Source organism: Simochromis diagramma, unplaced genomic scaffold (assembly GCF_900408965.1).
Source record: "Simochromis diagramma unplaced genomic scaffold, fSimDia1.1 OVJJ01000293.1, whole genome shotgun sequence".
Taxonomy (NCBI): Eukaryota; Metazoa; Chordata; class Actinopteri; order Cichliformes; family Cichlidae; genus Simochromis; species Simochromis diagramma.
This window is the reverse complement of record NW_024386801.1, coordinates 5,049,095-5,337,452: the sequence shown is the minus strand read 5'-3', so window position 1 is coordinate 5,337,452 and position 288,358 is coordinate 5,049,095. Positions and strand designations below refer to the sequence as shown.

At 38.9% G+C, this 288,358-nt stretch overlaps 1 protein-coding gene and 2 long non-coding RNA genes across 6 annotated transcripts; 1 reads left to right on the top strand and 2 right to left on the bottom strand.

Annotated features, from left to right (window-relative positions):
* Window positions 1–65,580: 65,580 nt before the first annotated feature.
* On the bottom strand, window positions 65,581–218,549 carry LOC120729579 (leucine-rich repeat-containing protein 4C-like). Of its 4 annotated transcripts, XM_040025290.1 has the most exons (4): window positions 117,578–124,001; window positions 116,666–116,743; window positions 82,516–82,588; window positions 65,581–71,758 (listed from the first exon to the last, which is right to left on the bottom strand). In XM_040025290.1, exon 4 carries the CDS (start codon window positions 71,705–71,707, stop codon window positions 69,764–69,766), a length of 1,944 nt encoding a protein of 647 aa, XP_039881224.1. In that variant the 5' UTR covers window positions 71,708–71,758; window positions 82,516–82,588; window positions 116,666–116,743; window positions 117,578–124,001; the 3' UTR covers window positions 65,581–69,763. The 4 variants fall into 4 exon arrangements, with proteins under 4 accessions (XP_039881224.1, XP_039881225.1, XP_039881222.1 ...); XM_040025291.1 differs by lacking the exons at window positions 116,666–116,743; window positions 117,578–124,001 and adding an exon at window positions 216,802–218,549; XM_040025288.1 differs by having other exon boundaries at window positions 116,666–124,001.
* On the top strand, window positions 117,591–139,863 carry LOC120729580. Its single transcript, XR_005694955.1, has 3 exons — window positions 117,591–117,688; window positions 138,262–138,339; window positions 139,563–139,863. It is a non-coding gene; the product is annotated as an uncharacterized LOC120729580 (long non-coding RNA).
* Window positions 218,550–221,480: 2,931 nt separating the features above from the next.
* On the bottom strand, window positions 221,481–236,014 carry LOC120729578. Its single transcript, XR_005694954.1, has 4 exons — window positions 236,004–236,014; window positions 228,680–228,684; window positions 227,195–227,202; window positions 221,481–221,750 (listed from the first exon to the last, which is right to left on the bottom strand). It is a non-coding gene; the product is annotated as an uncharacterized LOC120729578 (long non-coding RNA).
* Between the last annotated feature and the right edge of the window lie 52,344 nt (window positions 236,015–288,358).

Below are 288,358 nucleotides of genomic sequence, written 5' to 3'. Positions count from 1 at the left end.
ATAAAGCAGGCACTCTCTCAAGCAGGTACTGTATTTCATTACCATTCCATTGGGCTAATCATTATGCCCTCGGGAATGATTTTCCCATGTTTACCCAAACAGTGCAAAACAATACTGATGGATACTGTGATAAAGAGGGTCAGAAATTGGTGAGATTATAGGGGGAATTTGATTGTGTCATTTATTTCTCTTGCTGTGAGTAATTCTTCAATCATGCATTTCAAAGTCCTTTTTAAACACAACGTATCAAATTTCTTGATACACCTCTGAATCCACCAGACAGATTTCCATTTAAAGTGGTCCCCCTCTGAGTATTTTGCTAAACTGAGTGTACTAAATAAAATTATTATTATTACCGGATGGACAGCTTCCAATGACCACCTTCCAGTGGATTTTGCAGTGTTTTCAGCCATGTGACATATGTGCGAAAGATCCATTTCACAGTTGCTTTTGCAAGAATAAGAAACTTTTATCTGTAGATTATAAGTTTAGATCAGACTTTTTTTTTTTAAATTCTTGCAAAACAGCTTTTTTTTTGCTCCACTTGCCTTTATTGTCCAAATTAACAATAATGTATCTATATAATGATTTTATAACAAGCAGTCTGCTGTGAAAATGAGCACAGACCAAGCTCCAAACACAGACAGTAAGGTAAGTAAGATTACATTCATCTTAGTTTGACTGAGCTGAGTATAGGAGGAATTATTGCTAATTAAGAACACCTGAAACTAAAAGGAAAATCCATTCAGAAACTCTCTGTGCCTCATTATGATAAAACTGTAAGCGCGGATATTGATGCACTTTGTGAAACATTAGAATACTTCTGTGGTTACAAACCCAAGATTCACAGTTTTGCTTGGTAATGTATGACTGAGCTCTTATGAAGCATCATTATTACCAATCAAGCATAATTACTGAAATATGTTCAGAGTACTGTTCTGTGTACCTTTGTCATCATTTCACATTCACTGAACTGGCCACATTATGCTTCACTGTAACTTTGTTAAGCCATTATGTCAGTACTACAGATGTTACATACTTATATATTCTATGTGATGTACTCCGCAGGTCCAAACAGCTGCTTTATGGTTTCACTAACAACAGATCAAAGGACAAATATAGGATGATAAACATGTAAGGATTCATCGCCCACCTCTGATGAACTGTATGCGCCGATAAATACATACTTGTCCAGCTGTAAATAACGTCAGCTGTGGCACAACTTAGAGAATAGTTCATCTGTGAATGAATCAATATACAAGTATAAAGAGGTTGATACCTAATGTACATTTGTTTCACTGCCATTAAAAGTACACTAAATGGATAAAAAATTTCTACAATTCTGCTGCCGTGGGTTCAATAAGTAACTGCTTAGTGTTGACATACATGTTGACAATATGAGCATAAGCAAACAATTTGTTATAAATGTATTACGGTGTAAAGTAACCAGGCTCATAAGTTATGGAGGATGACAGACAGATCTGGTTTAAAGTGCAGGCCCCCTGATTAGGAAACTGTTCCAATTAGTAAAGACTTTGTGAACTTCATTTAGCTAATACTGTCATTAACAGTGCGTGGGTGATTGACTGGCACCCCTATTTACAAACCTTTGCTCTTATTGCAATTAGACTTGTGATTCTTACCACACATGTAAATTTTGTCTGCATGCATTCATGTATTTTTTCTAATGATGCCATTATTTGTTTACAATTGATTGCCATCTTTCTGTGTGCTCATATGCAATGGTAGCCCTTTACACTGAGCTAATATGAGAAGAGGTGGTTTCTTCCATGATGAACTGCTTTAAAACTGATCCCATTATTCCCAGGCCTGTGCCTGGCAGCGGCTGTAAAAGACATAAAGTCTTGGTGCTTAATCCTGTTAGTGCTGCAAACCTGACACTGCTTATTGGCTCTGTGGTAGTGTGTGAACATTCAGGACCTAACAGTTTGCCCTCTAAATATACTGTACAGAATTAAATTATTACAGTTAGACTTTGCTGCCTTTGCACTGATGTGGACTCTTTTCTGTAAAAGAAAAAAATAGTTTGCTAAATATATACATATTTCAACTGAGACAACTTTTTTTTTTTCTAATTTTGGTCATCTACAATACCACAATGCATTTTAAATGACACAACTCTGATTCAGTTGAAGAGCACCCTTTCAGCTTTGCTTTACTGGGTTGAGCAAAAATATTGCATAAAAATGTGAGGAACTAAAGCAACCCCTTCATGACAGGGGGTCAAAAGTAATTGGACAAATTAAATAATACTTTGTCAAAAACCCTTTGCTGGCAGTGACAGCCTGAAGTCTTGAATTCATGGACATCACCAGATGCTGGGTTTCCTCCTTTGTAATGCTCTGCAAGCCCTTTACTGCAGCAGCTTTCAGTTGATGTTTGTTTGCAGGCCTTTCTATCCAAAGTTTAGTCTTCAACAAGTGACATGGATGCTTAGTTGGGTTAAGATCGGGTGACTGACTTGATCATTCAAGAATATTACACTCCTGGCTTGCTTTAGCTGTATGTTTTGGGTGATTGTCCATCTGTATTATGAAATGCTGCCCAATCAATTTAACTGCATTTAGCTGGATTTGAGCAGACAGTATGTCTGAATTCATTCGGCTGCTTCTGTCCTTTGTCACATCATCACATCATGCCAGTGGCACTAGTGTCTCAGTGCCACTGGCAGCCATGCACGCCCAAATCATGTCACATGTTAAAGAGCTGAAACTCCTAAACCCTTCATCCAATTTGAATGTGGATACCCTCAAATGAAAGCTGAGAGTCTACAGATTATGCCCGTGGCCATCATATAACTATATTTGGAACATGTAAACAGTTAAAAAATGAAAAAACTTGTGTTAGTGTCCAAACATAATATGGACCTAACTGTACATTTTTGAACTTGAACAATTATCACATCAATTTAAGAATGATTGTAGAATAACAAATTATAAATTATACATTTATATAATGAAGAATTTTTTTTATGTCATGATCACTGAGGAAGCAGTGAACATTTTAGCATCTATTTCAGTTCTCCTTGGTAGAGGACAGGTAATGATGACAAACGGAGTAAAGTTACTCTCTGCAGTTGAAGATGGATTGGCTTGTCAACCGGGGGATCAGAAGTAGGTATAGTTTGGCAGGTCTTTGTCAGGACTGGGATCAGGGGACCACGCCTAGAGGAGGGACACCAGTGGCTTAAAATGGTACCACAGTGGAAGCATGACTGTAATATTCACTGTGGCATAAAGACCACATGCTATGTCGGTTGAAATGGCAATTTATCAGTGTGCTAGCTTGAAAGACAAAGCACGAGTAGGTAAGCGCTCAAGGTCCTGTAAAGTCATATTATAATCTTACAGTATGCAACCAAACTTTTTTCATGTAACTGAATTAATTGAAATAAAGTCTGGAGAGACTTTGTTAGCGGGAACAAATAGATACTTGACAAAAAGTTTCAAAGCCACCCACGTCGGTGCAGAAAATCACAACATCTCACTTGAAAATAAGTGTCCTATTGCAGAGGATAATGGACCAATCTGCATGGTAATGGATATATTTGGAATGGTAAGTGAGGAGTTAGACAAAGCTGAAATGGGCTGTCATGGTTTGGTAATTGTGCTGGGGAAAGCACACAATTGCTTCTCATGGAAAGATGAATATAGCATTCAAGAACAGGGGTCTCTGAAAGACAAAAACACTTGCCTGAGAATATTGACTTCTGGATAAATTAAGTTTTTAGGTTTAGGCATTTTCACATCTAGTTAAATCTTGTTAAATGTTAATTTCTTTATATGTTTAAACAAAGTATTTAGATTTTCTCGAGACTTGTATTCTTCTGAATGTATTACTAAATTAGGAAATAGTATTTTGAACATATTATATTGATAATTTATATGTAATTTTTTTTATCTCTAATATATTGCTTTTCCATTAGTTGATGTGCAATTAATGAAAATGCGGGTAAAAGAAAGAATTATATTATATTATATTATATTATAAAGAATTATAAGAAATATATTTTTGTAGATTTTATCTGAAACAGAATACACATTTATTTAATTCAGATAAATATTGAAGTGATAATAGATAATAGTTAAAAAAGGAATTATTTGTGAGTATGCTAGTGTTTAAATTTACAGATGCAATTCCAACATTAGTTTTAGTTTAAGAATTCTTGACCTGTATCCATCAACGGCTTTTTGCCTAAAAATCTTAAAGCATAAAGTCACACCTGAGACAGCAGGATACATTTTTATTTTTTTAAATGATAATTTTAATGTTTGTTTTCATGTCCTTTTTAACTGAATGATCATGTTTTCTGAAAACTATAAAAGGCTTTAAATAAAGCATTAAATGATTCGCTTTCCTGTAAGATTTAATCAAACTAATGTAATGATGCATCCGTAAGTGCAGTTTTAGTTAGACTGGATGGTGATCCTGCTGAGTGACAACATACACGTCACAAACAATCTGAACCAAGCTGAGTTCAGTACTTCTTGGCTTGTTGATTTTTACATTTTTTTTTAACACAATGCAGTGATTACTAACACATTTGATGCAATTCATTTTCAATAAGCAAAACAAACACCTAGTGAGACATCATTAATTTAAAGCTTCATTGACAAATGCAATTTATTTTGCAATAACACACTGTAAACAAAAACACTTGAAATACTTAAATAATAAATAATCAATGTAAACTTATGTTTTTTTAAACAATCCTACTAACTCAAATAGCAATGCTCTCTTTTGTATACAGATATTATGACATTGATGAAATTTAGGGGGGCGGGATTAATGAAGATTTAAGGAATGATGAAATAGGCCAGTAGTGACATGGTAAGTGACATGAGCTAGTAAAAGAGAGGAGAAGTTAACCTTTGGCGATATGATCATGTAGAGAAATGGTTGCACTAGAAGCTTTTCCAGTGTGTCACAAAACAAATTGTGCCTTTGTCCATCTCCCAAATGAGAAACTAAAGCTGGATTGCAGAAATCAGTTATAAATGCACTTGTTAATATAATTCATATGATCTGATGCTGTGCTTGGCAACTAATCACACACTTAAGATGTTTGTATCGGTAGTCAAATACAGAGAGAGAGAGAGAGAGGCATCACACAACACAAATGCCAAGTTGGCGGTGGCACTTAATGATCACCTGGTAACAGAAATGAGGAGGCTTGTATCTAAGCATGTATCTAACACACAATCGTAATCATGCAGTATCAACAAAAGAGTATGACATCATCAAACTATTGGGCGATTATCTGCATGTGAGTCGATACATGGGCATAGCTCAGAAAAGCATTGGAAATAATAACAGAGGGCTAAATCATCAGCTACTGGTTGACAGAGCAGTACACCAGGACTCAAAGACATTACAGACCAACCTAAATACCACCTGCATTGTCTGGAGGAAAGCCTATGACTTGGTGCCATATCAGTGTCATACATGGACTAGAAGTACCCCAGTCTTGATGGGAAACACCGCCGAGGGTGGTCGAGAACTTCAGGGCTAAGGTTCTTTGGGACTTTAATTTCCAGACAGACAAGCAGCTGCTGCACAACCAACCAGACATAGTTGTGGTTGACAAGAAGCACAAGACCATATGTGATAAATATGGAAATCCCAGTGGATAGCAACATCACACAGAAGAAATATGAGAGAACAGAGAAGGAGCTGTAACAACAACTGGAACAGATGTGAAGCATTAGAAACTGTAACCCTGTCTGTCCAGAAGAATGCAGTTGCAGAATAATCTATTTGGCAGAGAAGATTTGGCAAGTGTTTCATGGGCCCAACCCACATACTCAAATCTGCTGCTCAACTCACAAATCAATATTCCTTAAAACTGTCACGTTTTAGTTAATGGACTCAGGCGCAGACCGGGAATCTTTGCAGAGTTAACAATCAGTTTATTCACACAACGACACCAGGTGATACTATTTACAACGTGCTGGAGGGAGGGGAGGGGGGTCCAGGGTTCCGGGGTTTGTGAGGGGAAAGACGGGAATCAGACGCACTCCAAAGGCTTTCTCTTCACTCCCCACAATGGGGACACACAAATCCACTCACTCGTCCACACGGAAACAGGCAGGCAGGGAAAGGTCCGGGGTAGATCTGCACACAGAGACTGGGGTTACAACGAACAGACGGAAACAACTTTACAGAGTTTAACTCACTAATGGTTGAGAGACTGACGCTGATAGCTCAACGATCCAGCGACGAGTGACATAGTGCTGCCGTCTTAAATCGGCCTTGCGATCATCCCGATAGGCAGCAGGTGCGTGGGCCAGGGGCGGGAGCCCATAATGAGCACCACCCCGGCAGGTGAGAGAGAGAGAGAGAGAGAGAGAGAACATGTTGCCTAATACAGGATCAGCTGGTGAGGCACAGGGACCATGACAGTACCCCCCCCTCAACGGGAGCCCCCCGGCGACCCACCAGGCTTACCCGGATGCAGACGATGGAACTCCCGCAGCATGCGCCTGTACAGGACGGCCGCCTGAGGGATCCAGGACCGTTCCTCCAAGCCGTAGCCCTCCCAATCCACCAGGTACTGGAAGCCACGCCCCCGGCGCCGAGAATCCATGATACGGGTGATAGAGTAGGCCGGCAGACCGTCCACGAGCCGGGGGGGAGGAGGGAGCCTGGAAGGCGGGCACAGAGGACTGGACTGGAGAGGTTTAATCTGAGACACATGGAAGACGTCGTGTATCTTCATGTTACGAGGTAGTTTGAGCCTTACAGACACAGGGTTAACCAAAGCAGAGATCTCGAACGGGCCGATAAAGGTGGGAGTGAGCTTCTTGGATTCCGCCCGGATGGGAACGAAGCATGTGAAAAGCCATACCTTTTGTCCAACAGCATAGGCGGGAGTGGAGGACCGACGGCGGTCAGCAATGCGTTTATTACGGTCCTTGGTGCGTAACAACGCAGCCCGGGTGGCCTTCCACACCCGACGACACCTACGCAGATGCGCCTGGACTGATGGTACAGAGTGTTCGCCTGCGATGGAGGGAAAAAGAGGTGGCTGGAATCCCAGAGTAGCTTCGAAAGGTGATCGGCCCATGGCGGAGGAGGTCATGCTGCTGTGGGCTTATTTGATCCAGGGCAGTTCCTCACTCCAGATGGCCTGGTTGGAAGAGGCGACCCAGCGCAGGGCCGCCTCCAACTCCTGGTTTGCCCGTTCAGACTGGCCATTGCTCTGCGGATGATATCCAGAGGACAGACTGACCTTAGATCCCATCGTGAGTATGACCGTATTACCTGCAGATGGTGGGAGGCCGGTCACAAAATCCAGAGAAACATGAGACCACGGTCTGGTGGGCATGGGTAAGGGATGAAGCGGACCCGAGGGTGGCTGGTTTGGGATCTTGCTTCGAGCGCAGACTGTACAAGCGGAGACGAATTCTCTGGCATCCCGGCTCAGAGTAGGCCACCAAAAGTAGCGCTGCAGGAAAGTAATGGTGCGGTGTATTCCTGGGTGACAGGAGAAACAGGCTGTGTGTGCCCACTGTAATACCTGAGACCTGACAGTTTGGGGAACGAACAGGCGCCCCGCAGGGCCCCCTCCTGGATCCGGTTCAGTTCTCTGAGCCTCGTGAATGGCCGACTCGATTTCCCAGGAGACGGCCCCCACCACACAGGTGGCCGGGAGGATGGGAGCCGGGCCCGCCGGGTCTTCCGAGGTGTAGAACTGTCGAGACAGGGCGTCTGGCTTGACGTTGCGAGATCCTGGCCTGTAAGTGATTGAAAAGTGGAATCGCGTAAAAAACAGAGCCCACCTTGCTTGTCTGGCGTTAAGCCTCTTTGCGGATTGCAGATATGCTAGATTCCTGTGGTCTGTCCAGACGATGAATGGTTGAGCAGTGCCCTCCAGCCAGTGCCTCCACTCCTCCAAGGCGAGCTTGATGGCAAGAAGTTCCCGATCACCGACGTCGTAGTTGCGTTCTGTGGGGATGAGACGACGGGAGAAAAAGGCATAAGGGTGAAGCTTACCATCCCTCTGTTGTGAGAGGACCGCTCCTACTCCTGTGTCGGATGCGTCCACCTCCACCACAAACTGCAGGGTCAGATCGGGCTGGACCAGAATGGGTGCTTAGGCGAATCGCTTTTTCAGCTCCAGGAAGGCTGATTGGGCAGCATCGTTCCACTGGAAAGGAACCTTGGGAGAGGTTAATTGTGTTAAAGGCAGGGCTACCTTGCTCTAGTCCCGGATGAGTCTCCTATAGAAGTTAGATGAAGTTAGCGAAGCCGAGGAACCGCTGCAGCTGCCGTCGGTTGGGGGGGTTCAGGCCAACCTATTACAGCTTTTACCTTAGCTGGGTCAGGGCGTAGGTCTCCCTGCTCGATGACGTAGCCTAAGAAGACAACTGTGGACATGTGAAAGTCACATGTTTCGCCTTTTACGAACAACCGATTCTCCAGCAGGCATTGCAGGACCTGTCTGACGTGGGTTTCATGCTCAGATAGAGATTTGGAGAAGATCAGGATGTCGTCGAGGTAGACGAAGACGAACCTGTTGATGAAATCCCTCAAAACATCATTGACGAGTGCTTGAAAAACTGCAGGAGCATTAGAGAGGCCGAACGGCATAACTAAGTATTCAAAGTGCCCAAGGTGAGTATTGAAAGCGGTCTTCCACTCATCGCCCTCACAGATGCGAACCAAGTGATATGGGTTCCTCAAGTCTAATTTGCTGAAAACGGTCGCCCCCTGGAGCAGCTCAAAAGCAGAGGTAAGAAGTGGGAGTGGATATTTGTTCTTGATGGTTATATTGTTTAATCCACGGTAGTCTATGCACGGGCAGAGAGACTGGTCTTTTTTCTCGACGAAGAAAAACCCTGCTGCTATGGGCGATGAGGACGCGTGGATTAAGCCAGCGGCAAGGGACGCAGGGATGTATGACTCCATAGCCTCCCGCTCCGGTAGAGAGATGCTGTAGAGACGGCTTGTAGGCAATGGCGCGCCAGGGAGCAGGTCGATAGCGCAATCGTAAGGTCGGTGCGGAGGCAACGACTGGGCCCGATCCTTGCGAAACACTTCGGCAAGATCATGGTAAACAGGGGGTACTCCGGACAAATCGGAGGGCGCGGTTGACTCGGCGGGGGAGGCCAGCGTGTGAGGCGGTGAGGCAGACTTAAGGCAGGTCATACGGCACTCCACCCCCACCCCGTAATGCATCCCTTAAGCCAATTAATGCTCGGGTTGTGTTGACGAAGCCAGGGGTGCCCGAGAACGAGCGGTGTCCGAGTGGCTTTGAACACAAAAAAACAAATTTCCTCGGAGTGGTTGCCAGACAGAGTAAGAATGACGGGCTCGGTGACGTGAGTAATGTCGGGTAGGCGCTGGCCGGATAAGGCAGTGACATGCAGAGTGTGGGGAAGAGGTTCCTGCTCTAGCTGAAGGCGGCAAGCTAACTCAGAGTCAATAAAATTCTGTTCCGCCCCTGAATCTATCAAAACAGAGAGAATGTGATATTTGGTGTTGACTGAGAGCTTGGCAGATAGCATTAACCGTGGAGGAGATTTGTCTTGGCTGAGACCGCCCACCAGCACTCCTACTGTCACTGGTGGGCGCGACCTTTTGCTCGAGATGGAAAGGAGGCAACCACATGTCCCTTGTGACCGCAATAGAGGCACTCACCGGCAGAGATGCGGCGCTGGCGTTCCGCGGCAGAGAGATGTGAGCCTCCTGTCTGCATGGGTTGCTCTCCTCCGTCTGCGCACTCTGCTTGCCAGGAAGAGCTGAGCTCCGAGGAGGAGCCAGCCCTCAACTGCCCCGCGGCCTCCTGGGAACTGTAGTGCCGGGGCAGACGACGAGCTTGCAGGCGGTCATCCACCTTAATGCATAATGCCATTAACTCGGTAAGAGAGTCAGGGAGATCTCGCATAATGAGTTCATCTTTCACCTCTTCACGAACATTGTTGAGCAGTGCACTCCTCAAGGCCTCCTGTCCCCAGCCTGTCTCTTCAGCCAAAATCCAAAAATCAATAGAATAGTCAGACATGCTCCGCTTACCTTGTTTGAAGTTCAGAAGTGCGGAAGCTTCAGCGCCAGAGCCCTTATTGAAAACAGTCTGGAATTTAGACAGAAAATCAGCATAGGCAATCCCGGGGTCCAAGCTAAGCACGACCTGAGCCCAATTTAAAGCCCGGTCCCGCAGCAATTGGACAAAAAAGGTTATTTTGGCCCCGTCGTTATTATGGAAGCACCGCTGCTCACGGAAAACAAGAGTACATTGAGCCAGAAAACCAGCGCACTTGTCCGACTCACCCGTAAACGGTTCCGGAGAGAGAACATGTTGCCTAATACAGGATCAGCTGGTGAGGCACAGGGACCATGACAAAAACAGGCTTTCTAGCGGTATAATGCAAGTAGAAGTAATCAACCAAGAAGTTATCAACCACACAAATTTCCTTATTTTTGTGCAAAGTGTATACTTTGTGCTAACTGTATTTAATTGTTTAGTATGAAACAATTTGGAGCTGGTAAGTCTCCAGAGAAGGACATAATTTGTCAAAGCCACACATAAGAGATGTCTTAAAACTGGTCTTTAGAAGAATATCAATCATGTTTGTACTAATCATTTTTTTCCTTATAAAAACAAACATCCTTTTAGGGCAGGGCATGGCTTACTCAACACTTGATAATCAGAATAATAAAAAAAAAAATAAATAAATAAGATAATCACAATAATAGCTGGCATGTCGACATAATTCCAGAGGTATTTTTAGCTAACACTTAGTTCCTTTGCCTGCAAAAATATAATGTTGTTTAATACATATAAATATAAAAGACAAAGCCAGTAATGAGCAATCAGTGCTATTTCACAATGCTGAAGGCTATGAGTCATATTAAATATTGTCATATCAACTGTTTTTTTTTTGTTTGTTTTTACTCATTTTTGACACTATTGTTCCCAGTATTCAGTGTCCTCTAAAACAGGGGGTAATGTTTTTAAGCTTTGCCAATTCTAAAAGACAAATAAGAAGTGCAAACAAACTGAGTGAAACAGCCACAGCTTACTGCTATTAAAGGTACATGTGCATGTTTGCTTCTGAAAGCTCCCAAAGCTTGCTGTGCTCATATCTGACGAGGCCTATCAGTGATACAAACAGCAGAGAGGACACACAAAACTGGTTAAAATGACCAAAGCTATTGCAACTTTTTGTAAAGTTAATGAGCTGAGTGATTAAATCACAAAGCATAAAAGGACATGCAGATTATTGGCAGCAAGATTTGCTCAGGTAGTTATGATGGATTTTAATTGTAGTTACCATTTTCTTACTCAGGTATTATGATGATATCAGAATTCTAGATCCATTGAGTTATAGTTTTCTTTAATCACAAATAATTCATTTTTCCTCACAATATACAGTAAAATATCACTTGTGCCAAAATATAACTTGTACATTTGGAACTATGTTGTAACTATCTTTACTATTTTCCACTAATAAAAAATGAAAAAAGAAATAAAATACAAAATAATTATAAAACAGTTTACAATAACAGAATACAAAATAAAAGAGGATAAAGCACAATGGTAACAAACAAGTATATGCCTTAAAAAGATGAAGAAGAGATGTTTCTTAGAGTGTCTAGAGACAAGGTTTTCTAGGATTTGTTTAGCTTTTGGCATGTGACATGCATACAAGGAAGGAGTTCAGTTCTTCTTTGTAGGTATTATTATTGATAAATATAATGATAAATTATACAGGGAGTGCAGAATTATTAGGCAAGTAGTATTTTTGAGGAATAATTTTATTATTGAACAACAACCATGTTCTCAATGAACACAAAAAACTCATTAATATCAAAGCTGAATGTTTTGGAAGTAGTTTTTAGTTTTAGCTATTTTAAGGGGATATCTGTGTGTGCAGGTGACTATTACTGTGCATAATTATTAGGCAACTTAACAAAAAACAAATATATACCCATTTCAATTATTTATTTTTACCAGTGAAACCAATATAACATCTCCACATTCACAAATATACATTTCTGACATTCAAAAACAAAACAAAAACAAATCAGCGACCAATATAGCCACCTTTCTTTGCAAGGACACTCAAAAGCCTGCCATCCATGGATTCTGTCAGTGTTTTGATCTGTTCACCATCAACATTGCGTGCAGCAGCAACCACAGCCTCCCAGACACTGTTCAGAGAGGTGTACTGTTTTCCATCCTTGTAAATCTCACATTTGATGATGGACCACAGGTTCTCAATGGGGTTAAGATCAGGTGAACAAGGAGGCCATGTCATTAGTTTTTCTTCTTTTATACCCTTTCTTGCCAGCCACGCTGTGGAGTACTTGGACGTGTGTGATGGAGCATTGTCCTGCATGAAAATCATGTTTTTCTTGAAGGATGCAGACTTCTTCCTGTACCACTGCTTGAAGAAGGTGTCTTCCAGAAACTGGCAGTAGGACTGGGAGTTGAGCTTGAAAAGGCCCCACAAGCTCATCTTTGATGATACCAGCCCAAACCAGTACTCCACCTCCACCTTGCTGGCGTCTGAGTCGGACTGGAGCTCTCTGCCCTTTACCAATCCAGCCACGGGCCCATCCATCTGGCCCATCAAGGCTCACTCTCATTTCATCAGTCCATAAACCCTTAGAAAAACCAGTCTTGAGATATTTCTTGGCCCAGTCTTGACGTTTCAGCTTGTGTGTCTTGTTCAGTGGTGGTCGTCTTTCAGCCTTTCTTACCTTGGCCATGTCTCTGAGTGTTGCACACCTTGTGCTTTTGGGCACTCCAGTGATGTTGCAGCTCTGAAATATGGCCAAACTGGTGGCAAGTGGCATCTTGGCAGCTGCACGCTTGACTTTTCTCAGTTCATGGGCAGTTATTTGGCGCCTTGGTTTTTCCACACGCTTCTTGCGACCCTGTTGACTATTTTGAATGAAACGCTTGATTGTTCGGTGATCACGCTTCAGAAGCTTTGCAATTTTGCGACTGCTGCATCCCTCTGCAAGATATCTCACTATTTTTGACTTTTCTGAGCCTGTCAAGTCCTTCTTTTGACCCATTTTGCCAAAGGAAAGGACGTTGCCTAATAATTATGCACACCTGATATAGGGTGTTGATGTCATTAGACCACACCCCTTCTCATTACAGAGATGCACATCACCTAATATGCTTAATTGGTAGTAGGCTTTCGAGCCTATACAGCTTGGAGTAAGACAACATGCATGAAGAGGATGATGTGGACAAAATACTCATTTGCCTAATGATTCTGCACTCCCTGTATATCCATGTAGAGGAGGTGGCTGATGTTTGCTCTACTCCATGTTTGCTATTCTTTTTAAGTTTTGTTACTGATCTGACTGAGGGTGTTTAGGCCAATACAGCACAGCAGTGGGGACAGGGCATCTCCTTGTAAATGCCACACTTGATGGTGACTAATACAATTGGCTTGAAGTTGGTCTCTAGTGTTGTTCGCCACGTCCCCATCGGATTCCTGATGAAAGCTCTTAGGGTCTTGGTGAACTTGTATACAAATGTGAGGCATTGAGTCACAGGCTTTCATGCAGTCAGTCCAGGCAATGCACAGGTTGATCAGTCTTATAGTCTTGAGTAACTGCCACAAGTCGCCGGTGTTTTGCCTTCTGCCAATTCCTTTCTGGCACATGCTCATCTAGTGAGTCATTTTCCTGTTCACTGCGATGCCTGACACGATTTTCCATGTTATTGGTCAGTACTTTTCAGATGTTTTATTAGACTGTACATGGTTAGAGCTGCTCTCCTCTGTCCATCATACCATAGTCACAATCTTCCTTGCTAAATCATTGATAAATCATTGGAGCTTGTTTAATTACAAATGCTAGTTGTGTTTCCACACAAAGCGCAGACTGTAACTGATTATAAAGCAATCAAAACAGAGTTAGTGGCAGCTTTCATTGCATGCTAGTTTATAATGTACAATGTTTACAATCTGCATTTGCAAACCACCAGAAATAAGCTCCGGGCTTCTTTAGCGTGACCATATTTTGATATTTTGAACAGGACACTTTGTCCCAGTCCTGAAGAACTTTAATAATACTGTTTGTTTAAAGAAAACTTTAATATATTTACATGATGTCTTCTCTGTGCGGTTAATGAATGGTGAAATAAAAAAAAATGTCACATAGGCTTTTAAAAGTCAACAAGTGAAAAAAAGAGGACAGTTGGTCACCCTAGCTTCTTAGCTTGCTTAGACAGACTGTAAAATGGAGACAGCTAGAGTGTCCTGTGAGTATAAAACAAGCGTACATTTCAGAAACAACAGGTAGTATCTTGTTCAATTATTCAACTTGTAAAATGAAAATTAAGCAGTCATGACAGATCCTGGAAACAGACCAAGTGAAAATTGTGACTTTTCACATAGTCCAAAATAAAATCAAAAAAAAAAAGAAAACATATGAAAGAAAGGTTGTGCATTTTTAAATGTGAAAAAAATGGCACTACACAAAGATAAACTTTTCAACACATAGATATTTACATTAAATTTCATTTTTAAAAAAATAAAGGCAGTATAAAAACAGCACTATTTGTGAAACAGATTCAAAGGCTGATTGCCCCGTTTTTCACCCATTGGGTAAGACGCTCCCTGTTCTGCTTCTGTTAAATTCTCAATCACACCTAGCTACCTATAAATATATGATGATGAGGTTTTAATTTAACAAAGTTACAAAATGTTACAAAATGGAAATTCGTGTATTAAATTTTACCACTGCAACGAACAAATTTCAAAAGGCACAGCGTTTACATTGAAGGCAAAAAGTCTCTATTTCTGGTTTGTTCAGTTTTCATTGTACACAATGAATAATGGAACAAGCTGATGCTTCAGTGAACTTCAGTGAGCAAAGTTTTCAGATTGTCTAGGCAGAGGTAACACAAGCAAAGACATTTTCTTCTTAAGTAGAAGTGTTGAAACTTGTTTTAGTATAAATTAGTAAAAGTGAAAAACTTAAGTGAAGAAGTACAGGCTCTGAAATATGCTCAAATTAAGAAGGTGAAAAGTAGCTCTTTGAGGACGTTTTTGCCAGCTATCGTTGAGCAACTCCAACTGAATCTTGTGCTATAATAAATTTACATTAGTAAATGGCAATACAAACTTTATTTCCATCTAATTTGTAATTGTAATTAATTTACTAAATTATGAATCAATTATGTAGAACATGAGCAGAGAAATAGGATTATTTTTTTTCTTTTAAAAAAAGCTTGATTTTCTGTTGCCAATATTGCAAAAGGTGACTTTGCTTCCACATCTAAACAGGAAAATGAGTACAATCAGTGGTTAAAGTGGTATTCAGCAGGTGGGGGAACCATGAAATGGGTTCTAGTGGCTTAGCCGCACAAAATTAGTTAAAATAATTTCAACTTTGATCAGCTGACCTTTTCTGCTCCTGCTCTGAGGTTTACTACTCTATGTGGATTCAACAAGATGTTTCATGAGTTGTCTTAGTGGATTTCCATCCTCTACATTGATGGTTTATATTGTTTTTATAGTAAATAGTAAAAAGTTGGTATCGAGGTGGAATTCAGCAAGTAAATCTGAACATCATCAGCTTAAAAAAATGTATCTCTGCTGTACTTAATGTAACCTAACTCTGACCATGAACACCATAGCTGCTGTGGACCAGTCCAACACACTGTTCTTTACTTTAAATCCATCACAGTTCAGCAAACTAGCCTGTTTATCATGTACTAATCTGCAGAGTATTTAAATTCAGTATACCTCAATTTTTTTGCAGTACATTTCACAATGTGGAAAACACACAACGTCACATTATATATAGATCCAATATCTGATTTAAAAAATACAGAAAAGGATTAGGGCCACTGGAAAAAAAAAGTGGGCACGTCTTTTTTTTTTTCTTCTTTTCCAGAATTCTGAGAAAAAAAAGTCTGAATTTAAAGAAAAAAAGTCAGAATTCTGATTAAAGTCAGACTTTTTTCTCAGTATTCTGGAAAAGAAGAAAAAAACAAGATGTGCCCACTTTTTTTTTCCAGTGGCCCTAATCCTTTTCTGAAAAAAAAAAAAAATAACGACTTACATGTAAACTTTAAATTTCCAGTCTATCAAATACCACTGAGCAATCCTTACCTTTATATATAACCGTTCTTCTCACTCTCCTGCCATGTCTTTAGTATATTTCTCTATCTCTAAGTGATGTTAGCTCTCATTCTTTCACCAGGGCATTTGTGTTTTTTGTTTTGTGGAAACTGTTCCTCAAGTCGTCTCCACTAGACGACTCCAAATGGATCTTGGAACTTCAAGTTGGCCAACCACACCCGCTTGCCCACTCTCCACCGAACACTCCCTGGATCGCCTTACTGACTAACCCCTCCTGGCTCCGGAAACCTTGTGGCAACATGAATTTCGGGTCCTGACATCCCGGAGTTATGATATCTTTTCTCTTCATGGGAAATACAGCAGCTGTACCATTAGCTACCAGATACACTGTGACTAACTGCACACAGACAGTTGGAGAATTTGCTGATATTTGTTGAGCTGAGCGAAACACTTCTACTTCTACTTCTACTAAACACTTCTTGTAAATGTTGAAGTATCATGACCACAACTTATGCACATCTGCACTCGAAATATCCTCCAAAGGGGCATTTCTCATCATTTAGCAATTTCAAATGAATTATTTTTTGCGCATGAACCTCTCTAGTAGTTATGTATAATAGAACTCTTATCTTTAACAAATGGGTACCTACTTTATGCAGTGGTGTTAGAGAAAGACAGACTGACACAAAATATGTAGATGTTACACTATTTGTAACTTTATAATAATTTATGACTATAACACAGTGCATAAATCATCTGCTTAAGTTCTAACATTTAAATCAGTAGGTTGGGTTTTGATTGAAGACAGTAAAGTATGCCAAAGCATAAAAAATGAGCTTAATTTTGTGCAGTGAACTATAGCCTTACTCCCACATCTTTCTCTGCAATTAAACAGGCTACTTAGTATATGAATCCCTCTCTTTCACTTAAGTGCTAATGGAGGAATGAGTAAATCAATAATGCAAGTATTTAAGATAATCCAATTCTAGGCACTATTTTGAGCCAGCATCTTCTGCTTTTCTTTGAGGCGGGGAAGCCTCAAAGAAAAGCAGGAAAGCAACAAAAGCCAATTGATATTTTTTCTGTAATACCATTTGCAGTCTTACTGAATGGAGTCCAGAGAAGCCAGAATTCTAAAAAGTGACTACAAGACGAGGACGTCAAACCTGTAAAATAAAGTGTTTAATTAATATGAAATAAACATGTTTCTTTTGTGCTTTTGTTTAGGTAAATGCAATCTTACATTCATCTACCTATAAGTTTTAATATTCTCTGGTATCAGAATGACAAAATTAATTAAAGATCTACATTCGGTTAGTAATATTAACAAAGTTAATGACTAGATTTCATCAGGACCATGATGTATCCATACTGACATACACACACCAGCTACCAATTAACAGCGAACTAACAAAGTGTTATCAAATATATAACTTATTTTTTTTAACTTATCTGCTTGTTTTAATTTTCCCAATACATAAACAGTATTGTACTGAGCATTGTGTTGTTGTTTTTAAGCAAATCCTTTCTTTATAATCATACTGCTAGACATGTGCTCTTAAATGCACGTCTTTCTCTGCATATTAGATTATTAGAGACAGGGCCTTCAGGTCAGTGTCTAATGTTGTCCAGTGCTTTCTAGGGGCTAGGGCATGTGAAACAAGGGAGACTATAAGAACAGAAACATGTCACGGTTTGCCGGGGCAAGCCGTGTGGAATATTTAGGACCAGGACGCGGCAGCTCTGGTGCAGGTGAGTATTTATTAACGAAGGGAAAAACAAACAACAAAGGCACCGGGCACATGAAACTGGAACCTAAACTGGGTAAAACTAACAAAACAAACCAGAAACGAAGATGCAGGGAGGTCCGGGGAAATACACATGGAGAGATGCAGGGAGACCGAGGGGAAACAACACAGACGAACCAGCAACGACTAATACAGAAGACAAGACTTAAAAACACTCAGAGAACACAGGGAGATCACACACAGGTGGGGGACACAGCTGGGAGTGATTAACGTGACGAGACTAGGGAGGCAAACTGAAAACACTCACATAAGACGCAGACCTTCAAAATAAAACAGGAAACGCATACACCCAATGACACAACGCAAAAACTTCACACAGACTGGGGAACACATAGGAACATGAAAACAAAACCCAGAATAATAATAACTACTAAAACATAAACACGGAGTCACAAACTCCGGATCATGACAAAACAACAGCAAATAAAAGAGAACACTACACCACTCTGTGGCATGTAGTTAAATTTGACTCTGAGCATTAGCTCTCCCTATTTTACATCCCCAAAAGAGTCATTCACGAGTGTAGGCTAAATTCATTTTCCCTCTATCGTTATAGAGGTGACCGATACAGAAAATAGCCTGTATGAATTTCTGGGTTTTTACATCTATATTGACAAATTCTCATTAATATTAGATATACTATTATCACTCATTTATTGCCATTTTGTTAGCAATAACACAAAGTGCTGTTACTAGTGGCTCAGTATTGTAGGTTGTTTACAGAGTTTTAGTTCTCCTGACATACTCAGGAGCTGTTGTACTTGCAACAGTGTCATACCTGATACCTCAATGCTGATACCTTAGCCCATAATATAGTCTGGCTGTTTCTTGTGACAGAGCATGTTTCCTGAGAACTGTGCATTCCATCCATCCATCCATCTTCATCCGCTTTATCCGAGGCCGGATCGCGGGGGCAGCAGCCTAAGCAAAGAGGCCCAGACCTCCCTCTCCCCAGCCACCTCCTCTAGCTTATCCGGGGGAACACCAAGGCGTTCCCAGGCCAGCCGAGAGATATAATCTCTCCAGCGTGTCCTGGGTCTGCCCCGGGGCCTCCTCCCGGTGGGACATGCCTGGAACACCTCACCCAGGAGGCGCCCAGGGGGCATCCTTGTCAGATGCCCGAACCACCTCAGCTGGCTCCTTTCGATGTGGAGCAGCAGCTGCTCTACTCTGAGCCCCTCCCGGATGGCCGAACTTCTCACCCTATCTCTAAGGGAGAGGCCAGCAACCCTTCGGAGGAAGCTCATTTCTGCCGCTTGTATCCGCGATCTCGTTCTTTCGGTCACTACCCACAGCTCGTGGCCATAGGTGAGGGTAGGGACGTAGATCGACCGGTAAATTGAGAGCTTAGCTTTTACACTCAGCTCCCTCTTCACCACGACGGAGCGGTGCAGCGTCTGCATTACTGCAGCTGCAGCCCCAATCCGTCTGTCGATCTCCGGCTCCCTTCTCCCATCACTCGCGAACAAGACCCCGAGATACTTGAACTCCTCCACTTGGGGCAGGAACTCATCCCTGACCCGGAGTGGGCACTCCACCCTTTTCCGGCTGAGAACCATGGCCTCAGATTTGGAGGTGCTGATCCTCATTCCCGCTGCTTCACACTCGGCTGCGAACCGTTCCAGTGCGAGCTGGAGGCCAGATTCTGAGGCCATCAAAGCGAAAGCCCTCTGCCACTTGGCTGCGCCTAGAAATCCTGTCCATAAAAATTATGAACAGAACCGGAGACAAAGGGCAGCCCTGGCGGAGCCCATCACCCACCGGGAACGAGTCCGACTTATTGCCGGCAATGGGAACCAAGCTCTTGCAATGGTTGTATAGGGATCGAATGGCCCGTAGCAATGGGCCAGACACCCCATACTCCCGCAATACCTCCCACAGGACACCCCGAGGGACATGGTCGAATGCCTTCTCCAAGTCCACAAAACACATGTAGACTGGTTGGGCAAACTCCCATGCACCCTCAAGTATCCTCGAGAGGATAAAGAGCTGGTCCAGTATTCCGCGACCAGGACCAGACTATCCTTTCCAACTGTGCATTCATGTTGTCCATTTCTTTTTATTTGAAAATTATGGTCATCTACATTATAACCATATATTGTTTGTACTATTCTCAGAGATTAGAATGTGGCATGTGCAATTGTATGTGAATACATGTATGTCCAATACAGTGATAGGTTCCATGATTTAGCAGTTGATCAAAGCTAATAAGTAGCTGATGTTCTTATTTTTTTCAGGCACAAAGCTGCAGGCCAAAATAGCCTGGAAGTGGCTGACAAGCAAGAAACACATAGACAGAGCAAGAGAAGCACTGCTTAGTTAGGTTAGCAAGATGGAGCTTGAAGAAAAAAAAATAATAAGATGGCGCCGGTGAGGTCGCTGCCGTCACGACTGCTTCGACCACCTTTTCTTTGTCTTTGTTTTTTAAGCTAGTTTTCAGCGTCTCTAAATCGGCAAAATCATCACCATTGGGTACATTGGGGTGGCTGTAGCTCAGGTGGCAGAGCAGGTCAGCCACTAATCAGAAGGTCGGTGGTTCGATCCCAGGCTGCCTCCTGGCTGCATGCCAAATATCCTTGGGCAAGATACTAACCCCATGTTTGCGTACTGGTGGTGGTCAGAGGGCCCGGTGGCACCAGTGTCCGGCAGCCTCGCCTCTGTCAGTGCGGCCCAGGGCAGCTGTGGCTACAATGTAGCTTGCCATCACCAGTGTGTGAATGTGTGTGTGAATGGGTGGATGACTGGATATGTAAAGCGCTTTGGGGTCCTTAGGGACTAGAAAAGCGCTATACAAATGCAGGCCATTTACCATTTACATTAGGTATGACAGTGACACTCTTGTTTCTATTGGTATACAATGTACTCACAATTCAAAGTTTTTAACTCCGGATCCGAGCTGGCCGAGTGAGATCTTGAGGGAGAACAAAGGGAAGCAGCGGCCTAGAGGGAAGCGAGCCGGCATCAGGAACAGGCTGAGAGCTCGTGCACACCGCACACCTCTGCCTAGCATCCTGCTCGCCAACGTCCAGTCACTGGAGAACAAGCTTGATGACCTCAGGGCCAGGATAAAGTTCCAGAGAGACATTCGGGACTGCAATCTCCTCTGCTTCACCGAGACATGGCTGAACCCAGCGGTGCCGGACCACGCCATCCAGCCGGCCGAGTTCTCCTCGGTTCACCGCATGGACAGGACACAGGACTCGGGGAAGTCAAGGGGAGGTGGCGTGTGTTTAATGGTGAACAACAATTGGTGCAACAGTGCGAACGTTGTTCCTCTCACACGCTCCTGCACACCAAATCTGGAACTACTGTCCATCATGTGTCATCCTTTTTATCTACCTCGAGAATTTACATCGGTCATTATAAGTGCCGTTTATATTCCACCAAAGCGGACACGTTCAACGCCTTATGCAAGCTGCATGAGGCACTCACACAGCACCAGACACAACACCGGGACGCTGCGCTTATTGTGACGGGGGACTTTAATAGTGCCAACCTCAAACGCGCAGCGCCGAACTTTTATCAACACATCACCTGCCCCACCAGAGGTGAAAGGACACTGGACCACTGCTACACTACGGTCAAGGACGGCTACAAGGCACAATCTCGCCCTCCGTTTGGCAAATCCGATCACGCCGCCATCTTCCTCATGCCAAAATACAAACAAAGGCTGAAACAGGAAGTTCCGGTTCAGAGGAAGGTCGCGCGCTGGACGGATCAATCGGTGGCCGCGTTACAGGATGCACTCGACGACGCAGACTGGGACATGTTCAGAAACAGCTCCGATGATGATGTCAACGTGTTTACGGAAGCGGTTGTGGGATTCATCGGGAAACTAGCGGATGATACCGTGGAGACAAAGACTATCACAACGTTTCCCAACCAGAAGCCGTGGGTGGATAAAACCATCCGCGACGCTCTGAGATCCCGCACCGCTGCCTACAACACGGGACTCACGACGGGGGACATGGACCCGTACAAAGCCGTGTTATATAACGTGCGGAAGGTGGTGAAAGAGGCGAAGCAGCGCTACGGGAGGAAACTAGAGTCACAACTCCAACAGAGTGACTCTAGGAGCCTGTGGCGGGGACTAAGGACAATAACGGATTATAAAGCACCAACAACCGGTATGACGAACGCGGCTGTGACTCTGGCAGACGAGCTGAACACTTTCTATGCTCACTTCGAGGCTGCAGCTAAGGACTCCAACGATGCTAGTGCTAGCGGCGCTAACGGCTGCAGAAAGGATCTTCCTTTGACGAGCACGTTTCCGGTGCTGGCAGTAAGATACTGCCAGCACCGGAAACGTGCTCGTCATCTCCGAGCATGAAGTAAGGAGAGCCTTCAAGAGTGAACACCAGGAAAGCAGCAGGACCAGACGGCATCCCAGGTCGTATCCTCAGAGACTGCGCATACCAGCTAGCTCCTGTGTTCACTGAGATATTCAACATCTCTTTATCTCAGTCGGTCATCCCCGCATGCTTTAAAGAGTCCATCATTGTTCCAAGAAACCCCACCCTGCTTCTCTCAATGACTATCGCCCTGTAGCCCTCACCTCAGTAGTGATGAAGTGCTTTGAATGCCTGGTCAGAGACTTCATCATTTCTTCACTACCAGACACACTGGACCCACTACAGTTCACTTACCGTCCAAATCGTTCCACAGACGATGCCATCTCCTCCACACATCACTTACTCGGACACTAGAAGGGGGAATTATGTTAAAATGCTCTTCATATTCTACAGCTCTGCATTTAATACCATAATTCCCTCCACACTCACCACCAAGCTGGAGCATCTGGGACTCAGCTCATCTATGTGTCAGTGGATCTCCAACTTCCTAACTGGCAGACCACAGGCAGTAAGGATGGGCGGACATATCTCAGCCTCCACCACTCTCAGCAGTGGAGCCCCACAGGGGTGTGTTCTGAGCCCCCTGCTGTACTCTCTGTACACATATGACTGTGTGGCCACTACCAGCTCCACCACCATCATCAAGTTTGCTGACGACACCGTCGTGGTGGGCCTGATCTCTGATAACAACGAGACGGCCTACCTGAAGGAGATTAGGAATCAGGAGAACTGGTGCCAGAGGAACAACCTCCTTCTAAACCTCAGTAAGACAAAGGAGCTGATAGTGGACTTCAGCACTAAGCAGGAGAGGAACTACCAGACCCCCGTCATCAACGAGTGCCCAGTGGAGAAAGTGGACAGCTTCAAATACCTCGGAGTTCACATCACGCAGGACCTGTCATGGTCCTGTCACATCAACACCGTGGTGAAAAAGGCCCGTCAGCGTCTCTACCACCTCAGACGCTTGAGAGACTTCCAACTGCCCTCCAAGGTGATCAGGAACTTTTACTCGTGCACCATAGAGAGCATCCTGATGGGAAACATCTTAACCTGGTTCGGGAACAGCACCATGCAGGACAGACGAGCTCTACAGAGGGTTGTGCGGTCAGCTGAGCGCACCATCCGCTCCGAGCTCCCTGACCTGCACTCAATCTACAGCAGGCGGTGCTGGACCAAGGCCAGGAAGATCCTGAAGGACCTCAGCCATCCCAACAACAGACTGTTCTCTCTGTTGAGGTCAGGAAAGCGATTCCGCTCCCTGAAGACCAACACAGAGAGGCTGAGGAGGAGCTTCTTCCCGCAGGCGATACGGTCTCTCAATCACACCACCACACAGTACTGACCCACACATATAGTTCTTACACACACACTGGACATTCTGGACATTGTTTTCACTTCATCACTTAATCACTTTAAGCATATTTGCACTGCACAAGACACTAAATAATGTGGATTGCACAACACTGGTCATTATATTCTTCATTTCCAGTTAATACTTGTACAGCTGCTGTTATTGTATATATATATTTATATTTCTCATACATTCTTATATAGTTCTATACTGTGTATTGTGTATTTTGTTGTACAGTTATTTTATTTTTCAACTTTAATTTATATATTTTATCTTATTCTTTCCCAGTTAAATTTACCCTTCATTCTAATTTGTGTTGTACAGTTATTTCCTTTTTAACTTTAATTTTTATATTTTATTTTATTCCTTCCTAGTTAAATTTACCCTTTTTAATTTTCATATTTATTTCCTATCTTATTCATAGCCTTTTCTTTTTTTCTTTAGGTCACGAGCAGTTGTCTAAGCATTTCACTGTATATCGTACTGTGTATGACTGTGTATGTGACAAATAAAATTTGAATTTGAATTTGAAAAAATATTGCAGGCAAACACTAAGTATCATTTGTCATCAAACTTGCTGATGAAGTTTACCTCCTGTAATAATGTTTTGTTTCCTCTTCCTGTACTCATAACTCTTTGAAGGAGCAGAAGGGTAGGTCAGTTTCATCCTCTGTTTCGCTTAGCCACAAAAAAAACCAGGGGGAAATTGCTTACTACCAGCATCTCGAACATCACCACACTGAGCACTGGAGCCCATCAGGGCTGTGTGCTCAGCCCACTGTCCACTTAACATTGGTAGATCCTCTTTGGAGGTTGTCAAGAGCACCAAATTCCTTGGCATTTACCTGGCAGAGAACGTCTCCTGGCCCCTCAACGCCAGCTCCTTAAACTAAGAAGGCCCAACAGCATCTCTACTTCCTGCGGAAGTTGAGAAAAGCCCATCTCCTACCACCCATTCTCACCACCTTTTACAGAAGGACTTCCTGAGCACACGCACTCCTTGCACACACTCTTCACCCTACTGCATTCTGGCAAGAGGTACCGGAGCATTTGGGCCCTCACTCCCAGACTGCAAAGCAGTTTCTTCCCCTGACACACAGACACATACCTTCATACATCAAGATACTTTTTGCACAATGCTCAGTCTTTTGTACAACCCACTGTCATTGTTGCACTTTTCTATTGCACTGTTGTGTCTTCACTGTCTTGCGTCTGTATCGTTCTGTTGTGTCTGGTGTTCTACTGTTTTTGTTTTGGGTTTTTTGCAATTTTTGCACACTTGCACTTTATGTACTCCTGTGTTGATTGTCTGTTATATGATATACGTAGGACCATGGTCTCGGAGGAACATTGTCTCGTTTCACTGTGTAGTGCGATGCAGGATCACACTTTACACAACTAAAGGAACTAAAGATAAGTCAGTCGAAATGAACAGTCAGGGATAATTAGATGATGTGATGCTTTTAATTTTTTTTTTAAATTTCCACCAAAGACCTACCTGTCTCTGCCAACATGGAGTTAACTGTGAGCTCCCTCCCCTAATATGTCCTTGGTTTCATTCATTTTTCATAAGACAAAATTGTAGAGACCAGGGTATTGCAACAATTAGTCAGCAAAATAGAGGTTCTTTCACCTCTTTTAAACTACTTTTACGACAGCTTCATTGTCAAGTGAATTTCATAGAGTTAAGTGACGAGGTATGGTCACAATATCAATGAAAAGTATATTTCAAAAAAATATAAGAGAACATTTGCATACTTGGATTTTAATATGTGAGTAATATAGTCAAGCCTTTTCTGAACATTCCACATTTGAGGTCTGGTTCTGTATAAAATTAGTGGCAATTTGTGAGGGTAAAAAATGCAGTGGGTTTCTTTTATGCAAGTGAAAGACAGACAGCGACGGAGAGAGAGAGAGAGAGAGAGAGCGAGAGAGATGTTTAAGGTCTTTGCAAAGCAGAAGCTGTCAACCAGGGATTAGCAGAATGAGCAGAAAAGCGACAATAGGCAGCAGCTTATATACTTTAGAAGACAGGATTTCAATTTTAATCCACTATAAATGAGGGGGGAAAAAAGCAAAGAATACAATTGCCACCAGTAGGCCTAAATATCCACACTCAGGAAGCTTATATTAAAAATGAAAAACATGTAAGGAACAATTGGGCGACAAATATAAGAAGTAGGAAACTCAAGAAAGTAAAAAAAAAGTCATTGTGATTATAGTAAAGAATGGAGTAATAGGGTGCATACCAGTTAGATCTGTTTTTATTTATTTTAGTAAAATAATTTTTCATTAAACATTGGCAGATAGAATGGGCAGCTAGATGAATACAGTCAGAAACATCATTCAAAAGTTGGAGTACTTGGAACTGGAATCCACAAGGTCTATAGCTATTTTACATAAACACATCCTCCATTTCATTTCCAAAATCAGAGGACACCTCTTTGTTTACCAGGAGCTTTTGTCAAAGGGTAATTTTATGTCACGGACCCGGTTCCAGGAACTCGGGGTCCGTGAGCAGTGTGGACTACTATTATTATTATTATTATTATTATGGTTGTTGTTTGAGGGTTGTGTCTTCTGCACTGCTGCTGTCCTGTGTTCCATGTTTGTGTACTGTCAGGTGTGTATGGGTGTGTGTGTGTGTGAGGGTGCGGTCGTGGCAGGCACTTTCAGGCCTGGTGGGTGGGGCCCTGCCAGCTGACCGGTCACACCCAGGAATCTCCACACACACCTGGCGCCGATCAAGCCTCGTCAGAGGAGCTTCAAAACAGTGTGGCTGAGAGCTCCTTGATGCTGGATTGTTGAGTGACTTCCTGTCAGTCTCAGTTTAATGTGCAAGGTTATTGCAAGTCTGCTGTTAGGTTTTGTACTCACGGCTGCCTTTTGTATTCGTGTTTCCCCAGGAGGAATTGTGGCGACCAGGAGGCAGCACACAGACAGTACACAGGGAACGGAGACAGAGCACGGGATAAGGCAGAAGACACGGAATGGGAGTCGGGATCTTCATCATCAAGTCCTGCATTTTGGGTCCTCATTCCTCTCATCCACGCAGACCGTGACATTTTATTATATTTTTAATCAAAAGTTTCTATTTACTTCATAGCTATGATTTCACAGAACAAAAGAAGATTCAAGATTTTGATCACCTTGTTTGTGAGGAAAATAATTTTAAATTTGATTCTGTATTCAACAGGGAGCCAATGAAGAGAAGCCAAAATGGGGAAAATATGCTCTGTCTTTCTAGTCGCTGTCAGTATACTCCCTGCAGCATTTTGAATCAACTGAAGGATTTTCACTGAGTTTTTAGGACAACCAGATAGATAATGAAGCATTACGATCATCCTGAAATGAATGTGTGAACAAACATTTTTGACATCCTTCTGAAACCTCTCCCCCCTCCATAGAGCCATCACCACCTTCAAACACTTCACCTACAACACCCCCCTCCTCACCCCACTCAAAAGAGGATTTCACACCACCTCCTCCCACCACAACTCTTCATATTCATGAAGAAGGTGTGAGGAAGCAGTTTAAGAGTCTGAATGCTCGGAAAGCTCCCGGCCCAGACGGTGTGTCTCCTGCCACCCTCAGACACTGTGCAAACGAGCTGGCCCCAGTGTTTTCTGGCATTTTCAACTCCTCACTGCAGGCATGTCATGTGCCTGCCTGCTTCAAGTCCTCTACCATAATCCCTGTCCCCAAGAAACCTAGGATCACTGGACTAAATGACTACAGACCCGTGGCTCTGACATCTGTGGTCATGAAGTCTTTTGAGCGCCTGGTTCTCTCCTATCTCACGGCCCCCCTCCTCACGGCCCCCCTCCTGGACCCCTTGCAGTTTGCATACAGAGCCAACAGGTCTGTAGACGACGCCATCAACATGGCCCTACACTTCATCCTGCAGCATCTGGACTCCCCAGGAACCTACGCCAGGATCCTGTTTGTGGACTTCAGCTCTGCCTTCAATACCATCCTTCCAGACCATCTCCGAGGCAAGCTTTCCCAGATGAATGTGCCTGATCCCATCTGCCGGTGGATCACTGACTTCCTGACGGACAGGAAACAGCATGTGAGGCTGGGAAAGAATGTCTCGGACTCCCGGACCATCAGCACCGACTCCCCTCAGGGCTGTGTTCTTTCTCCTCTGCTCTTCTCCCTGTACACCAACTGCTGCACCTCCACCCACCAGTCTGTCAAGCTAATCAAGTTTGCAGATGACACCACCGTTATTGGACTCATCTCGGACGGGGATGAGTCTGCCTACAGGAGGGAGGTTGAACGTCTGGTGTCCTGGTGCAGCCACAACAACCTGGTGCTGAATGCCCAGAAGACAGTGGAGATTATTGTGGACTTCAGGAAGCACACAGCTCCACTCCCCCCCATCATCCTGACTGACACCCCCATCACCTCTGTGGACTCATTCCGCTTCCTGGGTACCACCATCACCCAGGACCTGAAGTGGAAGCCCACCATCACCTCCGTCATTAAGAAAGCCCAGCAGAGGATGTACTTCCTGAGGCAGCTGAAGAGATTCAACCTGCCAACACGGACGATGATGCAATTCTACACTGCAATCATCGAGTCCATCCTCACCTCCTCCATCACCGTGTGGTACGCTGGAGCCACTAATCAGGGACAAACAGAGACTGCAGCGTGTTGTGCGCTCTGCTGAGAAGGTGATTGGCTGCAGACTCCCATCTCTGCAGGACCTGTACACCTCCAGGACACTGGGGCGTGCACTCTGATCACAGCTGACCCTTCACACCCTGGACACAGTCTGTTTGACCTGCTCCCCTCAGGCAGGAGGCTCCGGTCCATTCGCACCAGAACCTCTCGCCATAAGAACAGTTTCTTCCCCTCTGCTGTTGGACTCATGAACAATAACCGTATGACTGTTCCCACCACTAACACTATCTATCTACTTAGCACTTTTAATTCTTATTCTCATTTTTATTTTCATGTCTATTTAAGCTTAATTTATAACAGTATTTATAACAGTATGTTTGCACTGAAGCACCGCAGCAATTTCCTAATGTTGTAAACCCGCTCAACATTTGGCAATAAAACCCTTTCTGATTCTGATTCTGAAACAGGATGCTTGTAATTTTAAAAGTATTGTAGAAAACAGAACTGGATGAAAGCAGTCATAAATACGAGTTTAATACGCACACTGAAAGACATATCATGGTCAAAAACCATTCCAGAATTCATCACAGTGTTACTGGAGGCCAAAGTAATGTCATCGAGAGTAAGTATTTCGTTTGACGTAATGTTCTGTCACCCATTTTTTTTTTTTTAATGTAATTCTTTTGGTTTTAGGTTAGATTCTTAGTTCCTAGTACAGTAACCTCAGTTTTATCTGAATTTAGAAACTGAAAATTAGAGCTCTTTCAGGTCTCTATGTCTCTAAGAACTTTCTACAGTTTAACTAGTTGATGTACATCATCTGACTTGATGCATACATAAGGCTGGGTATCATCTGCATAGCAATGATATAGTACATCATATACTACTTTTAATAATACTGACTAAGAGGAGGATGTAATGTAAATAGCATTGGTCCTAGCACAGAACCCTCCAGAACTCTATAATTAATGTTAGCTGGGTCGACGAACCCAACAGTGACTTCTTATTAGTGTTGTCAGCGTTAATCTTGTTAAAATGACGTTGACGCCATAACTGCATGAAAGCGGTAAATCTCTGTTAGCGAGTTAGTGCGGATCGCCCGTGCATGGGGCTGGACGGCGCTAATGCGTTAACGAGCTAACGCATTGACGCCGTGCAGCCCCACGCGGTAGTGTTTTGGTTGTTGCCCATGTTAGAATCAGAATCTTTCACTGTAGGAGAATGCAGCATCAGCTTTAATACAGTATACTGTTGCATTTAAATCAGACATTAACTGCACTAAATAAATATGTATATTTTCTTGTTTTTAGTTGTTTAAGATCCGAGAGGAATTCAACATTATTTTCATTATTTTATTTACATTATTTTTTCCACCTACTTTTAAGTTGATTGATAGCACTGAAGTAAAAAACACAGCCTCACTTTGCTACTGCTTGTTTATAAAAAGTTCTTGCATTAACATAGAAACACCCAGCTTTCAACCAAAAATAAAAGTGTCAAATGACATGGGCTTACTGGTTTTCTCAGCAGAGGCAGCAGTATTAGGTTCCACGTGTGCCTCTCTACTTACTGCACTTTCTCCCTTCTTATTTATTTGCTTGAGGATTATGTAAAAATACTTGAATGCTTTTAGAGTCTTAGTGTGACAGCATCTGCTTTCAGGTGCATCAGTCCATATTCAGATTGAGTTTGATTTTTCAAAAGTAATTCTGTATTTATTAAGAACAGCGTATTTTTTAACAACATTTGTAACAACAACTGAAGTAATATATTTGAGCTTGTAATTTTGCGGATATTTATTGAAACATGTTTAAATCTAAACAGATATACATAATATAATGCTAAGACCGAGTTCATATAGTTCTGACAAGCTTAAAAGTACTTGGTATGGCCACCTGTATGCTGGCCTCTTAAGCAACACTGTAAAAAAAAAAAAATCCTAAAAAAACAGTAATATTCTGGCAGCTGGGGTGCCAAAATATTACCAGAAAATAACAGAAAATAACTTTCTCATAAAAATACGGTTATTTTCAGTAATGAAAATACAGTTTGTTGCCCTAATTTTACATGGGATTTTGCCTTTTTCAAGTGCTTTTAAACATTAAATTAGGAACATTTTAACGTGATTAAACAATGAAATTACCTATAAACAAGGTCAATGAATGCAGCAATATGAATAATAACACTTAAATCTACAGAAATATACAGTTAACAGTTGGTTTAAATAACAATAATGGATTGCATTTATATAGCGCTTTTCGAGACCCTCAAAGTGCTTTACAATTCCACTATTCATTCACTCTCACATTCACACACTGGTGGAGGCAAGCTACAGTTGTAGCCACAGCTGCCCTGGGGCAGACTGACAGAAGCAAGGCTGCCATATCGCATCATCGGCCCCTCTGGCCATCACCAGGAGGTGGTCGGTGAAGTGTCTTGCCCAAGGACACAACGACCGAGACTGTCCGGGGCTCGAACCGGCAACCTGATTACAAGGCGAACTGCCAACTCTTGAGCCACGATCGCCCTAAAGAACATTATTTGATGTAAAAAAAAAAGTTTATAAGACTCATTTTATATATTTTTCCATAGCATTACTTAAGAAGTCTACAGGAATAATTCTCAAGGCTTCTTGAAGGACATTAAAAAGCTCTTCTTTGAATGTCTACACCTTTTGATCTGCTCTGTGTATCTTTAAAAATGATTCCACACTGGTTCAGTAATGTGTTTCGGATAACTGTCATGATAAAAATTAAAACTGTTACCAATCAGACCCTTTATTGCATGCTGGATCAAACTCTGACGCTACATTTCTGCCTTCATATTTCCATCAGTTTTAACAAGATCTCCAGCACCACTGGCTAAAAAGTAGCCCCTTACCATGATAGAGCCTCCAACATGTTTTACAAACCTCCAACATGTAGACGCTCACTGTTGTGCCTTTTTCCTGACCACCTCTATCCTGACGGTGAACAAAAAAAAATCAATCAATCAAAAAATTTTCAATGCAGTTTTTGGGTAACTGGATATAACTTATCTCCTTTTTCTCCTACTTCACTTCTTTAAGAATGGCCTTTTGACACACTTCCACTGAGACCAAGTCTTTGGCATAGACTAGGTACTTCAGGGCCAGGTGAGTCTTTTAGGTCTTGTGTCAGGTCTTTGCTGGATTTTCTGCCCTCTTTAAAGACACAGCTTTCAGATACTGAAAGTTTAAATTATGTACAGATTCTTCTGATGTAGAAACATTTTTTCTTCTTTTGATATTTACTTTTCCAGTTTCATTATTTTTTTTAAATGACACACTGTGACAATTTGTCTTGCTAATAGCTCTTTAAGAATCACCTTGTTGTTGCAGAAATAACAACAGTGCTATTTATTCACACATTCAAACACATCCCGTACACAATTATCTACACCCTGTCTCCCTGATGTGCAATAGTACCGAGTGCAATATTCTCAATATAACAAAGTATTTTATTCTATTTTGTATAGTATGTTATTCTTTTTTATCTTATTCTACTCTATTGTTTGTTTGTTTGTTTTTTCAATTTTCACAGCTCTTGTACTTTCTGTCATGACCAAAATATTTCCCACAGACTAATAGAGGTTTATCTTATCTTATCTTATCTTTTTCCTGTCAAATTGTGTTATTTATTTTCTATTGATTTATGTTGGTTATTTGCTATATTATATTATAGTATGAAATGATGTGTGGCTCAACAGTTTTTCACTTTGCTGTATACAAAATATGTGCATCTTAGCATCCTGTTGATAGTTTCATTACTGTCATTATGTTCCAACATTTGTTGCAAAGCACACATTCCTCTCATGAAGCCCTTTAATCAGTCATTGACAGCTTAAGTACATTTGCTTTCTCAGCAAGCATACAGTATGTCGATATATTCCATTTTCTTTGGCTGGCATATAATTCAGCAGGACTCCTTGCTGATAACCTATGCTCTGAAGCGACAGCTGGTGGTCTTTTACAAAGACTCATGCTCCCTGTGGAATCTACAAAACAGAAACAAAAGCAACCTTGCCATTTCTCAAAATCTGTCCTCTTGAGAGAGTGAAAAGTATCTAGTTCTAAGTCTATTCAATTATCTCTCTTTTTCAAATATGTGCTTCTGCTTCACCATGAGTGTCAACCTGAAAAGAGTTGGCAACAAATGGGGGAGGAATTTTTCTCTTATTTTTATTGCCTAGATGAAAAACAAATACTAAGGTCATATTAGTGACACATATCAGTAAATTCATACAGAGGGGTGCCAATTAAAGGTTCATAATTATTAGGCTACTATTGCTTTGCAGTAATTGCAGTTATCTGTTTGCAAAGCATGTAATAGACACACTTGTCGACTGTGTCCATTTCTGTCTTTGTCTCTCCCAAACGTGAAATGGACACGCATTCAAAAGTTGCATTACTGCATGTGGAAATTGCATTACCAGCGAGGGGAGATAATATATTTAAAGCCTCAAAGTTGCGAGTGAGCAAATTATGTATTAAGTACATTCCAGGTTCCTTAATGATCAGAAATGATTAAGCAAGGCAACAAATATGCACATACATGTAAATATGTTAATAATATCTGTTTAAACACTTGTGGCTTGGACAAAAAAAAAAACCTCCCTCTGCTGTTACTGCAAATTCTGCATGCATGCACATTTCACATTTTGGAAAGGCAAAGTGTGAAATGGACATGGTGAACCAGCGGGAAGAAATAAATAAATCAAGTGGTTACCTACATGAACTGGGTACAAACCCTTTTCTCAGTTATGAGACAGTTTTGGAATCTGTAAGAAAAATTGTAATATCTTTATGTGAGTTAGTAACACTGTGATACTGAAGGACACAGAGTTAAGCCTTGAGAGCTAGATGTTGTCAGGATAATAGTGAGAAAAAAAAATCAAATAAATGCATGTAAATGAGAAACCTGCCAAAATATTTTTGTTAATTGTGAGAATTTATCATGTTGTCCCTGAGTGGTTCCTGTTGATCTCACATAAGCACTGTGCAGCAATCAACCACCCACTTGTGGTAGGCAGAGCTAAAAACAAACAAACCCTCCTCTGCACTGAAGTTGGCAAATGCATTGACTGTTATGGAGCAGGTAGACGATACAAAAGTAATTTGAAAACATGGATATCTATTGTTTTAAACATGTTTCAAAAGAAGAAGATTCTGTCAGAATGGCGGTGCACCTTTACCTATTTGTTAGCCAGAATCAGCTGACATGTGATTTTTTTTTCCCCCTTGGGAGAAACCAGAGCCCTCATGTGAAAGACACTGATAGTTAACAAAATGCACTGCAAAACACTTCAAATTGGTGTCAACACTTTCGACACGTACAAGCAGGCATAGCATAAAAAGAGAGAGAAAGAGGTGAGTTGAGCACTGCCCACAGCTTCTAAATATATTTTATCATGTCTATGTGTTTGAGGATATCTCTCAAATATGACAGGATGAGTTGGTCAGTCAACCAGTTAACAAACTGCTCTTGTTTACCAAGGCCAGAATCCTTTTGGGGTGTTTATTAGAGCAGACTCTGCAGGTCCGTGGTATTTCTCTTCTGCAGATACTGCTACCACCTCATTACATCCAGACTCCAGCCAGAGTGAAATTCCCCAGGGGAGCAAGGCACTGAAGCAGAGGCCAGACAAGCCCAAGATATTACTGGATGAATAAAGACCCTGTTGCACTGGGATCATCATGTAACAAGATGTTTTATGACCTTGTTTTAAAAAGATGAAATCACATTTGTGGCTCTTTCTTGCTCATTTTTTTTGTATTATCTGCTATCGCTTAGTACCACTCAGCAGTTTTATGTTTTGTAAGGCAAAAACAGCAACAGATGCAAACAAATGAGCATAATTTCATGCTGATCAAAACGCTTCAGCAGAACAATTATGTCTCTGTTTAGTCTTTTTGTACTTTTGTTTGTGTTGTCTCAAATTATAGTAAGGATTCCAGATATACACCATGAAAATGATAGATTATCTGAATGTTAATTCTTGGGAGTCCTCGATTTCTGTATCTATGCAGACCACAAGAGTACACTGTTATAAAGATCATTATTTCAGTGTATGTATTCTTTTCAACACTCTCCTGAACAGTACAAAAACAAGTTATAGTTAAGTGTGTCTTTTAGTGTGCAACTGCCTTCATTATTGCTTTCAATCCAAACAATCTCACTAAGCAGTCGCTTACATTAAAGACAAAGAATTTTGACCCCCCAAGTGGTTGTGTCCTATTTAAGAGACAACCTGACAGGGGATAATTGATGATGATTGCTATTTTTTCCCAGCAGGATAAAAAGAATGCAGTTACATCATCACAAGAGTTAAATAAGTAAGTAAACACACATTTTAAGTCAAATTCATCATAATTGTTTTTTTAAGCCTTTTGTGTCTAGTAATAGAAAGAAAGTTCAAATGACACATCGGTTTTCACCATAGATTTCTCGCTTCAACAGGCAATGGAAAAAATCTCACGCACCTAAAATCAAGGTCAAATAAGACCCCATGAAAAGTAGATGGTTGGTCATTCATAAAATGACTCATCACAGCTAAACATTAAAATGTGTTCATCTCGCCACAAAAGCTTTTGGCCAGGGTAGAAGGCCAGGGTAGAAGTCTTTACAAAAATCTACATGAAAGTTTAATGTTTGAAAAATCTGTATTAACAATAGGTGTAAAATAAACAGCCTTGACTTTGATAAAGTCTATCAATCTACTAGCAGAACATCTACAGCTTCTTTTTTATAACAAATTGCAACCAATTCAGTTTGATTTCCTCGAGATGTGAAAAGTGCCAAATCAAGATAGAGTTTAAGGGTGACTGATGCATCGCTCAAAAGCCAAGTGCAAGTAGAAACAACTGGCCACTAGAGCTAGACAAATGTGCCCCAAGGCTAACCTCAGGCTGGCTAGAAATGATCTAGTGAGGGGAGTCAGAGACCTAAATGTCACAGACAGTCATGGGTCAGCGGGGCTGTCACTGTGAGACACAAAGGAGTGGGCTCCTCGTCATCTGAGGACCTTCCCTAAGGTGTCACTCAGATGAGGAGGAGCATTCAGTTAGGGTCCTGTCACATACTACAGTACACTTAGCGCTACACATCCTGTATGATGACAGGGAACAAAGGGCGCAACAGGATGCAACATAATTTAGAATATCCATATTTGTCTTTCCATATTAATCACAAGTCGGCAGAATTGCCATCAAATTAAACATCATTACACAAGTCATTATGAACAATTCATTTCTGTTAATCACTATGGTATTAATAATTATCCCTGAGCAGATGAAAACTGACACACAAAGTAATCCAAAATCCATTTTAGGTTAGTAATTCATTTGAGCTGAAGGAAGCCAATTGTTTTCATGTGTCATTTGGGACACTCTTCAAAAAAGTGTCATGACTGCTCGAATCTACATTTGGTTATACGAGAAAGGTGAGCCTGAAGATGAAGCTGTTGATTGATTGATCTATTTACCACCCTTACTAATAGCACTAATTGATAGCAACATAAATAATTGAGCTTCCTCCAAACGGTGCCTGCAGAGGTAGAGATTGAGGCATCTCTGCTCATATTGCAGCCACAGTATCCCAGACTTTGTGGATGGATGAAAGTTTAAACATGAGATGATATATATGCTTTGCCTTTGATTTAACTGATAAGGAGTTATCTAGAAGAATTTACTAATGAGTTTTCCAATCAGAGTAATCTGCATCATTATTTGTTTTTTAATCTCTCTCTCTCTCTCTCTCTCTTTCTTTTTGCATCAAGCCAGATGCTTTGTGGGTCAGCAGTAGACAGCAGTGTCTTTTCCCTTTACTTAATTGTTGGAATAACAGGAAGCACCAGTTATTTATTTCTACTGTAATACTGCAGAAGAAGTTGCTGTGCTTTTTAGTCACTGACTGAAAGAGACAAAAGAAAAACTTTTGCAGCATTGTAATAAGATATAGCAATTAATCCCCAGAACCAAGCTCCCTGCAGAAAACTGATAGTTCATGGTGACCAGCCACGGTTATGCAGTTAATTGATTGAACATAAATTATGAGATGGGGAAATCCAAAAGAGAGGTTGTTGTGCTTTGTTTAATGAATCTAAAACATAATATCATAGGTGGTTCAACTATACTAATACTCACGCATTAGTAGTGCTTGGCATAAAGTGCTGATTGTAGCCAGTGGTAGATATTATCTATGACTGACAGGAGGTTTGGCAATATCTTCCTCTCTAATACCTCGTGCCCTGATGTACACATAATCATTTAAAACTCTAATTATAAATTAATTGATATTAACTGCTCAGATATGTTGTCTTCTTCTGTGTAGCTGTGTCTGTTTTGTTAACACAGAGTGTTGCTAATATCTCTTAATCCCTCAGACATAGTTCCCAACTGAGATTTCCCAGCCTGCTGTGACTACCTTATGTGCATTCAGTTGATTCCTATAGGTTTTCAATACAGTAAGAATATGAATTATTAAAACAGGATGTTATTAGTAAAAGGTCATTAAAATCACTCAATACAGTTCATTTGAGCTACTAAGAATCAACATTATTAAATAATTATTGTTTTTATATTTTATTTATATTTTTAAAAATGTTGTCAGGTGAGTTATAATAAAGCACCATGTACAGTACAATGGCCAATTAAGGTGTGATCATGTTAGGTCAATGATACTCCACAGCCATTTACAGCAATCTTTTCAAAGCCATTGAATCACAGAAAGACAAAAGATTAAGCCAGCAGAGTAAGAGTTGCAAAATATAAATAAATATATGATTAATATATAATTTTGTTTAAACACAAATTTAATTATTTCACTGTTTAATTAATTATTTCATGATTCCTGAGCTGCAGGAGCCAATAAATTATTAAATATACTTTAAATGAAAGAAATTGATATTTTAATTAACTAATGGTGGATTTAATTAATTAATTAATTAAATGTGTATTTAAGAAATTATATACTTTTTCCATCCATCCATTTCTTCCACTTATCCAGTTCAGGGTCGGCATGGCTGGAGCCTATCCCAGCAAGAGGAAGGCTATACTGTGGACAGGTCTCTGATCTGTTGCAGGGCTATACAGAGACAGAGAAAGATAAGCACTAACATTCACATCCACATGAACAGTCAGTTTAGAATCACAAAGTATTCTGACCCCATCCATATGGGAGAACTTTGGACTGTGGGAGAGACCGACAGAGAGAACAGTCTTCCAGATCCATTCAGGTTTTAGGACAGTACCCTAAACAGAGTTGCCCAGACCTCTCTTTCTTTATCCATCTTCTCTAATTTTCCTTGAAGGATACTGGATTACTGCATTATGTCCTGAGTTGGCTCCAGGGTTGGTGGGGGTAATTGTGGAGGCCTGGTATTCTCTACTGTCCACACCCTCCCTTCCCCTTCATAAAGGGATGAAACTGATGAGCTATAACATGAAGATATGAGAACGAAGTACAGATCACAACCAATGCAAAGTTTGATTTGAGAGTCTCGATGGTGAAGTATAGAGAAGGTCAGAAGGATATATGACAGGATGTCAGGAGAGGGACTGTAGTACTGTATGAGTGAGTGAGGAGCAGCGGAGAAGTATGTGAGGGCTGTGCTGAACATGGGGCTGCATTACATCCTGCAACACCTTGACCGCCCGGGAACTTATGCCAGGGTCCTGTTTGTGGACTTTAGTTCGGCTTTTAACACCATTGTGCCTGAACTTCTTTCCTCCAAACTCTCCCAGCTCAGCGTGTCACCAGCTACCTGTCAGTGGATCACCAGCTTCCTGACAGACAGAAAGCAACAAGTGAGGCTGGGGGAGATCACATCTGAAACCCGGTCCCTCAGTATTGGTGCCCCTCAAGGATGTGTCCTCTCACCACTACTGTTCTCCCTCTACACTAACGACTGCACCTCCAAGAACTCGGCTGTCAAACTCCTAAAGTTTGCAGATGACACCACTGTCATTGGCCTCATTCAAGATGGTGATGAGTCTGCATACCGGCAGGAAGTTGAGCGGCTGGTACTCTGGTGCAGTCAGCACAATCTGGAGCTGAACACTCTTAAGACTGTAGAGATGACAGTGGACTTCAGGAGACATCCCTCAACTCTGCTCCCCCTCACCATATCAGACAGCCCTGTGTCAACTGTGAAGACCTTCAAGTTCCTGGGTACAACCATCTCCCAGGACCTGAAGTGGGAGACCAACATCAACTCCATCCTCAAAAAGACCCAGCAGAGGATGTACTTCCTGAGGCAACTGGGGAAGTACAGTCTTCCACAGGAGCTGCTGATCCAGTTCTACACTGCGGTCATTGAGTCTGTCCTGTGCTCCTCCATCACAGTCTGGTATGGAGCAGCCACTAAACAGGACAGGAGCAGACTGCAGCGGACTGTAAGGGCAGCAGAAAGGATCATCAGCACCCCCCTGCCCTCTATCCAGGATCTGTACCTCCCAAGAACCAGGAAACGGGCAGGGAAAATCATCACAGACCCCTCACACCCTGGACACAGACTTTTTGATCTGCTGCCCTCTGGCAGACGGTACAGAAGCCTGCAGACCAGGACCACCCGACACAGGAACAGTTTCTTTCCCCTCGCCATCTCCCTTCTTAACAGTTGACCTGTCACACTGCTCCCACTGCCAGACTGCAGCTGCACCTTATGTACATTTTGTAGTATTCATTCCACCTCATTCATTTCTGTATTTTATGTATATAAGTTTAGATTCATTATTTATAGTTGGCTTACACAGCTTTGTGTATGTATGTGTAATGTGTATATATAGACACGTGTGTGTGTGATTTACATTGCTGTGCTTGAGAGCCACCATCTACCGGAACCAAATTCCCTGTATATGTCTGCACATATACTTGGCCAATAAACACAATTCTGATTCTGATTCTGATGTATGAGGACAGTGAGAGTCTTGGTGAGCTAAGTTTTAGAACAGATGAGGTCAGGTAGATGTGTAGTGGAACAAAAGAGCATTTATTTCCTATACAGCTCTCCTTACAACAATTAATTTGTCGAGCTTCTTCACAGCACAAAAATCCACACTCTAATGACAATTGGCAGCCTTAAATATGTTCAGCTGTCACATACTAAACCATTATTCCACTCTCAGGTAACTTCTTAAATCCCAGCCTTCCACCACAGTATACAATATATCAATAAGAATAAAGATTCACCACACTCTTTACCAATGGTCTCTCCCGGAACCTTTAAATGGTGTCTGGACCCCCAGGGAAACATTTGCCCAAACACCTTGAAGAGGACACACGCAAGAAAGGTGAGTAATCATTATCTTACAAACACTTATTTGCACCACTTTTATCCCTAGATTTCACACAAACATTTGCATTAGTTTTCCTTACTGGTAAACCTTAATCAAAATCTCAATCACCATTCTTTTCTTCTGACAGACAACCACCACATTCCTTGATGAGGAGCAGCTGTGCAGGATCTGAAATAAGGCTACCAACTGATTTTAAAATTCCCAATAAATAGTCAATTAATATTTAAACTTCTTGTGTACAAATCCATGCTTAAAGTGCAATGCTAAATAAAGTGCTTGATAAGGTGCTTTTAATAAAGTGAAAGGTGTGCTCTAAAGTGCTATACAGATAATATAATATAAATAAATGATTCACACATGGTCAAAAGCATACATATATTCATATATTTATATGTATAAATATATATTTACATTCAAAAATAAAGTGGATGAGCTGTGAAATCGATGTCCATCTCAAACCGCACTTATTCTAAAAAAACAAAAAATAATGACCCTAAAGTTGTGCTGCTGTTATTGAAATACTGTCCAGCTTTAAATAATCAAAACCTGGAGGAAGCTGGTCACATGTACAAGGCAATCGAGGCTGACCGGCTCACAGAGATGAAAATTACTGGATCAGAGTGATGACAGCAGAATTGAGTTCAACAACATGAGTTGCTGATGTTCTTAACTGATAAAAAGATTCCTATATTTTCAATACAGACACAGTTCAACAATTAGTGTTGAGCTGTTTCTCACGAGAGGTGGCTCCTGTAAAATCTGTAGCATAGATATGTTACTATTATGGATCTCGTCTATACAGAAAACTGACATAGGAGACCACTATTAAAGGCACATGTCCAAGGTTGGGCTCCAAGATGAGAGGTTGCAGCTGCGTCAGAACAAAATCAATGAACACTGTGGGAATAAATAGGCCAATCACTCAAATGGTCAGTGATATTGAGCGGGTGGAGACAGGCCACAGGCTTATAACAGTTAAGAGACACATGAAAGGGTGTCAATAATATGAAATAAGAGCCCATGCTTGCCACTGTATTATAGCAAGGAGTTCTTGTCATGATCCTGGGTCTTTTGACCCAGCGTTTTGAGTTTTAGTTTATGTTTAAGCCCGTCAGGTTTTCTAAGTTAATTTTTTATCATGCCTAGGTTGTTCTAGTTCTTATTAGTTCCCCCTTGTGTTTCCAACCCATGTTAAGTCTCCCCTGCTCTTCATGTGTTTCATGTCTGTCTTACGTTTTCAAGTTCAGGTTGTCAAGTCTGCGTCTTATGTTTCCTGTTTTATTTTGAAGAGGTCTGGTGTTCCTGTGTTCATCATGTTCAGTTTTACTCTTCCACTGTGACGTCGTTATGTTCATGTGTCAGCTGTTTCTCCATGTGTTCCCACTTCCCTCATTATCCTCCTGTGTCTATTTAGTCCGTGTGCTTTCAGTCATTCTTTGTCAGGTCGTCTGCTCATCCATGTCACAACTTCAGGTATCTATGTCAATTCACTATGTTTAAGGTTTTTTCATGTTTAGTTTTAGTTCACCCAGTTTAGGTTATTGTTTAGTTTCACCAATGCCCTTTTGTTTGTACCCTCTTTGCTAGCCTCAATAAACGGCTTGTTTTTTGTTAAATCCACGCCACGTTCAGTTTTTGGTCTGCGTTTGAGTCCTCTTTTGCAAACACATACAGTCTGCCCCAGCCAGACTGTGACAGTTCTGGGATGTATACGGTTTGCAACAGGGTAAATTAGATTACTTCTTTGGTTGGAACACCAGAAGAAATAGAAAGCAATCAGGAAACTTTTCTTTGTCAGTGTTTGATGTAATCTACACAATTTTGCTTACAGTTCAACAAAGGTATGATAGTGATGATAGAAGAGGATTTTTTTTTTTTAATCAGTCCTTCTATCCATTGTGTCTGTTTTCTAAAGTCCGATCCTATATTGTATAAAGAACCCTTTTGACACCTGCCATTCATTGACTAATAACAACAATGCTATGTATTTATGTATGTAGAACAAGTTTATTTTAGTATTGCGCCTTGGAATTCCACCTTGCCACTGTTGCCCTTATACTGTACTTTTTCAGAATTTTTTTTTTTTTTTACTGTATTCAATTATTTTTTTCTTAAAAATGTCATATTCTAATGTATCATCTCATATTCTTGTGTAAAAGAGGACCGCACTGAGTGGAGTTCTAATCAGAAAATGTTCTCATTTGTTTTCATGCTTACATTTCATTTTCAACTCAAATATTGTAATTTTAGCCTGTTTAGATCAGGAAAGTAGATGCTGCTTTAAGTGGCAACAAAGCAGAACAATTTCAGGAATTTGTGAGCAAAAGACTACATCTGCACCATCATCTAACACAGCAGGAATCCACTGATACTCTGTCTGTCGAGGACAGTATCTTCTGAAGTCTACATTTCTTGGTTGAATATGTCATAAGGCGCTGACAAGATCTGTCATATTTCAAAGACTCCTCCAAAATGCCGCTGAGAAATGCAGCCGTCTCTTGCTCGAATTTGGAGGACACACTTGGTTCACCCTTTTCAGCATTCAGTATCCCCTCTATTTTTATGGCTGAGTTCTGTCACAATCACTGTTTGGGAATAACAGTGATGAAGGATATGATATGAAGGATTTTTCTATTCTCATTATAATTAGCCAATAGTGAATCTAAAATATAAAATACATTAAATCAGGTTGAACTGACAATTAAATGGTAAATGGCCTGTATTTGTATAGCGCTTTACTTTGTCCCTAAGGACCCCAAAGCGCTTTACACTACATTCAGTCATCCACCCATTCACACACTGGTGATGGCAAGCTACATTGTAGCCACATCTGCCTGGGGCCACAGCTGCCCTGGGGCGCATTGACAGAGGCGAGGCTGCCGGACACTGGCGCCACCGGGCCCTCTGAGCACCACCAGTAGGCAACAGGTGAAGTGTTTTGCCCAAGGACACAATGACCGAGACTGGTGGAGCCGGGGCTCGAACCGGCAACCTTCCAATTACAAGACAAACTCCCAAATCTTGAGCCATGATCGCCCCCAATTAAGAATATACTGTCTGATATTCTTCATAATATGGACTTTTTTTTTTTTTTTTTTTTTTTTAATCATGTTGTTAATGAAAAACGTAAGCTGGACCATTTGTCTTTTTGGAGATTGTGCCTTTAAAATGAAACTCAACAAGTGGATGTTATCAACACAGGCATAAAGTGATTTTCGGCTCTTGTGGAAAAACAGGATTTTTTTTTTTTTGTTTGTTTTAATGTGACACATTCTGGATACATATGACTGTCAAAATCAAAAACTGCACATGCCTTACCAAAAGAGCACGAGAGCTGTTTTGGTAATTGGTGTGGATTTAACAACAACACATCTCATTGACTGATTTTTGAAATAAAGGCAAAAGCAAATTGAAAAACCATGTTTGTGAACATGGCAATCTGACTTCAGGTTCTTCACAGTAAGCAAATAGTTAACACAGTAAATTGTTTGCAAAATTACAAAAACTGTTGGTAGCCCATTCGTTGTTTTTGTTATTTGTGTTTGGTTGGTTTTGGGGTTTGTTTGTTGTTGTTTTTTCATTCAAAGACTTTAGAGTCCAGAATCTTTCTCAGGTAGCAACATGTCTCCAGCTGTACTTGTTTTGTTCCAAGTTGAAGAAGCTAAACCTCAATAATGATCTAAACTGCAGCTCCAGAAAGTAAGAAATAATGCCCAAGTTAGTGGAAGTGCTACAAAATATCAATAAATAAATCACCATCTGAATGGGATATTTTAATGGAACAGGACAGAGTGTAGCGACAGTACACTCATTCTCTCTGCCAACCAGCAATGTTAGTTTATTTACTATGAAATCACTTTCCAAAAAAAATAATCAGTTTTAAGTCCTAATAAACAAGCATTAATTGGAAATGCTCATCTTGTATTTATTATTTTTGTTGTAAGCAGGACTTGTTTTGCTTTTTTAATAATTTTTTTAATCTCAGCGTGATCTACATGCATTGGACATTCATTTTTTTGCTTGTTTTAAAAGAATTTAATTGGTTTATCCTTGACAGGAAGTCTAATTTATACTAAGCCACTTTTATTCACTGTAATGTACATTACAGCTCAGTAATGTAGTCAGCCATATTTGTTCCATATTAATGCCTCATTTATTTATTCAGATTGTATTCATTTGTTATTTTTTTTTACCAAAACAATACAAAAAATAAATAATCTGTCCTACTTGACTTAAATAACCAACAAAACAAGACATTCATTGCTTTACTAGCTCCTTTCAGCCAGCCACATTCCTCTCTACTTTGAGTAATAAGAGTTTGTAATAAGTGTGGAGGTAATTCACCAAAAAAAGGGCAACTGTGAGACAGGAAAAAACCTAGTGGCAAGCAGTAATTAAATTGCTCCTCAACCCCACATTACTGGTAGAAACGAGTGACATAAGAAAAGCAAAAGATGATGACAAATGATTAACAAACAGGCCCACTCACTTCAAACATGTCTGAGTATTCCCACCCCAGCCCCCCTCCCAATTCTTGGCATGAAGGATTTAAAACTCCCTCTAACAACCACACATCAAATTTCAACATATCAAAGCTTGACATTGTAGGAGGAAGCTCTTGATGACTTCATTCTTTTCTTATTTTGGCTGTACAACACATCACATGGAGACCGATAACAGACATATGCACACCGGCTGTAAATAAATGAATTTGGTCAAACATTTAATAATTACAGACTAGAAAAAGAATCAGCATGCAACAATATAAACATTAGAAACATGCCACAACTTCCACCAAAGTGAAGTCAGTGTTTCTCGATCTTTACCACTACTATTGTTCATAAACAGGAATTGCAATTAATGGAACTGCTGCCAAAACAGATCAATATCCACACAGCAATGGAGCTTGAACTAATTAGCACATGTTTTCCACTGAACAATTTTTCATTGCAACAAGCAGAATGGTCAATACATTTATACCCTGTACATATGGATGATTCTGGTGCTGTAAATTGATTAGCCATGAACTGTAAATATGAATCAGTTTATTTTAAATACTTAAATGCTGCAAACAGCAATTGGGTAGGGGATGCGGGGGAGTAAGAGGCAGTTAAACTGCGGGATAGCTTTTTCATATATCGAGATCTTCTGATATAATTATTTTATTAAATTTTTACATTCTATTGGTGATATAATGTGTTTGAAATAGCAGTGAGATGACTCAATAAGAACAACGTGAATAATCCTGAATATCAATGCTTTCTGTGGCGCTTAATTGGCATGGTGACTAGAGACATTGATTAAGCTTTAATAGCTAATGATTCTGTCAAGTACTTCACCAGTGACTGAACTAAGTTTGATTTATCAGAAGGTGAATCAGGAAAGGATGCCTAAAGGATTCCATAAAGGACTGTGTATATCTATGATGGATGCAATTGTGCTAAAGCAGTACAAAAAGGAACATGTAAAGTAGCTAGATTGTACCTGTTCAGATTATAGTGAAAAAATCTGTGGTCTAGCTGGAGTCTCCCATAACCTTCATGTATCCATTTGGGATCCACCTGTTTAGTCTGTAGTAGTGTGCGCTGCAGTCCGATAGAATCGGTGCTGGTGATATCTCACTCTGCTGTACGGCTAAACCTGCATTCAGGATATTGGCAGGATAATTAGTAGCAGTTAGCATGGGACATAGTGCTTTGAAGAAATTTGGGAAGCACCACACATGAGGCACTGGCCACACCTAGGGTCCTCTGAGATGGTTGCTAAGCAATAACAGAAGGTTAAATCCACTGCACTCACAAAGCATTTTGAATTAACAGCAAAGAAAGAAGAGCAGATCTTTACTCACTGGGTGCCTTCTCTATTGTGGAGCAATAAGAGCAAATGAATGGTATATCCTTTGTAATTAACATTTCTCTAACCTCATACCTAACAAAAATTATGACCATGTTTTAGCATATGTAGTGCAAATGCTCAAATCATAAGTGGATGTCAAATGGTATGTTTGTAATTATCACATACTTTGATATTATTTTGTACTCATATTTTTTTTTCCAAAAAGCAAATATGAATTAACCAAAATGAAGTAGTTAAGTGTCATGCAAACAGAATTTCACTGAAAAAGTACTGTAGTAATAAATGCAGTAACCAAATATGGAGGACAACTAGTGTAGCAGCCAGTCCAGACTTTGCTGCTGTACTTACAGTAAGCTGCATAGTAACCTTTGCATTGACTTAGTTAGCTCATTTGACATTGCAGGACAAATGCTGGAAACCACTTCTGTGGCACACACATTCTCCCTTCTTGTTTGATTTTACAACAAGCCTGACATCTGAAAAGACTTGTAGGTTATATTGATCAAACACTTCATACAACACTGGTTAAAACTTTTTGTGCTTTTATTTTCTCATAAAATAAAATATAGAAACATGTTGCTTGTGATAACCTTATTGAAACTTATTGTGATTTATTTTGCTTATCTTAGTCCTGAATTAAGATGAAAGTCATGGGTTGTTGTTATGGAAGAGCATCTCCTTTGCTGTTCTATACCACAAAGTCATATTTAATAAGAAACTTTAAAATTCCTAGTACCCTCTGACCAATTGACAGAGTGACTTTCTAGGTTGGCTTCTGATTTCTCTTTTGCTCCCTCTCTATTATTTATTCCCCAGTCAGCTCTTCCAGCTTACTTCTTCTCAGAAAGTTTGTTACAAGTTTTTTTTTTCCCTTCCCACTTCATCTCTCTTTCTACCATTTGCCTCCGCCAGTAATAATTCTTCCATACACAATTTTTAATGCATCTGGGAAAAGCGTGGTAAAATTTTAGAGATAATGGCTACTGGTGCTGGTGTAGTCAAACCCTGCATGCATAATCCCCCCAAAGGTGTGTTTACAAAATCCCTGCAAAATATTATACATGTTCAAGCCTGCCATTGCAGATTTTTTTTAATCATCCTGTAGTGGCACAACAAAAAAACAAAATCAACAAATCCTTAAAGAAATATGGAACACTGCAAAACTAAAACCAGTAACAGAATGTAACCAGGTTAGATTATATTACTGACATATTTAATTAGTGTTATTGAAGCACACAACGCCTTGTGTAAACAAAGACTGAACCATGATGGTGAGGTCTGAGATGTCAAGTGGTCACAACATTTCATGTTGTTTATGTTTCACAAATTCATTATGAGAAATATAAGAATATTTAGTCACATTCAATATGTCACTAAATATATTGAATATTCATACAGCTGAACAAACCTGCTGCTACACTAATACCTGTTTTGGGATGCATTTCTCAACCCAGAATCACTCACAGCCCAACTGTAGAGTAGCATGGCGACTTATTGTATTAGCAAAAAATCTTGTATGTATGTGTGAATTTATGATAGCGTAGTGGTCCGGTGGTTATCTCTGTTGCCTCACAGTATGAAGGTTCATGGTCAACCTTTGGGTTGGTTGAGACATTTATATGTTGAAGTTGGTCTAGTTTTCCTTTGCCCATTTGGGTTCTCTCTGGCTACTCTGGCTTCCTCCCCCAGTTTCAAGACACACTTGTTGAGTTAATTAGTGATTTTCAATTTGCGATAACTGTGAGTCTGGCAGCTAGGATAGGCTCTAGCCTCCTGGTGGATACACATACTACTTAGTCTGGTCTGAAACTAATCTTTGAGAAGTTTCCAAATAGGCGCTAGATTTTCTAAAGCCTGAAAACAGAGCCCAGTAAGGGCGGGCACAGGCTTACTTTGCCTGAAGTAGTACCCATACCCATAGTTTGTGAAAGATATTATTATTATCTTTGCACAAAGTCTGAGCATCATCATATACCACAATTTATATACTATAATACAATTTTCATACGTTAGTATAACTGAAATTCTGATATCCATCCATTGGACTGGATCGGATTGGATTGGATAAATGCCTTTATTTGTCGGTTGCAGTTGGCTGCAACTGAAATTACTGACCTTACCGACCATACATAAAATACACAAACATCACATTGGGGAGACAGGTCAGGCTAGATAGCAAAAAGGAAAAACAGTGAAATGTGTAACACAGAAGGGCAATCCAGGAGAAAAAAAGAAATTCTGCTCATACTGGTCCCCAAAAGGGAGTCAGTATAAGGAGAAAACAAAAACTCCATAGCACATAAAGAAAGGACGGATAAGCAACATCTGTGCACAGCTGCATCTGGGATGCTGCAATCTCGCGATCGCGCCTCTGGCACCACAAATGGTGGGAATAAATCCATGAGGTGATGAGCATTTACAAGACACACCTGGGAATAAAAGAAAGCTGAACTAAATCTGATAACAAGACATAGGAAGTATCTAAAAACAAAAAATACAGCACAAGGACAAATGACTAACAAAATAAAGCAAACAGAACTAAACAAGCCCATATGGAAAGGAAATAGTAAAAACTTATAAAAGACTTGCATAAGATGTGGCCTACTTCATATAGTGAATCATATAAGGCTTATATGACTTACTCATGAAAGTGGACACTTTCTCATTACTTTCATAAATTGTTTTAGTAAGTATCCAAAACATACAAGTTTCATTTATATAATTTTTCAAGGGATCGTATACAGTGGGGCAAAAAAGTATTTAGTCAGCCACCGATTGTGCAAGTTCCCCCACTTAAAATGATGACAGAGGTCAGTAATTTGCACCAGAGGTACACTTCAACTGCGAGAGACAGAATGTGAAAAAAAAATCCATGAATTCACATGGTAGGATTTGTAAAGAATTTATTCGTAAATCAGGGTGGAAAATAAGTATTTGGTCAATAACAAAAATACAACTTAATACTTTGTAACATAACCTTTGTTGGCAATAACAGAGGTCAAACGTTTACTATAGGTCTTTACCAGGTTTGCACACACAGTAGCTGGTATTTTGGCCCATTCCTCCATGCAGATCTTCTCGAGAGCAGTGATGTTTTGGGGCTGTCGCCGAGCAACACGGACTTTCAACTCCCGCCACAGATTTTCTATGGGGTTGAGGTCTGGAGACTGGCTAGGCCACTCCAGGACTTTCAAATGCTTCTTACGGAGCCACTCCTTTGTTGCCCGGGCGGTGTGTTTTGGATCATTGTCATGTTGGAAGACCCAGCCTCGTTTCATCTTCAAAGTTCTCACTGATGGAAGGAGGTTTTGGCTCAAAATCTCACGATACATGGCCCCATTCATTCTGTCCTTAACACGGATCAGTCGTCCTGTCCCCTTGGCAGAAAAAACAGCCCCATAGCATGATGTTTCCACCCCCATGCTTCACAGTAGGTATGGTGTTCTTGGGATGCAACTCAGTATTCTTCTTCCTCCAAACACGACGAGTTGAGTTTATACCAAAAAGTTCTACTTTGGTTTCATCTGACCACATGACATCCTCCCAATCCTCTGCTGTATCATCCATGTGCTCTCTGGCAAACTTCAGACGGGCCTGGACATGCACTGGCTTCAGCAGCGGAACACGTCTGGCACAGCGGGATTTGATTCCCTGCCGTTGTAGTGTGTTACTGATGGTGACCTTTGTTACTTTGGTCCCAGCTCTCTGCAGGTCATTCACCAGGTCCCCCCGTGTGGTTCTGGGATCTTTGCTCACTGTTCTCATGATCATTTTGACCCCACGGGATGAGATCTTGCGTGGAGCCCCAGATCGAGGGAGATTATCAGTGGTCTTGTATGTCTTCCATTTTCTGATGATTGCTCCCACAGTTGATTTTTTCACACCAAGCTGCTTGCCTATTGTAGATTCACTCTTCCCAGTCTGGTGCAGGTCTACAATACTTTTCCTGGTGTCCTTCGAAAGCTCTTTGGTCTTGGCCATGGCGGAGTTTGGAGTCTGACTGTTTGAGGCTGTGGACAGGTGTCTTTTATACAGATGATGAGTTCAAACAGGTGCCATTCATACAGGTAACGAGTGGGGGACAGAAAAGCTTCTTACAGAAGACGTTACAGGTCTGTGAGAGCCAGAGATTTTCCTTGTTTGAGGTGACCAAATACTTATTTTCCACCCTGATTTACGAATGAATTCTTTACAAATCCTACCATGTGGATTCATGGATTTTTTTTTCACATTCTGTCTCTCACAGTTGAAGTGTACCTCTGGTGCAAATTACTGACCTCTGTCATCATTTTAAGTGGGGGAACTTGCACAATCGGTGGCTGACTAAATACTTTTTTGCCCCACTGTATCTGTTTTCACTGTTGTATACTTTTCATACAAGTTTCACACAAGACAGATACAAACTTTATAAGATTTATATATATCTTTTCCATATGGGAGGAAGCATCACTCACTTAACAATACATGAGGAACACCAGGGAGATAGGGTTAACTGAAAAAAGGAACATGATAAACACAATAGTAACTGGTACAGAGAAAAAAAAAATACACAAAATAAACGCAAGACAATTAATGGTCGATAGAACTTAGGAGTCCAAAGAAAACACAAAATGCTGGGTCAAAAAACCCAGGACCAAACTTGGAAAAAACATGGGAAATAAAGGCCCCCATGTTCAAACCCAAATATTTTTCATTTTCAAATATGCTTCTATGATTGATCAATGTGAATATTTAAAACTAACATCACTTCTCAACCTAAACCAGAAGAGAGACAATAACTACATTTTGCAAGCTAGAGTTACTATGGATTTTTCTATGGCTGCATGGTACTGCGTATGATAAGACCTCTAGTTTGTTCCGCCAATCATCTGAAGTGTATTGCTGATTACTTTTACAATTTGGCAGAAACAGAGTGGAGGTAAAGCTTACCCTATCCATCTTATTACAAATCTATAGCTTTCAATATTAATAGGCTTAACTCAGTATAATCCAGATTTTTCATCTCTGCTTCCTTAAACGTGCAAATCCTGTTTTTGACTGAAGAAAATACCAGGGTGAAGTAAGGTTCTTGTGACACAAAGTAATGTTTTAATTTACATATAACATAAATTGACTGTTTGCTATTACTGTATACAGAGTAGACTTTTCTATACTGCTGTTCCAGTTGGAATCAACACACATCAAGTTAAGGTGTCCTAAAAGTTAGTGAACAGAAAATATTTTACATCTTCCAAGATTCAAGTAAGCTGCGTGTTCTTGATTTTTTTCAGTAACAGATGTTGTTTAAACATTTCCCCTTAAGCTCATTTTGTTCATTCCATTGGTTAATCAATAAGGAGTTGTGAAGAAATAAATTAATAACTGGATGAAAAGATTCTGATTCTGAGCCAGAGGTTTTCCAGGACTTTAATTTACATGAGTACTGTATTTTGTTTGTCCGTCCTAGGTTGATCGATGGTTCCCAAGCTCCTGATGAAATGGAATGCATCAGTTAATTGGTTTTACTTAGATAATACTATTGTAGTGTTACTTATAAGCACTGTATTTTTATCTGTTTTTGGTTTTTATCTTTAACATATAAGAAATAGAATGTTCTTCCCTTCAGTCAGTGCCTGATAGCTGTAAGGATTCCCTCTTTTCAACGTCAAACTAGACTCATTTTAGACGTTTTTATGCTGCTTCTATAGAATCAGTAGTCATATGTTTCCATAGGGTGGAAGACATGCTTTCTATAGAGTACCACTTAATCTTTCTGTAGCTTAGTTTACACCTTTGCATGCGTCTCCAGCTACAATCTGAGCTGAGGCAATCAAATGATGTTATTAGAAAATGATCTGGAACAGTATGCCACCTTCTGAAATGGGACTAAATCATAACAGTTATGTTTGAAGGAATGCAGAGTGATCAGTGAACATCTAAAGATGGAGCGGGCTCTTGATGCTAAAGCAAAAAGGAGCAGCTGCAGGGTGGATTTTGAGCAGAAATGTCCCGAGTCAGGGCTGGACTGGTAATCGGGAACACCTGATATTTTCCTGGTGGTCCGACGCACTTTTGAGCCAATGGACCACTAAACACTGGCTGTACAGGGACTAAAAGAAGCCTTTTTTTCATTACTGACACTGGTTCATGCAGATTGTAGAAAAAGTTTAGTGTGGAAGAAGTGGCAAAAAGGTGGAGCTAAAAGCTGAGATAAGATGATAAAAAGAAACTAAAAATAGATGCAGCAAAATGTGTCAAATTCACTGACATGTTAGCTATCAGGCTGCTGCACTGCGCACCCTGAACAGTAGTACCAGCAACAAATAGTAACAACTAGTGACCAGGCCTCACAGTTACAGGAGGTTGCTGTTGCTAGTGTGGAGAAGTGCGCAAGAGACGAAGAAGGTGAAATTAGCATGGTCACAGATTAGTGGAGGAACATGATTAGGAAGGGATTCAATGATTCAGATAAAATGAATGGCCACGTTGCTAACAGATACTGTGTAATTTTAAACTATTGTCATATGCTGAAATGCAACTGAGAACTAACCCAACAACGACTTTTGATTATAACTGATTAAAACCTGTTTCAATCAAACAAAATGAAATATATACATGTGTATCCATGAGAGAGAGAGAGAGAGGGAGAGAGAGAGAGCAAGAGTGATCATGGTGGGCCGCCTGGACCCGAAATGCCAGGGCTGAATTTTTGTCTCAGGACACTCACTCTTGTCTCCAGAGTCTCACAAGCAGTTTGCATAATGTGCATATCAACAAAGACTGTCGAGCAGATAGTCCAGGACACCCCAAGGGACACAATCAATGCCTTCTCCAAGTCCACAAAAAACATGTAGACTGACGGGCTAACTCTCATGCACCCTCAAGTGTCCTCAACAGGGTAAAGAGCTGGTCCAGCATTCTGCAGCCAAGATGAAAAGTGCATTGTTTCTCCTGTATCCTAGGTTCAACTAATAGACGGCTCTCTTTTCCAGCACCTTGGCATAGACTTTCCCCGTGAGGGTGAGAAGTGTTATTCCCTATAGTCCCCTCTGGTCTCCTTTTTTGAAGATGACCAACACCCCAGTCTGCCAATCCAGACCCCTAATCTCCAAATAACATTGTAGAGGCGTGTCAACCAAAACAGTCATATAATATCCAGAACCTTCAGGAACTCAAGGCCAACCTCATCCACTCCAGGAGCCCTGCCACCAATTAGTTGTTTAACTGCCTCAGGGAGCTCACCCCTGGTATAGACGAGTCATCCCCAGACTCTGCTTTCTCTATGGAAAGTCCTCAAAGTATTCCTTCCACTGCCTGACAATGCCCTCAGTCAAAGTAAACAACAGTGCTCCTCCGCTTTCCCTTCCTGGTTCGCCTGATGGTTTGCCAGAATCTCTTCGAGGCAGTCCAAAAGTCTTTTTGTATGGCCTCTCCGAACTCCCAAACCTGATCTTTTGCTTTAACCATTGCCCACAATGGTTTGTCCACTTGGCCTGTCGGTACTTATTGGCTGCCTCAGAAGTCCCACAGGCTAGCCAAGCCCTAGAGGACTCCTTCTCCATCATAATGATTTCCTTCACCTCTGGTGTCCACTATCTGGTTCAGGGCTTACCACCATGACAGGCACCAACCACCTTGTGGCCACAACTCAGTGCAGCAGCTTCAGCAATGGAGGTGCTGAACATGGTCCATTTGGACTTGATGTCCAGAGTCCAGAGAGTGGAATGCTGTTTCTCTTCACCCAAGTGTCCAGAAAGTATGGCCGTAGATCTGATCATACGATTACACAATCAAGCATGTCCCTTCTTCGGGCTGTGCCTAGCCGGGCCTGATGGATTAAGGCTCTCCACTAGATGCTCGCCGTTGGACACCCTCCCCAGGCTTGGATTCAGGGCAGGGAGAAAACACAACATATATATTATGACTGGTTGTTTGCTTCTGTGTATGTATGTGTTTTTTTGAGCCAGATGCACATCAAAACATTTCTCAAACAGTTTGCTGTTGCAAACATCATCATTTTAAGTTGCAAACATATAGTATTTTTTTAAGTCTAATGGTGCGGCTATTACTTTGTTTCATTTCATTTGCAAAATGTGTTGCAGTGGTTAGTGCTATTGCCTCAACAAGAAGGTCCTGAGTTCGACTCCACAATCTGGCTGGGCCCTTTCTGTCTCTTCGTGATAGCCCTGCATCTGACTGATGACTTATTTTGTCCTCTTACTCTGTGATAGCTGGGATAGGCTTCATTTCCTAATTAGTACTTTTTCCAAAATATAATTTTGAACTCAAACACACTTACAAATGATTTTGGATGGAAGTAGTCTATAAAACTCTAAAAAGAAAAGAAAATACCAGAGGAAGCTCAAAATGTCAGGGCAACTTGATTCAATACCTTGTTTTTTTTTACTTTTTTCAACTTAAATAAAATGTTAACGTTTAGACGTGTTCTATCAGCTTGCATTTTTGTTGTTGGGCAAGTTACTGAACCTTGAGCTACCTCCGTGTGAATGTGTCATGGTCCCCGTACCACGCCAGCTGACGTCAGTCAGACGCCTTGTTTTGTTTATTCTCCCTCTCTCGCCTCTGCTCTCTCTTTCTCTCTCGCTCTCTCCCGCTCTCTCTTTCTCCTGCTGGGGCGGAGCTCAGTGTGGGCTCCCGCCCCTGGCCCACGCACCTGGGGATGATCAACACACCTGCCGCTGATTATGAATTAAAGTGCTACTTAAGATGGCGGACCTGCTCAACTCGTTACTGGATCGTTGAGCCATCAGCGTCAGTCGTTCTGCAATCTGCAAAGTTTAAGTCGTGAGTATGCCTGAACCTGGAGACTAATGGTTTATCTGTATGTGTGTAGATTCCCCCATGGACCCGTTCCCTGTGCACTGTGACTGAATGTGAGCCAGAGTGGTGGTGGAGAGAAGAGGAGCTGTTGGTGTTTAAGAAAGCTGTGTGGAAATCTTCCCTTCCTGGACTCCTGCCCCTTTCACTCCCGGACCCTGGATCCCCGGCCCCTTTTCCCAAACACCTTTGTGTATATATTTCACTGGGGAGAGCACTGTAAATAAATTCACTTTTGTTTGAAGGAGTTTGTGGTCTGTGCCTGAGTCTGCTTCACTAGTCGTGACAGAATGTGTGCATGAGAATGTTAGGTAAAAAGCACTTACATTTCAAAAAATGAAATAAAAAAGATTGTGTGTGTGACTGGATGAATGAGGCTAGTAGCAGTAAGTGCTTTGAGTGCGCAATTAGTATAGAAAGCCACTATATAAGTACCAGCCCACATTCTTATAACTGGATTCAAGAAATGCTAAATAAAGAGGATCCAGTTAGCTAAAACCTTCTTTTGTATAGTGCAGGGGTTTCCACATTCACTTCAGCAGCAAATGGTATCAGATAGTAGACTTGTAGTCAAGACCGCCTAAACTGAGACCAAAACAAGACCAAGACCAGAGGGTATCGAGACCAAGACAAAAAAGTTATTAAATTGCATCCAGATGCTGCTTCGTTTACAGGTGTCAGGCATATTTATGTGGTTTTGCGATGCACTCGCACAGCCCTCCTCAACGCTGTCTACTGTCTCACTCACTTACTGAGAGGACAGACACACACTCCACTTGACTGTCGCGTCTCTCACCCTCTCTGTTTTTCACATAATGATATTATCCTATATCCTCGCATGTGATTGGCCACAATATGGGGGGATTGGAGCATAGCTGAGCCACTGTGTGAGAGCTGAGCAGCGAAAGGAAATTGAGGAGCCAACTCTCACTCAATGGGTGTCGACTCTTCTGATTCACTACAAAGCACTCTCTAAGCACGGCAGAAATTACTGAAAGATTTATTAGGCTGTGTTTTGAGTTTTGTTCAAAAAAGAATGACTTCATGTAGGAAAAAATATATATACCACATATGCAGGACACCTTAAAGTAGTTTTTTAATTAAGCAGCAAGGCAGAACAAAATCAGGGCTGTATCAAGACACAAGGACTAAACCCCAATTGAACCAGACCCAGAACTGATCCGGAATTAAAACAGGACTACAACAGTTCAAAATCAGTTCAAAACTTAACCAAGACAGAACCAGAATCAAAATTAGATGATAGTAGCACTAAAATTCATCATAGATCTGCACTACACTTATTTTTTAATTCTACCAAAGTACACTATTTAGATTCAGAAAAGTTTATATAATTATTTATCCTTGTTGCGCAAACAAGCCTGCAAAACTTAATAAATATAGAATTTGAAAAGTAACAAATGGTATCTAAAAAGATACACTAGGTACTAGATACATGTTCTGATGAGTTTTGGCAAACAACCGTTTGACTAACATGTGTGTCTCACCTGGCTCTTGTTCCATCTCTGTTCTGTCCTCATTCTCCTCTCCATCTCCCTCTCTGTTCCTCTCTCCCCCTCTTTGTGCTGACAAGCAAGCCAAACACCAACATCATCAAATATACAGTTGAAACCAGATATTTACATACTCTTCAGATAAAGACACAAACACTTTTTTAATAGTAACATCAAATCAGACTAAATGTTTATTTTTTTAGATTGATAAATAAAAAAAAAGACATATTTGTTAAATTTAAGAGTAAAGAGAGAAATTGTCTGTATTTCCTAATTGCAAATGGCACCCAAATTGTATTCAAAATTGAGCCACACTTATGGAGGTCCACAATTCTTTTCCTGGTGTTTTGGTTGATATCTCTTGATTTTCCAATGTCAAAGAAACAGACTCTGTGTTTTGGGGGTGCCTTATATGCATCCACAGGTGTGCCACCAGTTTACTCAAATTGACTCTACTAGTCTAACCTATCAGAAGCTTCTTAAGCTCAGAAGGGAATCGTCTGGAGTTTTCTTATTAATTAACAATAAACTTAGTGTATATGTACTCCTAAATTTGATGAAAGTGATAAAAAATAGACAGCACTCTCTCTCTTTATTCTGACATTTAACTAATTCAAAAGATATTTCAATATCTGTTTATATAAAACAAAAAAGTTTACTCTAAATTGATGTTTAACAGTAAAAAAAAATGTTTTTATGTTTTTTCCCTAAAGTGTATGTGTATGAGTTTTTTCTGTGAAAGAAGCCCCTTATGTCCATTGTTGTGTTCATCAGTACATAACTGAAACCGATTTAGAGTGCTTTGTTTAGCCGTGGAGGGTAACAACTGAAAATATGGAATAAACACATGTAAGCTAAGACTCTTTAAAAAAACAACATTGTTGTCCGGCTTTTCATTCCATTTGTTGTGATCAGTTTGATATCAATATTTTGTGATACACCGTCATATTTACATTATTTGTACAGTACGAAAGATTTGCTTTGGTACCTGGTCAAACTTAAGCCCTCCTCTGTCTGCCTGGCTGCGCTTCTCCTACAGCAAACTCGCAGGCGCTCACATGCGTATGTGTTGTGCTCAGTCGCCTAGTGCCTGAGCTCAGATTATACCAAAATTAGGGGGGATTTACGACTGTGCGCTATGTGCATCGAATATTGTGTGTAGTTTTTGTTTTATACAGTTGTCAGTCAGGCATCTAACTATGAAACAAATTACACTCCAGAAGTCCCCGGGCTTCTGATAAAATGACCCGAGCTTAAGCCCAGTAAACCCCCGCCGATGGTTGACTCCAAATCTCCCGAACACTATGTCAATCTGAGAAAGCAAGACCGAGGGATCCGAGACCAAGGCAAGACCAAGACCACGTAAATGTCTCGAGACATCCAACTCTATCAAATAGAAGGAAACACAAAGGATAGATAGATTGATGATATGTATGCTACTTGTCTTTCTTTGCTGGTATTATATATTTTAATCTGAATTTTATGAGATTAATTTGTGTCTTCTGTCAAAGTCTCAAAGAAAGATGAATTGGTATGTCTGGTTTAAAATGTTTTAAAGTGTCCCAGTTTGTAAGCATGGCACACTTTCTCCAACGTTCTTACTTCAGAGTCAGGGTCTTCTGACTCAACAAAATTGAAAAAGAAAAGTGTGAGATGGCACAAAGGTCTATTATATGTTAAAACACCACAACAATATTTCATTTAAAACTGACAATTAAGATCATACATAACCAGATTTCCACCATACACTCATTACATACTTGTTAGTTCCATGTCTGCTTCAGTGTAATTCTTCATATGCCATGTCTTACTACTTGGGCTGTTTCTGTTTGTTATTTTTTATAGTGCTTATTATTAATTAATTGCTGTCATGTGTTCTACCCATGCTTTTGGCTTCCTCAGAAAAATCTGTGTATCAAACATCGTTAAAACACTACAATATAAATCTGAAAAAAAAAAAATCACCTGTTCTAGTATCACGAATTAAATTCATAAAAAGAGCTAGAGCTTTACTTCTGTGTAATTTCATGCCTTTGGGGGAGCAAAAGCCTTTGATCTGGACATTCATCATCCAAATACATTTTGTTCCTGCATTGAGCTTTAGATTAATGAATTGGCACAGTTAGGAGGATTTTTCCCTCTTAAGACCTGACCTTCAAATATGTGCTTGCCAGTTGCAGCAAGCTCACTTTTATAAAACAGGAGTCTATAAAAGTAGGTTGTTTGTAATTTAGAGATGTAATTTATATGTACAAATTTGGAGCGTTTAGTGATAAACTGAACAATGCACAATGATAAGCACCCCTATTAGTCAACAAGCAGAACATTAGAAAATGCAGCAAAATTAAAAAAATATCAAATGGAGATTAATATGTGATTTGTTAGCTGTGGTGAGAATACAAGAATGGTAAGAGTAAAGGATCTTTAATGAGGAAAGATCATGTTTAAAGTGCAGGCCAGATGTTTTTCTCAGCAAAAGCAGAGATCAAAACTAAGGTAAAAGTATGATTTTCATAAGCCCTACCAAGTCAGGTAGCCAGGAGTGTTAAAGCAGTATTATGCAGTCACTCATATTAACTACTATTATATGGTAACTACCTGTTACTTTAATGCATTGCTTTACTTACCCAGCAAATAGTCTTGCAAGAGGAACATTCTGTCCCTGGCCAAAAATGATTGTGGTTTGACAAGCAAGGCAGCAATGTGTTTTCGAAGCAGATGGCCTACAGGGCTCCTTTCTCTATTAGTATGTTGGGTATGTTAGCTTAGTGGAATAAAATTAAATGGCTGACAGCACGAGGCTGTTTCATTACACCTCACTTTGAAAACTACTTTTCATTTTCTCTTTCCACATCCTTGAATTTATTTATTTTAACTACCAAGGCGCTGGAAAGATTTTTAGAGATGTTGGTCCATACTGTTGTGATTGCATCACACAGTTCCTGCAGATTTTATTTAAATGTCCTGTTCTGGGACATCCCAAAGCTGCTGCTCTATTGCAGCGGTCCCCAATCGAGTCATTTGGTACCAGGCCACGAGAGTTGACGCTCCAGTTTCCCTGGGTCTTTTCCCATGTTGTAGTTGTGTGTCTTATTTTGAAAGAAATGTTTACGCTCTACCATAGCGACCAGAGAGCAGAGAGGAGGATGTGACTCAATGTTGTTGGCGCATTTCAGGAGGACGCTGCTCATAAAGTTACACAATTACACAGTGAATTATTATTATATTTACAAAATACCACAGTTTTTGTCTTGGTTGTATCATTTATTTTGTTGTATTTATCCGCGACACCTGAAAGGCCGGTCCGTGAAAATATTGTCTGACATTAAACCGGTCCATGGCGCAAAAAAGGTTGGGGACCGATAATCTAAATGATTGAGATTTTTTGACTACGTAGGCCATTGTATTCAGTAAACTCATTGTGATGTTGAGGAAACCAATGATTTGAGCTTCATAACATTGTGTGTTATCCTGCTGGAAGAAGCCATCAGAATATGGGTGTGCTGTGGTCATAAAGAGGTTGACATGGTCAGCAACAATGTTGATGTTTACTGTGGTGTTTAAAGTTCTACTGAACCCAAAGTATGCCCAGAAAATATCCCACACAATTACTCTGCTGCACCCTTAACCATTCATAGGTGAGATTAAATCATGCGTTCATGCTGTTTTTGCCAAATTTTAACCCTACCATCTGAATGTTGCTGCAGACCAGCCAAGAATTTTCCTGTGTGAGCCTGTGCGAACTGTAGCATCAGTTTCCCCATTCCTAGCTGACAAGAGTGATAACTCTGCTACTGCTAGTGTTGCAGCTAATCTGCTTGATGGGTAGGTCATCTATGAATCGGAAGGTTGGCTGGCTGCTCCAGTCTGCATGCCAAAGTATCCTTGAGGAGGGTATTAAACCCCAAGCTGCATGAATGTTGGATAGAAAAGCAGTTAGGCATAGAAAAGTGCTTATGAGAATGGTTGATGAGGCATGTTGTATATAGTGCTTTGACTGCTCTGGTAGAGTAGAAAAGCGCTATATAAGAACTACTTGATTATTATTTGCCATCTGCTTCAGGTTTCATTTTGAAAGAAGCTCTTCTGCATACCTTGGCTGGTAATTATTTTAGGTTACTCCCTATTAGCTCAAAGCTGTCCTGGTCATTCTCCTCTGACCACTGACATTAGCAAGGTGTTTTTCACCTAGACAACTGACACTCATTGGATAGATCATCTTTTTCAGGACATTCTCTATAAAACCCTAGAAATGGTTGTGCACAAAAATCCCAGAAGATCTGTTAGCCCATCTGGCAACAAACACTATGCCACATTCTAAGTTACTTAAATGACTTTCTCCATTCTGATGTTTGAAGTGTAGCAGGTGGCGATAATGTTGTCATGTAAATATAGTTGCTGCCATGTGATTGTCTGATTAGGCATTTCCAATAACCAAGGTGTATGCATGTAACTAAAAGATGAAGGTATAGTATCATCAGTAAATGTGAAGAATAAAAGAAAAAGTTCAATTATTTTTCATAAAAGCTTGACTCTGGTGACAAACATCCCCAAAACAGATAGTTGCCCCTGAGGGCTGTAAGCAGACAAGTCAGTGAGTTGGTCAGTAATGCAAAACATAACCACTTGCTATAATACCATACAACCAATAGCAAATTGCTTCCCCCCCCAAAAAAAAAAAACTACAAAATTTATAACAGAAAAGCATGTTATTAATTATTTATTTAATTTTTATATTGTATGTAATGTATATGACAGAATAAAGGAGCTAGCTGCAAACTTTCAATCACATAATAATAATACAATTGATTTTAAGTGTGATATAGATGACCAACAACTTTTTAATTTTACTCCCTACATTTTAAAACACATTTCTGTAGCTTCTACGCCTTACATTTTGAGAACAGACTCATTACTTTAGGTTCATGTATCGTTTATAATCGAGGGTTAAATTAAGCTGAAGGAGTGCAGGTGTCCGCAAGTTGTAGTTGCAGTAATTCAGAATCTAGATAGCGTGACAGAAGAAGAGGAAGCATGAAGAGAGCAATGTTTTGTTTTGGGTTTTTCTGGTTATTTTAAGTGGCAGGTAATTTCAAATTCAATGTTTCTAGCAGCTCAACAAACATCAGCAAACACACAAACTGGTTGTGTGCAGTTTGTCACATAGTGTGTTGTTAGCTAAAGGTTCAGATGCTGTATTTCACAGGGAGAGAAAAGAGTGTGAGATAAATTCACTCAGTTAAAAATGTAAGAAAAGACAGGACATGTTGAGAAGAGAAGTTAGATTTAAAGGTAAGGATGCTCAGTGATGCCTGTTAAACTTTAAAAAATGTAAACCTTAAATGTGATGTGATGTCATAATTTTAATCATATATTAGATATTCCTGCAAAAACAAACTAAGGTATATTAACTTTGTGTTATTCAAATGTCACCAGAAGATACTTTGTAGTTTGTATGGGATGCAAAGGTTAGCTTGTCACACCTTTATACCAACTGTATACAGTCTAATATAAAGACAGTATACAGTATTGTGGCAGTGTAGAGGATGGTATCAGCCAAAAAAGATATGAAAAATCTGCCGACATCTTGAATTCATTTGTGCAAATCTACAAAGAGGAGCGGGTCAGCTGATCATATCATGTATACCAAGAAAACCTACTCATATAAAAATGATTGTGACTTGTGATTATTGTGCATAGCTATCTTTTGACATGCTAAAGAGGGTCAGTCATTCAGTGCATCCTACTATCACAGTTTCCACGGGAACACAGACGGAGAATACTGCATCAGGCAACACCACCTCCTGTGATCACCCACACAGAAAAAAGCTTTACCATTATTCCATCTGTGGTTAATGCATATATATGGTTTTAAGAGAAAAAAAGAGAGAAAGGCAGAGAGAATGAGTGTGGCTGGTCACATGGCAGGTCACCTGTGTTTGCTGTACTGTATATGCAACTGGGCAGTTGGTTTGCTGCATTGTTAGTTAGATGAAGCATAGTAAACCCACTGTTCTGAAATAATTTTGTCATAATGGCTGTCGGTTTGCTTTAGTTTCTCTCTTTCCTCCAAGTCAATTATCCTCCGTGCACTTTTCTCCCATTTGGGTGAAGCTTTGGATTTCACGTTCTTCAGCTGTGCACACCTAATTATCATCTTCTTCGTCAATGTCAGTAAAAGAAGACCAGCTGTGTCACGCAGGCTCCCCCAGATAACCTGGTAAACAGGCCAAACCTAGGGTGCATTCAAAAAAGTACCTCCTATCTCCTATTCCTGGCCTCATCGAGGTCAATGAAGAGTGGGTAGGAGTATTGCTAAGGACTTTAGAAGGACCATGCGCTCAGAATTGGAACAGCATTACATTTGTCTCTCCTTAACAATGTGACGCCAGCTGTCCACCCTGCTGAAACTACAGTCATTACATTACAATCAGCGACAGAAGATGGACTACAAAACGTGCATATTACTTTGCCACGATGTGTTCTAACCCCATTGTTTTACAGAGGACACATAAACGAGAAGAGTCTGTGAAAAATATTTCTTCATTACAAATGATGGAATTTGATAAAAAAGAAGGAACTTTTAGGGCCAGTTTTACTAATGTCAGCAGCCGAAAACCTTCTTTTGACATAAAAAAAAAAATTACTGGATTTATTAAAGAGGCTCAGTGTCAGTTTGTGACTGACAGTTGTGAACAGGAGTATTTTTACAGTTGGCCTTATGCTATATATATTTCAGAAGAACTTTCAGCAGAAGAATATTGAGATGAGTCACACAAATGTGAATTACAAAATCGGTGGAACACAATTTACTGCAAATTGCAAAAACTAATGTTGAAAAAAGCACAGATTATCCCTGCTGCGGTTGTGACAGTCGGTACAAGGAGAATTTATTTTCAGGAGAGAGATGTTGTCAGAACGTGTTTGTAATTGGCAAGTTATTTCAGTGCTAAAACTTTGGCTGTGTCATAAAACTCTTCATTTAGTCCTCATGCTGTGTGTTTAGAGACAAGCCTCAGCAACACTGTTTTCATGAAACAGAGCAGAAATGAACTGAAATGAGCTTCTTTTTCGCAGCAATTTGCACACTGCAAGCAACTTCTCTCTGTTGAATCTGTAACAAATAAAAGTTAGTGTGTTAGTTAATGCCTGAATATTCCAATGTTCTATTAACATTAAAAACTGATGCGCATATACATGCATGTGGTACAATAACATAATAACTGGGATGGCTTGTGACCTGAAAGTGAACAATGTTTTTTGTCCTTCTGCATATTCAGCTGTTCTATAGAGACTTCAGGTTTATATAGAGAACACCCCAACAACAAATATATGGACACTTTGTTACTGATTAGTAGTTCATCTTATAAAATGTATGTGCTACAGTCTAGAAAAGTCTGTAGCATAACATGTCTCACATATACAGACATTGTGACTAAAACACTAAAGCCACCAGTATGTCTCTCAGTTATCATGTAATGACTGTAATATTTAGTGAACAGAAATGTCCCATCTGGATAACATTTGTACGCAAACATAAAGGGAATGACTGGAGAAAATGCCAGTTTATTTGTCATGGCAATTTCCATACTGGCAAGAGGAGTTGGGTGGTGCTAAGCTTTGGGGGATCTTAAAGACACAGAAAATGAAGCAGCTTGTTTTGAATTGTGGAAACACCCAGGGACTGCATCAGGATCCAGAATAAAATATTGTCATTATTATTTTTTTTTTATGCTGTGAATCATGAACAACTACTTGTGTAGAGTCCAAGAATATAAATACTGAGCTGAAAATGAGCATAATAGGTCCTCTTTAAACATTTCTTGTAGTGACATATTTTTCTTCACAGTTTTATATGAATGCTGACATATTACATTATAAAAAAAACAAAACAAAAACAAAACAAACAAAAAAATGCCAGTAACATACCAAGCAATGCACTGTCAGAAAGCATCCATTAATTCATCTGAGCCTTAGGAACAGAATAAATAAGAAAAAGAGGAGTTTAATGGTGCATTAGTAAGGAGCCAGTGGAAAAGGCCCTGGGTTATGTTTTCAATAGGCAACCATTATGAAAACCAACTTATCACACACTTTCCAGAGAAGATCACTTGGCACTACAATTGTAATGGTTCCTCAAGAAGAAGACTTTGGGCTTTAGCTTGTTACTGATAAGAAAGTTCCACAGAAGTGGAAAGGTTGTATATTCAACCTTTAAAATAAATAAAAAGTATCCATCCATCCATCTTCATCCGGGGCCGGATCGTGGGGGCAGCAGCCTAAGCAGAGAAGCCCAGACCTCCCTCTCCCCAGCCACCTCCTCCAGCTTATCTGGGGGAACACCAAGGCGTTCCCAGGCCAGCCGAGAGATATAATCTCTCCAGCGTGTCCTGGGTCTGCCCCGGGGCCTCCTCCCGGTGGGACATGCCCGGAACACCAACCCCAGGGGGCATCCTTGTCAGATGCCCGAACCACCTCAGCTGGCTCCTTTCGATGTGGAGTAGCAGTGGCTCTACTCTGAGCCCCTCCAGGATGGCCGAACTTCTTACCCTATCTCTAAGGGAGAGGCCAGCCAGAAGCTCATTTCTGCTGCTTGTATCCGCGATCTCGTTCTTTCGGTCACTACCCACAGCTCGTGGCCATAGGTGAGGGTAGGGACGTAGATCAACCGGTAAATTGAGAGCTTCGCTTTTACACTCAGCTCCCTCTTCACCACGACAGACCGGTGCAGCGTCCGCATCACTGCAGCCGCCGCACCAATCCATCTGTCGATCTCCGGCTCCCTTCTCCCATCACTCGCGAACAAGACCCAGAGATACTTGAACTCCTCCACTTGGGGCAGGAACTCATCCCCGACCCGGAGTGTGCACTCCACCCTTTTCCGGCTGAGAACCATGGCCTCAGCTTTGGAGGTGCTGATCCTCATTCCCGCTGCTTCACACTCAGCTGCGAACCGTTCCAGTGCGAGCTGGAGGCCTTCACCCGATGAAGCCAACAGAACCACATCATCCGCGAAAAGCAGACTCATAAATAAAAAGTAAATAAATTGAAATATGTTATTTGTGAGAATAATGCAACAACCACATTTTCACTTTGGGGTAAAAACATGTTTTGGAACAATTCCATTTAGCAGTTTCCAATTATGATTACAGATTTATTTTAAAGGTTCAGATTGATAGTTTTCATGCAGTTTAGTTGCTTATTTCTCATATATTAATTTAAATAGATTTGGATTTCCACAGGACACAGATGTTTTCATTTTTCTATTAAGTTTGACTGACACTGCCAGCAAACTATATTTACACTTGAACGCTACATTAAATCAAAACTCCTGCTTCAGTTTGTTTTTCATGTGTGCCTCATACAATACATAAAAAACTGTTAGTGGGGCATTTGAATGTTATATGTCAACTATCTGTAAATTTTAGTAAAACATTATAGTTTCTCTAAATGTATTTAACACCCCCCTTCTGTTTCTATTGAGTGGCAGTTGGAAGTCTTGGGTGCAAGTAGCAAATATTTTTAATGACATTATGCCATTACTGCATTATGTAAATTCTTCAATTATTGTGAATCTTCCATTCATTTTTTTGTCTGCTTTTTTGACTGCCAATTTGTGGTTCCTTTACTCATACCTGGCTGGAATCTATTGTGCTATTTATATCTTAGAATCAAAAAACATTCCTCTAAGTTATTGTTTGTTTTTACGGCCACACATTTCAGTTGGGCCTGATCCTTACCATGGAAGTTTGGGGTTGAATCTAGCCCAGGTCCTTCACTGTAATCAATCAGCGGCATCTTCATCTATCCAAAAATAGCAAGCAAGAGTCTGATGCATTTATTTTTTTATTTTATTTTTTTATTTTTTTAAATAACATTGAATGTTCTTGTTCTCGGCAAAACTGCTCGAAAGCCCCAGCTTGATGTTGTAGCTATTTCATTTGTTAACAACTTATGACTATTAGTTTTCACTTCCTCATATGACTTTCCATCAGTCATATCAAGATTCAGAATCTGACTTTACTTGGCTGATTATCAACTGGAACAATGTCCCGTGGATGCAGATAATGGAGAATTTAATTAGAAAAATACAATCATCGTGTTTGCCTTGTGCTTTGCTTTAGATAAGATATTTTTTCACTAATATGGTTTTATTAGTTCTCCATTTGTTTAGTTTGTAATGTTAAGCTACTAAGTAATCCAGTGCCAAATAAATTATATAAATTTAATTATCAGTCCTGTTTATGTAGCATGCAAGCTAGTACCATGGCTGAGAACTAACTAGGACTAAAGAACACTGATATTTACCAAAAGTTTGTTTGCTTTGTCTTTGAAATTCCTTTTTTCCCTCAGAAATTACTGACAGGATGTGAGAAATTTTATATGTGATTTTGTAGATTTAGCCCTGTGAGTTTTTCCTGTACAACTATGTATGCATAATTTTTTTTTTCAGATGAAGAAAAAAGGTAAATATTCACATCAACTATGATATCTGTAATAAATACAGAGGTTGAAAACAAGGATCAGACAATACAGAAAAACAACAATAGTTTATTTGAACCATATTTTGTGTATGAACTACAAACTGGTCTCTATAATCGATCTCCGTATCTTTTAAAGGTCATGAAAGAATGCTTACATGAAAATCGATCTCTTATTCTTTTACAACATATTTATCTTTTTTTTTTTTTTCACTTTTCGAACAGGTTGTTGGCACATGTAAAATCAAAATTTAAAAATTTTTGTTTTTGTTATATTTTATTCTCAAAATGTATTTTATATAAATCTACCACTAGAACAGCATTCCTTCTCAGAAAAAGAAAAGGATGTGAAAAAAAGGAATATTGACAAAAATATTTTAGATATCTTACACACATGAGACAGCTTGACTAAAATGCAACAAAGTTACCATTGAAATTTTCAGACAGTTTACCTCCAACTAAAGGCAGAAGGGAAAGATGGTTACACTCTCAACATAAACTGAGGAGAATCGTGATCCCGTGCCTGCCAGTATGAACTGAAACAGAGAATGACACACACACACACACACACACACACGCACACACACACACACACACACACACACGCACGCACAATATGGTTTACAAATGTGCCAGTCTCCACATAAGGGCAATTATGGGGTGAATCCCGTCCAGTTGTTGAAAAAAAATTAAGGGGAATCATTCATTAAATCTGGACTAATATTACCCGGTGACCTCATTTTATTTAGGAATCTACAGTATTCCCCACGTCTGTGCTGTACACAGCACATCAGAACTTCTGATTTCAGAACGTCATTCAGAACGTCTTGGTTATCAAAACACCTTGAAACACTACATGCAATAAACACTTGCATCTCAAATGGTGCTCATCTTAAACCTCCATAATTCCTTATCTGGCAGAGAAAAAAAGCTGTGAAAATAAAATTACTTTAATAGAATTAATATTCTTAAATATACTCTGCATTATAGGGTGTGTGTGTGTGTTTGTGTGGAGTGCTGGAGTGTGTGTGTGTGTTTTTTTTTACACTACAGATTATGAATTAATTAAAATATATAATCTGTGCAACTGTAATACATATATCAGGTATCCCAGGTAATAAAAACTCGGTGTGAATCAAGCATAGATCATATTGTTCTGAGGCAAACTAACACTGTATCTCATTTAATCTCCATACTCTATGCATTAAGCTAAGGGGTGCAGCATTTTATTCTTTTTTTCAATTTAAGCTAAAATCTGTATTGGCTGTAAAAGGTTTGCACTTATGTCCGGTTAAAGCTGTTTTGTTAATTTGCCTTTATTCATAGTGACACATAACCACTTGAATGAGAGTGAATTCTTTTAAAACTTCTGTAAAAATTGGTTTATTTTGCTTGGCTTCGTGGAAGTTTTGAATGAGGCTTGTATAGTATACAAACTTGTATAGTAGACAGTGGGTTTTTTTTTTTTTGTTTGATTGTTACCTGTGGTAGCCCATGTGTTTGTGAAACAGGTGGTGTAACGTGCAGACCTATAGACATTGCTGCTTGTTATCTTGACAGGAAAACTGTGTTTTTTGCTATATTTTCTGTAAAATATGTAAATGATTTTGAAGAAAAGCCCACAGAAAATCTTTCACTTCTTAAATCATTATTCTGAATAGCTTTCAGAACTTAAAACATTCATCTAAAAGTGACCACAGCAGTGGACTGTTTTCATATATTTTTTTCCAGACATGTTTTGAACTAATAGAGGACAAATGTTTCAAATTCTCAGTGGAGTACCAGCTTTTACTTAAATGATATGCGTGGTGAATCCACAGAAAGCACATGACATCATCTTTAATAGAGGCATTCCTTTCTGGATTGCATTACTGCAAGTGTAAAAAACAACAAAAAAAAACCCAAACCGAATTAAGAATTTGAGTGGCCTAACTTTTTTTTTGCAAATTTTTCTGTTGAATAAAAACCACAGTCAACTTGCTAAAAATAAACCTGTGCCATCTCAAATGTCTGCATAACCACTGCATTTATGGTGCTTGGCACCATTCATTACATTTGGGACTTTGAAATGCTTTCCAGGGTATGGATGGCAGCAGAGCTGTGCCCATCCAAAGCCCACAGGCACATCAATTAAAATGTAAATTGTGTTGTCACTAACGATGGAGAGAGTCAGGTGCAACCCAAACATCTGGTTGATGCCCGATCCCACACATTCACCCCATAAGCCTCTTGCAGCTAAGCCTTGCCACTCAGGGACAAGTTCTGTGGTTGGCGGGAGCAGGGTGTGAATCTGGGACTGCCAGGCACTGCCCATGTGGAAATATGGCACAAAGATGACAGGCAATGTGCTCAGACAGCTGTATAAAGGGTTTAAGCTCTTTCTTCCGCTCATCAGTCTACTTCTGACAGCACTCCTGCAGTACTGCAGATGAGGTAAGGGGTCCCAGCATGAAAATGGGGCTTCAAAGCAATCATCTTCATATGCAACACTACACAGCACTGCAAGGTAAAGGTGAAGCCATGATACACTGGAAATATTCTGAGGCAGTGGGTGTTTGCCAGAATTTGAGGTCATGTACATCTGCACAGGCATTATTCCCATCCTCTCCAGTCATAATTATGTTCTTTCTAAAGTACATTTTAATGCTGCTTCTGTAGCATGACCTTCAGAATTTCAATGGTTCTTAATGCAATTTATTATATGCTTTCTATAATAATGAGATTTGTCAAGACAAATTTGAGATCAGGGATCATTTTAAATTTTACATATACAATAGAAACACAAAGACATATAGATCAACAGTATTTAATTTAACAAAACTGTCCTTCTAGCAGTGAGCTTCAACTTTTACAGTAGCAGAAATGGATGCATTTCCCTCTTTTCAGGTCCTCAGCCTATTGATGACAGCGCAGAGTGCCTAATGTATGTGACAGATAATTAAACGGTGAATAATGATCAGATTCCATCACTGACAGTTCTGTCACTCACTCCAAAATGATGAACAAGTGTTTAATTCATCTCAGTTAGAGACGGTCACAAAAGATTTCATCAATTAATCCACAGCTGAGAAAATCACTAATGTGCTCTAGGATTCTTTGATAAATGGGGAAAATGAGGTTACCGTGTCATCTGATCGAAAATCGGCAGCTATACCAAAAAAAGAACAATAAAGGAACAATACTTTGTTTCATGTTTTTTGACACATCTTTGAAAGAAGTTGAAAGTATATTAGTAAACCAATTTTGTGATATGCGAGGAAAAAAGAAGAAAAAAACCCACATGAATTAAGTGTTGAAAAAATAATTGCAGAATACAGTTTTCGTGATTTAACCACAACATTTTTTTCTTAAATAAATAACTTCTGCTTTGTAAAGACACTTTTTGAAACAGTAGACATACTCTAATTCCCAAAGTCACTGAATTAACATTGCTAGTCGCTGATTTGCCAAACACAAGTCTGTTATTCCGAGCGTCAGCCGCAGTCCTCGCAACCAAAGGTCAGTAATGTTCTGTCAATAATGCCTGTAAGTAATTTCATCAGTTTTAAAATGTCTCACAAAAGTATTAGATTTGGGTCTCTTGTACATTGTCTTTTGAGCTGGCCCGGATTAGCAAAGGTTCGTGCGCTGAGCTGTGTATAGAATTGATTGTGGAGGCATGGTTGTATGCAGTCTTATAGGTGTTATAGTGGTTGAGGTGCTCGTGCTCAAGAGGAGGCAGAGTAAGGTGGCCCTCCATGCCTGGGCCTCCTGTTACACAATCCTCGTCCACATTGATGATCTCAATAGTGCGTGTGGGTGCATGGTGATTCTGCTGGTGGTGTTGTTTGCGCATCTTATAGAAGATAATAAGCATGACAGCTGCCATGAGTGTGATTGCAACAAAGCAGCCAATGATGATCTTGGTTGTCTTCATTACCTCATCCAAGCCATTCTGCAATCCCTCACCACCCACCTCTGTGACGGGAATTGTATAAGTCTTCTCTGTGGCACGTGTGGAGAGTGCGGTTCGGACGGTGGTGGTTGTTGTAGAGGTTGGTGAGATAGACTCCCATGTACCAGCAGAGGGTGTGGGGCCAACCTTCTGTTGGACAGTAGTGGTGAAGCCTTCATTATGCGGGGTTTCTATTGTCTCCACTGTCACTGTAGTAAAGTAGCTGAAACTGCTTTCCGTAGAGGAAACATTGAGTGTGGCAGACGCTGTTGTGTTACCTGCAGAATTACTCACCATGCACGTATATGTACCTGTGTCCTGCATGGTAACATTGGTAAAGTTCAGTGTGCCATCATTCAGCACAGAGATTCTGACCTTGTATGCACCGTGTGTCATGATGGAACCATTGGGTGTAATCCAGCTCACTGAGGTTAAAGAGCTGGCTCTGCATTTCAACTCTGCAGCACTTCCCTCTGTTACATTTAGGTCTGTGGGAGGCTCCACAATAACAGGAGCATAACAGTGAAAATAATTCTGGTCCAGCTCACCAATGTAGCGTCCCTTATGGTGAGGAGGTGAACTGCAGCGGGCACAGCAGCTGGTGTTTGCAGGTACCATCTCCTTAAGCCACCAGCTTAGCCAGAGGATGTCACAGTTACAATTCCAAGGGTTGTGGTGTAAGTGCACTCTCTCCAGGTGATGTAGAGGAGTGAATAGATCATGGGGCAAGAGGGTAAGGTTATTGTGGGCCAGATTGAGTTCCACAAGTGATTGCAGGTCATCAAAAGCATTCCTTTCTATGGTCTGGATCTGGGCATGCATCATCCACAGCTTTTGTAAGTGTATAAGCCCTTTAAATGAACCAGGCCGGATGACAGATAGCTGATTTCCTGACATTTCCAGTTCATCCAGCTTCACTAGGGGAATAAGATTGGGAATTTCCTTCAGATTGCACATTCCCAGATTTAAGTAGCGCAGATTGCTCAGCCCTTCAAAGGCCCCATCAGATATGTAGTTGAGCCGTTTGAGCTCCCCAAGGTCCAGCCTTCGTAATGAGGGCACTCTGTTGAAAGCATAGGAGGTAATGCTCTCTATGGGGTTATTCCTTAGCCAAAGCTCTTTTAGTTTGGACAAGTACTCAAAAGCCCCGTTTGGGATGGTGGTGAGGCGGTTATCAAATAGCTCCAAGGTATTGAGGCTGGCCAGTCCATTGAAGGCCCCAAGCTCAATTTTGCGTATGTGGTTTTTGCTCAGCTGTAGAATCTCTAGATGTCTTAGGTGTTTGAAGCTGTCCACTTTTATGACTTGAATAAGATTTTCTTGCAGATTCAGGTAGCGTGTGTTGGTAGAGATGCCATCAGGAACATCCCGCAAGCCTCTGCGGGTGCAGATGACTTTGCTGAACTGGTTACTGCACGAACAGACAGAGGGACACGTCTGAGCGCGAACCAGTCCTGCGACCACCAGCAGCTGGAGGGCCAGGAGCAGAACAAACAAAGGGTCGGACAAGGCCCGGTTCCACCTAGGACCTCGCATCATCTGCTGCTGCTGAGAGGAGGTCATCTTGTTTAACATTCATAATTCATTGACTGGTCTTTCACTCTCTTAAAAGAGGATTTTGGCCCACTGGAATGAAATGAGAAAGAGAAAAGAGAAGACACCCATTAGGTAAGTGTGTGAACAAGTCTAATGCATGCTAAAGTTTATCCCATGCCATTTCAAATTATTAGCACAAGGATAGCCTTAAAAAAGGTATACTGTCTTGTAGCAACCATTAACCACATCCACACACAAACTAGGAACTTATATAGAAATGCGTTTTCAGGCACAATGTCCTTATATCTCAGTCACATAATCCAAATTCCTGAAAAAACAAATGATTTCTGTGCTGTTTGTTTGCAGAAGAAGGGAACGAGTGAAAAAAAAAATGAAAAAAGCAGCCATGACTGCTGCGTTGTGATTTATATTTCAGTGTGGAGGAGCATAAATAATAATAAGCTCAACACCCACTAGTCCTTCAATCGAGTCAAGATATCTAGAAACCTCTGATTACAACTCACAATTCAGCAAACAAAAGGCATGAAAGCAAGTGAAAATATATATCTATATATATCTATATATAGATATATATACACATATAATATGTGTGTGTATATCGATTTAGAGAACGTGCAATGAGTTCAACACTACAACAGTGGCCTCTCCATTTGGGTTTTTTTCTTTATTTTTTTTTTTATAAATCACAAATTAACAGCTCTGTTTACAACTTCCTTAAAAAGATTAAGGTTAAGATTTTCTCTTTTCATGTTAACTGGAAAAGCACTGTGAGTTAAGGCAGGAACATTAAGCAGCTGAAATGTAGACTAGCAGTGAGGTCAACACTACAACAGTGGCCTCTCTTTATTTGCTTTCTGCTGAATATACACTTTACTTTTTTTTTTCTTTTTTTTTAATAAACTTTACTCAAGGAACTTGCAGTAGGTTGACTAACCAGTGCCTTTTTTATATTCCCAGGGCCCAAGTTGGCTTTTAAAGTCTGAGACATTTTACCTTAAACCATTAGACCATTCAAAATATTTTTTCTTTTTTACTAAGCACTTCATACATTTTTTCTTACATGTTTTATACAATATGTGTATTCAGCTACTTAATAAGTGAAAGGTCAGTACAGTTAAATGCCATAAATGCCACTGATGCTCTGATGTCCTTCATTGTCAATTAATATCTCAGCCAAATGTGTCTGTCACACAAAGATAAAAAAAAAAAACGTTGGTTTTCTATAATCAATGTATGTGTGTGTTTTAGTGTTAAACATAATCATATCCATTCTGTGGAATAATAAACCCACTGAAAGACACATCGCTGACATATTGATTAATTTCATGTTCAGTATAACATCTCTGGACTTTACCGGCTTATTATTAATGACTACATTGCAACACCATTGTTCAAAAACGAATTCAAATACAATAATTACAACACTCTTATTATGTTGAGTCATACAACTTTCTCATTGCTTTGCTTATTATACAGTTCATTAGTATATGTTTTTTTTATTGTCATTTTTTCCTCACTACTATCTAAGTGAAAAACAGGGAACCACTCTGGGCAGGTCGGAAGTGAGTCACAGAGCTAGCACAGATAAAGGGAAACATTTATAGAGCCTCTAATCTACCTGACCTGAATGTTTTTGAATGTGGGAGGAAACTGGAGCATGTTCAGAAAATCAATGTGAACATGAAGAAAAAGATGTAAACTATACTGTTAGATTTTCAACCTCCAGTGAAATGTCAGTGATAAATACTGAACCACTGTGGAATATGTGTTGTTCGGCTATGAATAGCTCAGGAAATGTGAAACATTTTTGTAACAGAACACAATGTCTTTCACACAACAAGGTTTAATCTTTCAACAATAACAGAAAGAGCTCTCTGAGATAAGAGTTATCTTGAGATGTGTTATATATTAATTAAGTAAAATATCTTTTATATTTAAAGAAACTAATCACAAATGAACAGCTCTGTTAATTGTCACTGAGTCAACATCAAAATTTAGAAAGAATATTAACAAATTACAGTGTTCAAAAATGTTTTATTCAACACAATTTGTCTATTTAGAAGGAAAAGCACAATTTCCTTGTGAAAAAGACCAGAAGATTTTCTCTTGTTGTGTTAATTGGAAAAGCACTGCGAATGAAGACATGCAGTAACACTGCAGTGTTGTTGGGATGCAATATTCATAGTTTCTGTAGGCATACAGTGTATTCAACACACAGCCTAATCTCCAATAGAAAGCTCTTCACTTAAGAATGGGGAGGCTATTACTGTAACTACTGATTAATTGCTTGATTACTGACTCCATTAATTCTTCAATTGCAAAATTTAAATTCCAAGCAGCCAAAGCCTGGGGGTGGAAAAAGAATTTGTTTTCATACAGGGGGACTGAGCAAATGTGACAGAGATCACACACCAGGCTGAAAATCACATTCCACTGTTGCAGTTTTAATTTGTTCGAAATTAAAACCTTGCACAAAACAACAGGGTTTAGTGCAGCACATGGTTTAATACAAGATTTATGCTTGGATGTTCTATTGACACTGCAAGAAGAAAATATTAATATATGAAGCTGAATTTTTGTATACACATCTTTATTATACACATCTTTTTAGGTGAAAACAATGTCTTTTCAATGCCATGAATGAATATAATGACCTACTAAAAACATGCTTCAGTTAAGACTTCTGAAAACTTCCTCACTCCCTGTATCTCCACTATTTACTCATCCTCCTTTTCAACAGATCAAACCTTGATAAAAGATAAACAATGAATCAGCAGAACAGAATCCAAACTGTGGCAGTAGAAAAGATCAAGTTGATTTACAGAGCAAAACAATATATCTCCACACTGACAATGAAAGCAGCAAAATTGGATTTACATAGTGCTGTGATGGAATTAGATGAAAAGAGATAAGGAAAATAGGATTAAGAAAAGAAAGCATTTTCAACTTTTGTCCTAACAGATTATGAACTGCCAGCTGTCTCTTTGTCTTGCAGACATACTGAAGCGCGACCCTGCTTAACAGAAGTGGAGACAATTAAACAGCCAGACCTGCAATATTTGTGAATTCATTTCTTGCTTTTACAGAAACTGTTATGTGGAGTTGTGAATATTTTCTTTTGTGCCCCTGTTGTCCACACAGGCTCTTCTTAGGGCTGCTTCTGCAGTATTTGCTCCAAATTATTGCCTCATCAAGCAGCCAATAATGAAAGATGAAAAAGTTTTTGCAGCATCCACCTGTGGAGTGGTTACTAGACCGCTTATTTCCCACTGGACTTTCACCCCGAGTCTAATGCTTGCTTCCATGCTCTCAGACTGGCACTCCCTCTGCAGTCTACTTGCTCCATTCTAGTTCTGTGCTCGCTTGGAGGAACTGCATCATTGAGCAGAAACCTTTGTCTAAGGCAGACAGTGATGGTACCTCTGTTACAAGTAGTATAAGCAATCATGAGACCTGATTTGACAAATGATGCTTGCCATCCATACTCTGACAGTAAAGCGGTCCAGATGTCCAAATAATGTTTGTCTACCTGCCTGTGTGATTCAATTGCACAAAAGCCTACAGTGCAGGATCAACAGAGCCTTTGCAAGACCTCCATGCTAACTCCACAAGCACTTTAAATTCAGCCCTCATCAGAGGGATGGAGATACATCAGCCTCTTGGGCCTCTCCATGCCGCTTCATACATTTCTATTTGCGCATGTTTTGGAGTCCTCCCTGACTCAATCAGTTTTAAGTGTGCTAGACAGCCAATGACGTGTTGGGACTTTTATGCACATGCCAAGAGGTATTCCTCTAATCCCATCAAGGATTAGTGATCTGCATGGTGTGTAACATTACTAACATCCCACTCCTCTGCTGTAGAACTGTTTTTTTTTATCACAAGGCAAGAGATGTTAAATGACCAAAATACAGCTTTTCTCACAGCCTTATTGCACGTTCTATTCATGGGTCATAACCTGGTGTATGTTACCATACTGTCACAATAGGGCAATGGCCAATGTAAGCTGAGATACCATTAGTATATTTATAGTCGTCAAAATGATGGACACCACTGGAATAAAAAAAAAAGAAAAAAGAAGAAAAAAGCCTGCAAAAATCAGGTCAGTGTAATTAAATGATGCTGAGGTGGACTTAATGGGCGTGTTTGGAGCACAAGGGCATAAAGGAAAATCTTCAAGACTAGAACAACCAGTTCTTTACTGTATTGCTCACAGGCCCTGCCATCACTACATATACATGAACTGTAACAAATTTATTTAATACACAGATAATGAATGGAGTTATGTAACAAATTAACAAATAAAAATGCACAATGTCCTCAAAGTTCAGAGAAAAAAAATATATAAAAATGTCTAAATAAAAATAATTATGACAAGAGAAAAAGGGGTATAAAAATCAGGGTCAGTATTTTAGATTAACTGCCATCTGTAAAATGGCATATTTTGTTTATTTAAAAAACATGTCTCCAATAGATAGGATGGGACATTCGTAGTGGTAGTGGTAGTTTCCACATGGTCTTAAGTCTAGCCCTTCTTATGACTACTGTAATTCTGAAGTCTGTCATATTTTTACATTATAAATCGGGTAGAAAAGGCTGAATTATTTAGTTACACTGCAGGAAATTCAAGTGGGGCTAAAGCCCCCCAAAATAAGTCTGCGACTAGTTGGCACAAGCCACTGAGTTATTTTATTCTGATTTCTTATTATGGACAGCATGAACTTCCTGTATTCATTCCTTACAAATGCATTAATTCCTTTGAAAGGTGGGGAAAATAGAGTGGACTCCTCTGACGCTTTCTACACTCAGTTAATGCTCGAGTGCTTGCTGATTATGAACTTTTCTGTAAAGAGTGACTGACAGAAGCTTTAGCTTTCACATTGCATGGAAGAGAAAAGATGATGAAAGATTGCAGAGTGTGAGACATCTGTGACAGAGGAATGTTGGTATGTATGGTAGAGAAAGAGAGAAAGGAGAAAGTGCAAGAAAGAAAAAGAGAAGGAGGGATTAATGAGATATAAATCAAATCAGGCCACTTCTTGATAATGCCAGCAACAGCTCCAAATATAAATCAGAATCCTTTAAGGATTCCAGTGTGGGAGGGATACCCACCACATGCATCACAAGCCTTCTTTTTTCTTTCTCTCGAGCCAGCACAATAAACCGATTAGATGTCTTTATATTTTCATCATGTGATCATAGTTTTGATATAGAGTCACATTTTCCCTGTGGTCTTTCATCACATTTAATCACACACATTATATTAGAGCCTAATTGGGGTAAAGACAGGGCAGCTTTGTCCCTGATGCTGCCACTGAACTCCATAAGAATTGTTTTTGGTTTGATTCATTTTGTTTAATTACAAAAGGTTTCAATAGGTGTGTTTGTGTTTATGAAGGGATGCCAAATGCTATCATTTTTCTGTAAAGCAAATTTACATATGGATATAAATAACGTAACCTTAACCAAATTTAGATTTAATTTCAGTTAAATAACAGCAATATCTGGAATATTTAGAATTATTAGGGTGGCATAGGGGTGGCTAACACCATTGCCTGCCAACAGCAAGGTTTCTGGTTTGAATCTTAGCTGGGCATTTCTTTGCCAAGCTGGCATGTGCACCTTGTGCCTGCGCTGGTTTCTTCTGGGTACTCTGGTTTTCTCCCACAGTGAACATGTTAGGTTAACTGAAGATTACAAATTGGCCACAGAGATGTGAAACAGATAAAGTACTTGAAGTGCTGTATGAATGCTTTTTAACAATGTGACTTGTGGTCTAAAGTACTTTGTGTGTCAGTAAGGCAAGAAAAGGGCTTTTTAAATGCCAGTAGGTTACATGCATAATTATTTTATCCTACATTGTGCGAGCTGTTGGACTATAGAGTGTATAACAGGATGGATTATAATTTATAATACTGATATATGCTACATGTATATAGCGACATTTATGATTTGATATGCACTATTACTGTGCCTTGTATTTCTGCAGTTAAGGGCACATTAAGCCACTTTAAAATGTAATGTTGAGGGATGCTGGCTCCCCCCCCCAAAAAACAAAAACGAAACAAAAAACAAGAAAATGGTCACACTGCAGCTCTTTTTCAGTGTCTTTCTTTTAACCACTCAAGTGAAACAGACAAGCCAAATACTTTGAATTGGTGCTAACTAGCCAAGTGAGACAAACTGACAGCTGCTCCCATGCCCACAGCCTTACATTCTTTCACTCACAGCTTGTCTGTGTCATCTATAACAAGATGGTGAAATGAATCTGATGCATGTAACAAAAACTGAGTAACCCAGCATGCTCTTATAAATAAGCTTATCAAATGTGTTCAGTGACAAATAATGTTAATGTTAAAATGCTTAAAAATACTTAAAATACTTAAAAATGAGCACATACATATGGAAATGATCTAAGATATGCTAAAAAAGATAATTCCATCATACTAAGACTATTACTAAGACTAAGACTAATGCTTATGTATTGCAATTATAAAATTTTAACCTTAACCACGAGCAAACCTTTTTAAACACACTATGCATTTTGCAGTTCTTATCATAAAACCACATGTGCATTGAGAAAGACTTTAGAAATAGTTTGATATAACAAAGAATTTACATTAAAAATGTACATGTTTCCATGATTTTTTCTTTCTGACGACACCAAAACATGTTTAAATAGAAATGGAGAGGGCAAAGAGGTTGCTGCCAATCTGAGGAGAGCTGTATGTGTGATCATATGAATATTAACATTACCTTAACAGTATTTTGAGTGTCACAGACACACACACACACATATATAGAACAAGAGAGAAAGATGGAGAGTAAAGACCTCTCTTTTCCAAGATTTGACAGCAGAGAAAAAGAAGTGACATTTTGACATTTTAAGCATATAGGCAACTGGGGACCTCAGATGTTAATAAATGGGATCCCTTCCAGACATTTCTTAAGACATATAAGTTAACTTGTCAAAAACTTACTTCTTTCTTTACTAAAAAAAAATCCTGGGTCTATAAATATGTTAATATTGTTCATTTCCACAGTTTAACTACTAGGCAAAAGATGTCTTCTGTTGAAAAGACAATTGTACATGCACTGTTGGTTTCACATAATAGGCTGTCTCACGTTAGTTGCATACTTCAGCTTCAAATTTTCCACATTCTTTATGAGATTGTGCACAATGAAAATTGAACATCTGAGGGAACTAAAAAATTTTTTTTTTTTTTTGCGATTAAAGATGGATAATGTACCAGAGAGTTCAGACATTTTTCTGTCTGATTCTATCTAAAGTAACAGCTTATCTGTCAGTTTGTATCTTACAAAAACTATTAAAAAGGTCACAGAAGATCTTTTTTTTTTCTTTTCTAGACAATTTTGAATGTTGTGTCTGTCTAATGTTCAGACAAAGGTCTTTATCGCTGCATTGAAAAAGCCAACTGTAGAATTTGGTTCATCAGGTCTTGCAAAAATTGGTGCTGAAGAAACAGACGGTCGCCTCGCTTAAGTCAAAAATTGCAGCATTGCAATGATACAGCTCCCGCTGTGATTCTGGCTGTGGCCATGGCCGTGCTTTGGTTATTGGATTCTTGTTGTAACACATAAATATTGACTTCATGCGGTCGTGTGGGTGCAGTCATTGTTCTGCTGGCTCTGTATCAAAACACCAGTGGTGTGTTGGTAATATATAGCTGATAGATTCAGTCCAGGTTCAACTAGTAGGACACCTGGACATATTCATATTAAAATGGATTTAACCACAGACGCCGGTGAAGTCATAATAACAACAACTATATCCCGCCCCATCTTCACATGGATCAGTCAGGCAGAGTAGCTGCAGCTGTGTTCACAGCCAGGAGCTGTGGACTCTTGGAAATAAGCTTCACATCATGGAAAGCATTACATTTTCTCCCCTTTTATATTGTTAAAGGCAAAAGTTATTGTAAGGTAAACATTCCCCACTTGTGACTTTTTAGAGGTCAGGTACTTCTTAAAGTCCACTTAACACCAAAGCGTGGTGTGTGATGTGGCATTATTACATCATAGTTGGACATGCAGGTGTGGGTCAGCTTAACATAAATGCAGAGCAAATGCAAAGGCACCCGCATCCCTCTCTGTCAGAGGATGACCCTTGGACTGTTTCCTGATGAATGAAACACACTCATTTTCCAGCCTCATTGGCTACAAGTGCCAAGGGCCTCATTTAGGTCTGCTGGCATTGAAAACGCATACATACACAACTATTGCACTCACTCATAACTAATGCACACTCAAGTAAAGATGTGCACATTTTGACTCAAATTAAAACATATAAAAACCTCTGCATATTTTCACACACAAGCTGTGTATGTGTGCAACTGTGGGTCTCTAATGTGTGCTCTTAGCATTTTCAGATTTTCACAAACTGGGTGACAGCTTTCTTGTTTCACAGTAAGGGCTGTGTCGGCAGTAGGGGCTCACGGGTGACAAGAGATATTGATAAAATCATTTGTCACCCTGTGAACATTTCAGAGAGGCTGTGGGCAGAAAATAGCTGCTAACTAGTTTTCAAGGATGTCGAATGAAGGAGTCAGTCTGTATACTGCTGTCACTCTAGTGTCTGGTTGAGGTCAGGGTGAGCATGCATCACTTTGAGTCTGTCCGAGCTGTGGAGAGGTCGTACTGAGGCTGTGAACCTGGTGATGCAGGCAGTATGGTCTCCCTGTAATTGAGTTTGGGATGGAGAGAACATGAGAGATAAGCGGGAGCACACTGATGGTATCTAAAAACAGAAGACAGTGCTAGAAGCTGCAATGTCAGAAAATATATTCAAATAAGACCGGAATTTGAGAATTAATTTATTGAGCTTTCGGATTAATCGTTACACACTTATAATCCAGTTGGACTAAGATCATTATGTATGATTATCCACTGACAAAATAAAAAGTGTCGTAGGCAGTCTAAAATGCTTGAACACACACACACACACACTCCTGAACATGTGACTTACTTTAATATCATTTCAGTGTTAACATGTCCAAGGGCACAGTCTTGTAATGTCCCCTTGATTGATGTGTCACTACCTTTTTAACATCAGCTAGTCTGAAGGTCAGTTATGCAAAGAATCAGCTAAAAGAAGCTTAGCTAGAAGGTACAGATGTCAAATAAAGGCAATGTGGCACAGATTAAACTGTTTTTAGAATAGTTACACTGAGGAAGAACCTCTAATGGTTTGAAAGTAAATTCAAAAGAACAATTCATGATTTTTTTTTTTTTACTTTAAGTAGCTTTCAGCCTTTTCCTCACATGTGGTTTTGTAAATATTCACAAAGTGACAACATCCTCACTTTCTGGAGTAATATAAAAGCATGCACTTTTAAAATTAAGCTGCCTTTATCCTAATTTGTTGCGATCCATCGGGTTGTTTGCTAATTAAATGACACCAGAGACAGATTCTGAAAACACAGAGGGCTTCTTTGGAAAAGGCATATTGTACATTTGCACTTGTTCTGTAATAAGACTAATTACAATATTTTTCATTCAATAACACAAAACCACTTGTGACTGCACATGTTTGGGAACATGTATGTAACCCGCTGTTTTTCTGCTACTCGGCACCAAAGGCAAAGGGTGCATTTTAGAGGAAATAAAAACATGTCAATTGATTCCATTGCACAAATTCAATATCATTTCCATGAAGACTTTCAATCTCCTACCCCACTGGGATGGATATAAAGGGTGGATAAAATAAGAGAAAATAAGAGAAATACCACATGAAAAGAAGCTTTGAAGTAAGTGAATCACAAAAGCAACTATTCATGCGAGTCATATCAAATAACTTGAATGCCATGTAGCTTTTAAAAAGGTCTGACAGACAGCACTTTTATTAGTGAGCTTTTAAGACATCACTAGGGTTTCAAAGTTTCAAAGATGCCAAAGAGTCAGCACCTGGTTCATGGTTGCATTGGTCAAAAAAAAAAAAAACAACAACAACTCCAGGATGATTTATTGTGACAGGGATAATAGACGTATTAAATTATGACAACATATTGCCAATGCAGGGAAACAGTATCATCAGCCTAGAGGAATAGTGTTTGCCAGTAAAAGCTTTCTGACACTGCGACAGCAGTTCACACCAAATGTAGAACAGACATGTAGTAGAAGTTACATGCATGAGTTGAGCTGTTCACTCCAGAGGCATATATCTGTGTGCAGTCCAACAACGCTCTTAGATACGAAAAGAAAAAAGGAAAAAAAAAAAAACGCCTGACACAAAGGTAAAACGTCTAGTGAAAATAGACTTTTTGTGAACATAGGCACCAGCATAGAATAACTACTGAGAGTCATAAGCTTCTTTTTAGTTTTACACTTCAATAGTTCTAGCTCCTTTTTCAACTATATCCACAGCCTAACATCAAGTCATTTCTCATTTCACTGTGATGGGGTAAAGTCTACAGGAGTATCAAGTTTCTCTCTGTCCATCTCCATCAATGAGGTTATTAACTGACCAGTTTATTTGCCAATGTGTTAACTGGACTTAATTCCACACCTTTAGATGTGTTCTGATGCCAAACCTTGAAAAATATATCAAAAGTGTTCTTTGATTTAAAAAAAAAAAAACAGGCTTGTTTTGATCAAAAAGGTCAATTATCAGAATTTTGGGTTTAGACATAGGTGTGAAATGATACTTTATTTCATATCAATGAAATATGCATGATAAGCAAAACAAATATTTTTTTACACATTTCTATGTGTGCATCTTTTTCTCTGAAAGCATCAAACAAACCATGTATATCTTCGACCAGGAAAGAAAATCACCAAGGTTGAGCCAAGCTCTGCCTAAGTCTTACCTGCCAGCTCAGTCAAGATCCAAGGGGTTTTAATCATCCACATATTAGCTTTCAATCCACCAAAATGCTGGACCTGCAAATAAAAGAGGATAAATGTAAGCAAACTTTAAAATAGATTTGTAGCAATACAGTTTCTGTCCACTCCATTCCCCAGGGCTCCATGAAATAGAGTCCATGAATAATGCACATTTTTGGAAAGATCATGATGTATCTGCTCAGCTACCAAAAATGCAATTTTTTTAAACCCCCAGGATAGAGTACACCTAATTCAAAATTCTCTTTACTGTTTCTAAATAATCATTGAGTCATCTTGTTAGTTTTCCTTTCAACTACTTCCTCAGCACTCTCTGCTGATGCTGATATTTTAGTACCTCTGAGACCCTCCATCTAACAAGAGGGACTTTATAGTATGCTACTGTATGTCGGAAGAGCTCATTCCTCAGGGACGACGGGACAGTCAAAGCCATAAAACCTCACAAACACACTGCAAAACACATATACACACAGCACACACACAAACACTCAGAGCCTGAACACACAAACACGGACACACAGAGGACAGACCCTGTTGAATAAATTATGGGGGACAAAAGCAAATGGAGATAAAGCTCTCCATCCTGCATGGCATCCATTAGTATAGTGCAGGAACCCTGAATCTAAATAAGTGTATGTTTGATCAAGTGGGTTGTTACTACAGTAACAGGCAATCATAACAGCCATTCCTGATTAAAGATTTCTCATTTACACAAAATTGCCAGTAAGTATGGTCTCTGTATTACGGTTACATTGAATCCAAAGACATACCAGTTAATAGCCACAAAACACTGCAAACATAGAGATGTCTTTCTCATATTTAATGCAAAGTTAAACTGAAAAGACTAGAGCAGAATGGAATGGACATCAATGAGTTATATACAGTTTAATACAATTGAATACATTTAATAATTATAACAGCAATAATAATAATAATTTCCCCCACTAGCCCCAGAGCTTTTTGACAATTGGCAATTGGCACAGATTTGGTGATCTTTGGTGAGTAGGTCTATTTATAGCAGATGTAGTTGACTCAAAATAAACTCATCGAAAGGAGGGGAGAGGTGACTTTGCACAACAGTGTAGCTCACGGAAGAAAAAAGGAACCTGAATAGTTTAGCACTCATGAACATGTCATGAATCTTGATGATATGTAGGAATATAAATAGAATATCATTTATCATCATAATAAAAGTATACCTCAATCCAAGTCTATAGCTGTAAATAACACATACGTGTTTAAAATTGGTAAGCAATGACAAGATCCCTTACTGGAATAAGTAAGTTTATCAATAAATATTGTAACACAATTAGTTGAGGGAGAAGTATTCAGTGCTATCTGTCTTAAACTTTGCTAAAAATGACCAATTATGTCGACAAAGTAGATGATAGCGATGATGGATATGGACTATGTGCTATAATCATTATCACTGTTGTTATTATCAACAACATCAATATTGTAACCACCCTTCCACCCCCACCTTCTATCCTCCACAGAGAGCACAGAAAACGCCTTCTGACTTTCCTCTTCCTCTGACAAAGATCTACATTATTACATTTTTAAAAAGCATGTTTCGATCCTGTATTTTAAAAGACGTATGTGTTTTTTTCTAATTAAGAAAAAAGTCTGGTCTGTCAGAGACAGCTGCGACTTTGATGGTGTTTGGACATTTGTAGGATAAGAAAGTATGATGTGTTTCTTCAGTCAGTATACTATATTTTGTAATTTAACTACAAGGTAAGAAATAGCAACCCATGGATGATCTAGAATAATAGAATAAATGCCAAGCCTTGAAAATGTATCCCCAATGTCATCAAAATTATACATTGTTATTTTCTAAACATCGTTATGCAGTGTGTTATTTTAAAAAAAAATGGTCTAAACAGGTAAGGATAGTGAGAGTTTGCAAATAAAAAATAGCTAATAAGAAAAAAAACAAGATAAAAATGTAGTCTAATACAGACAAGCAGCACTAAGGTGTTGTAGTTAAATTAAAAGGAACAACACTTATTTGTACCAGATTAAATCCATACTCAGCCTTAAAAAAAAGAAAACAAGCCATGTAGCCTAACAAAGTCTTACTTCACTGTTTTCTGTCCAGGATCTCAGCATATTTTGACCAGCAGGTCACACTACATTACCCACTAGAAAAGACCAGAAAGGCATGTCAGGATGATTCAACTGACTACACATCCACTCGTTCAATTAAGGTCTTTGGTGGGGCTGGCCCGTGTGGTTTGCAGTGTGGTAAATGCATCTCCCAAAGGAGCAGTAAGTGCTGAAATCAGCTCAGCTGAGCCTTCCATTTGTCATTATCTAATGGTAAATCCATGTGTGTCTAGTAGAAGGCTCTCACCAACCAGTAAGTGACACTAAGAGAAAAAAAGGAAAAAAGAAAGAAACACATTGTATACACGATAAACACCTTTGTTAAAAATTAAATGTCTATAGACATGTTAGAGCAAATGTGTGCATACTGTTCCTCTTTTATATTGTATTTTACTACTAAAAGCGGTATGATTATATCAAGAGCTTTAAAAGATCCATGAAATCTCTCAACTTTGCTTTGATGTGTTGTACAAGCACACAAGGATTCCAAGCTATATTTTCTACTAAAAACAACAGAATGAGGAAGATAATGGTGACGAGATAAAACAAATTAACAGACTTAAAAGTAGGCATTTAGATAGAATACAATTATCTGGAACAAAGAAAGCCATTTCATAATTCTCTCAATTACATGATCTGGGACTTAATTAAATTAGAATGTGACCAAATCTATGTTATTAATTAATACATGCCTCAGCTATGTGCACAGTTTGTTGGTAGACAATATAAGGGCTTACAGGCTTTTTTGGAAAATTCAGATTTTTTTCTCCATGTGTGTGTGTGTCAGTGTGTGTGTGCGTGCCTGTGTATGTTTGCATGCCTGTATGTGCTAGTACAGTTGATCATCACTCCTACTGACAACCAGACTTGCTTGAAATATGGTGTCTGATGGTATGATGTCATACTGCCAGATCTTCTTATCTGCAATTCAGAAACCGGTGCAGGATGAGGTCTGTCTATTGTAACAGAATAGTTTCATCTGTAGTGTTTTATAGTGATGCAAAACATGGCTATTTTCAAGTCCAATAGAATTGGAAGCCCTGTAGGGCTGAAGGCTAAGAGAAAAATGGGATACATCACAGACTACAGCATGTAGCATTGTCCTCAACATATTATCCCTACAAAAGATTCACTGTAAAAGCATTATAATTTGCTGTTTAAAAGAAACACTTTTACAGACCTTGGTTAGCACAACAGTTTGAAATGCTGCTGAACCGAGGATGCCGCACAGGAACTCGTTGCAGAGTGGAATTAGTGCAATCAGGGGAGATATGGAATTAATATGTCTGATTAAGTGCCTGACTGAATTAGCATTTGGAGTCCAAAGAGATTTCAAACATGAGGGGAGGGATGAGATATGTTCTGAGAAGAAGAAAGGCTGACAGATTGCACTATAGAGGATAATAGAGTAGCTAAAACAACAAGACGGGGGGAAATGATAGAAGGAACAGTTACGACTCTTGGTTTTACTCAGACCAGTCGTTAAATAATTTTAACAAATAAAAAAACAACAACAGAATTTTGTTTTCTCCTGATCTGCTTGCGGAATGGATTCACACTCGCTGCCTTATCTTAGATTTTCACCAATACAGAAAGCAGCTGTCAGTTGTTCATGATGTGAGAGGTAATTGGTTTGGCCCCATCAAAAAAGTTAGCGCCTTCAAAGACACTATGATCTGTTTTCATGTAGACCCAGTAATTAGGAACCGAATGACTACATGGAGATTGTTATACTTAGAGAACAAAGACATTAAGAATTAAAAAATGTGACAAGTATTTAGAGACAGGCAAATAAGGACACAATACCAACACTTATGAAAAAAAAAAGGTGATGAAAAACAGAGGGAAAAAGCAGTACGAGGAGATGAATGGAAGATGAAAGAGGAAACATGACTCGCCCCTCGGAGAGAGAGAGAAATAAGTTATCAATATGGTGTTTCTTCCTTAAAATGTCTAACTTGAAATTCTGGTGAAAGCCGGAGAAAAAGGCATGAGAACAGATGACGTCTTGATTAACAGAGGAGGCACAGCACAGTAAGCAAAACAGCATATGCAATGCAAATCTATTTGATCTGACACTGAAATTGAATCTGTGCGCGGTCCCTCTTAATTAACAAAAAAAAGAGAGAGCAAAAGTGAAAGAGAATAAAAAGAGGACAAGATTACTCTTAAAAGAACAGAGTGAAGCGATCAAGGTAAAAGGCGCAGCCAAAGAATAAAATGCAAGGTAAGACAGAGAAATGAAAACCTTCGAGCAGGAGAAAAGGTGAATACAAATTAAGAAGAAAAGGCAAAGTGGTATGTGGATTACTTTGGGCAAATGAGTGATATATGAGCAAAGAGGGTGAGAGACACATGGGGAAAGAGAAGAGTGGAGAGCAGTAGAATTCTTATTATTTATGTCATTTTGTGGTGTGATGGCTATTGAGAGAAGTTTGCCTTCACGACTTTGCACCAGAAAGGCTTTCTAGAAGAAAGCTTTCAATTCTTTTATATTCCATTCAGTTTTCTCTTACAGTTTGAATAGGTTTAGTCAACAAAACTGGTTAGGTGTAGGGAAGAATAATATCCACCCATTGTCTTAAACTGCTTGTCCAGCTAAGGGTAAAGGTATGCTGGAGCCCGTCCCAGCTGTCATAGGAGGAAAGGCGGGGTGCACCAGTTTATTGCACATCTAACACATAGAGACAACCGTTCGTGCTCACATGAACACCTGGGCAATTTAGCATCACCAATCAGCCTAGCATGCATGTCTGTGGGAAGAAGCCAGAGTACCCAGAGAGAACATGCAAACTCCACACAAAAAGGCCCAAGCAGGTTAATGGACATGTTTGTTTCAGTATATTTCCAGTCAGTGGGTTTAAACCAGGAATTCTCTTGCTGTGACAGCGTAACCACTGCTCCTACAAGCATCGTGCCAGAAAAGAGTCAATGTTAAAATCCAAATTTTCAGCAACATAAATCACATCTTAGTGAGTCTACTTGGCAGAAAACCCTGAAAGCAAACTTTACTCGTGGCACATGTGATGGTAATTCACCGCATGTGAAATGTACACCGTACTTTTTGAGAACTAAACTTGAGCAGTTGTTGAAGTGAATAACATGCTCCGTGGCAAACTGACAAGTTGGAGTAATTTCCTCCATCTGTTCTTTTTCAGAAATTAAAAAGTGGACTTCAATTGGTGTCTCATTTGGTAGAAAAACAGACTTATCGGTACAGTCTAATTAAGCTATTTTATGATAGAATGATCCTGCTTGCTCTATCATTTTCGTTACACTGAAGATATGAAACTCTGAGTTTTAAATTTCCAAAGGCACTGACTTGTCTAATGTAATCTTGTTTATATGATCAAGGTCCCTAGAGTATGAGTTCTGTTCTTGGGTCTCTTTTATTGACTGATCTGACTATGATTGCACACATTGAAATTGTTTAGCTGGTGTTTTCTGCTGCGGTGAGACAACCATTTCTACCTCCACACAGGAAATATTAATTTCAAATAATCAGACTCCATCACCAATTAGTTAGCATATTTTTTACTGACCTTGTAGCTTTTTATGCATATTTCTCCTAACAAGAAACCATAATCTGTGACGCATATTGCACTGTATTTTGTTAAATATATTGTTGTTTCCAGGGAGACAAGTCCATTTAATTTAACCACCCCAATGATATTTTCTGTTATGTTACTCTCAAAACAACCTTTACATTAAGCTACTGTTTTCATCATCAAGTACTTTAAAGCTGCGTGGTGTTGTGGACTTCTCTAGAGAAATGTGAAGGCTTTGGTATGTGTCCATGTGCAGAATTTTGTATTTCCCTTGACTTTTCAGCCATGTAAGAAAGATCCCAGATTCCGGTCCACAGGTTAGTATAACAATCTGTAAATGCATGCATCTCTGTTTCCACATACTAAGACAATTTTTCACCCACCTGTCTGAAAATCCACTTGGACACATTTTCACACAAAAGACTTGATATTAGACTACAGCTATAACCCATGCAACAGAGTGAGGATGCAGAAGTGTAGCTACCCTTCCCTGGTGGGCTCAGCGCTAGGCATGCTAAGCGGATTTACAGTACAATATCTACACCAAGCAGAGCATTCATTACAGGTATCAAGAGTTGAAGTTGATAATACAGTTAAGAAAGGAAATGCTGACATAGTATCAAAGAAAGGATGTAATATGAGTGCCAGATTATGATGTTGAACATTTTCATTGTAGACGGAGGCGGTGAAAGAGGAATAAGAGAAGAAGTGAGGATCTATAGATTAGAATATGACTTAATTTGTGTCTTCCTGAAGCCAAGTAAAGTGAGTGCATGAATCACCAGAATATGGTATTATGTTGTAAATGTATGTATATGCAATATAAGTGTCCATACAATATGTAAATGAAATTTACCACAAAATATTATTTACAAAATCAGCATCATACTATGTAAGTAAATGGTAAAGAAAAGAAACGCCTGGAGAAAAATGTTATAACCAATTAGGTTATAATATATTACAGGTCAGTAACATAACGTAATATGAAAAGAATATCTTTAAAAAGCAGTTTTGCAGAAATATAGATGGGAAGAAGTTCAGCAGTCTGCAAAAAACAAAAACAAAATAAAAAAATCTGTGTGTCTATATTGTGGAACACTTCCAGAATAATGTTCGCTAACATTGTCAAGAGAGTCAGAGAATTTGGAGAAAATTCAAAAATTATGATCAAAGTGTAGGTTTAAGACACTTGCAAATCATTGCACATAGTGCCACAGCATTTTCAGAATTAGAGTTGCACCTTAACACAAGCCATGAAACTGGATTGTGGAGTTTTATTATGCATGTAATACTTGAGAGAGTGCTTAAGTGGCAAGAAATGAAGGCAAAAATTAAATGTGGTCACTTTGTTAGTAATACAAGTTACTTTTGGGTGATGAACAAACTTAGAAGTGAGATTATTTAACATCTGGTGCATTATTGCATTGATTTGTAATGGGGAACTGTTTCTGCCCACAAAGAATCGACATGGTTTGAACAGCATGTTAGGTCTCCAGAAGAGGTTTTCCAACACAGCTGGAGTGTGTTGTGATTCCTCCATCTTTTGGAAGTGCACAAAGCCAACACAAAAATCATTGTAGTTACTGTATTTGCATACACAACATACAACCATAATGTAACATAATTCCTAAACTAAGACTAAGACTAAAAAATAAAAATAACTATGGTTTCTTACTGTGTGTCCACAGATTGGGTGAATTGGTACATCATGCCATGTCCATGTGTGTGTTTTGATGTCTTATTGTAAATATTTTATCAAAGTTTTCCATACCTATGCTGTGGTCATGTAAAACTATGTTAGACTGAAATCACTGACATGCATGTCTGGTAGTGTGTGTGAAAAAAAAAAGACTGAATTAAAGAGGGGTGACAGGGCGATAACTGTATGGAAAGTGAACACAGTTCTTGGGAACCCTCTCTCTCTCTCAGCAGAGAGGGAGGCCGTCTGAGGTTATTTATGTTTCATCTGGAGATGGAAGCTGAAGAGCAGAGGGGAGACCCCCCCAGTGGAATTACTGACTGGAGATATACCCTCCCAGGGCTACAGTCTCTCTCTTCTCCCTCTTTCTCCCACTCCTGCTCACTTTCCATCTCCCACCTTTCTGATCTTCACCAGAGAGCTGCCACTGTCTCTCTGGGAGAAGGGGGAAGAGAAGAAGAAAAAGGGAAATTGCTCATTCTCAATGCCATCTTTTCCTGCCTCACAGTCAAACTCTATTCATCCCACACGCCTGTGGTCTGCAGAGCTTTGCTTGGCTTTGCTTTGCTCTAGAAGCACCAAGAAAGCTGAGCTGAGTTGTTCTTAAGGCTCCTCCCAGGTTTGTCTCCCTCTACGTGGGAAGCATAGCTTCTTATCCCAGCCCTCCTCATTAACAGCATTCCCATCACACACCACAGTCATTAAAAGAGCCACTTGTCCTCCTCCATCCCCCTTGATATTCTCCTTTCATCATTCAATTTCTGTTTGGATGAACTAGTAGTGTGAATGGCTGACACCTTTACTCCACCAGGACTGGAGTGAATTATTGGGAGGCAGAGAACTGCGGTTACATAAGCATCATAAAGCTACCTCTGCATGACCCGTTCCAGACATTCTGGTGTTACCTTGGGAGGCAATGAATAGATGCTTTTTTGTTCCCAATTTCTCTTAATGAACAAAGGTGTCAAATGCGATCTCATATTCAGGTCATTTGGGAGGTTCTCCATAGCTGCAAGAAGTCAGGATGCTAAAAATACAAGTGCAGCAGAAAGTATGCATGGCAGCTTATACTTTGAGAGTGATTTGAGACAATCCCTTCCCCTTTCTATCATCCAGGGAAGGTTTCAGCCTTTATACAGTGCAAGTTTTGAGCAACTACATAATTAAGTTGACATTGTTGCTACAGCAAAGTGCTCCTCAGCAGTGACGCTCCCCTGTAGGAATCCTCACCTGGCGCTGGTGTGTGACCCCAGGAGTTTGCTATTTCCATGCGATGCTTTTCTCTCTGTCGTGGCACAACACAATCCCCATCTACTGTCAGATTTCATAAGCTGGATGAAAACACGATGAGGAATGACGAACCATCAAATGCTTCTACATTTCTATGGAGAGAGAGACGACGGGTGTGAGGGACGGGGGAGATGAATAAGGGACCTGCTGCAAGAGTGGGGCTTGTATAGAAAGAGAGACTGTTCATTATTCCTCAAATAGAAACAAGCCCAGTCTCTGCTAATCTCCCTCACGACTGTAACAAGAAAATGGACTCTGCTTTCACTGCCTCTCAAAGCCACAAGCTAACAATGGGTGTAGAAGAAATCAAATTTGCACCCCCCAACCACCCACCCCCACCTGTTAACCTTCTTATTTTCTTGTTTCTTTCCTCATCTATCCTTCTCTATGACTTCTTCCTTCTCCTGTAACTCTCCCCTGCACTCCATCCTCTGCCTAGTTAACTTCATTGGTCGAGGAGGAAGAATGCTGAGAAGGCAAGACTAAGAAGAAACGAGCATCAATTAGACTCTAAAGTGCACTTTATTTTTTGTCCCCCGTATGCCAAATTAAATTACACTATAAATAAAAAAAGCGCAATGGAAAAGCAATGAACTTTAATTATCGAAGCAGAACCTCAGCATGGGTCATTGCTCACTACACTCCACATCACTGTGTGCTCCTACACTACACACGTTCTGGCTTAGAGCCACTGTTTGGATCTTCTCAGGGATGTAAATTCTGCAAAATGAGTCTTATTTTATAATCAAACCCGCTTGGTCACATATCACTGCCAGTCCATCATATACTGTCTTTCATACATCTGTTCATTAATTCAAAAATATAACTAGCTATTAACATGACAACAACTCATTTAGGTGTGTAGACAAGGTCAAGAAAACCTGCTAAAGTCTAAACCCTGCATCAAAACAGGGAATAAAGATGATTTAAGTGACTTTGAGTGCCAGCGGGCTGAGTATTTCAGAAATTGCTGATCTGCTGAAACTTTCTAATACAACTATCTCTAGGGTTTACAGAGAATGGGCCAAAAAAGCTAAAATATCCAGTAATCAGCAGTCCTCTGGGTAAAAATACCTTGTTAATTCCAAAGGTCAGAGGAGAATAGCCAAACTGTTTTGAGCTGATAGGAAGCACTCTCAAATAACCACTCTTTGCTTCTACAGTAAGCAGGAGAGCATCTTTGCATGCCTTGCATACAACACATCAACCCTTGAAGCAGATGTCCAAAGATTGGGTGCCACTCCTGTCAGCTGCAAAAAGAAACTGAGGCTACAATTCACTCTGGCTCACCAAAATTGGAAAGCAAAGTTTCGGACTGATCAGTTTCAATATCAGCTCTGAGATTATGATGGGAGGGTCTGACAGCATAAAAATAACATAAAAACATGCATCCAACTTGCCTTGTATCAGAATGGTGGCGTAATGGTGTGAGGAATATTTTCTTGGCATTGTTTTGGGTCCCTAAGAAGCAGCTGAGCATTGTTTAAACACCAAAACCACATCAGAATTGTTTCTGACCTTAGTAGACCTCAGTAGATACTGAAAGTGTATGCTGTACACAAAATTCAGAACCAAACAATCTTTAGCCTGTTTTTCTTTTTTCTTTTGTTTTTCATATTACATGACTGAAATATATCCTCGTATCACAGCAAGAGGAATTATAGGGAATGAACGTATCAGCAAGTACATTAAACAAAGACTTCATTTTCAATTATTGTCAGTTATTAACCCAACTGTCTGACAAGCCATGAATACAAAAGAGGAACAAATTAATGGAGAACCTGAATGCTTGACCCTCACAGTGAGGGGATCCGGTGATTCTTGTTGACAGCTGGGGGTATTTTACTGGCCCGTTCACAGGATCACAGAAAATCACCGATCGCTCAGAACAATCACTTTATTCTGAGCGATCACGTTCATCTAGCGATAAAACATTTCTGTGATGGGAGTATTTTCTTCCAGGATGAGAATGCTCACATCCAAGGGGTTATAAAGCTCACTAAGTGGTTTGATGAAAATGATGTCAATCACATTCCAGGGCATTTGCTGTGGGAGCTGTTGTTGGCTGAAGTGTTACTTTCCTCCATCATCTTCAAAATACCAAATCAGGGAATATCTTTTTAAAGGGTGATGTTCCATCTTTCCAATAAAGTTATGGAAGCTTGAGGAATGAATGTTGAGATACAAGTATAAGGTACAAAATTCAAGGCACTCTGGGAGCACACACCTTACTAAGGGACTTAATGTCAATTTCTCTTAACTTATCACTTGTGTGTATGTTAACAATGAACATAATATTGTTAATTGACAACACATTTTCCCCTACAGAATATTTCAATTCCCAGTTTTTGTGCCGTTTGCTACTACAGGATTAATTTTGGTTATGCTGCTGCTAAGAATCATGATCTAGATGTGATGTGTACATTTACATTAAACCAAACTCACAGTCTACAGGGAGTGCAGAATTATTAGGCAAGTTGTATTTTTGAGGAATAATGTTATTATTGAACAACAACCATGTTCTCAATGAACCCAAAAAACTCATTAATATCAAAGCTGAATGTTTTTGGAAGTAGTTTTTAGTTTGTTTTTAGTTTTAGCTATTTTAGGGGGATATCTGTGTGTGCAGGTGACTATTACTGTGCATAATTATTAGGCAACTTAACAAAAAACAAATATATACCCATTTCAATTATTTATTTTTACCAGTGAAACCAATATAACATCTCCACATTCACAAATATACATTTCTGACATTCAAAAGCAAAACAAAAACAAATCAGCGACCAATATAGCCACCTTTCTTTGCAAGGACACTCAAAAGCCTGCCATCCATGGATTCTGTCAGTGTTTTGATCTGTTCACCATCAACATTGCGTGCAGCAGCAACCACAGCCTCCCAGACACTGTTCAGAGAGGTGTACTGTTTTCCCTCCTTGTAAATCTCACATTTGATGATGGACCACAGGTTCTCAATGGGGTTCAGATCAGGTGAACAAGGAGGCCATGTCATTAGTTTTTCTTCTTTTATACCCTTTCTGACCTTAGCCATCCAAGCTCAAACTATCTAACATATCACATAAGAATGAGTTCACTGTACACCAATGGCTTCCACAGTCACCAGAACTCATTTAATGTAATCTACCAAGAGTTAAAAAGAGTTCTGTACAAGATGTATTAAGACACTTACAGCTGGAAAGGATTAAACTCCTATTAAGGGGGAGGTTGGAGGAATTCCATTCAACCTGGCGATCTTTTTTGGATCTCTTTAATACGGAACAGATACAAATGATCACTGAGCCTCATTGGTAGCTTGATAGATGACATCCTCTGTCCAACCTTCTTACGTTGTTTGTTGTTGCTTTTTTGCCTGTTTGCTTTTTTACTTTGTTTAATTTTTGTTGTATACATGCAATCATTTATATTTGAATCTTTGTCGCCTTTATGATAAAGAAAACTGGAAAACCAAATAAAGAGATTTGGGGGGAAAAAAAAAAAGAGTTCTGTAGGCAAAAGCAGGTGCAACCCGGTACTAGCAAGGTGTGACCAATGAACTGGCCGGATGATATTCTATGTCCATGTTGCTCCAGACAACCTTTAATTGTTCACACTATTCATGAAAGAAGTCATATGTAATTAACAGGTAAGTTACATTAAAATGTATGAAATAATAGGTATACTACTACTAATAATAATAATAATAATAATAATAATAATAATAAAATAATAAAATGTTACACTGAAAACCCCATGGCATTTTTTTTTTTAAATAATCTTCCACTTATATTATATACATGACTTAATCTTCTTACCTACTGTGTCAAGACATGAGATCACTATGATAATTCATTCAGGAACGCTGGGAATACAGAGGAAAACAAATTAAACATAACTAAGATGGTGCTTTCCACAACGTGGCTTGGATGGATGGGGTAATGTGTGTCTGTGGGGGAGCAAGACACAGAGAGTGGAGAGAACGTGCGAGACAGCAGCTGTGATTCCCCTCTATTTCAGTTTTGGGAGGGCTGCCAGGTCAGATGGCACTGCACAGCAAGACCTGCCAATGTTTTATCTTTATCTTTTTAAGTGAGCATTGTTGATTGTGTACCATCAACATATGACCTCGATGGAAAGTCAGCTTTTCATTTATATTTAAGCGGATTCTTTGCTGTGGTAAAATATCAGGAATAATCTAATTTAATAATCTAAAAATGGCAGCTTGTCAAGTCATCAGAAAAAAGAAAACAAACGTTCACCAGGCATCTTCGGATTTTTTAAAAATGTATTTAATTAAGTATAATTCATTTCAAAATGGCTGCTAAATAACACAGGCTTGTGCACCAAATATCAAGGTAATGATGCGGGATTTTAGATTATTAATCTAGATACTCCATTATTAAAGTAATTTGGCTTCATCACTATGGAGCCCTTGAGGATATCAAGGACATCAACCAAATAAGAGCAAGAGAATTAAGGTAAGAGTAAGATGAAAGGATAAAATAGGCCATCAGTGTTGCACGTCAACAGATAAGATGAGAGGAGCCATTTCATTCCAGTTATTTTTTCAGTAAGGACCAAAATGCCTGAGATTCAGTAAGGGTTATTTTCATATTATTCTGATTTTTTAATGAATAGATATAATATGACTTGAAAGGTAAAATAAAGCTGTCTATTCAAATCTGAAAAACCATTAAAATGATGATATTGTCATGGCCCAAGGACTGTGTGCTGTCCCTGATATTTGACATTTAACGTTGATGTGTATCTGAGTTGGTTTTGATTCATATGTTTTGCAGGTTAAGTTTAAAAGGAGACTACAACGGGAACCATCCTGTTGCAGTCTCCCTGTGTTCTAGCAATGCTCAGACTCAGTTTTTTTGTATGATATAATAACTATTTGAAGATGGTTTACTATTCTATGCCTAGTTTTGAGGTCCAGGTCTTTTTTTTTTTAGCTTCAGGATCATCTTCCTCCAGTATTCCACTGTCTCAGTTGTCATGTCTGTTAAAAGTCTTATCTTTTAGTATGTGTTTTTCGATAAATCCTTTTAGTGTATTGTGTCGGTTCAGCCCAGCCTCCCAACAGTTCGTGATATTGTCATAACTTTAAATCTATTCATTTTTGTTGCTGGACATGAATTTACTATTTTTTGGAACTGTTTTTTTTACTATGTTCCTCAACACAAACTTTGTATATTATGTCCCTGAACACAACTCTTCATTTGGCTATTACACATTATTTATTAAGAATATATGACAAAAAAAGCGGCAAAAACTACTTAATTACACCATTTCTTTTAAAACTATGCTTTTTTACAACTGGTTGACAAACTTTCCTCTTTCCAGTATTTTAGGGAGGATTTCAGAAGGAAGTGTTGAATTTTCAGCACAGAAGTTGTTTTCTCTGAAGATGTTTCCGCCGATCTTAATGGTGCTTCATTCACATTTGTCCATAATTATTCCAAAATAAGGCACTTCTACTTGGCAAAACAATGATTAGCCAAATGGTTGCCCTTACATTCTTCAAAAAAAAAAAAAAAAAATTGAATACATATGAATGGACCTCTTTGTAATCATCAACATTTTGATTAATAATTGTAATTTATTAAGAGAGAGTGAGACTATACTTTAAAAATTATACTTAAAATTAGTGTTTTTTTGATGAAGCTCATAGTTACGGTTAGATCAGGTGACCCTGAACCATCCCTCAGTATTTAGGTTTAAGTTGCTAGGGAACGTCTACACTAAGATGATACACTAAGCCTCTCACCCTTTTTCACTCCTTGCGGCATATCATTTAATTTTGTCTTCTCTCTCCAGAGCCTGGATCTGCTGGAGGTTTCTTCCTGTCAAAAGGGATTTTATTCTTCCCACCATCACCTAATGCTTGCTCATAGGGGATTGTCTGACTGCTGGGATTTTCTCTCTAATATTTTTGTAGAATATTACTGTATAAAATGCCTTGGGGGAACTGTTGTGCTTTTGCTTTATATAAATAAACTTGAATTGAACTTGAATTTGTATGTTGCATATTTACTGAGATGTATTTTAACTAAAGTTGATGCTGTTGTGTCTGGCAGCTGTGTATAGCTCGGTGTATTTGTGTGTCAGGGAGTTAGTGGCTGTTCCAATACCTTTCATTTTTGTTCATGCAGTTTGTTCTTGCGGGTTTTGTAATAGTTGATATTTTTTCTTTCATAAATATTCCACCCATTGTCTGTCAGAGGAGGTATGCCATTATGATTTACTAAACTACGGTCTGAGCTATAACCCAAATGGCTAGGTCATGCTTGATTCGAGAATGTAGCAACAAAATAAATGTAATCTACTAGTAGTAGTGGCTGTAAGGTACACACTGTAAGGTATTTTGTTGTACAGTTATTTTATTTTCAACTTTAATTTATATATTTATCTTATTCTTCCCAGTTAAATTTACCCTTCATTCTAATTTGTGTTGTACAGTTATTTCATTTTTAACCTTAATCTATATTTTATTCCTTCCTAGTTAAATTTACCCTTTTTAATTTTTCATATTTATTTCCTATCTTATTCATAGCCTTTTCCTTTTTTGTTTTCTTTAGGTCACGAGCAGTTGTCCAAGCATTTCACTACATATCGTACTGTGTATGACTGTGTACGACTGTGTACGTGACAAATAAAATTTGAATTTGAATTTGAATTTTTGAATTTGAAAAGGTGGGTCTTCAATTGAGATTAGGATGCTAAAGGCTAATTTTCCTGAGGTTAAAAGTAGTGTTCAAAGTCTTGTATTTTAATGTTCATTTTGTCTTTTGGGAACCGGTTGATCAGTTATTTCTTGTTTTGATATGGTAACCATTTGCAAGATGCATCAACAGAGTATTTATTAATTACAGGAATAAGTCAAACATCGTGCTAAACAGGATGACTGCCTGTGGCATTTTTACTTGATTGATAAATGACTCGAGCTCATTTGTAACAATAAATAAATAAATAAAACTAAGATTTTCTTTATTAAAATTAAAATAATACAAAAAATTAAATAAGATTAATAAATAAAAGCACTGTGATAATTCAGAAATATTTTTATTACAGATTTGCTAACATAGGTAGGTCTAGCTATAAACCACTTCTTTACAAAAGGAAGTTTTAGTTTTGATGAATTCAAACTTTTTCAGTTTATAAAATAACAGACTGGCACATTTGTCTATCAAAAGTTAAATAATCTGGCTTTGAAGTGATATTATCAACCACTGCTTTACAGTATTAACCAGATTTTGATTGGCTCTTACAAACTAATTGTAATAGCCAGTACTTAAGAACTAGTGCTATATAATACAAACTGAAAACCATTTTTTTGTCAAAGAATGTATGATACAATTTTGAGTTTGTCAGATACAGTTCAACCACCAACCACTCCTAGGCACTTAATTACACATGAAGCTCAAAGTCCTGAAAGAGACAGTTGAAGTAAAACTAGAAATCAATCAAATGACGCAGCCACCTCCTTACACATTCTCACTCACATACATTGCTCATGATTCCTTGAATTAGGCCCGTTACACAATTGAACTGTGGTGAATCATTATGCGTTAGTGATGTCTGTTCATGGTTTACATAACCAGGATTTAATAATAAAACAAGTGTGTGAATGCTCTCCCACAATACTACTGCTGCTCCTCGTCTAAGAAGCAGTACTTGGGTTTGTAGAGCTATTCTGAGTCAGGCAGAGACCTGTAGAAATACAGAATGAGAGAAAGAGAGAGCATAGAGAGATGAAATGAACCGAAGAAGTACATGGCTCCTGCCACATGCCTTCCTTTTACCCTGCAGAGTCTCAGACATTTTGGTCACTGAGGTTTTACAGATGTAGAAATCTTTCAAGGGCTTGTGCATTCAATTTGGCATCAAAAAGCATGGATCAAAACAAGAGCGTATACAGTTTGTTTCAGATCTGCAAACAAGACAGGGTGAACCCTTTCAGTAGATACTGAAAGTGTATGCTGTACACAAAATTCAGAACCAAACAATCTTTAGCCTGTTTTTCTTTTTTCTTTTGTTTTTCATATTACATGACTGAAATATATCCTCGTATCACAGCAAGAGGAATTATAGGGAATGAACGTATCAGCAAGTACATTAAACAAAGACTTCATTTTCAATTATTGTCAGTTATTAACCCAACTGTCTGACAAGCCATGAATACAAAAGAGGAACAAATTAATGGAGAACCTGAATGCTTGACCCTCACAGTGAGGGGATCCGGTGATTCTTGTTGACAGCTGGGGGTATTTTACTGGCCCGTTCACAGGATCACAGAAAATCACCGATCGCTCAGAACAATCACTTTGTTCTGAGCGATCACGTTCATCTTGCGATAAAACATTTCTGTGATGGGAGTATTTTCTTCCAGGATGAGAATGCTCACATCCAAGGGGTTATAAAGCTCACTAAGTGGTTTGATGAAAATGATGTCAATCACATTCCGGGGCATTTGCTGTGGGAGCTGTTGTTGGCTGAAGTGTTACTTTCCTCCATTATCTTCAAAATACCAAATCAGGGAATATCTTTTTAAAGGGTGATGTTCCATCTTTCCAATAAAGTTATGGAAGCTTGAGGAATGAATGTTGAGATACAAGTATAAGGTACAAAATTCAAGGCACTCTGGGAGCACACACCTTACTAAGGGACTTAATGTCAATTTCTCTTAACTTATCACTTGTGTGTATGTTAACAATGAACATAATATTGTTAATTGACAACACATTTTCCCCTACAGAATATTTCAATTCCCAGTTTTTGTGCCGTTTGCTACTACAGGATTAATTTTGGTTATGCTGCTGCTAAGAATCATGATCTAGATGTGATGTGTACATTTACATTAAACCAAACTCACAGTCTACAGGGAGTGCAGAATTATTAGGCAAGTTGTATTTTTGAGGAATAATGTTATTATTGAACAACAACCATGTTCTCAATGAACCCAAAAAACTCATTAATATCAAAGCTGAATGTTTTTGGAAGTAGTTTTTCAGTTTGTTTTTAGTTTTAGCTATTTTAGGGGGATATCTGTGTGTGCAGGTGACTATTACTGTGCATAATTATTAGGCAACTTAACAAAAAACAAATATATACCCATTTCAATTATTTATTTTTACCAGTGAAACCAATATAACATCTCCACATTCACAAATATACATTTCTGACATTCAGAAACAAAACAAAAACAAATCAGCGACCAATATAGCCACCTTTCTTTGCAAGGACACTCAAAAGCCTGCCATCCATGGATTCTGTCAGTGTTTTGATCTGTTCACCATCAACATTGCGTGCAGCAGCAACCACAGCCTCCCAGACACTGTTCAGAGAGGTGTACTGTTTTCCCTCCTTGTAAATCTCACATTTGATGATGGACCACAGGTTCTCAATGGGGTTCAGATCAGGTGAACAAGGTGGCCATGTCATTAGTTTTTCTTCTTTTATACCCTTTCTTGCCAGCCACGCTGTGGAGTACTTGGACGCGTGTGATGGAGCATTGTCCTGCATGAAAATCATGTTTTTCTTGAAGGATGCAGACTTCTTCCTGTACCACTGCTTGAAGAAGGTGTCTTCCAGAAACTGGCAGTAGGACTGGGAGTTGAGCTTGACTCCATCCTCAACCCGAAAAGGCCCCACAAGCTCATCTTTGATGATACCAGCCCAAACCAGTACTCCACCTCCACCTTGCTGGCGTCTGAGTCGGACTGGAGCTCTCTGCCCTTTACCAATCCAGCCACGGGCCCATCCATCTGGCCCATCAAGACTCACTCTCATTTCATCAGTCCATAAAACCTTAGAAAAACCAGTCTTGAGATATTTCTTGGCCCAGTCTTGACGTTTCAGCTTGTGTGTCTTGTTCAGTGGTGGTCGTCTTTCAGCCTTTCTTACCTTGGCCATGTCTCTGAGTATTGCACACCTTGTGCTTTTGGGCACTCCAGTGATGTTGCAGCTCTGAAATATGGCCAAACTGGTGCAAGTGGCATCTTGGCAGCTGCACGCTTGACTTTTCTCAGTTCATGGGCAGTTATTTTGCGCCTTGGTTTTTCCACACGCTTCTTGTGACCCTGTTGACTATTTTGAATGAAACGCTTGATTGTTCGATGATCACGCTTCAGGAGCTTTGCAATTTTGAGACTGCTGCATCCCTCTGCAAGATATCTCACTATTTCTGACTTTTCTGAGCCTGTCAAGTCCTTCTTTTGACCCATTTTGCCAAAGGAAAGGAAGTTGCCTAATAATTATGCACACCTGATATAGGGTGTTGATGTCATTAGACCACACCCCTTCTCATTACAGAGATGCACATCACCTAATATGCTTAATTGGTAGTAGGCTTTCGAGCCTATACAGCTTGGAGTAAGACAACATGCATGAAGAGGATGATGTGGACAAAATACTCATTTGCCTAATAATTCTGCACTCCCTGTATCTATAATCCCCAAAAGTGCTTTTGTTTTCTAAACCTTAGAATGACAAATGGCCATCTGGATAAGAATCTCAGTGGATCTGTGGTTCAAGGTTTTTACAGTGGAATTAATGAAACCCAGTTCTTTCCCAAAATGACCCCAACAAACATCTTACTATGACAATAATGCTTGGGAGGGCAATTTAGCAATGCATGAACTAAAGAAATGACAGAAATCATTGCACACAGACAGCGTACACACCTATGCACCCATAAAGTAGACAGTGTTTAGAAGTGAAGCCTGTAAGAGCAGATGCTTGCACACACACAGGCACACTCTCTATGTTAAAAAGCAAAAAATATTAATTGAAAATCTCAGCTGTGTATTTTTATATTTTATATAACTTCTGACAAACTTGGCATCCCTAGGCCTTCGTTCCTGACAAATTACTGGCGGACAAATTACAGAGCTTCAGCTGGAAATGAACAAAAGCCCAACTGAGGGACACGCTCAGCTGGCAGACATTTAACTTTAGCTGGAGAACCCCCGAGTGTGTGTATGTGTGTGTGTCTGTGTGTGTTTATGTATGTGTGTGTGCGTAAAGAAGAGAGAGAGACTTCATGTTAGCAGTCACATCACATCACAGTTTGCAACCACATTGATTAAGAGAGTTACCATGCAGACTAATTTGGACATGGAGCAGACTAAACGGTTACTGGCAACCTCTGATTTTATGTGAGGACATTAGAACACTTTAATTATCTCACATCACCATAAATGATTTTTTTTCCCCTTTCTGTGCAGCTTTTATTTTTACTTTTTTAGTCATATGTCTAGGCATTAGTGAATAATGGATTATAAGCACATGTAATTTTTTTTAAATAAAGAAACAGCTATTGTGTGTATGTGTGTACATAGATCTAGTTATAGCCGTGGAATTGCTTGTCGGCATGTTTTGTACCACTGCATGCATGTGGAGCTTTTATTTGTTTCACTTTATTTGAGGATGTGGCCCTTTGGGACACTGAAAACAAATTCTATGTAAACTGTGAACTGCTGAGGGATTACAAGAGCCAAAGCCATCCATCAGAGTTGGACGTATCCTCCATATGCAAGCAAATGAATCAGAGCACGTGCCCTCCCACCGGATCCATGAGCAGCAAGGGTGTTAGGTGAGGTGAAGAAATGCCCTATAATAAGATGGAGATTAGAAAACCCTCTTGTGATGCTAGAGTAAAAGTTCAGGCAAATATAAGAATAAATGACAAATAAGGTCAATTAAATTGGCTCTGTGACAAAGCAAAGACAGCATTAAAACCCATCACGTCTTTTGAAGTGTATAGTGCTAAGCACAGTGTGGCTGTAAGATATCTAGTTATCCCTGAAAGGGTCTGTAATCACTGGAAGTAGTTGCACAAGACCCCACTCCACACAGCTGTGTATCACTTTTTGCAGCACTGTGGTACTGTCGTCCTCTAGGAATGATTAACCCAGAAGAGCTTAATATAGAAGGAGAGGAAGAAATAGATGGGATAGAAGGATGAGAGGGAAAGAGTGAGAGAGTGAGCAGGGCAAAGAGGACATTACTGAATTCCTTGGAGAGTCTACTCTTTACCTCTGCACATCATACCATGTTCACCACCGTTTAGCAATCTGTCTGCTAATTAATCATGCACTGTAATCAGTCAGATAGGTAGTGAAAAATAGTCTGTGTTCATATGTATTAGGAAACAGGTACACAGAATAAAAGATACAGACTGAATGCCATTTGCTGTTTCAGTAATCTCATCTATAATTGCAATGTTAATGAAATCAGGCTTTGGCATTTACTTAGCTAAGTTCAAGTTGCAAAAATACAGTGCAGACTTGGCACCTATGAGTTGTCTTTTGATGATGTACTGTGATTTTGTTAGACTTAAAGAAATCAGACCAGTGAACAATGGCCAAGTAAATCTTTGATTCTGGAGTTTTATCATCTACTAGATGGGATTGGGTGCACTATTCATTATGCTGATAGTGATCTCCAGAGTGGTGGTATCACAGTCACTGGAGATGGATTGACTGCATTGCCATCAGGGCAAGAAATCATGTCTGCAGCTTTTTAGACTAATTTTGACATGGTGGCAAAAGCAGCAGGGGTGGGCCGGGTTAGCATCCGACTCAGAACACCAGCCAAGCCTGCTAGCTCCCATACAGCCATCAGTGCTAATCTCCTGCTAAGTGCTAACAATAGCACTGATGTGCTTGCTTTATGGAGGAACAGTGCACCCCACAAGTCTGCCTTGTTTGCACGATGCCCCAGCAACCAACCATCTTTAACTTTCCCATTACCAAGGGAACAGTAGAGCTGAAATCAGCTCGGGTATTGTTGCTCTCCTGGAATAGCTGTGTGATTGAAGGCACACAGGTTACTGGATCTGCCATCACAGGCACCAGGAAATGAGGAAAATGTGGATAAACAGTTCTCAAAACCAGCTCCTTTGCATACAGCACAATGAGATTAGTGAAAGAGAAAATGTGGAGCAGGACAGCGATGATAAGAGGGGAAGATATAACACTTAGTGTTTAGGGTATTTAGACTGGCAATAGAAGAAGAGAGTTTGGAAGAGTTCAACAAGAGTGGAAATGAATAGATTTAAGCCCTTAGACGAAATGAAAGAAGCACATTACAAAATAATAAATCTATAAAGTAAAAGAAAAAACATACTGGAACATTTTGAATTGAATTGTACCGATCATACATCGCATGGCTGTTTGTCAAGTATATGAAGTCAGATTCCTTTTAAACTTTTTGATGTTTTCACTGAGAGACAGGCATGTACCTGCTCTCATTGGTTGTTCACTTCATATTTCAGTAGAAGTTTGTCATGTTCACATTCTTGTTCATACAGTGAGACAATGCTCAGCTATCTGCCTGAGAAGCCTCACTACAGGGTAATAGAAATACTGCCTAAAGCGTACTTTAATTGACAATTCACTATAAGTAACCTGGTTTTCTAAAAGAGGGTGACTGGTTTAAATAGACCTTCAGTGACTTTCTTTGTCCTCACACATCAGTCTGGGATCCTCCTGTAAATCCAAGCTACTACTACTGCATAACATAACGATGCCTTAGTAGGATTAGGCCTTGCAAATCTTGCAGTATTATTTCCATTTTATACGAAATACAGTGTGCTGTTACTTATAGCAGCAACTCGGTTGAATACTAACTATATACTATAACCTAATAATGTGTTTCCCTGATATTTATATCTGCAGTTTAATGTCTTTGTGGGACACCTCTTTATTTACCTTCTCTAATTAGGACAATTACTGTATATTTATGCTAACCAGGATATGCCCCTCTCAAACACTCAGTAATCTTTCATATGTAAGCATATGTGGTCCACCACATTTCATAAAGACTTTAATCCTGTAACAGCTCTGGGCATTGAGTTTGAAACATGGTAAATCACTGTGGACCCTAGCTGCACTGAAAAGGCAAGAGCTTTACCGTGGTATATCAAAGTGCAGTTCTCCATTTTAACACACTCTCTGAAGCTTTCTTTCTTTCTTTTTTCCATCTGTATTTCCTTTTCCCAAATCTTTGGGGTTTTCATAGACATAATATCAACTAATGTGTGAGATGTATGGCCTTATGTATATTTCTTTTAGAAATTGCAATTAAACTGTCATTTTAATGCAAATTTACTGCATAATCCAGAAGCATCATTATTTCTGTGACTTCCTTGATTGGGTAGAGAAGGAGATAAGGTTTGCCTGATCTTGCTAAATTGAATGACAACCAAAGACACAGCTAGAGAAGGAGGGACAGCAATGTCAAACACAACACCAAGTTAGGCAGGCATCTGGTGAGTGGAATTAACTTGCTGTCTGAGTTCACAAGCAGGTCTGACACACCAAAAGCTACAGCAACCACACTCAGCACACATGACATGTGGAGTGAACAGCAGTCTTCTTGGCCAGTTACCCATTTTCAAGGTGAGGCATTAAACTAAATGTGTGATATATTTTACGGTCAAATAAAATAGATAATGCTTTGCCCCGTGGACATTTTATCCAGACATTATGCCAAAGTACAATATACTGACCAATTTGTATTAAAGTATGCATTCAATCACTACTGATTGGGTTCTACGTAAACATATTTTCCTATATCCAGTCAAGCAGTTTTAGTGCCTAAAGCCAAATTCTAACCAATTAGAAAAAAGCAACAACATTTTTTTTTTATTAAATTATTTGTGTGAGTGCAGGTTGAACATTCCCATAATAATGGACCTCATATACTGTAATATGCCATTAGATATACGTGTTGAACCTTTGTAACTTCATGGGTTAGATTTATAATATAAATATGGAATTACATATTTCCCACAATGACACTAACACTCTTATGGAGTGTTCTTCCCAGTGAACTTGTCATTTATAGTGTAAATTTAAAAAAAAAAAAGATAATATTTCCACTGGATCTATAAAATTCAGATCCTCAAAATCTAGTCAAAATCTGTCATCTGAGAAGCAAGGTTGAAATTTCAACAATCAATGAAACTGTTAATATGTGTAGTATTTTTTTGTTTTTGTTTTTTAGGTTAAGGTTATTATAAACCTTTACCACTAGGTACCAGGTCTTAGCCCCATCATCCAGATGGTGAAGGGATCCACCGAGCCAAAGAAGGAGTCCCACTGGGCTTGGTTAGCTTGTGGGACTCCATAGGCAGCTGACAGGTACTAGCAGGTAGCTCTGGGAGTAGGTGAGGCAAAAACTCAAATGTGGGAGGGGTTTGATGGAACAAGACTTTCAGTCAGCCTCAAAGTGATTCTGGCAAACTATCAGGTGATTCCGGAAAGGATAGTGGTGCTCGACACAGCGGGTTTACAGTGTGGGTGGGGTGCTTCTGACTTCACTGAGGATATGTTCATGGAGTGGAAGCATTACTTCAAGGCAATCTGCAATCACACTGATGCATGGAGCAGGCATCCAACCAGAATTTCTAGGTGGCGCTAAGTGGCAGGAAGCTTCCACCTTGGTGGCCTCAGAATCTTGTCTCTGTTTTTTGGAGAGATGACATGGTTGTTTTGGCAGGATTAAAAATGAGTCTCTCCAAGTCTGAGCCCAGATCAGGGATGAGTGGCTGTCCCAAGTGGAAGAGTTTAAGTATAGGGGCCTTTATGAGTGAGGGGAGAGGAAAGCATGATATTGAAACATGGATTGGTATAGCACCTGTATCAATGGGGACTCTTTATCATTCTGCAGTTGTAGTTTGTAGTTGTCGATTTACCCACCTATGGTCACAAGTGAAAGAATAAAACCATGGGTACAAGTGGCTAAAATGAGTTTTCTCTCAGGACACGGTGGAGAGATTATGTGTACCCCGGGTGAGCTGGAGGAAGTGGCTAGGGAGAGTGAGGTCTGGGCTTCCTTGCTTAGGGTGTCCCTGTGATTCAGACCCAGATAAGCAGTAGAAAATGGTCTGATGATGAGGTTTTACCAAACAGCTGTTTCCACTGCTGCACACTACTGTTTGCCATCGATGAACAAGCAAGCAAATGCCCACTTGGAATTAGCAATAATAAATCTACCAGTAAATATACATACTGATATGTGTTTTCAGTCGTTATCAAACTATGTTTCTTTTTGTTATACATTGAATTCATAAGGAGAGACCCAGTGTCCCACTTCATGTTACTGTACCTCTGTAGCACTAAAAAGGGTGAAAACAAGACACTTGATATGAAGAAAGAAATTAAAATGTTCCTGACGTACAGTCACTTGACAACACTGGATAAAAAATGCTTAATTTAATTCTAAAAGTTTATGCAGAACTTTCTTATTGAAGCATTCAAAACAATATAGTCCTTGTTACCATATTCCAGCATTTTTCCGTCGGTTAATTTGGATTAAGGTCCACTTCACAGAGGCTGTAATCACAATGCAGCTGATCCTTTGATGTTGTTACAAATGAGTACAAAAATGGCAGAACAGTGTTATGAAGATTTGTTCTCCTATTTCACTAGTGAGAACACTGTATCTCCCCTAAGTCAGTGAATCTCGTTTTCTTCAGCATGATGAAATCCTCCATTGTCACGTTAAATGAGAGGATCGAGTATCCGAGCTTTTTGGGTTGAAAAAAAGACTTTCTCCTGTTTGCCCAGCCATCCATTGAAGACTATTTGCATTTTTGACATTTATGGGTGTCCTTCCAACACTTGCAGTATAATTTATGTGACTTATACAGCTCATTTACAGATTGATAGCTGCCATTCTTAACTGGATATAATGAATACCTCATCACTGCACAAAAGTTACTGTGCTCTGCCTTTATGCCAGAGACTCCACAGAGCCACTTTCATTCTTCATTAAAACCTAATTTGTCTTTAGAAGACAGAAGCCTTTTTAACACCCCCTGTTTTTATGCATCACTTTAGTCAGTACAAGGAAACACAATTTGCCATTAAGGTTCATCATTCAAAAATGAACACTGAAATGAAACTAAAGAAAGAATTCCAATTAAGAGAGAGTCACGTAGGGCAGGGTGCTGTGAAGTTTGAGGCTGATTGTCCACAGTACAGACAGTGATAAGGAAATAGCAAGACAGCAGTTCATGACTTATACATTCTGCATTTACGGAACTGCTTTGTCCTTCAAAAGACCTTGTCCTGTTATAGCAGTCAACCAGGCATGTCTGCTGTGATCTTATCCAGAGCACAATAGGAAGAGCTTGTTTCTATTCCACTTCCTTACTGAAGGGTTTTAACCTTTTTCGCTGTAAGGGGCACCTAACATTCATATGACCTCTTTTAACTACAAAACTCCACATTCCAATTCAAGCATTGCAAAATGAAATAGAATAGCAGAACTGTGCCTTGGAGCAAAAAAAAAAAATGCAATATGATGGCTTGGACATGATAGGGCCTTTATAGATTAAAGAAAGAGGTAGAGATGAAGCTAATGAAAACAGAAAGAAACTGACTCGCTTTTATGCTCATGCATGCTTAGTGTTATGCAAATCCAGACCATATCAGTGGGGGTGGGGAAGAGGAATGATTGCATGCCAGTGACCATAGGCGTCCCACCTGTTTCATCAAGCACAGAATATTCTTTTAACCTGTCCACACTGTCCTAAAAACAGTAAGTCTCCCGAAGGGTTTCGTGAGCCTCTGCTAAAAAACAAGGTTTATTCTGGATTTTGTTTTGAAACGCATGGTTTAGCATAGTCCACCTGATTTCAAGTCTGTTTTTCCATCATCTTTTTCAGTAATTTTGCACAAAGAGACATACTTGTGGCTCAATACTTGTTTGCAAGTCAGGTGGAGATTTGAATCCGCTATCACTTTTTCCTAAAAATAAAGTTGCAAAGGAGGAAACCCAAATCAGTGAAGCAAGGATAGTGCTTTCCAGAAACACAAAAGGATCAAGTGAAGAAGAGCCGTACGCAGTGATCGACCTTTGTTTCCAACACCCACGCTTGCATCAACACAGACATACAAACACCATCGTTTACACACACAAACAGACACACACTCATAAACCTCTGTACTATGCAGCCCCAGAGAGAAAAGGCAATCCTCACACCTAATGAATATTACAATGAGCTGGATCTGGGTCATTAATATGACACAGTCGTTACACTGGAGCCCAATTAGCAGTCAACATAGAGCCTGGAACGTTCCCCTGTTACTATACATAATCACTATATCACTGCGACAGACTCGGAGCAGGGAAGGATCAAACCACAGTCACATACAAGGAATATCAGAGACCCTTCTATGGATAGCGCGACTCGATGAGGAGGTCACAGCTGTTTCATAATATTCAAACAAACTAGAAAACTAGAAATATTACACCTGAGTTCCACATGACACAAAATCCTCCATTATAAATAATATCACATATTATGCAACATCGTATGCTGTAAAATGAGTATCACCATTAAAACTTGATGATGTTTGACAGTAGATTACTTATGATTCAGCCCAGTGTGGGAGTTAGTAGCTTGGAAGTGTAAAGAAAAATCTAAAGTTTAAAGGAAGAAATATATTCCTTAAGCTATTTCACAGAGATCTGAGACAAAATTCCTGAGATCCAACCCACTTTTGTGCAGTTATGCTAAGTGGCAATTCAGTAGCAATAAAAATATGACAAACACTTAACAAGAACTTTGTTGTCTTCTGTTATGTGATTCCTAATAGGCTTCCCATCTGCAAGCACTGACACAAAACAGTTGGTTGTATTACTGCTGGGAATTATGTCTTAGTTTCTGTTATGTGGACACAAGTACAATTTTTCAGTCTGAGTGCCCAAAAGGAAAATTACATTCCCTAATATTTCCAGATTTCGCTGTAGCAATGTGATTTATCAACATGTCTATAACCACCTCACGTGATGCATTTAAAACTGGCAGATATTTTTTCAGATTGGCAGCTGCTAAATGGCTCTTTAACAAACATTTCTTTTTTTAAAAACAGCTCAAAGAAAAACTCTGTGCAAGGAGTTTTGCTTTTGGCTTTTCTCTCTATGACTGCTTACACCCATCAGTTTAATTTTGTGTTTTTATCCATTAGAATTACACCCTGATGTACAGATAAACATGAGTCATTCATAGAGAACTTTGTTGTTGTTGTTATGTGTTGCTTTTTGATTTTTTTTTTTTTTTTGCAACTCTCCAATTATCTTTATTGACGTAACCATCCTGCCTCTTGTAACCAGGAAGAAAATAATTGTCTCCCAGTCTTAATTCCTGACAAACCGGCAGTTTGAATGTTTAAGGGTTTCATTTCATATGTTTAGAATTAAACATACTACTTGTAAATGGCCTGTATTTGTATAGCGCTTTACACATCCACATCTGACAGAGGCGAGGCTGCCGGACACTGGCGCCACCGGACCCTCTGACCACCACCACCAGTAGGCAACGGGTGAAGTGTCTTGCCCAAGGACACAACGACCGAGACTGTTCAAGCCAGAGCGCGAGCCGGCAACCTTCCGATTACAAGGCGAACTCCCAACTCTTGAGCCACGATCGCCCCATTGTCGTCTATGAGGGAGATGAGCCATTAGCCAGGCATGCATGAGTTCTCTTATTTCCATCCAGCATTTTCAGCAGCTTTTATTTCTTTTCACACATGCAGTTGCAGAGCGGACTGACAGCCTCTGTCACAAGGCCCTGACCTAAGCGGCGAAACAGACTGGTACCACAGCAGACTCTATAGAGACAACTTGGATTAAATCAAGCGTAAGTCAATTCTTGTCAGATCAAAACTATCATAGTAGGGCAGCCTTGCCTACATGCAGGTGCTAGGATGAGTGACGCATTAAGGTCAGAGTCTAACAGGGTGAGTGGGTAGTGAGAGAAAAGCAACAAAAAAAAAAGATACTGAGACTCACTGATACACTGATGCATAAATCAAAAATATATCATTTATTTAAAAAATAAAAACACGATTCTGCGTGCATGCACATGATAAGAGTATAAGAGTATCTTTAAAGGTGTTAGAGTTGTCAGCAACACATGTTATATATATAGCTTGTTTTTGAATGATCAAAGATGCAATGTCTGTATAACTTTGTATTAAGTCTAACAATGAGACGACTAACTGGTGTGTGACCATGCTGTGTTGTATTGTGGGGCTTTGACTGATGACCAGACTCCTGCTGCGGAGCTCAGTTGAGCTACCATGTGATTGCCAGCCCGACTGAGCTTATGAGTTAAAAAGCTGATCTGAGAGACAGACGGCAAAGCTAGACCCAGATGTCCAGATCCCAGGCACTCTTTCTGCACTCCTGGGTCTGCAGAAGGCACTAGTTTTGAAAGGCACCTGCATGTGGTTTCACACACATACATATGCTAAGCAAAAATCTACAGAGAGTCCATTTGATAATCAAAATTCACATGCATGGCCATTGAGGACAAATCAACCAGTTTAGATTTTGCATGTAATGGTGTGCAAACAGCTTATGCTTCAAAGAGCTTATTAAATGTTAAAAATATAACCTTTTATCAGTCAGTGAATCAACAGGCTTATGTTCAGTGGCCAGAATATGTTGTTGCTTGTTTGGGCACCGTGTTGTACTTTTTTGTTGTAGATTTTTTTTCCTCTTCCATATAAGTCATTTATGTTCCAACAGCTGAATCTTTTTTTTCTTTTATTGTGTCATTGCTTTCTTTTTCCAGGTTTCCTATGCTTTGATGCTTTCACCTGGGGACACCAAAAACTACAATAAGGGTAAAAATAAGGGGCCCCTAGTTAAGTGCTATTTTTGCTGTCTTGGAGAGTGAGATACAAAATCTGTGCATCTACCCAGCAGATAAAGCTTGCTATTTCTAAGGACACAACACTATCCGGACAAAAAAAATCATCCTATCCGCAGAGAGCCGTCAAATAAATATATATTTTTTAATCTCAAAAACAGTATATGTTTAAAGCTAAACACTTGCAACCATATAGACATGGCTTTTCCACCATTCATCATCCTCTTTCAGATTGATTATGCTAACAGGATTCAGGCTGCATATTACAAAACCTTGTTAAGAAAGTGAAGAAAGACAGAATTGTGGTGTTTAATTTTAAAACATCCGACCGTATCAAATTTAGATTTTAGTTTTGTCACTAAAGGCTGGTGTCCACTGACAACCTGTGTTTTAGTTAACAGCTTAGAAGCTGCCTTGGGATGTGCTAGTCATGGATCTGTTGCTATGCGACCACTAAAAACCTGTTTGAAGGGCATATCTCCAGTTCAAATGTTTTTAACTTTGAGTGTTTAGAGCACAGGGTATGAAGCCCCCAGCACACAAAGCTCACTCTTAAATTCCACTGTCAACAGCAAAAGATTGAGGAAACAGCACTTGAGGGGAAATGTCTTCTTTTGTAACCTGCCGTCAATTTAATTTTTGTCTTTTTTTTTTTAAAACAATACTTAGATATCCATACCTCCATAAGGCAGATTCTGGAGAAAAGTAAAATGAGGGAGAAAGAGATAGCCTGGCACCCATTCCCACCTCATTTAACCTTTTAATTTAAGAGCAAGAATTAATGTGGAGGCCAGGGCCAGTATCACTTTAAACAGACACTGCCCAGTTGCCCTGAAGACAGGAAGAATGACTCCTCTGTGGTGCATACATATTAATTTGCTGTGGAAGTGTGTGTATCTGTGCATGTGCACATGCATGTGTGTGACAGCGAAAGAAAGAGGGAAAGAATGTGTCTGTGTTTCCCCTGTACTTATTAAGCAAGATATTATTAACCGAGTCATCACATCATTCCTACCTCGGGTGCTGTCACTCTCATTTTAGTAGCATGTGACATTCCAGTGAGGTCAAGAAAAGAGAAACTGGCAGTGAAGAGGAAGGTGAGGATTACTAAGTCGAAAAGACACCATCATCATGACTGGTAAGGTGGGTGATGTAAGGCAAGCGGTGAGTAATGACGCATCCTGAATTCAGGTCAGTGCTCTTAGCTGAATTTTACAAGGGAAGCAACGAATCAGAGCAATTGTGATGGAGTTGAAAGAATTCTTTATTAGCCATGAATCACAGTAGCAAAAATGTTTGAATCTATGTTGATTCAAAACACCAACAAACACCGCACAATGTTGCCACACCGAGTACACTTATCTACATTTCATTCAGTCTACTAGTGTTCCCACGATGTGAGTGGGAGCCGGGACAGAAAAAAAGAAGCAATGCTCTCTGGCCTCTAGAATGATAGAATGGCACTTTTATGATGTCTCCCAGATTATTCGCTGAGATGGATGGGCTGAGCTGGATGGGTTGAGCTGGAACACCAATTGATTAATCCATCGGATGGTGGAATGTGCTGTGGCCGTCCCCCTGCTCAGCTGTTCTTTCTTTTGGACAGAACATTCAGACAGACATGCAGGAAAGGATGACTAATGAGCAGGGCTGCTGCAGATACCATTCATGGTGCATGTGTGCTGTGCTGTGCCCAAGATGCTTGCTTGTGTCTAGTTGATAAAAAAAAAGAAGTCTCAGGTTCAGATGATCTTCCACAGTGGTAGAGTACTGTAACGACTACATGAGGAAGCCACTGATATAGTGCACTTACAGTGACAAAACTGTGACAAATTCCCACATTTTACCACAGCACTCTCTTCAAAAGATTACATGCGTCATCCAGAAGAAGAAACTGAGGTTAGCTTCTTTATCACACTCACAATAGCTGCATAAGATGCAGATTTGCAACACTGTGTCAGTAGCCATCACATTAGTAGTAATCCACCGCTGGCTTATGAAAGCATCTTTCAGATGTTTCCTTTAAGGTGACTCTCTTCTCGCCTACCTCTTCAGCTATGCATGATTAATCAACATGTCACACCCACATGTCTAAAATCTGCAGTCATCAGCCATGACTGTGGATTTTAGACATGCACTTCCAACAGCTTCAAAATATATTTTTGCTGCTTCTGTCCTATTCTCGAGCTCCACACACTTACAAGTTTCTCTAATATAATATCTATGTGGATATAATATTGCCATAAACCCTGTGCCACTATGTATAGTTATGCTCAACAGGGTGTTTAATAAAAATACATGCACAATACTAAAATCCAAATGTACCGTAAGCTAAGAGCACAATTAATTATTACTGCAAGTATATGGTTTTAGCTTGAGTCCATTATTATTATAATTAATTATACCATATCTATCAACATCATCTTCATATGAAGGCTCCTTTCACCTCCAGCATTATGGCTTTCAGCTCCTATCTAGCCTAGCACTCAAGACCCCCAGCATCGCACTGCTGGTTTCCAATACAAAAGGGAGTAGATAACGGATCACTGTAACTGTTCTCTTTCTCACTGAATGAAACCCCCTGAGAGATTTTATACCCAGAGAAGATGAAAAATGTAGGGGTAGTTCCATTATTGATACAAGTCCCCGGCAGTGAAAGAAATGAATGCTAATGGTGTCCTAAGCCAGGCTTTACAGAGATTAATCCGATTTGAAAAATGAACATTTTATTATAAGGCACACAGTGCTGGCCTTGATCTGAACTGAGTCACAAGCTGAGGAGGGGGAAAATGACAAAGGGAGTGTGGGGAGGGAACATGGGTATACAGCCTGTCGCTTTGCAAGACCCTGGCACCTTATTGCAATGGTGCCCTTTCCCAGATGACAAGTTCATTAATTTTCTGACGCGGCTGCTTGGAATGATTTTCAATAGATAAGTCAGACAACAATGGCTAGAGAAATTGGACATAAAACAGATGTCTATGGTAGAAACATCATCAGCCGAAGACTGGATTTGTGTGAGCAGCGGAAAGTCCCTCTTGGTCCCTGAGTTGCACCTGCTCTAAGGCTATTTCCTACTGTTTAGAAGGACTAATAGGGACACACTGGAGATACAGTTGTTGTCCATCTAGTGTAGTGAAATAAACAAGCACTAATCCAGAGTGGCCCAGTGAATCAGTCAGTTTCAAACCCATTTGCTCCTTATTTTGGCTGGATCCTTACAACCCATAGCTACAACCCACTTCCCTCTCCAAGAAAATCTCCACGGGGATGAAAAAAAGGTTTGAGTAGTGTTAAATGGGGAGGAGGAAGAGTCTCTCTGCTTATTACTATGAATCACTCTGTACCAGCTGCCAACAAACATCAGCAAACTTGGGAAAATGTAGGGGGGATTTATCTTGCATAAGCCTCTGACAGGGCAAAAACATAAAATCAGCAGTCTAATTTGTCTCCCCAAGGTGATGCCACTCCATCATATGGAGGGCTTTCCTTTCAAGTGGGTGAATAATGTCTGCCATGTTTCTCACTTTCACAGGTGAGAGATGCAATTTATTCTTTGTCTCAAGAGTGACAGCCACCTCTATTTATGCTTTTACCACCAACACTGGTTTGTCACCTTCTTGACAAACATCTATTTTTAAGCCCACCACCAACATAACACAAAACCAGTGGCACTTCATGTACTTATCTGCATATTTTATGAGTTGTGGGTGTGGTGTATGTATATGTGCTGGGGTTGATACTTTAATAAAATGTTTAATCTTTAATTCGAGGAGCAGGTAAAATGAGTCAGATTACAAAATGATTTACAAAACATGTTGTGCCACATGAAATGCTATGAACTTCGCCAATATCACATCTGTTGCTTAGTTGCACAGTCAAGGATATTCCTGTCTTTTTAGTGGTTGTGATTTTTGAGCCATTATCTACAACATCTATGCCTTTTCCAGTTGAGTAGAGGATGAGTGACTGCCGCCACTTTTAATTTCAGCACCAGGAGAAAGGACAGCTCCCTCTCCGGCTACCACGGAGGGCGGTGAACAAGTGCTTTTTGTGTAAGGGACCCCGAGAAAAGAAGGGGGAGGGTGGAGAGGAAGAAAACACAATATTTGGTCATTAATCAATCGTCAGCTAAGTCATCCAAAGCTTGGATTTTCAAATCTAAACTTGAACATGTTTTGGCTGATGTTAAATATTTTTCGCAGTTGCTGTAGCGTACAAGAACACGTGCTAAAATATGGCAGACTTTCCTATACTGAAAGTAGGTTGAGCGCACAGAAGTACAGACTGGATGGATTGATAGGCGGGTGTAGGGATTGCAGGTGGCGTGTCCCCGTTTAGTCACGTTACAGTGTGAAAAACCAAAATCAGATGCTTTAAGTGCACTTCCCTTCACAAAGATTCCTCTTTACCTGTTTAATTTAGAGGCTCAAATCGGTCTCTCTCTTTTTCTTTTAACAGTTTAAGACATCTAATCTTGATACTGCGCACTCGAAGACGCGCAGTTAAAACAAGCACACCAATGCGAAAGCGCGCGTCATTCCATTATGCTCTGAATCACCCCACAATTAAATATCTCTTCGTTAGAGGTCGCAGTATAAGTAATGTAAATGGCAAAACCTCGGGAGCGCTGCGTGCTGATTTTGTACATATCAATCATCAAACAGCGAAGATAAACTTCCGCATTTTGACATCCAACGGAGCGAAAGGGCTGAATAGGATAGTTATACTATAGAGAATAGTAAGACATTTAGAAATATGCTTTCCCTCCCAGTACATTATAAACAATAACTTACTTATTTACAGAGAAATGCCAAGGTCTGGAAGATCTCCGCCGGCGAAGAACAGCTCTTCTTCCGCTGCCTCCGCAAAAACTGCATCGAAAAAAAAAAAATCCGCAATACTCAGGCAGTTTTGGAGAATCCTTTGTTACCTTTCCTTTTCACACTCATTTTCTTCCACGTCTCAACACGACTTTGTATGTAATCCAAACATTAGTCCGGATGCAATGCAATTAACTCTCACAGTGATGATAATGCATCCGATATTTCCTCCCTTTTCAAGACGCACATTTCAGAAGGCACCCACAAGTGCCATTGTTGAAACAACTCGTGGCAAAGCGATGCCCACTGTGGTCCAAGATTTTCTCCAAGTGACGACTTTTTATTTTCTCTCTGATATCAATAATATGCTCTTAAAGCCTTTCATGTAGACCTTACGGTAGACCATCATCCATACGTTGAGCTGTTAAGGTGGGGTTATTTTAAGAACCCGACTGCTCGCCTACGTGTCAAATGTAACTTTTCATCAAGTCCCTATTGCTTCTTAGCTATCAGCCCTGATTAAATTTCACCGCACAGCCCAGTGCGGATTTCAAGATGCTTATTTCTCTTCCCCCTCCTGGTTTTACCGATAAAAAGAAGTTCCGCAGTACAGTGATTGAAAGGGTATCCTGTAGGTTGGAGAAGTGATAAAGTTGTCACGATTAGAGATAATCTCTCTCTTCAGATTGCTCCGTTCTCCATATTTAAGAGGGAAATTCGTTATTCTGGGATGCAGCATCGGAAGAAAAAATTCCAGGCGGTATCCTTCAGAAGCCTTTAAAACCCCATCACAAATTCAGGCAGCGGCTCCCAAGTGTGAAGAGCCTTCGTTATACACCAAAAGCGCTATTCTTACATGTTTTCCGAACGGAGCTTTGATCTCACCTTGTCTGGACGGGAGTTATGGTTCATCAAAGGCTGTCATCACTTCTGCGCCCCCGCTGTATATTTCGGATATTCGACCCTCGCCTCTCCATTGATGTGACACACACCGGGGTAAGGTTTTTTTATTTAATGTTTAATTTTTTTTTTTTGGGTTATTATCCACAAATGGGTGGTTGTCCAAGTCCAGGCTTCCCCTCTCTCTCTTGTAGACTGCCGTGTGTTTTAGGCTGCTTCACAAAATAACCCGTTCCAAGACGCGCAAGTAGGCTGTATCCATCGGTGCGCTTTACAGTGCCTCAGTGCGCTCAGCATTTTCGTACCAAAATAAAACGCCGGGCGCAGCACGGACGGACGATGAATTGATAAGTTCAGGAGGGGGCATCATGTAGGTTACCTCCCACTGACAAGCTGCTTTCTCCAACTGAGACTGTTCCGCCAGTCACTGCTGGTGGATCGACTCTGCCGTCAACCGCAGGACTGGAGCAGCGAGGGCAGGAGATATTGTTTTCCCTCTCTTTCAGTCTTCATGGTGCTCTCTTTGAACTTCTACAGCTTCTAAAATTTCACCGTGTGCGTTCATGTCGTCCTGAAGATTGGCATTCATTAACCGATTCTTTACCATTGCCCCTTTTATTCACTGGTCAGTTTAAAAAAGGGGGAAACAAACACAAATAGTTGTTTATTAGTGTGTGCGTGCGTAGCAGAAAACATCCAGCAGGCGAGCAAGCAAGCAAGCGACAGAGAGGAAGAAAGAGAGAGAGTGATTTAGCTTAAGTGCAGAGACAGACAGATTCCTCCCATGTGTATCTTGCAAATGGGACGCCACTGCCACCTACTGGTTCGCTTCTGCTGTTAGGTGTATGGTATTCTGATGATGGCCTCGGGCAGATTGTCGCATAGGACTGCTCTCCCATGACAGACTAGATTTTGTTTATATTGGGTTATTTATATCATGTCTATTTGTATTTTAAAATGCTGTAAGAATCATCAGGAGAGAGGGGCCTATGCTATACTGCAAATAAAACAAAGTAAATGAGAATGAAAGATAAGAGAAGAAACACCTTTGACAATTCTGGAGGTCGATTAATATGTGTTATATTCTCTCACAGGCTTCAGCACCTTAGAACTTATTTATAAATGCTGGCTGAGTTGTACATGAATTATGAAATAGGCCTACACGATGCAGTTTTTTAACATGGCGGCTGACACCAAAGACTTCAGGTCTTCAGGAAGATTATTGCTTGTGAAGCGTTTATCTTAGGCAACCTGCTGTACTGCACATATGCTAAACTCAGGTATATTATACAGCATGTATAATAGAGCAAAGGGAAAAAAGCAAAGCATTTATTTACAGATAGGCCAGTTACAGTATGTCTTATCTTGTAGAGTGTATCCATTCATGAACCATGCAATAAGAGATGTGAGAAAACATTTGAATGCCAGACCAGGGATCTGTCGATCTAGCTGTCAACATCTGATCTCATTTCCCTCAGTGCTGAAGGCGTTGCATCATTCATCTGTCTTCATAACTGTCGACCTGCCTGTCTGTGTGTCTGGCATATGGTAGTAAAGAGCACCGCCCTCTTTGCTTTCCAGTTGAGGGAGACATCATTAAGTAAATCCCCCTTTTCAGTAAAATCTTCTTGCTACATATTTGCCTCAGAGCATGAATTAAACCTTTTAATGTATAAAATCGCTTGAGTATTCAAGCACGCCATTTGACATATTCTTAACTAAACCATCGCAACGAACTGTAGCTATTTGCACAGTTACACAATTTATTTATTTAGTTTTGCTTTGGCACATTCAATTTTAAAAATGATACCACGTGAAAATGTCGAGTGTCTAAAAACAGAAAGGTGTGGGAAATTCAGTCAATTTAGTATAATTTAGCAAATATAATTTTTGCACATTTAATGTGAATTGCAAAAACAAAACTAAAGGCATTTGCCATTAATTTTTATTTGATTGCACATTGTTTAAGTAGAGAATATCATTTCACTCCTTTTGATCTTTCTAACGTTTTTTATTATTATAATACAAGTATGCAGGAACATTCTCTGTGGTCAAAGTTATAGTATTTCATCATACAGCAGGACACCAGTGCTGCTTGAGTTGGAATATCTATGGCTGGACAAGCCAATCAGCTGTTCTCAAGCTGACCACTGGTAGACCACATATCAGGCAAGAGGTGAAGGTGGCTTTAGTACAGAGTAAGACGTGTGGGGCCAGTCATTCTCAGAGTGACAAGGGCAAGGAATGCTCCCTTACAGACTAATGGTCACCATTGGCATTGTAAAAATGATAATTGCCTAACAAGGACAATATGAATTACACACACACAAACACACAGTGGTGTTGCAGGCTTCAAAATGATTGCCCTTTATTTTATTTATTTTTCTTCCTTTTATTATCGCTTTGCAATGACGCCCTTGGAAAAAAGTTTTTGTTTTGTAAGAAGAGAGGGAAAAAGTAGTGCCAGTGGCAGCTTAACACAAACATCTCTTCCTTTCCATGACAATATTACATTGTCAGGAGCTGAATAATTCATGTGTTGGGATGCAATTAGATAATGTTATAATCATGTTGGGTATTTCTTCGTGTCTCATTCAGTCACTCAAAAGAAAATGTTTGTACTTCCTGAACTTTTTCTCAGGCTGGACAAAATGTAGACATATGTAACTATAATATAATGTTGCCCAAACATTATGCATATGTTGGCAGCTATATCATTTTATATAGATTATACACTCAGCAGCCAAAATATCAAAACCAGTGACCGGTGACAAAAGCTTTTCAACATTTTATCAGAATAAAATGCTTTGCTGGGACACTCTGAGCCCTGGCATTTTTGTAGCTGTTGGCTTCATTCCCACCTAAACACAATTTCAGACCAGGCACAAAATGTGCTGTACCTCACCACCAAAAGTGCATAAGAACAACTTGACACAAAGTCCAGAATTTTTACTTTGCTCCCAAATTCCAAGATTTAAACTAAACAAGCACCAGAACAAGAAACAAGAATTCTCCTAATAACCCAGAGGACCCAAAGACGCTGCACAACCAGAGGCCAGATGACTAAAAACACCCTCAGAGGTTGGTGGCCATGTGCAATTCTGCAGCTCTAGCAACAAAAGCAAGAAATCATTTGACTGACTAAATTTTTTAAGTTGCGTCCTCATTCACCTCTTGACCACCTACTTCACGGTTGCACAGACAGCAAACCTCAGTTTCTTTTTCTGATCTAACCTTCATGTTTAGAACGATCACTGGTCATGAGAACTGGGTACAACTCAGAACCCCAAAAAACAATCTTCGATGCGATTCTTGTCGTTTTTGCTGATATTTACAGGATCATGCACTATAAATCTGTCCTCTGTGGTCAGACAAAGAATAAATGGTGGGTGAAAATTGTGTTTGTGTGACCTAAAACGTTGAGTGTGCCATCTGCCCATTGAAAGCCCAGGAGTTTTTTGACCACTCCAACATACTCTTCACTCAACGTTCGCCCTACTTCTCCTCGCTCTAAAATTCCCATCTCTCCATTATTTGGTTTTGTTATTTTACAGTTGCATTGCAGATTTGATGAAGTGCACAATACCCTTCCCATTGTTTAGTGTTCTTTGTGATTCTACATGCTCACATATTTAGTGAGAAAGGGGTGCTGTGGCACCTACAGCTGCCCCCTCTAAATGAGGCTCTGAACACATTAATAATGTGTGTTATTTATTTTGAGATCTTCCATTCATTATTCATGATGTTTTTGGAGGGTACGAGACATCACAAGTGATTTCCTGCAGGGCTCAGCAGCAATAAAATAATGTTGTAAGGTGTGCGAGAGATAGGACAGAAAGGCAAGACTGCAGGCCTGTGAATATTTCACTAGTTGATCACTTGTGTAATTGTCCACATCCATATTTACTCCTTTGCAGTCACAAATCGTTTTGAATTGGGTTAGTGTGTAGAGCCAATGGAAAATATTTTACTAACGCCACAGTAAAGTTGTTTCTGAAATCCAAAGCAATTCATCATATTTCACAGACTTGATAATTAGTGCATCAGTGTGTTTCTCATCCTATTTAATGTCCACTTTGATCCTCACTAATCTCTAACTGTACCGCTTATCAGTGGCTTCCTTTGGCCCATAAGGCCCATGTTAGAAGAATGAATTTGTAGTTTCCATCGTTAACCAGTTTTTGCTCAGTTTTTGATTCATTCATGTATCTGGAATTAAAACAAAAAAAATTAAAACCATGCTTTAAAATAATGAACTCTAAAATGTTTTAACTGTGATACTATAGTGAAGGGACTGAATAACTGGCTTAGTTATTAAATCAGTTCATCATTAAATAACCAATATATTACAAATCATGTCGTGGAGCATTGCCATGTGCAAATAGTACCTTTTATCATGTGTACTGATATTAACAATGATAAAACATGAACATTTATCACACAAATTATATACACTCACTGTCCATTTTATTACCTTGCAAGAAGCAATTCCTTCTTTCATGCTCTTCCTTTGTCTCTCCTTTTTTTTTTGGAACGAAAGAAGCACTCTGTAGATCAGCAGTTTAAGAAACATCTGTCTGATTTACAACCATGATTTAAGTCACATTTCTTACTTTCTGGCCCTTGGTTTGAACTTCAGCAGACAACCACTTAAACTTTTTGCCTCTATTATGGCTCAAGATGTGCTTTGAACATCGGTTGAACAGAAGTACTTATGGAGTGAATGAATGGCTAAATAAATTAATGAGAGCCCTTATTCTCATTGCAGAGACACTACAAATTTTGAGTCAGTTGAGGTTAATGAAATCTGTAATGAGATCCCAATAAAAAGCATTTTACATAAAGTTATTAAATATTTCTAAGCGCTTCTGTCTTTTAAAAGATGCTAAACACTACATGCACACTGCCTATCTATTCAACCATACTTCCAGTGAGGACAGCACACGTTTTCGCAGAGCTTCCTCAGACTATCTCTTTGATTTCAGGGAGGCTTGCAAAGAAAAGAAAGGAAAGGGATTTTAACCAACATATTATATAAATAATTTAAGCAGTGCCATATGTTATAGTGCCAAAAATTACATAAAAAAATAAAATAAAGTCATATATTACATCCTTTGAAATACTGGATAAAACTGTCATGTGCTAAAATTTGTTTGAGAAGTTCAGAATATATTGAAGTCAATATGTTTTTTTGATAAGCAATGAACTCCTTTCGCAAAGAAGTGAACTTAAGCTACCTTCTATTTTTAGTTTAAATAATGTACAGTGGAAATGAGTAACTAACATCATTTTTGTGAATATTAACAAAATCATTTTTCATGTACAAAATTAGCCATTTTGACCTCCCCATACCCATCATGACTATGGCTCAAATAACTTATCAAAATCAACGATTCATTCTTTCTTTTTCAGTGTTTTCTCTTTGAGACCATTTTATAAGAAGCTGTGTGACAGCAGACGAGTTGTTGCCAACCATATTGCCAACTGACTCTCTGCCACTGTTTGGGCAGTAAAGTACAGCCCAACCAAATATGGTCTGACAAACTTTCAGGGTTATGTGAGGTTTGGTTGCCAGAATGCGTGGGCATTAAGAAATTATGTATTCCTTTTAGCCAGTGTGTAACTTCTTTTGTGGATTATGGCTAAGTATCAGAATTTAGTGATGCAAAGATGATGTAGGCAGCTGAAATATCCTGCGTAAAATTTGAAAGGAAAAAAAGGTGATAAGGGGAAAAAACAGATTTATGTTATAGATGATATGTGATTTAGTCCATCCAAATTATGCATCTGAAGGTCACATTCTTTAGCAAGTTTGGTTGTGTTGATTTATTTCAAATAATGTTTTTCAAATTCTTAAAATAAAAACCATATTATTTACTGTACTTGGCAGATTATCATGCTGAATCTTGAGCTATCCCCACTACTTTAATGTCAGAAATTAAGCTTTAATTTATTAGTCATCAGCTGTTTCCCCAATCACCCATTATAGTTTTGATATCCCCTAATGAATAAATATTTTTTATGCCCTCATCACAAAACGTGAAGTGCCTCTGGCACAATCATACATTACTTTTTTTTTAATAGCGGATAGTGTTAATACATGCGTTACACTGTAGACTGTCACATTAAGATGATCACTGAAAAAAAAATTAATAATAATTTTTCCATACAGACCTTAATGTGAGTGTTGAAGGCATTTCATGTTGTAATTATGGTAAGAGAGCTATCACTGCATTAGTGCAACAGTGTGTCTTTGGAATGAAATACAGTGTACAATGTAGAATCTTCATCAAATTACCCAAAACGAGCACATTTTGAGTCATAACCATGAAACCAGTTACATGACTATAGGTTATCATCAGTGTTGGTCAAGTTACTTGAAAAAAGTAATCAGTAACTAATTACTGATTACTTCCCCTGAAAAGCAATCCAGCTACTTTACTGATTACTTATTTTGAAAAGTAATGAGTTACTTAGTTACTTAGTTACTTTTTTTAAAAAAATGATTTACAACCTGAATAGGTAATAAAGCAATAGATCTTTCAGCCCAGTTCTATTTTTCTGCATAATCCATCATATAAAATGTAATCAAATGAAAAAGTCTATTTTTAAAACTAGTTTTATTAGTTTTAATCCATTAACTTTACGCATGAAGCAAATATTAAATTATATGCAACACTCTCTGACTGGAAGAAATTTGTTTAACATTTAAACCTATTTTCTGCATATTCCAGCATATAAAATAAAATAATTTTTTGTGTTTACAGCAGAAAATGAATAAAATCAAAGACTCAGCGCTCCTGTTGCTCTATTTTCACCTGTATAGCAGGAGTGGGGCAGGCGGAGGTTTGCCCTGGTACATGTGTGTCGTAGCGGTTAGTGGAAGGATCTGGGAGTTTCACATTCCCGTGGCAGCGTACTGTCGGTGCTTGCTCGGAAGTTTAGGGTGTTTTTTTTCGCTGTAAAAAGAAGTTTTCTTCCCATGCAGTGAGCAGCGGACGCTAATGTTTTTGTCACTTTTTACAGAATCAAATTCAAAGTAAGGTCAGTACTTCCACGCTTTAAACACTGCACAGGCATACTCTCTGCCGCACTCCTTATATTATCCATTGTTGATCTGCACACAGCTGTTGTCACGAACGTCTCACTCGCTTACATCATTGTCATGAGACACTCTTGCAAAAAAAAATCATGGTTTTAGTAACGCAGCGTGCTTACGGGAAAGTAACAGTAATCTAATTACCTTTTTTGCAATAGTAATCCCTTACTTTACTCGTTACTTGAAAAAAGTAATCGGATTACAGTAATGCGTTACTGCCCATCTCTGGTTATCATCAGCATGCTATACATCTCTTCACAGCTCCCATATTTCTGTTAGAATTATCTGCTAAAGCACAACCATTAAAGGCTTAGTAAGTTTGCTACTGAGGAAATCTTGAGTGACAATCAGAGGATAAAGATTTAAGCATGACATAAACCTTGTAATCCTGTATCATAGCAGATTTAGATTTGGTGTACCCTCAGTTTCAGCTTATTTATCTCCATGGCCATGTCTCTGTTCTTGCAAAACAAGCAGTGTTCTAAACAATGGTATACCTATTCACATGTGAGGCTGGGAGCAGATTTGCAGCATCTGGATCTGACGGCCGATCCTCTCTCACTCTAATCCTCTGTGTGGCTGTATTTCTGCTCAGGCTCATAAGGGATCGAGTGGGCCATCTATTCACAACCTGCCTGCCATAGGGCAGATAAACAGAGGGGAAAAAAAACCAGTAAATGGCCACTAAACCCCAAAGAAACATAAGTAGTGCACATCTGTGTTTGCATTTTTTTACTTAGCAAGATTTAAGGTTAGATAAAGACCATGTCATTTTTCAGTGGTTTCACTTTGGAAAAATGATTCATTCATTTACTCAGTGCAGTGATTGAGGTGTAGATTGTGTGAACCTTTCCATAGCAGTTTTAACATACTTGCGTTTAGTCTTTTTTTTTTTTTTAAATTTTTAATAGATTTCAAAATGTATTAAATGTATTAAACTGAGTATATGTCTATGAAGACCTGCCAGGTTTGTATATATAGGGAGTGCAGAATTATTAGGCAAACGAGTATTTTGTCCTCATCATCCTCTTCATGCATGTTGTCTCACTCCAAGCTGTATAGGCTCGAAAGCCTACTACCAATTAAGCATATTAGGTGATGTGCATCTCTGTAATGAGAAGGGGTGTGGTCTAATGACATCAACACCCTATATCAGGTGTGCATAATTATTAGGCAACTTCCTTTCCTTTGGCAAAATGGGTCAAAAGAAGGACTTGACAGGCTCAGAAAAGTCAAAAATAGTGAGATATCTTGCAGAGGGATGCAGGAGTCTCAAAATTGCAAAGCTTCTGAAGCGTGATCATCGAACAATCAAGCGTTTCATTCAAAATAGTCAACAGGGTCGCAAGAAGCGTGTGGAAAAACCAAGGCACAAAATAACTGCCCATGAACTGAGAAAAGTCAAGCGTGCAGCTGCCAAGATGCCACTTGCCACCAGTTTGGCCATATTTCAGAGCTGCAACATCACTGGAGTGCCCAAAAGCACAAGGTGTGCAATACTCAGAGACATGGCCAAGGTAAGAAAGGCTGAAAGACGACCACCACTGAACAAGACACACAAGCTGAAACGTCAAGACTGGGCCAAGAAATATCTCAAGACTGGTTTTTCTAAGGTTTTATGGACTGATGAAATGAGAGTGAGTCTTGATGGGCCAGATGGATGGGCCCGTGGCTGGATTGGTAAAGGGCAGAGAGCTCCAGTCCGACTCAGACGCCAGCAAGGTGGAGGTGGAGTACTGGTTTGGGCTGGTATCATCAAAGATGAGCTTGTGGGGCCATTTCGGGTTGAGGATGGAGTCAAGCTCAACTCCCAGTCCTACTGCCAGTTTCTGGAAGACACCTTCTTCAAGCAGTGGTACAGGAAGAAGTCTGCATCCTTCAAGAAAAACATGATTTTCATGCAGGACAATGCTCCATCACACGCGTCCAAGTACTCCACAGCGTGGCTGGCAAGAAAGGGTATAAAAGAAGAAAAACTAATGACATGGCCTCCTTGTTCACCTGATCTGAACCCCATTGAGAACCTGTGGTCCATCATCAAATGTGAGATTTACAAGGAGGGAAAACAGTACACCTCTCTGAACAGTGTCTGGGAGGCTGTGGTTGCTGCTGCACGCAATGTTGATGGTGAACAGATCAAAACACTGACAGAATCCATGGATGGCAGGCTTTTGAGTGTCCTTGCAAAGAAAGGTGGCTATATTGGTCGCTGATTTGTTTTTGTTTTGTTTTTGAATGTCAGAAATGTATATTTGTGAATGTGGAGATGTTATATTGGTTTCACTGGTAAAAATAAATAATTGAAATGGGTATATATTTGTTTTTTGTTAAGTTGCCTAATAATTATGCACAGTAACAGTCACCTGCACACACAGATATCCCCCTAAAATAGCTAAAACTAAAAACAAACTAAAAACTACTTCCAAAAACATTCAGCTTTGATATTAATGGGTTTTTTGGGTTCATTGAGAACATGGTTGTTGGTCAATAATAAAATTATTCCTCAAAAATACAACTTGCCTAATAATTCTGCACTCCCTGTATTATTGCCAATATCAAAAGGTATGAAAAAACAGGGTATGGGGGGTACTATGAATTGCTAGTGAGCTGCATTTGCATTTGTAGCATCTGCAGTAAACAGTGATGGGTGAATACAATCAACATTATCCAGTATGTCATGTAGTCTGTGTAACATAATAATTTTAATAGCTTTAGTAGGTAAAAATCCCCCTGTAAAGACTCTCAATGACACCTAGCTGATGTAAGTAATCCAACCATTAATCATACTTGACTTTAATAATGTGTAAATCATCATTATAACATTAAGGCTAAACTACACATTGGTTGGTGATTCAATCAATCAATAAATCTGTCTCAAAAGAATCTATAATTGTATATGTGAAAGGAGCTAAAAAGCATACGGATGCAAAGAAAACTGTTCAGAAGGCTCTCATTAAAAGTCAATCCTATGCCTTTGACTTCTTACATGCCAAAATCCCAATGTAAGCTTAAAAAAAGCACAAGTGGAAAGGAAACATGCAACATTAGGTGTCATTAGGTAGTCTTTATTTGGCTGCTATAAGGTATCACCTTGAGAGGTTGAAAATAATTCAACACCATGAGGCTCCCTCTTGATCACCTTAATCATCTTTCTCCTTGAAAGGTCATTTACAGCCTGGTTAAGTAAGACAATGGGAATCAATGCCTGGTAAATGGTAGCATTCAAAAGAGCTGCTTGTGTTAATGCCTAATGGGCAGGCTACAATATTTTAAAGTGATTAGTAAGAAGAGGAATAGAATATGGAGCCAGATGTGACACGGGATAAAAAACTCTAACCATTAAACAGCGGATGACCAGAACATAATTTGCCACCTCTGCTCTCGGCTTAGTTACTAAATGGCTACTTCATGATTACTTTTTAACCTTTTTAAACCCTCTAATAAATCAGCTAAGGGAAAGATGATGTCTTCTAAGCAATTCCAGTAAGTCCGGATCAGAAATATACCTTTTTTTTTTGTTTTAAATTAGCAGTTCAAAAACAGCTGTCAGGGAAAAAAAAAACCTTGAGCAAAAAAAGCAATTGTAAAACCTTGTGGATAATATTATATGTTATATGCAATACGATGTAAATAAAGTTTGTTAAATCTATATGTTAAATCTATATCAGCTCTAACCTATACTGGTTTAAATGTTATAGTATGGTTAAAAATATTCAACCAGTGTTACTTTATACCACACCGAAGGACAACGTTTTTGGGGGTCATTACATTTTCAATTTGAAAAGACCTTGAGGCATTGTATTTGGTTCACTCACCCCCCCCACACACACACACACAAAATAAGTACAATTACTTTCTCTGTGAAAAAAAAAAACATTTGGGTAAAATTCAAACGTACTGCTTGTTGTTCTTTTATCAAGACAAATGTTCATGTCAGGTTGTGGGTAAAGTAAAGGAGGACGTCTCAGTGATATCCAATCAGAAGTTTTCTCTATATTCAAGGATTCCTGCAATACATGCAATCTATGTATTTATACAATAAACAATCTACCATTTCAAAGGAAGAATGCCTTCAATTCTGACTACTTCAGCAAATAGACAATTAATATGAAGAACTTGAGTGAATACCTAACAGCTGTTGCCAAAAAATGTGAAGGGCATGTACTGTAGTGTTCTTTATGAAATGTAAAGATTGCTTGCAGGTATTACTCTTCTGTTCCACCATACCACAAAAAGCTGTTGGCACAAGCAGTCACTTGATCTCTGCCACTTGCAATGTGACTAGAAAACAATATTAAAATATTGTATTTCTGTTTGGAAGAGGAAGAAAGTGGGATGGATAGTAGATCCCCCTGCCAAAACAAATTACTCACAAGTGGGATGGAGGATAGACCACGCAAAGTCAGAAGTGCAAATCCAAACTTTGAGTTGCTTCAAGTGACTTTAACTTTATAGCAGTCTAAATTGCAGTCTTTCATCTTTTAAGTTTTATTCTGATTTTTTTTTACATATGTGATTATTCCAACATTGCCATAAGGTTGGAGGCACAGTCGCCTAAAAGTGGACATCTACTATCATGCAAACCTCACTATAGTGGGCTCAACTAATGGTGCATTGGATGAATCCAATAGCTATGGAAAAATTAGAAATGTTGCCAAAAACAGAGAAAATCACGAAGAAAAAAAAATTATATATATATACACACACACACACAGTTTGTAATGGTCAACAAGTAGAATGCCAACTAAGCAACCAAGTGATGAAAAATAACTCCCAAGATATTGATCTGTCTTGATGGCCCTTCATTTTACTTTTGATGCAAATGAATAATAATATTACAGAAACCACTTAAAAACTTTTATTATATCCTGTCCTTTATACTGTATCAAGCAATTTCATTGCAAATAGTGGCCAGCACAATACGCTGAAGATGCTGCTTATTAAAAGATGGCTTTAATTGTTTTTTTTTTATTGCATTAAAGGCAATATTTGAGCTTGATATCAGATGCTTTCCTATATTAATTAAAAAAAAATGAATTTAAAGGTTTGAGCAGTGTGTGACATGGTTAACTGTCAATATCTACACCGGGGATTAAAATATGAATAAAAAAATACAGGTGGAATGTTGGCAAAGCAGCTGGTTAAACTTATTACTGTCATGTTGAGGCAGTGTACAGGCAGGAGTGGTGAAATGGAGGACCCAAAGTGCAGACTCCGGAGACAAAACGTGAACTCAAAAAACAGCTTTAATGCTGAACTCAAAAGTAAGAAACTTCAAAATAAATGGCTGGCTGGCTGGCTGGCTGGCTGGCTGGCCCACAGCATGAAAGAGGGTAGATCACGACACAGACAAAGGAAAACACAGGGCTTAAATACACGGAGGAGCAATCAGGGAATGAGAGATGGAAGGGAAACACAGCTGGGACAAATCAGGGCTGATGAGACAAAGGAAGCAAAACCAGACACTTGAACATGAGACACAAGCTGTGTCCCAAAACGTCGGCTGCATCTTCCGGAGGCCGCATTTGAAGGCCGATTACGTCACAGCCAGGCGACGAAGGCTGTCCCAATTCGTCGACTCTTTCAAATGCGGCCGACAAATGCGTCCTTCATTTCCCTGAATTTGAAGGATGGGTCGGGTGTGTCCTTCGTGGCCCACCATATCCCAGAATTCATAGTGCGGCCCAGCCAAATTTCAGCTGCCAACAATGGCGGCCGCTACTAAGTTTTAAAATTACTCTTATTAATCTTTCTGGGCCACAAAATAAATTTTTAACATATTTGTATATATAAAATATCTGCTTGGTTTATCAAGACATCGCATATTTGCAAAAGTGTGCCGAGGTTTTTGGAGACGTCTGTTACCCACCAGCTCGATAGCAAGCCGGGGGGTTCAATGGTCACTCCAGCCGGCGAGAGCAGCGGACTCCCGGCTTCATCGTTTTCAGACCCCCGCTTTCGCTACTCAGGTTAAACATGATATAAGTCACTTGGATAATTAAAAAATGTAATTGTTTGCCTTTTTTCAGTGTTTTATTTGTTCTGGAGTAAATCGGTTTGGCTGAGATCCAATTTATTAGATTAAATAAAACTTTATTAATCCATCTGGTGGGTTCCTCCGAGATTTTCACACAGGTGAATAAACGTTAAACAGAAAACTGATTAAACAGAAGTGTGAGACGGTCGAGAATTTACGCCAGTGTCCTGTTATATTTTAGATAGCAAGGAGCAGACGGCCGAGTTTATTAAACTCCACCGACACAGCGGTGACGCAAATCTGAAGGCTAGACCGTCCCATTTCACAGCCTCGTACTTCCGGCCTTTTCGATCTTTGAAGGACCCGGCCCACGTAGACCGCGAAGGTCCTCCGAAGGATGCAGCCGACATTTTGGGACACAGCTACAGACCTTCAAAGTAAAACAAGAAACATAACACAGACACGGACTTGACACGGGGATACACCAGACAGGGGAGACAGCAACTATGGATCACAGACAGAAAACCAGAAAACTAAAGCTCTAACAAAACCCACACAGAGAACCTACACTTAGAATAATCCAATAACCCATAAGACAAAGCTATAATATAATGAAATAAACAAAATCAAAGAACGAAAAAACACAAAACACTGGGTCGATGACCCAGGCACCCTAACAATTACATTCAGATATTTTCATAGATGCTAATCTGAAAATGGTGACTGAGTCTGCACCTGCTCAAACTGTTTTTATTAAAGCAGACATGGTCAGAGCTGCTGTCCCCTCTCCATCATCATCAGAGCTTTCCTTGCTAATATATTAAATGAGTAATTAACAACTTTTTCAAACTCCATCTTCTCTACATCACTCTTATTGGCCAAGGTGGTTAGCAAGATGAAACTCATCTGATGATAAATCACTGAGGCTCATTTGCTTGCTAATGCTAACTGTTTTTCCACACAAAGCACAGATTGTAACAAATCTCAGAGCAGTGAAAGCTGAGCCATTGGCTGCTTGCCTCCCATCCTGTCTCCTATGCCTGTATGACAGAGAGCTACTATAGTTTCTTATGATCATGAAACAAGCGCAGTTTGTGGCAGCAACACCTGACTGCAGCCACAAGATGGCAGTAATGCAAAGGAGGAATGCAAACAGGAGAGGCGCTTATAACACCACTGTCTGAGATGTGAGAGATCGATTTACCTTGGTATGTTAACTTAAGTCCATTTTTTAGATTTGACAAGGCAAGCACTGCTTGGCTAGTTTGTCCTAATGGAAAGCCACCTCTTTTAGCGCTAATTTGAGAGTCTCAGAAACTGAGATTTGAGATATCCCTTAAACATTTTGACTTCATGCACTTCCACTATTGGCAATACTACTTAATCTTCAACTATACATTTTTACAATCTATTGTGGTCGCAAATTTTGAAGCCATCATGATAACCTTCTCCCACCAACAATGTGGAGATCCAACCTCTTTAGATCCAATTAAAATCAAGACACTCAAAAAGATGCTCTGGAAAAGAGTAGAATTCTTGGAACAGAGTTTAATACACTGAATCATATGAACAGCAGGAAAAATACATACAGACATTGAGCAAGAGAATTACATAGCAGAAAGCAAGCAAAGCAAAACCCCGGGGTGTACAGCCTTAAGCACAGACAGCAGAGCAACACAGAGACGGACAGAGACAAACAGCAGAGGAGAAAAAGAGCTGGGGGTGTCCTCTGGTCCCCTAATATATAGGGATCAGTATCCCTGCCCCCTGCTGCTGGGTAACTTTCCCACGTGCCCAAACACAGCTGCAGGGGTCAGGTAGCGGCCAAGGTCTTGGCCAAAGGCCAGTCAGGACTCCGGCTATCCCTTGGTCTGGCTTATCACAATAGGTCATGACACGGTCAAACATCACACATTAATCCTAATTATTAAACCTTACACAGCAAGTGGCACAATCTTAAACACTTCAGTGTAGTTCAAAGTATATGAACTACTTATAGTTCATATACTTGTGTGTGTGATTATATCGTATGATATTTTATCATATGATATAATATTTTATCGTGATGTGTTCAGGATCTCTGTTACAATGTTACTGTTTTGGTTGTGCTGCATGAAAGACGTTGAGTGTGTATTGGAGGAGGTTAGTTACCGGAGCTGGAGAGTGAGTTATTCAGAGTGAGTTATTCAGGCGAACTCTCAACAGCATTAACTACCCTGTTACTGTAAAACCTTAATAAACCACGGTGAAGCAAAATGTCTTGTGCTTAAGACTCTACATTAAAGTTAAAATATATATGTTCAGTGCACACATACACATATATATACATATATACATACATATATACACATATACGTATGTATGTATATATATATATATATATATATATATGTGTATATATATATATATATATATATATATATATACGTATGTATGTATATATATGTATGTATATATATATATATATACGTATGTATGTATATATATACTAGGGGTGCAACAATACACAAAATTCACGGTTCGGTTCGGTTCGATACTCTGGTGTCACGGTTTGATATTTTTTCGATACAAAAAAAATGTTCATGCCTTTTTAATTTGTCATTTATTAAAATTATAAATATATATTTTAACTCAAAAGTACAGTTTTTAAATTTAACCCTATCCCTTGTGCGTGTTTTTTATTTTGACAGCGAATGCGCACCTGCGGACCACTTATGTGCAGCCCTGGTTATTTAGCTCGTCATATTGCAGCCACAGAAATTCTTTTGTCCATGAAACCATAAAGCTGCACTTTCTTTTTGCCTTATAGTCTGATTTGTCATAACTTCTCCGTTTTGTGGTAAGCTTTTCTTTGGCTGTCACTTCTTCACCCTGACCTGTCTTATTTGGCTCAGCAGAACTAAAATATATATCCTGCTGCTTTTACACACGCACTCACATAAGCTCAGCGATTCTCTGCGCGATCAACCTCTCATATGTTTAAGCTTGCTGCGGGAGATTTCACTTGTCATGTTTGCATAGTAAGCTAACGATTAATAAGACGATGTCAGAGGAATTGATGCACAAATTATCATCACTCACAGATCAGTGCTGTCGCTCTCTATACACAGTTCGCACGATTGCAAAGTGAAAGCAAAAAAACAAGCGCAAATTCAAACGCGATTTCAATATGTCACATATTGACAGTGGCTCACCGATGCCAATGACATAATTACCCAGCTACATTTCTGAAAGAATGCAAAAGCATTGACATATATTTTTCCTTCCTACAATAGCCCGACAGGCAGGGAAGAGATAGATTTTGGTAGCCCGACTGAAAAAATCGCTAGCCCCGGGACGTCGGGGCTAGCTATACTATCCGCTTCTTCTGGGCTATATTCTCAGCAGCATATTAAACAGCTGTCTAAATGACTCGGCTAAAGTTAGTAGCATGCTTGCTTGTTTTTGTCTGCTTCCACTTGTCTTTGCACTAGGATGATGTCGGCGTAAATGTACAGTCATATTCGTTGTGTTCCCACTAGTGCTTTCAGGTTAATCTCGTTGAAATGACCTTAACGCCACAACACGGCAAATCTCCGTTAACGAGCTACCGCCGATCGCCCCGTGCATGGGGCTAGACGGCCAACACGTTAACGAGCTAACTGCGCTAACTGTGCTAACACACTAGTTCCCACCCATGTAATTGAGCATTGCATGGCACATCCAACATACTGTTTTACTTTAGTCCATGACTCGCTTACCTTCAGGGTCATGCGTCACATGAAAACCAAAATAATTCCAAACACCAGATCTGAATGAGGGTGGGGGAGGTCCATGTTGCAAGGAGAGCTTAACTTCTGTCTCGCTAGCTTGCCCTGCTCTCTTCCTTCTGACGATGCTGTCTGTGTTGAGCGCTCAGTGGATCTGCGCTCGACAGTGCAGCCTAGGCGGAGTAGTCGAACGCAGATCCACTGAGCGCTCAACACAGACAACATCGTCAGAAGGAAAGTTGATAAAATAAATTACAAATTTTGTATTGTTCGATACATATGCGTACCGAACCGAATGCTACTACGCAAGTAACCCCGGCGGAAGGGGCTACATGAATAGGATGAGGGACCTATGGATTCTTCGATACCCAACATCCACAATGACGGCGAAACAACTAGTAGCTCAGTGTTCCAACATTCGAAAGAAGGGACTGCTCTCACAGCTAGAGATTGACGAGGTACAACACAAATGCTACGGCAAGGAGGAGTCAGGACGCCAGGTCAGGGGGGAGATATCATCACCCCCACCCGAGATTGGGTACATAGCCCCAAGTGCGATAGGAGAAGGATCGTTGAGTGCGAGAGGAACTGACCTGAAAAATAGGATAATGGCCAAGCTTGAAACCTGGATCCCCCGTAGCCGGTTACCAAGATTACATGAAGGTCTGCTAGATGATGTTAATGCAGCACTACGGACAATACCTACAACCACGATTACCGACACTAACAAGCTGATCTACAATACGGCAGCAGTGATCAGTGAGATGCTTGGCTACAAGTTGAACAGCCACAAGGGGCAGTACCCTCCATGGAGAAGGAGGCTAGAGGGCAAGATCAAAGTAGCACGGAGGGAGGTTAGCCAACTAACGGAGTTACAGAAAGGTGCGACAAAGAAGGTGCATAAGAAATACAGCAAGCTGTCCATACCTGAGGCCTTGGAAACTGCCAAGCAAAGACTCACAGCCTTGGCCAGCCGCTTGAGGAGGTACACCAGAGAGATAGAAGGCAGGAGAATAAACCAGCTGTTCTCCACAGAACCAGCAAAGGTGTACTCTCAGTGGCAAGGGAACAATAAGAGAACAGCATCACCAAGGCCGGAGACGGAGCAATACTGGAAGAGCATATGGGAGAAGGACGCAACCCATAACGGCAATGCTCAGTAGCTAGTGGATCTGAGGGCAGACCACAGCGACCTCCCTGAACAGGGTCCAGTAACCATCACAGTGGCAGATATCCAAGAAAGGGTCTCCAGTATGAAGAGTTGGACAGCACCAGGGCCCGACATGGTTCACGCCTACTGGCTAAAGAAGCTGACTGCACTCCATGAGCGTCTGGCAGCACAAATGAACCAGCTGCTAGTTAACGAGAGACACCCGGAATGGCTAACCGAAGGTCGGACGGTCCTGATCCCCAAGGACCCCAAGAAGGGACCGGTCCCCTCCAACTACCGACCAATAACCTGCCTCAGTACTACATGGAAGCTCCTGTCAGGCATCATATCGGCTAAGATGAACAGGCACATGGGTCAATACATGAGTGGGACACAGAAAGGAATTGGCAAGAATACCAGAGGCGCAAAACACCAGCTACTGGTAGACAGAACAGTCAGCCGAGACTGCAAGACCAGACTGACCAACCTGTGCACTGCCTGGATTGATTACAAGAAGGCCTATGACTCAATGCCCCACAGCTGGATACTGGAATGCCTAGAATTGTACAAGATCAATGGGACCCTAAGAGCCTTCATCAGGAACTCAATGGGGATGTGGCGTACAACACTAGAGGCCAACTCCAAGCCCATAGCACAAGTCACCATCAAGTGCGGGATCTACCAAGGAGATGCTCTGTCCCCACTGCTGTTCTGCATAGGCCTGAACCCCCTCAGTGAGATCATTAACAAGACTGGCTACGGATACCGACTACGGAACGGAACAGTTGTCAGCCACCTCCTGTACATGGATGACATCAAGCTGTATGCCAAGAGTGAACGAGACATCGATTCACTGATCCACACTACCAGGCTATACAGCAATGACATTGGAATGTCGTTCGGACTGGAGAAGTGTAGTCGGATGGTAACAAAGAGAGGGAAGGTAGTCAGAACTGAGGGGATTGAACTACCAGAAGGCAACATTGCAGACATAGAGGACAGTTACAAGTACCTGGGGATCCCGCAGGCAAATGGGAACCATGAAGAGGCCGCTAGAAAGGCTGCAACCACCAAGTACCTGCAGAGGGTCAGGCAAGTCCTGAGGAGTCAGCTGAATGGTAAGAACAAGATCCGGGCCATCAACACGTATGCCCTGCCTGTGATCAGGTACCCTGCTGGGGTAATAGGCTGGCCAAAGGAGGAGATAGAAGCCACTGACATAAAGACAAGAAAGCTCCTTACCATGCATGGAGGGTTTCACCCCAAGTCCAGCACCCTGAGGCTGTACGCTAAGCGGAAGGAAGGGGGCCGGGGACTGGTGAGTGTCAGCACCACAGTCCAGGATGAGACAACGAACATCCAAGAATACATTGGGAAGATGGCCCCAACTGACCGAGTGCTCAGTGAATACCTCAGGCAGCAGAAACCCAAGAAAGAGGAGGGAGAAGAGGAACCATCATGGAAGGACAGGCCCCTGCACGGTATGTACCACCGGCAGATAGAGGAGGTGGCTGATACCCAGAAATCCTACCAGTGGCTGGACAAAGCTGGACTGAAAGACAGCACAGAGGCACTAATCATGGCAGCACAAGAACAAGCTCTGAGTACAAGATCCATAGAGGCTGGGGTCTATCACACCAGGCAAGACCCCAGGTGCAGGCTGTGTAAAGATGCCCCAGAGACAATCCAGCACATAACAGCAGGGTGCAAGATGCTAGCAGGCAAGGCATACATGGAACGCCATAACCAAGTGGCCGGCATAGTGTACAGGAACATCTGTGCCGAGTATAACCTGGAAGTCCCGAGGTCAAAATGGGAGATGCCCCCAAGGGTGGTGGAGAATGACCGAGCTAAGATCCTGTGGGACTTCCAGATACAGACGGACAAAATGGTGGTGGCTAACCAACCGGACATAGTGGTGGTAGACAAACAGAAGAAGACGGCCGTAGTGATCGATGTAGCGGTTCCGAATGACAGCAATATCAGGAAGAAGGAACACGAGAAGCTGGAGAAATACCAAGGGCTCAGAGAAGAGCTCGAGAGGATGTGGAGGGTGAAGGTAACGGTGGTCCCCGTGGTAATCGGAGCACTAGGTGCGGTGACTCCCAAGCTAGGCGAGTGGCTCCAGCAGATCCCGGGTAACATCGGAGATCTCTGTCCAGAAGAGCGCAGTCCTGGGAACAGCTAAGATACTGCGCAGGACCCTCAAGCTCCCAGGCCTCTGGTAGAGGACCCGAGCTTGAAGGATAAACCGCCCGCAGGGGCGTGCTGGGTGTTTTTTTTTTTTTTTTTTGTGTGTGTATGTATATATGTATATGTGTGTACATAGTTATACATATCAAACAAAAGTCCACCACACTATGTAAAGATGATGTTTACTTGAGAGAACTATAAGGCATCTGCACAAACATCCACATATTGTGCCCACAAACATTTGTTTTATCTACCACCACTGTCAGGAATTCTGTTTTGCTGCCAAACAACTAGTTCTGAACAAACTCAAACAATCAAGAACAAACTGATAACAATGATAAAAGACTACAAAAAGAAACTCTTCGTAAAGTATATTTTCTGCAAGATATATTTATCATATGCAGAGGCCTAAGATTCCTAAAATATAGCTCAACCTTTGAAGTTGTCTAAAAAGGCTCTCTAGACTATTTGTCATAACAAATCTTATTTTGTCTCCTTTAGACTGATGGCCTGGTTACTCCACTATGTAAAGTGAAAAATGAATCATAAAAAAGATACAACCATGTCCAGAGCACAGAGGTGGGTAGTAAAGAGTTACATTTACTCTGTTACATTTACTTGAGTAAGTTTTTGAAAAAAAATGTAGTTTTACTTTTTACTTTTACTTGAGTACATTTGTGAAGAAGAAACTGTACTTTTACTCCGCTACATTTGCAAAATTCGACTCGTTACTTAAAAAAAAAAAGTTTAACACACTAGAGTTTCCAGTAACTGTTTTACCAATCAGATGTGGTCATGCAGTCACATGACCAATTTGAAACTGTGGCGGGCAGAGCAGCCCAAGCGTTTCAAAGTAGCGGACACACGGAAAGAAGAAACATATGAAAACATGGCAGAGCCAGTCGTCTACACTAGAGCTGAAGAGGATGAACACCCTTGGCCTCAGATGCAAAGAATGTTTCGCTAACAGCTAGCCTGGTTAATGACGCTAGAGTTCCACGCACATGCAAACAGCTTGTCTCTACTGCTTTAACTGTTAAAACAGAAGGCAATACTGCGGGTGACATGATTTATTATGTGAAACAGCAGCTTGTTTGGTTTAAACAGTCTGCATTAAGCTGGACAAACACTGCGATTTTTTTTCAGTCGCGTTATTCAGCTCCTGCTCAAACTGTACAATTGAATCTCGGGTTAGAAGTTCATAGATCATGATGCAGGGTCTCACACTATACGGCCTGATGCTCTGATGCGACTTGAGTGCTCAAACTGTGTGTCCATAACATGAAGCTTATCATACAAAATCTGTCCCTCGCTCTCCCTCTCTCTGTCTTTCACTCACACAGGCACACACACACACTACCACCATCAACTTTGCTAAATTACTAATGAAAAACATTGACCAGACAGCTGCAATTGATCAGCAATGTCCATCCAACTCTTTTCATGGTTGTTGTAGTCGTGATAATTTTGTGAGGCCACATTGAAAAGCCTCGGATACGGAAGCGTAGAGCTGCCACCCAGGCAAAAGAAAAATAGAGCTATATCACGTTATGGGAAAAGACGAGAAATACAGTGATGCCCAGAGTAACAGCCAAACAGGATGATCTATTGGCTAGCAGTTCGGAATTAATTGCAAACTGTTTGTGTGGGATATGAATGACAAGATTTTGTTTTTGGACAAGAGTTAGTAAAAAACATCTCCAGTGTGATCAAATCTTCTTGCCAAACATCCGCAGTTTGCCAGTGTACAGCACTATAATGACCAGAGCTAATTCTTTTGAAAACCATACATCTTTCCACAGGTCTCAACTTCATCAGACATCACCTAGACTCAGAGCTGGATGAGGCCAGCGCAAACAACAGCCTTACCGACTAAGATGATGGATCCATGGGGTCAGGAAAGCCAGAAGCAGGGGAGCTGGAGAGGTACCTTTCATGTCCATTCACTTGAGGTGTGGATCTATTGCATGGCTTTCCTCACATCAGGAAGCTGTCGATTAAAATCAGTATAGCTCTTCCTGCATCTGGAGCTTGTGAAGGACTTCTCAGTCATGCAGGACTCCTGTTAACTGCTAAACAGTTACAGCTTCACAGCAAGAACCTTGAGAGCAAACTGCTGCTGAAGCTTAACCATCACTTCACTGAGTGAAGAAATGGCACATTTTTGCTAAATATGCAGAAATAAATGCGCACTTATACAATTTATGGTAAACTGAGCTGCCTTGTATGTTGAAGTTGCCTCGTTCTAATGTTTTCTCTGAGGCTGCTGTGCCATTTGGAGCAAAAATGAATATAAAGTTTACAGCATATCTTGTCGCTGTATATTGTTTGCACTGTTTATATATTTATATTATTTACTGTAGGTATTGCTGAAAAAAGCTTTGTTGTGAAAAACTGAAATCTGGAAATTAGGATTTTTGTGCCTTATTTTGTTGATGTTTTTACATATATTCTATTTGAAAATACTACAATTTGTATATTTATTTATTTTTGTTTGTCTGATAGCATTTATTTATAAAATAAATCTGACATTTCAAACAGTTACTCACTACTTGAGTAGTCTTTTCACCAAGTACTTTTTTACTCTTACTTGAGTAACTTTTTTGACGACTACTTTTCACTTTTACTTGAGTAATAATATTTTAATGTAATGCTACTCTTACCTGAGTACAATTTTTGGGTACTTGACCCACCTCTGCCAGAGCACAACCATGCAGCATGTACACATGATCTTAATCTAAAATGAAGGCCATAGTGGTGGTTATGTGATCCATAGGTGTATCTGTGGATGTTAGATCACTTTAGCTAGTCAATAAAGGCACCTTTAACAAGGACTTACACTTCAGAAGACCATATTCACAGCATTATGAACCCAGGAATTATGGTTAATTAAACAGAAGGTGTATCTGTGGATGTTAGATTATTTTAGCTAGTCAATAAAGGCACCTTTAACAAGGACTTACACTTGAGTTCACATTTTTTTAATCATTTGCAATTAATAAAAAAAGAGAGGAAAACCATATTCACAGTACCATTAATCCAGGTAGTATGGCCAATTAGACAAAAGTCATCTAAAAAAAAGAAGAAAAAAGACTGCGACGGATCAGCAGCACCTCAAAGGAAACCCAGACATGCATAAAGAAACAAATATTAGTAATGATAATAATCGAATATACATCTACTATCATGCAAATCTCACTACAGTGGGTTCAACTAATGGTGCATAGAATGAACCCAATAGCTATGGGAAGATTAGGAATTTTGCTGAAAACAGAGAAAATCACGAAGAAAAAAAAATTATATATATATATATATATATATATATATATACTTTATCTAAGCAAAAAAGCTAAGATTAACCCTGTGTTCAGAGTATCATCATCCCAAAGATACCAGTGATGACAGCTTTTCTCCAAACTCTGTAACTCTCTTCCTTTTCCCATAATGCCCCCAGACTCACTACTAGCTGACATGTAGAAGAGTATCTACCGTGAATAAAGTAGCCAAACTGCACCCAGTTTGTAATTGTCAACAAGTAAGTAAGTAAGCCAACTAAGCAACCAACTGATGAAAAATAACTCTCAAGATAAGACCATATTGACATCATTATGAACCCAGGAATCATGGTTAATTAAACGGAAGCCATCTAAAAAAAAAAAAAAAAGAAAGAAAGAATGTGGAAGGGAACAGCAGCACCTCAAAGGAAACTCAAACATGCAAAGAGAAATATACAAATAATAATAATAAAAGTAATATTACTACAAACAAAGACCCCAGTCAACCCAATGCATCGCCCCTTAAAAACACACAAAAAACAAACAGACAAAAAAAAAACATTAAGAAAAAGTCTCAGATTTGTTATTAGGAACTTTGAATGAGTGTTTTTTTAGTGTAGTTGTCTTACTACTATGATGAAGTCTCACAGTGCACATTTTGGCCATCAAGACAAGAAAGTCAAGTCTGATATAATTTTCACAGCTCAAATATAACCTCAAATGTGGCACATTAATAAACACAGTATTCTACTTTGCCAATTGGTGAGTCAAACAAATAACTTGCTCTGTTTCTCTCACTGGATTCACTCAAACAACGTACACACACATACTTCAGTAAGTGTTTTTTATATTTAAGAAAGCAGATTTGTTTAATACTAGCTGTTTTCCCAGAGCCACAACCACTACCATGCAGGACTTTTTTATAGAGCAAAGCAATGTACTTGCATTTGCCAAGTCACAAGCTGAATCACTTTGCAACAGAAGCCCTGCGGTCCTTCCCTTGCTAGAACGTAACACAGATTCAGTGTGTCCACATTGCAGACTTGCAACGCTGTTAAAAACAAATTATGATCCTGTGTTTTTTAGGGTTAGGGCAAGTCTATTGGACAAGAGGTGAAACATCTTAAAAAAAACAAAACAAAACAAAAAAATAAACAACTTAAAGAAGTTCAATCGCCTTCTTTTCAAGCTCCTTACACTACCATGACCTGGATGAGTGAGAACCTACAGATCTAGGATGCTATGTCTTTCACCCGTATACTATGGTGGTGGTAGGAATATCTGGGATTCATCAATCATTCTTTGTATTATGGGCAAAATAACGCTGCAAACATTAAAGTAGTTCTCAGAGTGTCAATTACACTGATACATGCACTTATTCTATTATTGTACGGTCTTTACCCTACAATATAAAGTGCCTTTAGGTGACTATTGTGAGTCAACACTACATAAATAAAACTGAATTGAATTGAAATAAAAACAAATCTCCATAAAGAGGCAGATAAGGGAACAAACTTTAATTTTTCATTTTTTAGTGATCAGTCACATTGGGAGAAAATTTCTTCCTTAATTGGTGCATAATGTTAATTCTGTCACTGAGTGGTGGATACTGCAAATTGTCCCCAGTTGCTGTGTTAAGCTTGTGTGTCCTAAGTCGGAGTTTCGGTCTGTGTGTTTCCTGTTTTATTTTGATAGTCCTTGTCCAGTGTCAGTGTATCTAGTTTTGCTTTCCTTTGTCTCATTATGTCTGATTTGTCTCAGCTGTGTTTCCACATGTCCCCCATCCTCTCATGTTTCTGCCTCTGTATTTTAGTTCTCAGTCTTCCCTTGCTCGTTGTCACGTCGTATCTCCTCAGTGCTGTGCATTTCCTTCATGTTCCTGGTCTCCATAGTTCCTAGTTCTGGTTTCTTTTTTTCCAGTTCCTTTTGTCCTTAGTTTGTTAGCTATAGTTATTATGCTTTGTTTTTTGTTTTCTGTATTTGAGTTTTTCACAGTGCAATAAAAGCTGCCTCTTTTAGTTCATCCCTTTGTGTCCTGCGAGTCCTTTTGGTTCCAATCTCCTGCCTGCCACAGCACACATCACGACAATTTTCATTGTTGTAAATAATGTGATGATAAAAATTTGCTCATTAAAGACTGCTGAAAAAGAGTTTTACATGTAAAATAGCATGTCAACACTAACTGGAAATGGAAATTATTATGACTGAGTAAACACTCCCTCTTTTTGAGCCATATTTTCATATTCACTTGCTGTCACCTGCATTTAGCTCGTACAACTGAAAAAGTAACAACCGTATAAGTGCATTTAAAGTACATTAGTATCAATATAATATAAGGTAGGATTCCAGAAGGATTCCTTTATCATCATCATCCATTAAAGGAAACTCAAGTCAGGTAAATGATGAATGAGGCAAGCGTGCTGAATAAAATGTAATAGAGTTAACTTATTGACTCCTCTCTCCTCTCATGTGTTTTTAAGATAAATGTCATGGTCCACAATGACAGGCATTAATATTTCTAGCTCCACTGGAATAAAATGGAGGCACTGCTTTTTATTTACCTGTTGCCATGGAAAATCATGGCATCAGAGTTCCATAGATATTGGCCTTTTTTATGATCAATTGTACTGGAATCTGGAACAATCTCAGGGTTCATCAGCTCAGAACTCAAGGTTAGGCTCGCTGTAGAAAGTATGAGCAAGAGAGTTAAGATGATCGTTATTAAGACAAGTAAAAAGTCTGACTTCTCTTCCCTACTAACAGAAGGGGGCTTTATTAATTCAAAAACGCTGGATTTGCACATGGAAAAAATAATACAGGAAAGTTCTGCTGTTCTGAAATAACTTGATATCATGATAATATTATTACCATGTTATCACTTTCGCTAAAGGCCCATAGCAAGGAGGTTAGAGATGGGTTACAGTGTGCTTCTACAGTTTTAATTATTAAATACCTATGTTCTTCTGGTATTGCCTCTGCCCCCAGGTGAATATTAACATATGGCTGAATTACATGCTACATTACTTCGTGATTTCCCCCTCTCTGCCTTTTCATATGCCTCTGTCTCTCCCAAACACATAAACACCTTGAGCTTGCCATGCTCCTAAACTTGTCTCTCTCTCTCTGCTGCTCCGTCTCTGAGTTGCAAAATCTCAGGAGAAAGACACATCATGGATGATAATGGCTTACCTGTAGTGTTGATACTTATTCATATCCTGAACAACAGAGCTGGCAAGCCAATAATTACTACACAGTGTGGGCAAACACTCCACAGACATTATCTAGAGGGGCCAGAGCCTTGTGTGTAACTGGTAGCACAAATCGATACCATCAAATGGCAGCTTGCAGATCTCATATAATTAGACAGAGACACAGGGAGGGAGCTCTGCAGGCCCAGACAGATGAACATTAAACAAGCATTTTTAGCCTGTTTCTCAACATGTTCCACCAAACATGCATTGGCTTGATATTGAATAGCAAAGCTAATCCCACACAAAGTGGGGACTGACTGGCAAAGAGACCTAAGAGACATTTAACAAAGCAGCTTAAAGACAATAAGCAGCAGACATATATCAAAGAATCAAAACCAATTTTATCTTTTTGCATTTAAGCTTCTCTTTAATTTGATTACAAATCTGATGGAATAGACATGTCGGCAACTGTTTTGTTTCTCTTTTTGTTTTACTTTTTCCTTTGGCGTCATGATCATTTGTGTCAGCTGTGTTTCCACTTCTCTCATTACCCTCTTGTGTATTTAAGTCCTCTGTCTCTAGCTGTTCCTTTTGTTTTGCTACTGCCAAGTTTCAGTTTCATTTGCATGCTCATGTTTAGACTTTTTCATGTTTATGTTTTGCATGTTCCTGTTCAGTTTCATGTTCTTGTCTCTCGTCATTGTTTTCATAGTTAGTTTAGTTCTTTCCCAGTTTAGGTTTTAGTTTAGTTATGCCCTTGTCCACCTTGCCTTGTTTTTCTGTTTTTGGACACCAGCCTGAAATAAATGGCTCGCTTTTTGTTTGAGCATCAGTTTACTTCTCCCGTGTCTGCTTTTGGGTTAGGGTTCGCTCCATAAGCACACCGGTGTGTTTATGGAGCTTAGTTAACTGAACTGAACTGAAATATACCAGTTTTTAAATTTTGTTGATAGGTCACGTGAAACCAGAGTCATGATAAAAAAAAATATACAAAATGTTTTTTCATAAATACTTTAGTCAATTTTAAGAAAACAAAAAACACCCCTTTACCATTGGTGGAAAATGTACCATGTCGACCAATCAAAAAATTATATGGAAACATGTGCCGTTGTTTAGGAAGAGGGTGAAGTTTTAGGAGTGACGTCGGCAAGAGAGACAGTGAGTTTTGAGATGTGAGAGATTTGTGACATTTGGCATGTTTGGATTGTGTAGTTAGTGTGTAGTGTAGTCAATAGTTTTGTTCTGTGTGTCAAAACAATGAGGCAGCGACTCAGTGTCACAGTGGCTGCCTAAGTGCCACCAAAGGCAGTGTAAACGCTGTCTCCAGGTGGAAAACGGGAGGAGTGATACGCTTCTTGCATTCAGGCCTGCAGGTATCAGGCTTGTGATGTGCTCCTCTGTCTTAGTGGACATAAATAATTTTTTGGAGTGGCACAAATCGTTTGTGAAACTTCTTATTTGATGCAGAACACCTGAATGCTCTGTAAATAGTTTGAAATGGTTATAAAAAAAATGCCTTGGCTGCATCTTTAGGTAAATAGTTGCATATAACTTTGTTGTTTGCAAAACTTTTGCATAGGTTTTTAAAATTTACAGTGTATATTTGCATTTCAAGTTATAAAAATGATTCGTTAAACAAGTTTGTGGTTGTTACAGTAAAAAATATAACTTTTTTTTCTACTCTGTTTTATGTGTTTTTTGTCTGATTTTATATGAATTGTGTTAATACAGTATGTCAAAATGAAAAAATAACATCAAATTTAAACATGTGAGGTTGTGCTGAAAAGAATGATACCAAACAAGGCAAGATAAATAGTTTTTAAAGGTGAAATGCAGAGGTAAAATCAATGATAGAAAAAAAAAACCCAGCCAATTATACCCTGGACCCCAGAGGGTTAAACATTTTTTTTAAAGTAACACAATAGTTACTTTTCCTAGTAATTAGGTACTTTTATAATAGTGTAACTCAGTTACTTTTTTGAAGAAGTAACCAGTAACTATAACTAATTACTTTTTCCTTCCAACACTGGTAGTTGTGCACTTTGTAGTCTACCGATCAGTCATTGAAACAATTAAAGAAGCACTGACTTTGATTGCTCATTACCTAATGTCACTATTTCAACATGTGGTCTTTATAATTTTATATACAAATATTTCCTGAACAAATATCAGCATGGCACCATAACAGTGTTCAAGGAATTTCACTGCATTGTTCTATTTTGTTGCTGCTTTTTTCCACTTGTTCTTTTGTTAAGAGATTGTTACTTCCCTGTCATCAACTCGTCTGTGCTGACATGAAAATTCATCTTTCGTGGGGTAACTGTAGAGTGAACAGGACTACGTAGTATAAATACCAAGTATTTGGTTCCAAATTTAATAATGCCATTCATCATTATATATTGAGACAAGTGGAAAATAAGATGTGATGTATACCATCCTTAAAAAACACTCCAAAGAAGAAACAAAATGTTCATAAGTCCTTTTTTAGATTTAAATTAGACAGCAGATGTTAACAATACAGACTCAAAGGTATAAAATTATGCTTTTTTTCCCCATGTTGCCTTATTTATATATTTAAAACTTAGTAAAATGCCTCTCCTTTGATTCTAGATGATGCAGTCAATAATAACAAACTTAAGAAGTCATAAAATAACTTCTTTTGGATAAAACCAAATCTCCAGAGATTGCAAATTTGTCACGGCTTTGCAAATTGCTGAAATCCTGGCATCTCTATTTCTCCAGATTGACAAATCAGAGACTTTATTTCCCTCCATTTATTTTTTAACCATGGGAAAAACCGCTAATGTTATGATTAATGCATATTTGGAGACAAATTTGTACAACTACTGCATATTTGTTCTGTTTCATGTCTAATCTAAGGCTTCTGATGATCACAGTGCTTTCCATATACTGTGTAGCCATCCATCCGGGGAGTGTAGAAAGTGCTCTGATATGGAAATTGAGATTCATGCATGATGTCATCTGTTGATTTTATGTCAGTTTTTCAATAGCAATGGTCCTTGGAAAATAATTTCCTAACACAACCAAGGAAAAGGATCAAGCCATAAATGAGATTTCCACATCTTTACATGAACATTTAAAAAAAAAGTCGCTAAATTTATTTAATGAATATAATTGGTGTGAGAAAGGAGAGTGCACGCGAGAGAGATACTTTTTAACCCCACTGTGCACTGATATGTATAAAGTACATCAAATTTATTTGGAATCGAGGCTTCCAATGCATCATTTATGTTGTGTGTGCCGCTGCTACTGCTTCAATCAACATTTTTGTTAACATTTCTACCACAGGTAATTGCTGAAGCATTCAATTCAAATAGGTATTTCAGACCTAAATACTCAAAACAAAATACAATAAAAAATAATCCCTCTAGCTTTAAGTTCATATTTCATGTCAATGTTTATAAAATACACTTATTTGCCTGCTACTAAGATAAACAGAAGAAAAACTGCTGATAATATTTGCTAGTTTAATAATTTCCAAGTCTGAAATTTATTTCTGTTTATTCTGTCACTTGGTCATTATTTTTAAGCATCTGCCAGCCTGTTGTAAATTGTGGAAAGAGTAAGTGCAATATGGAGCAATCTAAAAATTTGAGCAATCAGTGAATCAGAGTAACAAATGTATCTCATTTACATACTACGGGGTAAAACATGCACTTCGATGTGTATTATCCTATGACTGGAATGCCTGTTTTAAACGGTGCCTTAATCTTACTCTTCTTAAGAAGGATAAGGCCTGTGATGTGGAAAAGAGTTTACATGAGCCAGTCTATTGATTAGTTTAGTATCATGTTGATTAGCGACTGGTCCTGGTCACCATGGCTACATGAGTGCATTAACTGGTTTTTTTTTTTTTATCTCACCAGAATTCTCTATTTTTATTCATTCGTTTTATTTCGTTTTCATTTAAATGACTTCCTGTGTTTAACCTAGAATATACAATACAGGCTGATTAAAAAAAACTAACATCTACTTTTAATGAGGTTCTTTGTTAGGCAATATGGAACAGTGGGTAGATGGATGGATACAGACGGCCATCCATTTGTCTAAAGACACAATATCATTGGAGAAGCATTCATACTGAGAAAACACGCAAGTCAATATAGTCTGAATATGACAGTGTGGAGGAAAAAAACAGACAAATATGACACTCCTGGAAGCTTCAGAGGGAGGATATAAATCTCTCTTTACTAAAGCCATATAAGAGAAGCAAGCTGGGCAAGCATTCATATAAGACTTTCATCTCCCTTTACAATATTGGCCTTTCTAGTAAATGACTTTCATGATTCAAATGTGTCAAGAAGGTTTCCAGCTAATGCATGAATTATTCTCTCTTTCATTATTACCTTCATTCTCATTCACACTAGATGGTCCTTGATTTTTGTTGACAACAACAGTTCTCTTACTATCTCAAAGTACAGTAAAAGCATGAAAAAGAGACTAGTGTGCTTTCTGTATTTCAAGAATATTTCTTTAGCCTTTAATCATACAAGATGTGTATGTCAAAATAATGACAGAAAAGGTAAAATTACAGACATATTACAGAAGGAAATGCAGAGAGCAGTAAGACAAAAAGAAAATGTGAATATATTAAAATGATATAATGCGCATCATCAACATTAGCTATAGTTTGAGAAAGCAGTTTCAGATTTGAACATCTGAAGGAGCACATGTCCTTGGGATGGAAATATGTTATTGCCACGTGTTGATGTAGTATGGGATAGTGTCTTGATGTGTGATTTGACCATATAAGCATTCTAAAAAAAAACCAAAAAAAACCAAAAAAACAGCCCAATGATCAGATTCCTGTCTGTGATAAAACAGTTTGCACTCAGCATGTTCAAACAATTTCTTGGCATTCTATTTGCATCCAAGTAATGCCATCTGTTTCAATGATTACTTTAAAATTCAAGTTGTGTGTGAGATACACTTGTGTATGGTACTGGGCTGGAAGAAAATGAGACAGTCTGTGTGTTCAAAGAGAAAGCCAAGTTTCTACTGTGGGACACACTGCTGAGTGCAATATCAGATTTAATATCAAAATAGCACTTTATTGCATATCAGTAAGTATTTGCAAAGGTGGGGTCATGGGTGGCATTACTGTAAAATCAAAAGCCATCAAACATTCTTTGAAGATGGCATCAAATGAAGTACAGAGAGTGAGCTTTCGTCTTTGTTGCATTTCAATCACTGAATAATGGTGCCAATGATACAGTACATGGATAGTTAATCCCAATGGATACTGGAAGCTTTCTAGGATATCGCTCTGAATACCCATAACTCAGAAATTCCTAACTCCGTTCTTCAGATCCAAGTTCTTTACAATATGATCATAATCTTTTCTTTTCTAGTTCTTAAGCAGTGCCTTTAAGATTTGTTCTGGAGGAGGTTAGAGTGTGATTGAATTCTTAAAGGATTTTCTTGTTAGAATATTAAAAGACTTTTTGGTCTGAGTACAGATTGTTCAGCAGAGGTCAAAATAACCTCTGCTGTTATGGGGAAGACAAGTTTAGGAAGTTGGTTATGAACATATTTGAATACTGGGGAGATGTGATCCCTCAAAAGTTATCACAACCACAGCCTTGCAATAATGTACAAACTTTCACATCCACCTTACTTTCCTTTCTGACTTTGTGTAAAGTAAAATATTTTACTTAAGCTCTGTTGCTCCAGGTTCATACTCCTCAAATCAGTTCAAATTTCAAACACATAATATATCTGTTAGCTTACAAATGTATCGACTATTACTGTTAAGTGTAGTTCCTACAAATAAATAATAGGGACTAGAAATACTGGGGAAAAATCAACACAAGGAAAAAAAGAAAAATCTTCTTTTCTTGAAAACTTTATTCTACGTATCAGACAAGAAGAGTGCCAAATAATCTATTTCTTAGTTAGTCCAAAAACAAGTGTGATGTTTTTGTCATTTATATCAGGAGCCTTTGAATTTCATCACATTATATCATTTTCATTTCGGAGATAAGCACTTGATGAGGCATTATGTGCAGTACTTACTAGTATTTCCAAAAGACATTAAGTGGACTGTTCTACTAAGGTACTCAAAAAAAAAAAAAAAAAACCCACCAGGAAATAAAATTCCTGGAAGATGCTGCTTCTGCGAAATTTTATTCTATTTTAGTTTGTATTTACCTTTCTGGATCAGAAACTAAAGCAAAACACTGTAGCTAATAGATGAATGCATATATTGATTGGAAGAGCTCAGTCAATGGGTCTTTACACCAGCAATTCAGACTTCTAAGAAGAAGACGTTAGATGCTGTTATATCATTTTTTTCTATAGGTACTATGTTTTTTAGTTTTTTCACATTTCAAACTGAATACTATTATAGTATTTATTGTGCCTCACTGTTGTGAGCCAAGTGGCTTTGCTACACAAAACAGTAAAATGGCAGTTTATGAAATAGTAACTAAGTTTAAGCTTTGATGCATGGTTTCAACACGCTTTTTATATTTTTCATTTTTTAAGTACACGGATTGAAGAATGGCTTTAACACAGTCTGACTGATGGCAGTTTTTAAAATAGTAATCTATTCATTCCTCTTCATGAACACAAATTGTACTTGGAGTGTCAAGGAACAGCATAGGAGTAAGGAGGTGGTAGCACTGACATGAATTACACAGATTTCACATGAAGAACAACTAAAAATCCCACATGTCTTATTTGTCTTTTGCCTAGGAAAATAATTACTATGGTTAACTTCATATTAGTGAAAATGTGCTTCTTGCATTTTTTGTATTTATTTATTATCTCAAATGTATCATATCCATCGTTAGGGGTTTTTTTTTTTTAATGACTTTTGTCTGGGACTGTCTGATGCTTATTTCTTTGTGGAGTGGAGTCAAAATCCAAATTAATCCAAATCAATGGAATTAGTTTCCGTGACTACGGCCTTTAAAGCAATTGCTCTTGGCATTTTCCACCATATTACATTCACTTTAACTCTCTTAAACTTATTTAGAAAGTGCTTCAGGCCAAACACAGTGACAGCACTGCAATGTCCCACTAATGCTATCCAGTTTTTCAAATTGATTTAAATCATCCATGATTTAATGATACCCGATAATAACCAAGACAAGTATCCAGGGGACCTGCTGGACACAGGAGTAACACATTCCCATATATGGCTAATTTAAAACCACTACTTAACCTAACATGCATGTCTTTGGAGTGTGGGGAGAAGCTGGAGTACCTAGAGAGAAGGCAGATGCACAGGGATGACATGCTAACCAGTGCAAGGCTGTACCACCTAGTATAAAGGTATACTATGTTTCACCACGTGTTAGCCTGGCCTAGGTTTTTAGCAAGAGCAGTGTAACAATTAATGAGTTACTATTTTTCCATCAAAAATAAATAACTGGCAAAGAATTCATGGTTTGGTCACAAGCCTACAGTACAGTCTATGCAGTGAAGCTGTTGAAATCATTTGGTAATGTCTATTTCTGAATCAGTAGACTTCTAAAATGTATTAAAGTGTATTGAACTTGTTCACCTCTTTCAGTGCCTTTTCTTAATTAAATGCCAGATATATTGAAAAGAACAGTCAGTAAGAATGTTATCAGTCTTGGTTAAAATTGAATTCCCTCCCAAATCTTTAAATACTGTGTTACTGCTCTGAGCTCATGTCTGTCTTGTGCAACCTTTCACATTTAACAGCCATGGTTGTAGCAACTTAACTGTAACTCTATAATTTTTATCCCTGTTGTGTCTGCTGTGCACAAGGTTGTATGACCGCTGGCACTAACTGTGTTATTAAGTTACTTTTCTCTTTCTGATGCCTGTGGCCTCTTTCTGGTCCAGCATAGGTTGTCCTGGTAATCACTGTAACATCCCGAAGCTGTTCTTTGATTGGTCTACCAGAGCAGCACTCTGGGCTGTCATTTCTTATTTTGGAAAGGGAGGAAGTTCATGCCCACAGACAGGACTAGATTTGATTGGAATAATACTGGTGTGCACTGAGCTCACAGAAATGCCCATCTTGACAGTGACAGCACTGTATGTTTGCTGCGATGCTGCAGAAATGGAAACCAGCCACCAAGACAAATCATCTTCTACTAGTTTTTACTAAAAATTGTAGATATGAATGTCTTTCTTCACAACAGCCATTTCCATGGTATTAATCGGTTTGAAGGCTTACATTTTAGGGGGATTTCCAGGCCGTGTGTGTGTGTGTGTGCGTGTGTGCGTGTCTGTGTGTATGTGTGTGTGTGTGTGCGTGGCGATTTAATGGAGAAAAATAAACAAGTCTGCATATTTATAGAATGACCAGGGTCAAAAGACAGAGGCGAATAACAAAGCCCTGCCTACATCATTATTTTGGCCCCTTGATGAATGTCTTTCATTATTAAAAAGTCTAAGCTTTCATTTCAAGATATTTATTGTTCTTCAAATGAAAGAACAATAAATGCATTGTGTGGACTGCTAGGGTGATTGTTGTACATGTTATCAGAGTTAAATAAATATGCAGCTATATTTGAAAAAAAAAAAAACAGAGTTAGAGTTTGAGTCCAGGCGATGTGCAGATAACTAAAAGTGTCAAATTTGTTTTAAATAAACTTTGGATGCTCAATTTTCCATATTTATTATCCTTATTCACATGTGTTTTCCGTTAAACACAGAAAAGTATACTGCAGACAGACAGTGACATACTTCTACAAAGTGCAAATACCCCATGACTTTGATTAATCAGTCTCGTTGGAATGATGTCACATTTTCTTTATTTTCTCATACAGAGTGCAAGTGGAACAGATGGTATCGGGGAGTAACATATTCTCATTAGGAGGTCCAGAATCTGCACATATGAAAGGGAGAACGAGAGAAAAGGGGGAGGGGGTAAAATCCTCAGAGTTTTGGCACAGATCAACTCTCTGACCTTCTGTCCAGTCTTCTGGCCGACAGGCAGGAATAAAAGGATGAAGCAGGAAAGGAAAACTGACAGGCTCTCAGTAGCTCTAGATCTGAGTCGCCAAAATCAGTAATCACTGATATGTTGCTTTCACATTTTACAGGACGTTTGTTAGGAAAAAAAAATCAATAAGCAGCAATAAGACATCAGGTTGAGTCTATACTTTCACTATACTTAAAAAAAAGTTACTGTACCACTGGAATATGTTTGTGCTTGTGTTTAGTTTTAAAGAGGATGAAGAAAAGCACTTGGTTGTGCATAAAAGCCAAATCTATCCATCTGTCCTTTTGTTATTTATGTTTCATTAAGTCACCATGATTTGCAGCAAAAAAAATATTTTGGGTTTCTGGGGTTGTCGATATTTGTTTAAACATAGAATGTGACCTTTATTCCACCTATTACTGCCTGGCAGCTAAATAGCATGTCATGCACTTTGACTGATGTGTCAAAAAGGGAAGATGACTGTCTGGTTGAAAAACTATGTGTCGAATTCATCGTCTCTATTAGAACACGCCGTGGTTTCTTCCACTGACAAACACCTCCAATAGTAAAATGAGTAGACTATGGCTCAAGATGGGAGGTTGACTCTACTAAGTTCTGCTATGTTGTAGTATTATATTTGTAGGTGAAGAAGTTTTGTTTGTCCATAGGCTAAACACATTTTAAGATAGCAGAACATGGTGTGTTAACAATGAAGGCCTACAGTTAAAGTTTATGTTGCTTTAACTCTGTCCATCTCCTGGATTCATGTAGATTTAAATAACAATCAGCAAGATTGCTGTTGTTTATCTGTCACAACTTCACTTAGTAACAAAGAGCAGATTTATAAAGTAACACAGTACTACAGTAAGTCCTAGAGTCACCACAGACATCAAAGTGGCTCTGTTGTGTCTTCTTCAGCAACCATAAACAGTTTTTGAAATAGCAAATCAGAAACAACGTTGGATACATTTTTAGCATAATGTAACACTATCACCCTGTTTGAAATATTAAGAGATAAGAGCAAAGAAATTATATTTCTTTTCACAAAAACATAAGTACATTATCATCATCATTATTTTTTTTGTTTATTTTGGGGTTTTTTTCTTCAAAAAACATTTTCTTACATTATAAATATTTTAATATAAATACAATTAATATAAATATTAATAATACTGCACACTTAGGAATAAGTTACTACAAATGTAAAATGGGCAAACTGGACAATTGTGTTCAAATATTAAAAGTTTAGAATTTTCAGTTTGATATATAAAGAATTGTTATTATTCCTGCGGATGACCTGAAATAACTTATACACCTGTAAACAGCACAATAGTACTCAAGAAAAATGGTGGAAACTGTTGCCTGAAAATACTCTGAATACACAAACATTTAAAATCCATGAAATAAATAAAAATTACATAAAAATGAAATAAATGAGACAAAAATCCAAGAAAAACACATGACTAAAATTAGCAATTAAAAAAAAAGTAGTTGTTAAAACATATTTCAATGGCTCAGTAAAGCAATTCTGGCCATTTGCATTGAAAAGAGCCAATTGGGGGTAAATCAGGCATTGATTAGGATGCCTTCCAGGCATCTCCCAATAGAGCCATTCCATCAGAGCCAGACTGGCTTCAAAATACCTCTGGATTTCACATGAGTGGGAGGTGGATGTGGCATTAGGGTAAAGGATTTCAGGTTTTCTGTTCTATGTCACTTCAATACAAATCCCCTGTGTCAAAAATGGCTGGCTGAATAAACACATTTGAACTGTGTCCTATGTAACTAACTGCAATGTCTGCAGTTCTGAAGCTAGACTCCCTCTTTGTACTTCTATAATTTTCTCATTCTCCACTGACTAGTCATCATGCCAGAAGTCTGACCTTAAACCCAGAGAACATCAACACTGTCACTGACAAAGATCAAAAGAGAATTCATGTCTTGAAGAGATGGAGACTTGCAAGTAACAAAGCTGTTATACACAGATACCACTGAATACAAGGGGCAGACTTTCAAGGAAAACTGTAGATTGTTTTGCATCCATCTTGCATCCACCTACTTTCTCTCAAGGAATTATACAGAAAATATTATCCTTCCCAAATAAAGGATAGAATAATAATATTAAAGTAACTATTGTGTGTTTTAGTAGCAGTTTGCATGCATGATGCCAAACCATCTATGTTTGTTCCTCCTTCTTCTCCACAACCTCTTTGGTGGTGAAGTAATATAAATATGCCGCAGGAACCACCACTGGGAAAGTGGCCTTGGAAAAAGCCCTTGTAGTATGACTCATTCACTGTCCTACACAGCAATCACAAAAACACCCCCAAACCTCAGGCTCTTTAAGGTCAGATGATTAGAAGCTTTGTTGCCAACAGGTCAAAGTATAAACACCAGTTATGACAGCAGGAGGAAACACAGACCCATAACCACTTCTGCCCCCAACTATGAAGGTGAAAAGCAATGATGTAGTCCTTTTATTTATTTATTCGTTTTGCCTTCATCTATCTTATTAAAAGAAGAGCTCAGACATATAGACTTTAATATGACACTATTAGCTCATTAATTATTGCATACTTAAAATTAAGCAGAGTATATTATTTCAGTAGGTTCCCACCACACATTTGCGTTCACTCTGCTGATAGAATATACAGCCTGAGATGGTACCAACAATTATGGGAGTTGCACATGTTTTATTGTGTACATTCAGCACACATTATCGGCTTACAGTTGTGGTCAGACGTTTACATACACTCATCATGGGCATAAATGTCATGGTAATTTGGGGTTTTAAATGACCTCTTTGAACTGTTGGTTTTGCAGGATGAAATGATGGTACAGCACACTCCTATAAAGTCTTAAGAAAACAAGAATTGTGAGCACGAGTTTCCAACAAGCTTCTGACATAATTTTGCTTTGCTATATGACCAGTTTTCTGGGCAGAATTGGCAGAGTCAGTTAAAGTTGGCTGGTTTCCTGGCACAGACCTTTTAAGTGTAGTCTATAAATTTGCTTTGGGAAAGATTTTTCAGAAGCTTAATGCTAGCCTGCTTCATCAGGACCAAAATCAGTTTTGATGTGTATTTGTCCTTTTGAAATACCCAGTTGTAACCAATATGGTTGAACATTAAGCTAATGAGTGAGGTAACAATGAAGAATTTGGAGGTTGTTCTCTTCTTCATTAGTCCATCCAGTTTATGCAGTCCACCAGAACAACTTACAGCAAACAGCCCCAGAGCATGATGCTACCACCTTGCCTGACATTTGGTACAGTGTTCTTTAAAAGCCTCACATTTGCTCCTCCAAATATATCTCTTGCCACTGTGTAAACTTGCTCAATCTTTGTCATAACTAACCATATAGTCAGCTTCCTTAGAGATTAATAAAGTATTCTGATTTATAGAAGTTTTCTCCAGAAGGCATGTGAACTGTCCAAGTGGACAGCGGCAAATTTCATTCAAGTTTTGAAGGTGTGGTTTGTGAACCAGGGGCTTTATTCATGGTTCACGCCCTCTCAATCCGGCATAAAAATCACTTCACTGTGATTCAAAGTTCCAGAATGAGACATTTCCAATTTGTATAAATCTACAATTCTCCTTAAATCTTGAGTTCTTTGGACGTCCCCAATGTTCTGAGTGCTCTCAAACAAATCCTTATTGTATCCTGGAAAATAAAAACTTCCAGTTCTAGATAATCACAATCACGAAAGAGATTCATTCATTCACTTTGTCAAGTAAAAGAAAAAACACCCTAGAGCCATCACTGCCACTTATTAAACGATTTAAACAAAAATATGCATACATTTGACCCTATGTTGATAACAGAGAAACCAGAATAAATTCTTGTTTGTTTTTTTTTTAAACATGAACATGTATGCTCCATGATAATTCCAACACTGGACATTAAACACATAAGTACCATCGCTTTCATGTCCACACTGAATGAATGTAAAGTTCTGTGTATCATCCCTGTTCTTTGCATCCTTATTTTCAGTGGGCACTAGCATGATGCCCTTTGCTTTGAACATTTGAATTGTGATGAGTAGCTACAGGCTGGCCTCTGAATCTCTTTACTCATTGTTTTAGAGAAAAATAATCTCAAAAAAGGGAATGCCTTTTATGACCTGCCACCATATTTTTGAGAAAGCTCACAGCAGCTCATAGTCTTGGAGGCGGCCGTGATCTCTCTGTCTTCTTCTAAGATAAACAATTATACTAGACAAGAATACAAAAAAACAAACATTTCAAACCCATACAGCAATCAATACAATGAACTCTACCATTTTTGCCTCAAAACTTGGGAGAATAGGACCAATAGAAAACTTAAATTGTTTATGTCCCAAATCACCAGTAGTAGTCTCTAAATAACACTGTGAAAGTTTCTATTATTATTTAATTGATTGCAGCATTCTGAAATAACCTTTCCATTCAATAAGATTATTGTAAAACATAATACAGTATCTATTACTATTACACACCGACCTATCTTGGCTCATAAGGCACATATATGAGAAAAGTTCTTACAAAAGTTGCCCCAAGTTTGTAAAGAATATCAAAACACCAAACTTCTACTTCTTCATACCTCCACTTATTGATCTTACTGATACTGTATCTTTTACTGATGTATGAATAATAATAAAAATAAAATCAAAAATGTATTTACTCTTTATAATAGTCTATGCTGTGGTCTAGCTTTTCTATTTTTATTTTCTGCTCTAATAACAATACAATAGAATTTGAAGAAGTGATTACATAGTGTCACTTTCTTTTCAGCCTCGCTGTTGTCCATCTATCCTCAGAAAGTGATTTTACATTCTTTATATTTAAGGCACAGCTCTTTTTGACTGCAGGTTATGATAGCTCATTTAATCCTGTAAAAAATACATATTTTTGTGAGACTAAAGATTAAGCAAAGAAGCATGGTAAACGGAATCACTGTCTGCCTCAAAGTTGAAAGACGAAGAAGACGTCTAAATCAGATAGATGATGCAAGAGTGAGCCTTCAACAACATGTGGCTGAAGAACAATTTTGCCATTTTAGGAATGTCTGAAAATGTGTTTTGGTCTTCGATGATAAAAAACAGAAAATAACTCAATTTGAAATATCATCATGGGAAGCTGAGAAATGCTGCTTCCATGCTAATTGCATGATTTTGATGGCTCTGATCTATGCTTCTATGGTTTGTGTACTTTGTGTCCATGACTTAGACAGATCTCTACCCTCCATAGAAGACACAAGATAAAATAGTCTGAGAAAGGTTCTTTTTAATGAGAAAGTTGTACCCTTGAGTAGTTTCATAAAGTGCCTTGTTTTTTCCTGAATCAATCAGTACTTTCTGTGTCAGACAACTGGAGAAAACTGTGAAATTATAACACTGTATCAAATCTTTGCATCTTGTAGCTCAGGCAAAGCACAGTTGTGCAAAAAGTCCCAAATATATTCAATTTGTATTCCAACTGAGGAAAGATCTCAAATGTGGCATTGAAAATCCATTTAGTAAAGACCTCCTAAAGCAATGTATTTTAGCAATCTTTATCAATCCCAGGCAGATTATGCTATATATATGCAAAAGGGATTAAAAACTAATAGATTTTAACGCAATGGCTTCACTGAAGGTAAAGGCACATAAGGACAAAGCTGCTCTGTTGTTTTCAGTCCTTTCTCTGTTCCCATATTCTGGCTTGAATCTCTGCCAAGTGAGATACCATTCCTCATTCGGAAAGGGAAATTAGAACCACTATAACTTTGCAGCTGTCCAGAGGTAGAGTCCCTTAGTAGCTCATCTCAGCTCTAATCTCATAGTCTAATTCTCTTCACACCTGTAACACTACCTGGTTTGCCTTACTTGCGTGACTATCCCTAAATTCCGAGACATCTAATCCAAAAACATAAGCCTAGTGCTGCTGAGTTGGGACAATAATATTTTGGGGAGGGTAGAAAAAGAGGCAGAAGGCTGTGGTAGTAAGCACTTTTGCTGACCACAGCCTTCTATGTAATTATTTATTTATTTCCTTGTTGAGTTATTGCTGGTTCACTCTAGCATTTTGACAGCCATCATATTTGGAGCATGACAAGTTTAATTTAAATAGATGTGGTACAGAAATTCAAAAAATAGCCCAATTTCACTGTCTGAACAGATGTAATTGGGTGGTGTCAGCACTGTATACAAATGTGTTAGTAATGCACTTTTTTCCTGTCAATCGGTAATGTATTAGATGATTTGTGAAAAAAATGCAAGTGCAGGAGCTAAGATTTAACTAACTTAAAAGGTGATCAAACACTAAAGGTAAAGAACAAAACCCAAACGAACATGAGATAAAAGGTATCTAGCATGCTACAACAGTCTACTGAACCGTTGCTGTAGTAGTACCCTGCATTGATCAATCACTATGATTTTAGCTCACAAATGTTAAATTTTTGACATTTTTTTTTTAGCTAATAACATACCTAATGACATTTCACATTAGCTTTCCTGTTGTGTTTTTTTTTTTTTTTTTGCTTTTTGCTTTGTTGAGCTTTCTCTATTTCACTTATTGATATGGATGATCATGCTTAAGAAGTGAAAACATTTTGCCTTTATTTTGTACAACTGGAAGAGCAAGTGCTGACTTTCTCTTTTGTAAGCCTTGATTTACCAGGGCTCTAGAGTGCGACCAATGTGGTCGCAAATGCGACCTAATCTCTCAATGGTGCGACTAAAAAAAAAATCGTAGGTCGACCAACGGTTCAAGTAAAAAAAAAAAAAAAAAAAAAAGTCTCAGCAGCTCTGAAAGTCTCTGTGTGGTCAACAACAGACACACATTATGCCCATATTGTGGTCTAAACCAATCAGCAATAGTCAAGGGCGGAACCTCTCAGATGCCCATGCCCAAGGTAAGATGTTCAGATATTGAAATGTTCAGTTCGAAGCTTTTGAGGCATTTTTTGATTTTGACTTTCTTTTTATTTTATATATCTTGAGATATTTTAAGTTTAAATTTCAGCTCAGTGAAGCACTTTAAGCACAAGAACTTTTTCAGTACCATATTTTTTGGACTATAAGGCGCACTTAAAATCCTTTAATTTTCTCAAAAGTGTGCCGTATGTATGAATTCTGGTTGTGCTTACTGACCACGAACTGATTTTATGTGGTACATGGTGCGCAAAAATCTGTCAAAATGTTTTAGTATGACTTTGGTAAGCTACAAAGCTGCACCACTTGATGGATTGTTGGAACATTACGGGTACCGTAGTCAGGAGCCTCGCAGAGTAATACGTACCGTGCTTCAACATAATATTACCGTATTGTGTGTTTATAAGGACCCCAAAATGGTACGGAAATGGAGGAAGCAAGAAGAATGAGTTGGATAAAGTTAGACCTATCTGACTGTTTGGTTTTGCTTTATGCGCCTTATAATTAAGTGCACCTTATGGTCTGAAAAATAGGGTAGCTTATCTTTCTTGTAGAAATGTGCTCCAAATAAAGAACTTTGTGTTGACAAGATTGTTAGTTAATCATTTACAAATCAGTATTGTCTGTATGGACAGCAATTTTCTTTAAAAAAAAAAGTGAACATGTAAAGCTGCGGTGTTAAGGGATGCGGTTGAAAAATTTGGGTGCACGTAAATTTTCCACTGATACACCTAAGAAGTTAGTCTAGAGCCCTGTTTACAGTTGTTTTATGTTGCCCTCTTCATTTAAACTTTTCCTCAATGTTTCCCAAGTTTCCTGCACATAAATTAGAGTAGTGCAAGTAAACAAATACAGTATAATATACACTATATACTGACGGAAAAATGGATGAATACTGGTTCTATGTGGCCACTATTAAACATAAATGCAATTTAATCATCAAAAGGTGCAAGTAATGTGTGCATGAATTAGTGCCGAGAAAGAAAAAAAAATGTAATTGACTGCTTGCAGTGGTAATTGTAGTATACTGGACTGGAGTATACTCCTGCTCAGTCAGAGGTTAATAAACATAATTATTCTGTTCATACATCTATGTACTGTTACTGTTACTCACCCTGAAATGTGTCAAATCTGAGATAATTGCCCCAAATCCCACTCTAAAATATAAATGGCCTGTATTTACATAGCGCTTATATATATAGCCTGGTGCAACCATTAATACAAAAATGTTCCAATAACAAACTTAAAAATGTTGTTTATTTTCTTTATCCCTTTTTTCAGGTGAAGCTATAAACTGTGATTGAAAATGGTAATCATCAGCTGCTGTGAGGTTAGCTGGCGTTAGCTGAGGTTAGTTCATAGACTGCAGACTGTTGGACTTGATGGATAGCATTAACAACCTGCTAGCTGCAAATAATCATGTGCAGTTCTGAAAGCAGTCAATGAACTAACCTCAGCTAAAACCAGTGGCAAGTAGTCTTCAGTAATAGTAATAAATCACACAGCAATTGTACATTCAAGTAGTTGTAAAAAGCATGACAATATATTAAATAATATATTAAGTATTCAGAATACGTTACTCACATTGAGTAACTTAATGGAATACGTGACAAACTACATTTTGGGGCATGTATTCTGTAATCTGTAGTGAAATACATTTTAAAAGTAACCTTCCCAACACTGAATGTGTTTATATTACCTTAACCACAGGTCTGTAGATATCCACCTAGCACATCATTATATACCAGCTAGCCCAAATTGAAGAACCTTACAAACATTTCTGCTGTTTAGCTTTCTGTTTTTATTTATGTCCAAAGTAATACCAGAACCATTTTTTTTTTTAAATTCCTCACTCATTCCTCAGAGCATGGCATAAACCTAGCAAGCTAACTTCATGCTAACCTCTTAAATCAACTTTTTCTATTGATGTCAATAAACTTTATTTTAACACCTAGGAGAGTTGCCACATTAATCATTTTATTGAAGATGAAATGATTTGGGCCATTTGTAACATTTGTAACACGCTGTCAGCAACAGCACTATCATGTAAAAGTAGGGACACAGCATAACTCAAATGTAATGACAAAAGTAGCATAGATTGTTTTCCCTCTAAATTTTAATAATAAAACTATGAAATGGCTGATTAACCCTTTAGTTTAATAATAACTTAAATAACAGTATAAGTTTTCAGAATCATACACCATATTGTCATACTGAAAAATGTTTTCTACCTGTCATGTAGTATCTTGCCTCAAGCTTTTTAACCAGCTGCTTTAAGCCCTGCTTTTCCACCATGTAACCATATTGGTAATTTCCATCCACCGTCTGCTGTCCCTGTCATATGTAGTGCAGTTAGTGAGTGCTCCAGTAATGCTCAATTGTTTAAATTTGGTTTGCACATCACTAGTTGCTAGCATCTCCTCCTTCATAGCCTGCTTGTACTCGAATGTTGTGTTTTTGCCTCAAGTAGTGAAACAAGCTTGTTGTTTCCTACTTTGGCAGGAACAGTTTTTGTTCATATTTTACAAAATATTATACTTTTTGAAGGGGGGGTTGAACTGCCTTGCTTCTTAGGTACTAAATCATCAGACTGACACATGACAGCTCTCTCAGACTGGGACTGTCTCATTGTTGCACGCATGCATGGCGTAGACTTTTTTATTGACCTTTCTGGGGGGACTTCAACACCACAAAAAAATGTTGGGTTTTTTTTTGTTTAATTTATTAGACAAACTTGAGAGTGTACTTTAAACTTAATAACTGTTATTTTCTACATGAAATAAAATGAGTTGCATTATAAAAATAGATTCTACTTGAAAATATGCTATCTCAAAAAAATAGAGTGCGCATTATAAGGTGGCAGTGTGTAAGACTAAAACTGACGAAGTGACTGAAAGTGACCACTACTGAAATAATCCACCCAAGTTTGATCAGTGACTATTACCTTTAGAATTAGTATATCAGAGTGTTACAGCTGTGGCCATAAGGACTCTGTGTGGGCTGCTTTGTTTCTGTGTCTCTCTAATGTGCTTAAAACTCTTTGCAGGTCCCTCCCCTAATGAAGAGTAGTGAGCTGCTGATTGGACCATGGAATACGTGACTGCGTTCAAAAAGCCCCTCTGACAGCTGCCGCCAGAGGGAGAGAGAGAGAAAAGCGAGCGAGCAGTTTGACAGCAGACAAGGACTTGGCCCTGGTTTCCAACCTATACTTTTCTGTGTATCTGTGTGAGCGTGCTCTGTGTGAGCGTGCTCTCTGTGTGAGCCGCCACTGGTGTATTAACTTAGTGCTTAGGCACGCATAGGCTGAAGGGGTGACCCTAACCCTAACCCTTTTTCTTTTGAACAGTTTTCTCCTGTTTTCGGAGCCAGGGAGCGAGGGATATTATTGTCATTTGTTTGTTTTGTTTCTTTCTTAGGGTTTAGTTAGTTTCCTCTGGTGGGACTTAGTTGGTTTTGTTTATTATTTTGGCCTGGGTTCACCCTGGAGCTATGCTTCCTGACCTTCAATAAAATCACCTTTGTTTTACTCATAACTGGTTTCAGATGTTTGGCTTGGGAACCCGGGCGGGTACTTGTCTCTCTCTCCTCCAACTTTATGTGCGTCTCTACACGCCTAGACTAGGGGTGTAACACAGAGTTTCTTATTTTCAGTTTTTGAAAAATTTTGAGAAAAAAGTCGTGCCCACTTTTTTTTTCCAGTGGCCCTCATCCTCTTCCAGACATATGTGTAAAAATAATAAAATACGTAATTTAGTATGTAATGCTTCAAGATGATGCTTTAAAATTTAAAAATGTTGTAAAAAAAAATCATAAAATATCCCCGTTTTAGTATAGCCCTTGCCCTTTGTGCTCGTTGAATGTTCTTGTCTTACTTGTTTGTAAACCTGACCTCTGAATTCTGGATCTTGTCCATTTACGAAGTTTTCAGATGAGAACCAAATTGCCTTTTGTGGCACAGTGAGGGAGATTACTTGGTAGAGCCCAAAAACTTGTCCAGTCTAAAGTTTAAATGTTGAACGTCACATTGACGTCCAAAGTGGGTAATGTTTGGACATCCAAATTGTGGAACTAGTTTGGTTATGCTATGTCTGGTATGGTTTCTTGATGACAAATCCGAGTTGCATGAGGTACCTTTTCGTTACTAGTACTATGAGGTTCATATTTGTGCCTGTGAGAGAAATATTTCAATAACTACAGCAGCGGTCCCCAACCCCCGGGCCTCGGACCGGTACCGGGCCACGAGAGTTGAGGCTCAGGTATGAAATGTATGGTTTTCAGGGGTTTTAATCGGTTTTCAGCGTTATTTTGTTATCGTTTTGATCGTTAACTCGGTTTTCCTGGGTCTTTTCACGTGTGTTATGAATAAATCTTCTTTTTTCGGTACCGGTACTAGTTTTATTTTGTTGTATTTATCCGCAACACCTTAAAGGCCGGTCCGTGAAAATATTGTCAGGCATAAACCGGTCCGTGGCGCAAAAAAGGTTGGAGACCGCTGAACTACAGGACATATTGCCATCAAATACCCTCAGGATGAACTGCAGTCACTTTAATTGATGCCATTTTTTAATCACAAAAATAAACAAATTAAAAAAGGTTAATCCAACAGAATACATGAGACTTTCTCAGTCCCAGAAAACAAAATGTTATAAATGTTATATATCTGTTATACATGTTTGTTAGTGTTAATTTAATGTTTTATGTGTTTTTAACATTCTTACACTACATTGAAAAAAAAAAAAAAGGAGAAAAAAAATCGATATGCCCAATAGAGGAAGATGGAGACAAATAACAGGTTAGTGTTCCCTTTGTCTGCTGCTGTTTCAGTGCACATTGTACTCACACGAGGTTCTATACACATTAATGAGATTTTGTTTGTTGTGGAAAGCGTTCTACATTGATTGATGCTGCTGGGGACTTAGTGGCGCTTGAAAAACGATAGCATATTCTCCCACTAGAATTTCTATTGTAGGTCTTATTTAAAAAAGGAATTGAAGGAAAAGATACAAGTGGTTTTAAAATGAAGATTAATTCAAGCTCATTATTATTACTCTATTGCTTGATTTTATTTTCTAATGGTGATGAAGGATTGTTTAAGAAAAAAAATGAAGTTAATGTAATTTGACTGAAAATTATTTTGGTAAATGTCAGCAAACGAAACAAAAAGCACCACGGCTACCAGGAGATCACTGCCTAGAGGTATTGTGTTATCACATGCCTATCGGCTCTTTTTGGTGGTGGAAAGAAAGAACATAGAAAGAAAGACTCATAGATTTGTCAGTCTAAGCAGAAATGCTGTGCCATCTCTCTACCAAGTCACCTCCTCCACCTTATCCTGGGTGATGCCGAGGCATTCCCAAACCAGTCACAAGTCTCTCATGTGTTCTGTGTCTTTCAGACATGACCTAAACATACCTGGGAGTTGTTCCTAAGAATACTATCTAATCTAATGCCTGAACCACCTCAACTGGTTATTTTTGTTGCAAAGAAATTACCTATCTACTCTATAAGTGTCTCTTGAATAATGGAGCTCTTCACCCCATATCTGTGGGTGAGTCCAGAAAGTCTTTAGAAGAGTCACTTCAGTCTGTTATCATAGATCAACACCTATGGCCCAGACACACTAAAAAAGTATGTCGGACAAGTAGACTGGCCAGCTGCTGTCCTGTTCTGGTCAGTGACATTATTTCACCTGCGAAGCAAGCAGGCAGATGCAACAACAGTAACAGGATCTTTATATCAGTAACCTATTTTCATATTACATGGAGCATCATAAATTACTGAAATAAAACTGCAGTTCTTAGTGGTGCTGCAGGACTGAACAGAGTGGGCATTTCACTAATATTTGTGACTAAAAGTCGAGAAAAATATTCAACCCAAATACTGTTTTCTTTTTCACAACAGCAGTTAAAATGCCACTGTTATCGGTGAAGCTGGCCCATTTCTGACACACACAAACAGTGTGCAGCAATGAGGCCAAAGAAACGAACCCAGGTGGAGTGAGAAATAATTTTTTCTTGATTTTACAATGATGGCATCTCACCTCAGAGCTGTCCCAGAGCATACTAATCTGATGCTCAAGCCACCTCCACTTGCTACTTTCACTGAAAAGAAACTCCTACTCTATCTAGCCTGAGCACCTCTTGAATAACTGAGTTCCTCACCCTATATTTGAGGGTAAGCCCAGAAACCCTTCAGAGGAATCACTTCTGCCTCTTATCAGGGTTTGACACAACCAGCAGCCTGGGGCCATGAAATATGTTGGACAAGTAGATTGTCCAGCTGCTACTGTAACTGCTATCATAACCTGTGTGGTTAAAAGCCAATAAGAGTCCTTTATCAAACTACCTATTTAATAAGCTCAAACGTTATGAAAGATGGCTTTTCAGCTCTAAACCTCTGTACCTCTATGCCTCAGACAGTCTAATTTTATCCTGACTACTTTGCACCGAGCTTCTAACCACTCCAGTGCACAGGTTTCAGCCTTTGACTGTGCCAACAATTAGTTGCAAAAATGAACAGAACAGAATCCATGACAAAGGGCAGCCTAACATATAGACAGGGACAGGGACCAAATACCCCATAATAACAGGCTTGATACTGAATACTCCCAAAAAGTACACCCTGAAAACAAATGTTGAATACCTTCTCCATGTCGACAAAACACAAGTAAACTGGTAGACTTTCATGGACTTTAAATCTGGAGTTTAAATCAAGTAGTTTAACAGAATAATTGGATTAATTGTTTATGTGATGGAAAGAACTTTTCAACAATTCTCCACGTCAGATTCACAGATTTGTCAGTCTAAGCAGAAATGCCCAACCAGCTCTCTCCCAAGCCACCTCCAGATCCTCCCTGGTGATGGATGACAAGGCATTCCCAAGCCAGTCGCAAAACCCTTGTGTGTATTTTGACCCTTTGAAATATGACGTAAATGTACCTATGACTTCTCCCTATAAGCGTACTAACCTAATACCTGAACCACCTTATGTATCTATCTGTAATAGCATTAACTGTTTACATATTGCAGCCACTTTATACAGTGGCTTGCAAAAGTATTTGGCCCCCTTGAACTTTTGTCACATTACAGCCACAAACATGAATCAATTTTATTGGAATTCCACGTGAAAGACCAATACAAAGTGGTGTACACGTGAGAAATGGAATGAAAATCATACATGATCCCAAACATTTTTTACAAATAAGTAACTGTAAAGTGGGGTGTGCGTAATTATTTAGCCCCCTTTGGTCTGAGTGCAGTCAGTTGCCCATAGACACTGCCTGATACGGGTCGCGGAGTATGGGGGTGCCTACTGGGGTCAGCGGGGGAGCTGGCCCCAGGGAGGGGTCACTTGCCCCTCCCTTCCTTCCCTCCCCATCTCCAGCTGCCTCCCTCTTCCCGCTCCACCACAACCACCCACACATGCAGGACCTTGGAGTAGGGGTATGTCACCAGGGTGCAGAGGAGGCACAACTGTAAACCTACCTACTAAGACAAGGCCGTCCACCTAAACTCACAGGCTGAACAAGGAGAGCGCTGATCAGAAATGCAGCCAAGAGGCCCCTGGTGACTCTGGACGAGCTGCAGAGATCTACAGCTCAGGTGGGGGAATCTGTCCATAGGACAACTATTAGTCGTGCACTGCACAAAGTTGACCTTTATGGAAGAGTGGCAAGAAGAAAGCCATTGTTAACAGAAAACCATAAGAAGTCCCGTTTGCAGTTTGCCACAAGCCATGTGCAAACATGTGGAAGAAGTCTGTGAAGGTTCTCAGTCATCCAGGTCATCGTAGTCAAAGGAGCTTGCAAAGAAAAGCATCTGGACTTCTTTAAGTTGCTTGAAGACGTTTCACCTCTCATCCGAGAAGCTTTTTCAGTTCTAAGGTCAAATGGTGGGGAGTCCCAGATTTAAACCTAGTGGGAGAATATCCCCCCACAGAGGGATGATGATTCTCTAATCGCCTGAGCCAAGGTGTGAAACTGGGTGTTGGTCCCAATCAGCCACGGTTTCAGGTGAGCTCATTGTGAAACCTGGCCCCACCTTATCATGCGAATTCCTGAGGTCAGATGGCCTAGGATGTGAGTGGGCATTCAGGCATCTGGGGAGGGAACTCAAAACTGGATTATAGATGTCAGACAGTTGGTGTCGTAAACCACCGCCTCTGTTCAAAGATGGTCGCTCACAGTGGACATAGATGGCTTCTTTCACTCCTCTTTCAAACCATCTGTCCTCTCTGTCCAAAATGTGAACATTGGCATCCTCGAAAGAGTGTGGAAAAAGCTGCTCTGGTCAGATGAGACCAAAACGGAACTTTTTGGCCAAAATGCAAAACGCTATGTGTGGCAGAAAACTAACACTGCACATCACTCTGAACACACCATCCCCACTGTTAAATATGGTGGTGGCAGCATCATGCTCTGGGGGCGTTTCTCTTCAGCAGGGACAATGAAGCTGGTCAGAGTTGATGGGAAGATGGATGGAGCCAAATACAGGACAATCTTGGAAGAAAACCTCTTGGAGTCTGCAAAAGACTTGAGACTGGGGCGGAGGTTCACCTTCCAGCAGGACAACGACCCTAAACATAAAGCCAGGGCAACAATGGAATGGTTTAAAACAAAACATATCCATGTGTTAGAATGGCCCAGTCAAAGTCCAGATCTAAATCCAATCGAGAATCTGTGGCAAGATCTGAAAACTGCTGTTCAAAAACGCTGTCCATCTAATCTGACTGAGCTGGAGCTGTTTTGCAAAGAAGAATGGGCAAGGATTTCAGTCTCTAGATGTGCAAAGCTGGTAGAGACATACCCTAAAAGACCAGCAGCTGTAATTGCAGCAAAAGGTGGTTCTACAAAGTATTGACTCAGGGGGCTGAATAATTACGCACACCCCACTTTTCAGTTATTTATTTGTAAAAAATGTTTGGAATCATGTATGATTTTCATTCCACTTCTCAAGTGTACACCACTTTGTATTGGTCTTTCACGTGGAATTCCAATAAAATTGATTCATGTTTGTGGCTGTAATGTGACAAAAGTTCAAGGGAGCCGAATACTTTTGCAAGCCACTGTACATAATCCCCATTGTCAGAGGCTCAAAAGCAACTGGTCACCTGAATGAGAAGCGGTTTTATGGCAACGAGAGGCCTGTATGCTCATTATTTCATGGCCAATTTGGCAGCTAAAAATCAGGAGCTGATTTAAACTTGCAGTTGATTTCTGTTCAGTGGAACTTTTAATACAAGGTCCAGATGGATACTGACACAAATAAAGGAGGCCATGACTAGTTTAAAAAAGAAAAATCTATCAGACCGCACAAACATTGAGGTGTGGGCAAAGCAAAATATGTGGTTCATTTTGGATAAGTGGAAGAAATTAGATGAATGGATTGACTTTTAAAAAAAGAAGCACTGTCCACCTCAGCAACAGTGAAAAGCCTGAAAGACCACAGAAAACAGATTAAAAAAAATTGACAGCATCTAGCCAGGTCAAGAGCACTCTTGAGGAACTATGTACATCACTTCCAAATCCAAATTAATATATGCCTTAAGGAATGTAAATACAGGGGGTTTATAACAAAGTGCAAACCACCAGTTATACCCAGGAACAAAGAGGACCAGATCAGATCAGACAGAAATTTAAAAAGCCTAAAAAGAATAGAAAAGCATGGGCAGGAGAGAAACAGCAGCCAGGGATCAAACCTCTGACTTTCCAATCTATAAATGCCCTATACTTAAATCATAAACAGTAGTGGTGCAACAAATCAAAAATCTCACAGTTTGGATCGGATCACGGTTTTAAGTCACGGAAACGGATCAATTTTCGGATCAGCAAAAAAAGAAAAAAGACAAAAATTGAACATTTAATTAATTACTTATTGAAGTATTTTTTGCCTGTTAAAAACATTAAACTCTAGACTCATTCCACGCAATTATTATAAAAAAATTATTGTACAATATAGGGCAGTATAGGGCTTTATGTATCTACCACTCAATTCAATTCAATTTTATTTATAAAGCGCCCAATCACAACAAAAGTCGCCTCAAGGTGCTTTATATTGTAAGGTAGACCCTACAATAATACATACCGCTCATTATATCGCACTCTGCTGTAATATAATGAGCTGTCACGGTCACGTAGCTTTCCGTTGCCCTGGAGGTCAACCCATTTGTAGTAGTTAGGGCAACAGAAGATTCCTGGGCCAGTTCAGCCATAACTTAAATCTTTTCCTGCTCATACATGCTTGGAACGATCTTGCCACTAAAGTGGACGCACAACGGGATATCATAGCATGGCTCAAGCATGTTCATCATAGTTTAAACCCCTTGTTTTGCACAACGGAATACGGCCTCCTGTCTGTAGCTAAACACCCCAATAGCTTTTGTAATAGCTTTAGCCCGGTCGGACTGGGCAGCAAAGGGCTGCTTAAACACCGCAAACTCCTCTGCTCCTCCACTTGGATCGCTAGCGCTGGCCATAACTATCGCTTGACAGACCCACCACGCCACCATACACATACTTTTTTTTCTTCTTTTTTGAATCTTCGGATCACGTGCGTGCCGAACCGTGGAGTGGGATTGGTTCGGATTACGGATCAACCGCGATCCATTGCACCACTATTAAACAGACATCCAGGTACTTCAAGTAAACAACTTCAAGTATTAAGTAGTTTTTAAGTATTAGTAGTGGAAATATGTTTGACAGTGATGGCTCAGACAATGTGAAGATATTGCTTTGCAAATCAACCCCTATAATCAGTGTCTAATATGAAAAAAATAATGATAAACAGAATGTAAAGAAAGCCAAAAACATTGGCTCTTCCTTTACAAAATTGCTTTTGTAACGTTGTGATAGTGTGGCAGACATGGTATCAGAACTTAAAGTATCAGATGTTGTTTTTCTAAACAAAGAGAGGCTTTCTCAGTGTTGACATGATCATACTAAAGGTTTTTACGGGAGTAGTGTATGGCACAGGATGCTAAACCTCTTTCTGGAAACTGGATCAATTTCCAGAAACCTGAAGCACAATCAGAACAAGAGTGATAACCCCATCAGAAGATTAACACAAGCTTTGTTCAATGGGACTCATATAATCAAGATTGCTGTAAAAAGAAGGGTATCTAATAGTGATGTCAGAGAATGAATAGCAGTCTATAAACTATAGTACTTCTAGTGGAAACAAGGCCAGACACTTAAAGTGGGCGAAGACATATCTACATCTCAGAGTGAATGACTGAAAACACTGTTGCAACAGAAGGGTAACAAAAAGCAGGTTATACAACATTGCAGTTCACAGTGCAAGTATGGTTAAGTTGCAATAAATATCAATTTATTAAAGATTAGTCTATAAAAATCATGAGATGTGATGAACTTAGGACCCTGCGCACAAATATTATTAAGAAAGTCTGCAACACGTGCACTGGAGTATACAGGCCTTGATACAAATCTAACCAAACTCCAGATAGCCACATCTATTTTTTTCTTGCACTTTTTTTCTGCATTGAATCTGCAATGTCTTTAACTAAGGTAAAGCAACCATTTCCCAATTTCTACATTGTCTAATTTGCTGAGTGCAACTGACTGAACTGATCTTGTGCAATGCAGGCTTAATAAAAAAGAAAAGAAAAAATTGCTGTGTTGAGGCAGTATCTTCTTGAAATAAATTAAACCATTTATTTGGTTTGCTTTCCTGCCAAAAGACTGAGAGAGATGTGCAGTGAGGCTATGTGTTCTTACTCGAGAGAACCAAGAGAACCAGTGAAGCAACCAAATCGAGACTGCCCTGAGAAATGCCAAACTCTAGCGATGTGTGATACCACTGATTTCCTTTCCGATCCGATAACAAGTAAAATTCAGGGTGGTATCGACGATACTGATCCAATACCGATACTTTGTATAAAAACGTATTTTATTTATTGTATCTCAAATTATAGCGTCATAATGATTACAGGACATCAAATTATTTGTTCTTATTACTTAATAATGCAGAGTTCATCATATAGAAATAAAAAACCTGAAGTTGTGCACTATTTGAACTGTCTGCCCTAGCAGCACCTGTCCCTGTCCACTCCTCCTCTTCAGTTTTCCTTAACATACGCTCGTCATATTCTGTGATATGATTTACTCTGAGGTGTTTGACAAATTTGAGGTGTTGCCACAACACCTCACTTTCCTGCCACATGTATCGCAAACCACGTCTCGGTTGTTTGTGGATGTAAAATAGGTCTGCACATAACTCCAATTACGCTCAGCCATTGTTGTGAGTGTGCACGCCAAGGGCTGCCACATTTATACAGCCGTATTTCGCACATGACTATGAAAGGCGGAAGAGGAAGTAGTTCCTTCCAGTTGTAGACAATCCAAATGAAATAGTTTCTTTCCATTATGTTCCTGTTAATGATAAACTACAAATTTACCCTAAATTACTAAAATATCGATATTTTAATGTGAGAATCGATTCTAGAACATAAATGACTGGTATCGGAGGAATCGATATTTCAGTATCGATCCGCACATCACTACCAAACTCAACATACACAAATGTGGCACGGGACACAAAAGTCACACGTGGTGTTTGTGTCTGAGAACTTAAGACTGAAGAATCTTAATTTCACAAAACCAAAGGTAAAACCTTTGTGTAGGTGAGCATTGAAAATGTTCATGAGCTGTTCTTTTGCATTTAGAGTGAATTTATTTTTAACACGTCATGTAAAAATGACACCTGAGGCTTTTACAAATGATTGATGTGTAATTTCAAAACTGGTACAGAAAGCAGACATGGTGGAGAAAGGATAAGTAAAATAATATATTACAGTAGCCCAGCATTAAATCATGTCTTTTATTATGGATACATTTAATGTTTCACAAAATTATATATTTTTTTCTCCATTAGAATAATATGCTCTGCACATACAGAGTACAACATGAGTGCAGGAAGCTGAATATATTGAGGTAGGATTGACTAAAATCACACAGACACTGCTAAAATACTATGGGTGGGTGGAATGCTTCTCACGTATGCCCCAAATTCAGCTCTGTAAAAGGACAGAATAGGACCTTGAGGAACGACCGAAAACACACATTAATAATTCTTTAATAAATGTACTATAATGGAATAGGTGTGCTGTTATGTATATTTCTCGTGTACTTTAAACACGAAGTTTCTAACCCAGTTAAATAATAAGCTAAAGTCATTAATGTCATCTTCAAAACATAGTACAAAAAAAAACATAGTTTATGTAATACCACTAATTATATGTTATCCTTTCGTTATGTATTTGTGTACAGATGCAAATACATTTCTGTACATTAATTTACTACATTTTATTATAGGTTATAAGCATCTTAGCCAATTCAGCCTAGGACTTAAGGCCAAAATTACGCTCTTGATTTAAACAGACCTTGGAACTGCAGTGCAGCCTCAACTACAGGATCAGTGTCGCAAAGGACCAATTGATCTATCTTCTAATTATTACCTTAAGATGTTCTGTGTGCAGCATCATACTAGCATCCAATCAAATCCAATTAACACTGGTGGCCCCCTCCAGAAAACTGCATTATAGAGGGATTACACAGCTATCTGTGCTGGTCTGATTAATGGCTGCAGTAATTAATGCTGAAGGGGTCTGTCCGAGTGCCTCAGTGTAGAGGAGCATACAGCAGTGAGCCAGCTGCAATGAAAAGAGCTTACACTCACACACATGCATACACCAAACACCTGGATGCTCTCATGCATGCATATGTTGCACACAATGAGGCGTTATTTGTAGATTTTTGTGCCTTGATAGATACAGAAATGGGCATGAACTTAAGCAGAGAACCCAGTCCCATACATGCCCACATTTATAAAGCCTTTTTCTACTGTCACTGACCACTCAAAACAGTTTAGATTACTGAGAGTAGAAGGCACGTTTTCACCATGTATTCATACATCATCTAAACCACACACACACACGCACACATACATACATATACATATAGAACAACTGTAATTAGAATTGGAAAATAAGAGAGAAAGGTGTTTGAGATTGCACAAGATTGTAATAAAGCTCATAACTCATTTTTATTTCCCCAGATTTACCCACATTCAGGCATTTAAGTGCTTAATGTACTCAGTGTGCTTTCATTCAGAATACACACAGAGAGAGGGAAAGAACACACTGAGTAAAGGAGTTTAACAGATGTAGAATGACAGCTACAGAACTGAGCTAAATGGAGTTACAGAACTCTCCTCGGTTCAAATCAGCAGCATGCTTTCTGACATTCTGTTTTATAAGATGCTTAAAGTGTGCATGTCATCAACAAAGTGCAAGTTTAAGAAATATCACATCTAACTGGTAAATCTAGCCCATCCAGACCATTATTTTAACGAGAATGCATTTTTGTATATTTATATATTTCTTAAATTCAAATCTAGTTCCATATAAAGTGAGGAGTAACCTTTTTTTTACCCCTAACAAAATTGTTTTATTGTAACATTTATAAAATTCAGAAAAAAAGGGGAAAATCTGGCAGTGGAAACTTAGCAAAGAGACATGCTGTTATGTATAATTCAAGTATACAAATAATTCATAAAGCAATCTACTCACAGCATATGATTCTACAGATAACAATTTTCAGCATCTTCAGCCCTGAATTATCACAGATGGTTGAAAGCCTTAAATCTGATCTCCAGGATGTGACATGCAAATTTAAAGGCTCTTCCTTTGCTTCACACAGTGTGCATCTATCAGTCTATTTCAACATCAAATGTTCTTTATCATGCAATGCTATCTCATATTTCAAAGACTGTGGCTGATATGGCATGTCTCCAGCCCGATAAGATTACAAACACCTGCTTTTTCTGTAGCTGCTTCGAGAGCCCTTTATATTTGGCTTGGATTGCTCTACTCTCTGTTTTTCACCTCAATCTCTCCCTTTTTTCCTTATACTGATGCAAAATAACATATACAAACTGCAGAACAAAGTTTCTGTGCATTTATGTTAGCTACTGGTTTGCTTTACCTTGTAGGTTAAGCATTGCAACAGAGAAATTCACAATTCCTGAGGGAAAAATACTCAATTATCAGTATTCTCTGAAAAACTATTTAAAGGTATAGTCAAATTACTCTTATGAATGATGCATGGAGGTATTCCCTAAACAAGTGATAACCAGTAGGCAAATTTCACTGGAAATAAGTGAAATGGTTAGTATTATTTTAAAATTTCACACACACAAAAAGCATCTACATACAGGCTTTGGAAATGAAATGCCAAGTCCCCTTAAAAAGCTCTAAAAAATGTGTACATGTGTAATGTAAAACTGTTCAAAAATGGTTCCTGGGTGCTGTACAGTTTGTGGATCGAACATATATTAGCTCTAGTAACAATACACGTCCCCTAAACATACTATACAAAATTCACTGTACACATGGAGGATCAAGTCATCATGACACATTTTTAAAGGTTATGCACAACTGAAATGCAATGGACTGCATGTTGATCATTTAAATAACTGTCGGTCAGCCAGGAAACTATCAGCAAAACAATTAAAGTTATTAACATACCTGGCTTGTAAGAGTAGCCTTTTCTTTCAGGTATTACTTTGCTGTCATTATTAAGGATGTCCAATCTTCATAGGAACAACCAAATACAAGTGTCCTTGCAATAGTACTTATAATGGTGAATCCTGCTGTATAAAACGCTAAGACTCTAGTCACACAGGCTTAGGGACTTGTTGGTGAAAACTACTTGCTATGGTAAAATGTAAATTCCCCAAATGGTTGGCGAGTGGTTGCTGGAAATCGCTGTGAAATCGATTGCTAAATCCCCAGACATGCAGGACTAAAGACTCCCCCTCCCTCCTCCTCCCCCTTCCTTTCAAGGAACCATAGATCTCAAGTAAAAGCTGGGGCTTTTGAAACATGTTTACTGAAGTGCAGCAAGGCACAACTTTTAATATGAAAGTAAATATTTCCAGATTTGGTTACAATTTTTCAACTTTGATTACCACTTGGTGAGTATTTGGCTAGTGTTTGCAGACAAGTCAACATCTTCCATACAAAATAAAGACAACCACAGCAATCTGTTAGAGCCCAAAGCAAGCACGAGAAGGCTTTTTTCTTGCTACATTTTTTTCTCAACTAGCAACAACCAGCAACAACCAGCAATAGACATTTTCCCTTAGTGACCAGAGGTTACCAGGCAGTTTCTACGACTGTGTGATTGATGCCTAACTTGAATTTTCCTTGATGTCTACTATATATTAAGAATTCCATGTATGCATTAGTGTTACTGTGAAGCATACATTGCATGACAGTAGCACTAATATTCTCCCAAGCAGATCGCCACCCAAGCATATATAATTCTGCTCAATAACACAGTCTCACACGTGTACAAACACATACAATATGAACAAACATTTTTTATTTCTGTGTGTGTAGGCTTAATGATGAGACAGCACAAGCAGAAAGGGAATCTTTTCAATTTGACACGTTTTATTATTCCTGAATTATGCAACCATTGCTAAATGTCATGTAAATGCTTCAATGAATTTCAATTTACAATCAAGCCACTAAGCCCCAAATTGTATTTTCAGCTGATAAAGTGAAAATTGAAGGGTGAAAAAAGTGTTTGGGTAGAGACACTGCACAGGACACTTCCCTGACAGTAGTATTATCCACCATGAATGCAGAAAGTCTCTAGCAGTAAGGGGAAAAAAGTAATTTGTCAGCTCTATCAAGACTCAAGGAGTAATTAATGTAGAAACAGCAGTGTTGTGGTTACCCTTGCTGAACAAGTACAAGATAGGAAGTGCTCATGTCTGTGTTCAGGATACAAAATCTGTATCTGTTGGTACCTGACGGCCTGATAAGTCATCATAATTCTATATGCTTATGAAACTTATACATAGTAGTATGTAAATTAAACTGACAGTTGCTCAGACTTTAATTTAATTTTTCCAATGCACTTAGCCAAAGACAGACAGAGAGGGAGCAAGCATTCTAATGCAATCCTGTTGTTTTTTTTTCACAAGGTAATCACACATATTTACTTTAACGTAATAACATGACGTTATCAAGTTATCAGTGTTATCAAGTTACTGAATCTAGAGTGGCATCCTCCAGCCTAAACAGTTATATTGGTTGCTAGGGCTATGCAATTTTATCCATAATGATAATTATGATTATTTGTTACAATTATTGAATTTATTGAAAGAAATACTTTTATTCCTCTACCATTTAAACATAACATTGCTTTTATATCTTCACTGTACAAAGCTTTGCATCAAGATAAAATGCATCATCCTCATTTATCTAAATTCAGTGCAATTCTTATAAGAAAAAATATCAAAAACTAATACAAAATTGAATTATCATTATTATTAAAAGATCATGTAGTTCATTAGCCTATAAATGAACCTTTAACCCTCTCAGGCTCAAATTAAACTTTGTGTTGCTAATGCACAACCAAGTCCTGCAGTGGTACTTCTGAGTAAAAAGTTACTTGAAGACGTTTCACCTCTCATCTGAGAAGCTTCTTCAGTTCTAAGGTCAAATGGTGGAGAGTCCCAGATATAAACCTAGTGGGAGTTTCCCCCCACAGAGGGACAAAAGGACCCCCTGATGATCCTCTAATCGCCTGAGCCAAGGTGTGAAACTGGGTGTGGGTCCCAATCAGCCAGAGTTTCGGGTGAGTTCATTGTGAAACCTGGCCCCACCTTATCATGCGAATTCCTGAGATCAGATGGCCCAGGATGTGAGTGGGCGTTAAGGCATCTGGGGAGGGATCTCAAAACTGGATTGTAGATGGCAGAGAGTTGGTGTCGTAAACCACCGCCTCTGTTCAAAGATGGTCATAAAATATGTATGTGGGGTAATCAGGTTGTTAGTTTTTAACTTTTGCAAATCGGCAACGCCTGCCTTAATGTTAACTGTAACAAATAATGTTCAGTTTTTCACTCTACTTATTGTACCTTAGGTGAATGAAACTCACCTCAGGTATAGCAAAGTACTTGACAGTTGTGAGATGCATCTTTTTTCCACTTGCTATGTTTTGTATAATGGTATTTTGGAAACTTTAGAAAAATTGTCATATGACGCAATAACCTTTTGTTCAGTATGTGGATCATTAAGTACGTGAAACATTTCTTTCCAACAATGTCTGCATACATCTTTGGCCAAATTCCACATGAGATTGCATTGATGATTTCAATGCATCCTTGTGAGCTTGATTGACACACTAATGCTCTGTACAGGCTTGCAAACATTGCATTGTTTTTCTTGGACTCCATAAATTAATTAAACTACACTTTTTAGTGTATTTTCAGGTTGTTTTGCTTTGTGGAGCAGACACACATGATTTCTTCTTTGTTAACATCAACCATCTGTATTTTAACTTGTTGAAGAGTTATTCATCCATAATTGTCCACAAAACCTTAATCTGTGTGCTGCACACAGGTTAAGGTTATTGGTAACTATCCCTATCATTTGCCATTATACTAAGGTCAAATGATGTGTCTGGAGATGCTACTACCTATCACAATATTAATAGAAATTTTATGTACATTCAAGATAAAAAAGATTTGGTAGCTAAACTAGGTCCCTTTCATAGGTTAAAAAAAAAAAAAAAAAAAAGACCTGGAGAGAAATACCATCAAATGAATCAACAAAAATTTCCTTCTAAAGATGAGGTTACTTAATTTTATAAATGTCAGGGGGCTGATCCGTGGGTAGCTACTGGTACGCAAGTCGGGGCCTGATCACCCCCGGCTGGGTCGCCTGGGCGAGGGTGTATGATGTTGTGAGACCCGAAACACCTGATGACCCTAGGATACATCACTGAAGATGCGTACCAGTGCATCCAGGAGATGTGTCTTTATAGTCATGTTAAATGATTCTTGTGAATAATTGATTCTGTATATGGTAATTCCATCCCTCAGTCTAATGACTCGAGCTAGATAAGAAATTTGAGACGTGTTTAACATATATTTGAACAGATTACAGACTGATTTTATCATAATTGAAGTTTGAAAAAAAAAAAGATTTGCTACTTGTTTTAGAGTCATTTAACTTTCCCAGAGCAAGAAATCTTCAAACATCAAAACATCGGTAAACATCAAGAAAAAATCTTGAGCATTACTTCAGACATGTAGATAATATATGTAGGACCTCTAAGACTGTTTGAAATGTGCCATAAGAAGTTTGGTTTTAAAGTTACTGCTAACTAGTTCTGTATGACATAGAGGACTAGTTCATGTATGTCACTACTTCCTGCCTCTTTAATGCAGATTTGATCTCAGTGAAGTTTAGTGATGACACAACTGCAGTTTAAACCTAGTAGATGCAGTATAGAATTCAACACCTATAAACATGTCAACTACATCAAATAGGTAAGTTGCATATATGTATGCATATAGAGTTAGTTCACAGAGGGAAATTCAATTAAATGTGTTTAAGCACGTGTATAGTCAAAAGAAAAAAAAAGAAAAATTGAAATGTGTGTAAAATATGTGCTACCTAGTTTGTAGAAGAAGAAGAAGGTGTTTCATTTACTACTGGGCACATGAATGCACCATTTCTTCCTTCAGGCATTGAATTTTCTCCAAATTATCATATTAATATAGCAGATGTTGAGATGGATTCCCATGTATATTGTATATTTGGCACTAGAGATGAGGCAGTTATGTAGACAAATCCAATATACTGCTCCACATAGAATATTGTGGCCACTACTGAGAGATTATTAAAAGGTTTTACTTTTTTTTGTAAAACTTTGATTACTTTGTGTGCAATTAAAACAAATGACCATTTCAACTCATTTATAGTACAGCTGAGTAAAATTACCAAAAGTAGAAAAAGCAATATAAGGTAAGATCAGAAGCCAAAAGTAATCATTTAAAAAAATAAAGAATAGAGTTAGTTAACTGTGATTTAAATTGCATATTTTTAGTGCACAATTTCTAGAGGCATTGTGCATGTGATCATCCATCACTGATTCTCGCTGTGGAAATGCTGGTGGTGTGTGTCACAGATGTGGTGGGAGAGAGAAAGGAAACAAAAAAGGTTCTTTTTTTGTCAGAGGAAGCATGTGCTCTTCCCAAAATTAATTTCATCTCATATACAAGCGTAAATCTCGTCAGCCCCCATCTCTCTCTTGGCGGGAAAAGCCGTTCAGAAGGACAGCTGAGATAAATCAGTGTGTGGGGCTCTGATGTAGCCTGTGTGGGCTGGGACAGAGATGGAGCCACTGCAAGCAGCCTCTGACTTTAATGATGTGCAGTGAGCCAGTGGAGGCGTGTAAATCTGCAGCTGGCATCTCATTCTCTGTAGCCTCAATTCCTACCTAACCTCTGAGATATCTCTGTCAAAGTCACCCCTGTGCACCTGTATTAGGTTCATGTGTAACAATCTCTACACTAGGTTGAGAAGATACAGAAGATACAGTAGCAGGTTTCTCAGAAAGAAAATAACTACTACTCCTAAAACAAAATCAGCAACAAATGAGAATACTTTATTTAGGTAGACCTCTTTGCTAATAAAGAGGGAAATACTGGAGAAAAGAAAAAAGCAGATCATGTTTTCATTGTGTCAGTTTATGTTTTTGGCACCCCGTGACCCACATAAAATATAAAAAGCCAAATAATGGTTTGTAAGACAAATGCACACATCATTAAAATGTGCATTACTGCTTGAACAATACATGGAGCATGATGTCTCACATTTAATACGACAAACAACAATGCTGTGTGTGTTATCTCCTACAAACAGAACAGTTTTATATAAAACCAACCAATGCAATACTCTACTTTAAGGAGTTGCTTTTCATTATTACAATTTGAATAGAACTTGGAGGATAAAGTTCAGTGACTGACTTTGAGTGAGAGACACAAATATGAAGCCATAACAAGGTGTTGAGGAACCAGGACACCCTGATGAGTGGGCTACTGGAACAAGACGGCATCGGTGGGCAAGAGATGAAAATAGGCCACTGTCGGAATGCTACTACACAAGTGACCCCAGTTGATGGGGTTACATGAGTAAGATGAGGGACCTATGGAATCTTTGATACCCAGCATCTGCATTGACAGCGAAACAACTAGTAGCTCAGTGTTCCAACATTTGGAAGAAGGAACTGCTCTTATGCCTAGAGATTGAGGGGTACAACACAAATGCTCTTGTAAGGGGGAGTTAGGACGACAGGTCAAGGAGACGATATCATCACCACCACCCGAGATTGGGTACCAAGCCACAAGTGCGATGGAAGAAAGATTGTTGAGTGCGAGTGGAACTGACCTGAGAGATAGGATCATGGCAAAGCTTGAAACCTGGATCCTCCAGGGCCAGTTACCAAGGCTATGTGAAGTACCCTTAGAAGATATACTAGATGATGTGAATGCACCACTAAGGATACAATCTTCCACAACCATTACCAAGATTAACTAGCTGATCTACAGTACAGCAGCAGTGATCAGTGAGAAGCTTGGCTACAAGTTGAACAGCCACTAGGAGCAGTGCCCTCCATGGACAAGGAGACTAGAGGCCACGATCATGGTAGCACGGTGGGAGGTAAGCCAACTGTCGGAGCTGCAGAAAGGTGTGATAAAGAAGGTGCCTGAGAAGTACAACAGGCTGTCCATACCTGAGGCCTAGAAAACTGCCAAGCAAAGACTCACAGCCTTGGCCAGCTGCTTGAAGAGGTACACCAGAGATAGAAGGCAGGAGTATAAGCCAACCGTTCTCCACAGAACAACCAAGGTGTACTCTCAGTGGCAGGGGAACAATATGAGAACAGCACCACCAAGGCTGTAGACAGAACAGTACTGGAAGAGCATATAGGAGAAGGACACAGCCCTTAACAGCAATGGTCAATGGCTAGTAGATCTAAGAACAGACCACAACAACCTCCCTGAACATGAATAATATATTCATAAATATGAAACAATAGAATTGGTGTATATAGATAAGTATTTACAACATATTTGGATCATTACACATTACTTGTTACTTAACTTGAAAGCAATACAGTATGTTACTTAATTACTCAAAGCGAAAGAACTTTGCTACACTACATATTACATTACCTTTGTATTAGGGGTCTTTATAAACTGAAATGTATTCACATTATCAGCTAACAATATAAACCTTATGTTACAGTCCTGCATACCAACACAAATCTTTATCCTAATGCTATTCCCGACCTTGTACTTTCACACTCCTTAGGTTGTTTCTCTAGTCTTCTCACCAGTCTGTGCCTTTTCATTACAATGTGATTGCAGTTCACGTTGGGAATCTAACTGAATGGGGCTGGGCTGTTTGGATATATTTGGTGCTAAAGCTCAAACTGCTATTGGTTTAAACCCCTTAAGTAGTATTCTTCATGACCTCTATACTTGCTATATTTAAAGCTCCGAACGGATACTCCAAATAATAACATGCTGATTATTTTCCTTTTATATTTTTGTATCTTGAAAAAAAGAGAATAAAAGTGCTATAAGGAATAGAACTGTTTATTTCAAAAGTTTTTGGCCTTCTTTTTATAGGCAGTGTGGGGTAGGTTTTCAGTACCTGTCCTCCTGAGGGTACCTACAAAATGAGCTCAACTCTCCCTAGACTTCACCTGCAGACACATGGGTAAGAGCCACCCTCAGCTCCAGTGGATAAGCCTGCCTGTAATTGAATTTGCCTCAGCACTGTACTTGAGGAAAACACTGTGATGTGTTTATCTATTTTTTTTAGCATAACCCAGACACTTTGCCATGTACTGCATTTTTCAAGTAAGAAAATGATGCCATTTATATATATATATATATATATATATATATACACACACACACACACACACACACACACACACACACACACATACATGGGCTGACAGCATCTCAACAGCAAAATACTTTCTTAAGATGTATCATCAGACATCTTGTTTATGGAATATGGAAAATTTTAAAATAAAAAAGTAAAAACAATAATAATAATAATAATAATAATAATAATAATAATAAAAAGTGTGCACTGTCTGAATCCCATAAGCTACTCCCCAATTCTAGACATTTAATAGTTTCAAATATTCAAAACGATCATTAGTACTCATTAGTGTCAATGACCACAGCTGGCAAAACTGCCATTTCTACACCTTGTATTTATATTTTTGGGGCACACAAACTGAAAAACTCTGTTTGTGGTCATTCTGCTGTACTTTGGGTAACATTGCATGACCCGATTTCGGCTGCTGTAGCAGATTGGGCCAAAGCTTCTCAAATCTCACAAGACTGCAGACACGTTTGAAACCTTTATTTTTCACAACCATCTTTTTGCCTGTTATTTTGACATTGAATGCAGGTAAATAAAAAAGTTTACAAGGTTATTGCTTAATGCATTTCACACCTTTCTGAACACTTACTGTGTATCTGAACTGCATGAGCCTTTGATGAGATAAAGATTACTAACACAGGTGTGGAACAAAATAAATTATAGTAGCTGCCTAATTCATTAAACAAATAATTGTATTCTTAGGCACAAATTCTTCACTTAACATTATCACATAATAACTGTGTGTTAATATAAACCTTATATTGTGTTTTCTATAACATTCACTGCAAACAGGAATGTTTTTGGAAAAATGCAATATATGCACTCAGTGTCTCTCACGGTCAACTGGCATTACATGTGGCACAGCGAGCGTTTGTGCAGTTTAATATTTCACAGAATGTATTTACACTCTCCTCCTTTTTTCTGAATTTTCTTTTCTTTTTCTAAGACAGAGCCAGATAAAGAAGAAAATGCAGAAAGCAGGTGAGAAACCCTTCATTCATATCAAAGAAAAGTGTGTCTAATCGTGCTGTTTTTAGGTTAGCTTTTAGATGAGCTTATCAGAATTCCCAGAGCGGGGTTGGCAAACATACCCGTAGTGCGATGTCAGTGTAAATAAAAGTCATTGCTGTGCAGTGTCTTACTGGGGTAGTGAGTGCCGTCTGTCTGTAAGAATCTCTTCAAGGCTATTGTACATGCAAGGGACAAGTTGGATGTTTTTGAAAATACAAACTGATGTGTGAAGGACATGGTGAGAGTGAGATGGCTGAGTTGTCAGACTTAGTTTTGGTGAAAAGTCATTTAAATTTTTTAATGTTTTTTTTTTTTTTAATGCAGACATTTGTTTGTTTTACTGCTGAATCAAAAAAAAAAAAAAAACAGCTATTAGCATGTCACTTTTGGCAAGAACCATTTCCTCTAAAGAAATACTATGAAGTTGTTTCTGTAAAAGCATTTGAAGGAAAGCTCACTTTGCCAAGTCCTTTGATACTTCTAATTAAATATCAGTATTTTAATTTAATTTTTGAATGTGTTCCCACTTTGCAATAAAATGCGAAAAGAAATCCCACAAAGCATGTATTCCTTTGAATGTAGGGTAATTTTTCTGTACAGATTGCATTTTGGTCAAGACACTTTATTACCACTATCCTGCACACATATCAGGCTTAAAACCCACAACACAAGCGCCGGAACTTTGATTTATGCAGTCATAAAAAAACACATTTAGAAAAACAGGGATAGAAATTTTATGTTAGCATTTAGCATTGCAATGCAAAATAAGCGGTCATTATGCTAGTGAAATTGGTGTAGTTATCAAAACATTTTGGACTTAGAGGGTCTACATATCTGTAGGTATAATAATTATATAAGTGTTATATGTTATATATGTTATTGGATGGAGAAAGGGACCAAATGATGCTATGATGACACATGTATTGGCAATCACATGTAGTGAGCAGTGGCTCATCTTAAACAGCTGATATGTTACACATGTTCCAGTAACCATGAATATAATTACAGAAGAGCCAAGCAGACAGACGAGGAAGGAAAAGAAGAGAAGAGAGATCAATAATTACATCAGTATTTCTGTCTGAGACAGAGGAGGTGGGGAATCTACTAAATTAAACAAAATGAATTTTATGAACTTCTTTAAAGAGTAGCTGTTCTAGCTGATTCACTTCAGTGAAACACAGTTTGGGGCATCAACTATAAAACTGGCTACTTTTGGTTGCTCTGTGGTCAAAAAGGGTTACCACAGCAGTCAGCTCCACATGTTTGATTTTGGAGTTTTATATTGGATGCCCTTCCAGATGTCATGGAATCCATCCACTAGGAGCCCCACCCTGAAGACACAAGGCCTCATTCAGGCCCAGGCCAAAGCAGTCCCATAGGCCACCCTAATGGGGTACTTGAGGGTGGGCACAACCTGCTGCGGTGAAGGGAGAGATTAGCATTAAAGTTAAGCTACTGATGTTGATCTGTGATCCTACTTTACTTTCAGCCATAAATTAGTGATAGAAACTGAAAGAATGAGAATACTTATACAGGCAGCTGAAATGAGCTTCTCTATAGAGTGTCTGTGCTCAGCCTGAAATATAGTGAGGAGCTTAGTCATTCAAGAAAGGCTCTGAGTAGAACCGGTACTCTTTTGTAATGAAAGGAGCAAGTTGGGGTGCTTCAGGCATCTGTTCCATTCAGGGCACTTCTTAGGTGAAGTGTTTTGGACATGTCCTACCTGGAGACAGATTGCCAGACAGACCCCGGGCATACTAGAGGCATCTCATCTCGTGGCTGGCTTGGGAACAACTCTGTGTATTGGTTGCATTAAATAAAACAACGTAACACACTAACAGTAGAAAACAAAATTCACAAACATTTAATTGATATTAAAATGTATCCAGATTAAGAATATTGATGGTGCAAACTTTGCAAATCATGAGCTGCTTTCATAAGTTATAAGTATCAATACTGGCACATGATAACTGTGATCCCTGTATTTACCCAGTGGTTTACCTGAAGATGCTGAATTAAAATGAGCAAACAGGCTATAGCTGATTCTAGAATTATTTCTTTTTATACATTTTTGTTTTTAATGTATCATATCCCCGCAAAGTTGCGGTTCAGAGTTTGCGGCCTCAGTTGTTCACAGATCTTTCCTTAGAACCTATTTAATAATTGTTCATGGAAATCCCAGCACTTTTATAGAAATCTAAAATATCCTCTGCAATTTATTTAGAGGAAAACACAGCTTGGGAGAGTGAAATATGTCTACATCATAACATTGCACCGCGTGTAGCGATATCGATTGTTTCACTGAGTATTCTCCTGTTTTTGGTTTTGTGATGACATGCCACCCAAACGTATATTTAATTTTAAAATACTATTTATTGAATACTAGTTTTGACTGAGGCAGGTGATTTTGCCTGTTTTCACCATTCCTGGTTATCAAATTATTGTATTAAAAGCTATAGGTAATAAATATCTTTCCTACCTAGAATAGTATGGATGCATCTAACATAGCTGAAGTAAACATTTGGCCTTTTTGAAAAGCAATTTCCTTACTCCTGTATGAATTAAAAGTTCACTTAACAGGAGCAAGAAATGTGGAAGAAAAGAAAACATTTAACAGTTTATAGAGTAATGGAGGGAAAGTACCTTTGAGCTTCTTGCAGGGTGCAGGGATGTTGATGATTGGTTATCTTTGTGGTTCACTTCATTCAAAATTGTTTGAGGTCGGTGGCAGGACATTATTTCCTCCCATCTTAAATAACATCTCTCTAAAAATAATCAGTGACGGTACAAAAGGTTCATAATGATCTTGCACGATACTTGAAATGCTCTGATTACAATCTTATACAATGCACTGATCTTATGGTGCAGTCGTAGTTAAGTGACATATTTACATTCATCATTTAATGGAGTTTGTTGTTGCAACAACAATCAAAATGCTCCTTCAAAGAACAGGATCATGCTGAAACTAATCCACATACAGAACATGTTTGCACAGAACAACTCCATAAAACAGCTGGATTTTAACATTTTAAAAATTGTAGAAACAGTTTAAAAATTCATAATTTTTTTTAAGTAAATTTGGCACAATTCAAAAAATACTTCTGTAATGTAGTTCAGATCATGTTGTGTTATATATTGTAGATTTTTTAAAAGTAACATCTTCATCCACTAGATTTGTTTAAAGTCCAAGCTGAATTATTCAAATACTGCATGCCACTGAATTCCATTTAACCTTAAGAGCATAACACCATAAAATATGTGAGTCTGCTTGAATTGTGCAGTCAAATTTAATCAGATGCACTGCACACAAATTTAGATAGTAAATGTAAATGCTTTTTTTGTGTGAATTATGTTAATATACATAATTTACAACAAGCAGGCAACAAAGCACTTCTACCACTTAAAGAAACACATTGAAAACCAGCATGTTAGTGCTGTAGTAAATATTTAAATGAGAGAGTTACTGGTTCCACTTGGAAATATCATCTTATCCCTTTGTAGGTGTTTCCTTGCTGGTATATATCCAAAGTAACACATCAGTGTCCTCATGTTGCTTCCTTTTCTATTTGACCAAAAACTCAGAAGGCACCATGACTCAAACAGAAACCTTGGAGATTGTTTTTCTTGCATGGGTGGACAGAAAAGCTTGAATGGCAACATCTAACCTTAACAGACGCAGAGACAAAAACCTTGCTACAAAAAATGATGATTATTGGAGAGTATTTGTGAAATATCTGACACTGAGAACATTAAATTAGTAAATGTTATTTATCAAGCATCAAAACTTTACCTCACTGACATCTCCCTTACAAGAGAGAATATCAGCTGAATTACTTAAATTGTAATTTAAAGTTAAGTAAATAAGTAAAATATAAAAGTTATAGGTGGTGATAATGAAAATAGACAAAGAAAAAAGAGAAAGAACAGCTCAAAAGTCCAATGCTGAAAGATGTCTCAATTCTTAAAATGCATGTGGAGTAGAAAAGACATTTGCCAGAAGTGTTATAATCGAGGATGCATTCTTGTATGATAGGTGTATCATTTGCTGACTTGTTTCTTTCATAATGCGTAAAAGTGTTGTACCACACACCTGGACTCTACAACTATGTTCCTCTGTGTTATTAAGTTATTTTAGTTATTTATTGTAAATCATGGACAAGGAAGAAAAACATGCACTTGTCTAAAATATTAAAGTTGTCATGAACGCTGTTACGCTATTATAGTGTCTATCATGGGGATGCTATGGGTAGCTTTGAATTTGTCAGTAAAATCATACAATAAGAATTTATTTTATTTGTAAAGACAAATAAAACATATAAACTGTAGTCCACAAATATAATTTGCTCCACTGTTCATCCTTTTCCTTTGTAAGAATTGCAAAATATGTATGTATTGTATGCATGTTCCACATCGGGAGAGGTGTCTTAAAAATCATACACCTTGTGGATTTGTCCCTAGGCTGATTGCAGTTTCTATCAAAGGTTGTGAGGGCTTTATTTATATATACACAACTATATTTGGCCTTTAAATTTACATATCATATCATGAAGTGTATAAATAGGATGCTGCTTTAGGCAAATCTTGTGTGTGTGTGTGTGTGTTTGTGTTTTTGTGTGTGGTGTATAATCATTTGCAAGTTTTTATTTGGCATTTTGTGGTCTTGAATGCAAAGTTCTGAGAACTAGGGTCAGGTTTATGGTGTCATTAGTGATATAACAAGTGAAAAACAAACAAACAAAAAAAACCCACATTGTTATACGGACAAAATACATTTTCGATTTGATTTTTTTCCACCACAGCCCGATATATTCTCAAACATAAGTGTCTGACTACCTCTTCTCAAAAGGGAAGCCTTGTTCTCTTTCTTATCGCGTCATTTCTCTCTTTTTGATGTTGAAAATGAGATAGAAGTGCTGCTGCAAGGGAACACATTTATGGAGCTGTGCTTTTTAATACCATGTCTCATATCAATTCCAACAACTACAGCGTTTTTAAAGAATCTATATATTTGGTCAAAAGAATGAGACTGAGCTTATATACTAAAAAGTACAATATCCACTTGTAGTATCAACAGAACGGCAACTCTTTGGTACACATATAAAGCACATCTCCAAACATTATTCAGTTTGTTAAAATGTTCAGCTTCAGTTTATGTAATAAAAAAAAACATTTAGCTCTCTAGAAAAAGACATTTCTGTGAGATCTGTGTCTCTAATCTTAGGAAAGCTCCCATTTTTATCTAAGTGTAAGCAACATATGGGTGTTTAGGAGCAATGGTGCTGAGCAGAACTGTATCAGGGGAATGGACTGCAGCCTTGAGGGAAAAGCTTTTTTCACTGCCCTGCACATTTTTATACATGTTGGTTTACCCTTGCTGACCACCAAAAGACACCACTCAGTGTAGAGTGTACTGCGGCTTTCTAGCATATGGAAGAATATCTAGTGTATTCCACCATATGAAAGCAAGATTAAACAATTTAAAAAGCCACTAATTACACATGGCTAAAAATCTAAAATAAAAATTCTCTGATCTTTAATATTATTCCTGCCCCCCTCTGTGTTGTTCATATTCAAACTTTCAACCATCAGTCTTTGCAAGACAGCAATGAGCATGCACCAATGTACAGCTCACTTAATGCTATGCTTTCTTGGCTACTCCAAATAGCAGAGGGGAAATATAGTCTGCCACTCACTGCTTCCATCAAAAGCCATTTGTCAAAGTTTTTTAGTGCACCTCAGTACACAAAGCTGAGAGGTCTAACCTGGTGCCCCCATACCAACTGTGCGCATACTGCATCAAGTGGAAAATGGGCCTGAAATGTGCAGTGATGTGACAGACACTGTTAATATGTGTGTGGGAAAATTGGCCTTTCCTGCACTGAATGTTGAAAGCATGTCACTGTTGCTGAATTTTAATGTTGCTTTAAAACAAAAAAACAATGTCAAAGACAAGAAAAGTAAATCATAAGAATGGATTTGCGACTTTATGTTGATCTTGTGTGATATACATATATTTAATCCAAAACATGCCATGGTTCATATGTTAAAATAAAATGTGTTGGTTATAAGTCTCTCACGTTCCATCCAAAAAGAAAAACTAGAGAAGTGCCAAACACATTGGTGTAGTATGATAAATATGGATGGCATAATAAACAGGATGTCATCTAAACAGTGTGTAGTTTCAGAACTGTATGTACTTATGAGTGATATTGATAGTGATAGTCATTATATTTAAGTGTGTGTCATAGAGATATAGATTTTTATATATAGTATTTCTAGATGGAACTCTTCGGAAACCTACACTGCACTGACACCTTCTTCAATCAGTGTAAAATGCACACTTTATTCATTGATGTGAAAAATGTTGAGCAAGAAACCGCAAAAGGACTTCGGTTTATTTGTAGCTGTTACAATTTCTGCATGTCCTACTTTAACCACAATGACAAGAGGGATTGATAAGTTGATTAAATTATGCTTGAAACAATCCTAAAAAAAATAGGCCGCCAACAGTTATGCTTGCTGTCACCAGAAAAACCACAAAAATTAAATAAATCTTTTTTTTTTTTCCTTCCCCAGGCTGATTCGCCTCTGTGTGAGCTCCAGTCCCAAGGGTGAGGCAGAAGAAAACACCCACAAAGAGATTGACTCAGCATACCAATGCAAGCTAAACAAAGTGGGCCCAACCATCCCCTTTCAAAGTGTTAGCCCTCCCACAATACGTAGGCCACCAGGGCCACCAGGAAATCCCCATACCCCAGGGGGAGCCAGGGCAACAGAAAGAACCAGAAAGTCCAGACTCGAGCAGACTGGACCAAGCACCCCCATGGGCAAGACAGTGGTGGTCAACCATCCAGCCCCCATCAGAACATAAGGGTCCCCCAAATTAAAAAAAAAAAAAAAGAATTCTATTGACTTGTGCTGGGACCCTTGTGTGATCAGTGATCAGTAACTGCCTCAAAAAAAAAAAAAAAAAAAAAAAATCCTGACCGAGATCTTGAAGTTGCAATGCAAAATAGAATATCGATTTCTATCCATAATATCAGTGACGATAATGTAGATTGCAACCCAATCGATAATAATCACTTGCTTAGAAAGGACAATAAGGAATATACATCGTCAAATTTGATGACAGGCGAAATCAGGATTCTACAGTTCTATCTAATGAGTTCGGAGACCCCATTTCAATAATGTGTGCCATCCTTTTCTGTCAAGACTGGAGGCCATGCTCAAGGAGATTCAACCGACGGTAAGTGTTTATTTTTCCAATTGATAAGTATTATTTTCTTGGCAATGGCTAAAGTGGTGAGTGTGGGTTTAGCATGTTTGGTTGGAAAACTAATTCAGGTTTTGTCACTGGGTAAGCACAAATGAGGAGATAATGGGATTCTGCAGACCAAGATGGAGGAAAGCTTGAGTGATTGCAAGCCAAAAACAGGGGAACAGTGCCATAGTGCATGGGAATATGTGTCTGTGGTGTTTTGAGTACACTGAGTGCCAATATGAGAAACAGAAAAGCCAATTTTATTCAACCTGTGTTGTGTGATATAATTTCTGTACAAGATAAATCAATACATTTACGAAATCCAAGTTCATATTATGATTAATAGTAGCTAATGGACAGAAACACATTTGATAATACTAAAAAAAGCCAGTGGTATTCAGTAGTTTCAGTATTTGACATATGACATGGCATACAAATACACATATATCAATCAGATGTCAAAATTTAAGAGAAACAAATAGTGGAAATCATTTTGCTTCATACAATAACTACATTTTTATAACCGTCGTGGCAGATGTGTGTATATATATATATATATATATATATATAACCAAAAAAAGAAACAAAGAATATGAATAATGCCAGGAGGCATCTTATCTTTGTATATACATTGTACAAAAAAAAAACAAAAACAAAAAAACTTCTGATTTACGTAACCGTAATATGGGAACATTTTGTCTCCTGCTCCAGTTCCTTCATCACAAATTAAATGCAGTGTGCCTGGCAAAAAAGATGAATAAATTAACAGCTTTAAAACACAAAATGCAAGTGACAGGCTACTGCAGGAATGAATGCAACAATGATAGGCATGTGAGCAGGGAACTGGGGTAGATTTTTGCTTCCAGGCATTTAAATGGGATTGGGACTCAGAGACATGGTGTATTCACTGTGCAAACACCACCTGCTGAAAACTATTTGGGCACAGCAGTTTCCACTCCAGACTTTGCAATCTCAACAAAACACAAACCCAAGTAAAAATAAATAAGTTTTATATGCATGCATATACAGACATGCACACAAAAGTAGTGTTTGCCCATGGACAAAACAACTACTGGAATGATAAACCACACCTGATGTAGTGCTAAAAAGGTTACTCTTGCACATCACTTGTCCAATTTCACTTTAATATTTGCACAAGTCGAGCACATGAATTGTGCTTCAGTGTGAATTGAAATAAAATGGTTATATTCAAAACAGTTTTAGCATTTCAGTGTAAAATGTAGGTTACATGAATAGAAGGAAATACCAACTTATAAATCAAGAAATAACAGTTCCTTTCAAGCTACTTTGGGATTTCAGTGTATTGGACTATTTTTATCTGACTTGTGTATGGCTTGATTGACATGTGAATAACTTTTGGGGAATAACTGTGAAGAACAACAGGAACAGATACATTTAAGTTGCAATACAGTACAATGAGTATTTTTTTTAAACAAAAAAAGCACCCCCAAGCAGATGATTAGCGTTTTTGTATTACCCACCCACCCATTTTTAACCACGTACCCAATTTAGGGTGAGGCTGGAGCCCATCATAGCTTTCATAGGATGAGAGATGGAGTACACAGAGCTGTTATAATATGTATTATATTACTGTTATCATTATTATTATTATATGTATATGTTTTAATATGCATAGCTAAGGTACACTTGTTTTTGGACAATTGCAGTTTGTGGTTATTTTACCACAAACTGCAACACACTAAACACGACAGTGTGTTTTAAATCAATCAGTCAATATGTAATTTACGTGCTTCATCTTTGGGGGATTTCACAAAAGCATTGTGTTAACCATTGAGGACTACCAGCATTTCTACACATAGAATCCTTCTTAGAGGCCCAAAGTGAATTAGACAAAATAAAAAAAAAAACAATAATAATAATTTGAAATATATATCTTTAATACTAGTCTAGAACCCAATTCAGGAACCCACAGACATCACCAAATGCTATGATTGTTTGTGGGTCCCTCTACCTTACCTCTTCTCTAAGTTAAAAGAATTCTTGGTTGGATTGAGATTGTCTTGAAAAACTATTTGGCTGGTTTTGTTGTGTGCTTTGGGTCTTTTGCAGCATTTTGCTACATCTGAACAGAGAGTAATGGCTGTCCACATCACCAGAATCAATAAACACTATTGACCCAGTTCCAATGGCAGTTATTTATAACCCTAACACTGCCTCCACCATGTTTGATAGCACATGATCTAAAGGAACTTTTCCTATGCTTTTCCATAACTTTTGATATCATTCTGGTACAAGTTACTCTTGGTTTGCTCAATGCAAAGATGCTTTCTAGAACTGGGCACATTGTTTCAGACAAAATATAATCTGGCACACCAATTCTTGAGTAGAACTTTGCTCTAAATCTATATTTATATGTATTTTTATTTTACCTTGACAGCGATATGCTTCCCTCCTTGACAGCACTCTTGACTTGTCTAGATATTGTGAAGGAATTTCTCTTAAAACCTCAGTGATAAAGGCTTAGAAACTAGTCAGTCACTCCCATCGCTGATCTCACTGATAGATATGCCATAATCAGTTAACAAGTGGTTGTTGAAGGTTACTGGCTGTCACCAGGTGAAATATGTTGCATATGCAGAGGATGCTACATCAAAAATATCCCTGCTTTAGTTACAAGCAGATTGCTATAATCACCCACAATTTGACTAGTGTTTGCAGAGAAGTCAGTGTCCTCCATGCTTTTACTCTCCAAACTATAGTGAAACTTGCAAAAGTGCTTCACAAAGCACAAATGGAGAATGTTTGCCTTGACAGTAAACAGTGTGCTTTACCGCTACAACCAACACATTTCAAAAGGCACAATGTTTTACTCTGAAAGCATTACACACTTTTATAATTTCCCTCCTGCTTGGCGAATAGTTTGCAAATGTTCACAGGATAGTCAATGTCTTTCATGCAATCATGGCAACCTGATAACAACACCATAAACCTCTTTGTATGTGGTGTTAACATATAACCCTAACCGTATTTCACACTATTGACTGTCGATCACCTCCATTAACCACAGGTCGGCACGCATGTGTGTGGCTAAAGCCTAACCAAGGAAAGAGTTCTGATATATTCCACTGTACTGTATTCCACTCTGTAAGTTTTTACTATGTCGTTAACTGATTAATTTTGGTTTTTCTGCATAATGATGAGCTCTATCACTTGCATTGAAATCTCTTTGAAATTGATATCACCTCACATTGAGTGTTCCAGTAAAAAGCTACCAATGCAAGTAAAACACTTGGAATCAACTCCAAATATTTCATCTGCTTAATTTGTCGTGAATAATGAGGGAACAGGCCTCACTTGTACGTAAAACATCTGATTTTGAGTCTATTAAAAGGTAAGACTTTGCAGTCAATTTAGTATTTGTTGTCTAATCCCTTGTATTACATCTGAAAGACTACATTTCAGTCACATCTTGATTGACTGTGTTCTTATGCAAATACCTGTGGACTAAAAAGTACTTTATTGTGAGAATGTATTTCAGTATTACATGCAGTTATTCTGTGGGATTTTTGGACATGTTTCAAATAAATACATTTTGTATTATAATAGAGAGTGAAATACTAGAAACACCTTATATAATACTACTTTTACTTTACTTTGCTTTCTAAAAAATGTTTTTATCCATATACTGTATGAGTATGAGTAGCTTGGTATTTTTACAAGCAAATATCACATCATCATGTGTTCCCCATTATTTGGTTGCGTTTCTGACCTTTAAAATAAACACACAGGCAAACAAATTATACCACACAATGTGACACAAGCTTACCTTTTTGTTTTTACTACAAGTACTCTACTTGTCTCTGTCGAAAAAGTAAACCCACTCTATTCAGAGTAATCCAATCCATAAATATTAGCATGTAAAAAAAATCTTATTCTTCATGTTACGTGCGTGTGTTGTTGGTTTGTTTGTTTCTTAATGTGTGTATGCTAATTCACCTGTGCAGGGGCTCGGCTATGATTGGTGGATGGAAGGCACGGCCTGATGTAACTGCTCGTTTTCTCCTGTGTTGTTAGACCAGGGAGGTCAGACTGTGTCATTTCTTTGTTTATTTTCTGGAAGAGGTAAAAGGGGAACCGAAGCCTAGGTTGGGTTTTGTTTGTTGTGTTGGCCTTGGCTCACCCTGAAATCATACACTCCCACTACCGTTGTATTGAGCGCCATTGCTGTGAATAAATTATTCTTAAAAGTCCGATGCTGTGGCTCTGTCTGTTTGGGCATGGGAAGTCGCGGGACACCTCGCTCTTGTTACGGTCATTCCGAGCTGGGTCGTAACACTTCAACATCTGGAGAAAAGCACGAAGCCATTCTTTGGGTCTCTGTTTCATCTGAAATTAGCCTTTAAACATATGGCGCTGCACATACTTTCCATGTTGTCATTTTAATAATGCACCAAGCGCATATATCATTGGACCGTTACTCCCACAAGATCTTAAACTTGTAACTATCAGAGTTTTGTTACTTTTATCAACACACCACATGCATACCATACCAGTATACACTGAAAATACTCTGGTAGATCAGGCATGGTGGGTTTGGTAAAGAACACTTTCTGTATAGAAATATTTAAATCACATAATGTAGTTTGGTTGAACTATGCTGTATGTATCCATTCAGGCTCAATCAAATTGATACGTGTACCTTCAACATTGACTTTAAATGGGATTCATGACTCAGGTGGGGTTTGCTCCATGTTTCGAAGGGTACAATCCTTCAGCAGTGAAAAAAGGACAAGAGGAGAGCAGTTACCTCTCAGAGAAGCAATTACAGGAAGCAATAAAGGCACAGAAGTGCATTCAACAGAAGCAATTTTTGGTACCTCTCTCCCTTTGGCAGTCCACTTGTTTTCACTTGCACAGAGAAATAGATAGAAAGAGAGAGGGAGCAAGGGGGTTACAGTCTCTAAGGTGTCATTCCTTCCCCTTCTCCCTGCTTGCCATTTCTCATTACAATACTGCATTGTTTACTTTCTACAGATGTGGGCTGAAAATTGTGAAACAAAGAGAAGCAATTTGGACTAACTAGATATTGCTGAGAGAGCACAACAAGGTCACAGTAAGGCCTGATGAATGGTGGCCCACTTTCAAGCAGAACTAAGACTGCCTTCTGTAGCAGAGGACCTTATGCTTCTGGTAATGGTAGAGATAGGTCAAGTGAATGACTATAGTAAAGTGCAGCATCTACAACTTCAGAGAAGTGTGTAATCTTGATATCAGTACAATCATAAAGAAAGATAACAATGAGGCTAGACACTTGTGGGTAAGTGAGGCTAATTATGTAATATTACTGTTTATCAAATGCAATGAACTAAACACACAAAGGGTTAATCCACCTAATATTTTGGAAAACATATATTTGAACACCTTTTGGAAAGAATGTTCAATCATGTTTTTAATACGTAAAATCAACAAGTCAAACGGGTGTAATGTCTTTTATCATGAATTTATGGTTACCCTGTGGAGTTGTCTTCCAAACAGAGCAATGCTTGCATTCATTGTCTCTCATTCATAACCATTGTGTGCTTTCTTGAGGTCTAACAAATGTGCTGAATGTGCCTCCTTCTCCATAAAATATTTGCAATGCTGATTTTTTGAAATGCTTGCCTTATGAAATTAATTTACAACAATGTTTACATAAACAGCAAGTGGATTTGGGCTTGCCTGCATTTTGCTGGTACATTGATACATGGAGAAATGCTTTAAGTCATTAAATTACTAGACATAATGCACATTAAATATATGTATGCTCACCAAAATAGTACATGCAGCAGTAGCTCCTAGTGTCTTTGCTTTGTTTTGAGACAAAGGAGGCAAAGCAGAATACACTGACATAGGACACAGACTTTCAAAGTAAAACAGGAAACACAAACACAGAGGCAATGATGACAAGGAAGACCGAGAACACAGAGACCTGAAACGTGGGACAAGAAGGCACAGAGTAGGCATAACATGGAACACAGGGGAGGCACATAAACAAAACCTAAAGACTAGAAATCAAGAAATACTAGAGAACATAAGGAGCGACAAAACAGAAACCAAAACACTAGCAGTGATAAACCACGATGAAATCAAAGATTTATAATAACATAAAAACTGGGCCTCAGACCCAGTCCCTGACAAGTACTTTTCTGCTAATGTTAGCAAGGCAAGAACCCGGTAGTGAGCAAAAAATGTATGAAGCACATCCCAGAGTCCTTAATTGCTAGAAACCATTAAGCTAGGCAGCTAATATGTATTTACATTAAAATGTGTTAATAATGTTGCTTTCTGGTGACAAGTTTAATGGTGGCTAGAAATAAAATATCTCCCTCTACTGTTACTGCAACTTCCTGCAACATGTCCATTGCACACTTTGGAGAGGTATAGTGTGGAATGGACACAGTGGACTGGCATGTCTATTGCATGTTTTGCCATGATAGTCAGTTGCACAGAGCACACTGGAGACAATGCTGTGGCTGTCACATAGTTTGCCTTCTCCAGTCCTCCCACCTGCTACATCTTTACAAACTGCACATGTACTGGGTATCTCATAAATAAGCACTTCATAAATAAAACATAACATGATATTGTGGGAGTGGGAGTTAGAACTGATTATATCATCATTAAATCATCAATGGAGAGTATATAAGAATAATAATAAGAACAAGCATAGGAAAATTTGGAAAATTATATTAAAGTAGATCATTATAAACAATGCAGTTTAATAAAATAAACACAATATCTCAGAAAAATGGAAAGCACGAAGGCAAAAAATATGCTAAACATAAATTTAAATGAAATAGAAAATACAACAATGTCAAAATCTAAATAAGTGAAAAGCTCAATATTCTAAATTATTGTATAATAAGAGCTCTAATCTAAAAGGACCACACGTATTAAGATTTTTTGCATCTGTCCTTGAAGTAGTGGAGCAGAAAAATGATGCTAGCAAAACTCTTCACTTACATGTCCAGTAAGTAGTGCAGATATGGTTATATCTTAAACTGCACATGGATAAGTGGTATATAGAGCAATATTTTTAACCACACACAAATTTTTTAAAAAGTATCTTTGTATTGAATGCCTTTATCTTTTAGTTTGTCTACAAATGCACAACATATCAAACACAATAAATATTTTTATGAAACTAGAAACTACATTTTGTTTTCATTTTGAAAATTACTGAATATTTGTTTCAGCACTACTATCATGTAACTAAAAAATAAATGTACACCTAGTGATATTACCGGGAAACTTGCTGAGCACATTCTTTGTTTCAAACTCTTATTTTGTAAGATTGCACATGGCAAATCAGTGATATAGGCAGGAAAACAAATCCAAAGTTTTGCGTTGCATGCAGTATCCCCTTGATTCCCCCCTCAGGCGTGTTTTTTCTGAGAGATGAATGTTTGTACCTCTACTTGCACTTCCCCTTGGAAAAATTCATCAGAAGTGCTAGCTGCTTTCACTTTATAACCTCTTCCTATACGTATCAAGCCTTCTGTATCTTTCTCTCTCCCTTCCTCTCTAATGGCTTAAGTTTTCCCTGGGGGGAACTATAGCCAGGGATGATGCTTCTCTAGATGGATTTAGAGTTGCTGAAGGTCTTTCTTGTCATGGGAACAATATAAAAAATTATAAAGCATGTATTTTTTCTTTTTTCATAGTGATTTCTTGATGCATTTTATTTTGTCAAAGCCAGATGAATCCTCTTCGCTTGGATAAAGCCCTGGTTAAGCTTTGAGTCATATTCACAAGCTGTCTCTCCTAGTTATAGTATTCTTTACTACCTCTACTATATTACCGCTAGCCTTGTGTGAATATTCAGATGAGAATCTCAACAAGTCCCTTGAGGGTAATTTTCTTTTCTTTTTTCCCCTTTTTATCCTAGAGGTGCAAATCTTTGCATTATCGATAACTAACTGATTATAGATTGCCTTTCTTGTTTGTTTTATTCCTCCTGATATGTGCTACACTCTGGGTGCACTAGTCAGACACTAAACATATTAACATAACAGGTGGTACCCTTAGACAATATTCTCTTTGCAAATATTATTTGACAAAAGCATACTCTCAGGAACAGCTATGTGGAATTAAGTGCTTTATGAAATTTAATATAGGAACCATCAGGGCAATAAAGGAGTGACAGATATGTGTAACAATGATCCATCGCACCAATGATCCACATCTGCTATTTATTTTTTGCTCTTTTTTTTTGTTAATTTATGGAATTTTTGACAAAAAAATGTGCGACATTACTTACACGTTAATAACCTTTTTGCCAGCAGTATCATTATTATCATGGCAGCAGCACTGCCATGGACATCTCTGCTGATATACAGTATCATAGGAAATGAGATGTCAGACTCTAAACATGATACTTAATCCAATAATGAGCACAGGTTGCTGTGACAGTATAAGTGGCATGCATTTTAACAACATTTTCGTTCGTCTGTTAACTGACAATTGTCCAAGGAAAAATTCCAAGGAAAACCTTCAAACTTGACATCGGACTGGAATGACTGAATTGAATTTTTAAACATAGCAGTCAGTTTTTTTGCCAAAAAATGTCAGATATATTTCATCTACATGTCTTCAGTATTGCTGGCACAAACTCCCTTTGGCCCTATGAATGAGAAAAAATAATGATAATAATAGTTTTAAAAAATACTCCATAAATAAATAAATAAATAATTGGTGAATTCTGACAAAAATGTCCATGTCTCGAGAACATAATCACACAGCACCACCTCAAGTCTTATATAATCAGGGACTAAAAATAGTGCAGCAGATGGAAATGATATAAAAAAATAAACTTTGGAGTACTCCATTTGCAGCAACACAAAATGCTGTAGGTGTTTTTCAGCATGACTCATTTGCCTGAAGAAAAAGCACAGAAAGCTGTCGAACCAGTTCTACAGCACACTCCAACACACAGTTCTCCATGGCTTTACGCAGTACTGTTACTGAACATTTTGACAACAGGGGAATCTTTTACAATTTTTTTTTAAATTCTATTACATATAGAAACCGGATTTTGTTGATTTGCACATCTCCATCAAAACTATTGCAGTTTGTTAGCAAAAGCACTGAACCTTGTCAAGTAAGGCTAGTATGGGTTTAAATTACTCAATGACTAACACCATAAGACAATATACAACTTATTTATCGTCAGAAAATTATTAATAATATAAATATTATTATCTGAAAAACAGATTATACTTATTCTGTGAAGTTTGGTTAGTTTGCAACCAAACCAAGCGGTACTTGTGATAAAATCTTTAGTTAACTAAAGATTTTATCTCAAGTACCGCACACATGCTGTATCTCAGAAATCAGAATTCAGAAATACTTTATTAATCCTGAAGTAAATTATAGGTTACAGCAGGCAGAACGCTAAGGGGGCTAATCTGTGCCCCCTTACTCTTTTGATTGTACGGGATTAGCACAAATATCAAAACATTAACACAATAAAGAATCCCTTCTGTATTAACATTGACAAGGACAATTCTGTGTTTTTGCCTGGGATTACCTGTCTTTTTGGTGCCTAGTAGTTTGGTATTAAAAGCACTTATTCAAACATAAACAGGAAATGATAATATGAAGTCAGTAACAAACGGACAGATGGGCAGAGGTACCACAACACCTCTTACAAGAAGTATCTGCAGGTACGTTGTTCAGTTATCAATAAAAACCCTTAATACTAGCATTATTGTCCCATGACTGATTAAATTGTGCCTGTTCTGATCTTCTTTAAATTTGTCTGCCATTACTATCACTTAATCTGTTTAGAAATAGAAAAAAAATAACTAAAATAAACTGTAATCTTTGATATTAATTTCAATGCTTGGTACTACAGCGAGTCTTGTTTCCCGCTGAAAAGATCCAGGACGGGTCATCAGTGGGAAAATGACAAATCTAGGCATTGTTAATCAATATAAAAGACAGAGGAGCTCTGAGGCAAAGAATACTGGAAGTAGCACAGTTTGGGGGCAAATTATCCCCTATGCCACCCCTGGGCACAGCTAAACCTGTTTCTCCATAACAGAAAGGTAGACTCCTAACCTTACCCACACAGCCTTAATCTTCCAAATGCTGCTTGGGCATTTGAATTTCTACACATCAATCTCAGGGCCCCGTCCTGCCTTGATTAATGGCCCCCATCTATCATGGCACCATGTGGCGTGCAGGCCTTGCCCCGCCAGACAGCTTTGCTTTAGAATAATGGGTGCACTCCATCCCGGTCCCCGCCATGCAATGATTGTGCATCTTTGTGATCTATCTGTCAAGCCCCTCTGTCAAAAGGGACAAGAGGGGACAGTGCAGGGGTAAGCAATCAGGATGAGGGAGGCATTGCAGCATGCCATTTATGTACAGTATGTAACAGAATGCCTTTTATTGTGGCTAGCTGGGCTGACTGATAAACAGAAATATTTTCTCATAGACAACACTGTCTCTCTCATTCTGTCACACATGGGAGCATGAAGCCTTGGAGACATTCTGTCTGCCATCAATAATGTTGGCAGGGAAAGCAAAAGCAATGATGGTGACTGCAGGTTCTATTCATGTATGGTTGCTTTCTTGCTTCCCTAATATTTCTAACAAAATTAAATATTTGCTCAATTGTATATGTGCCAAAACAAGCTGCAATATGAGAATGGAGGGCGGCTTAATGTTTTCTCTCCAACCAAGGAGAAACACACTGCATGGACATCATCACAGAAATTAAAAAAATACTCATTTTTATCAATATTCTGAAAATAATTAGCTGCAATTAACTCTATCTCTTACAAAGAAGATGGATGCCACGTTATCCAGCCTTTTATGTGGACACACCAGTATTGTGTGAGTCAAGAGCTATTCATGCTTTTAAACAAGCCATTCATCATTGTCATCTGAATATTCTTAATTCTTCATGGTGCTTTTGTATGTCTTGTTACTGGCAGGCAGGCGAACAAAAACTCTCAGTCCTTATGGAGAACACACAAATCAGGCAGGAATGTGTGTTCGTAATTAAGAACTCATTCACAACAACAATAATTAAACTCTCATCATATTACATGGTAAAGGGACGAGCTTGACCACATTTACACATTGAGTCTCAACAGTGAATCTTGGTTATTTGATGTTCTTTGGCATGTTTTTGAAATACCACAGTCTTATGTGTGAACATTGTGGTATTGCCTGTTGCTTACATTTTGACTGGCTGCCATGTTGTCCACAAGCATGAGCTGTTAAAATGCCTTCCACTTCTCTCATTACATTGCAGCCTCATCACTTTGGTCCTCACAGAAGATTATATGACAAATCAGGAAGGATGGCTAAAAAAGAATAGTTACTAATTAGGACAGTCTTAGTTAAAGTAGAATTACATTTAAATTTCAATCTCCTGTTCACTTCTAATGAAAACCTATTTTCCAAACCATTCCAATTTGTTCTGATATTGTTAGCTGTGAGAGTAAATAACAATTTTCCAAAACAAAATAGAATAGGCATTGAAGATTAAAAATATACTGGTTTGTTTAACTAATTTAACTAATTCGCCATTACCTATCTAAATGCACAGCAATTCAAAATACAAAAGAGAATGTGTTTAAGAATTAAAGAAAAGAAGCTGCATTAAATGACAATTCATGTGCGCTGTTTTACAAGTGACAGGGACAAAACTGTTTTACTAAGTGCTCTCAGAGTGATGCAAAATCTTCATGAGCCTTTAGTTTTGTTTCACCTTCTGAATTTCTTTAGCTTTCTACAAGAGCAGAAACAGCATCGTGATACGGCTTTAAGCGCAATAACTGTATGCATGAAAAAGCGATTTTCATTCCTATGAATCCGTGTGCTGTATAATGAAAAATATGTTGCAGCCATTCCTCATTTTTAAATTACTTTCCTTGGAAAATAGTTGGAAATATAGTATAAAAGGTGTACAGTGTGTAGAATTCTAACAAACTGAATCTCGATATTTGGTATGTCTCCTTCTATTGTTCAACACCTCCTGAACTCACTTAGATAACCTTTTTGAAATTTGTCTAAGTCTTTGGGAATAGTTCTTCAGGCTTCCTAAAGGACATTTAAAACCTCTTCTCTGGTTGTTGGTTACATTTTGTTCTCTTCTCTGGCAAGACAACGCCACACTGTTTCACTAATGTTGAGGTTCAGGCTCGGGGGAGGCCAGTCCATGACTGACAGGGTTCTATTTAGTGTTTTGGTGTTGGCTCTTTCTGCAGTATTGTATCCCGTCCTGCTCCACAATACGTTTTAGCACTGTGGTGTTTTGTGTAGATTATCTGTGTAGTCAGTTTAATTAAAAACCTTCAGATAAAGAATTTCATAGTCCTTTAGCCAGAGCACACTCTGTTGAAATCACCTGCTTATTCACAGTATTCATTCATTTGTCTTTACATATATGTGAGCTTAGCTTAGCTTGTAGCAGAGTCATGGTTTTTTCACTTGTCCCTCCTGCAGTTTCCTGATTCGTGTCAGATGTTTAGCTACTCCTAAGCCTCTTTTAGTATACTTGTAAGAAATATAGCCTGTTTTGTAGGAGGCTAGGCTTACTGAACTAGAAATCTATCTCCACATCCTGGAAAATCCTTTGCTGGCCAGGCCGCTGTAGTCAGCGTGGGCGAAGGTAGTTTAGCCACCATTAGCTCTCCCCAGCAGATTGTCCTGAGCGGCCCGGAAAGCAGGTAGGGAGGTTGATGGTGAAAAGTTGGTGTAGCCTTAAATAGAAGCCCGCGGTACACCTCCAACCCATTTACGTGTCAAATTGTTTTTTGCTACTCTACGACACACCCACCGAGAAGCAAGCTCTGGTTATTAGCAACTCTTTTTTGAGATGTGAAGCTAGAGACACCATAGTGAATTATCTTACGGGGGCCAGTGTGCAACACTGAAGGAACCCTGAAATTGCAGGCTAAAGATAAACAAATTCCTCCACTGCCAGAGATTTCTACAAGCTAAAAGGGAGTTTTTCCTTCCCACTGTCACCAAGTGCTTGTCAAAGGAGGATCATTTGTTGGGTATTACTTTGTAATATTTATAGGGTCTTTACCTTACAATATAAAGCACACTGAGGCGACTGCTGTTATGATTCGACACTATATGAATACAATTTAATTGAATTTTCTACCTAAGTATGGTATTACTGCATTGTGTGCATTTGGGGGACAATTGTAATGCTGAAAAAATGAAGACATTACCAGATAGCATTGCATGGTGGATCTTTTCTGTAACTTTTCTGTGTTCATAATTCCATCAGTTTTAGATGGAATTATGAAGATCCCCCCAACATCACTTGCTTAAATGCAGCCCCACAACTTCCTCCATGTACACTGATGACAATTTCAAATTTTAATTCATTATTCTATAGTATTTTCTTCTTATTATAGTATATTATATAGTACTTGTTCCCATTGATTTTCAGTCCAGTTCTTGTGCAATTTGGCATACCTTAGCCTATTTTTCCAGTTTGTCTTTCTTAAGAATGGCTTCTTGACAGCCAGCCTTCCACTGAGACCATTTCTTATGAGGCTTCAGTGAACAGTAACTGGATTAGCTGAAGGGCTAGATGCATCTCTCAGGTCCTGTGTCAACCCTTTACTGGATTCTTCTTCCTATTTCTTAAAGACATGGCTTTAGGTTACTGTTTATCTGCTGTTAGTTTTGTTCATTTTTCTCAAACTGCACACCACAATGACATGTGTCAACTTTTCAGGTAAAAGCTACAGTATTTACTGATGCAATTTTAAATTATTTTTTACGAAGTTTTCTGTCATCTATAGACACAACACTGGTTCATCCCTTGAGTGAGGTGCCATTTTTATTCTTACATAATTCATAGGTCAGTGTTACGTGGTTCCAAAAATGATCAGGTAGAGTGACTGGGCGAAAAGTGGTTGAAAAAGCAACTACTATTCAAAGAAAATGCTAGAGAACTATTCCCAAAGACCACCAAAAACTTACAAGAAATTCTGTATCCTTGGAAGTAAAATATAAAGATATGTGGGAAGGCTTAGAAACACATACACCTGTCTTAACATTACTGTGTCCCAAAGTGAAAAAAAATAATCATCTTGAAATCTCTAGTATGAAATGAAGAGTGATCCTTTTGTTAGAGTGAATAAAATAAGCTGCTAATTAAATTTGATATGCATGAAATTTGGAATAGTTTGCAACAGTGTTGGGCATACCTCTGTTGTGTTCTCTGAACTACTTTATAGGCAGTGTGGTTTTTTTTTAAAACTATTTATGGGGTAGTGACAAGCTTAATGAGCACGGATTTTAGCTTGCCAATGTTGAATACAAAATGTATGTTATTCTTTTGCCAGTGTGGTCCTATTTTGTTGTATTTCAAAATTCATTAGACTCAGAGCCATGTGTGCTTTATGAGATCTCGGTGGCATTAAATGATGAATTCCACAGTACATATGTCATGCACAAAATAATAAACAGACAGACACAAGGCAGACTGAATGAGCAAGAACACGCAGAATGTATTGCAAGTTTTCAGAGTTACTGATCACCGCTCATTATCATACTGTATAAAACTGCTTTATCAATCTATCTATAGATAGACTCCTTCATGCTTCTCCAGTGTTTCCTAGGGATCTTTGTTTTTCTGCACTCCCTTTGTAAAATATTATTACTTCAGTAGTTGTTACTTCAAAATATTTACTATTAGCTGCCGATAGCGAGTAATGAAGAAAATTTTCCTTTAGTAAGAGAAGCAATAAAACACTGTGAAAACACCTACACATATTATTGGCAAATTATAAAGACATCATCAAAAGTAACCATACTTATTTTGCAGAAACAATGTTTCTAACCAGTCTTATATGGAATCATATTACTGTTGCAGATGTTTAAGCTTGAGCTTATTTATACTTTACAGTCTGTTTAACCTCCTAGGACCTGGCGTCCACATATGTGGACATCACAATTTGGGTTATTTAGACCAAAATACTCAATTTTGCTATACAAGGGCTTGATATCCACTTACAAGGACATTATACTGCTACTGTTCTATCACAATTTTAAACGAATATCCTTATATGTGGCTCTCATTTTTCTTAGAAACAAAAATCTGGTAAAAAAAAGAAATACAAATCTGGTAATTCTTTGTTTTTATATTCATCGTGTCCAAATATGCCCAAATATCAAAGAGAAATTAAAAATGCATGCCATGGAAGAGTTCAGGTCATAGGAGGTTAATGTACAATAATGTTTCATATTGTATAATAATGTATACAAATCACTGAATGAATAGCTTTTAATAAACTTAGAAACCCTAGCCTACATCTTCATTTAAAAAAGTTAAAATTAAATATCTGTTTACAAATTAAAAATCAGAACCTAATTAAAAGGCTTGAGTACAATCTGACAGGGTTCACTGTCAATAATATACAGGGGCATTCAAAATATTAATGAAAAATTAAGACAGTTTCTTTACAAAAGAGCCGATTAAATTTTGTTTGTTCAACCAAATGATTTTCTCATATATGTCACTCTAAAAGTGCTGATGGAGTCTGCACCTATTCAACTTGCCTGTCTTATTTAACCAGACAGGGCAGGGGTTGATGTCTGCTCTCCATCATCAGGGGTTTCTTTGCTAATGTTTTTATTTTTTAATTTAACCTCTATTTATACAGGTTTTCCCACTGAAACTCAATGTCTCATTTACAAAGGATTGTTTCAGAAAAACATATTAAAAGTACAACAATAAAAGACACTAAACACTAAAATTGTCCAATATTTACACAGTCTCAAAAACAAATGATCAAAAAAAAGAATGTGCCGAAGGAGTTAAAAAAGGAGCTTTTTCACACTACAGTGGTTGGTAAGAGGAAACGTATCTGTTACAATGAAGAAACACCAAAACTTGTTTTCTTGCTAATGCTATCTCTACTAATGCTATGTATAATGGGAAACCCATCACATTCTTGTCAAAACCTAGATGTTTATCTACAATATGCATGCACAAACAACCAGAAAAAGGCTGCTGGGCTTTTAGCTTGACAAGCTCAAGACATTGTTAACAGGACACAGGCACAACCTCAAAACACTGGGCCCATATAGATTTCATTGGGATAGTAGTGAAGCAGCATTAATCGTGATTCCAGAGACAATATTCTACAAGATCACATTAATTTAAAAGATGACTTAAATGAGATAAGCTTTCTTACAAAATGCTTTCACTTTCATCTTTTAAATTGACATCTATTTTTAGATTTTACTAAATAGCACCTTTTGCTTTGCTTGCACTGGTGGAATGTCACTGAATTAGTAAATAAATTATTAAATAATTAGAAAAATTGTTAATAAAACATGACTGAACCTCTGTCATTGTTCTGTACCTTGATACACATTAGAACACTCGTGCCAGTCTTAAGGCCATTACACACCAAGCCTGTTGTAAAAAAAGCACTAACATGGCAAGTTAAGTCTGCAAGAAAAGACAGAAAAGGAAGCAAGAATGGGACAGAGTGTTTCATCCACACATTACTCTATTTGGAATGTCAGAGGATTCTGTGAAAAATAGGTGCGGGTCATCATGTCATATGGTTCTATTTCAGCTGAAAGAAATAGACTTAGTATTACAGACAGGGAGAAAGCTTGCCAGCCAGACTTTGTGCAACCCTTCATCACTTGGCCTTGAAGGCTTTTCTGCAAGTAGAGGTACATACAGCATGATGTCAAAATCACTCTTGTACTGTCTGGAGTATCAAAGACAATGGTGCAGGGACAACAAGCAGTGGATGATATCCACAACACCTAAGGTGATTTACTCTTACGATTTCTAAATGTCAAGCTAAAGTTAAATCATGATTTACTGGAAAGATGGAGGAGAGAAAAAGATGTTTGTGAATGTTATCTGGAATAAAACTTTGCATTAGTCCTATCAAATAGGTCAGGTCCTTCTGCCTTTTGACGTAAATTGGAGTGCGGTTGTTGTTCAGTGTTGTTGATGTTTGCTGCAGCATATTTTTTAAGGGTATTTCTAATATTTCCTACGGAGCCCAGCAGGGGACATGGGAGAAAAAAAAAATTAAGACAGACTTTTGCGAGATCTTGCAAAAGTTGAATTCCAACAATGGCTGCAGCTACTTAGTTGTAATATTACTCTTTCTGGGTCACAAAATACACTTTTAAGATATTTTGAGACGTGAATGTAGTTGTGTAAACATCAGATATCTGCTCGCTTTACAAGACATCACATATTTGCAAAAGTGCTCCGACGTTTTCGGAGATGTATGAAACTTTTGCGAGATCTCGCAAAAGTTTTGCGAGATCTTGCAAAAGTCCGTCTTAATTTTTTTTCTCCCATGTCCCCTGCGGGGCTCCGTAATTTCCTGCTGCTCTTAAGTTGATGATAAAAGATGGTGATTCTTTTATGTTCATTTTTTTTAGAGTGGACATGTAACACTACATCTATAAAGGCAAATTTACCATAGAGCCATGCTCTCAAAAACGGACATAGATTAACACTGTCTGTGAAACTGGATTAAGAAATAAGCACTTAAAGTTTATAGAACATGTTTAGCGCCATCTTGTGTCAATACAGAACATGGCAGCCTGAAATTATTTTATGTTAGCTAACTAGAACCAACAGCTCAGTGGAATATAAGTAGGCTAAAACTAAAAATCAGTTTAAGCTGTTACTTTTTTACTGGTCCTGTTAGCTATAATGTTGGGGTCACTACATTTTATAGATGAGAACAGTGTGGATTAGAGCCTGTTTGAGTCACCAGACCAACAAGAGAAGATTTTCGTCCCCAGGCAGGGTGCACATTACCACGCAATCAGCTGACAAAGCATATGTTTGCAAAATACAATAAAATAGTCTCTTTTTCCTCAAGCACATCCAAACAGTTTACAACATAACTGTTTTTTACTGAAGCACGACCAAGAAGTTTAGTTTTACTTGATCAAATCTTCCCTGTGAACACAAAAAGGTTGAACAACAGGAACAATTCATCATTGTAAAAAAAAATCAGAAACATATACATTTCTGTTCTTACCACATGTTATTTTTAACTAAGCCACATTTATTTGTATACTCATGTGTTTCATATTTTAGTTAATACAGTCTTTGTTAGATTTTTAACTTTAACAGAGTTTTAACTTTGCATTATTCCAATACTGCTGTCATTTCTCAAATATCTTTAGAGAATATGGTGAGTTTGAAAACATCAACGGTTATCAGTAGACACTGCAACATGTATTAGTTTCCTCCATGGGACAAAGAAAAATTATGTCTAATATCCAAAATGTGCACTGTCAAATAAAGGTTTACTCCCATCAATTTGAAAACCTTCTTTAAAATAGAGATGCAGTACTGTGATGGAAAAGTTAATTTGGCAATCTTGTTTTGGCAGTCTTGTGATAAAGAGCAAGAGTAAAGAGCAAGAAACAGTGAGCCCGTCATATGTCATCAACAGTATTTTTATAGCCCAGAACCTTAGTCAGAAATCATCTTCTGAACCCCATATGAGGGTCAGACCTGCAGTAAATGGTAAGTGTTAAAGCTTTTGAAACTGTGACACTACTTAATTATATATATATATATACAAGGATATGCAATGGAAGGTTTTTTTTTTATCTGTACACTAATTATTACCAAGGAAAACGTGTTTTGTGTCATTTTATTTTGCTGCAAAAATTTAGAGTGCAAAAGAGGTTTTAACCTAATTGTTCTCTCATTGACTGCTCAAAAGAATGTTTTTTTTTCAGTCCTAGCTGTGAAACTTTAAGGCTTGTGAAAGTTATCACTCCCTCTCTCAAAAACAGTTGACCTGGAAAACACTGCCAACCAAACTTATTTGAACAACATCAACAAAGGTGACCCCTGAACAGCAGGGCACACACTGCACTGGCAATGCTTCAAACAGTATTTAACAGAAAATCAGATGATCCTGCTTTATTCTCATTGAGTTCGTCCATCAAAAAGTAATTTAAAGACATAGTTCAGGCTAATGTTGCAATTAGTGTGTTCTGCATGTCATTTCCTCTAAAATTAGGTTCTGTAAGAGCAAAAGCAGTATGAATGTTGGTGGCTCTGTGGGCCAACTCAAGACATTTTCACCATGATTTGAATTGCTGATGATAAAGACCTTTATTAGGCTTTGGCCACAAGCTAAAAAGCAGCTATTAACCTTCATAATCAAATTCATATTAATGGTGTAGTTGTGTTTTAACATAGCTTACATCTAAGATGTTTATTGGAAATTATTAGTCTCGCCCACACTTGGAAAACTAACCCTTTAGTCTATGCATGCGTCCTTGCACCAATGTTTAATTTCACAGTTTACTGTTAATGGCTTTTTTGTAATTGGTAATGTTGACAGTGAGTGCCTCCTCTACTCACAACCCACAACAACAAACCTCTAATAGCGCATTCTCTGTATGTATGGGGAAAAAATAGATGAGAATGGTGAAGCACCCTATTCCTCTATCGGTCACTATTTATAGCCCAAACAATTAAGCTGAGAAGACCTTCATTAGCCTGCTGCTATTCAGCAGGACCCTGAGTCGCCTTGCCAGCCAGCTAAACAGGTGTTCCTTAATAATCACTGCTGAATTGCCAGCAACACTGGTTTGCGATTTTCCCTCCATATGTTTCAAGCTGTTAGCAGTCCTCTACTGAGAAATGAATGACTTTCTAAGCCTCATTACAATATCTTACAGTACACATGGCTATTGGCTGGCAGTCTGACCCTAAAATAAGACAAACTGGCAATATCCGTGACTTTCTGCAACAGTACCAATATAACACATTTGAGAGTAGCTACGTAACAGTATTATTATGTCAGCAGTATTTTGATCAAAACGAAACTGTCCTTTTTGTGAGTGTGTGAATGTGTGTGTGAATGGGTGGATGACTGGATATGTAAAGCGCTATATAAATACAGGCCATTTACCATTTACCATTTTTGGAACTCCTGAATCTTAAAAATTAGCCCTTTTTTTGCCTTTTCTTTATAAGATCAACGCTAACGCAGGTGTAATGCTTTGCTGTAATGCTGAGGGATACCTTCTTTGCAATTTAACATTCACTATAACCTATATAATTAAAACCAAACATATATGGCCACTTCTAATGCTGCAAGTGACAGAAGGCAGAAAGGCAGCTGTGCCAAGAGCTGTAGATGACAGGCTGCCAGAGATTTTATAAATACTGCTGTGGTGTGACACCACTTTATCCAATTAGGTTCTGGTTCATTAATTATCTGATCAAGCAGTGCTAGAATATAATCAGCATTTGTATAATAGGAGGATGAGTTTGGTTTGGCAATTTTTCAAGCTGCAAGTATGAACCAGGTCTTGAAAAACAATTAAAAATGACCAATTAGACAACAACAACAATAGCATAACATAACAACAGCATAATGAAACAGTAATATAATATTAATGATAATAGTGATGTTTATTATTAAATCTCAGAAGTCCACAAATAAGCAAAGACTTATGCAGTTTTATGCTGAATTAATTGGAAAAATATACTCCCAGTTTAATTCAGTGATGGAAAGGAGCTACACATGAATATGTAGGTCTGTAATTCTGTTCATTGCACCTACCGGAATATAAACTATTTCTGTCCTAGTTGAATATTATGGACTCGGTGCCTTGTCCATTAAGAATCTGTCAGTTGCTTTTAATGGCTTTGAGAAGATTTAATGTAATTGGACACTCTGAAAGCCTACCCAAACTCAATAATATATTCCCCCCTCTACCAATGTATTCATCTTGTTTCATTTCTTTTCCAAATTGTGCCTTGCTGTGGCAGTATTTTACTTAACTTGGGCTACCAAAATTAGATGTCTATATTCCCTTGTCACGCATTCCTGTGCATTATATGTATATAAGACAGTGAACAATACTCAATTTGTATTTATGTAAGCCACCTTTGTGAAGTTCTACCTGAACATCACTATGCACATTTGTACTTTTCTGTTAAGCCCAACAACCCCTCTGGTCTTAGTGAATACAGCAAATGCTTGGTTTCGTCTTTGAACAACATCTGAATTTTGAATCTAAAATCTCTAACCTGATTTGAAACTTTCCTTAAAACGTATCCATATCAGAGGCGCTGAGACCGTATCACTGCAGCCGACTTCTCATATCGTCGGATCAAGGGGTCTTAATTGTTCCATGCTTTTACTTTAAAACCAGAGGTCATCACATCTTTGAAGTTGCAGCAACCAGACTTGGTAACAACATTCTTAAGCCTGTGAGATCTGAATTTGTTATTTATTTTAATTGACTAGTGAAAACCCATTTTTATAGGTTAGTTTTCCTTTAATCTTTCAGGATGTATGGAAGTGTGTATGTTGGAATAAATATCAGACTGTATACTTGATTACGTGTCTGTTTGTTGGAACATGTATGCTTATCTTTACTGTATGATTTTGTTCACACTCTGAAGCATTTCTAACTTTGTGTTTTGATACAAATACAGGTATTATCATTATTATATCTCCTAGAATGGTAGGGTGATATTTCTATTAATTTAGTGACTATCTACCTGCAGCATTGTACCAGATTAAATAGAGCTGTCAGTCTGTAGTCTCACTGTAATTATGATAAAATACTAATGAGGGCAGAAGCAACCTGTTCAGACATGCCCACGCTTTCAAATGTCTACTGAAGATGTCAGCAGGTACAAAAGATTTTGGGGGAAGGGACATTTATCCATTAGCATAGGCGAGACCTGTCCTACCAATCTTTTGTTACTAATTTGGTCAGTTTACCAAAAGATTATGTATTTTCTCACTATTACTTTCATGCATAAATTTGAGGCATAATATTTTAAAAGCTGAAAAATGTATTGAAGAAGATTTATTTGAAGATCAAGTTGAGTTGATTATATTATCTGAACAGATGCATCCAAGGAAGGTACAAATCAAGGACATATTGTTTTTAAAAGGGAGTTAAAACTGTCAATATTTGTTTGAATGAGCTATAGTACAGAATCGTTAATATTTCCTCTTCATTTTACGTGCTTTGTGTCATAATGTAATGTCTTTATAAAAAGTTTATAAATCATCAACCTGCAAAATAATTTTTAAGGTTTTATAAGGTAAAACATTTTTATTCTCATCTCAATTATTGGAGGTCACTGATTTAACACATACACAGTTAAAATACATAGTAATGAGGTGACACATAAGGTTGCAACAAGTCTTTTAGAAAGTCAGTGACAGCTGGTCAAACCTTCCAATTTAAACTGCCTAAACTTCTCTGCATCTGATCTCTAACTGCCAAGATCTACAATATGAACAAGGCATAGATCAGTGAGGTTGTGTTCCTCTTTCACTCATACTGCCACTCTGCTGTAAGAGACGTCAGTGAAGTGCATAGATAACCACTGATATACACACGAGTCTGGTTTAAAAGGAAAGTCACTGGATGAATTCATAGCTCATGAAGGATCTCCAGTGACCTCATTAAACTTCTTTCACGCACAGTTTATTCTCAGTTTGTCTCTAACAGTTTGTCTATTTAATGATACAACCCATATGGAAAAGAAATAGTAAAAACATATATGATTTACTCATGAAAGTGGCCACTTTCTCATTACTTTCATATATTTTTTTAGTAAGTATACAAAACATACAAGTTTCATTATATAATTTTTCAAGGGATCTTATGTGTGTTTTCACTCTTGTATGCTTTTCATACAAGTTTCATACAAGACAGATACAAACTTTATAAGATTTATATATATCTTTTCCATATGGGAACAAAAAGTCATATGGGTATTTGCATTAATTTGCTTTGTGATAACATTTGATCATGAGTTCAAAAAAGTGTCTTTTTTTGGGACTAATTATTGACTAATTATTCATCACATACTGATGTGATGTTGCGTGTGTTCTTAATTCAGTGTTTGCTGGCAAATAATAATGATTCGGTGAGAATATGACAGTGAAAAAAAAATAATTTTACCAGGTCTCAAAGTGACATCACCACATACAGATTCCTGTGTGCCAGCAATGCCACTAAATAAATAGATAAATAAGCAATGCACAGGTGAGAGTCTAAAATTCTAATTATGAACTGACTTAAAACTTGATAGGCCTTTGGACAAAAAAATGCCTCTTGACTTGAAAAAAAGCCTAATGTAATGATGCTAAAGATTAAACAAAACAAAAGGCATAATTGGCATTAAAGTATTTTTAAATAGGGGTTTACATGACACATAAACTGAATTTATTGTAGCATGTTATATTAGAGAGTGTGATGAAATAGTGCCAATGGAAATAAAGCAGTTTGTAACCATTCTGTTAATATTTCATAAATCTACTTTATTCCAAAAAACACCACATATTATATCAGGTAATCGTGACGAGATAAAGCTAAACAGAGAATAACAAAACCAGCAACTTCAGCAAATACATGCAAAATATGTGGTTTGTAGTCATCAGTGTTGCAACACATCAGCACACATTAATAGATTTATGTAGGTAAAAGCCAGCTGCAGATCACTCTTGAGGTCCACCAGTGTGCTTCTGTTTCTCACTTGTTTTTGATGCTGTTCCTATTGTTTTCCTTGTTCAATAATATATGGCACATATGCTTGCTACTGAGACTAATGTTTTTGGTATGGGATTTGTGCTGGATTAAGCTTCAAAAGAATGGCTGATAGTCTGTTGTTCGGAGCTGGCATGCTCCGTTCCCCACAGGGCTGCTGGTTTAGAGCAGTTTGGATTTGTAAGAAGAAAATAGAACCAATATTATGCAATCTTGTTTTCTTTTTTTTCCCAGCCATAATATGTAGAGTATATGCAGTCGGATGAATACTGGCTGATGGGTAAAGAGTAAAAAGTAAGAATAACAACCCATGCTTGACAATTGCAATATTGAGCTATGCTGCCACAATGATTCATGTATTCAGCTCAGGCCCAAAGTATTGTTTAACAAGACCTAACCTATATCCTTTTATATTGAATTGTGGGTAAATAAATCAAATTCTGTTCACTTTTTTAAGTGATCCTGTTTTGATGAAAGGACTGTATCAATTGAACTATGTTTGCTCTGATTTTGATGACGCATATAATTTCATTAATCATGGGTGAATGCTTTTCTAATATCTTAATCAGCGGCAATTACCAGCCTTTCATCATCACCTTACTGCTTTGAGAATCACAAGTGGCATCAAGGGTTGTGCACATTGGCTCATCATCACATGCTCTCTCAAGGGTACACCACTTGTCCGGCATCTCAGAGGCCCTGATTGCATACAAACAAGTGATTCCGTAATCTAAATGTGTGTGCAAAGCTCCTTCTTATCTCAACATGCCTATGGGTAACAGAGTAGCGTGATTGCAGTAAATAGAAACCGCCCACCACCAATACTCAAATCCTGTAGGACACAGGCCGCCGGTGTATGGTGCACTTGATTCTCAGACTGCTTAGTACTTCACAATTACAAGAATGTGTTATTATAGTTGATATAGTAAGAGGTTAGAGAAGACCGAACAAGCGGCAGGGATCCGTAATTGACATCAAGTTCCTTGAAAATGAACCACATGGCTTCTTTATGAACCTGATAAGATGCAAAGGGAGGCTTGTTTTTATTTATTTTTTTTGTTTCATCCCGAGACGGTGTCAAGGCAAAGCAGTAATTTATGCTGTAAACAGAGCTGCAAATCTCTTACAGAGAAGCCTGTGGATTCACACAGGAAAGTGACAATTTATCTTTTACAACAGACAACGATGCAGATTTTGCTGCAATTAGTGATTATGTTTTAAGCGGTGAATAGCCTTAGTTTTGCTTAGATCTGTTTTTTCATGAACTGTGATATGTGCTTACAGTATTGTTATAGCATAAACAACCTTGACAGTTCAGCATTACAATTCAGAAAGCAACAAACAACTAAGAAATACAAGGAAATATGATCACTTCATCCCACTAGAAGAACTTCAGTCCACATTGACATTGAGTTTACAAGTCTCTAAAATTCTACTGGCGAGATGGACAACTAGTCTTCTAAAACAATATTCCATAAGTTGGTGTTTAGATAACTGCCTAATGTGTCATAGGAATGTTTCATCATGTTTCCCTAGAGTACTACTCGACCGATAGCTTAACTTAAGACAGCTACTAGATTGTCTCAATGGTTTATGTTTTTCCTTTAATTTGTCATCTATATGTATAACATAAACAGCTAAATGGATGGTTCCACCGTGCATCTGGACAGAACAATTCAGCATAAGCTTTAAGATCCAAAGTAATAAGTTATGCTGATATCCAAACATACTAAATCATGTCACTGTTGACAGCCTGGATGATTACTCTCACAGCAGGGAACTGTAGCCTAGCAACAAAATTACAAGAAGATGATTTAGAAGAAGTCTGACCACGCAACGGTTAGCCAGTCAGTGTTGTTAGCATAATGCATGAAAATCTGCAGGCAGGCTACAAACATGACAAAAAAGCAAGATTTTCTTTTTTAATACATATATAATAATAATTAAAATATTCCAGAATTACAGAGAACATCTAAATTATATTAAATATTACAAACCTTACCCAGTAAATATCAAAATGATTACATTTCACTGAACATATTACACAGTTATGCAGTGTCATGTCAGAAACAAACAGTAAGACTCAACAGATGTCTGTCAACAGCCAGAAAAGGTTTACATGAACATTAGAAACTTGTATTACTTACCAGTGTGTTTTAGATCAAAGTCCTGGGCACCCCGCAATGCACAAGATTGAGCAAGACAGGAACTGTGAAGCCAATAGTGGAGCTGTTTGTTGTCTTTTGTGTGACCAAACTTTGACAAAAAATGAAAAATAAAATATAGGTATAGAAAAAATAAGTGAAAAAAGAAAGGCTAAGGCCTATTTGGAGCAGAACCTGTTATATATTTAATGACTGATATCCCTTGACTTTTTTCCATTGGACGAGACACAGTGATATGATAAACTCAAGACAGATCGCAGAGGATTGGTCAGGAGATTTATATATCTTCAGTCTTCTGCTGGTACTAATGTCTGACCAGTAAATAGGCAGGCACTAATTCTCATTTAAGCCATGCTTTCTGTTGGTATGAATATTCCTTGAAATCAAACCAAAGGCAAGAAGTAAATGGACTGAAGAGTGTCAGAAGGAAAAGAGAACTCATATGCTGCAAGGCAAAGCTCGAGAAGCCAATATAGTAATCCAGAAATCATACTGGTGGTGGCATTAGAGAGGTGTTGTGCTCCCAGTGTGTAATCCCTGTGTCTCCGCCTCTTTGTGTCCACCTTGTCTCCAGCTGTGATAGAGGCACTGAGTGATAGAGCAGTTCTGAGTGCTGCTGCCGCCGCTGCTGCTCCTGCGTCCTTCCTGCTACAGCAGCAGTCTCTGCTCAAATAAATGCCTGGTCTGTCACAGTTCTTTGCTGCAATGCATTAGATTCATGCACTCCCTCCCTCTTTCTGCCCTCTTCCCTCCTCGCTCACTCTTGTTCGTTCACTTGCCTCAGTCACACGTGAGGAGACACAGTGAGAGTCTGGAATACAAATAAGCTGTCTTTCTTAAAGACGTGATTGTGCTTCTTCAATTTGATGACTTTTTTTAAAGTCACAGTGAATGAGTGTGGTGAATAAAGTAGAAGTGATCTTGAGATGGCAAGATTCAGATTTTCAGTGGACTGGGCTGTTACCGAGAGTTGTTTTGATCCTGGTCCACGTTTTGTTTTTGTTGGGTTTTTTGCTTGGTCTTGCATAAATCTTGCAGGTTACCGATCATAAACTGGTATCATCCATTTCAGTTAAAAATAAATGTTAGTTGAAACTGCATATTATAGATTGCAAATATAACATTATTTGCACTGCTAGAAAAGACCTTTACAAATGTGTTACAATAAGCTGAACAAAGCCGCAAGAGCATGAAATCAGCCGAACCTAGCCATTCATTTTTAGAAGATCCTTACTGTGACTTATGAAACAGAAAGAATAGATACGTTTAAAAGTAATCACATTCTTTTGATGTGTTTATGAACCTGATAATAAGTTTATTGTATAACTCATTCCTAGAGCATTAGACACTGCTGTTTTGTCAAAGCTCCTTGTAGTCCTATATATCTTACATCAGTGCTGTAACACATGGGGTTACGATATCGCCTTATTGGTGCAGAACTTATTGACTATACTTTCTACTCATGAAAATTTGTCTGAGATCTGATTCTTTTAAATGGCATCATCTTTAGATGTAGATTTCTGATTTGTTTCGAGAAATTTCTTGTTGTGAAAGAAGGGTAAAAATATCCCCAGTTGCAGTTCCAGGGTTTTTGGAATCTAGGCAGTTCTGGTGTTAAATACTCTGGTCTTTTGTCATTTTCCCAGGGAAGGAGAGTAAATCTCACAATGTAAACTGAATTAATAAATAGCTCAGCTAATAACAGTGTAAAACAGGGATGTGCCATGAACAGCCCAGTGTGAAATGGGCCAGAGTAAAGCCAAAGTACAATAAAATAATAGGAAAATAAGAATTTAAAACCTCCAAACCTCCACATCAACGGTGTCAAGGTCGAAAGGGTCAGCAGCTTCAAGTTCCTTGGAGTCAACATCACTGAGGACTTCTCCTGGACCCTTCACACAGACACTGCTATCAGGAAAGCTCGCCAGCGTCTTTACTTCCTGAGGAGGCTGAGGAAGTTTAGCATGAATGCCAACATCACCTCAAATTTTTACAGGTGTGCAATTGAGAGCTTGCTGACGAGCTGCATCACAGTTTGGTACGGAAGCTGCTCTGCCAGCAGCCGTAAATCACTGCAGAGGGTGGTGAAGGCAGCAGAGCACATCACTGGCACGAGGCTTCCTGCCATTCAGGACATTTATCTCCAGCGATGCCTCTGTAAAGCACACAGCATCATCAAGGATCACAGCCACCCAGCACATCAGCTGTTCTCCTTGTTACCATCTGGCAGACGTTACAGGAGCCTGTCTGCTCGGACTACAAGACTCAAAAACAGTTTTTACCACCAAGCCATACAACACCTCAACCACAACACTTAAACACACACAGCACTCAGAAGCTACGTTAACCACACGTTAACCACGTGTGCTTTGGAGCAGCAGTAGGAGAATTAAAGGGAACATTTTCCTTTGGACAGCCAAGCTAAACAAAACACAAGTTAATCATTCAATTAAAGTCACTGTTCATTGACGCAGGTGGGAGGAAGACAGCTGTGTACAGCCGCCACTCTCATGCTGCACCATCATTAAGCTCTTGTTTTAAGCACAGCTCTGCAAACGCTAGCCTCCAACCTCATCACTCTATTTTTGGATCGCTTCGATAGTCCCATGCTGACCAGTGTTCAATTTTGTGTTAAACTAAACTACTAAACCTTCATGATGATAATCTGTTTAAGAGCTGAGGAGTTAAAAACGGAAAATAATAGTCTTAAACAGTGGTGATTTTAGCCCATTTCTGGGGGCGCTGAATGAATCAAAGCACCCCCAAAGATTTCTTACTTTTTTTCACAATATTTGCTGTTTGTGGGACACACTACTAAAATATAAAAAGCATACAGTACTTAATTAAGATGGAACATTTTAACAACAAAAGTATAGATAACCCCTCCCCCCTCCCAAAGTGGTTCGTTCCAGCTCGCCTCTCCCCTGCTCTGGCTCTAGCGCCGCTGCTGCCAGAGCGATGGTGGCTGAGACACAGTGGAGCAGAGGTGTAAGTGCCGGGCTTAAAACAGGACATGTTAGCTGCATTTAACCTTCAGTTACTCTTTATATAGTTAGGTAGGAGTCAGGCCATGTTTCTTTTTAGATGAAAAACATTACACCAGGTAACCTGCTGTGCTGAAAAAGTGTTTCCGACTATGTTTGCTACCCTACAATCCGTCCTGCTCTGTAGTAACATCAGCGACATTTGAGCGTCCTGTTGCTCCCATTTAAATGCATATAACCTATTTAAAATCTAAAACTTAACATTGTCCGTAGCCTGCTGTTGTTACCACCGTCCTGTTTGAAATGTAATGAGAGAAACTGGTTATTTTGTCCTATGTGTATGTGCCGATATTGAACCCAAGGTACTAACTAGCTAACTGGCTGGATGCCCATTAACCTTATAACTCCTGTTGTGTACGTGTGTGTGTGTGTGTTTGTGTACAGAGAGACAGCCAGATTCATAATGGATATGAGGAAGTTTTTTCAAAAAAAGGAGCCACATTCAGGTAAAAGTGTAAGATCAAATGATCCATCAATAAAGGATAATGTTGGATCAGTGTTTCAATATTTATATCCTTTATTAGATGTACATGTGGTTTGGTTATTTGCCTTTGGGTTGAAAGTACACTAAGAGAGGACTTTTTTTATTAGTGATCGTAATAGTATTTTTTAATCTAATTGAATACAATCTATTTGTGTATGATTGTCGGTCCAAAGAAAGAAAGAGGAAAGAGGGGAACATGAGGAGAAAGTACAAGGTCAGGAAGAACCAGGTAAGAAAACAGACAGGGAGCACTAACAGGCAAAACAGAAACTGTTAAACTGGCAAAGAAAAAAAAAAAATTAATTTTACTCATACAATCTGGAAGTTGAAACTCAAGAGTGAGGCTGGTGCCATTCCAGATATGTTAACATTGTACAATCTTCTGGATAATCAGATCTTTCCCAAACTGAAAACTATTATTCAGATTGCCCTGACAAACCCAGTTAGCAGCTGTAGCTGTGAGAGGTCTTTTAGTGTCTTGAGTCAGCTCCATACCTGGCTGAGAAGGACCATGGGTCAAAGCTGACTCCAGCACCTGGCTGTGATGTCAGTTGAGAAAGAGATGCTTGAGAGACTTTACCACCAAAATGTGATAGACAGATTTGCCAACCTCAAGGTGAGGCGACATAGGATAAAAGAAAAGAAAAAATCTGCAGAGCCATAGTAGTATCTGCAGTAAAGATCTTTTCATACATTGTATACATTGTACCATAGGCCACAGTGTCTCAGTTTTCTAACATTTCAAGGACTGTTCTATTTTTGGAGTGTATTTTTTATGTATCTATATTGTATTATATATACACTTTAAAAGTGAATTTCTGTCCAAAAAATGCACTGAGTTTACTTTTTACTCACTGTGAGCATCATTCATTATTCTCCCCCAGTAATTAAGGTTAGGATATGTATTTTTTTTTAAAATTCCAATCCATTCTTCTTTAGCAGCATTTAAATAACCTTTATCAGATTTGATGGTTTTGTTACAGACTTTTCAAAAAAGTGTTTTGCTTTTCTTTCACAAATGTGGGGATTAAATTGTGTTAAAATGTACAAAACAGTGATGTCATGTTTTGTGACGAGGACCCAGGCACAGAGAGACTTGATGAATTTAAGAATCTTATGATTTAATAAAGAAATTTGCAGACTTGCACAGAGATGGTAAAATTATGATGACTGGTAATGGAGATGAAGACAACAGACGATGAGGACAGGGAGGAACAGGGGTTTAAATGCGCCAAAGAGACAGTCAGAGGGAACACGGGACAACGGGAGACATTTAAGGATGCAGGGACTAACAGAGACAGGGAAGAAGTCTCATCGTGATGAGTAAAGTTTACCTTGCCTGGATGGGCAGCTCTCTGGGTGCTCAGCACCCCCAAAGCTCTGATCCTAGAATCGCCCCCGGTCTTAAATGGAAGAGTCTGCCGTATCCAAGCCTGGAGGTGACACATCAAGTCTGTAGCGACAACAACCTGAACCTCATCATGCACTTAATCCAAACAACTGAAAAACAAACATTTTTTGGCAATGTGAACTGCATAGCCACCAACCCTACGTGCCATATTTGCATTCATTTGACATTTGCATCCCTTCCTGGAGAGTAAAATCACATTGAAAGTTGCTGTTCTGACACAGCATGCATTGAAAGTTTCACAAGTCAAGCGGTTAGAATGAGACTTTCAGGGAGAGATCTGAAAGTAGCAAGCCCTGGAAGCACCACAGTACCAAACAAGGAGACCTTGAAAGAGTTCAGGTATAACTTTTGGGAGATATCACTGGTACTCATATGAGTACCTTTCCAAACTGCGAACAGAGAGAGAAAGACAAACATAATATTACTGATCGGACGAACAAATGGCATGTAACCACGTTTTCAATTACACACACTGCACCTTTTCTCTTTATGGTGCTGAATTAAGCTGCAATTGTACAATTTACCGGAGAAGCTGGAACAAATTCGATTAAATGTTTTGTATTTTTCAAAACATAAAATGTGTTGTTTGATTTTCCAAAAAGTATTTATAACAGTGTACTGGATGTTTTTGATTACACATCTGAATCCTTTTTTTTAAAACATAATAAACACTACAAAGGGGAATGAGCTAAAACAGACCATACAATAGATTCATAAAAGACATTCTGCAGCCCATTCACTACTAAATAAAGTTTCTTAGATGATGCAATTTAGTTATCTATTATTTTTTACTTTTTTTAGATGTCTTTCTCTCAGTACAGACACAAACATAAGTCAAACCCAGACACCTGTCACTCGCAGCTTTAAGAGACAACTCTATTTTTAATTCATCATTTTTCTGTTCTCAAAGGATTTTACAAACAGCCTGTGAGGCACGCTGCAGTTGCAAGTGTTATTTCTCAATGTGCTACCATCAGAACTATTGTTAAAACCTCTTCGTTGGCAGAATAGATGGGTTTTTTTTGTCTTTTATAAATTTGCTCTGTGTGGTAATTACTTATTAGTAGGACACATATGTTTTCCCTTAAGTGGTTTATACATCATTCCCCCCATTTTCTAAATTAATTACATCAGAGGTTCAAAGAAACGGTGGAAATGCAAATGTGGCCCACTAACACCACTGCTGCAGGAGTGAGAGAATTCAGGTCAGAGAAGAGCAATAGTTCTTTAGGCACAACGCAGGACCCAGAGTCTCTCTGCGAGTAGTATAACTTAAGAAAAAAGCTTATACAGAGCCAGATGTTTTTAGATCATTATCACAAAATTGTTACGGCCTTTGACATTTTGCAATCTAGGGAAATTGCCCTCATTACTTCACATTTTTAATGGTCAGTACCAGGGCTCGTGTCTAAAATGGAGTTTTAGAACTTTGTGTTTCTTTAGTGAGTTATAAGCTAAGTAGTTTCAGTTGTTTGACAGTTAATATAATCAAATTAAGCAACACGAATAAATTCACTGTGTAGTAGAAATACTGTTTCTAGGATCATTTCATTAGTTTTTAAGTCCCCTTTGTCCTTCCTTACTACATACGCAGAGTTAGCTATAGCCCTTTAAGGAAACACAAGCTTCACAAGCTGAATTGAAACTTGATTAAGAATAAATAAAAGGGAATAGTATTAGATGAAGGGGTCATCAAAAAACAAACATAAGAAAACCAATTTTGGCTGAATTATTTATTCAGTTGACATGTGAGTGAAGCATACATTTATCTGCACAATAGTACACGCAGTAAGTGCTCCCATACATTCAACTAAGATGTCTGTGAAGGTTCTCAGTCATCCAGGTCATCATAGTCAAAGGAGCTTGCAAAGAAAAGCGTCTGGACTTCTTTAAGCTGCTTGAAGACGTTTCACCTCTCATCCGAGAAGCTTCTTCAGTTCTAAGGTCAAAAGGTGGGGAGTCCCAGATTTAAATCTAGTGGGAGTTTCCCCCCAAAGAGGGACAAAAGGACCCCTGATGATCCTCTAATCGCCTGAGCCAAGGTGTGAAACTGGGTGTGGGTCCCAATCAGCCAGGGTTTCGGGTGAGCTCATTGTGAAACCTGGCCCCACCTTATCATGGGAATTCCTGAGGTCAGATGGCCCAGGATGTGAGTGGGTGTTAAGGCGTCTGGGGAGGGAACTCAAAACTGAATTATAGATGGCAGAGAGTTGGTGTCGTAAACCACCGCCTCTGTTCAAAGATGGTCGCTCACAGTGGACATAGATGGCTTCTTTCACTCCTCTTTCAAACCATCTGTCCTCTCTGTCTAAAATGTGAACATTGGCATCCTCAAAAGAGTGTCCGTTATCCTTAAGATGCAGATGGACTGCTGAGTCACAAAGTGTGAAATGAACAGGCTTTTAAGTATATGTAAGAGAGTAAAAGGCAGTTCTTTGGAGGACATTTGTGCAAAGGTAACTGCAGGTAGTGCTATATTAATATGATAATAAAATAATATCATGTGGGAATTAAAGATTTTAAAAAAACTTTTTGTGGTTGTAATGTTTAACCAAGGGGGAAAAACACACACCTCAAAATAATTTCAAGAACCTCAAAAATAATTTCTATTGTGAACTCCAGTGGATTTTTCTTGTGCAAATCCTGTGATCAGCTATCCTGTCCTGCTGCGTCTGATGTGTATTGCTCTTCATGGATTCAACAAGATATATGCCCATGTTTCACAAACTGTCTTGGCTGATTTCCTTTCCTTAAACTGCAAGTTTACTGCTTATACTGTCTCTGTGCTAGACAGTATAAAGTTTGTATAAACGTTGAATTTGGGGGGGGGGTTATCAAGATCTCTGTCTAAATTAATAAATTTAGACATGCAACTATGAGTAAAGAAATGAGTAAAGAAAATCAACACCCTATTTATGCAAGATAATTCATAATTTTATGGGGGGGGGGGGGGGGTAGATTGGTTGGCTCCCCTAACCCCCTGGAAATTACACCCCTGGAGCTGACGTTGCTGTTGAGCAGTGCAGCATCAACAGCAATGAACTCAAAGGAAAAATGATAATGGAACAAAAAATATCCTTAAGTTCTTTGGAAACTTTATTTCCCTGTGTGCAGCCAACTCACTTGGTCAGTGGTGTGATGAGAGGCACGATCTGATATCGTGGTGTTGGTGTTGTTCCCAGATCATCATACTAAATGTTGTTCCAGGATCAACATTGCAAGTGACCAATCAGAATGTTGTGACGTCATACTTTTACGACTTCGGGAAAAACCGCCGTAAAACAAAAAACTGTACTTAAGCTGCGAGAAACCGCCTCTGTCCGCCGATCAACGGACCCTAACCCTAACCCTGACCCTAACCCTAACCCTTTAATAAACGGTAAGCAGAACTGATATTGTCCTTGCAACATTGGAATTTCATAAATGCACGAATGGCTTGGCGCGCAAAAGAATAATGTCAGAACAATGTGATTGGTCACTTGCAATGTTGAAACTGGAACAACATTTTCATGATGAGCTGGGAACAACACCAACACCACGATATCAGATCATCCGATGAGCACACCTCCCTTTACTGTGAAACTGTGCCCCCTTGTGGTGACAACTAACATACTGCGTCCCAGTTAAACAACAACAACAATAATGCAGTCCAGCACATTTCACAACTTGAGTACACAAACTGAATATCTCAACAGTTGCATTTGAACTTACCTGCCACATAAAAACGTCTTACACCCTTAAAGCTCGCTCCTCTTCTGTAGTGTTAGCTAGATGCAGACGTACCGCCACCACAACCGATGGACATCTGCACCAATAACCCTATTCTGGCTTGTTCCGGTCCACTTTAACCCTGTGTGTAGAGCTATGAATAATATTTAAATTTATGTTTTGACCTTTTTCATCATCTTTGCTATTTGCTCTAGGTCCATATGATTGTCTAATACTGGATGTTTTACTGTAAAATAAAAACTTCACTCACATGTCTTAAATGTAAAGTAATGAGCCTCACCAAGTATCCATATGTGGGGAGCTAGAAGGAAGACCAAGCTCAAGTGATAAGTATGTAACGTCAACATATCCAGGTATGCGTCACTAAAAATCATCAAGTTACAGACTCCTGAGTACAAATACTTTGGTGTGGATTGTCAACTTGCTTTATGATCAGTCTGTTTTTATTAGCAGTTAAACGTGGCATACCTGAATGTGTAAATGAAAAGTAATGTGACTGAATTTAAAAAAAAAAAAATTCCCTGTGAAAGGTTCATTTCTATATATAATTGTGAACCTTATTCACTGTTAAGAAGATAACAGATCAAGTGAAAGGGCATAATTTACCTCCCTGGATACTCGCTTCTTCAGTTGTGAAGGGCAACAGCTCCTCTACTGATGACAGTAAACTCACTCCTTCATTTATATCCAAGCATAGTTTCAGGTCATAAATTCACTGCTATTGTGAGCTCCTGACACAGGTAACCTTCAGGCTGGATTTCATGTCATCTTTTTATCTCAACAACTTGAAGGTAGTGCAAATGCAATGTTTTAATAGAATTAAATAATACATTTTTTTTTATAAAACTTGGGACAGCCCTCTACTTTTTTCTACCTATGACATCATTTTGTTCCAATACAAATATGTATATGTGTGTTTCAATAAAAATGTGTGGGACCCACAGTGTTGTTGGTGGTACTATGTTCATTTATCCTCACGCTGACTTACAAAATGCTCACAGGCAATTCAATTGTAATATTTTAGTAGGCTAATTATAATCCTCATGAGTGGAGCTCACACAGGCACTGGGGGGTCAGCTTGGGAGCCTTTAGAGAAGGCTGCAGGGGTCCTGTGTTGTTTTATGCACGGACATGCCGCAGACTGCAGCCAGACTGGAGTGCTTGTGTTCCTGTATTTGCAGGTATGCAAATGTGATGTAAGGATGTTGAGGCAAAGCAGCACAGATGTTAAGAAACATGCTAAAGAAATAATGCGCTGTAGTGAACGTAAACAACATTAATGTCAGAGTTTGCAGTTAATGTACATAAACAGTGTTTCAGGGAATAAGTGAATAAAACTACAGGGAGTGCAGAATTATTAGGCAAGTTGTATTTTTGAGGAATAATTTTATTATTGAACAACAACCATGTTCTCAATGAACCCAAAAAAACTCATTAATATCAAAGCTGAATGTTTTTGGAAGTAGTTTTTAGTTTGTTTTTAGTTTTAGCTATTTTAGGGGGATATCTGTGTGTGCAGGTGACTATTACTGTGCATAATTATTAGGCAACTTAACAAAAAGCAAATATATACCCATTTCAATTATTTATTTTTACCAGTGACACCAATATAACATCTCCACATTCACAAATATACATTTCTGACATTCAAAAACAAAACAAAAACAAATCAGCGACCAATATAGCCACCTTTCTTTGCAAGGACACTCAAAAGCCTGCCATCCATGGATTCTGTCAGTGTTTTGATCTGTTCACCATCAACATTGCGTGCAGCAGCAACCACAGCCTCCCAGACACTGTTCAGAGAGGTGTACTGTTTTCCCTCCTTGTAAATCTCACATTTGATGATGGACCACAGGTTCTCAATGGGGTTCAGATCAGGTAAACAAGGAGGCCATGTCATTAGTTTTTCTTCTTTTATACCCTTTCTTGCCAGCCACGCTGTGGAGTACTTGGACGCGTGTGATGGAGCATTGTCCTGCATGAAAATCATGTTGTTCTTGAAGGATGCAGACTTCTTCCTGTACCACTGCTTGAAGAAGGTGTCTTCCAGAAACTGGCAGTAGGACTGGGAGTTGAGCTTGACTCCATCCTCAACCCGAAAAGGCCCCACAAGCTCATCTTTGATGATACCAGCCCAAACCAGTACTCCACCTCCACCTTGCTGGCGTCTGAGTGGGACTGGAGCTCTCTGCCCTTTACCAATCCAGCCACGGGCCCATCCATCTGGCCCATCAAGGACTCACTCTCATTTCATCAGTCCATAAAACCTTAGAAAAATCAGTCTTGAGATATTTCTTGGCCCAGTCTTGACGTTTCAGCTTGTGTGTCTTGTTCAGTGGTGGTCGTCTTTCAGCCTTTCTTACCTTGGCCATGTCTCTGAGTATTGCACACCTTGTGCTTTTGGGCACTCCAGTGATGTTGCAGCTCTGAAATATGGCCAAACTGGTGGCAAGTGGCATCTTGGCAGCTGCACGCTTGACTTTTCTCAGTTCATGGGCAGTTATTTTGCGCCTTGGTTTTTCCACACGCTTCGTGCGACCCTGTTGACTATTTTGAATGAAACGCTTGATTGTTCGATGATCACGCTTCAGAAGCTTTGCAATTTTGAGACTGCTGCATCCCTCTGCAAGATATCTCACTATTTTTGACTTTTCTGAGCCTGTCAAGTCCTTCTTTTGACCCATTTTGCCAAAGGAAAGGAAGTTGCCTAATAATTATGCACACCTGATATAGGGTGTTGATGTCATTAGACCACACCCCTTCGCATTACAGAGATGCACATCACCTAATATGCTTAAAGGTAGTAGGCTTTCGAGCCTATACAGCTTGGAGTGAGACAACATGCATAAAGAGGATGATGTGGACAAAATACTCGTTTGCCTAATAATTCTGCACTCCCTGTATAAGTACCAGCAGTTATCTATATTAGCAGTTATGTGAATGTGCACAATATTGAAAATGTGTCAATGATAATGTGTATATATATATATATTTTGTTAACATACGTTCAGGAGTAACATGAAGCCTTATCATGTATGTCATTAAGTGCACAGATGGCTTGCAGAGTGAAGCAATGCTGAATTGAAATGTTTGTGTTTCTGTATCTCCAGAGCAAAAAACCGTTTAGGGGAAACTATAATAAACTCATGCACGCCTGAAAGTGTCTTTGTATCCAAGTGTACAACACACTGTTTCTGGATCTAAAGTTTAAGAGAAAAAAATCCTTGTAAGTTTCTTTCTTTATTATTTTTTCATTTGCCTCTTGAAAGGGCCACCAACCATGCACGGTCCGAGAATGCCCACTGAATACTGAATACAGCTCGGGTCACCAGTGTTCTCCTGTCACAAAGACAAAACAAAAGCTGTTTTGAAATTGTTTAAACATATTAAATATACTAAAGGTCCTTACTGTGCAGACATCAGGACTGTCACACTGCTAAAGCATGGCAATGTATTAATCGCATGCTGTGTCCTGCAAGTGACAGTGAAAGGGTTCACCAAGTGAGACAACGCCTACGTTGGGAATTTGCCAGTGGGCCCATCCCTTCAAATGGCATGTGATGATAACCTCCTTGTCTTTTGCTCAGAGATTAACAACCGGGCAGACTGTATTGATGGATATGGTCTGGTGGTGTGCTTGGGCATGGAGAGACATAGAGGTCATAGTCTATCTAAACAGCAGATGGTTTGTTGCGCCTCTTTGGGAGTATGCAAAAATAGACTGAATATACAAATCCAAGTCTGCTTATGAACACTCCCTTTAGATTTAGAGAAGTAATCTACACTCTGATTTCAAACTGATAATACATGCGAACAACAGGGTAATGTAGTGAGACAAGTCTGCTAAACAATGGCAATACTAATTATCCGGACTAAAGCTATAAACAGCACAACAGTGCACTGAATGCAGTCTTCCTTGAAACTGCACACCAACCAATAACAGTTGACATTGAACAGCTAGCTCTTTGGCCCTTATTTTCAACCAACCCAGCCTATGAAGACTACCTGTTTTGATGAACTGATTAGAAGCTTGACTATTAACATAAAACTGCAATGTTAGGTGGCACCTGTCACCTCATTGTGGTATGTGAAGTGGCAGCTGTTGTTTGCAAGAGCTTCTGGACCAAACTATTAGTTGGATGATGAAACTAGAGCTGCATTTTAAAATTAAATGCTCCCCTGAGCTGCATATTTCCAACATCTGGAGTATACACAATCACATCAGACAAGGCAGTCATTATAAACGCTGGCCATGCATGAGTTGAAGCAGGTATGTTCACACTTTATTGGCACAGAATGGAAGACACTTGTGCTATTAAGCAGAAAAGCATTAACACATTCTTCCAGAGTAATCTGACACTGAACGTGGATCACATTTTACACATTTTCAACATAAAAATATAAACCCTAGGGTGAAATGCACAAGTAATCAGGGCTTTCAGTACACAGAGAAAGAGGATGGCGAAAGGGAATTGGGATTTTCCGCACATCTTGTTTTTGGAAGTACAACTCAGACAATCTGCAGTAAAAACAGTTAGAAAGTAACTTTCCCCAGAAGACAATAGAAGATGATAAACATACCCAGACATGGCTTGGCTTGTTGCTGCCACAGTTTCTAACTTAAATTTACTGAAGTTATTCAGGTCTGCCATGCTGTTGGAAAATGAATTGCAACTTTTTATTTACATATTGTAATATATCACTGAATAAATATTTTCCGCTCTTAGATTTGTATGGTATTATTCTATATATTTTTACCAAAGGGTTTTCAAAATACTACTGCATACTACACAAAACATGGAAAAACGTATAATAATCAGAAAACTATTGAGGCAAGTGGTCTTCTGTTAAAATGTTTTTTTCTTAAAGCAAACTGTTAGGAAAAACAAGAACAAAAGCAACACATCAGCTCTAAACTTTTCCCCATTAACATCACAATTTCTATGACTTGAACTATTGACTAGTTACTTGTCTGAAACTTTGCTCAGGATAGATCTCTTCATACAAACCTTGCCGCACTAAGCCACCACTTCATCTCCTACTACTAAGCTGAGTCCCATTGTATCGCGCTCCGAATTAGAAATTGTCATTCATGCATTTGTTTCATCTCGTCTGGACTACTGTAATTCTTTGTTTACTTGTTTATGTAAAGCCTCTTTGGATCGTCTGCAAGTTGTTCAGAATGCTGCTGCAAAGCTTCTGACCAAGTCCTCCAAGTTTTCCCATGTCACACCCCTGCTGATTCAGCTGCACTGGCTCCCCGTTAAATTCAGGATCCAGTTTAAGGTTTTGACCTTGACTTTCAGGGCCCTGCATGGACAAGCACCAACATATATAAGTGAACTTTTGCATCCATACATTCCCAGCAGGTCCCTGAGGTCATGTGACCAGGGCTTGCTTGCTGTCCAGCACACGAGGCTGAAAACAAAAGGCGACAAAGCTTTTGGAACTGTGGCCCCCAGATTGTGGAACTCTCTCCCTTTGAGCCTGAGATCTGTGGACTCAGTGGTCGCTTTTAAAAAACAGCTAAAAACCCATCTTTTTAAACTTGCTTTTAGTTGATTTTTATTTTTAGGTTTTAGCTTCTGTGAAGCACTTTGTGATTTTTATCTTGAAAGGTGCTATATAAATAAAGTTTTACTTTACTTACTTTACTTACTTCTGAAGTGAATAGTAATGGTTATGACCGTGTCCAAGATCTCTTTGCACCAACTAACTGAAGAGTTTCAAGATTTAGGGCATGAGAGCAGCTGCTGGAAATATCCATGCAGGTGGTGCAAACCTAAAGAAAAGTCTCACACTGAGTTTTGGCCCAGCATACTGAACTCAGTTCTGAGTTTTTATCACTTACATATGTGAATCATCATTTATCATTCTTGAGAGACTCAACAGCTTGAGCCACAAGTTCCTTTTTCTACATTGGCTACAATAAATTTCCAATAAATACAATAGAAAATGGAAAAAGACACTGGAATTTGCAAATTAACTGTATCTCAAAAATTTCATAAAAAGTGAGATAATGTAGGTAATTCTAGGTAAGCCAATTTTACTTGCAACTACAAAGAAACACATAATAATAACGGACTGCATTTATATAGCGCAATTCCACTATTCATTCACACACTGGTGGAAGCAAGCTACAGTTGTAGCCACAGCTGCCCCATATCTTGCCATCGGCCCCTCTGGCCATCACCAGTGGGTGAGGTGTCTCGCCCAAGGACACAACGACCGAGACTGTCCGAGCCGGGGCTCGAACCGGCAACCTTCCGGTTACAAGACGAACTGCCAACTCTTGAGCCACAATCGACCCAAAAAGAGAACAGCCTGAAAACAAACAGCCTGAAACAAAAAAACTATCCAGTGTTAGTGTTTGATACTGTACATTTAAAGAAATAATTTTTAACAATCATATATTTTGTTTATATATTATATATTTTTCATCTGTTTGAAACAACAGTTAGGAAACCTGTACACATTTTTCACCTGATTTTTCACCTGTGGCCTAATTGTTTTAGCACCCCCTCAGCGGCGCCATTTCTCCAACCCTCTTTGTGTTTTCCTAATCCTCTGCACTCACAAGGGTACCGCAAAAGGGTTGCGATCGTGTAACCTTACTGAGAATTAAAGTATTTGATGTGCTTACTAAAATGCAAAGTATAACACCCTGAACCCGATTGCCCAGTATTCTCACACTTGAGAGGAAGTGCTCACTAGAATGATGATGCAGAAGGATTTTTCAGCCAGGACCTCATGTTTTGTAGTATGTTAGTATTTCATGACAAAATGTAAGCATGCATGCATCTGACTAAAGATAAATAAAACTTTTTGCATAATTTAGAAAAAGTATTCATTTGTATTGCTGATAGAGGTCTGACATTATGTCTCTTAAATAATGGAATTAATCTCTACATTAATCTGGAATTAACCTCTTAATTAATCTCTGTATATTTTTGTACACACTTTTAACATGTGTGTAAAAGAAACACATAAAAATAAATCAGGAATAAAAATATACATATATGTCTATGGTGGGAGTGTGGTTTGTGGCTCAGCTGCAGGGGGGAGGGTGGAGCAGTGTGTTCGGGGTGTGGTGTTAAGGGAGGCTGACTCACAAGCCTGATCTCCATTATCTGATCGTGTCTCCTCATTTAAGTATGTCGACCAACGATCGGCTGGCCCCAGCATGTCCCTCTATGTATGGGGAAGGGAGAGGACCCCTGGTCCTTCCTGGACATCTTTCAGGCCACGGCAGAGGCGTGCCGTTGGGCGGAGGAGGAGGCGTGGACACTGAGGCTGCTCCCGCTGCTGTCAAGTGAAGCCCAGCCGGTGACTCTCAGCTTGCCCACAGCAGCGAGCAGCAGCTTTGAAGATGTCCACCAGCAGTAGTGGACCACCTGGATCTCAAGGGGATCTTCATAATTATCCTGTTATTGTGGGGACAGATTGGCCAGGGTTTAATAACCTGTTGTTGCAAGGTTCAAGGTTCAAGGTTCTTTATTTGTCACATGCATAGTTATACAAGTATAACACACAGTGAAATGTAGCCTGACACGCTCCTCGACATGTGCAAAAATTGTGTGTGTGTGTGTGGGGGGGGTAGAGGAAGAACATTATATATATATATATATATATATATATATATATATATATATATATATATATATATATACATTGGGTGAATGTGCAGTAGTAGCAGCAAGCAGGTGAATTCTGTACATTAATATGAATAGACATCTGACTATTTTACAGGATAGACAATATAAACATATTTAAAATTAAAGGAATTTGGAATGTACATTGTGCCTTGGTTTAGTGTCTGGAAGAGAGTCCTGTCTCAGTCAATTATAGATGATGTGAGAGGGCGGGTGTGTGTGTTTAGGGCACGGATGGCTTGGGGATAGAAGCTCCTCTTGAGTCTCTCTGTCCTTGCACGGAAGATGCGGAACCTTCTACCAGATTGCAGAAGTTGGAACAGTTTGTTGCCAGGATGGGACGGGTCCTTCAGTATCTGCGGTTCTAGTCCGGCATCTCCTGGTGTAGGTGTCCTGAAGCGGGGGGAGAGCAATCCTGCAGCAGCGTTCTGCTGTACGGATCACTCTCTGGAGAGCTTTTTGGTCCTTCACACAGCTGTTCCCAAACCACGATGTCATGTTCTGTGTGAGGATGCTCTCCACAGCGCCTGTATAGAAAATCCTGAGGATCTTTGGAGAGACCCTGAACTTCCTCAGTTGTCGTAGGTGATACAGGCGCTGCCTAGCCTTTTTGGTCTGGACCTGAATGTGGGCAGCCCATGTCAGGTCTGAGGAGATGTGAACACCAAGATACTTGAAGGACTGCACCCTCTCCACTGGAGCTCCATTGATGATAATGGGCTTGTAGTCTCTGTGCTGACCCTTCTGAAGTCCACCACCAGCTCCTTGGTCTTGCCGACGTTCAGCTGGAGGTGGTTGTCCTGGCACCACGATGCCAGATTCTTCACTTCATCCGTGTAGGCCGCCTCATCGTTGTTGGAGATGGCACCCAACACCACTGTGTCGTCAGCAAACTTCACAATGGTGTTCGAGCCATGGGTGGCCACACAGTCTGAAGTGTAGAGGGAGTAGAGCAGTGGCGAGAGGACACATCCTTGAGGTGCTCCTGTGTTGATGGTGATGCTGTTGGAGAAGCACCTGCCCACCCTCACCACCTGAGTTCTGCCAGTGAGAAAGTCCAACACCCATGCACACAGACGGCTGTTAAGTCCCAGATCCCTGAGCTTTGTGAACAGTCTGCAGGGCACTATTGTGTTAAACGCTGAACTGTAATCAACAAACAGCATTCGCACATAGTTACCCTGTTTCTTGTCCACGTGGCTGAGAGTGGTGTGTAGGACGTGGGCGATGGCATCCTCTGTGGATCTGTTGGATCTGTAGGCGAACTGCAGCGGATCTGTGGTGTCTGGGATGGAGGAGGAGATGATGTTCTTCAGCAGCCTCTCAAACACCTTCATTACTACCGAGGTCAGTGCAACTGGCCGGTAATCGTTCAGGGATGAGGGTTTGCTGTTCTTGGGCACAGGGATGATGGTGGATCTTTTGAAGCATGTGGGGACCACAGACTTCGCCAGGGACTCGTTGAAGATGTAAGTGAACACACCTGCTAGCTGGTCAGCACAGCAGCGCAGCAGACGGCCGGTGATGCCGTCTGGCCCCGCCGCTTTCCTTGTGTTCACTCTCCTCAATGCCGCTCGGACGTCATGCTCCGCGATGCTGGTCACCGGTCTCTCGCTGATGACGTCACTGTCCTCGGTAGTCAGGCAGGTAGATAGCATTAGCCGCCTGGCTAACCTCGAAACGGGCGTAGAACTGATTCAGCTCGTTGGTGAATGCAGAGTCGGCGTTGATCGGCGCAGTGTCCCTGGCTTTGTAGTCCGTAATGGTGCGTAGTCCGTGCCACATAATCCGTGTGTCGCCCTGGTGGAAGCGGGACTCCACACGTTCCCGGTACCGGTGTTTGGCATCTCTCACCGCGCGCCGCACGCCGTATGAGGCCGCTTTGTAGGCGCTCATATCGCCAGTGGCGAGACCCGCGTTATAGGAGGCGGTCCTGGCGTTTACTGCAGTGCGGATCAATCTGTCCATCCACGGTTTCTGGTTTGGGAATGTGGTGACTCTCGCAGTGGGGATAATCTCCTCCGCTAGCATATTGATGAAGCATACTGCTACTTCCGTAAACTCGTTGATGTCGACTGCGCATGCTCTGAACATATCCCAGTCGACGTCGTTGAGTGCGTCCTGTAGCGTAGCTTCTGATTGGGAAGTCCACTGTTTTACCTCCCTCGTGGTCACGTCTTCCCTCTGTATGCTTTGTTTATACTGGGGGATGAGGAAGATGGCATTGTGGTCAGACTTCCCAAAAGCCGGGTGTGAGACAGCTTTGTAGCCCTGCTTGTATGGCGTGTAGCAGTGATCCAAAATTCGATCCCCTCTCGTTGGACACGAGACATGCTGGTAAAAGTTTGGCATGACTTGTCTGAGGTTTGCTTTATTAAAGTCTCCTGCTACAATGAGGGCTGCGCCCGGGTCCTTGTTTTGAAGCGAGCTCAGCACATCATGTAATTCGGACAAAGCCATACCTGTGTCCGCTTGGGGTGGGATGTAGACCGCCGTGGTGATGACCGAGGTGAACTCACGGAGCAGATAGAAAGGCACTTAATGCTCAGGAACTCCAGATGTGGCGAGCAGCCGCTGGAGAGAGTAGAAATGCTCCTGGCATCACACCACTTTCTGTTTACCATGAAACACACTCCTCCACCTTTGGTTTTTGCAGTGTGTGTCTGTAGTGTCTGTGCTGCACTCAGCCTTCTTGTGAGGCCTGACGCTCCCAGTAATTACCCACTACAGCAGTCTCGTCCCTGCTGCCTACTTGGAAAATGGGGACAACCGTGGTTCAGGGAGTTGGGAAGCTCATCTTGTAACCGGAAGGTTGCCAGGTCAATCCCCAGCTTTGTCTGTCTTTGTCGTTGGCAAGACACTTCACCCACCGCCTACTGGTGATGGCCAGGGGGGCCGATGGCGCAATATGGCAGCCTCGCTTCTGTCAGTCTGCCCCAGGGCAGCTGTGGCTACAACTGTAGCTTACATCTGCCAGTGTGTGAATGTGAGAGTGAATGAATATTGGAATTGTAAAGCGCTTTGAGGGTCTCGAAAAGCGCTATATAAATGCAATCCATTATTATTATTATTATTATTATTATTATTAAGATGTCCTTATCCACAGCGACACCTGGGCAGAGCATGTGCAGCAGGTGGCTGTGGTCCTGGAGTTCCTGAGTTAGGTGGGGCTCACGGCCAACCTGAAGAAGTGTGCAGCTGGACAGAGGGAGGTACAGTATCTGGGGTACCACTTGGGAGGTGAGCAGGTGCATCCACAGATAGATAAAACAGCAGCCATCACATCCTGCCCGCCTCCCAAAACCAAAACAGAGGTCCAATGGACAGAGCCGTCTCAGGCGGCATTCGTACAAGTTTATGCAGGGGAAGAAGGCTCTCTGCAAACTAACGCCTCGAACAGAGGGCTGGGGGCCATTTTGTCCTGGCAGGTAAGGGGGGGCGACCGCCCAATTGTTTACATTAGCAGGAAACTTTTTGGAGTGGGATGCCAGGTACAGCACAGTAGAAAAACAGTGCCTGGCCATCTGGTGGGCAGTCGACTCTCTCTGTTATTACCTTCTGGGCCACCTTTTCACTCTGTGGTCGTATCATGCCCCTCTGCAGAGGGATGCCAACGCCCGTATCACCTGGTGGCATCTGGCTCTCCAGCCTTTTAAGTTCAAGGTGGTCCAAAGGCCAGGGGCACAGATGGTCATGGCTGATTTCATCAGGGTTGTGTGTGTGTGCGTGTATGTATGTTTTTGGGGCGGGTGTAGACCGGATGTCTCCCCAGCCTAAGCTGGGCGATGGGGGTTTGTGGCTCAGCTGCAGATAAGAGATGGAGCAGTGGATTCAGGGTGTGGTGTCAGAGAAGACTGACTCACACACCTGACCGCCATCATCTGATGATGTCATCCCATTTGAGTATGTCGCTGGGACCAGAAAAGAGAACTGTGTGTGGTGTGAAGCCGGAGGAGGGCAGCTGGAAAGCTCCATTAAAAACTGATTGAAAATAAAAACAAACACTCAATGTGTAATGTGGTGTGTGTGTTTTCTATATTATCACAGTGTCAATTAAGTATTATGTTGTATTATATTTTTAGCTCTTTAGTGTAGGCTGTCAGCCCAGTGCTTACCTCAGCGTGAAGCGTTCACATCTATTTATTCTTGAGAAGAATCCGTCATAGGTCAGTGAGTCAACGAAACAGGTCCCTAGTCTGTTTAGGGCTAACACAGAGAAACAGGCAACCATTCATACTCACATTCACACTAATGGCTAGCATATGTATGTGTATATGTGTGTGTGTGTGTAGAGAGAGAGAGCGAGAGAGAGAGAGAGAGAGAGACTTTTATCATCAGATGGTGAGCACGAGAGTCCACGTAGAAATTTCTGTGTTTGCCAAGTTTTTGAGACTGCAGACTTGTCCACTACAACCCATACGGAAAAGATATATATAAATCTTATAAAGTTTGTATCTGTCTTGTGTGAAACTTGTATGAAAAGCATACAAGAGTGAAAACAGATATAAGATCCCTTGAAAAATTATATAATGAAACTTGTATGTTTTGGATACTTATTAAAACAATATATGAAAGTAATGAGAAAGTGGCCACTTTCATGAGTAAATCATGTAAGCCTTATATGATTTACCCATGAAAGTGGCCACTTTCATGAGTTAAATCATATATGTTTTTACTATTTCTTTTCCATATGGGAATGCCCCAACTGTGCATGCGCCTCATGTGATGGACTTCAAACAAGTATAACTGGACTTCAAAGAATTATAACCGTAATGACTACTTGACCATTGTGTTTCCACCTGTTCACGTCTGTGTTTGCAACAAAGTACAGACAAGGTTAAAGTTATGATGATAATCTGGACATGTAAAAGAGAACCACTACTGTCACACTGAAAACTTTAAGATCAACATACCTCATTTTAAATATTCATTTTGTTTGCAGTACAATGGATCTTTAGCAAGAACTTTAGAATAACTTTAGTGAGAACTGCAATAGCAGCTCAAATAGTGTCTGTGAATGATTACTGCTTTATTACTTACTCTTTAGTTTGTGTGTCATTAATTCCATTTGCGTCCATGTCCTTGCTCTCTTCTTTTTTTAAATTTATTTCTGTTCATAGCATGATCACAAAGAGGAAATGCAAAGGTAAGAGCAAGTGACCTAGTGGGGAGATTTAAATGGATAAATGCAGGGCAGAGCTAACCAAACCCAAGTAGTGAATGCTGGTAATGGAATGTTTGAGTAATCCTGAAATACTTGTCAATGTGATAAACCACCATTTAAAATCATCTTTGCAAAACTTTTGTGAAAAATATAAAGTTTTGTCTACTTTAAACAGCAAAACAGGGTTTTAGTTTCTGTCACAAATACTTCCCTGCAACCAACAGTGCAATAAACTGTAATGTAATGAGACACTTATACCTAAAAGTGGCAATGAAAGTTCTGTAAGAAATGGCAAAGAAGATTTAGCACAGTGCAGCTTTAAAGGATATAAGAGACCTTCAAACTATGGCAATGTTTAATGTTCCCCAAGTCACTCAACTTCTAATCTTAAGAAGTAAGCAAAGGGCATCTGCAGACTATTATCCCTTGAGTTACCTAAAGCTCACTTAATCAAAACAACTTCTAATCCTGGTGTAAGACGCTGAAGATCTGTTGAGTATTATGGCACACCTGCAGTACATAAGCTGACTTCTGATGTATAATGCCAGTGGTGACAAGAGAAATCCCTACTGCATAGGCAGTGAAGACTGCATACATGACGATACTGGTATGTGAATTTACCCCAGTGTCTCTCTTTTTTTGCAAAACAGAGAGCATGTCCCCTGAGGAATGATTCTACAAAGACTGACAGCCCAGTTCCTGAAAATGAGTACTGTGCATCTGCTATTTTCTTTAATAGTTGTACTAAAGCTATGCAACCCAGGCTTCAATTTTATGTGTCATTTCCTTTTTTATTTCAGAAGTGCCCAATATGAACACACTGGATTTTCATGATATCAAGAGACACGCTTACTCAAAATCTTTTTAAAAAGTAAAAAACAGAAAGTGAGTCATGGACTATTGTAAAAAAAAAAATAATATGTGCATACTTGTGTTGACTTAAATTAATTAATGCAAGTCTGAATTAGTTTAATTCTTGGAATTTATTATGCTTTTGCTGCTCACATAATTGATTTTTGGGACGTGGATGGAATGCCTCTATGCCACCAAAACTCCAAACTTTAGTCTACGTCCACACGTACCCGGGTATTTTTGAAAAGACAGATTTTTCTATGCGTTTGCACCTTTCGTCTACATGTAAACGGCGTTTTCAGTCACTGAAAACAGAGATTTTTAAAAACTCCTGCCAGGGTGGAGATTTCAAAAACTCAGTTTTTGCATTTACGTGTGGACGAGGAAAACGGAGAAAACGCAGCGTCAAAGGTGTGTGCCTTTTTTGACGTCACACTGTGCGCCACGTTATTATTTCGATGTGTCACTACCTGATCCGTACCGGAAACCCGATCGGTACCCCGCATGCGCAAATCTTACATCACTTCCTCTCTTTGCCAACATTGCGACATTCAATATATTTGAATGACACGGTTAGCGCCCAGTTAGCTAATATTATTTCTCAACAGCTCTGCCTCCTTTTCGACTGCTCGGGACATTTAAACAATGGATAATCCATATACAAACAAATTCATGCTTTTCTCCTCAACAGAGAGCGTCCCCCGATTGAACAAAAGCTCCTTAAAATAATAAGAATGGCGCCTAATTACAGACTTAATAATACTGACTTAGTAATGTGTCACGTAAAGATTCATCAGCCAGATTAAGTGTTTACTGACAATTGACAGTGATAGCGGACATCATCATCACTATTCCAATCAATCCTCTCCACACAGACAAGCATAAACACACTCGACTATCACTAAATCAAATTTAACAGACGTTTGTAATGACGCTAATTCAGTTTACAATAGGGTTCATTCGCTCAGTCAGCAGGTGGCAGTATCCTCGAACACTGGGTGTAATGGGCTAAGTTTCCATTCAGCTTAAACACTCCCAAGAAAATCTCCAGGACTCAGACGATTGGATTCCAGAAGTTTTTACTGGGCACTTTTTTGAAAAGACTATGCCTTAGCGAAGAGAAAAGGATTAATCCTGTAACGGCGGAGCTGGCGGTTGAATGAGCCCATACGCTAATATCCCGAGTCACACAGTAGATTCACTTCCTGACTCTCAGCGTAAACTGCTCTCATGTTGTCATGGTTACGAAAATACACACACTGCTCTAAGCTACGATAGCGAGATAAAGAGAACACAAAGAACACATTTCTGGGGGCATAACACTGGGGTGTAAACTGCCATTAAACGAACAGAAGAAGAAGAAAACCCCTGCACATGCACCAACACGTTCTCACTCCCAAAGCGTAACATTTTACGCTAGGTGACAAATTGTCACCATATTACGCTTTCGGCTACCCACCACGTTCCTAAATGACGACCTCGGAAAAAAGAGGAAATATGAGAACCGTCTGCACTGAATCGACACATGTTTGCTCTTTTCCTTCAAATCGCTTAGAAACACGCTATTTAACATCATTAAAGTCCTGGTTACGGTCAGGAATAAGGTTATGGTAAGGGCTAGGGATAAGGTTAGGTTTAGGGCTGGAATACAGGGCTGGAACGTCTATTACCGCGGGAGCGTCATTGCACTGGATTCCAGTCATAACCCGCCGCGTACCATAAGAACACCGAAGGTCTCCTTTCGCGTTCCTCAGGAACGCCGCGGGACGTGACAAAACGTCGACATGTTACGCCTCGGGAGTGAGAACAGGCTGCATGCGCGGTACGGATCGGGTAGACCCGATTTGTATGGTCCGACTTTGCACATGCGCAGTAAGGATTGTGGAGCCCTGGTCCGTCACTATCTTTTTATTTTTTTGTTTTTGTCTACATTATATTAAATGTTTCATTATCGGAAACATTTTAAGAGATACTTATTATTCTTTACATCTTAACAGATACTCTGACCCGTAACTATCGTAAAATGCTTCGACCGGAAGTAGACACCTTTCGCGCATGCGGGGTACCGATCGGGTTTCCGGTACGGATCGGGTAGTGACAGACCCGATTTGTACGGTCCGACTTTGCACATGTGCAGTAAGGATTAGTGAGTCCTGATCCGTAACTATCTTTTTATTTTTCGTTTTTGTCTTCATTATATTGAAATGTTTCATTATTGCAAAAATTTTAAGAGGTACTTATTATTCTTAACATCTTAACAGATACTCTGACCTGTAACTATCCTTTGACCGGAAGTAGAAGCCTTTCGCACATGCGTGGTACGGATCGGGTTTCTGGTACGGATCGGGTAGTGAAACGGATTTCTACAATGGCGGACTTAGACAAAATACTGTTAACTTTACTCTCTGCAGTGTTTACATGCTTACATATACAACACAGTTTCTGCCCCTCCACATAGGACTCAGTTCTGCTTCTATGCGCCATCTTTGTTTACTTTTCCCACCCAGGCTTCTAGACTTCTAATTGGCCAACATTTCTACACGGTTAGGAATATATCGACAACTGTTGCTTTGGAATGTTCCTAACAGCGTTTTCCTTCGTTTTTGCGTTTACGTGAGGACGGGATTTTTTTTTTTAAAACGAAAACGGAAAATCCCTGTTTTCAAAAATACCTATGTACGTGTGGACGCCTGCGAGGCGTGATTGCAATGCCATGTAGGTGGTGTCAATCGCACCTGCAGCAGCATCGCAAACCACGCCCCGCCACACAATTATTCCGTCTTTTTCTGCATTTTGATATTTTGAAGAAGCAGTACCTTTACTTCCTTGACCACATTTAAGATTTCATTAACCTACAACTTGACAGCAGAGACTCAAAGAATGGAAATGAATTGAATTTTTGAGGTTGTTGACTTTTCCCTTCTGTATTTTTTTTGTCTAAATGTCTAATCTGTCTTTTACTACTACAGACAAACCAAAGCAGTTAAGTGAGTCAAACATTTGAATAAAAGACATGAAACATAAGATGTTGCCATAAAGCATATGAAAAAGACAACATTTGGGATCTTTTTTTAAAGGTTTGTAACTGACACTAATTGTAGCATTTAATTATTAACAAATACATTGAATGAATGAATGAATAAAATTTTAATATTTTACATTTCATGTAAAAATATTTTTTTAAATGTTTTTATTTACTTTTATACCAGTTGTCTGTTTATATATGCTTAACCTCATTGGGATTATTATTTTCCTTCTCAGAAAAGATGTTCTTGTTGTTAAGCTGTATGTATGGCCTTCCTTCTTTTTTAATGTGAAATGAATTTAACAAGGTCTGAACCCAAGCTGGGTGCAGTATTAGTTGTCAACATGATCTACATTTCTGAAATTTCAGCGGAACACAGTTGACATTAAATAGTGTTTCTACTAAAACTGTCTTCCACATAGTTTAGTTATGGAAGTGATTACAGCATTGCCATCTGTCATATCTGAGAAACTTTCACAATCATGCTGCAAAACAGAAAATAGCAGGCATCTTTTTAAATTGCTTATGTGATTGAATAAACTGACAGTCCCCCATAATAATTCTGCTTAGAACAGAAATTATGCTTTTGATTATGCACGGGGAATGGTGTGTGGATTTATTTAGTTTAAGAAATGTCTTAAGAGCTTTGATCAAGCTCAAAACATATTATCCTGATTCAAGGGATTAATCTAAAATCCTATGAATTATAAGTTGCCTTTGCAATGCATTAAAAGTAGAGAAGGTCATTTACGTGTTTTATTAAATCTATGTTTTAAAACATTACAAATTAGTTAATCTAGCTATGCTGTTTGACCAGTGCTTAACAGCAACTGCTCAAATTTTGGAAAACCTATTAATCATTCTGTGTGTACAAGCATTTATTTTACTAAAAAAGAACAATCTAATTACTGCAAAAGGTTGATGATGTGTTTGGTAATAATTAGTATTAACCTTAGCTGACACAGATGTAGTGCTAAATGTATCCAAGTTTCTAGTAGGAGAAAATAAATCACAATCAAAGTGGTAAAAGGCAGGGAGTGTCAGAAGAGCTGTGTGAGCTTGACCATGCATGTGCATGTGTATTGCATTCCTGACACAAGCCAAAATTTAAAATTCGTCTGTCGCTGCATTTGTAAAGTAAGTCGGTCAAAGCTGTCTGGACTGCTATTGCACTTTTGTTCAATATCCAGAAGCAGAACATTTGGGACCAAAAACCTTATCGTAGAAGTGTAAACACAAAAGGCCTGACATATAAATAAAAGTGGCATTATATTGATATTTGTATTATTGCTGGCTTGTACCTGCGCAGAAGCTTGGTCAGTCACCAAATGGGGCCTATTGACCAAATTAGAAAACAAGCTTAACTGTTCTACACTTGCAATATGGAAATGTGTGTAGATTATATCCAGTCTGCTTCAGTGCTTAATGGCAAACCTCAAGACACTAGAAAGTAGTTTAATTTTAACCAAATATGAGAGTAAAACCCTCAAACAGCCACTGAGTTTTTGAGCAATCTGCACAAAGGTGTATTCTTGCCTTTAGCAAGGACACATACTGTCAGTTCAACAGATACCGGATTTTTGTTGAGCTGACAGTAACTGTCTACAACTTCAAAGCAAGTGTGTTGCCAAGGTCTTGCTGCTGCCCTCTGGCTATTAGATATACATTTCCATCTAAGTGTTATATTTGTTATATTTTGTGATCTGTTGGCCAAGCTCTTTTTCAGATCTGCTTTCATTCCCTCCTGGTTCACTGCATCATATACTTGGCTGCAGGTGACACGACAGTTAAACAACTGTTGCTTAAAACATTAAAAAAAAAAAAAAAAGAATTTATCAAGCTAAGGAAATGAATGAAATTATACAAGACACCTTGGAGAGCCACTTAGATTGGACAGTCCAAGCTGAGCTCTCCTATGTCTAGGTGGTGTGAGGTCTGACTGTCTAGTGATAGTGTAACAAAAAACTCAATACATAAACCCCTGTGGAGATGGACTGTGTATGGACATGAAATGTGATTGTGTGTTTTCATGTGCAAGTGCATGTGTCAGTTTACAGCAACATTCACAATACTGTCAATGGTTTAAAACTGAATATCTGGTAACGAATAGAGACAATAATGTAGCTCTTAGGGCCTCAGAGGACTGTTCTGAAACAAGCATGTGAGTTCAACAGTTGTGTCCAAAAAACTTGTCCATTCATTAAGCTGATGGTCCATTACTTTGGCCCATTTATTTGATCAAATCTTGGATAAATAATGACTACAACATATATTTAAAAGACGCATTGATAACAATGTGAGGGATGGCGTTCCTCCATTGTCTCTGCAAAATATAATATGAAAATCCAATAAAACACACACTGTAGGAACACTGAATGAATATTCATGTCCTGGATCATGCTCACAAGCTCTGTGATTCTTAAAATGCTTTTTCACTGTCTATAGACATGCATTCTCTTTGTATTCTAACTGCATTTGCCTGATTGCTTTTTCTGTTTGTCAATGGTTTGTTTGTAGAAAGGCCTTGGCATGGGGTATAAGGCACCACTTAATCCGCTGGCAATAAGAAAGAAAGGATAAGAAACAATGTGAAGACATGGCAGAATAGGCAAGCAATGATGCTTCTCAATGGTGATCATGCCGGCATATTCTGGCACAGCGTGCTCAATGGATTTTCTGGTTATACTGTATGCATCAGTTCCTGCCAAAAGCAACCAAGTGAACTGGCAAAATGTGTCATTTAAATTTTTCTTGAATGATGTATGCTGTTCTGTGAACATAAAGATAAACAATGTTAAAATGTGACTGAAATAAAATGTCTTTGTCACATTTCAGCATGTACTGAATTATCATTTAGGTGAAGATGCTCACATGCATATTCCACTATAATACTACTTGATGCAATAACTTTTCTAATATAGAAGGGACTTTATTATGCTGTAACTAAAAGCTAGTTCTCCTGAGTACGACTACATTTTAGATAACTCTTTAATTATTTGTGGCAATCATTTGTGGTTCAACTTGAAAATGGTGGGAGAGCATCCGGATGGCGTGTCAGTTCCTGTTGTATATGTGCAATGAAAATCTTTGACTCATTAACAGTATTGCAGAATCATACAAGAATGAGTGTCTCATTTTAAACATGTCTATAAACTTGTTTGGATGCAAGCTTTCAAAAGAAGTGTGCGTTTCTTTAATGGGTTTTGGGTTTATAATGTTTGTTTAGTGGGAAAATGAAAGAAATTCAGCAAGCTAATATAAAAATATCTAAACAACATACTTAATGATCCATTACACTATGAAAGTGTTCAATTTTTGAATGCCAACATACAGGAGAAGTTTTTTTTTTAAATTCTAGGAGAAGAAACTTTTACAACAGATTCAAATGTGGATGTTCTTGCTTTTAAGGTTGATTTAAGGTCACCTTCTTTGGTTTGTCCAGACAACCTTAATGACAACAGCTACAGCCTTTTACTGTGTGTTCTGAAATGTCACCACAGAATTGAAAACATGCACAGAGAGCAACTTCTCCTTCACACTGACCTGAATTACATGCAGGCATTGTTGATCATTCCAGCTTAGTTTCCAGGTACAAATGAGCTGCTATCAACAGCTATTAGTCTGCAGTTTCCAAGGAATGCATGAAGTTGAGGAACAAGATCAAGGGCAAGCTAATCATTTTTTGGACATTAACAAGCTTGTGCATTTTAAATATCTTCTCTAAAACAATACTGAGGGACACTTCTACTGATGCAGAACATTTAGTGAAAGCACCTTGAACTGTGGTGCATATCAAAGCCCCTTAAAAACTCAACAGTTTAATTGCTACACCAACACTTCATTCACCATACGTTAGCCAGATTTCCACTTTGACAGATTTGTACAATTTCTCAAAATAAAAGGAGACATAACAGGACTTGTATTGATTCATGTAAAAACATTGCACGTAACACAACTATTAGTAGTAACTTATATATAATGTAAACTCTTCTTGATTAAAAAAACATCAAAAATAGTAAAAAAAAAAAGTATCTTTTTGTTACATCCTACATAGGGGTGGAGGGAGGTTTGGCATCTTCTCTCACCCCCATTCTCTGCGACCTGCTGGAGCGGGGGGGCTAGGAGGAGGAGTTGGCCGTCCGACTGCGGTCTGGAGTGTGGGGCCTCCCTCAGACATCGGTGCGTTGGTGGTTCTTTGTGTCTGGGGGTGGGCGTCCAGGTACACACTGGCTCACTCCTTGGCGGCCGCTTATCGGGGCCTGGAGCCTGGGGCTCGCTCGGGCCACTTCGGAGGTGGGGTGCCCCCGGCCTCTCGGCCTGGGGCTCGGTCACTCAGGCACGGCTGGCTGCCAGCGGAGCTCACGGGCGCGTCACTGCAACTCCCCCTGGCTTCTGCTCCCCGGCTGCTGAGTGAGCCCTCATCTGGGACTCTCCTCAGCTCTTTCTGGGACAGTGGCGCGGCTGCCCCTCTGTTGGTCTTCCTTGGTCTCTTGTGTTCTGGGGGCCTCTGGATGTCTGGAGTTTTGATCTCCTCCATACCTGCTTTTTTTTTTTTTTTTTTTTTCTGCTCATTCTGTTGGTTTTTGTCTTTTGCCCTTCTCCCCCGTCCCTCTTCTCAGCTGTTTCTCTTTCCCTCTTTCTTTCTCCCCTTCTTTCCCCCAGTCAAGTCTGTCCCGTATTCAGTAAGTGAAAATAAAATAAACAATAAAAGGTGAATCAAATGGACCATTACGGCAAGGCTGGGATGGTCAATTTGGTAAAGTAAATCCGTTGGGCATCTTTCTTTGCCTTTAGACAACAATTCTGATGGCAAAAGAGCCAAACGGGACAGGCAAAAAATAAAAAATAAAATAAAAAAAATAAAAACTCAACAGTTTAATTGCTACACCAACACTTCATTCACCATACGTTAGCCAGATTTCCACTTTGACAGATTTGTACAATTTCTCAAAATAAAAGGAGACATAACAGGACTTGTATTGATTCATGTAAAAACATTGCACGTAACACAACTATTAGTAGTAACTTATATATAATGTAAACTCTTCTTGATTAAAAAAACATCAAAAATAGTAAAAAAAAAAAAGTATCTTTTTGTTACATCCTACATAGGAAACAAAGATGATCATAAAGACAATAGACTAAAACACATGAAAACTTCACAATTGCAAAGGCTGCTACTTAAATTTAAATTCCCCTCATAGCTGCACTGCAAAGATAAAAGCATATAGTGGGAATTTTACTTTGCAACAATCTCACTAAACTAAACTCTAAAGGGTTGCGATAGTATCTATATGAAACTCAGGGAAATGTCATTAGTGTAATTCACTAAGAATGATACCTTGCTTGAGACTTGATATGAATTTTTTGGGTTGGTTTAACAAAGTTTTAACCTTTTAACTCTGAACATTTTTTTAATAGATTCTTAAATCATGTTGTGCTGTGGATGAGAGGAAGAGAATTGTTTCTGATGCGTTTACAAGTGTTTACTCTATCCTTTCATCAGTTAGAACATGGTTGTTTAGTTTAGCAGTTCCAAAGCTACATATTCAGATAGGCTGCCTCCAGCTGTATCTGCCTCCTCTGCCCTTGACGTCCATGTTCTGCATATCTAATCCTTCACTCACCCCCTCACTTTGTCTTCTCACAACACTTGCTTCTTCTTTTACTGTCAAGAGTGCCTTTCCGTGTGAATTTTACAGGTTCAAAGATCAAAGTGGAGAACTCCAGTGGAGATAAAGACAGAGAGAAAATGAAAGAAAAGATAAAGAGAGTTTGAAATCCCCTCCAGTCACCATATTTAGTGGTTTGTCATCACTTTGTTTATATATTTTACAGAAACCTTAGATTCTTCTCAGCTTGCCATGGTTTTTCACTCAGTTGCCTTTTTTGGACATATTTGGTGCACAGCAGAGAATTATCAAATGTTAACCTGCATCCAAGTGTAATTTCTTTTTAATCACAAATTGAGTAACAAACTTTGTTGGTTGAAAAAATAATAAATAAGTTATGCCTTTTGAATAGAAACACTTTTTATTATTATCAAAGCTAATGGTTTTTTTTCTCAATGTGCAATGTGAACTGATGCTCTACTAGGTTCAACTGTATATCTACTCATCTAAAACCTTTAGATATTCACCAAATACGTACTTTCTCACCGAACAGTTCAGATTTTTCCGCTGTCAACTTTTCGTAGTCACCTGACTGCTGCCTAGCAGATGGTGATGAGGAGTTGGCAGGGAACATTTGGTCTTAATTAGCCTTTCTATTCTGTAGTGTCATTAATGTCAAAAGGATGCTGTCACCAGAGATGAGCATTGCTGAAGAAGAGAACAGGGTCAGGGTGCAAATGGAGAGAGGAGCAGTGCGAAGGAGTCATGAGGGTCACTCAGATGAGAGAACGGTAAGTCAGAAAGAGGGGCGTTGAAGGTCAAAGCAGAGGAAGGGTAAGCTGTACTTTGGCCATGTGTGAATAAAAGATGGAAAAAAGGAGTTTGTGAGATGTTATTTATTTATTTATTTTTGACTCTAAAATTCATGCTGCTTCCCTGTGGTAGCCACAAGCAGGGCTAAATGCTTGCTGAACGTATGACCTGCATTTTGATGAGAAAAACTTGTTTCATAACATGACAGAGAAAACAGATTAGGGAAAACAACTGCTCCAGAAGCATCTAAAATGCCATGGTCTTGTTCTCTTTTATATCACTATGAAGTAGGGCAGACAAAGTTAATGGCTCTTTTTAAGCCACCCGATTGAAATGTTTGGCAACTTCTTCAGTCATTTCCGGCTGATGGGGGGGGGTGCTGGCTGATAAGAATGTAAATGCTTCACAATTGCGCAGACCTGCCATTAAAGAAATCAGAGCTTTACGACGTACATTAAAGAAAGAGGTAATAGTGCATAAAATGTTTAACTGTGTGTTATATGCATATCAGATTGCATGGCTTCAAAGACTTTTTCTTTTCCTTTGAGGCATTTCAAATTTTAAAATGTCAAAGGTCACATGCATTGCATTTAAACATAGTTAATTGCACACAGTAAGGAAGTCACTGTAGACAACATAGCAAAACAAGACTATTACATTTAGCAACTCTTGGGGCAAGCATAATTTTTTATAATTATAAATATGCAGAATAAAGTGCTGGGAAAATGATGTTAAGTATTATATATGTGGTCTACACTGCCATGTCGAGAATAGCATCAGCCTCAGTAAGTCCAGCAATTTAGAAAAAATAAACAAACAAACAAAAAATGCCCTCGGCCCTCAACCACCTTCCAGGTATTATGGAAAGAGTGTAAAATTAACGCTTTAGAACCTTAAATTACATTACAAACTCACTCATTTCAAATGAGCCTCGGGGAATGTCGTTTATATTTACACCCTGCCACAATGTTACATGCACAAGCCTCTTTAATTAAAATAGATGGATATTCCTTTTGTACGGTGCTGAGACAGGCAGGAGTAATTGAGAAGATAGTTAATAAGCAAAAATGCTCACTATAGTGTTTTACATATATTTGTAAGAGACCGTGTTATGATGTCTGGAAAGAGACATTGCTTTTCAAATGTATTATTTTTATGGGCTAAGCACTATGACACAAGTGTCCCTCAGTTCCCTTACAAAAACTGGGCAACTCCACCAGCAACAAAGAGTCTACATGGATTAATAACACTACAGGCCAGAGGAACAACATGTAAATTAATTTTCGGATACACTGTCCCTTTAAACCGGGTTTCAAAGCTACATCCAGCCATTGTAGTGTGTGTATAACCTTAATTGTGAAAATTGCAAGGGAAAAAACCTCCTTCACAGTGTCTCTTTTATTCATCTGTTTTATTTTGTTCACTGACCTTGTAAAAGTACAAAAGTATGAGCTATTGTACACTTGAAGCCGAGAAAGCAGTTTAACATTTGATCTGCAAAGGAAAGAGATGTTTAATTAGCAGGATTTATATTTCAAACCAAACATGTAAGAGAATCTAGATCTTGCATCATATCAGTACTGGAACTAGCACATTAGAGTCAGCCCACAGTTGAGTGACAAGTTAAAACCATTCCCATTTTGCTTCTGGCTGATATGAATAGTGTCCCCTTGCTGTGGTTATAGTAAAAGATTGATCGGCAAGACATGCTTGACAATTAATTCATGAATTGATTTTCTGCTTGGGATAAGAACAGCTGCAGACTTTTTGAAAAGCAGTGGTGCCTCGAGCCTGGAGCAAACTTTGTTCACTGAGAAGTTGAACATAGAGGACATCGAGGTCAGGGAATGTTCAACAGAATCAGAGTGACTGAACTGAAGGGCAGACTGAGCAGATGTTGAAATGGGGGAAACTATGTTCACAACTGTTGCTACAGTTGACAAACACTGATGGAAAACATCAGTGGATAGGTAGCTGTAAGCAGGAATGGGATTACTGTTTTTTATTACAAAGACATTTTCAGCATCATGGTCTATTCCTGAGAAATTAGGCCACAAGGACTGAAAATACATTATATAAAATTGGACCACCTGTAGCAGTTGGTGTTAAGTCCTAACCTGTAGGATTCTATCAGTTGCACAAACCTGGCTTCCAGCTATATCTTTTTCCATACTCTGGTAAGTTTTTATCAATTACTCTGCTTGTATCCTAAACAGTATCCTTATATATTAAATATATATATTTTCCTGCTTCACTGAATAATATAATAATATAAATATAATATAATAGTATAAAAAATAATAATGATATAATAATATAAAATAATTAATTCGTATTATCAGGATGCAATATCTCTTATATATCAATTTGTGTGGAACCAAATTCCAGGCACGGAGACAAAAACCGAACGCAGTCTTAACTGGTTACTTACTGGATATGTAGCTGAAGGAACAGGAAACATACATGAGGAGAGATAAACAAGGTGGCAAAAACCAGAGGAAGACTCAGACAACAAATACACAAGAGGGAATCAGAGCAGAGACACACCAGGGGGAGATGGCTGAAAGCAATCTAAGTGATGAGAGACAGGAAGCAAAGCAGAACATGAATGAGATGAAGGACTGCCAAAATAAAAGCAGGAACAAGACACAGACAATGGTGCCCAGACAACTTAACACAGGGAAAAGGTAAACAAACACTAAGACCTGACAGACTGGGGAGAGAGGCCACAGAGATAGAATACAGATTGACGCAGAGACAGAAAAGTAAACAAACCTGGAGGCATGACTGATTTCTACAAGGGTCCTAAAGAGGGAAGACTAGGGCAGAAGATACAGGGGGCCACGACTGGAAGGACAGGCAGGAATTCAATACAAGCAGAAAGCCAGACCAGAAGTAGATGACAAAACTTTAAACGACCAAAATGTGTAGAAAAAGCAGCAAAATATAGAAACTAACTACAACTTACACAGGGACCTTAACAATGCCTCCTTGGAGCTCTGGCTATACGGAATTAAAATACATCACTCATGTTTAGTTATCATCAAAAATATCAAGCAGTTTTTCCTAAAAAGAAAGGCTAGACTAGAGTTCTCTAAATCCTGACATATAGCAAGATGGATGATAATAATCAGCCTTTACGTGGTTGTAAAGTATGCAGCAGCATGTAGTGCCCTCTCCGTCTGGCAAGTCATTACGAGTCCATCATCAGGGTCTTCTTGCACACCTGGAGAAGCAGGTGTGGGGCCTTGACCTCATAATGGAGAACAAGGTCTTGTTGAATAGTAGATAATGCCTATTACAGGTAGGAGTGGGTACCTGTGTGCATTTCAGGTAAAAAAAAATGCTTTTCTGGTCAGCTATGTAAGCAACAAACACTGTAACCCTGTAAGGGAGAACTAACGCTAATTCCACGGCACACTCCAGCTTGAGCTATTATCAGTTTGATATAAAATATTGAAGAAACACATCATATCCAAGCTATCGGGTTATATTTTGCATACAAAGTGTTATTGGCTCTCATACGACTATAAATCATGCATTTAATTACCAGTTTAAGGGAGGCTTAGATTAAAAAACTCATTTGCATTATCGAGCATCAGACCACTCTGCAAGAAAATATATGTGCTTCGTCAGAGAGATAATGACTCAGTCGAAGAAAATGCACAACAAGATGGTGTCACATTTTACTGTACATCATAAAATGAATCCAAGGCATAGATTAAGTTGCTCTAAAACAAGACGGTCCCATGAGGATAAATTGGTGTGTGATGAAAACTAGGTTTACGTGAGGAGACACGGTAATGGCTGTTGATTCTCAAGTGTCTGTTTGACATTGGTTGTGGCCCTTAAGAGCAAAATGCAATACTTATGCAAAGTACTAATCAAGTAGTATCAAAATTCACCATGCCAGTCTTGCTTAAGTGCTTTCTTGGCAGACATTTATTATGTGTGTGTGAGTGTGTATGTGTGTGTTTCACAGTGCAAGAGAGACAGATATAAGTTCCCATCTCATTTTATAGTCGTCATTACAGCAGCCTAAGGAAATGTTTCTTACACAGTTCTATTGAATGAATGCTCCCAATACTCCCCTATCCTGATGTGAATATAAAACAACAGACCCCTTGTCCGTAACCTCGAGCCAGCCATTTGCCATGGCATCTGTGTAGGTAATAGGAGTGGACAAGAGAGGGTAGAGATGTGACACTCATTGCATGCACCTCTGGCTGTGCGGACATGCCTGAAGAGCTATGTGAAAGTGAACTGATTTAGGCTGCTAAGACTAGCGACCATCCGTCACACCAGCTGCAAAGTAAATTTGAGAGAAATGAACCCTTATAGATAGTGTATTGGTCCTGACTGCAGGCAGTCAGCATCCATTTATGGTAATGGTGGGCCACATAAACCAAGGTGCCTGCCTCAGGTCCTGCTTATTTCCTTTTTCCTCCTCACCACACTCTCTCTCTCTATGTTAAACCGTTCTTAAATGATTTGTTTGAGTGTTTTTTCCTCTGCTGAGAAACAAATGGTTGAGTTTTTTAGATATACTAGAGTGCTGTGTGACTTTTAATCACTCTGTACTCATGATTTTGTTCTTTTAATTTTATTCTACTAATCAAATTTGACTGTTTAAAATTCCCCTTCATATTTGATTCATGGGCATATTCAGCTAAATCAGATCTAATTCCACAATGTTAAAACACGACCCTGGGTTAACGTTATAAGTTAATGTTTCATTCTGTCGTGCTGTAACTTTGGTCATTGAGACAGTGTTGATAGGCCATTATTAGTGAGTGATGGAGTGACTGCTAATGAGGAGGATATATTATGCAGCTGAGACCTAGTTGATGAAGTGTGATAGATAAAGGAAGAAATTGTCCTGCTAATGTGTAATTGAGTTTGAAAAGACATCATCATCTTGAGGTGAGGGACGATTATAGATGACCCCCTATTATTTTATTATTGCAGTAGCTTTTTAGAGATGAGAATTTTCATGTTTTCCATGTCACTTCCCTTTACAGTTAATAAGAGGCATGAGGAGACAGGCACTGCTGAGGTGGTAATTTCAGAACTGATTTTAACATGGTGTTCATTTTTTGTATTTAAAAAAAAGAGGGAAAAAAACTGTAATATCCACACACTGAATGGAAGAGACAGGTGGATAGTGCCATATAGTTAATGAGTTAATGATTGGTGAAACATATATCTCCGTCCCAGTGAACCACCCCCACCCCCCCACCCCCCTTTTCTTCTTTGTAAAAAATGAACAGCTTTAAATAGACAAGCATATTCCTCATATTGTTTGACAGCCTTGCACATAAAAATAGGGCACAGCTTAAAGTCACCATATATTTCTATGTTTCTACACATACACAAGAACACCGTTTATGTTGCATTTGCAGTTAAATTACACAAGTAGTGACCTCACCATTTTCTTTCTTCATAAACAGCCACTTAGCTTGATTACCTCCTACTCACAACTCTCCAGTGTTTGCAGACCTGCCAAAGGCTTTTGCACAACAGCATCTGACCACTTCATCGTGACACTGTCGGGATGATTAAATGTATGGATCACAGTTTCCCAGGCCGGACCACCTCAGTGGCAATGAGTCGGGATAGCATCACCTCCCTATCTGGGCCATGCCAGAGTACACTCAGGTTCCAGACCAGCGGGAGTTGATCAGTCAGTGGGCAAGGCATTAATCTGCTGTGACACATAGACTCTCCCCTTGGAGACGTTGTATGCTGGGAAGCAGTCCAGGAGCAGTGCCCATTGCTGCTAGAGTAATGTTGGGTGTCAGAGGAGCTAGCATGGATGGAGGGACAAGGTATGGAGGGACTGGGGTGAACAGACAGAGGAGGAGCTCAGATGCTGGATCAGCAGAGGAGAGAAGAGGCATATGGGAAGGAATAAGAGGGATGGAATGTAGCATAGAGCAGATAAGGGCTATAAGTTAGTTTGAAAAGAAGCTGAGTTAAACTGCAAGGGAGAGTGACGTCTTCACTGACCAATTCTTTTTCATGTTCAGATTTTAGGTGAATGTGCTGCCTTCAGAATTCTGTTATGGTATATGTTACAGCTTGGGTTGAAATAGTCGGGGGACAATAATATAGAAGCAATTTCATGAAATTTCTAGAAAAATTGATTAAAAAAATACATTGATTAAGACACAGCAACTTTGTTATATTTTTTTGTGGAATACTTTTGTTTTTAAAGGTGTACTCCTGCCCCGTTATACAACCCATCAATCAAATAACATACAATAAGACTTCCCTTTTATACTCAGTTACCTGACTGCCATGCCCATCTTGACTTTTCCCACTATAATAGCAGTTTGAGATTTAAAGTGATAAATCATAATTTAGCCCCCTTAGCATTTCTGAAGTGTATTACAGAGACCAAGCCTGAGTCAAATTTTGCATTTTCGTCAGAACCTGCCAGCAGCAGTCAACAATACACAACTCTAAGCGACAAACAACAACAAAAAAAAAAACAAGGAATATTTTACTGAGGAGCTAATGTAAGTTTCTCTGTCCATAGGGAGTAATAATTTATTTTGAATATTATTTCATGCAAATATGTTACTGCAGCTGAGGCTGGCATGTTTTGTTGATGGGGAAGGAAAAGTGAATATGAAAATAGAAAGTAAACTAGGATGGGAAAAAACTAATGAGTTCATTGCAGATACTCATTCAAGTGAGTTTTTATGGTAAAAAAATGTCACCATCTCCAGTACCAGTCTGACATGATTCAGTAGTCCATTTGACATAACCCTTTGAGTGTATCCACGTCAAATCAATTCCAGGAATGCAGAGCATGTCATATTCTGAGTCTGAACTTGGGGTCAGGAGCTATTTAAAGGCAGAGAGAGGAGAGAGACCAATGCAATCCTCAAGCAGCCGCTACATTAATTTTGTGTCTTTTCTTAATACATTGTTTTTCTATTTTCTCAACCCTAATAAAAACTTGAAATAGCAACATTATTAAAGTTGTGTAATGGTAAATGGCCTGTATTTGTATGGCGCTTTACTAGTCCCTAAGGACCCCAAAGCGCTTTACACATTCAGTCATCCACCCATTCACACACACATTCACACACTGGTGATGGCAAGCTACATTGTAGCCACAGCCATCCTGGGGCGCACTGACAGAGGCGAGGCTGCCGGACACTGGCGCCACCGGGCCCTCTGACCACCACCAGTAGGCAACAGGTGAAGTGTCTTGCCCAAGGACACAACGACCGAGACTGTCCAAGCCGGGGCTCGAACCGGCAACCTTCCGATTACAAGGCGAACTCCCAACGAGCGCCCGTAATATAAAAAGGTAAAAAGAAAGGGTTAATGAAGAAGGTGACTGCAGCATGGTGGCAGGCTCACATGATTGCACTGCATGCTAGACAGAGGAACATCCTCCAGAACATCCTCATAAGAAACTGCTGCTGGTCTACGGTTGCAGTGATCATAATCTAGTGCAGCAAGATTTTACACTTCTTTAAGTGTAAAATATATATATGTGTGTATATATATATATATATATATATGTGTATATATGTGTGTGTGTATGTGTGCATGTTCGGCCTGTGAGTTTAGGTGGACAGCCTTGTCTTGGTAGGTTTACAGTTCTGCTCTGTGGGATGTTCAAGGCTTGGGAAATCTTTTTGTAGCCTAAGCCTGCTTTAAATTTCTCAATAACTTTATCCCTGACCTGTCTGGTGTCTAAATCCAATCGAGAATCTGTGGCAAGATCTGAAAACTGCTGTTCACAAATGCTGTCCATCTAATCTGACTGAACTGGAGCTGTTTTGCAAAAAAGTATGGGCAAGGATTTCAGTCTCTAGATGTGCAAAGCTGGTAGAGACATACACTAAAAGACTGGCATCTGTAATTGCAGCAAAAGGTGGTTCTACAAAGTATTGACTCAGGGGGCTGAATAATTATGCAAACCCCACTTTTCAGTTATTTATTTGTAAAAAATGTTTGGAATCATGTATGATTTTCATTCCACTTCTCACGTGTACACCACTTTGTGTTGGTCTTTCACGTGGAATTCCAATAAAATTGATTCATGTTTGTGGCTGTAATGTGACAAAATGTGGAAAAGTTCAAGGGGGCCGAATACTTTTGCAAGCCACTGTAGCTATGCATACCCTGCTCTTTCCAACTTGAAGTGATGACCCCAGGCACATTTCAGTTGGACTCTTATTCATCTAATAAGATTTATCAAAGACAAAGGCCTCAGTTAAAATCACACTGTTAATTAATCCTCTGAGGTCTAAGTTGTGGGTGAGGACCTCAAGCTTAATCCCAACCATAAATCAAAACCTAAGCAGCCAGAGTATGCAATTTTTAAAATGTGTTTTTATTAAATTGTCCTCACAAGTTTCTGCAGTCAAGGAACAAAGAACATTTTCTACAGCAGGCTTGGAGGTTAGGTTTTGCGTTGCATTACCTCCTACAGTGCCTTAAAACTCAGTGGGTTAACAAATCTATGATGCAAAAATCCACAAATTGCTCCAATTAACACACTAAATGCATACAATTATACATAAACCTCTCTATGCAAGAGGGCTTTTCAAACGCTTGTGTAATGACTAGAACTATATATTAAAGTGTTGCAATCCTTAGACAAAACAAAGCATATAGGTGCATGGATAGTTAGTACAGTGTGAGTGAAGGCCTGTGGGGCCGTCATCCACCGGTATGGTATAGGACAACTATAACTAGTGTGAATAGATGCCAACTTAAAAATATAAATAACATAAGCTTTCTTATGGATAAATGTAACACCTACCCTACTCTTCAGCCTAGATGTAGTGCATTAATGAAATACATTGCTAGCAGTGGGATAGACCAAATAGCATTTTGTCTCCTGAGTCCCTTCTGCCTCCACCACAGTTTGTCTCCTTGGAATGTTGAGCATAAACATCAAAGCGGAAATTACATTAATCGAGCAGTCTGATGTTACATTTTGTTCCAGAAACTTTATTTCCTATGAAAATACACAAGAAGTCCCTATGCCTCTCGGCATGCTAATAATACAGCCTCCAGATTACAGTCATTGTCCTGCAGTGGTGTGGGAGTGTGGGAGAGTAATGGGGCAATGCGTATGCCATAGAGGGAATCAGGTGCTAGGAAGTCAGGGTTGCTGCTCTCCCCCAGGGCTTGGAAGACAAAGGCTGGAGACCCGCCCCACAAATGTCAGAGACAGCACCTGCTGCCATGAATAACTACAGATATAACACAGACAGGACACATGCCCACCTGCTGGGAGGGCACACACAGGCCACCGTGCCACAGTGAAGACTGAAGAGGTTCAGGGAAATGCAGAACACAGTCACAGCATGGTGTATAATTAACACAACATATTGTACCAAGCCAGATTTTATTTTATTTTCATTAGCACTTTAAGTAAATAGGTTGGAATTTACATTTGGACAAAAATACCCTTAGTTTAACTATGTACATTGCTTCTTGTTAACAAAGTGTTTTTCACTACAATTTCTACCCAGAGGTAACAATATGTGTAGTAAAATGACTCTCATCATGGCTTCTGAACCCACTGGGAGAAAAGATGACCAAGCTTTTTAGTAATCTGGTGATTCTGGAGCTCTGGCTGACAGTGCCAAAGAGCTGTCAACTAATAAAAAAAGATGAAACAAAATAGGAAAATAATGTTTAAATAACTCAGAGAAAGGGAAGGAAATGAAATAGAAATCCAATTATGATTTCAGTTTGGTCCTGCTAAATCAAAATTAATTCACAATCAGCTAATGCTAATTTCTCTGAGGAACATAAGATCTCCTGCGTGTGAAGAAATTGTTTCTGCCTCTTAAGCCTGAGTGTTTCATTTCAAAAATGAATCGAATGTGCAAAAACATTTAAAAGCTACCAACAAAAATGATATTCATTTTACTTTTAGGTATGTTGTCATGGTCCTGGGTCTTATTTTGAGTTTTTCAAGCTCTGTGTATTTGTATGTTTAGTATTTTCTGTGTTATTCTTAGTTTGCCTGTTGTAAGTTTTTGTGTTTTCATTAACGTTTTCAGTCTTTAGTCCTTTTCTTCCTGTTGCAATTCTCCTTTAGTGCTGTGTCTGCATTTATGGTTTACTTATTCTCATTTCCTTTTTCATTTTGGTCATCTTTTCTCTCTTGTGGATTGTGGTTTATTTCACTTCTTTCTCTGCCTCAGTGTATTGATTGTCAGTTGTTACCTCTCTTAATTTGCTCCAGCTGCCTCCACTTACATCATTACCTTGCGTGTATGTAAGTAGTGTTAGTTTTCCTGTATTTGCTTGTCGTGTTGTACTTTTTCCCTTGATGCCTGTTCCTTTGTTCGTTTCTTGGATTTCTGGCACTGTATTTTGGACTTATTGGATTTATTATTTAGTCTACCAGTCATACTAAAGGTTTGCGTTTAGCTTTTAACTCTGTGTCTGTGTCCTGCATTTGGGCACTAGCCTGCAACCTTCCAAGACATGACATATATATAGCACCAGTTCACAGCAGGGACTTAAAAAAAAACAAAGTACAAAATAAATATATAGAAAAACAAGCAAAGCTATAAACTCTCCTCTCAACTATTATAGTATTATACAATTAATAAACAAATACATAAAAATATCCAGGGTAACAGTCAATATAGTTAAAGCTTTTCTCCTACATCACAACTGGCAAACTGCCGTATCTCAAACCTTGAGTAGTTAAATTGTTGTGTTATGCATGGACCAGATAAGTGAGTGCGTTTTTGCAGTAGCTAAGTATCAAAAACCTGGAGAATAGTACTGCTGGTTTTAGGATTTTGTGACAACCATTCATCAGTATTGCAACAAATAACTCCACAAAGAATCACTAATTACCATTTATTTCACCATATTAGCACTTCATATATAATTATTTTCCCTAAAAACAACAACAAAAATACAAAACACAAAAACCCCCAAAAAACAAGTCTTTCTCTGATGCAAGGTGGTTATTAATCATAGGACAAGACAACAATATTTTCTATATTTGTCACATTTGCATGTTTCAACTCAAGTGATGATGATTTCCAGGGATCATGACGATCATGTCAACTCATCTCAATCTGATTTAACCCAGAACTATGACTAGGCCACTACAAAACCTTCATTTGTTTTTTCTGATCCAGTCAGAGTTTGGTTTTCAGGCGTGTTTAAGCTCATTGTCCTGCTGCACAACCCAAGTGCACTTGAGCTTTGGGGCATCAACTAATGACTGGAGATTCTACTTCAGGACTTTCTGTTAGAGAACAGAGTTTGCCAAGTCATGTAGGTCCTAAAGCAGTAAAGCAGCCCCAGAATATCACACTGCCATCATCATGTTTGACTTGTTCGTATGATCTTTTTTATGAAATGTAACAGCGAATGTAACGGGATGCAAACATTCCTAAAAGTTCAACTTTGTCTCATCAGTCCACAAAATATTTTTCCCAAACGTCTTTAGGATTATTAAGATTACAATTACTTTCTCAAACAAAGCTAGGTACATTTGGATGGCTTTTTCCCATTAATAAATAAAGTAATTTAAAAGCTGTATTTTGTATTTTTTGGGGTCATCTTTGTCTAATATTTTTTGATGATCTGAAACATCTAGCTGTGAAAGAAGAAATCTGGAATAATTTTTCATAGCACAGATGTTTAGAATGGGCTGTCAAAAATGGTTTCATCTCACCATAGAAGCAAAACAAAAATCCATAACGTAACAGATAGCATAATTCTATATTGAAGAGAAATTAATGTAGGTACGGGTATTTTGGCATGTGCCTTATTGCAAAAAGTTTGAAACCACTGCCTTACAGAAAGCAAACAAGCCTGTGTACTGACTGAGTGAAAAGTAATAGAGCACCAGTTGGAGAGTTTGGATCTCAAACTGAAATAAAAAGCTACAACAGAGGTTGTGTGAAAGTAAACTCTTCATGATAATTTTGTTTCTGTTGTTGCAATAGGACACATAAATAGATATTGAAAACTAAATAGAGCAGGTATCTTTTTCTCTAGTAAATTCAAAAGAAGGAAATTCTCATCTACAGCTTTGTGCTCAGGTGTATTGCTCGGTAGTCTACCGTACATTTCCCTCAACAGCCCACCATCATGTATTTGTCTATGTTCAGAAAGCTGAAGAAATGTATTTATTTTGTGAAACATGAAACCACGCTGTTAGCCAGAATTAAATTTCAAGTTGTATGAAGAAGACTCAGGGTGTGGTAAGAAGTGCATGTATTTACCTACATATACAAAGAAAGACTTAGAAAACACAACTTTATGTCTTATTCAAAGAAATGTGATTTGCATTACCCTGAACATGCTGCACTAAAACTAATCACGCAATGCAGAGTGTCAAGGGCAGTGCATGCTGATTTGTGAATCTCCTTGTGTATGTGAAAAAATATTAACCCAAAACATATTATCCTAAGCTGTGTGTATGTTGACAAATTTGTAATATATTTAATTGTAGGTTTAATTTAGAAAACCCCTAGCTTTTATTCCTGTCACATTCTTGGACATGATCACTGATGCAACATCCTTGTAAAGCTAAACCTGCATAAAATTATTAATAGGAAAATTCTCCTAGTTGCTAGAAACTGCAGGTTTAAAGCAGACTGAAAAGATCAGAAAAAGTTTCCACAAATGGTTTTGATAGCTTGATAGGAATGTTTTAACTGTAAAATCTCCATTCTCTCTAAGTACTGTTTCTGCCCGATAACAGTTAAGTAATTCTTAAAATGGCTTTAGCACAGCTGGATAGTTGTCAATTCATTTGTTTTAAAATAGAGTTTCACAAACTCAATTAATTAGTCTACCACACTTACATCTGGACCTGCAGCAGTCCATGGTCAGTGCTCTTGGCTCGGTGAAAAAGATGGGTGTATGGGTGGTTGGCACTTCATATTGAGTACAAACCTTGCAAATGCAGCCTGATGGTAAAGACAGATAGGGGTGCAGAGGGCAAGAGGGGCACCATAAATCAACATCTATCTAAGCTGCCACATTTAGTTTGGAGTGATGCCTCCTCAGCATCCCAAAGGTAGTAGAAGCAGACCTCACAGCACTTCTGCTGTTCCTTGACAGTGTGTGCGATTGCATAATTCACAGAAACATTGCTCAGAGATAACATTCTTTTGTTTATCTCTGTCATGTTGTTTCTTCGTTTTGAGAAGCTACATTGCATTACAGACTTTATAGCCTGCACTGCCACAGTACAAACTATAAAGTGTACTGACATAAAGTGTACTGGACCAGACTATTTTGTATGATGTATAGTATCAGATTTTTTGAACAAACATATGAATAATGTTGATCTGTAGGGTATGGAAATCTGTAAAGGATTTGTTGGGTTATACAATGACATAGCACTGAAAACCTACAGGATATTAATCCAAAATCAAGAAGTCGCTATATATGCAAACTGGTATCCTCAAAATAACCTTTTAAACGTTCGCACAAATCACATTATATAATTACTATGAAACACTGCAAAAATTTTCTGAACATTTTAAACTACAAGAAATAAAATAAAACTGTCTGCATACACGTGCTTGCATTTGCGTTACTCATGCTGTGTGTGCATAAAACCAATGACAGCAACATGAGGGACTTAGAAATCACTCTACTTCACTGTGTTTAGTTAGCATGTTCTAGCTGTGTCTTCTTGGGTTTTCTCCGGGTATTTCTGCTTCCTAAGTGCGCATAGGTGTGAATGCGAGTGGTTCTCTTTTTGCATGAATCCTGTGACAGGCTGACAACCTCTCATCGGTGTACACCATCTCTTGCCCTAAGGTAGCTAGGCTACAGCACCCCTGAATTGGATGGGGGAAGAGGATGGATGAATGGATGACAGATGGATGGGTGGATGAATGGATGGACTTATCTGTCTAACGTCTGATCTAAATATGATCACTCTTTGCTTCAAAAATTAAAGACATATCTGAGCTTAAAGCTAAACTTCAAAATACCAGTCAACAATCAAATGAGACATTATTATCTCTGTCCATCTTTTATAGAGAGTCTTGGAGGATAAAAGGCTTTGTTTTTTTTAATTGTTAGGGTAAAGGTAGATTTTGGTTTATGTTACAATTATGGCAAAGATCGAATTAAGGCAAGTGATAAAAATAGGGGTAAAGTTAGTCCAGCGCTCTAAAAAATTATGCGGGTTAATGTAATGTCATCTGGAGTGCTTTGTCAGAGTGCAAATGAGTAAGACAATTTTGGTAACTCTAAGTAAGTTAGAAAATAATACTGCAAACATACCTCCACTTTCTCTCACACCATATACATTTTTTTATGTTGTTCATCTGTCCCTATTAGAAAAAGGGGCATTTCTCAAGTGTTGTAGTGATTAAGGTTCTCGTTGGCGATAATGACTGCTTTTGTGTTTTTTACCTTAACTTAATCATTTAATATAATAATAATAATAATAATAATAATAATAATAATAATAAAAACATATTAGACGATCAGGGTTATGGCAAGGGATATGAAAGAGCAATTTAAGTATTTTAAGCTTAAATGTTTTATTCAGGGAGAAAAGATAAGATGAAGTGGTGACTATGCTCACAAAGAAAAAGGCACATTCAGCTATGTACTGCTATTTCTCAGAAACCCATTAGTGGAATTCTTGGCGTCCAATTGTACAATGCACTTGGTTCAAGCTTGATTTTGACAAGAAGACAGTGACCATCAATATTCAGGAAATCTCATGATGCATAGACCTGCTTTCCATATTCATTTCTTAAATTCATCAAACACACTGACATGTTCGCTTATTTGGCACAAATGTGTAATACTGTAGTTCTCTATGTTTTTTTTTTTTTTGTTTTTTTTTTACAGTATGTGAGACTGACAGCTCACCAAATTACAGTACATATTTGCATTTAATTGCAATAGTAAGGTTAAAAGGGCCTGTCAGTTCTTAGTACCAACCTCATTTGGGACTTCAGCAAGCGAGACAATCAGGCTACTGAATGCACCCATGCTTTTTGTCATGAGAAATTACCAGCAGCTTGTTTAATGTCTTTAGGATTATAGTTATGTGAATGGTAATTACAATCATGGTGATGATGATTAAAATGTGGATGCCTCCAAGGTAAAACAAAATGAGAAAGAATAAAAGGCTGCAAATGAATCGGTTGGTAAATGATCAGTTACCGACTCTGAAAAACTAGATGTTCTGAAGAGTGGTTATCTTTGGATAGCTCAAACTGATTAAACGAGTGTAGTATCTCTGCAGTCTTGCTTTCTTCAGGTATCTTATCCTTCATTTAGTTAAAGACGTTTTTACTATTTTTCCAAAAGAGATTACTTGCAGAGAACATTTGTTATGTTGTGTGTAGTTCCAGTTCAAGGAAACATTCATATTGGCTTACACTTTAATACCAGGAAGACGAACCATGAGCTGATGGTTATTGTGAATCTTTGAACTGAATCACATATTTTCAGGCAGTGTGGATATTTATTTTGTTGACTTTTCCCAGAACAATAATACAGTGAGGCAGTTAGTCAAACATATTCAGAAACATGCAAGGAGGATATGTTTTTCACTCTTTCAGGCAGCGATATTGAAGGGCTCATTTTGAAAGACAATACTGTTGCATGTGGCAGAGTAATTCAAAGCTACTCACAACTGACCAACATGCAAAAGTGCATCTTCTGGACTGTGAATTAAGAAAAAAAAAAAACCCTGGTAAAATGTGATTGTATATATTCTACTAATTCTAAAATTATTAGAGTTTTATTTATGTATTTGTTTTCAGTTTTAAAAGCTATGTCTTAAGAACCAGAGGCACTGATTGGAGCTTATCAGCATACCAATTCAGGGTCAAAGAGGGGGCGCTGGAACCTGTCTCAGCTGCTATAGAGCGAGAGGCAGGGTGCACCCTCGCCAGCCTGTTACAGAGTTAACACAAAGAGACAGACCATTCACATTCACACCTATGGGATATTTAGATTCACCATTAGCCTGACCCCACTAATTGCATGTCTCTGGGCTATAGGGGAAACTGGAGTACATGCAGGGAACCCACAGAGACATGGGGAGAACATGCATAGTCCACATGGTGGACTCAAACCCAAGACCTTCTTGCATGTGAGGCAACAGTGCTAACCACCATGCTACCATGCTGCCCAGGACCCTATACCCTGCCTCTCACCCCATGACAGCTTGGATAACAGAAGAAAAACTAATTATATTTCTTGTTTGGTTCAGTGTGTAGCACTGTCACCTCATGCTACAGATCTTTTGTCTATGGAGTGTGCATGTTTTATCTTTGCCTGCATTTTATCCGGGTGTTGTGGTTTCCTCCTGTAGTTCAAAGATATGCTTGTCAGGTTAATTGTTGATTCTTTGTGTTATCCCAGTGATGTTGCACAGTGGAATTCCCTAACCTATAACAAAGTGAGTGTCTATATGTAACCATGAGGAAAACCGATAATGATGTCACTGCTAGAGGAAACTGCATACCAAGATAAAAATTGTGAAAAAATATTGACAGAAATACAACTGATATCTTTAGGACTGTACAACTTGTTGAAGTGTACTGATTTTTTTTCAGTGTTTGTTCAAGTTCGAAACTCATTCATCTGTACAGTACAGATTGTTTTAAGTTAGACTTATAAAAGCAGACTAAAGGGTGAGACAGATTTAGACAGAGTCCCATAGATTACACATTCCAAATCTTTTATTTTTTGTGTGTAATTTTCTGGCAAAATTGCCATTCATAACCACAAAAAAAAAAAGGGGGGGGGGGGGGGTGATTTTGAAAGCTTCTTTGAAATCACTGAATCAAGCATCACAAAGTGCCAAAAGTAATTTACAAAGAAACACATTATGGCAGTGTGCAGAACTGGTAACATCAATTGGTGGAAAGAAATCACCTTCATTTTGCCGCAAAACCTAACAAATGGCAGTCCTGATGGCAGAGGGTGGGTCATTTTATGGCTGCTATTATTTCTGTCTGCACGCTGTCAACTAACTCTTAATATGTTTCAAACGAGTCAGCATTCACTTTGCTGAAACTGGGTAAGAGGCTGTCTTTTTCATGTAACAAACAAAGGTAGCTGTGCAAACTTTTTTTTAAAAATGTATTTACTTGTCCAAACTTTTATTTCAAATTCATTATTTTGTTATGAATTTTACTTATTCCATGTGATGGAAAATGAAGTGCAATCAGATGGTTGTTAATAATAAAAAACTAGATCCATATTTTGCAAACATTCGTCTTTTCCTAAGAGCTGATATTATTGACAGTCTCGCTTCACATGCCAGCTAACATAAAATGCTACAGTTCCTCACTTGGCATTTAGCTAAATCACCAAAGCAAATGTTGATGTTGTCAGGCCCAGGAGGAAGTGCGAGCAGATGTGGGTAATCTGTGTGCCAATAGGATCATGGGGGGTATGACAGTAAGGTGTATCATGAATATGGCAGCAGGTAATGGACCAAGGGAACCCTTGAATGGAGCTCAAGCAGGCAAACAAAGGCATCAAAGTAAGCTCTCAGTATCACAACTAAAAAAAAAAAACAAAAAAAAAAACAGGATTGAATAGCGCAGCTCAGAGACACAGATCAAACAGTTCACCTTTTATTCATGTGAACTATTGCTGACAGGTCAGACACAGAAAACATGGAAGATGCGGTGAATCCTCATGCAGCTACTTCAAAAGCTCAAGACGTCTACAGGGTTAAAACTTTCCACCATCAACTGCAAGTCCCAAGTGCACTGCAACACTGCAATTTTCTTTTCTTTATCCAAGGAGGTAATTAGGAGCAGCCAGCATTTGAAATTCCTCAGGTGGTGAGCAGGTTAGGGAAGATGACCTTGATTGTAACATCAGATGGTCAATAAAAAAAAAAAAGACACACAAAAAAAAGATGGGCCACTAACTCTACTCTATTATCACGTCATATTTCATGTTACTTAAAGATCTACTATAAAATAAAATTTGAAACCATGCAGTGTTAACTGGAGCAGTGACCCATGACTGTTTCAGAACTACCCTTCACTTAAAAAATATATAAGCCAACTTAAATCTCAAATCAGCACTGTTTCACTGTCACGTACCTCTCCTCAGTGGAGATTTTTGGACGAAATGCTACTGACACTCTGTTCAGTGCAGGAGCACACGACAGAGATGCCCATACACCATCTACACCAACACAAGTGGAGCATCAGGACATTTTCCTTCTTTGAGGATATGTCTATAGTCTTAGTATAACTTGAAAACTAGACCATTTTTTAATAAGAACTTTGGGTAGATGTCTTTCTAGATGAACATATGGCACATGTTTCAGCATTAGGGGAGTTACTATATATTTAGCAGTACTTAAACTGTAACATTTACAAATGTGGTATCATGTTCTGAGAAATCTTGCTCTTAAAAATGTTATTTCTGTAAAGATTTTGTAGATGGAATGATATAAATTCTCTTTAACTGTCTTTTGAGTGCAAATTTGCTCATTTAGCTGACTGAAATCATCATTTATTTTATTTGTTTACTTTCAGAATTGGATTTTCAATTACATCAGTAAAGTGAATTCATGCAAAGCAAGAAATTTTTTCAATCTGCCACTGAGATGCCATCTACACCATGTAGATGCCACCTAAGGGTTTATCAGTCTCCAGATTTGAATATTTTTGCTTAATTTATAACTGGTTACTTATTTAAGTTGTACCATTTCTAAACGTGCTGTTAGCACAATATTGAACAGTAAGGCCCTGCAGAGGGTGGTGACAGCAGCCCATCTCTGAAACAGCCCTAACCAACATCTGTAGAGTCTGTAGAGTCATCAGAAGGACAGTAGCCACCCTCGACAGACACTGTTCACACTCATACCATTAGGAAGACACTACAGTGTGAAAGCAAGAACGAGACTGTAAAACAGGTACCACTGCCCTCTTTTCTGACAGTGTAGAAATAGCTTTGCACCCCAACCTGCCCCCCCCCCACACACACACACAGATGCATACATGGACATACACAGAACTACACATTTTTAGTATATCATTGTATGCCATGAGTTTAAAGTGAATACATTTTAGGTATTTTTCAGCTACTCTTCTATTTCCAAGGGATCGCCACAGCAGATTAATTTGGATGTTTGATTTTGCTTGGGACCATCACTTGAAGTACATTAGCTTGTAACTCACTAAGGCTTAGCATGAGTCTCCCCCTTGTCTCAAACCATGAAGCTTATGTGTGTGTGTGTATTAACTACTACATGGAACTGCTCACCTTGTCCCTTAGATTAACTCTGTATTAATGTATCTCTGTGTTAGTTCTGCAACAGACTGGTGACCTGTCCAGGGTGTACCCCACATCTCACCCTATGGTAGCTGGTAATAGCTCAAGCCCCTCCTCTCCCGACTGTGATAAGCATGAGCGGAAGAGGCTGGATGGATAGATCGTGCAGTCACGTAACGACTATTGGCAAGATGGTGATGGCTGATGGTGTTATAAAATTTATATTCACTATATTAATTTATAAATGGGAAAACTTGCTAACTAATGAATTTATATTGCTGTGTGAGAGATGTATTACAAAAATGCAGGGCCTATACACGTCCCTGCAGTGATCGGTAATGTTTTTGTTTTTTTAGTCTGACTTGGATTGCTGTATTAGCAATACAACCTCCATTTACAATATATGTTCTAAAAAACATCTTGCCTTCAGAATTGATTATTTAAGACTCATTCCTGGTGATGAATAAAAGCTTGTGTAAAATGTTCCAGCTTGTTGCATCACACCCAGCTAGGATCATGCCCTGGAAACAAGCCGATCACTACCCCCTGTTTGAGACCTTGAAACAGATCTGCTGGTTTCCCCTGTGCAAATAGCTAAACATTTAACCTATTCAGTGAAAAAAATTGGGCAATGCTAGCTCTGCTGTGGCGCCACTCCAGGCAGGATCAGTGGCTGCCACTCATACTCACAGATCAGTTAGAGCTAAGGCCTGTCACTGCCTGGCACATGAGCTCGGGGGGGTGTATGGAGGGTACCCTGAGACAGAGACAGAGAGGTTTTGTTTCTTTTTCTCCCTTCTCACTTCCTCAAAACAGTTTTATGTATTTCATGTGTGTAGCTGGAACACTGAATTGCTGCTGGTGCTATATTTCATTTGTCAACAAATGAATCAATTGGAATCAATTTGCAATTTGTAAGTTTTTGTTTTTTAAAATTGAACATTTTAGCACAAAGACTTCTCCAAACGTATCACACAGAGTATTATTGGTAAACCAATGAAAGTAATCATCAAACGATAAAAATAGGACCTAAAGTGCATATATGCACTTTAGGTCCTTTATTTTGTCACAAAATTGTGTTGCTTCATAGATGCTTTTATGCTTTCGAGCATATTTATTTATATTATTATTATTTAGAACATTCATAGTTTTATATTATTAATATTCATAATTATTTTAGACAAATACAGGATCAATCAGGACCATCAGACAGGTGAGCTGTCACATCTGTTCACAGCAATGATCCACATATTAAGTGTGATCATGGGCCATAAACTTACAGTAAGCATTTCCAGTATTTCAGATTATTGTTCTGCTGTTTTTGTGCATTAACTTTTTCTGGACTATTTAAAGAGCAGGTTTATCCAAATTGTTCTTAAAACCTCTCGTGGAGCTTTTCACTCCTCATGTCCTCCACAGGAGCTGATCCTTCTTGTGTCACCAGCCACCACTGGTATGTACAAAATTTATGTATGTTTGAATGAACCAGTGGCTCTCATACATCTCCCCAACATTTTATCCTTGAATTCCTTCATGTTTAATCTGTCTCCATATTGAAGAGGGCTGGCGCGATCAGTTGTGGCTGCAAATCGGCTTTCCTCAATCTAGGAACAACAGTGCCTCCTAGGGTAACAAAAAACAGTGCATTTGTCTTCCCTTTTCCTCTTTTTCCATCTCTTTTTCTTTGTTTTTGTTATTTAGGGCCAGAACTAAACTACAGTATTTTTGACAGAAACATGATTCACACTACTTAAAGACAACTTGATGATGTTTGAGAGTGACAAAGTAGAAAGAAAAAACGTTAAAGAGAACATTTAGAAATAATTGATTCATATGTGGTAAATGAGTCATCAACAGTGAGAGAAAATTTTTTTGTATCTAATTTGGCCATGCAAAGAAATACAAAGGAAGATCAACAGAAGTCAAGAATGAAGGTGTTTAAATGCCTCTAAGCTTTCTGAAGTATGCATATATATCCAGCAACTTGTTTCCAGTTTTAAAACAACTAAACATAACACAGTTTTTTTTTTTTATTATCTGGTGTATTATCCCTACTCACTTTCACTCCTACAGTATCTATTTACTGTAAATGAGCACTTCTTTAAATGAACAGCAAGCATGCTGTATTATAGTACTACCCGTGACACAGTGAGGGTAATAATTATTTGATTCCCTGCTGAATTTGCAAGTTGGCTCACTTACAAAGAAATTAACAGTGTCTATTTAAAAAAAAAAAGTTTATGAATTGAATTGCATTTTCCCATATACTGGATGTGTGCCCATGTGGGCCACATGGGCACACGACCGACCAACCGATCGATACTCCTGATCTCAGTGTATTATGTAAATAACACACACCTGTCCACAGAATCATTTCTTCCAATCTAGCCTCTCCACCACCATGACATCAGGGACAAGACTGTAAACCTGCATAAGGCTAAAATGGGCAACAAGACCACCAGCAACAAGTTTGATGAAAAAGGTGACAACTGTTGGTGCAAAATGGAAGAAATATAAAATGACCATTAATCGTCCTTGGACTGGAGCTGCATGGAAGATCTATTAGCGTGACAATGATCATGAAAAGATGGTGGATCAGTCCCAAACTACATGGAAACGCCTTGTTAATGACCTGAAAGCAGCTGAGACCACAGTCCCCAAAACACAACACTACGCCTTAATGACTGAAATCTTGCAGCCCTTCAGAAGGTCCTTCTACTTAAGAAGGAACATGCATAGGCCCATCTTAAGTTTGCCAGTGAACATTTATATATTTTTATAAATTGTTGGTAATATTCTATTTCTCTCCATTAAAATGACACTATCATAAAAATCCAAGGCATTTCATTTCTAAATAAGTGAGCAAACTTACAAATTCAGCAAGGAATCAAATAATAATTTCACGCACTGTAGATCTGGGGCATGTCTTATAAAGCAAGTTGTATATTTTATTTGCTTTCTTATGTGACTTTACTCAGCTTAAATATTGCAGTCATCCTAAACATGTTTCACACTGGTGGTTATCACGTTATTTATTTGGGATTTGAGTAAGGAGATAGACATGGAATCAATGTACCTAACTGCAGCCATTAAAATATTTTTGTAGAACCTTGGCACAGTATATTGAACTCCTTACTTCTTCATTTCAGGTTTTACTAAGGGAATACATTAGCACATATTAGCATATTTTTAAAGTAAAGTAAATTCCTCTATTGTTACTCATAAACACTTAAAACCATGAGAAACTGAAACTGTACTGCAGGTTTTACACTTTTTGTTTCTGGACATTGAATATGGAAGAAGTTGTTATGCATTCCCAGCGACATGATTTACACTGTAGTTACTTTATATATTATCATTATAATTTCTTTTAATTCTGTGACTAGATCCAAAACTACCACGCATCTAATCTTTGATTGAACATTCTGCAAACAAGTTTCATAACCAAACAATGCATGCACAGCTTAAATCACAAATGAAAATGTCAACATGGTGGGAAGTACTATGCACACCAACTGTGCAGAACACGCTTAGGCGAGTGTTCAAAATGTTCACTGTTCTGAAGTAATGGTCTGTTTTGTAAAGGAGAGCCTCGGTGAGAGTAATGTAGAAAGATGAGAAGCAAACTACTCAAGGAGAAAATAGAATTTTTGCAAGACAGGGGATTGTGTTTCTGATGTTTGAAGCATGGCCATAAGACCTATAAGAATTGGCTGCCAAGAAAAGCTGTGCTGACAAGTGTGTTCCTTGATGTATTCCACATGACAAAATGAGATGATGCGGATGATCAGATGGGTAATGGTCAGAGACAATCATCTGTATTTTTTATGCATAAAGTAAAACGTGCACATCCTTCCTTAAAAGGTGTTAATAACATCTGTGTTACCTACTTTTTCACTAGTGTATTAGACAAAATATAATGTATCAACAATTATGCATAAAATGGGTGCAAAACCTGTTTACACAATGCACTAAACTATATTTAAAAACTATGCAGAAGGCATAGTGAGCCTCCCCTTAACAATTCAGCCGAGGCACCTGTATCGGGATTTTTTCAGACACAACACTGAGCTGTAGGTCACCCACATTTTGACAACACTCAGAGCCCAATACACAGTCGCTGTAGCTCCTCACACTGAAAGCAGGAAAATAGAATTGCAAAAGTACAAGTGCGTATAGTGTGGGTAAAATTCGAGCCATTATAGTAGCAGTTTAGGCAGCTGGAATAATTAAAATTGAAGTGCATCTTTTTTTGTCAAATGGACAACTGCAAATTACAGCTGAAAAGCTTTCTGTGTGGATACGGCTTTACCCGCAATTGCAAGCTTATCGCAACAATGACATATGTCCTCTTCAGGTGCAACAGAGCTGAATTTGCCTGAAAAACCTGAAAGACGCTCACTGACTTATAAAATATAGAAAAAAAAGTAAAGAAATTAGAAAGTTCTTACATCAGCAGAAGATTATTCCACTGATCATTTTTAGATGCATATTAAACATTTTGATTATAAATAATAAAAATGATTTCTACATGTTTCTTCATGTGTATGGAACGTGCGCGCAAGTGTATACCGTCTTGTCTGCAGGTGGAACGAGGTGGATGTGGGTAAAGGAGAGGGGGATGTTAATGTATGCTGCATTATTTATTGGTTCTCATCCATGTCCATGCTTTGTGCCCATTTCCCTGTGACATTTCAGAGGCTGAGGAAAAAAGCAACAAAACAATGTAATGGAGAGAAAGACCTTCAGCACAGTACAATAGAGCTGAAAGAAGCGTGACGGATGAAGCAAACGCCTCGATTACCACTCACAATTCCCTTTCTCACTACCTATCTGTGCAGCTTGGTGTGCAGATCACATGTGCAAGAGACTGGAAATGCAGTAGGGCCGCTATGTAATACAAGGTCCTCGTAATTATATGTGAGATATATTATGTTGGATGTGCTCTCTTTTATCTTCATGGGCTCCTCTTTCATCTGTCAAGTCTAATGAACAGATGTTGCTCAGCTGTTGGAGTCAACATGATGGACTGAGTTGCTGGCAGGCTTATCCTTCTGCTGTGAAAAAGTGAGAGAGGTCATCTGGACAGTGAACAGCATGCCAGGGTGTCTTGACTCTTCTGTGTATCTCATCTTTTTTTCCCCTCATCCCTGCCCTCGTTTCTAACATCCAAGAGCTTTCCATGCCCATGTCCCAACTACAGCACTCTACCACCTACTGTCCTGTCCATCTGAGCCCTTGTCAGCCATTCTGTTCGGCTGATCATTTACCTGTAATGTGCCCTTGTCCACAACTGGGGAAGTCAGCCTGTGAAAAGGTCAAACTATTCATAATAAGGTCAACAAGGCCTCTGACAGCCAAGAAAGGAAAGAAGGAGAGGAAGACTGGTAAGACTGATGTGATAGAATTAAGGTTGCATTAAAAGTCACTGAATATTAAATATAAATTACTTTGAGCAACCGGATTCAATGAAGCCAAATCACATATTACTTGTGACAGTGGATAGCATTGAGCAGTTTTATAAGATGAACCCCAAGTGCTTCCCAGTCTCTTTACTTTACTTCCAGTAAGTAGAAATAGTGACACTGTAAAAAATGAATCTTCACATACATTTTGCCTACATTTATGGTGTATTCATTAAAATTAAGTAATACAAGCCAAAGTGAAATGAACAGAAACATTTAAAAGCATTTATGTGGAAATAAGTGAAAGAGATTTTTTTTTTTTTTTTTTTAGAAAGGAAGACACTTGATTAAGCCAACAGGCAATCTGCCCAATCAAGTCTCATTTGTTTCCTGATATCCTTTTAACACTGCTATTTAAATAAAGAATAGACCACCCTCCACCCCGACTCCATCCTTTAAAACCTTAAAATAAGACATGATACAAACTCATCCAATGGTCCAGTCTTTACACACTTACTTTCCACTTTAAAATTTTCAGTTCTGAAAAAGATGCAGAAGAACTAAACAAACTGAGGCACAAAAGCAGAGCGACATGACTTAAATTCCATTACCTCTCTTAGAAGCCTTGGCCTTCCTGTGTTTACAGAAACACAATCTCCCACACAGGAAAAGTGAAAGGGAAGAGTGCAGTCCAGTACATTCAGCTGGAGGCAACATTTCAGATTTTCTTCCTCTGAAAAAATGTTCTTGAGCTAAAAAGGCCTCCAGCAAAGAGTGGGATAAAGACTGGCCTGGCTGTCCTGAGATGGAGAGACCTCCAAGCTGCTGTGGTTATGTTTCTGCTTGTTCCAATTTACAGTGTTGGTCCTCCTGTGCAAAACTGAGTTGTTCTGAATGTTGTCTGTACTGTAGCAACATTTAAAAACAACACAAAGTACTAATGTCAGTGCTGCTGACTATTTCGCAGATTCTCTGATTCCCTTGTAAACATGGGACATATTTCTCTAAAACTGTTGACAGTAATTGAATTTCACAACCTCTATCGTGTCCACCCTTTATTTTTGTGATGTTTTACCTAGGAGGTTTCTGAAATACATTTCTGGTGCTCACTTGGTATTATATGTAATATATCTTGGTACATGCCTTCTGACAGGCTGACACTGTAGGATGCCAGTCATTTGACAGAGGTGTAAACATTTGACCATGACACAGATTTCACACTGTACAGCTTCTGTTCTCTGAGCTTCTCTTGCTGGGGGAGAATGGTCAGTTCTCCTGCTCCCTTATAGTGCAGTGGGACAATGCAGACAGACCTGTAGGCTACACTCTTGATCTCAGAGTGAGGCCAGCAACGGTGACAAAATTAGCTCTTGCTACAGACCCTACATCTTTGCACTGCACAAAAAAATGTTAGGGATTTTCCCAGATCAGTCACAGATGTGGCACAGAGTATCTTGCAAAACTCTCTTTCTGTATTCATTCCTTGTCAGTCTCCAATGACACCCATGACAGATATGTTACAGGATAAAGAGCCAGAAACATAAAAATGGATTGTAAGATAACAACCTAAGGCAACATCACAACAGAGGTCAGCAGTATGGAGCTTGCATCTCTTTTAACGTCAGTCCATAAAACTGGAAGCATTTCATAAGAGCAAAACTGACAAAGGTCACGCCGACCGAAACGTTGAAAATCATTAAAAAATTATGGTAAATGGGACAACGTGTACAGTTTATATATATATTTTTTAAATAGTATTCCTCTATGCCCCTGGCATTGATTCAGGTGTGCAGAGATTTCTTTATGTATATACTTGTATTACAATACTACTCATATGGAGATGATATGTTAATAATTGACAGCATTTGAATTGTAAGGGTTTTATTGTTTTCAAACAAAGTTTATAAGAAAATATGAGCCGATGATTATAGAATTCTGGGCTGGGGGTAAAATTAGGTCCAAATCTAATCAATATGCAGTAAAAGAATCAAGGGTCACATCAGTTTACACCAGAGGTGAGAGACTTACATCAGTCAGGCGCTCCTTTCTCAGCTATTTTAAATACCTCTTTAAGAACCCATTTATTTATATTTGTGTGCCCACTTGTCCTGCAAAAACATCTACTGAACTGTTTTAATGTTTAATGATTACTGGTGTAAAAGCTGGGCTCTAATGGCGAAATCAACTTAAACTGTGACTATGAGGTGACTAGGGCCCTGTACAGCATATCTGTTCAACATATCTGGCTACACATCATCAATCAGGTTAAACAACCACACGAAAGTGCTTATCAGCTCAATAGGTTAACCCAGGGTTGATCAATCTAGCTCTGACCATGTCTGCATGAAAGGTGTGGTGCTGGCAGCATATGACCAGTTACAAACATGAGCAGGTCTACTGTCAGGAGAGCAACTAACAAAGCAAGATAACTTCAATTAGAAAGAAATGAAAATGTTAAACATAAAATATAGAATGGAAGCAACAAATCAGCAATATTAAAAGTACTGTATGAATGTATGTGAGTCTAGTCACTAAGACTGGAAAAGCACTACTTTGTTAATAGAGTCTAAGCTATATGAAGTTAAGTAAACTTCAACTGATTTATCAATATCATATTCCTATCATTAAGATAGGGGACAATCTTGCAGATTACAAATAGGTTTTGAATTAAATAATGTTTACGTGTGTAAGATACCTTGATTTTTTAGTCTTTAAGCCACAGCTTCTGAGGTTTTTGAAGGCCTGAGAGCAAATAAAGTAAAGATTAAATACAAAACATTTTTCATGGTATAGTCTGCAAATTTGATCTAAGGACAACAGGTGCAAGCAGATGGCCTGTTTTAGAGTAATACATTAAAACTTTTAAAACATTAACATTTTTCAATTTGCAGCCAAGAGGAAAATAAAATATAGAATAATAAAGTTGCTTCCAAGAGTCTATATATAGAAAGTCTTTAGACGTGCTTGAAACCCCTTCGACCCTCTTACTGCTCACAATCATGACGACTTCTTCCGCGGAACTGATTTGTCAGTAGTTGGTAATTAAATACCTGTTCATCTGTAATTCTGAAAATAATCTCCACCAGAACAGGTGAGGTGTGGAGCACAAGTTAACATGGTGAAGTACCCTGGTAAGTAGGGAACCACCTTTTAACAGTAAAAACCCAAGGGTTAAGCACAAAAGCTTCAGAAAACACAATAAACTTTCAACAACAAATGATGATTACTAAAATGATAATACTAACCATAATAGATCACTTAAAACAATAAGGTAATAAATTATCAGAGCAATCAGAAATCTAAAGCCACAAAAAACTGTGACAGATTGTTACTTTTTAGAGCATCCAAAATGCATAACACAGACAGAAGACAAAATGAACAAAGGGAAAGCCATTTTATTTAAGCTGATGCATAAAACCCCAAAAGCGAGCAAACAGAAATCCAAATCAGTCACAGGTGTACAGAGAGGGAAACAGAATGGGAGGCTTAACAGATGCTGTGACAAAGGGGAAGACAGGACTATTTATACTCACAGGATAATCAGGGAAGTGGAAACAGCTGAGGGAATAAAACATGGGTGTAGACAATGTTGACAATCTTCGGGGGGGGGGAGTAAAGCTCAAAGAAAAACACCAGAGACAGCAAACTACCAAAGTAAAACAGGAACTAACTGCTACACTGTTACATAAATGGTAAATGGCCTGTATTTGTATAGCGCTTTACTTAGTCCCTATGGACCCCAAGGCGCTTTACACTACAATTAGTCATCCACCCATTCACACACACATTCACACACTGGTGATGGCAAGCTACATTGTAGCCACAGCTGCCCTGGGGTGCACTGACAGCACTACATAGACAAAACTGAATGACACACAGAGAAACATAACCAATGACCTGCACTGCAAGAACTCCAAGAATACAACCCAAAAAACATAAATAAACCCAGAAAAAACCCACATTCAAAAATTTACTAAGTCATGTGGACTAAATCTGGATTGCTATGTATTACACTTCAGTGTTGGCGAGTGAAATTCTGGTTTTTCATTAATGATCCAGTTAGCACCATATTGTAGGTTTGTGTGTGACTGTAAATTTTTTAATGCTTTTTTGCTAACCAAGCTTGCAACTATAGCTGATAACTCAGCACTCCATCATCTCATCCCAATATGTTTAAAAAACAAAACAAAAACAAACAAAAAAAACCCCACAAATGTGGGCAACCAAAACACTCCTTGAAATAAGGGAGTCTCACCAATTTGTGCCATCACATGGACTACACCCATCGTTGATTTCTCCACAAAAATGCAAGTCAAAGTTAAAAGACAAATGACAACTTTTGGTTTATCAGGCCAACTGATAAGGCATTCAATTTCGTATGGACTTTCAGTGGCCTCTTCAGAAAGTCCAGGCAATGAGAGGTGAGCAAGGGGAGTCCATGTTGTCCCTTATTCCCAATTCAATATGAAATGCAATTGCTTTGTCTCACTTTTTACTCCCAATCTGCCGCACTCAGCCACCTACTCATCTAATCTCATTCTTGAGTAAAGAGTTCCCCTGATATGGAGAGAGTGACAGATTGAAGAGAAACGAGACATAGTACAGAGTGGAGAATGAATTTTTTTAAAAAGTTGGCATGTATACAGTAAGATAAAAACACTGGAGACTAACAGCTCTATTTTGGATCTAGAATTTGTATACAATCTCTTTAACCTTTAAAAAAAATCTTTAGCTTTACTTTTTTTTTCATCTTTGACTTTTAAAAAGTAATAGCAGTGGGTCTTTTTGCTGCAAAAAATGGAAGGATGGAAGGCTTTGATATATAAGAAGTATACTCAAAAAGAGAGAAGAGAGGGAGAGAAAGAATGGCAGAGTGCTGCCATGGTTATATTTAGTGGTTCTCGAACAATGCACATCATTTATGAAAATATACGTTTTCAAGGGACACAATGGCTCGCCTATAGTTGTGTAAATAACACAGACTTTAGATGTAGCCTCCATAGCCACTCTATAGCCACTTTGTTTGTAAAGCCTCAAATTTGGCCTTCACCAAATTTACATAGCTCTTTTTTTTTTAAGCCAAATGCCATAAAAGTTGGATGAAAAAGCAGACCTTGGGAATTGGCTTGCTAACACTTGTCAGCTATGTTTTCAAGGTGTGTCCATAATTTACTGGGATGTTAACATTTGCTAGTGAATAACATCTTTCAAGCAAAATGAATAAAGAGGTGGAACAGACAATTTACAGAGCATGTTTTATCAGAAATTAACACTCAACAGGAGAAAGTACCACCATCATGTCTGCCATAGTCACATCTCTCTTAAATGATGCATAACTGTAAGTGTTACAAAATTTACAGTAGTGAGGAAATCCCTCCTGTGCAGTTGTCATAGAGCAGAAAATTATATATTAGCATAAACTACAGAAGTCAAAGCTTGTTCTTGTACTAAGCTATGAGGCTGAATATTTATGGATTAGCTGTGCAAAAACGTCACTTTCTGCTCGAAAAGGCAAAGTAAAAAATTCCAATTTGAATTAAGGAAGAATTTGAGAGGACTGCAGAACACCGACAATGCGAAACAATGGGACTTTTAATTAAATGACCTGAACAGATATAGCAAAATGTCTTTCTCTTGGAGACATGACGCAGTCATGAACAATTCAGGAATATGAATGTCTTGTTATTACCACAGTTAGTCAGAAAATTATAATAGATATTGAATTGTTCTGTCTCCCTTACATGTACACAGACAAACTAATTCATGCATCTGTGGAATGCTGATTCTCACAAAAGTTGGATTAGTATTGTACTTTATTCCTGTGCAAGTTGATACTGAAAACAAAAACCTTTCCTTTAATCCTTACTTAACAACCAATGTCCCGTTTTAAACTGATGCTTTCATTTCCTCAGCAATTCTGAACCTGACAACATATTTATTTAATGCATCCAGGCCCTGAGTCTTGTGTGTGTGTTTCTTTATGCAAAGGATTTAAGATCAGTGAATTGGTTCAAAGACCTGTACCCTGAGTCATGAAAGCATTTATATTGCACCATAAAATAACTGATACAGAGATTTAAAAAAAATATGTGTTTGTGATTTAACCGTCAAAAGAAAAAAAAAAAAGCACATGAATATAGTGATATAGTGTTTGCATCAATTTTATGACCAAGGCCATGGGGAGATGAGAACTGAAGGAGAGAGAGTAGTGTGACACATACATGAGAAAACAAAAGAGCTGGTACAGAAGTGAAGCAGAGGATAGTATCAGATGGACTTAATAGAAAGACTTATCACAAGATGTCACAGTTTGAATTTTTCACTGTTTAAATGGAGCCATTGTAATATAACAGGTATAGTCATTTTAAAACAGAACCTTCACTGACCACATAAAATGTACCATCTGAATGTGTAATTTGCATAAAAGCTCTCAATTTCTACTGTAAATGATGATAATAATAATAAAGTTAAATGGCTCATTTTATTTCTTTGAAATGTATACTGTGACAAAAATCATCTGACCAGAAGCTTTTGCCACTGCACACTAATGTATATCTTCATTTTTCTTTGGAATAATGGTGCGCTTATTGGGTGAAAGATGCAAATATTTCTTTTTTGGACTACAATCTACTACACAGTTAATTGTACTGTATGCATTCATGTATTTGCCCTGTGTTGCATTGGGGCAAGTGTGTTATCCTGCATTCCATTTGAAGGGGAAAGTCAGAAATCCCAACCCCAACTTCACAATTTAAGATGTCAGCTGCGAGTGTAAACCGTAGAAAAACTCTAGATTTTGTTATCTGTGCTCCCCTAATAAACCATAAACAGCAAACTGACCAGATCAGAGTACTGGCCATATTTGTCAATGTGCTTCAGAGGTGTGTTTAAAACCAAAAAACAGGTGTTGCATTTAGATATTACAAGTGTGAATGACAGAAATCTTGTTATTCCCACTAATACTGGAACATGGTCAACTTGAGTATGGTGTCACTACATCTGAGATCTGAGGGAAACGGAGCTCAAAATAAGGGAATTTGAAAAAATACATCCACATCAGCAAACTAGACAATATCACTGCACACTAAAGTCTGCCTCATATTGTGTTTGTTGGCATTCCACACTTACACCAATAAGCATAAACATAGCCATACCAAAGCTAAAATCAGACCTCTGTCTTTTTCCTATTCTCCTCCTCTGTTTGCCTGTAGCTCATCACCATTTGCTGCTTAATGTCATTAACTACCTAATGCTTCATTATCAGTTCATTCCTTAGTAACAAGTCATGTTCTGTGTACCATATCATAGTCTAATAAGTAAGCGACATGTTTAATCATTACAACTAATGTATCTCACTAGTGGTTGGTCATAAGAATGCAGCCTTCACAAGAATAGTTTTATGGAATAAGCATACTGAGCAACCCTAAACAAACTGTCAACAAAAAAAAACAAATTGCTGCCTAATTTAAGAAGAGAAAAGAACAGTGCAACTAAAATGAGAGCCTTAACTCAGCTGAGCACAATAAAGTTGGTTAAAAGCTGAACCAGCACCCTGCAATATGATGAATATATGCCTAATATATCAAAGTAAAAATAGTTCTTTGTACAGCAAATTGCACTGTACAATAATGTGCAATACAACATCTGTGGTCAGTGGTCTTAGACATCTAATATAATAGGCTTCAAAGAGCAAATAAGAAATGTGTCTTTACAGACCATTCTCTTCACACATGCTGCCCAAGTTTGAGCAGTGCTCTGGAAGGTCACTCCCCTGATAAGGATTTCACGCCTGCTAATTTGGGATGACAGCCCATGTCATCGAGAATGTTTTTTCTAGGACCCGATTATCATCAGAGCTGCCCATGCAAATGACAGGGAGACCTTAAGGGATATCATTTTCTATTAAAATATGTAAGAGTCTAATTACGGATAAATGTCACATTAGCTGTGTGAGATATAGAGACCTGGAGTGAATAAATGGTCTAGGAAATGGGTAAAATGGGGAAAGTGTGCTCATAGAGTGACGTGTCTAAAAGGAAGGGACACTCAGTGGATCTAATAGCAGTGTCCAACATCATTAGCACACATCGCTTTGGTGTTTGTATTGATAATGTGAGAATGTTAATACTGAGTAACATGACCAGGTGTAAGAGAGAAATTAGAAAATGATTTTATTGTGAAATAAACTGTAATATTATTATTTTTTTAATTTTTGCTCACTGATAAATAAATGTCCAAGTTTAATATTTTCAATATGCTGGCTATCTCTCTACTTTTAGGATTTGAGTGAAAATCAGCTCATGCTATTAGTCATATTTATGCAAAAAAAAAAAAAAATGCTTGTAACTGTATTCATCTAAAATTTTTCCATTCAGACAATTACAAACATGGAAAGACACAAAACTTTAGACCTGTTCTAACATAGTTCCCAGGACTGCACTCTTTTGTACTGACATGTCTGATGTTGTTCCTGGAATCTACTGGAGCTATTCTTCCAGTTATGGACTTACTGCTTCTAATGCTCCTTTTAACATTAACACCTTGTTGGACTTTATCTTCTACATCTGTTCCAGTCACTGGAACATCTTTATTGTGATGTGGTCCTTTTTCCTGATGTTGATCACAAATGAAGGCTTCTGCTCCTTGTGAACCACCACTTTGTCTGGTTGGTTGGTCAGCAACTGTTTATCTGTCCCACAGAAACTTAGCTCCGTTTGTTGCTTTCAACCACCTTTGATGGTGTTGTGGTGGACCACCAGGTGGCTCCACTCACATGCAAGTTGAAGGGAAGTGCTGGGGTGGAGATTTTGGCGCTTACTATATGTGAAATTCTGAGAGTCAGTTAATAAAGTTGGAGTGAGACACTGAGACCTCTCCTGTCGTTATTACATACCTCCACATTGGTGACCCCGACGTGATTTGAACACGCAACCTTCTGATCCACCTGGTGGTCCAGTGCAATAACTTGAATAGAAGGTTCAAGGTTCAAGGTTCTTTATTATTTGTCACATGCATAGTTATACAAGTATAACACACAGTGAAATGTAGCCTGACACGCTCCTCGACATGTGCAAAAATTGGGGGGGGGGTGTAGAGGAGGAACATTATATATATATATATATATATATATATATATATATATATATATATATATATATATATATATATATATATATAGTATATACATTGGGTGAATGTGCAGTAGTAGCAGCAAGCAGGTGAATTCTGTACATTAATATGAATAGACATCTGACTATTTTACAGGATAGACAATATAAACATATTTAAAATTAAAGGAATTGAAATGTACATTGTTCCTTGGTTAGTGTCTGGAAGAGTCCTGTCTCAGTCAATTATAGATGATGTGAGAGGGCGGGTGTGTGTGTTTAGGGCACGGATGGCTTGGGGATAGAAGCTCCTCTGAGTCTCTCTGTCCTTGCCCGGAAGATGCGGAACCTTCTACCAGATTGCAGAAGTTGGAACAGTTTGTTGCCAGGATGGGACGGGTCCTTCAGTATCTGCGCTGCTCTAGTCCGGCATCTCCTGGTGTAGGTGTCCTGAAGCGGGGGGAGAGCAATCCTGCAGCAGCGTTCTGCTGTACGGATCACTCTCTGGAGAGCTTTTTGGTCCTTCACACAGCTGTTCCCGAACCACGATGTCATGTTCTGTGTGAGGATGCTCTCCACAGCGCCTGTATAGAAAATCCTGAGGATCTTTGGAGAGACCCTGAACTTCCTCAGTTGTCGTAGGTGATACAGGCGCTGCCTAGCCTTTTTGGTCTGGACCTGAATGTGGGCAGCCCATGTCAGGTCTGAGGAGATGTGGACACCAAGATACTTGAAGGACTGCACCCTCTCCACTGGAGCTCCATTGATGATAATGGGCTTGTAGTCTCTGTGCTGACCCCTTCTGAAGTCCACCACCAGCTCCTTGGTCTTGCTGACGTTCAGCTGGAGGTGGTTGTCCTGGCACCACGATGCCAGATTCTTCACTTCATCCATGTAGGCCGCCTCATCGTTGTTGGAGATGGCACCCAACACCACTGTGTCGTCAGCAAACTTCACAATGGTGTTGGAGCCATGGGTGGCCACACAGTCTGAAGTGTAGAGGGAGTAGAGCAGTGGCGAGAGGACACATCCCTGAGGTGCTCCTGTGTTGATGGTGATGCTGTTGGAGAAGCACCTGCCCACCCTCACCACCTGAGTTCTGCCAGTGAGGAAGTCCAACACCCATGCACACAAGGCAGTTACTATTGAAGCTGGAGACTGAAAAGCCACAGTACGGTGGAAATAATAGTGAGCAGTATGGAAATAGTGAATCAAGCCTGGTAGAAGAAATCAGTGGAACTGAATTAAATTACGCCCAGCCAAATACAGTGACAGATACATCTACTAAGCTGAAGATTATGGCTAAACCCAAGGTAGCCACCCAACCAAGAGTTTGAGTCTCAAGTTCACTGACAATGTCCCATCAGAGGAGATGCTTGAAACTATAAAAACTACCCTCTGTGCCATTTCCACTGCCAGTATCACTGAAACTTCATATACAGTGCCACAGTAATCCTAATTATCTATACATTATTGTTAGTTTGATCATTCTTGCTTTGTGCTGGTGTAGTATGTGCAGGGAATACCACAACCAGTAGCACCTGGTACCTTGATTCTATGTCAATGAAGGTCTTTGTATTTGTAATTTTGTGCAGTAAGTTTTTTAAGATGCTGAAAAGTATAGCATCTTCAGTCTTTTTATACATATTCCAGGCACTTTGAATTTTCGCCACTGTCTGGTTCTATGATGCAGTAATGAAGAAAAATGCTTCTCTGGTTAAGGTTCCTTTCTTACCTCAAATTAGGCCTTTCAGACAGCACTTATTTCCAATTTGGTACAATGTCTTCAAATGTTAAGTTAGAGTAGAGGTGATTAAGTTGCTGTCTGGTCTCAAATTGACATATCAAAATGTACTCTTAATACTGGGTTGAAAAACGAGTAGGGGGGAACAAAACAAAACACTACAGGTAAGTTGTTAACCGCAATCTGCAAGAATTCACAAACAGAACAGCTGACTGCCATACGTATTTCACGTGTTGATTTTTTTTGATTTGCTGCCTTATATTTACTGTCTCAACTACAAGGATGAGCCGTGCAGTTATTCTTCAATCCATTTAACAGTCAACAGGATAGCAGGAAAAGTACGGTAAGTAATAACAGTAAAGGTCCCATTCAGATTGTTGCATCACATAAAGTAAATTAGCCTAGTGTTTTCACTGCAGCCACTGAAGGTGAGGCACAGATGACCAGATGTAATCCTTGGAATCTAAGGAAGTAGAATGAATAAGAATATTTAATATATTATATTCTTGAATGAAAATGCTATTGTGTTATGTAAATAAAATGTGAGATCTGTGAGTCGTGAGGTTTTTTTTTTTTAATCTTCTGAGTGGGACATAGCAGAAAAACTTTAAGAACCAAGTGCTTAGGGTTTTGTTGACAGAAGATATGTTTGATTCATCACTGATTTATTACTGATGGCTGGATTCTACTGGGACACTTACCAGAACTGGCCTTTATTGTTATTTTTTTTCCTCTGCTGTAGACAAAGCAAGACAACGAATGTGTCTGTGCTTCAAATAGCTACACCTATCTAAATGCATTATAAAATGTGATGAGGGCTTTAATCCAGTTAAAGACTAAACTAACACCACCAAAATATTGGTTATCACTTGTAGTAGTTGGTGAGATTGAAATTAGGTACATAAAAGTTATTTTTTCAGTGCCTATATTGTTTAATTCTCTAGTTATATTATGTACTAAGCTACACATTTTTTTTGGTATTTACACTGAATACAATGTCTGCCAAATATGAAAGCATAAAATGCCTTTCTGCTATGCCAGTCACTTATTTCCCATCCTCTAATTTGTCATTATATGTGATCACCCTCTGTATGAAATTCTGTCTAGATTTTATATGGAAATATTTAATGAACAAGCTCATTAAAATGGGGTTATTTTCAGAAATATCCCTATTGGCCTTCACATTCCAGATTGAAACCTCTGTTCAATTAGCATGCAGCCCCAAAGAGACAGACAGCTTTTAAGGCCATATCTGAAGACACATCATTAAAAAGTAATGAGAGGCTATCCAATGGAACTCCATTATTATACATTCAGTATCCCAGTAATGATGAATGCATTTGAGTATCTTTCACCATAACTTTATGTTGATTTTAGTGACATGCATCTGCAAAGTTTGTAAAATATACAAAATGCATTTTTTGTATGTATGTTTATCTAACAAGTTGGTGGTCTTGAATGAGAATGTGCTGCTCATATCAGGCCAGAATGTGTATCCAGTCCTTTTATATTTATCACTCTATACAACTAACTAGAAGCCATATCTTCAACAGAAGTAATGTTATGTCAGAGTGGTCACTGTGAAGGAATAAGAATTTTGTGCTCTGCAAATTTGTCAAATTATTTGAGACCTCTAATTTGAACAGAATTAGTCTGAGTCTAGTTTCATTAGCAAAATTAAATATAAAGTAATTTAAGAACAGTTATAAAACAGCTGACTGTTTTGAATCAACTCTAGTAAAAATGCCCACAAGAACTGAATTTTTGAACTTATAACAATCATACAATTCCTCCCCAACAGAATCATCAGCATTGACACGGACATACAGGCCTGTATGTCCGTATCTATATGTCAGGTTGGGTATCAGACGCCACCTCTCTGGGGACATCTCAGGCCCTCTAAGGTTTGGAGGCCTATCTCCCCCCACCACTTCCCCTGCCGGTGGCAGACGCCCTCAGACATCGGTGCGTTGGTGGTTCTTTGTGTCTGGGGATGGGCGTCCAGGTACACACCGGCTCACTCCTTGGTGGCTGCTTGTCGGGGCCTGGAGCCTGGGGCTCGTTCGGGCCAGTTCGGGGGTGGGGTGCCCCCGGCCTCTCGGCCTGGGGCTCGGTCACTCTGGCACAGCTGGCTGCCGGCGGAGCTCACGGGCACGTCACTGCAACCCCCCCTGGCTTATGCTCCACGGCTGCTGAGTGACCCCTCATCTGGGGCTCTCGTCAGCTCTTTCTGGGACAGTGGCGCGGCTGCCCCTCTGTTGGTCTTCCTTGGTCTCTTGTGTTCTGGGGGCCTCTGGATGTCTGGAGTCTTGATCTCCTCCATACCTGCTTCATGCCCTGGAGGACGGGGCTGTGGCTCCCCCACACCCTCTAGCAGATCATTACATGAAGGAACCTTTTAAATACAAGCGCGCTCATGCTCACAGGTGTACACACGGGTGCTCACACAAACAAACTACACCCTTTTTGGCTCCTACCTCAAAGCACACTGTGCGCTGTCGATATGACGTGCTGCACATATATATATTCCCATATAGCATCGTGATGTTGTTTATTGTATTGCTCTTGTTTTCTTCTGCTTTCTTCTGCTTGTTTTCTTTTTTCTTTCTCAACAGGTGATCCAGGTGATTGATATATGCATTTTTTTTGTCTGCTTATTTAGTTGGTTTTTGTTTTTTTGCCCTTTATCCCCATCCCTCTTCTCAGCTGTTTTTCCCCCTCTTCCTTTCTCCCCTTTCTTTTCCTCATTCAAGTCCCGTATCTGAAGTGAAAATAAGAAATAAATAAAATAAACAATAAAAGGTGAATCAAATAGACCATTAAGGCAAGGCTGGGATGGTCAATTTGGTAAAGTAAATCCGTTAGGCATCTTTCTACGCCTTTAGACAACAATTCTGATGGCAAAAGAACCAAACGGGACAGGCAAAAAAAAAAAAAAAAAATCAGCATTGCATACCAGAAACCAACTGATTACTGTGTCACTTGAAAAAAGCGAGAAATGCACTCACTCATCTTTGTTCCCTTTTCCATTCTATGGTCGCAGATGGGGTGAAAATCTCCATTGGAGAGAGTCTATAGAAGTCTGACCAGTGCTTCACCACTATGTGATCACAGTACACACAAAGAATTGCCCAAATCCTGCAACAGGCTCCACTGACATTACTAGCCTGGGCACTGAGACCTTTTCAACAAGGCCAAATGTTAGTCGGTCGTAGTTAATACGACATGGATTGTCATGCAAATTGGCAAGGTTTGGAATCCGATGTAAATGATAATGTAGTAATTTTCACTTTGGGATTTCTTATGTTATGTTTAAAAAAATATGTATTCTGTAATATGAAATGTAAAAAAATGATAAAGACAATTAGTGTTATTTACTTTGCAATTAATTCACCAACCAACCAAATTTACACTGCTTAAAAAATAAGCAAATAAAAAAAAACCTGAATGCTAAAATAATGCTTAAATCATTCAAGTTAAATCTTTCCTGACATACTTGTGTTACAACCTTGTGTTACAACCTCTCTAGGGGCCACGTCATAACATGAATGAAGCACCCCACCCCCCACCCACCAGGACCCAAGCTGCCACAAAAAAACAAATCACTGTTTCATTTGTGTGATGAGAAGGAAACAACAAAACGGGAATATGTTGTTTGCACAAAACAAACACATGCGATAAATGGTCGTAACACTAGTCATGTAATTGTATGTAATTGCTAAGAACAACAGTGACTGGCAACCAAAATCAACAGTCAGTCAGAATTGCACCAAAGGCTTCCCTTTAATATTTTTTTAATAGCATATTTGCAATTATTCTTTTCAGTGCTCATTTTTCATACCTTCCAAAGTTTTTAAACAGTTATTACCTGTTACTATAATGTACATAACAAAGTCACAATAAAATAAGTCATATTTAGAATCTCTGCAATCATTCCCTGTATGCCTATATGTTGTCAGAACAAATGATCGCAGTAAGAAACATTTTAAATGCTGTATAAAAGCATTATTATCACCTCGACTTTCAGATCAGTCTATTAACCTTGAAGGAGAGGTCAGAGGTCAAATGTGACATGATATTTTAAATCTTTATATGATATTTGGTAACAAATACCACACTTTCAAGTTTGGGTTTTCTTGACAACTAAAATCATTAAGTTGACTTTTAAGACTTTGGACAAAAGGTTAAAAGTTTTCAAGCTATCATGTTTACATATAAAGTGCATCTGGAACTATCCAGT

Excerpts from the sequence above, each read along its gene's own strand:
- LOC120729579 (XM_040025291.1), bottom strand. The coding sequence starts at position 71,707 with ATGTTAAACAAGATGACCTCCTCTCAGCAGCAGCAGATGATGCGAGGT.